The sequence below is a fragment of the Monodelphis domestica genome, chromosome 4 (genome assembly GCF_027887165.1).
Source record: "Monodelphis domestica isolate mMonDom1 chromosome 4, mMonDom1.pri, whole genome shotgun sequence".
Taxonomy (NCBI): Eukaryota; Metazoa; Chordata; class Mammalia; order Didelphimorphia; family Didelphidae; genus Monodelphis; species Monodelphis domestica.
The window spans coordinates 73,738,775-74,027,132 of NC_077230.1; the positions used below are offsets into that span (position 1 = coordinate 73,738,775).

The 288,358-nt window shown below is 38.0% G+C and overlaps 4 protein-coding genes across 8 annotated transcripts; 1 reads left to right on the top strand and 3 right to left on the bottom strand.

Annotated features, from left to right (window-relative positions):
- Nucleotides 1–32,348: 32,348 nt before the first annotated feature.
- Nucleotides 32,349–58,738, bottom strand: ATG3 (autophagy related 3). Its single transcript, XM_001362586.4, has 12 exons — nucleotides 58,178–58,738; nucleotides 54,795–54,836; nucleotides 50,161–50,210; nucleotides 47,606–47,676; nucleotides 46,488–46,595; nucleotides 43,608–43,657; nucleotides 41,503–41,584; nucleotides 38,262–38,296; nucleotides 37,813–37,968; nucleotides 36,791–36,918; nucleotides 33,559–33,627; nucleotides 32,349–32,607 (listed from the first exon to the last, which is right to left on the bottom strand). Exons 1-12 carry the CDS (start codon nucleotides 58,247–58,249, stop codon nucleotides 32,526–32,528), a joined length of 945 nt encoding a protein of 314 aa, XP_001362623.1. The 5' UTR covers nucleotides 58,250–58,738; the 3' UTR covers nucleotides 32,349–32,525.
- Nucleotides 58,739–58,852: 114 nt separating this feature from the next.
- Nucleotides 58,853–99,848, top strand: SLC35A5 (solute carrier family 35 member A5). Of its 4 annotated transcripts, none has more exons than XM_007493677.3 (8): nucleotides 58,853–58,991; nucleotides 67,664–67,930; nucleotides 68,484–68,662; nucleotides 73,310–73,408; nucleotides 78,095–78,228; nucleotides 87,634–87,701; nucleotides 93,925–94,708; nucleotides 96,183–99,848. In XM_007493677.3, the coding sequence occupies exons 3-8, from the start codon at nucleotides 68,533–68,535 to the stop codon at nucleotides 96,249–96,251; spliced, it is 1,284 nt and encodes a 427-aa protein (XP_007493739.2). In that variant the 5' UTR covers nucleotides 58,853–58,991; nucleotides 67,664–67,930; nucleotides 68,484–68,532; the 3' UTR covers nucleotides 96,252–99,848. The 4 variants fall into 4 exon arrangements, with proteins under 4 accessions (XP_007493739.2, XP_016288945.2, XP_056649438.1 ...); XM_016433459.2 differs by having other exon boundaries at nucleotides 68,501–68,662; XM_056793460.1 differs by lacking the exon at nucleotides 58,853–58,991 and adding an exon at nucleotides 59,034–64,825 and having other exon boundaries at nucleotides 68,501–68,662.
- Nucleotides 94,112–112,346, bottom strand: LOC103097545 (speedy protein E4A-like). Its single transcript, XM_007493675.3, has 8 exons — nucleotides 112,000–112,346; nucleotides 109,543–109,776; nucleotides 108,490–108,548; nucleotides 107,040–107,125; nucleotides 105,956–106,130; nucleotides 103,177–103,304; nucleotides 100,799–100,940; nucleotides 94,112–94,242 (listed from the first exon to the last, which is right to left on the bottom strand). The coding sequence occupies exons 1-6, from the start codon at nucleotides 112,010–112,012 to the stop codon at nucleotides 103,245–103,247; spliced, it is 627 nt and encodes a 208-aa protein (XP_007493737.1). The 5' UTR covers nucleotides 112,013–112,346; the 3' UTR covers nucleotides 94,112–94,242; nucleotides 100,799–100,940; nucleotides 103,177–103,244.
- Nucleotides 112,347–116,921: 4,575 nt separating this feature from the next.
- CCDC80 (coiled-coil domain containing 80) lies at nucleotides 116,922–154,901 on the bottom strand. Of its 2 annotated transcripts, none has more exons than XM_056793459.1 (8): nucleotides 154,370–154,901; nucleotides 151,799–153,657; nucleotides 140,143–140,299; nucleotides 131,812–131,948; nucleotides 127,422–127,570; nucleotides 119,986–120,089; nucleotides 118,262–118,342; nucleotides 116,922–117,446 (listed from the first exon to the last, which is right to left on the bottom strand). In XM_056793459.1, the coding sequence occupies exons 2-8, from the start codon at nucleotides 153,644–153,646 to the stop codon at nucleotides 117,100–117,102; spliced, it is 2,823 nt and encodes a 940-aa protein (XP_056649437.1). In that variant the 5' UTR covers nucleotides 153,647–153,657; nucleotides 154,370–154,901; the 3' UTR covers nucleotides 116,922–117,099. The 2 variants fall into 2 exon arrangements, with proteins under 2 accessions (XP_056649437.1, XP_056649436.1); XM_056793458.1 differs by having other exon boundaries at nucleotides 154,067–154,900.
- Between the last annotated feature and the right edge of the window lie 133,457 nt (nucleotides 154,902–288,358).

The window sequence follows — 288,358 nt, forward strand, 5'->3', positions numbered from 1 at the left end:
AATATTCATGTTGATAGCCCCTCTGACAACAGGAACCCACAATTCCTCAACACCAACAACAAGCTTCTTTACCCCCTACTTAAGCCAGGATAAGTGACTTGTTCCAGCTCCATTTCACACTACTTCCTCCATATCTCCTCTACAGAGCCTCTTCTGATTCTCTGCAGTTGCCCGACTCCAAACACTGTATTTGCGCATTCCTATTTGTGCTGTATTCTTGTTCAAGTAAAATGGAAACTTCGCGTTGTTTAATTTTTGTCTCTGTTTGCCCTGTGCCTGGAATAGCTCTTTGCACAAAGAAAGTGCTCTTCTCTGTGTTGAACTGATCTTCAGAAGAACTTCTCAATCTAGTATTATTTAAACAAGAGGAAACTGAATATATAACCTCAGCTAAGCCCTTGATGCTAATTAGCTCTCTTCTTCCATAGCTCTCTTTCATTTCCTATAGCTATTGCTCCAAACCTGCTCTTTAACAACCAAATCTCTGTCTACCCCTATATGGGAGATTACCCAGCCCTGTGATTTTTCTGAGAAGAATGAAGCCACCCATTGTGAACTCCCTCAGAGATCCTCAATCACTCCTCAATTTCTCAGCATCGCCCTTCTTCCTTCCTATAATGGAAGAAGAACTATCCTTACTTCTGACCTCAGTTATTTTAGGATTAGCACATTTTATCGCTTTCTCATCTTCCTCCTCTAAAGTCTTGCTCTGACAGTTATCCACTTTCCTCTCTTTCATGTTTATTAATACTCTTCCTAACCACTGCTTTCCTTCTTTTTACCAGACATGCTCAGAGCTTGATAACCCTTAAAAAATGCCCTTGGGGGCAGCTGGGTAGCTCAGTGGATTGAGAGTCAGACCTAGAGACAGGAGGTCCTAGGTTCAAATCCGACCTCAGACACTTCCCAGCTGTGTGACCCTGGGCAAGTCACTTGACCCCCATTGCCTAGTCCTTACCACTCTTCTGCCTTGAAGCCAATACACAGTATTGATTCCAATATGAAAGGTAAGAGTTTAAAAAAAAAATTCCGGGGGCAGCTAGGTAGCTCAGTGGATTGAGAGCTAGCCCTAGAGAAGGGAGGTCCTAGGTTCAAATCTGGCCTCAGACACTTCCCAGCTGTGTGACCCTGGGCAAGTCACCTGACCCCCATTGCCTAGCCCTTACCACTCTTCTGCCTTGGAGTCAATACATAGTATTGACTCCAAGACAGAAGGTAAGGGTTTATTAAAAAAAAAAAATGCCCTTGACCCATTCAGCTAGTATTCCACTCTCTATTCTTTCCTCTACTACTCAACTATTGAAAAAAAAAGTCTATATCTGATCTCTTCAATTCCTCACTATATTTCCTTTAACTCCTTCCAATTGGGCTTCCTACCTCTCCCCCCCCTCCCCACGGCACTAAAAGTCCTTTCCCAAAGGAGACTAATAATCTTCCAGTTAACTGAGCCAGCAGTCCCTTTTCAGACTTTGTCTATCTTGATTTTTTTTTTTAATTTTGACACTGTCGACTACTACCTCTGATTGGTTACATTCTCCTCCCTTGGTTTTAAAGACACCACATTCTTTTCCTTCTCCCCTTGTCTCTCTGGTCTTTTTCTGGTCCTTTTTCTGGTCCTTTGTGGGATCTTCGCCCATCTCTGACCTCTCTAGAGGAATATTTCCCAGTGTTTCTTTTATAGCTCCATTATTTCCACTATGGCTCTTCCCTTTTCCTGTAATCAGTGGTTGGTCAGTTGGTTGTTCATCCATTATTTTCAAAGAGGACTCATGACATTATGGGGCAATGTCCTGACTTGGGAGTCAATTGGATTTAAGTGAGGTAGAGCTGGGCAAAGTTGTCAGCATCATCCTTCTGGAGTCAATGAAGTAAAAAGTCAGGATGACTGGCAATAGCCCAGGATACAGTGGATGACCTTGCCCGATCAGTACTGTTTCATCCTCCTTCTTAGGTGTTGGAACAAATTGTTCTCATTTACCCATACCCCAAAAGAAATCTTCATGTGCTTTAAACCCTAACTAAAATGCTACTTCCTCCAAGAATTCCTTTCTGACTTTCCATTTCCCAGACAGTAACCAACTCTTTCTTCAACCCTACCACAGTACTTTGGGCAGTTAGGTGGCACAGTAGATAGAGTGCCAGGCCTGGAGTCAGGAAGACTCATCATTCTGAGTTCAAATCCGGCCTGAGACACTTACCCTAGGCAAATCACTTCACCCTGTTTCCCTCAGTTTCCTCTTCTGTAAAATGAACTGGAGAAGGAAATGGTAAGCCACTTGAAAATCTTTGCCAAGAAAATCCCCAATGGAATCATGAAGCATCTGATACAACTAAACAACAACCACAGTACTTTGTTTTGTACTTGTTATATTGTAAATGATAGTTATAAATATGGATGTCTTAATCCCTTACTCCCCTACTATATTATAAAGTCCTTTTAAGAAACAGGATCTATGTCTTATCTAAACTTCTAATCTTTCCTGGCACCTATTACTCTGCTCTGCTCTGTTGCTATTCCCCATAAAGATGAAATTAAGGCTTAGCAAAGTTAAGTGACTTGTGCAAAGCCATATGACTGATAAATGGTCATTAAAAGAGTGAGAACTGGAAACGGGGTCTACCTATCTAATTAGTTGAAGGGTCTTTTCATGATACCATTGCTGCAAATCACAATTTTGATACCAGGGCATAAGATGATATACTGAGAGCTGAAAAGGATCTTTCAGATTTTCTAGTCCAACTTATTCATTTTACAGATGAGGAAACTAAGATCCAGAAAGATTAAGTGACTTGCCCAAGATCACATAGCTAATAAGTAAACAAGGAATAAGGAAAATAGTTAAGCAAAAGTAAATGAGACAATGACCATGCCTGTTATGACAATATTAAAAATCTATAAGTACCTATCCCTCCATAAACTCTAAACTCCATGAAAGGAAGGAGGTATATTTCATAATCTGACTTCTAGAAATAAAATACTTTATTGCTTAACTATTTTGTTGTTGTTGTTATTAATGTTATAAAGGAGAGGAATGAGGGGAAGTGCACGACAAATTGGAATGTGACTATGGTGTCTGAAACAAAAGACACTAATAAAACTTGAAAAATAAAATAAACTTTAAAATAAATAAAATATAATAAAACTAAAACAACCTTTAAAAAGATCAGCTTTAGCATCTTAGCAATCACATCTCCAAATCCTTTCAATTCCCTAAATTTTTGTTTCTCCAGCCCTGTGACTAGAAGGTTTTGGTTTGTTGTTGGGTTTTTTTTGTTTTTTTTTTAATCATCCTCTTGTCCTTGACATAGCAAAGGGGGGGAGGATGGTATTTTTTAATGTGCTTAGCCATCACCATAACTCTGACTTGTCCCAAACTTTAGTGCTTCTGACGTGATTCTCACCAGTGTCTTTAAATTTCTTATCTGAATAATTTGTGCTTGGTCCATCAGGAATTCACTCTTGAGAGCATCCTTCTGTGCTTACAAAAACTACTGAGAGCATCGAGCCTGTCTCCTTCCATCACAACCAGCAAACAAGTATTCTTGCAGATTGCCTAATTAACTAATTTATTAATTACTATTTTTGGCTGCAGACAAGTAAGTAATGTCAGCATTTAGACATCTTTTTTCCATCTTGTGCAGAGAGCAAGCTTGTGATCTGAAGAAAGATTAGTTTATGGAAAAATAAAACTTAAAACTTTTATCTATAAACTGCTAAAACTTATAAAGTACTAATTATGATCATTGTGTGGGAAGGAGGCTCCCAATTTCAATTTTTGTTCTGAAAATTGACACAAAAATCTAGATGGACAGTTTAAATGGGGAAAATATAATTTATTTCACCTAGTAAACCAAGATGAAAGCAATTTTCCCCTAAAGGAACCATCTTTGCTGTATGAGGAGAACTTGAACACTTAAAGGAAATTCTTAAAATCCCCCTAAAATAAATCACTGAATAAAAATGAAACTTCTTTGCTTCTCATGTTATGAGATGCTTATGTTAATACTTTTCCTAGAGTGATTTAAGAATAGGTCATTTAGGGGTTAGATTGCAGAAGGCCACTGGACAAAGTTATTTCCTCAGAAATATCTCCACTTGTTCCCCTTTCCCACAACAAATATCCAATTTTTACTGCCAATTTTTGCAAATATATGCAATTATGGAAGGAATGAATGCTGTATAACACTGTTTACAAAAACTGGTAAAATTGGTAAAAACATACACACAAATTATATCATAATATTAATAGCTGGCATTTATATAGAACAAGCTATGTGCCAAGCACCGTGCTATTTGCTTTATAATTATCTTATTTGATCCTCACAACATCTTTGCAAGGTAATAATAAAAAGTAAATTATGGATAGTATTTACCATGTGCCAGCCACTGTCTTATAAGCTTTATAATTATTATCTACTTGATCTTCACAACAACCCTGGAAGAAGGTGCTCTTACTGTCTCCATTCTATAGATGAAGAAACTGAGGCAAACAGAAGCTAAATGACTTGCCCAGAGTCACACAGCTAGTATTTGAGGGTGAATTTGAACTCAGCTTTCTGACTCCAGACTTGGAGCTCCATCACCTAGCTACCTCAGTGGAGATGGCAGAAAAGACTTCTATCCAAATAAAGATGTCGATCATTTTGAGCATAGTCCTAATTTAGAGACTTCCTTTGTGTGAGGAACAAAGTTCTCTTAGCAAGACTGGACCCAAGTAAAACGATGGAGCAGGCAAAGGGGGTTTCCTAGGAGAGCAATAATAGTTTGTTTTGCTTGTTGCATCAATGAGTGGGAACTGTAAAGGCAAATTTTGATTTAAAATAAGAAACTTCCTTAGAATCATTCCACCTTTATAACTCCTCCCTTGTCTCCTCTGACACTGCTACCACCTTGCTGCAGGTCCTCATCATGTTATGCCTGGACTATTGCAATAGCCCACAGGTTAGTTTCTCTGCCTCAAATCTTTTCCCCCTCCAGGTCACAGTCTCCATTCAGTTGTCCAGTGGATTTCCTAAGGTGCAAGTCTGACCATGCTACTTCTCTACTCAACAAATTCCAATAGCTCCCTATTACTTCCAGGATCAAATAGATAATCCTTGGTTTTGCATTCAAAGTCCTTCACAGATTGGCACTCTTTGACCTTTTTTACTTAAATTTACTTAAATTACTTCTTAAATTTTACTCCTGTCCATATACTCTGGGCAGCTAGGTGGCACAGTAGATAGAGTGCTAGATTTGATCTTCCCAAGTTCAAATCTGATATATACTAGCTGTGTGACCCTGGGCAAGTCACTTTATCCTGTTTGCCTCAGTTTCCTCATCTGTAAAATGAGCTGGAGAAGCAAACAGCAAACTACTCTAGTATCTTTGCCAAGAAAACCCTAAATCAGGTCACAAAGACTTGGACAGGACTGAAAAATGACTGAACAAAAACAACCACATACTCTGATAGAGTTGCACTGACATCCTTGCTCTTCTTGCAACATATTTCATCTCACTACCCTGGGTGGTCTCTGGTCAGTCTGTATGTTTGTAATTCTCATCCTCCTCATCTCTGCCTACTGGCCTTCCCAGATCCCTTGAAATCCCAGTTAAAACCTTACCTTCTACAAGTAGTCTTTCCTGATCCCTTTAGCCTTGGCTCCTTCCTTCTGAAATTTTCCCCAGTTATCTTGTCTATCTTTTTTTGTACATAGTTACTTTTCTGTTGTCTCCCCATTTGATTGTGAGCTCCTGAGAGACTTGTGTGTGTGTACATGTACATATGGTTCTACTAATACATTTCATGTAATGGGTATTTATGAAACAATGACCTAACTTGGTAAGAACAGAAGTAGAAATGTTCATCAAGGGACCATGATAATCCGATGATGCTCATTAGCCAGTTGTGCAATGGGAGAGGCAGGCAGCAGTTAAGTGGCTTGCCCAGGGTCACACAACCACTTTTTTATTTGTTTGTCTGGTACTGGATAGACATAGCATCATTTTCTCAGAGCTACAGGAATTATTGTAAAAATATATATGAAACATTTTTGAGAGCTCCAAATTAACTATCACATGCTTCCACATATGCTGAATTCTACAACGTATGTGTTAAGAGTTATGTTGACAATATCAAAGGAGACATGAAAAATGAAACTGACTTCACTCTCCCCTTTGGGGGAGTTTCTTTCTCTCTCTTTTATTTTTTAAACCCTTCTGACTTAGAATCAATAACAAGGCAGAAGAGTGGTAAGGGCTAGGCAATGGGGGCAAAGTGACTTGCCCAGGGTCACACAGCTAGGAAGGGCCTGAGGTCACATTTGAACCCTGGATCTACCATCTCTAAACCTGGCTCTCTATTCACTGAGCCATCTAACTAAGATCCTTTCCACCTATGACCACATGGTCCATAGACAAGAGTCATTTTCAAAATCATAGAATCCAGCTGGTATGTTTTAGGGTTTCTGCTTCATCTGAAGGTTGGACTAGACAAACTCTAGGATCTTTTTCAACTCAAAGATTGTCTCCAATCTCTTCTCTACCTTCCACCTCCATTGTAATATGTTCCACCTATTTTAAACATAAATGACCAAATATGCACAATTTTAGATGTTTTTAAGTTTTAAAGATGTTAAATTTATTTGGTTTTGGTGGGGGTGGAGGCATTGAAGAGGTTCTGTCAAAAGATAAAAATTCAGAAGCTCATTTTTTAATTTGTGCAAATGGTAAAAGAAAAAAGGTCAATCTTAGTCAATGAATGGTATCTCTAGGAAGAATTTTAATGTCTATTGTCAAAATCCTCTTTTCCCCAGTAACTTGAATGGTTCTGACTGAAACAAGTATTTTTAAAATAGTTTTGCATATTAAAATGCTTTATTGATGCCCTTTCCTTTTACATTGTTATTATTTCAGGATATAACATCCTCCTCCTCCCATAATTCTATATTCAACCCTCCTTTATTACACACACACACACACACACACACTCAAACTAAGTAGGCAAAAGACCTGCCATATATCTCTGACAATGTAAACAGTATTCAGCCCTGGTCATCCCTTGCCTCTGTCATGAAGATGAAAGTGTGCAGGGATCTCGTAGTAAATGTTTAACAATCAGCTTTAAGGTGGGGGAATGTATGCATAACATACTTTTAGGATTAAACTATATTATTAACCTTTTCTTCATCCCTTTTATAAGTCTAGACAATAAACAAAATAAATAAATCAAGCCCTGATTCAAAGTATTTGCCCATTTTGGAGAGTGTAAACACACCAAAATTAATAATCAGCTCCAGCTGACTCTGGCATACCTGTGGAGATGTTTCATTATCCTTTTCTCAAGCCCTTAACTGGGTTTTCAATTCTTCGTTTTCGTGATCTTTTCACTGCAATAGTCATGTTGTACCCTTGTAGCACTTGAAGGTTTCCAAAGCACTTTCCTCCATGCATAGAAGGTTGTCTTTCCTAATCTCAGACTCATAGAATCCCTGGCTTCCTTTAAGCCTCAGATCAAGGTTCCCCTCTCTCCTTTCAGATGTTTGTCCTCTCTAAGGCTGCCTCACATCTACTCTGTAGTTACTTAGTAGCCCCTAATTTATAGGCTCCCCCAGTAGAAGGGCAAGGACAGGGACCATTTGTGGTTTTGCTTTAACTTTGTATCCTCACTTCTTGTTGATTGTTTGATTAAAAGATAATAGATTTGATTGACTGTCAAGACCCAGACACTACTGAGTAAGGAAATAGATTTTTAGTTGGGAGTTGAAAGGACTTGGGAATGTGATTGTTAAGATAAGGTTACCTGGTGGCCCAACAATTAAACACATGTATCCTAGAGAATTCATTTTATTAGCAACCCATTCATTGGCTATAGCCTATAAAAGACACTCACTTACTGAAACAGAGTCAGGAGGACACAATAAGAGTGGAGGATACTTTGGTTTGCTTGTTTTGTAGTGGTAATGACATTGAGCCATCAACACTCCCTTGTCTTTACTCCTTATTACAAATGGCTCCTTTCTTAAAAATGTCTGACTAGTGGGCAGCCAGGTGGCTCATTGGATAGAGAGTCAGGCTCAGAGACAGAAGGTCCTGGGATTAAATATGACCTTGGACACTTCCTAGCTGTGTGACCCTGGGCAAGTCACTTAATCCCCATTGCTTAGCACTTACCACTTTTCTGCCTTGGAACCAATACACAGTATTGACTCTAAGATGGAAGGTAAGGGTTTAAAATTAAAAAAAAAAAAGATAACTAGCCATAGGGGTGTAATCTGTCCAGGCATATATAAAGCAAAATTATCTTCTAAGTATGTTCCCTTTTTATATCATCCTTTTAAGGGAAGTCTGCCTGCTCTGTTTTCTTTTACCAGCACTGCATTCTTGGTCCTCAACATCATTATCTACTTAATAGAAATAAATATTTTAACAAACACATCTGGGACACTTAACTCGAAACAGAAATAAAAGGAGATATTCGAATCAACTCTCTTACCCTGTACAAACAAGTCACCAAGAGCTGAGGCCAAGAAGATGACATGAAGGATTGCAGGAATTTTCACGCATGTCTGGAGATTTCTTCATATCAGGGGCATTCCAGGAGGGATTATATAATAAAGTCATTTCATGTGCTGAGCTCTTCCTTGGTGGCTCTGGTTGCATGCATCAACTGAGACTCAGGAGTAAATATACTGAGAGAAGAAGCAGCAAAGAGGGAAGTAGAAAGAGCTCGGGAGCTTTTTGGGTAGCACAAATTAGCTGAAACAACATGGCACTATCTCCTGGGGTTTGAGCTGCTTCTCAAAGGTAATGTTCATTTTCAAAAGCTCCAATCTGCAAAGTAAATACAGCCCATATAGAACTTCTTTCCCCTCAGCTACTTTCTATCCTACTTTGATGTTTTCCTCAGTTTCATTAGTGAAAAGGATTGACTAATCTTTAAAGAGATCTAACTCATTGCAATCTTTAGGTTGAGATTTTTAAACTAAGAAAGGACAGAAAAAATAGGGTAAAGCAGCCTCCTTCCCCTTTTCACTACTGCAACATGTGCCTCTGAAACAGCATCCATTTGATGGATTTGTTACGGGGTCTTTTTTGTTTTTATTTTTTACCAAATATCACATCATTAATGCATACCTAAACAGTGATCACCACCAGCAGTGAAAGTGAATAATCTAAAGGGTTATTATACATTATGGTAGAGCAAATGGCAAGAAGTACTTCCTTGGGTGGAACTGAAAAGAAAAACAGTAAAAACATAAGAATAACGACAACAATAATTTTGTTTTGTTCAATTGTATATAACTTTGTGACCCCATTTGGGGTTTTCTTGGCAGAGACACTGGAGTGGTTGGCCATTTCCTTCTCCAGCTTATTTTGCAGATGAGGAAACTGACACAAACAGGGTAAAGTGACTTGCCCAGGATCATTCAACTAGTAAGTATCTAGGGCCAAATTTGAACTAGGAAAAATGAATTTTTATATAGCATTTTAAGGTTTCCAAAGCATTTTACAAATATCTCATTTTATACTCAATCCTGGGAGGTAGGCATTATTATTATCCTCATCTAGTCAATTATGTCTTTTATATTATATCATATATTTTATGTATTACATTATATCAGTTATATCCTCAGTTAGTCAATAAGCATTTATTAGGTACCTACTTGTGATGAGGAACCTGAATCTGAGAAAGATTCAATGATTTGCTGATGGTCAAACAGCTGGTAAATACTGGATTTGAGGTTGTCTCCCTGACTCTAGGCCTATTGCTTTATTAACTGTACCACCTAGTTAATTTGTGTTTCTGTAAGTAATTATCAATGAAAAATAATGTAAGTTGGCATGAAATAAAACAATGGGTAAAGCATTGATTTGGGAGTCAAAAAGCAAAATTTTCTATTTGCTAGTTCATATTCTCTTTGTATATTATTTTCCTGATTTTGCTCACTTCACTTTGTATCTGTTTATGTCTCCAAGTGCTTCTCAGTATTTATAGTGAAGTGATAGTTCATTGCATGTGTGGGAATTAGAATCCTGGGTTCAAATTTCACCTGTCACTACCTATATGACCTTTGGTAACACAAATGTCTTACCAAACTTACTAAACTTGTCTTACTAAACTTTGTTTAGTCTCAGTTTCCTTTTCTCTAAAAGGATGGTTGGACTAGATGGCTTCAAAGATCCCCTCCAACTTGGTCAGTGATGCTTTGCATGATAACTTTTTTTAGCCATTTCTCACCCCACACCCTAACTGATGAACATGGAAAAATGAAGTGAGAAGACCAGAGGTTCACTGCGTTGATTCATAGCTCCAATGACAGTATGTCAGTATATCCCCCCAAATCCATTAGCGTACTTTTCTTCCCACAATCCTTCTGGCACTGATTATTTCCTTATAATCTTTGTCAATTTGATGATTGTGAAGTGAAATCTCCAAGTTGAGAGTTGTTTTGATTTACTTTTCTCTTATTAGTTACCTGGAACAATGGTTCATATAGTAATTTGTAGTTTGTATATCTGTTTTTTGAGAACTGTAGATTCTTAATTCTTCAATTCCTTAGATAATAGAGAATGACTCTTAGTCTTCTATCTCTGGGTTCATTTCCCTATAGATCTTGGATATCAGAAACTATGGGGCAAGCATTAAAAATGTTTTTTTGATTTTTATTTTCAGCTTCAAACTTTCACTTTCCCTCTCTCATTTTATCCCCTTCACTCATTGAAAAGGCAAGAAATATTATACTCATGAATGTACTAATGAAGTCATGCAAAACATTTCCACATTAGCCATGAGGGTTTTTTTTGGGGGGGGAGCACAAAAAATAAAGTAGGGGAAAAATTGCTTATTTGGCATTCAGACATCATCCTTTCTCTGGAATGAATAGCACTTTTCATTAGGAGTCCTTATATTGGTCAGAATAGCTAAATCTTTCACAGTTGATCATCCTTATAATATTACTCTTATTGTACATATATATACAGATATGCATATATACATAGATAGATAGACATATATAGAAAAATAATATTCTAGTATGATCAGATGCTACCACTTGGTCAGCTATTCTCTAATGGATGGACATCTATAGAGTTGCAAACCATCCAAAGATATAACCCCACCATAATGGGAAGGTACTTTGATTCCATTTTTATCCCCATTCACGTTTCTCCAGATATCTATTAAATCTAACTCTTCTAAAATTTCATTCACTTCCTTTACTTCTTTCTCATTTATTTTTGGTTAGATTGATCTAGTTCTTATAGGGGGAGGTTGAGATCTTCCACTAGTATAGTTTTACTATCTATTTCCTCCTTACACTCCTTTAGTTTCTCCTTTAAAAATATGGACAATATGTCATTTGGTGCATATATGTTAAGTACTAATATTACTTCATTGCCTATACTACTTTTTATCAAGATGCACCTTCCTTATTTCTTTTAATCAGATCTACTTTTGCTTAACTTTATCTGAGATCATGTTTGTTATTTCTTTACTACTACGAAAAGTACTACTTTATTTGGCATGTGCTTACCTTTGCCTGAAATCATGATTGTTACTCCTGCATTTTTCTTAATCTCAAATGAAGCCCACCCAATAGATTCTACTCCATCTCCTTACCTTTATGCTGTGAATGTCTACATGCCTCAAATGTGTTTCTTGTAAACAACATATCATAGGAGTCTGATTTTTATTCCACTCTGCTATCTGCTTCCATTTTATGGGTGAGTTCATCCTATTTACATTCAAAGTTATGATTATCATCTGTGTATTCCCCTCATCTTGATTTTCCCTTTTAATCCTGCACTTTCTTCTTTCACTTTGTCCCTCCACACAAATGTTTTTCTCTTAATCACACCCCCATTTCCACTCCCTTATTACTTCCCTTCCTACCACTACCCTTATTATTACCATCTTACTTCTCTATAAGGTTTTTAAATCACCCCCCCCAACCTCCCCTTCACTTATATTAGTTCTCTCCCCACCATAACCTTTCCCTTCTACTTCTCTATAGGGTAAGATAGGATTCTATGCCCCAATGACTCTGACTGTTATTCTCTCTCAAAACCAATTCTGATAAGAGTAAGGTTTAAATATTAAGCCTATTACCATCCTCATCCTCCCCTCCACTGTAATAGTTTTTTCCTCTGCACCTCTTTATGTGATATAATTTACCCCATTTTACCTCTTTCTTACTATTTTTCTCAATGCAATCCTTTTTTTCACTCCTTGTTTTTTTTTGCATATCATCCTAAACAACTTGCTACCCCACCTTCTGTCTATGTACACTTCTTCTAAATATTATGATAAAGATAACAATTTTAAGAGTTACAGATATCATCTTTCTATGTAAGGATATAAACAATTTGACCTTATTGAATCCATTAAATATCTTCTTTTTCTTATTTACCTTTTTATGCTTCTTTTGAATTTTGTATTTGGATATCAAATTTTCTGTTTAACTCTGGTATTTTCCTCAGGGATCCTTGGATATCTTCTATTTAATTAAATGACAGTATTTTCCCATGAAAGAAGATAGCCAGTTTTAATAGGTAGGTGATTCTTGATTATAAACCCACTTCCTTTGCCTTCCAGAATATCATATTCCAAGCCCCCTGATCCTTCAATGTAGAAACTTCCATAGCCTATGTAATCCTGACTGGGGATCCATGGTATTTGAATTGTTTCTTTCTGGTTGTTTGCAGTATTTTTATCTTGGCCTAGGAGCTCTTGAACTTGGCTATAACATTCCTAGGATTCGTCATTTGGGGCTTTATTGAAGGAGGTGATCTGTGGATTCTTTCATTTTCTATTTTACCCTTTTGTTCAAAAAGATCAGGATAGTTTTTTGATAATTTCTCATAATATGATATCTAGGCTTTTTTATTATTATGACTTTCAGATAGTCCAATAATAAGACTGTCTCATCTAGGCATATTTTCCAGGTCCTTTGTTTTTTCAATGAGATATTTCATGTTTTCTTCTAATTTTTTCATCCTTTTGATTTTGTTTTATTGTTTCTTTATGTCTCGTTAAATTATTAGTTTCTCTTAGACCAATTCTAATTTTTAAAGAATGATTTTCTTCCATGATATATTGAACCTCCTTTTCCATTTGGTTCATTCTACTTTTCATGAAACTCTTTTTTTCTCCATTGTATTTTTGTGCCTCTTTTTCCACTTGACTAATTTTGTTTTTTAAGCTATTATTTTCTTTTTGTATTTCTTTCATTTCTTTTTCCCATTTTTCTTCAAGTTCTTTTGTTTAATTTTTTAATTAATTTTTGAGTTCTTCCAGCACCTGGGACAAATTCTCATTTTTCTTTGAAGTTTTACAAGTGATTTCTTTGCTCTTATTATTCTCTTCTGTATCTGTGCCTTGCTCTTCTTTGTCTCCACAAAAATTTTCTATGGTTAGTTGTTTCTTTTGCTGTTTGCTCATTTTCCCAGCCCCCCCACCCCCATGGGAGTTTTGAAAATTGCTGATCCTGTTTCTGCTTCTGATGGTTTGCAGATCTCAACACTGTGAACTATTTTGCCCTGGATCTAGGCTTGAAAGTGCTAAGGACTTTGAGGCCTCACTGCTGACTGGTTCTAGAGCTTGGGACTTCAAAGGGTGTGGGGTATGGGGTCCTCTGCTATTGTCTGATCCCAAAGTTGGCCTATGCCTAGGTTCAGAACTATAAACCTTAAAATTTCACAGATTTATGAATGTTAAAAATTTTACTCCACATTGAGGAATCCTCCAATTCCCTACTTGAAATAATTCCCTACCAGATAGTGAAAACTCTACTTGAATGTGAAAACTCCTTGCTATGGGAGGATCTCTACCCCATCCCTACTTGGGACTGCTTTAGGGGAGAAAACTCCTTGCTAAACAAAGAAAGTACTTGGATCCATGCTTATGGTGGGGCAAGGAGTTCTTTGAGCCAGGCCTGTTTTTAGAATTGATACAATGGGATGCTAGGTACCTAAAAGGGTCGGGCAAGTTTTCTCTTGATGAGATTAGTTGACTCAGCTGTGTTTTCTCTCGTTCAGACTTACTGAGGAGATTGGTCGACACAGCAGCATTTTTTCTGATTCAGACTTACTGAGGAGATTGGTCAACTTAGCAGGAATTTAGATGGGCAGTCCTTTGGAAAGCGTCTACAGCGATTGGTAGATGTAGGGACTTAGGGGAGGTGACATGGGAGAAAAACCCCTATATAAGAAAAAGCAGCATCTCTTGAGGATATATCCTTTTGGAGGAATTCCTTTTGGAGGATCTTTGATGAGAATTGCTTAGGAAGAATCTCTTGAGAGAGGCTCTGGAGAAAGGAAGCTCTTGGAGGACAATCTCTAAGGAGGTCTCGCTGGAGCTCCTCTAAGGGGACTCTGTCCCTCTGGAGGCTCTGGAGAGAGGCCTTTTGGAACAGTCTCTGGCTGGAAGGCTCTCTGGTGAAGTCAGCTGAGATGGAGCTGGCCTTGTGTCACTAGAATCCTTGTTTAGGCAGAACTTGTGGTGAGTGTTAAAAGACTGACTGACTGATTCTCTCTCTTAAGACTCAGGTCTAGGCCATATTGGCTTGAGGCCCTTCATAATTATTCCTTTCCTACTCTTTCTCTCTTTTTCTAATTCCTCATTATATTATTAATTAAAAATCTCTATAAAACCCAGTTGACTTGGGTATTTGAATAATTGGGAATATTTCCCTGGTGACCACCTTATATTTGATTTAAAACCAAGACACTGTAGTGAAACATATTTTCTGCGGTCAAATTTACTCACCCTCTCTTATATCTATCACAATTTACATCTTCCACCATTTAACTCACTACAGTTTAAGACCTCAACCATTTTAAATCTCACAGAACCTTGCACAGTAGATGAGAGGTGGTTGGTCCATATTCCTCTGTGTGCAGTATTCTTTCACTTTTTTTCTTTCATAGTTCACTCTCCCTTTATCCCATTGGTATCCCATCACTTTATCCCATGAAAGTCAACTCTCTCTGCCTACCTTTCAAGTTGTTTTCCACATGAGAGCTCTTTACCTCACCTCTTTGCTGGTTTTCTGAGTCCTGTCATTTTGTGGGGATATTTTAAGGTTGGTTTGAGAGGATTCTCAGAGTGGTTCCAACTTTCATTGCTACTAAGCTGCCATCTTGACTCTACCCCCAAGGTACTTTGATGCCAAAGGAGTAGATCATTCCACCATGGATAATATATGTTTATTTATTAGGATTATAGGAATAATTCAGTTGGGAAAGAGGAAGTTTACTCACAAGTATAATGATAATTGTAATGTAGGTATAATTAGCTTAATTTTAAGAATAGAGTGTAGTCAGTTATAGGATTTATAAAAGTGATTTGAGACTTACTAGGCTACTTTAAGATTTGCCATGGAACCTTAACAAGGTCAGAGGAAGAGAATTTTGCAGTGTGTCTTAAGAGCATCAGTTGAGAAACCATCAACCACTTCTGGGACAGAGACTTGGAGCTTGGTTGTTCTTGGATTTCCCTCTGATCAGCCTTGGAGAGTTTGTGGAAGATTTGCAAAATCTTGAATCTGAAGGAGTTGAAATGGTGTTTTGATCAGAGAGCAGGAGAGTTACTAAGCAGCTCTTTTACTCCTCTGTGGGAGCTGCTGGAAGAAGGAAAAGGAAGTTTGGCAGATCTGTATAACATTAAGTTCATAACTTCTGGAAATAGGTTTATCAAGTTAGAATTTTATCATTGAGATAGCATGGATTAAGGAGGTAGGTAATACTATCATTTCACATTATTCCCATCATCCCATTGTCGAACATATTGACCCATGAAATGGGTTACCATTTCACTGTCTATAAAGGTTAAAGACTCATATAGAGTACAAAATTTCTCCCGTCCCTTTACTGGGGAATGCCTAACAAAGGAATACCTGGTGTGTACAAGCACACCAGGACATACTTGCAACCCTCATTCATGGGCAGAGGTCCAACATTATCAATCTTTACTGGTTCAGTGCCTTGATGGATGTGTCCAGGGCCATAAGATATTCATCAGGCCACATCAGACACTGGACAACTTCCTGCATGCCCTTTCAGTGAAGGGCAACCCAGCTGCTTTTGCTATTTTCCAACGTACTCTAATTCCTTTGTGGTCATTTTAATAAAGTAACCAGTTGGCCAAATCTGTTGTCCTAAGCACTACTGCACACACCCTAGGAAGGGCGTCTACCATGGTATTTCTGGATGGCCTCCCTTGACAGTGTTCCAAGACATGAAACATTCATTAGGATTTGGGCGGTCAATCACACCCATGTATTTTTCCACATGCCACAGTCCCATAAAAGTTTGCCTAGCATAGATCCCTCATCCACATGGTTAACCTTCTCATGACAGCTCCGCCATCTATAAATATTACCAAATGCCAGTGTTCATGTATCATCACCATCCGCGAGCCTGTAATTCTCCTCTGGCTGCTGTCCCCAGCACCTGTCTAGCCAGATGGTATTGGGAGGCATTTCCCTTGCTTGATCCATCCGTAAACTATACCTTGGTGGTAGAGTTCTCATGCCTTCTTTAATTTGTGGGAGGTTGGGAAATGGGTCAGGTATTGTCTGTTCCGGCAGGGTTTGAGGGGAGGGAGATCATGGGTTTAACGGACCCCAATATAGCTTGTAACTCAGATGACAAGGGGTTATCTGATAATTGGCCTCTCTGTTGGAGGTAGGTGTGCCATTTAGTTAAAGGAGAGATCTCTGCACAGCTGATTATGACTTTGCAAATACTCTATCCACCCTTTGGTGGGGTATGTGGTGGGCACAGTGACTCCTGCACCAGCTATGAGGGACTCCATTTGCTGGAGTGGCAACTTGCCTAAACATGAATTTAAAACTATATTCAGTCTGAGACTGTTTAGCCTGCATATTGGAGGCAAATTTAGTATCATGATAAATCCCATGTATTGTAGAAGTGGACTTTTTTTTTAGTAATACCTTATTTGCTGTTACATTTGGGGAAAATGTGTATTTCTTAATGCTTGGAGCATTCATATTAAATGAATACATTGCAGACAATTTTTAATTGATATTGTTTATTGGATAAGTGAAAGTGTAACATAAAATCTTAGTGCTTCTTTTTAAAATATAAAATATGTGAAATCCAGTTTTATTTCAAAGAATTCTTTAAGACTATGATGGACACAAGTCTAAATGAAATGTGCATGTTTCTTTATATTGCTCTTACAACTACTGGAGTGGCAGTTTAATTCTTAAAAACAATAAAATGGAAGCATAAATACTTAAAAAATAAAAATAATTGTTCTTCAATAGTGGTGTATCTGGCTTTTGCCCTTTTCCATAGCTGTAACAAAAATCCTAAGGGCACACACAGCCTGCCTCCACTTTTTGCCATCGGCTCCATTCCATTCTTCTGGGAGTAACTGGGACATCTAGACTGAAATGAAAGGGAGTCCCTACAACTTTCACTTAGGATACCAACACTTCTTGCTTTTCTTTTCCCCCATTCCCACCTGGCACCTTTCTTAATTAGCTGCAAACATTGAGCCAGGTGGGGCATAAATATTCTCCAGTACCCTAAGAGTCCCATGAATATCTGTATTTCTTTTACTGTAATGGGGAGTCTTACCCAAATATCTAACCCTGAGAAACTTTGTAGATAAGCCAGATCCTTGGGTTTTGGCTAGATTCACCACCCATCCCCTTCCTTAAAGACATCCTATGAAGGAGTGTAGTATGTCCTGCAAAAGAAGAATTGTCTCACAAGCTAACCTTATGCCCATCTGATGTCTTCATTGAACTGAAAGAAAAAGGCTGAGATCCCAGGCCACCATGCCAGGGCAGATGGTTGTGCCAAGTCAAACATTATATAAAAATGGAATAAGGAGGACAGAGAGCCAGGAATGTTCCATAGTCACATGTAAGTTTCCCCATGGGACAGAGTTTCTTTTGCTGTTTAGTAGTAGTAGTCATAGTCTCTCGGTAACTGAGGATGACGATTGTCTTTGTGCGTTTTTGTGCACAAAGACACTTGTGCGTGAAGGAGATTTAAGTGGAAAAGCCGATGCCCAGAGACAGTCCCGCTCTCTCGGCATTGGAAGCCTGGGTCCAGTGGCACGAAAAGTCGTTACACCTGGAAACTTCCTCAGCTGCAATTGGGAGGTACAAAATTTTAAAACACAGCATCAAACTCAAGTCTCATGAACCATGAACGTGACAATCAGTGCCAAAGTTATCTTCCCAACTTGGGTATCCTTTTTAGGAAGTTTGGGGATTGTTCAAACAACTAGATATCAAAGTCTCAAATGCTGTTGCCACTGAACCGGCCATTACAAAGGACACAGTCTCAACTCCTTTGATATATCTGAGGCATGTTTCTCTGTGGAAGGAATTAAGGGTGCCTGACTGCATAGGCAAGGCTGGAGCATAATGGAGGATTAGCAAGTGGAGGGCACCAAAGCCGGTTGCTTCCCTCTGTAGTTCAGTCAAGGGGTGACTTGTCCAATTGTGGTCTTTCTCCAGTAGGCGATTCCTTGGGGTCACAGATAACAGAAATTTAAACTAAAAACCATTTTACCCTCTTGTCAGATGAGGCTTGGCATTGGGAAATCCACACCATCATCTGATATATTTATTTCTTGACTTCAGAAATGATGCCAGTCAAATCCTGCTGGCTTGTACCAGTCAAGAGGCTCCTTCCTCCAGTATGACTGCAGGACCTGGAAGCTCTCGGCTGCTACTCCTGCTCCTCAGATGCATCCTGCAGAGCTCCTGCTCCCATTTCTGCAGGATGGCCTCTCCACAAGTTCCAGCTTCAGCTCTTTTGCGGCACAGGAACTTCTCCATAGTCGCCTCTGCATCTCCATTCGGAAACAGTGTCAGCTCTCAATTATTATGGTAAAGGTGGTTTACATTTTTTGCAGTCATAGGTCATGCTCTCACATTCTGGCTACCACATACAGTATCCCCAGATTTCTAATTCTTTGCCATCACAAAAAAGGCTGCTATAAATAATTTTGAGCAAATAGGCCATTTTCTCTTCTTCGATGTCTTTGGGATACAGACCTAGTAGTACTCAGTTAAAGGTATGTACAGTTATTTAAAAGCCTTCTCGGTTTCACTCCAAACAGAATTTCTGGGCCTACATTTTACTTTACCAATACACATAGTTTATTCTAGTCAAACTAGCTTATTTTTGGTGTCCTGTCTATGTAATGACATTATCCATGACTGTGCTTTTGCATGAACCGTTCCTTTTGTCTGGAAGGCTCTCCCACTTCTGTTCTACTTCTTAAAACTCCTCCCTTCCTCTAAGATCAGCTCAAGCACCTTCTCCTACAAGAGACCTTGCCTTGTCAGTCCCCACCCCACTGTATAATCATTTTATTTATTTATTCATTCATTCATTCATTTGTTTGTTTATTTATTTTACTTTTAAACGTTATTTTATTTGGTCATTTTCAAACATAATTCATTAAAAACAAAGATCATTTTCTTTTCCTCCACCCCTCCTGCCACCCCTTCCATAGCTGACGTGCGATTTTACTGGGTATCACTGGGTATCACATGTGTTGTATAATCATTTTATACAGACATACCATGGAGATATTGTGGGTTCAATTCCAGACCAACAAAAAAAGTAAATATAGCATTACAGTTAGTCACATGAATTTTTTGGTTTCCCAATACATATAAAAATTATCTTTACACTATACTATAGTCTATTATGTGCGCAATAATATTATGTCCAAAAAAGCTACATATCCTAAGTTTAGAATACTTTATTGCCCTAAAATGTTAGACATTGTCTAAGCCTTCAGATAGTTGTAATCTTTTGGGGGTGAAGGGTCTTGCTTCCATGTGGGGGGCTATTCATCAGGATGATTGCTGATAGTTGGGGTGGTATGGCATTTTCTTAAAGACAATAATGAAGTTTGCAGCACAGATTGATTCTTCATTTTACTCGAACACATAGAGGCCATTGTAGGGTTATTACTTGGCCAAATTTCAATATGGTGTCTCAGGGAGAAGGGAAGCCCAAGGGAAGAAAGAGAGATGAAAAACATCTGGAGCAGTTAGAACACACACAACATTTATCAATTAAGTCCCTTGTCTTATATGGACACAGTTTTTTGGCACCCCAAAACAACTGCAACAGTAACATCAAAGATCATTGATTACAGATTACAATAAAAAAGATATAATAATAATTTAAAAGTTTGAAATATTGTGAAAATTACTAAAATGTGACATGGAGTCACAAAGTGAGCACATGCTGTTGGAAAAATGATGCTAATTGACTTGCTGGACCTTCAATTTATAAAAAATAAAATGTAGAATCTATAAAAGTATAATAAAGTGAAGTGCAATAAAATGAGGTAAGCCTGTGATTGGTTTAGCCTTGTGATTTCACAAGTGTCAGGAACATCTAGTGAAGAAACTACCTCTACCAAAGAAGATATGCAACTATTCTGCAACTCAAGATCTTAGAGAGTTGATCGGGACAATGAGAGGACAAATAGCTGACCCATGGTCACACAGGTCAGAAGTAGGGTTTGAATCCATATCTTTCTAACTATGAGGTTGGTTCTCTATTCTTCATTATCCAGTTCTACCTTATAGAATTATGTAATCCAATTCAACTGCAAGGCTATATATAATATAATACCATTCTGCCTATATCCAGTTCTACTTCATCAAAGATTTGTGATTATTTATCTGTGTATATACTATTTTCTCTTATATAGAAGGTAAGGTTCTGGAGCAGAGATGGTGAACCTATGACACATATTCCAGAGGGCCTGCAGAGCCCTCTCTGTGCAAAGGCTTGCCATCATCCACCAGAGTTCATTATTAGAAAGCCAGAGGGACTCTGGACCAAGCTATTCCCCTCCCCCTCTCCACCATGCCTGAGGCCATTCCTCACTTTGCCCACCCCTCTGCCCAGCAGCCAATTGGAGGGTTCCCTCCCTCCCCTGTCTTGAGTAAGGTGCTGGGAGGGGGCTTACATGTTGTTTGAGGGTGGGGCACAGATGGCAGCCTGTTGAGCCTATGGTGAAGGTAATTCCCATGGTGGAGTTGCTGAGGAGCTAGGTTTGAGAGGAGCATAGCTCATAGCATGGCACAGAGTTGGAGGGGAGCAGAGTTCTGGGGCCACTCTCCTCTCCCTCTCCACATGTGCTTTTCATCACCTGACCCTCTGCCCAGAAGCCAAATGGGAGTGCTTCCTCACTCCCCTGTGTGGGATAAGGGGGAAGGGTGATAGAGAGAGGGGTGCAGCACTCAGTCTGGGGAGGTCAGGGCATGGCACTCAGTCTGGAGGGTGGGATGGGGACAGGACCTGGTACTCTGTCTCTAAAAGGTTTGTCATCACTGTTGTAGAGCATGTGGTCTATTTGCTTGTTCTCTTTAGACCCCCGTCTTGGTGTCTGGTACATAAGGGAGACTTAATAAATATTTGTAGAATTAAATTGGATTGAACTGAATAGAGTAGCTTTGAAGTAGACTGTAAAGTAGAAAAAGGGGAGGGGAGGTCTAAGACAATGAGGAAAAATGGAGTAACTTGAGAGCCCAATGGAGATAAAGCACAAGCTAAAGAAGGACTTGATTTATTTTTTTAAGTTTTGGAAATTTTTATTTAATTAATTAATTTAGAATATGTTTCCATGGTTACATGGTTCTGGTTCTTTCCCTCCCCTACCCCCACCTCCCTGCCATAGCCAACGTACAAATTCCACTGGGTTTTACATGTATCATTGATCAAGACCTATTTCCATATTATTGATAATTGCACTAAGGTGATCGTTTAGAGTCTACGTCCCCAGTCATATCCCCATTGACCCATGTGATCAAGCAGTTGTTTTTCTTCCGTGTTTCTGCTCCTACAGTTCTTTCTCTGGAAAGTGGATAGTGTTCTTTCTCATATGTCTTTCATAATTGTCCTGGATCATTGCATTGCTGCTAGTAGAGAAGTTCATTATGTTCAATTGTATAAAGAAAGACTTGAAATTGATATCAGAGGGAATTTTAGAATTTCAAGATCACTGTGGAACAAAAATGGGAGGGGAGATGATAGTAAGATCTCCTGATGAATGGTTAAGATAGATTGAAGATGGCATAATGGGACCAAAAAGGGCAAAACTGGGGTATTTGAATGGACATAAAAAATGTTAAAGTCACTAAGATTAAGGCAAGGGTTGGTTAGGGTAAAACTGAACTTTGTGAAAAAAGTCAGTTTCTATGAGTTTGAGAAGACAGAGTGTGTAAGTGTTCTAAGATAAAGGAGAGTGTGCTAATAATAGTGTAAGGATGTAGTAAAAGAGGAGACCAGAGAAGGATAGAGACAGATGAAGATAATAGAAATGCAGAGCTATGAGGAGACTGAGAGTAATCCATTTATGCATAGTAAAGTCTTATGTAGTGAGCGGACTGGCATTGTGTGGCTCAAAGAAAGGCAGAAGAGACATCATTTTCTAACAAGAGGGGAAGTGGGAAGTTGGGGCCAGCCGCCACTACATTAAGTCCCATAACAATGGGTTTGGGGACAGGAGGATAACAAGTAGCAGAGGAATGGGGGAGCAGCTTTGCCCCTGAAACAGTGACTACATGATTAGGGGAGCAGAAAGTAAGAATTTGCTTTCCATGCTTAGTAAAAGGGAAGTATCTGTTGATTTAGGAAAGAGGGGGAAGGTCTAGAAGTGAATTAGGCTTCCTAATGGATGATTAAAAGGGCTCCTGGAAAAATAATCAAACAACATGCATTTATTAAAGGCCTTTGACTTCAGGTAGTCCATAGCATAGGGTAATAGGATGAGAAGTTCATTATGATAGGAAGAAATTTCATTTACAATTACCTTGATGAGAATTCTTGTGACATTCAGGTTATCATTTCTTTTGTTGTTGTTTATAAATAAAAAGAGAAAGAATTTAAAGAACTATTTAAGGTCTTATATATATATATATATGTATATATATATATATATATAAGGGGTGGAGTTTTGTTTTTTTAAAAAACTGGACTTGTTATTTCATCAGTATAAAAAATTCCCAATTAAAAAAAAAATCAATGTTTACCAATTCAGGTCAATACCTGCTGCCCGATGTAAGGTATAGTCATAGAGTTTCCTGCGGTATTCAGATAAATGACTTCTCCAGGGTCACAGTTTTTATGTGACAGAATCTATATAACTCTCAGTCCAGTATAGAACTGTACCTCTTATAACAAGAGCTATATGGAGTATTGTTTTTATTTTCTTTACACACACACACACACACACACACACACACACACACACACACACACACACACACACACACACACACATCTAGCCTCTGAAAGTTACTCATCTGATTTAGATCATAGAGTTAAAGCAAGAAGGAGCCTTAAAATGCTACTCTGCTGCCCTCTGCTGCCAATTTAAATTATTGGGAAGATTCAGGAGGCTTAAAGAAACTGTCTAATTTGATATTGCTTATGATCTCATTCTCTGACTTCTGACTCCTAAGCTCAGCTTCTATTCTGCCTCAAAACAAGTCTCCCTTCCTTGTACTTAGTGACTCCCTTCTATGTTATGAAAGACTAAAAAAATAAATTGTTCTGTCAAGTGTGATCCTAAATATTCCATAAATATTCACCCTAAATTCCCCAACCAGTTACCTGATTTACAGTTTTCAGCTCCTATTCTTCAAAACTCTGAAAAGAGCCAAATGTAAATGAGGTGGACCACAATGCACTTCGGCCAACAGTCATCAGTCAGTGTTTTGCTTCCAAAAGGTCATCTTCTGTGCATTTTTCTGAAGGGCAATCTTAAGCTGATTTTCTCATAAAAATATACTTTTTGTGCACATTTATATAAATCAAAATGCCCATAAACAAAAGAGGCAATACCCTACATTAACAATAAATTATGACTAATTCTTCCTCTCCTCAAGAATAATATGATCTTTTTATAGGTAACATAGCTAAGAACCTGAAGTATTCTATTCATACGTATGTGTTTGCTTATATTCAGAAAGATATGTGTATCGATACAGATATCCTTCAACTTTTAAGAAGAAACAATACTCCTCAGTATTTTCTATGGTTAAAAAACTATGGCAAAGTATTAGAAAAGGCTTTTATGTGAAGTGCGTATGAAAAGAAGTTCATGAATTTTGTTATTCTTGATAAAAGACAAACTGAATTTCGTTCTTCTTTCCACTATTTAAAAAACAACAACCCTGATTGAGTTCTATTTATGTTACGTTGCACTTAATTGCAGAGTGTCCCCAAAAAGAATGGTAACTGTGCATTTGGCAGTTCACCACAGCAGTGCCTGTCTGAGGACTTTATCACCATGCTCAGTTTCTCCTTTCCATTACTTTGCCTATATTCTTTACTTTGTGGGAGGGAACTACTCAGAAAAGTTCATCAACTATTGAATTGCAGTGACTGCTGGATCGTTATTATAGGTTTAAGACAAATTCCAGTATCTTCTGAGCTAACATTTTTCTCCTCCCTTTAGGGCTGAGAAGTTGTTTATATTGTAGTTTCTAATGGCGCAATTTTTTCACTAAAAAATAAGGATCAATCACATTTGGCTGTTTCTCTAAACAAATTTTCCAAATACTTTATTTCAGTTGCTCGCCTTATATTGCAGAAACCATTAGTACCATGGATTCAAGTTCAGTGATGAGAGTAAATAAGATCACATGTATTTTAGGTAATGCCTGGGGAAAAAGTAAAATCCATTTTACAACTTCTACTTTGTATATAATGACCTTGCACAAATGGCGACGTGTTTTAAGTTGTTTTTGCAATAGTGGGGATAGACTGGTGTTAATTCATCCACTACTCTTTTATGGAAGCTTGCACAGAAAACTGGATTTGGATATGTTAGGAGTATAATCCCAGTCCTCTTGGTATTGGACTGTCTCCTTGTTGATGGGGATGATTAACCTTCCCTGAATGAGGAGTGGAGCAGGCTTGAGGAGAACAAGAGAGAGGAGAGCTCTCTGATTTTCAGCAGCTCTTCTTTAAGCTTCTTCAAATTCTCTTCGAGTTTCAAGGTATTTGGGGCCCTGGCTTCCAGCTTTGAGGAAGAAGATGGAAGACGCCAACTGGACTTCAAGTGGCTGCAAGTAAAGATTGAGAAGACAGGAGAGGAGTGGTCATTTCCCATAATTTCACTATCCCCAACTAGTTACTTGAGAGAATTTGGGTAACTTATCTTTGGGTGAGTTTCGAGACTTTCTTTCTTAGTTGAACTGGATGAACTTATTCCCAATGGGTGGGCCCTTTCACAGCTCTGCTAGATATTAGAATCAATATCTCAGACTGTTTTGAAAGGGTAGAAGGCTGGGCCTCACCTAATAAGAAGTAGGAATAGAGGCAGTTGACTTAAAAAAAAAGTCATCTTTACAAATTCAGAACAGGAGAAGCTCTCTAAACAAGAGTTCCTATGGAAAAAAAGATGTGAGGAAGTGTTTAATGGAGTTTAAGCTTAATATGATTCAACCAAGTAATGTAGCAACCAAAAAAGGTCAAACAATCTTAGGCTACATCAATATAACAGAGGTTACAAATTGTATTGTCCCCCGGCACTGGGTAGACAGACACAAGAATATAGTGTTCAGTTCTGGATACATTTTAGGAAGAACACCTGACAAACTGAAACAGGCCCAGAGTAGCGAGACCAGAACGCCTTGCGAGTTACAGATACTGCCACATATGAGAAGCAGTTGAAGGAACTGTTACTGTTTAGCATGGAAAAGAGACTGTAATCTTCTGCCTCTTAAGGTCTGTCATGAAAAGGATCTGAAAGCATCAAAAATAAATATGCCTTTCTCTTTATACTTGTGATTTCCCACTCCTCATCCCTTCCAGATGAGAATCATACAAAGAAAATAATTAAGTCCATCTTTTGTCAGTGTTAAATAACTCTCTGCAGCAGGGACATGTATGTGTTTTATAATCTTCCCAGGACCTTTGGAAGGAGACACCATCTATTCGGTCACAAGGCTTTCAACCTACATGTCTTCTTCAATCATCACCACCCTGTCATGTTCAATCTGTTGCCAAATCCTGTCAATTCTTACTTCACAGCTTTTATACCTTCCTTTCTATCATCTGACATGCCACCAGCCACCACCCTGGTGTGGGTCCTTATCACCTCACTCAAACTTTTGCAGTAGCCTTCTGACTGACTCCCACCCTCAAGGGTCTTCTCTCTCCAATCTTTTCTCCACTCAGCCATCAAAGTGATTTTTCCAAAGCTCTGCTCTGACTCTGTCACCTCCTGTATCCAATAAACTCCAGTGACTTCTCATTACCTCCAGTATCAAATATAGAATATTATTTGGCTTTTAAAGTTCTTCATAATCTGAACCTTTCCTACCTTTCCAGTTTTCTTCCACCTCATTTTCTTCTACAGACGGTGGCCTCTTTGCTATTTCTCAAGAGACACTTCCTCTCCCAACTCCATGTAATTTTACTGATTATCCCCTGAAACGCCCATCCGCCTCATCTTCACTTCCTAGCTTTCTTCAAGCCCCAGATAAAAATCTCTTTTTTAAACAAGGTCTTTCTTGATACCCCTCAATGCCAATGCCTTCCCTGTGAGATCATCTCCAGTTTATCTTGTTTATACAGACTTGTTTACATTTATTATCCCCATTTTCTAGTAAGTCACTTAAGGGTAGAGGATTTTTAAAATTTGTTTCTCTTTGTATTCACGGCACTTAGCACACAGTGTGCTAAGTGAACTGTAGTGGCACTTAATTTTTATTGACTGACTTCCTAAATTCAACATCTAACACAGTTAATTCCAGTGCTCCCCTTTTATCTCCAGAATCAAATTATAAACTCCTCTTTAATATTTAAGACTCACAATCTGGTCCCTTCCTAATCTTACCTTCCCACTATTCTTAGTTTTCTTACCTTTATCCCCTTTATGATCCAGCCACATTGGTCTACTTCTGTTTCTTGAATAGAACATCCTGGTGCCTATCTCCATATCTTGGCCACCCTCCTTGCCTGGAATGCTTTCTCTCCTCACTTCTGCCTTAGATTCTCTCCTTCAAGATTGCTCACATTCCAGCTTTTGCTAGAAGCCTTCCCCTCCAAAATCACATTCCATCTATCCTGTCTCTATCTTATCACCATGTTTATACTTGTCTCCACTTGAGCTCCTTCAGGGCACAGGCTACCTTTTTGAATCCCCAGTACATATCACTTACCAGGGATGGAGAAAGCACTTAATAAATATTTGTTGACAGTCTTAGTGAAGTGGGAGGCTAGAACATTTAGGGTAAATGTTTGTTAGAGTTTAGTGGGGATGTGTTTGAAGGCTTCAGGAAAGAGGGAAGGATTGAGAAAGTTGAGGTGGAAAATGAGATAGGGGATCAATAAAAGAATTGCATTATTACAAGCAAAGACAGGAAGCCCATTTAAATTATAAACTATAAATATATGGTGGTTGAAGTCAAATAACTTCCAAATCTAAACCTACTCTCTTTCTTGAGCTCTAATTTCCATGTAACTTTCTACCTTATGGTCCTCCCCATTTGTATATTCTATTGGCACCTTAAATTCACTATCTTCCAAGCAGAATTGATTATCCTGCCTACTAAACCTATTCCTTCTTCAACTTTCCCTTTCTGTTGAGGGTAACCTTAATTCTCCCGATTCCTCAGGTACCAAATCTGAGTCATGTGACAATACTTTCCTCCCTCATGTCTATCCAGTTGAATCAAACAAGGATTCATGAAGAGCTTCATTCATGCCAGACACTATGCTACAAAGAAAAAAGCAGAAACAGTGCCCACACTCCAGGAGCTGAGCTGCTGATTCTTGGTTTCTCCCCACAACTTCTTGCAAAGGCCTCATTTCTCAAATATTTAAGGGACTATGTCCAAAGTATAAAAATAGGGCCCATTTCTCAATCAATAAATGGTCAATGGTATGAGCAGTTTTGAAAAGAAATCAAAGCTATCTCTGGTCATATTAAAATGCTTTAGATCGCTATTGATTGGAAAAAGACAAATTAAAACAACTCTTAGGTACCAGCTCACATCTATGCGAAATAACGAATGCTGGAGCAGATGATGGGAAATAAGTACACTGATAAACTGTTGGAGTTGTGAATTGGTCGAGCCATTCTGGAGAATGATGTGTATCTATGCCCAACAGGCCATAAACCTGTGCATACTCTCTGATTCAGCAACACTACTAAAGGAACTCTATGTAGCAGCTCTGTGTGTGGTGGCAAACAATTAGAAATTGAAAGGATGCCCATCGATTGGGGAATGGTTGAAAAAATTGTGGTATATTATTGTGCTATAAGAAATGACAAGGGAGATTGTTTCAGGAAAACCCAGGAAGACCCAAACAAACTGATGGAAAATGAATAGACAGAACCAGGAGATGATTATACATAGTAACAGCAATATTGTAATGATGATTAGTTGTCAAAGACTTAGCTTCTCTGATCAGTATAATGATCAAAGATAATTCTTAAAAATGTTGATGACGGGGCAGCTAGGTGGCTCCATGGATAAAAAGCCAGGCCTAGAAACCAGAGGTCCTGAGTTCAAATCTGACCTCAACCATTTCCCAGCTGTATGACACTGGGCAAGTCACCCCCATTGCCTAGCCCTTGCCACTCTTCTGCCTTGGAACCAATACACAGTATTGACTCTAAGATGGAAGGTAAGGGTTTAAAAAAAAAAAAAGGCCTTGGTGAAAAAAGCTATCCACCTACAGAGTTGATGATCTCTGAGTACAAATTGAAGTATAATTTTCTCATTTTTTTTGCTTTTTTATGAGATAGATAACACATGTATACTTCACACATATAATTGATATATTGCTTGCCTTCTCAGTGGGTGAGGAAGAGACTGGAAAGGAGAATTTGAAACTCAAAAAAAATGTTTTAAGAATGTTAAAAATAAATAATAAATTTAACTTTTCTAAACAAACAAGAAAATAATAACCTGAAAAGGAATAACAATAAAAGATATGCAACAGCCTGGCAACAAGAAAAATAGATGGTTGTGGGGGCAGTAACTCAAGAAGGCATCGCTTGGAGGAGATGGGTAAGGGCTTTTAGGACTGTGCTAACGAGTAATCAAAGCAGCAGTCAAGGCTTCCTAGGTGAAGTCTTTAATGAAAGTAGTCCCTGCTGTTCCCTTAGATTCCATTTCATAAGAAAAAGAAAAGGCCCACCTGGCCTAGGCATGAAACCACTCTTCAATAATTCATGAAGAGATTCGTTTTCTCTAATATATTTAAAGGGTCTGTCATTTTGTAGCTGTGAACAGTTTCTGAAGTAGACTGAAGCCCTTCTAGTGGTTAAGAGTTGCTATGGCCAGGGCCAGCTAGATGGCTCAGTGGATTGAGAGCCAGGCCTAGAAAGAGGTCCTGGGTTCGAATCCAGGCTCCAATACTTCCCAGCTGTGTGACCCTGGGCTAGCCACTTAACCCCCATTGTCTAGCCCTTACCCATCTTCTGCTTTGGAACCAATATCTTGGATCTAAGATGGAAGGTGAGGTTTAAAAAAATGCAATGGCCAAAAGACAGGCACAATGGCCAGCCTGGTGGTAAGCCTGTCCAGACCAACTAGGCATGCTTTACAACATAGAGTGTTGTGCTGCCTTTCTAGTTAAGGAGCACCTGCTAACGCCTGTGCCCCCTAAGAAAGTGGAGAACATCCTGGCCCTAGAGGTAGGCGGCCTCTACACATCTCCGCAGCCTCTCCTGATTATCACGTGAATGAGGGCCAGGTTACTTCCCCCGGATGGGCTGGGTGCATGTCCTCTCGGGTGATGAACTTTGGGATGGGAGTAACTATATAACAGGGTAACTGAGAAGCAATTTGACTTTAGGGCACGTGAAAAGCAGGAACAAGTTTAAGGAAGTCCAGAGTATTAAGCAGTTTCTTTTCCTCTATCTGGGCAGAAAGTCACTGGGGAAGCTTTTGGTTCCCTTGTTGCAGGCAGAGGGGACCCTCCCCCACCACTGTAAGCAGGCCTTATTCGACCACCTTCATGTTGACCAAAGAACAAATTTCATATGAACCAAACGACTGACTGTAGACTTTCCTTACACTAAGAGTGGAGCGTTTTCTTAGAATTCATTTTGTTTTTACTGCCTTTCCTCAAAGTTCACCTACTTTTCTGGGGAAGGTAGATTTAGGTATAGGGATTATTTGGTCTTTGTAGGAAATGGAAAGCATCGCTTTTATTCATGACTTTGTGCCTTGCACCATCTGGTGGGGACTAAGAGGAGCGACATGTTTCACATTCAAATTTCAACTCCTCCCTAATAAACCTTAGGAATTCAGTAGTCGGCCAAATACGATCTTCAGAATCCAGGAGATGGGGATAATTTCTGCATAAAACAATCGGAATGACTATACTCACAGACTTATCCGTATTTAGAAGCAGCTAGGTAGTAGAGTGGTTAGAACACTGAGCCTGCAGTGAAGAAGACCAGAATCCAAATCTGGCCTCAGACACATACAACTATGTGATGCTGGGTAAGTCACTTTCTGTTTAACCTCAACTGTAAAATGGGAATAACACCAACCTCCTAGAGTTGTTGTGAGGGTCAAATGAGATAATTTGTAACTACATATAATTATATATAATAAAATAATATATATTAGTGTTATATAAATGTGAATATCATGACATTAGCTTAACATTTCAAATTCACCTTAAAAGTGAGTTAACTGAAATTCAGGAAGACAAGGCTTCATGTCTTGCCTTTGAGATTCTGACTGTGTATCCTTCAAACACACTTTTCAGATTATAACTTGCAATTTCCTAGGAATTCTCTATATCAAGGAATATACCTGGGGGTCCCTGAGACATTTTCAGGGAATATGTGGTCAAAACTATTTTCATAATAATGCTAAAATATTTTAATTTCTAATGCAGCAAATACTGATGGGGATAAGCGACAAACAAAAGTTCTCTTGAAGGAGGGAGGGGGTCCTCAATAATTTTTGAGAATGTAAAAGGGTCATTCTGGGATCGAAAAGTTTGAGAACTGTTGCTCTATAAAGTCATAGGTCCAGTTCTTCTCCCTAATATAATCTCCAGTTGCTCTTCAAGATATAGAAATGGCCCTAGATCAGGACAAAGCAGAGAGGAGACATCAAGATTTCTTTAAACAAGCCTTCTCTCAATCACTCAGTAAAGGGAAGCCATCATATTATTATAGATGGTTTCAGAAAAATGTAGTTGGAGACAAGCTAGAGAGATTAGAAGAGTTCGGGAAGAAAACAGTTATTAGAAAAAGAGAAGCATGGAGTGGCTCTCTTCCACAATCATCCGTAGTACAGGGTGGACAGATGAGGCAAATTTCATGTCCTGCTTCTAATGGCATCTACCTTTTTCTGATTCCACATTTTCCCAAAAGGAACAATCATTGCAAAAACATCTACCTGGCCCGGGAGTTGGGGGTGGAAGGGGGATTAGAACTCCAAAGGACAGTTTCATGGAAACATTAGGTTTTAAGGCTCTTTCAGCACTCCAAAACTCAATTTCACTGAATTTCAAGGCTTGTTATATTCATTTATGTACATGAAAATGTTTTATTGGGTCTGAAACTATGCGTTTGTTGGTATGGAGAAATGGGGAAGAAAATTTCCCTTACTGGTACAGATGAGTAGCTATTCTGAAACTTAATACAGTAGCACTTATAAGGGGCATCATATAGTTTCACCTGAGCCTGGATCACTCCTCAGAAACTTCTGGTACAACCCCAGGCAAGTACTCTAGTCTCTCTGTCTCAATTTCCTCATCTATAAAACAGGAATAAGAGCATCTAGTTCCTAAGGGATAATAATAGCCTCAGAAGATCAAAGAAGATATATTTAAAGCACTTTGCAAACTTTAAACAATATAATTACTAGCCATTATTGTTATACAGAGCTTTGCAAGGGCAGTGGTGGGAGATAACAAGAAATGAAGTGTTTTGCTCCCAGTAACACAGCTAGCATGTGTCACTGGTAGAATTAGAATTCAGGTCTTTATCTTGAAGCTCTGGTTTCTATCCACTATGTAACACTGCCTCTCATTTTTATATTATCCATATAAAATTATCAATGCAAAAATATTTTTATTATTTAACACAAACTAGATAGAGCAAAATTATCTAAATTTATTCTAGACATCATATAAAAGTTATAATCTAAAAGAGTGGCTTATTTGCATTAGAACAATTAATATCTAAAACTTTATAAGTGAATTAATTGTAAAGTTTATAAATCAGATAACAGTAGTAGAAGTGATATAATATATAACATATAAGCTGTTCTTTATAAATTTGAGTATGAAAATGATACTACTGCATCAAAAGAATGCTGGCATAAAGTGAAATATTTTATAAAACAAGCAAACTAAGTTTCTTTGCACACAGGTTTTTATTAAACAAGGCTGGTAATGGAACGTCTTTTGTTTAATGAATAAACATAAGTCCCTTTATTACAGAATTGTATTCATTGGTGAGTATGGTCACATCTATGGGTTAATTCTTTTAAAATTAGAATCAATAATTAGCATAGAATTTATTATCTCTTCATTACATTGTGAAGTGTCTTGTGTAGTCATATTCTATTGTTGGAATGACAGCTTGTACAAATTTCAGGAAAATGAGAAGATACCTAAAGGACTTTAGCTAAGGAAAATAAGATCTGCAAATAGGTTCCATGTTTTTAAGGCAACAATACTACTGAATTTAATGAACAGTAACATATCATAACTGTAATAATATCATCAGATGATATTAAAAGGTAAATATTTTGATAAATGTCAAATTGCCTACAGATGAGGCATACTAATATAATATAGTCACATGTTATTTCCATATCTATCTCAAACTGAGTGGTTTAGCTTTAAAATGTCTGTGACCATCAGATTCCATTCAGTACCTTTGAGCTTTGAAAAGAACTAGTAAAGGTCACAGTTTCTATTTTTTTAAGCTGAAGCAAGAACAAGGGGAAATCATTCCTTTCACAAAAAAAAGGAAGAAGATGGTCACCCAACTTATCAAAATCTATAAAACAGACTTAAAATTTGAGATGGAAACATCACAAAAAAGGAGAATGAGGATTAGAAAATAAGCCATGCTGGCAGACATAAAAAGCACTGAAGCAATGTGAAAAGATTATTCATATACAAGATTCATAAACTGAATAGCTTCAACTAAATCTAGCAGCCAACATGCAAATTCAAACTATGTAAAACTTGCTCTCTCTGGTATGACTAGTTCTATCTAAAACGCCGCGATGTGGTAAGCATCAGTTCAAAGTTTTCCTGGAGATCTATTTTAGGAGCCAGGTTCAGGATGTTTTCTGCCCAAATTTCCATGGCAACATGGATGGCTTTATTGAGACTTCTCCAACAGAGTAAAAAAAAAAAATCCAAACCAAATAAGTCTTACTAGATATAGATTAGATATAGATATAGGAAAGGCTGGCACCATAATCTAAGCTAAGATAACATGGCAGTAAATTATAAGTAAATTATGAGACCTCTCACTATAATAGAGGAAATTAAAATTCCATTAAAAACTACAGGTCAGAAACGAAATGCTTCTTATTTGCTAAGGATACATATGAACACCAAGTTCTCCTCCACCTTCTGCAACTGTCTCAATGATTTTTTTCATCACTTCAGCATGTCTGAAAAGTAAAAAAATAGCAGAGGGTAATCATACCAAAATGAAAAATGATATTTAGTCAATGGCACAAGGAAGAAATCTATTAGACTTATAGTTTTGTGGTTACTTTTTTGTTTAACATGCTGGTCAAGTCATTCACCCAGTTTCCTTTGAAAGAGAAAAGTTAACCAAAATAGTTAAAGATATCACATATTTCCATTATAAAAAGGTAGAGAGGAATCAGAGGGGTCAAATACTCCAAAAGAAAGTAGGCTTCAGAAGAAAATAGTTCATCAGGCAAGACTGATATTCAAGAGAGCCGTTGAAACACCAGGGTCCTTAAAATAGGCATTCTCATTGAAAAACTGAATCTGACTGTCTAAAAGACAAAAATAATCTGAGGTCAAGACAGGGTCAAAGGACACTGATCAAAAACAAGTGCCTGGGTAGACTTTTTGAACTCCTGTTTTAATGAGGTTTTTTTTGTTCTCTCTTTTACATAATGCTGTACAATTCTTTTTATTAAAAATTAATTTTATTTTTGTGGTAAAGATTTATGTCTGTTCTCGTATTCACGGCAGAGCCCTAATGCCAACTAGTGATGGCAATGAGAGGCAAAATCTACAGGAGAAACTAAAAGCACTTTAGCACAATGTCTAGAACACTGAACATAGAACATTGGTCTTTAATAAATGTTTACTGATTGATGGGCGGCTAAAAGGACATTCTCACAAACCTCAAATCATGAGATCTCTTAGAAAACTAACTTTTTGATAGTTTGGGCCCAAAGAGAGTTCTAAGTAAGTAATATTTGAAAATTACCAATTTGGTACCCTTCTCCTATTGTTCACAAAGATCTAGCAGCATTGTTACAACTTTTTTGGATACAAAAGTAATAGGTGAAAAGAAATGGAAAAACATGCCACAAGAAAGTCTTCTGAAAAAATTAAAGAATTCTATTCTATTACAACTATGATTTACTTGAACCTCTACAATGTGTCCTTTTTTTAAAGGAAGACAAAGGAATCATTGAAAGCAGTTAATGATAATTTTCTATTAGAAGTAATTAAGAAATCAGAAATATGCTTCTTTGGTTATTTCATTTTTTGAAGATTGTTTGCATAGAACAATTATATGGAAACAATAATAAGTTTCTGATAAAAGATTTTTAACATTATATGCCATTAATAAATGAAGAGAACCCATGCTGGATTGGTGAAGCCCAGTGAAACCAAAAACCATTCTGTACAGGGCTTCACATTTCTACTAGATTTTGAACTCAATAAAATACATTAATATGCAAAAAGTTATATGCATATAGACAAATAAGCAGGTATGTGCCAATATGTTTATATATATATATGTAAGTATATGTATATGTATATATAGAAATGTACCCTCCTCATCCTCTCATATTTTCTGGTATGTATGGGGAAAGGTACTATTTCTTTAAGAAGTAAAACTTAGTGAACAAAAAGGAGGAAGCAGAGTTAGTCAAGAAGAGATAGATCCTCAGTTATCTGCAAGAATTTTCTCTCCAGTAACTGGCAGTCAACAGGAAGGCTAGGTAGCACTCAAAGTAAGGGTGGTTTGGGTACAGGACGGTAGTGAGCACAAGTGAATATTCTTACTGATAGCAAAGTCTGATGCAGAGAAAGAGACCAGAGTTCTAAACCTGTCCTAAGAAAGCCTGATAATAAGAACAACTCATCAAAACAAAAGTTAGAAACATTCAATACTGTAAATTTTGCAACAGATACACTTAAATCAACCTAGCATTTGTTTTCCTACTTTATACCTTGTTCTTACTTCTGTATCCTTCTGTTATAAAGCACAAATTAGTTCAATATGTATTATTTTAATTAAAATATTTTAAGTATTAAAATAGTTTACTTAAATGATTTAATTTTAATTATTTAGAGCATTGCTTTCCCCCTCATTTATCCAGATTTGAAGTAAATTAAAACAGTTGTTCTATAATATTCTAAACCTAAATCTAAATTCTAAATCTAAAGATGTAAAACAAAAACAAACCAGAAGTGCCTCTGACACTTTACCTTTCTACACCCTAATTTAGTAATGAAAGGATTTAAATATATGCAAAATACATAAAAAGCAATATTTTCCACTCGTGTCCAAGTTGATTTAAATTTACAACTATATTAAACTTCTGCACCTCAAGTGCTAAGGAATTATTAACTAGGAGGCTTTGGCCTCCAAAGAGGCAAGAGGTCTGAGTAGCACAGTTCAGTTTCACATCAGCTTATTCCCTTCATGTATGCCAATTTAACAAATGACTGATAAAAATATGAAAACTACATATTCTCTTTTATATGTCCATACTGAAATGATCTTGACTCTTTCAAAATAATCTGCTAAAAAGTTGTACAATTTCTAATTCTTTTGGATTCTTTAGTCACAAAAATGAGGCCCATAATTCAAGAGCCTAGTGACATACTTGTGAGCTAGAATACATACATACGTGAACCAAGAAAAGGCAGAACAAATGCGTACATGTTGTTCAATTGTTTCAATTGTGTCCAACTTTTTATGATCCCATTTGAGGTTTTGGTGGCAAAGATACTGGGATGTTTTGCCATTTCCTTCTCCAGTTCATTTTGCAGATGAGGAAACTGAGGCAAACAGGACTAAGTGATTACACAAGGTTATACAGTTTGAATCAGGATTTGAATGTAAGTGTTTCTGACTCCAGGTCCAGATATACTATACATTATAACACCTAACTGTCCTAAAATGTGTAAAGATAACTGACTAATATTAATACATGAGCATGAAAGAATTGCTTTGTTTTTATTTTCCCTAAGTTTAACAGATCAAACAAAATGTCATTTTTGAGAAAGAAGAAATGAAATCTCATTTGTCTAACAAGTCTAGGTTTCCATATCTATGGAATAAAAAAGTTCTCAAGGGGGAAGCTGTGTGGCTCAGTGGATTGAGAGTCGGACCCAGAGACAGGAGGGTCTTGGGTTCAAATCCGGCCTCAGACACTTCCTAGCTGTGTGACCCTGGGCAAGTCACTTAACCCCCATTGCCTAGCCCTTATCACTCTTCTGCCTTAGAATTAATATCCAGTATTGATTCTAAGATGGAAGGTAAGAGTTAAAAAAAAAAACGGTTCCCAAGACATTCATCTGCATCATAAGACTTGTAGAAATCAAACATACCTGCATGGGTGAACTGAACACATGGGAGGTGGTGGAAGATGAGGATGATTTTCGATGGTCACTGTTTTCTTCACATGATCTTGACTGATGTCTTCATACATATGTTCTACTGTTAAAGGTTGCCGTTGCTGAAGGCCCAGAGTATGTTTTGAAATGGCTTAGTATCTTTTAATTAAAGGACTGATATCTCTCTATGAAAAGCCTAAAACTTCCCCTAATACTCTGTGATTTTTCCTTTCCTCTCCTTAAATCTTTAGAATCTGCTTTTGGGAAACTGATTCACCGAGGGTCAAAGAAGATGCCTGCAAGGAAAATGGCCACAAAGGCTACCTTTGTGGAACTTAATACCTCAAAGATACAGGTGGCACATTGATAAAACATAATTTCTTACCTCTAATTTACTTTGACCCATCACTTTCTTCTTGCTATCCCTTTGTCTTTATGTTGTGTTTTCTTTCAATTTGATAAGTTACACATATTTTAAAGAAACCTTAAGCAAAAAAACACAACCATATGATCTTATGGAAAGGTACTATAGGAGAGTGAGAGGCCTCAGAGGGATGTAGGCAAGTTTCCTAAACTTAGGGCTGCAGTCTCCTCATTTGTAAATCCAGGAGTGATAAAACTTGCACTACCTTAAACAGATGTCATAAGGAAGATACTCTTACAATTACAAGATGCTATAAAGTTATGCATTATTAAGAGATTCCTCTACTTTTATTTTTAACACCAAATCTAGGGGGAAAAAACCTAACTTTGATTCTTTCAAATTCTGGAGATAAAAGTTCAAATGTTTGACATTAGGTAGAACCAAGGTGCCCAATGGTAATAAAATAGTGATCTATATATTTTTAAAACATTAACATAATCTACATAGCTGAATTTACAATTCCTTCAAAACGTGAATCTGAGTTCAAAAGTATTAGGTTACCAAAACAAATTCTTGTAATCCTAAAAACTAGAGAACTTAAAAAAATCAAGATAAATTACTTTCATCAAAGAATATTTTCTTATAGTTTTACCTCATCATAGCCAAATAACCAGAGTCTTGGAGTCTGATAATATTTGTCATATGTGATATAAAGATCATAAGTTCTGGTTTGTAAAATAGCATCTTCACCTCCAGCATCATTTTTAACTTTGTTAGCTTCTACTATTTTCCTTGTGTCCAGAGTTGCCTGAGGTATAATGCCAAAAAAAAAATTGTTAATAAAGAAGACAAAACGTGTAGTGCTTTGAAAACCTTAAAATATTCTATTGGCCATTATTTATAACAAGTCCTACAAATTGTTTCTCCTACTCCTTTTCTTTTATAGTTTAGCTCATTTTCCCAAAGAAAAATAACAAAGTCAAAATTAAAAATACTCATTAGAAATTTTAAAGGTTATAAGAATGTACATTTATGAAAATTTTTTTGGAAGATGAATTAACCTATTGATGGAAATACTAATAAAGAAGTTCATTTACAAACCTCATCTGTTTCCAAGAGTCCACTCTCTTCATATTCTGTTAGGAAAAGAAAAAAAAAATGAATAAAAATAAGGATTAAAAATTTTCAAAGTATAAAAATACATTATCATTTCAGTGTGTCTAAAACATGTTTTAAAAGACAGTTAAGAAAATCATCTCTTGAAGATCTACTCCAATGCCTCACTGTAATGTGAATTTAAGTTGGGCTCTTAAAAGGTGTATGTAAAGCACAAGCTGAGGTTCCTTCTACTTAGCTAGCAAAGCTTAAGCATAGAACCTCTGAGTGGAATGTTTTGTTCTGTAATGATGACTAGCTTGCCTGGGAGATTCATCACCAGAACACTGGCTATGAACTGATTTTTTTGAGAGCCCAACAACTCACAAACTACTGCTATCTGGATGAGTGGAGGAAAGTACCACTCCAATATAATCATAGATCTTCAAAACAATGATGTAACTAAACAGAAAAATGATGGATTAATAATATGGTACTCTTTTACAAGTTTTATCCACTTGGTAAAAGAAAGAGGAAAACATTTAGACCCTTTTAGCCTGATATAAATGATAACTAAGAAATGGCATGAAAAAGCTGAAAATACACTCTTCCCACTGGTTATTACACTTAGATATAATGTGAATGTTCCAGAATCATGAAACAGGAAGACTTTTTCAGTCTTATTTGTAAGCTAGGAAACAACCAGATTATGCAAGGTTTCTCACTAAAAAGCTTGAGTTTTTAATCATGTGATCCTGAAAACAAGCATACACACCCATAAGGAAGAAAAGTATAATTTGTTACTTCTATAGAGATAGCAACAATTAATTTATTGCATGACTTGTGTGTGTGTGTGTGTGTGTGTGTGTATGCAGTTCTCACTTTACATAGAATTTACACAAATTTGACTTTACATAAAGAATTCTGAAAGAAATACTCACCCAAAAAATAAATAAACCACGTAGGCTCACTTCATATCATAGTAATAATATGTATAGCATAATAATATGCTCTGTCTCTCAGCTCCTGCCACAGTTTGGCATTCTGTGTCTCCTTACCACTCCTCCCAATAGAAAAAAAAAATGCTCCAAGTGAAAGCAGAACAGCCACAGGGAGAGAATACCACTACAATGGATGAATATCCAGGGAACTTTGGCTTGAGACCTCCAGTGCTGGGAGAGATCTTTACCTGTTCTGTCCACTTACCCACCTGACCTACCTGTCGAACCCCAATACCTGTTTTTCATCACTGTCCCTACCCCTGCATGTTCCTTCTATTCTTGCTTCTCTGTCCCCAGTCCCCATCTTTCCTTGAACCTTGTGTTGGCCACCTTCCTCCAAAGATATGTAGCCCTTTCCTTTTTCCCTCTCTTCCCTAAGACTGCAGACAAATTCGCATTATGTAAAAATCACTTCACAAAAAAAGACTGCAGAAAATTTCACTTATGCAAAGTTACAATTGTCCATAAACATCCACAAACCTCTTCTCCAATATCCACAAACAAAACTGCTTAGAAAACACCTAATTGCTGCTTATCGTTGTACTTCTAAATGAAACAATAATAATGACAGTAATAGGTAAAGGTAAAAATAGTAATGAAAAAATGAAAGCACATTTCTGTAGATATGTTTTAAAAATCACAACAAATATGTTTTATGAGAATAATTTTGTGTAATTATTTTTTGGTTTGGGTGTCCCATCTCCACAGAGACATTGTCTTAAGAATCAGACATGTGTGGGTCAATACAATGTATTTTACAAGCCGAAAAATATTTCTAAAATTGATGAAAAAGTATTCTGGATGTCATACTATATATGTTGGAAAATAATTTTTTTAATGTAACCAGAACATCATTAGTGTGAAGACTGGATTTAGATTTTAATCCCCAAAGTGTAAACCCAGTATTTAAAGTAGATCTACTCACTTTAACCACAAAAAGGTATGAACTAACTACAAAAAGGTGTGAACACCCATTTCATGTATAGAGTGGGAGGTCTGTGACCCAGGTGTGAAAGAATGGGTAGTCCTAGAGAGGAGCATCTGCTGTGATTGGTGGACATAAATATTAGGGAAGGTGACACAAGAGAAAAAGGTCTTTAAATAGTGGAAACAGAGACACACAAGGCTCATCAATCAGTTACTCAGACTTGGAGTGAAGATCTTCATCAGTCACTTGGAGTTGGACTGGAAGACAGACACTCAGACTTGGAGTGAAGACACTTGACTGTGGAACTGGACCCTTGGAGGAGCTCATGAAGGAGACCTCAGACTGCTTTCCTTTTAGACGGTCACCTTGGTGAGTGTAAAGGCTGACTTAGTTCCTTGCCCTTTCTGGAGGTGTGAACCTCCGAGAAAGGCCCATTGAGACTCCTGTCCCCTGACTGATGCCTTAGAATTTCTAACTGGTTCAGAGGAAGCCAGAGCTTTCTCTCTCTCCCCTTTTCTCTCTTCCTTAATATCTTCCTCTATTGTAAAATAAACTACCATAAATTTCATTTAATTGAGTAATTCATTTTGGAATTTAGTAATTAAATCCTTGGCAAACACCAATTAAATATTCAGTCCAACCATAATAAATCTCACATTAGTATATTTCAATAATAAAAAATTCCATTTTTTTATTTAAGTACAGTCTTATATAGGTGACAACTTTTTTTTTTAACACTTACCTTCTGTCTTGGAAACCCTTACCTTCCATCTTAGAATTAATATTGATTCCAAGGCAGAAGAGTGGTTAGGGGCTAGGCAATGGGGGTTAAGTGACTTGCCCAGGGTCACACAGCTAGGAAGTGCCTGAGGTCACATTTGAACCCAGGACCTCCCGTTTCTGGGCGTGGCTCTCAATCCACTGAGCCACCTAGTTTTCCCCCCCACCAACTTTTTTAGATAAAGAATTCAAAATAAGCACAACTATCTTAAATTTACCTTACTGAGAATTTTACTGAGCCTGACAATAAAATTCCTTAAATTGGAATTTCAATCTAAATTGGAATTTTCAGCATTCAAAGGTTTAGGAACTGTCTGTAGTAGAGTCAACATTAACCTGAAAATGCCCTTTGCCGTATGAACAATTCTAGTGTCAAATATTGCATGAAGTAAACTACATCAAGTCCTCACTGCTTCATCTTCTGTACTAATTATATTTCAAGAATTTTATTTTGATAGGGGCTAAGCAACATCTAACACATACATCACTTTAAAATTAGTATTCTATAATAATTCAATCAAAGGGAAAGGAAAAATACCTTCCATATCTGCAGCTTCTCCCTCATCTTCTTCTTCTTCCTCCTCACATAAAGCTGAGCAGTCTCGAAGTTTTACACTATCCTTTGAAAATCACATTTAAAGACAATTAGAGAACCATGTAAAAAATCATTTATAAAAACAGGAAAGTTGTCAAAAAAAAAAACAAACAGAAAATGTTTTCAGCTAATTTCAGCTACTTCAGTCCCTAGTGAGAAAAAAATTAAGTTAAACTACATCTTTGACATGGTTTATCTCAGAGTAAAATAAACATATTTTTACAAGTACTAAAAAATGTACTTACCTGCTAAAATTTTCCAACAGTATTCTATTTATTGCTAAGGCAAAAATTATGCTTAATTGTAATACTTTAGATGTTTAAAGCCATTGACTTAAATCTTCCCTAATTAATGCTAGACAAGCAAAAATGCTGTTTACAATATGTGGTTTTTACATGACTTATAGTCAGTAATCCTGAACTGAATATGATAAACATGATAAATTCTAAACTACTTTCATCTAGATTATCACTTTACCTATCTGACTTATCTTAAAAATAATGCTATCATGTCATCTTTTAATGACCACATAACTCAAACAAAAGTGAATCTGAACAGAATCACTGCAAATGAGGAAACATCTGGCACATGATTACAACAAAGACATGTTTTATCCCATATGCTGGGAACAGTGCATAAATATAAACCTGGATGAAAGCAAAATAGCAAAGAAAATGGAAATATCTATCCATAACTATAATTCACTCATGCTTGCAAAATGTATTTGCTTGCAATAATCAGAATAACAGAAGTCATTTGCCCAGTGCAAAATAGAGATAGAATAAGAGAGGAAAGATTATCAGAATAAGCAGAAACTGTTTCTGAAGATGCAAAGTCATTAGTGTAAAGCTTTTAACTTACTTCATCACCACTCAAAAAAAAAAGTGTGTTAACTTCCAAGAGTTACTTATCAGTCAGCACAAAGCTTTATCCTAAGGGACAGCTAAAGTTCTGTCATGCAGAAACTTAAAAATAAATTTTAACAAATGATCTATTAAATCCCGCACATACTAAAGAACTAATGGAAGATCAACATTACTCCAAAATAAAGAAAAGGTCTATTGTTAAATGTATGTGAATGAGCTATAACTTTTTGCCTATTATTAATTCAAATGTTCTTTTTATCAAGTATTTCTACTCATGTCAGAATATAAGAAAATTAACAATTATAAAATATATGTGCATACATACATATATATGTATGTGTGTATATACACATGCATATATACACAAAGGATTAGGACTGTGTAATTTTTTTAAAAGTGTGGTTCTTAGGTGGTTTAACAAAGCAATACTAAAATAACAACCACACATCTAATTTAGAGTTGGCTGGCTGGAAAATCCTCGGCAAAGGATAATTATCTCCCTAATCTAAGTATCATTGCCACAAAAATTTAATAGAAAAATTTTTTTTACCTGACAGTAAAACCTCACTGATTTGGAGTAAACTTCTCCATAATTTATGATAATTTTTGACAATCACTAAGCTAGAATCCTTTTTCAGTGTCTAGGAAGAAGATTCTTGCTAAATTAATACTGCATAAAAGATTTGCTAGGAGAATGTGTTTAAACTACTTTGAAAAATACTAACAGGTATGATTTTTAAGAGCCAGCAAGCATCTATATACATCTGCTGATTATTTGCCCTATTTTGCAGCAATCTTATTTTTAAGGCAGGAAAATCCAACAAGAATTTCTATTAGGTGGTCACATTAGTTATTGTAAATACTTGAAGATGAAACTATATTTATCCTAAGATAACCTGTAATTCAGAATGAACTTGTTAATTAATATGAACTAGTGAGATCTTCTTACATGTAAAATATCAACCCCCCCTTAAACAAGATAGATTTAGGAAAATATGGGAAAGAACCTAAGAGAAAACAATAAAATTATTTTGCACAAAGAAAAAAATTACAAAAAAAGTTTAATTTTGATAGTGGATTGGTCCAACATTTAAATTAGATAAACTGATATTAAAATTTTTATTTAAAAATGAGAAAAAAATTAACATACTCTTCAGATTAAATAAGAAATGAAACTAATACCTTGCTTTCCAGGGTAATCTCCTTAACTACTTCTGTCACTCCTGTAATACCTATAAAATTCAATAGATCAAAATTACTAATATTAGATTAAAATTCTTTATTAATCTGGTAGGAATATAGACTCTTTTGTCTCAGGGAGCCAAAATACTTTAAAAGCTTATGAAATCCTTGCAACTACCTTAAAAATTAGGAAGGAGATAGCTTTATTATACAAATACAGGCACTAGAAGCCCAATAAAATTTCATATCTTAAAATTAATAAAATCAGGTTCATTCACTCATAATCTTGTATTTCATACTATGTTACTTCTCAACGAGTTTTCTTATTCTATCATGGATACTTTTATTAACAGATTAAAAGTCTAAAAAGTATTGCTGTATAACAAATTTATTTCCAAAAAATTTTCCCAGCAAAATTTGAGCTATTGCTACAGAAGAAATTCTAAATATATGTAGAGATATTCTACAATCTCTAGGACCTAACTATCTTGACAAGAATATTCTAAAAATGCATTTATTTTTGAACCAAATAACTGGCAGTAGTAAGTTGCCAAATTACAAATATCTACCAATGCTTTGATAAAATGTGAAGAAAATACACAGGAGGGAACCAGAATCCTTAGTCATTCAAAGAAAATCAACTGCCAATTATCTTTAGTGCCTGTACCATTTTGATAAAACTTGAATCTATTAATCCCCTAAATTCCTGCACTAAAGCCTACATCATTTTCTCCAAAGGAAAATGGCACAATTCATATTACTCTAGAATAAACATTCTACCCAGTAGCAGGGTTTGTTAGCGGGGGTGAACTAATGGATATACTCAAATTAATAACAGAATATTTGTCACAACATAAATACGTATTATAAAACACTTCTCTGAAATTATGCAAAAGGTACTTTTATTCTCTTAAAAAAACATGTGATTCTTCAAACTAAATAAAAAGAAACCCCAATTCAATCAAAATTTCATAAAAGTGAAACCACCACTGACAACAGCAGGAAAGAATAGGTTGAAATTACTCTCACATATAAGGTTACATTCTCAAAACTGTAGGAAAAACTACATGGTATTAGAAGATCAATTTTAGAACCTTAAGGTCAAAGATATTTTCCATAAGAATAAATGCGTCCTATATGCAAATGAATACATTATTAAGCAAGAAATTGTATGAGCCTTTCACTTATAAAAATGATACTTTGGGGCCATAATCAAAGAATCTCAGAGCTGGAAGAGACCTAAGAAATCATCAATTTCAATCCCTACCTAAAGCATGAACCATCTAAATAATACTCAGTTTCTGCTTGAAGACTTTCAGTGAAGGGGAACTTACTACTTCCTGAATGGTTAGGTCATGAACTAAGCTGTATTTCCAGGAGTGGTGATGAGTGTGTTGCTTCCACTTCTTTCAGCAACCAATGATATACATTTGCATGCTAATAGAATAAACTAAAACTGGCTAAGTGAATAAACTCATGATCTTGACATGAACCCAGTTCTCTCACAGAAAGAAAGAACTAGTCTCAGACCACAGGACACCTTATAATACTATATCTTTGCTATATCCTCCAGGCACAGTAAAACTCTAGAATTACAAAACACAATAGCCCAAAACTTTCGGGAAAGATTAGCGAAAAGGACCACAAAATGCCTCATACTTCTGTGTGTGGGAAAGCATTAGTTCTAAACTTTAAATATAGGTGGGCACTTTGGAATTAGAGGTGCTGTTCAACTAAAAAAACTTAATTTGTCAATGGCATATAAAATCAATATGGGAAAGTAATCCCTTTCAATCTCCACCTCCTCAAACTATAGTTTGTACCCAATTTCTGGACCCAAAGGGAATGACTGACCTAGATCTTCTCTAATTCAGAGACAAGTAAAGAGGTGCCTTCTCTAAGGTAGATTTATAATTGAAGAAAGGTGCTTTTTATCTGATGCAGACTTAGAAATATAAAGAGCTAACTTCTCTTATGCAATGGTTTAGAAAGCTAATCCATTCCTGAGTAGGAGGATATATTCTTAATATTACAAGTTGGTACTCAAAATACATTTTCCCCATAGAAACATGTTATAAATGATGACTAGATATAATTAAAAGTGTGGTACTATTAGTACCACAACTGCTATATTATGGATAAAACAAGCTTACCCATTTATAATGTTGTTTCTATGGGAATATGGGTTTTTAGAGTTTTAAGCAAACAATTTACAAACTTGTGGAAAGAGCAGTGGATTTGTAGTCAGAAGATATGGGCCCAAGTCCTGGCCCACCACTTATTGACTATGTGACCAAATGAGGCAATATATGTAAAGAACTTTGTAACAATAAAAAGCTGAATAAATATGTTATTGTTTTTAAAGTTTGAAAATGAAAAACTTATATTATAATGTATAACAGCATAGGTCAAAGCAGAGCAATCAGCTAAGATCCCTTTTAAGATTCATTCAAGCATCCATCAAGTGTCTACTATTTGTAAGGCACTATGGATGATACATAAAATAAATAAGACATGATTCCTGACTTCAAGCAGCTTACACTCAGCAGTAGGGGGAAAGGTACAGAAATAATACACAAATAATACAATAAGTTGCAGAATTGTTGCCACTGAATAGGTGACTTAGATATTTAAAAAATTAAAAAAGGAAAATAAAAGGAACAAGCAGCTAAGACTACAAGTACTTAAGGAACCCAGTAATTTTTAGAGTACAATTTTTATGTCTTTTATTCTTATTAGCTTAAAAATAAAAATTTGCAAGTAAAACTAAGCCTCATGAACAAATTTTGCTTAAAATATATAATAAAAGATCATGAAGTTTGTTCAAATTTTCTACATGCCAGTCTGTTCCATTTTCTAATTACCACTTTTTTTACTTACCTGAGTTGTGATATGTATCTACCCATCCCCCATCACCATCATCTTCTTCAATTATAGCTTCCAATTCATCTGAATATTCCATTTGTTTGCACCGTTTGTAGCAAGGCACTAAAGAAAAACAACAAATGCATTTACCAACTGATCCTTTAGGGAAAAAGAAGTATTTGTTCTTGGTAAATCTTTAATACACAAAAAAGAATAAATATACCTTAAATGGATACCATATTTAAAATGCTCCATTGAAAGGATCTAAGTCATAGTCTATTCCTTATTCTGTTTCACAAAACTCTTTGACTGGCAAAACTGCCAGGAAAAATGCCAAACAGGCTTCACTTTTATTTACCATTATTCTCTCTGCCTAGACATGGAAGGCAGTGGGTTGAAAATAAAGGTGACACTGAGGCATTTAGCTGACATTGTAAAATGATGGCTCTAATATTCCATGCAGGGAAAGAGTAGGTGGACAGGGAGAAAAAGCAAGGCACCATCTGCCAGTCAACAGGGTGGTAGAGGTGCCTTTCAACTTGCTAGGTTGCTTGATGAAATCTCAAACCTGTTTTTTAATCATTTTTCATTCAATTTATTTAAAGGATAATAAAGCCAAGATAAAAGCACACTTAAATCTACTAATGTGTACTATTTTATTAATATCCTGCTATCTGACGTTTTAAAAAAAATGTCAGTTAGCAATTCTTAATCTTCTCTCACTTGGAGGGTCTAAACTCTGGGTAAAGAGCAATTTACTCAGAATGGATGCCATGAATATTCAACTATCTTTTCAGTTAAGGCCAAAATCAAACTCATTAAAGGTGAGATGCAACACAGATTCTGATTTTTCATGGAATAAATTAAATGAAACCTGGCTTTGTAAAGAAAAAAAGAGAGAATCAATTCAGAAGACTTCCTAAGGCTTCATATAATCCACAATTATTTTTAGAGTATATAATTTCATTAGTTTTCATAACTTTTCTCAGAGGCAAGAAAGCAAATATTCATTAATACATGTAAAATTAGCTTGGTCAATGAATACAAACATAAGTTTTTATGTTTTGTGCAATTATATTTATTTTTAATCCCATAAGATTTATAATATTAGACTAATATGCAAAATATCTTACCATTTTTAGTTACCAAAAACTGTTTGCCATTTGGTAGGTATGCCTTGACTTTCAAATCTTCGCCTGTTGCCCTTAAAATAGTAAAAGTAACAAATACAAAAAATAAAATATAAAAAAATAAATAAATTAGAAGGTATTTTGTTCATAAGCTTGAAAATGAAGCAGAGAATCCTTTCAAATCTGCCTAGTACAGTGTCTTATTGAATATTATCAATACTTTTCAGAATGTGTATCATAGAGGAATTTGGAAAATAAAAAGTGATTTGCTCAAACATTCCAGGAGGAGACAATACTTATACTAAGAACTACATACCTATTTTTATGATGAGTAAATATGCATTAAGACATATTACAAAGCAAATGTTTTATTAAAAATAAGGGGGAGCTCAACTAAATATAAACTTAGTAATATAAAGGACAGAATATATGGAACTACGTTTGCTCTCAGAACAAAAGTCATACTATCATCCCATTCAAGTTCTTTATCTTATTTTGTCAACTTTTAAGGCAAAGGCAACATAAAAGGTAGTCTCACACCAGGTGTAGTTTGGAAGATCATCTCTATCAGATTTAGAATATATTAATGTCTTTGTCCGTGGCCTTGCTTCTGAATTAAGTGTCAAATTAGTGGCTAGAGTCCCAATTGAGTTCCAGATGGGATATAATTCTGTTTGTCAAGATATATAGCCTCTGATCAGCAGGTCTATTTCAAAAACACCTGTTAAAGACATGTGCAAAGGTTTAGAGGTAGACTGCTCAATGAGGCTGAAGTGGATGGCAGGAGCATATAAACATAATTAAGGCTTATCTACATTTTTGGCCCTTCCACATGCTGGGCTCTATCATGCAGCACTAGGACCCTGTTAACCTCTTTTGCCCAGTCCCATCTCATTATGCTTAAGAATCAACTACATTAGATCATCTGCTTCAATATCAAGTGAAGTGAAAACAAATGATTTAGGAATAACATATTCAAAACACAAAGCTAGGCGGTATAGCACAAAGTAGCCTTTTGTTTTAGCTCTACTGTAAGCCTGGTCATATGGCTATTCTGTGATGTCAGGCAGAAATGTGGATGCAGGAATCAGCGACATGAATGAATTCAAAGCAGAAACAAAACAATCTACTAAACCAACTTTACCATTATGTACTTAAAAAGCATAAATTCTGCCTATGGACAAAAAAATAGACTACCAACTCTTATTCTAACCAAGGCATTAGAAATTTTGATCAGGCAATTCTGATTATAAAGAAAATCTAAAAGAACATTACCTTCACAATGGTTAGCATATTATATAAGAATTTCAGATGCAAATAAAAGGGTTTTACTGAATTTGTTTTTAAGAGAAATGCATTTCCTTGATATATTAAATAGTTTTGAAAGTATTTGAGGAATTATAGCATGCTTGGTAACAAATGCATGATATTAAAAGAAAACATTTTAATGTCAGACAGTAAATCAGATTTGTAAATTTGTAAGTTTAAAACATGCATAAAGATTGGATAAAAATAGTCATCAAAATGATTAGAAATGTGTTCTGAAATGTGCCTCAGGGAGGGAAAAATGTCAACGAAAAGGGTGAACATGTAGTTAAAAGTATTGACATTAACAAATGTTCTAGTTTAGAAATCAAAACTAAAGTGAATATAGAAATTGCCTATCCCTAAGGGGTTAAAACTACAGTTGAAACTCATCTAAAATCTTCATTTAAACCTAATTAATTCAGCTTTGAGGATAGCATATAGCAAAACATAAATTAAGATCCCACAAATTCATGACTAGCAGGCAGGAATTTACCTCTGTACTATGAATGGAAAAAAATTTTGCTAGATAAATCTAGAATATAAGCAGCATAGGTATATTTGTCCACCTTTGGAAAGATACTTCAATAGCATACACTTCTATAGAAATTATTAATTACAAATGATCTTTATTCATGAAAATGGTTCCTAGAGAAACTGTTTTAGCCATTATAGTTTGTTACTATATACACATTTGAAATAAGATTATTCCACTTAAATATTCTATTATTTCATAGTCTTTCTTGAAGTTTTACTCTGACTTAGTGAGGTTTTCCTATTAACTACTTTTTAAGCCTAGAAAGCCTATTAAAGGCTCCAATTTACAATCACTAACCTTCAATGTTTGCAAACATGTTTTAATGTAGTTATCAATTTCTTAAGAGGAAGCTATACTTTTGAAATACCTCAATCAAATGTGTCTCTAGCTTGAATCTTCAAACTAAGGTCAACAAATTATTTTTAAAAAGCTGAGGCCTAAGAATTATTAACAAAGAAGATCCAGGTAGGGGGGAAAAAGATTTTTATCTAAACAATTTATACAATTTTTGCTTTCAGAGCAAAGGAAAAACTAATTTTCATTTCCTTCTCTATTAATTAACTTTGAGAAACACTTTGAAGTACTTTCAATATTAAAAGTTCCTTGGTAAGTATGTCAAAATCTGAATATTTTGCAACTGTGTCAAATTCAGCTTCCTCTAATTCTCAAACCATAATCTTTATCTAAATGTTAATCCCCACTGAAACTTACTTACCATTGCCATGTTGGACAGTGATGGACTAAATGGTCTCCAGCTGCCACAAACTATTCAAGTTTGGAGGAAAGATAAAAGAAAGAATAAGAAAGGTTGAATATCATTGGATATAGTGTGGCAAAATACCAATCTGATTAACCTTGGTAACCTTAGTAAAACATATGAATTTAAAATGCATTAAGGCACTAAACCTGTTCAACCAGTCTTCAGACCTATCTCTGATGATTATTAAATTTCAAGTGTTTAAATATCTAAAAAGGTTTAAACTAAATTTGAAAATAAAACAAAATATTTGAATTAAAGATCACTATCACTGAGTTATAAAATCACCATCTGTGAAGATGAAAGTAAATAAAGCTACAATCTAATGTATATGAATGAGAAACAATATGGCATAATGAATAGAGAGCTAGTCTTAAAATCAAAAAGATGTGAGTTCAAGAATAGTACTGAAAGATTATTTCCTGGATGACCACTGTCAACCCATTAATGCCTTTAGGTAACTCTAAGACTCTAAGTTACAAAAGAGTTGTTTACATGAATCAATGGAGAGTTTCTACAGTAGGAATTTCTTCCATTGCTGCAAACACAAGTCCCAATACAAATAAACATGTATAAACATAAAATACAAGCTTCATTTGTTGAGATGTTGAGTGTCAGGACATCAGAATTCATTTAATTCAACCTCCTACCAAATTCATTAATCTCCTCTACAATATCTGACAGTTGGTCATCCAGGCTCTGCTTGGACATTTACTTTATATTCACTAAATCACAAACTTCCTTGACCAGAAAGAATTTTTTTCATTTATTCCACTGCTCCCAAGCAAGATTCCAAAAAAGGATCACAGCCCGTTATATGTATTCTAGCATTTTATACTTGTTTATAGCTGAAAATTCATTAAGAAAGACTGTAGGAAAAATACAGATTAAAAATAGATACTATATACACAAAAATCAAGTTTACACACATTGTGGCATATGCTTTTCACTTCAAATATGCTCAATTTTAACAGTATATTCCAGTGTCTGAATGTTGGACACTTAAAGGAGAAATGGAGTAATAAGGCTTAAGTAGGTTTACTTTTAGAAGTCTATAGAACTTCTAGACTGACTCGACTAGACTAACTACACAAACTGTATAATATGCAAGAGCAAGAGTATTTCTGAACCAAAATAGTGGTTTGTTTTTTTAAGTTTCATGTCTTATATTTAATTTTTCAGTCTGGTCAAGAGATGAGCCCATCTTTATGAGAAACAGAGTAGTGTGATATCCTAATAAATATATTTGGTAGTGAGAACTAACTTAAGCAAGGGACATGCATATTTTCCCAACTACTACTATTTCCTAATCATTTATTGCTAAAGAGCATATTGCACTGAGAGACACACCCTACATAATTTTTAAAATTTAATTTTAATTAATTTACTTTAATTAATTAATATAAATTAAATTAGTTAAACCCTTACTTTCCATCTCAGAATCAATATTGTGGATTAGCTCCAAGGCAGAAGGCAATGAGAATTAAGTGACTTGCCTCAGGTCACAGAGGTAGAAAGTATCTGAGGCCAGATTTGAACCCAGGACCTCCCCTTTCTAAGCTGGCTCTCAATACACTGAGAAACCTAGCTGCCCCCAAGTTTTCAAAACAATATAAAAATTTTTTTGTTATACCAAAAATGGCAGATTCACCATAGATAGTCATTATGGCTATATACCATCAAATACTTTTAAGAATGACATTTTAAGAAAAAAAAGATAGTAGTAAAATAATTTCATACTCTAAAGTCTTAAAGACATATCATAAGTTACCTAGTCCAACCCAATTCATTTACAAATGAAAATGCTGAGAATCAGAAACAAAGCGATCACATGGCTAGTTAGCAGTAGAATTGGGACTAGAACCCAACCATCTTAAAATGTTAATAGTGAAATTGAGACACAGAATTCCAACAGTCTATCTAGAACAGCGGTTCTCAACCTCTCAATTTGTAGCAATGAGAATATATAATGCATATCAAATATTTACATTCTGAATCATAACTATAGCAAAATTACAGTTTTGAAGTAGCCACCAAAATAATTTTTTGGTTTGGGGTCACTGCAACACAAGGAACTGTATTGTGGGGTCACAGCATTAGAAAGGTTGAGAACAACTCGTTCTAGAATGTATGGTTAATATTACCCTAGTTTCCTTTCCAAAAGTGTCTCAAAACAAGTTCTAAGAAATGGTAATACCACAAAAAAAGAGCTGAGATTTATCAGATACACAGGACTACTTTGCTGTCTTCCTTCCTGTGATTTGTTTCATATCTCATAGACATTAAATTCTAGTTAAAGACTTGAAGGCATTAATACTACTGCCAAAACTTTAGCTTTTATTTGGTGACCTTTCTCTAATATACTATCAGTTCATAGGACTCAACAAAAACAATGCTTCTACTCAATAACAGATAGAATTCCTATTTAATCCTGTCTTGCTTGAAAAAAAAAAAGTTTTTGCTAAAAATATTTAAAGGTATAGTTCTCTAATCAATATTACAGTATTTTTTACTAACAGATAATTAATGCATGCCTTTACCCTTTCTCCGATACCATAATACCTTCATAACATGCAATTAGATGGAAAGAGATGGAGATATTTTAGTCAGGGTAAGAACAAGAAAAAAACAGATAATACCAACAGGCTGCAATTCCGCCTACAGTTTTCTTCTTACAAAATAAGCGAGCATTTGCCCATGGCATCCCCTTTGTAAACTTGAAGATTTCAGGTACTTTAACCTTCTCTATATTCCAGTTCCAGGCCTAACCTGTGTGTCGGTTTGTTTTGCTAAACTACCTTTTATTTTGCACTCTTATTATTTATTATATGAGACAATTCTCTAAGTGGAAAGAAGAATACATGTGGAAATGAAGGTGATGTAAAAAAAGATATTAACTGAACTTTTTTTTAAAAGAAATGCATCTGTCCCAAACAATTTTCTTAGCATGGCTTTTAGGCTTTCGACTCTTTAGAGCAACATCCAAAAGACATCTACCATACAGTTTTGTGTGTGTGAAAGCAAATTGTGCTAAAACTAAAATTTTGTTAATTTTTCTTGAATGCCAGACAAGAAATTAAAAACATGTCCTTTTCCCCTTGATATCTCACTATCAGAATTCATCAGGATAGTGTTAAGCATGGTACTACTATTCTAAAAGAACCAATTCTTCCGCTGAAGGCTACCATGCTCATAAGATTATCCAACACAATTGCTGGTTGTGACAAACTAATTTCTTCTTCATCAATCAGGATGTTCATCACATTTTTTTCCCTTTTGGAGAAAAAGACTAATTGGAAGCACTTAAATAACAAAAGTCCAAAAGATATGTATTAGTTCTTTAAGAGCACTTTAAAAGATAAACCAGATACAACCTTATTTTTTTTCAACTATTTATAAAACTTGAGTATTGATAAAGGTATATATAGGTAGCACTGGTATGTAAAAGAGTCAAAGAATAAAACTGATATGTCCTTCTGAAATTAAATCACACTATTAAGTAAATGGTAAATTTAGACTGAAAATCGACCAAGACTTGATCAACCTGCTACCAGCTCCCCTAATAGATTAAAAGAGCTCGAAAGCAGTGGTATTTAGGCTGGTGGAAGAAGTACTAAAGTACATCAGGTGCACAAGGGCAGCTATATAACAGGTAGCCCCCTCCTGCTGTGTCTTTTATGACTTCATGATCTTATCTTCAGGTTCCTAGGGATTACACTGCTAATTTAATCAGGATTTATCCCTATAATGAGGAGCAAACAATCTAAATTATAACAGAAACCCACTATTACATAAATTTTTGGACTATATTATAGGCAGATTCATATTCTTTATGACTTCATGAGAAAAAGCCTAATATAATATCCCTATATAATCTGTTACATGTATATTACCTTCTATTCCCTTAGTCCATTATCATTAAAGGGGTTCCACTTTATTTGTTAAGTGTGAATACTGAAAGGAAGGGTGCAACCATTCAGTATGATAAACAGAAATATTTAATTAAAAACATTTAAGCAGTGTCTAACATTGTAGCTTGCACACAGTAGAAACTTTATACTTGTCAAATACAAATGGATCTTTCAGAAAATTTTAAAATGTAAACTTAAAAGAGCAGTCTCTAAAAGGGAGATCTGAAAACACATTGCTCTGCACAGGTAAAGCTAAATGACAAACTTCAAGCATCAGTGCCATATTAATCTGAGAAGAGCTTGGATGACCTGATTTTCTACATTATATCTATTCCTTTGCAAAGAGGAACTATATAGACATTTGGCAAGTAGAAAAGGAAGAAGTAACTCCTTTAACAGGAAGTCCTCCTTAAGTCATCATAGTTGTACATTTTTGTAAAATCAGAAATCATGGTAGAAAACCCTTAATTTTAGTTCAAGCAAGGTAAACATATAGGAAATTTTTACTGTGAGAAAGGAATCCTGCTGTAAATTTAATACAATAGGGTTTATGATTCAAATGGATTTATGATCTCGTCAATGTGGAATACCCTTCAATGGTATAAAACGTCAACCTATTAAAATTAAAGCTAAATGCTACAAATCTTCTATAAATGAATCTAAAAGAAATTAAACATTTACCTCTTCTGGGGTGATCACACCTGTTTCCTTAAATTTTGATTCCTGAAACGAATCAAAAGAAAAGAGTTCACTTTGACATAAGCATAAAGCTATTTATACATATGCTCTAGCTCTCAATACACATTTAATCTTTACAAAGGTTTTGTCATATATACTATCTTTACTGCAAAAGCAAGTGAAATGGTATAAAGATATTCAGAAGCACTATTAAGCCTATCCAATTTCTCCTCAATTAGATTTTGAAGAAATCTTAGAAATAGGACTTCTCTTTCATTCTTCCTCAAAAACCATCAAAGTGCTCAGAAATAACTTCTCTGATGAAACTGCACTAGTTTACTATTACTTTACTATCAACTGTTTAGTCTAAGTCAAAGGATTTTAATTTGATATTAAAAGTTTCAGTAATTCATTAAAATGTTATATTAATCTTTCAATTAAAGTAAGTTTTTGGCATAATTAAAAATGTTATTCATTTTATTTAGAGTTGGAGCTAGAAGTTGAGTTGAAAGGGTCTTGGCACTCATCTAAATCCCCTGATTTTGTGACAAATAGACCACTAAAATTAGACAACTAGTTAATAATAATAATAATAGAGTTGGGACTGATTAGTTAAATAGATGTTTTGTATACTCATTTATTTTTCTTTCTAAATAACTTTTAACTTAATATTTAAAGGGTTTTTTTTTTAAGAATGAAGAATTCTTTTTAAATCCAAAATTACTTTTACTTGTGATTTTCAACTATTTCTGCAGGTCTCCTGTGTTTCACAAAAAAAAAAAAAAGCTTTCTTATTTGTTCTTTACTTCATTTCTAATAATATATGCATAATATTAACTCCCATTTGACTCTTAACTAAATTTTCTCATGTTCCTTTACTTTCAAGGCAAAGATTCCTTAAAAGAGCTTGGTTATACATCTTTGTATTTTAAATGGCTAAAATTACATGCAAAACCAGCATTTGCTTGTGAAATAGATGAACAGTATTATTCTCATTTTTTGAAAATTCAAAACTGAGCAAGAATTTAAATTCTAAGTCCTAGATTTTTAAAAAAAGTTTTAGGTCAATGAAGCATAATCTTGAAAGAAACTTGTGAATGAGCATCAAAAGTACAACCAACATGAATTTTTCCCTCAAGGTGATCTAATTTTGGGATGTTTAAAAACTACATCTATGTACTTATTATTCTTTCCAGCTTGCCAGTAATAGCTTTCTGTCCCAAACAAACCAGGTCTTAAATATTCTGGAAGATGTTTAAAAACAATAAGAATTGTAATACATTACTCAAAAATAAGACTAAAGGGTAGTCAGATAATCCCTAATATGACCAGAATTTCTTTAGTAGGGATACACACAAATCTAATGGCTTCTGACAGAAGTTTCAAAAGCATGAAGTAGCTTCATTATGTACAAATTTGTTGTTTGAAAAATAGAACTATTTTTATGATTCCTATATGTATTAGTTTACTATCATTAATTTAAGAGGACAAATTTATCAGTCCCTACTAAAGCCACCATATTACACCTGGTGCTAATTATATTAGCCAACTTTATCTAGCTAAGGATAAGGAAATAAGAGAAATTTAGGGGAGGGGTGGGGCTCTGTTGGCTGCAAATTAACATTTTTAAGATTCAACTTTGGTTATAGTTTTATACTTTTGTTTATTTATTTATTATACTAATAAAACAAATAAATGGAACTTTAAAAAACCTAGAAGAAAATGCTGTTTGATATTTCCAAGAGCTGGTATTGCAACTCTCCCTCGGACACCCAAAGGAATAAAAAAATATTCATTTTAAACATTTTTAGACATTCCCAAACCTGTATTCTGAACAACTCCTATTGGCTTACTGTGAAAGGGATATATATTGAATGATATTGAATGATAAAAGTTTCCAGGAGAAGATGTTTTTCCTGTCTCTTGGTGTTGTAATAGGGTTGTCAAACTCCAGCAGCAAAATCCCCAAGAGCAGCCTGTTTTATACTTTTGTTTATTTATTATACTAATAAAACAATTAAATTAAATTAAAATGTTGGGCATTGAAAGTACTTTTCATAAACAATTTCTTCAGTGAAAGGCAGCAGGGGCACAGTGGATTTAAAAAAGGGCTTCTGGCATTACTAGTTGTGTAATCCTGGGCAAGTCACATAATGCTCTCAATTCCTCTTTCTCCCTCTAATTCTCTAGGACCAAATTTTAGAGAAAATGCTGAACTGTATTGGCAGAGAATTTCATGGCCTCATGCCAATGAAATCAAAGGTCTGACACAAAAATTGCAGCATAAAAATAGTTTTAAATTCCTCTATTTTGTTCTAAAACTTCCTTAACCCCTTTTTATCCTAGGAGTAGTCTATACCCTAGATACCACACCTATATCACCCAATAACTTGTGAGTTCAATCGTATTTGTAAAGTCAAGAAACTTTATTCCAAACTATTCCAGATGTGATGGTTTTAAGCTCTAATTTGGTTTCTGAGTCAACTGCACTGCCATCCATCTGGGTGCTGTATGGTACAGGTGTCAAATTCAGGTAGCAAAACTCCAAAATGTGGCCCAAACCATATTAAAATGTAAGTGGGAAATGTTTAACAAAATAAATATATAATACAATACAGATGGTATGAATTTTGTGGTTTCTTAACTCAATATGCAGACAGCAGGGCCCGGGTTTTCTTTTGAGGTCTGACACCATGACACACTGTAAGGACTGGTGCCTAAGAAATCCCCTTCAAGTCTCTGACATTTGACATTAATGATCAACCAAGCTCTTCTTGAAGAGCTTTACTTCCCAAGGCACTCCACTCCACTCCACTTTTGATACAACTAGTTTCCCTAAGTTTTTCCTTACAGACTGCCAAAAGCTGCCCCTCAGTATCCCTCGCTCATATTTGCTCCCAGCTCTTCGGTCTGAGGACCATATAATCCCATATGCTGAAATACTAATATAGATACTAGAACAAGACACATATAGAGACCAAGAATGCCAAAAAATAAGTCTGAGCCTCAACGGGGGGGGGGGGGGGCACAAAAAGGAGGAGAGGGGAAGACTTTGTAGCAGCTGTTCCTTAGGTCACCCTTTTAAGAATGGGTCGCCCCGGTGTCAGGATCTCAGCCGACTATTTCCCTCGCCCTGACTTCTTGGAGACTACAGTCCTCAGCAGCTGACAATCAGCCCAACACGGACAGGTACTCGGCGACATCCAGATAGGTCCCCAGCACCAACTCTAGGATCACACACGTACTTGTGCCGTCTCTGCCAAGTGTCCCCTCGGGGACAGCGAGTCATTGGATCCCCGTTCCCTATCCCACCCCCATCAGCTCCCCAGATGGGGGAGGCGGGATAGGTGTCCCTGTTAGCCCCTCTCCGAGCCGGGGCCGGTTACCTTGAGCACGGGGGTCAGGTACTCGGCCACTTCCAGCGCCTTCCCTTTCACCGTGTTAATCACGTTCTGCATCCCGGGGCCGGGGCCGACGGCGCGGGGTGCTGGCCGCGCACTAGGCTCCGGGAGCTCGGGGCGGGAGTGGGGGGAGGGGGGCAGAGGGACGGGGCGGACCGGGGTGTCCTGCCCCACGGCGGCCGCCTCACACCCCACAAGCGGCCCCTGCGGGGGATGGGCAGACGGATCCCGGCGCGAGGGCTCGCGACCTCAGATCGCGCCGGCAGCCAGGAGTTGAACCAGGGGAAAGTTGGGGGAACAGAGGCGAGCGAGCGCGGCGGCGCACCCCTCCCTCCGGCGCGCGCCTTCTCCTTCCTGCCTCACACGGGTTCGCACCCCTTCCTTCCTTCCCTCTCTCGCCGTAGTTTAGAACCCCGCAGCCATTGGAGGGCTCACATGACCCGGGACTCCTCCTGCACGTGATGTGAGGGAAGGGGCGGAGCCACATTCCCGCCCCCCCCCAGCTCTCCTCCCATTTTACACCTCCACCGTGCGCCTGCGCAGTGGATCCCCTTAGCGGCTCATTTCTCGATTGGTATGCCCTGGTACCAATTCTTGTAGTTCAAGGAGCTGAGCGGTAGAAACGCTCTTATCAGTTCCTTCCTCTCCTCTTAATTCTTTTCTCCCTACTCTCTTCTCCTTTCTCGACATTCCTCAAAATCTACGGCCGATACGTCTGCTCGTTAATCCCCAGCCGGGCGTGTACCACCAGCGTAAAATGGGCTTCCTTCTACGCAGGTGCACCCAGTACCAGAGATAGGTAACAGCGCCCCGCGCTTCTGGAGCCGCGCATGCGTGGGCAGAGGGGTGCCAGGGTGGGATTAGAACTTCTATGAGCCCACTGCGCGTGTGTAGGAAGAGGGTGGTGGCGGAGAGGGGTAAGGGACGTCTTTGCCACGTGATGCGGGGCGGGGCTTGTTGGTCCTTCGAATGCGCTTGCTTATTTGAGAGCTGTCAATTTGGAAGAGTGGAAGCGAGGGTCTTGTTCGTGAGGCGCAGCTTTTGGGAAGTGCAGGTGTAGGTGGGCGAACTCGCGGGCCGAGGATTCTCGGCCTCTCTGGTGGCTGTGAAGCGGTTCCATTACTGCCAAAGTGATTCAGGTTTAAAGGCCCAGGAAACACCTAAAGGTCCTCTGCCTCCATCTGGCGCTGAACTCACACTGGTCCTTGGAACCCCCAAGAAGAAAAGCCACTTATTCCCCCCCAACTCCCCCACCCACCAGTTCTTCTTGTTTTAAGACATTGCTTTTCATCCTCTCTGGCTTTCATCTTGGTCTCTGGCTGTCTTCTAACTCCAGGCCCCTGAAGGGGGTTGTGGGGGAAGGAGCTACTATCAATCACACCATGTGATCATTTACATTAAGAATTCGATTCTTGTGTTCCCTCTCCACTCCCAGTCTTGAGTTTATGTCTCTAAATATGTTTTGCCATCCTAACAGATTTTGTGGATGAAATAAATTTCCTTGCTTCTTTGTTTGTTTGTTTTCCTAAGGAAAGAAAGGGAAGACAAATCTGGACAAATTTGGGGTTTCTCTTTAGGTGGTTGAACTCTGATGACAGGGAGCAAAATTCCTTTCCTTTCCGAGTGCTATTCTTCATATTCACTGAGGAAAACTAAGTAGCAATGGGAGCATTTTTTCTGGCAGGACCATGGCAGCAAGCTTAAGTTACTCTTTTATTCAAAAGGCCTGCTCTGATATCTCATCAACTCCTATCTCCTTGTGAATAGTAGATGCTTTATAAATGTTTGGAGAAAATTGTGAATTGAACTGAATCATAGCTTCTAGGCCCCTGGATTCTTGGAGGCTATATATACCTAACCTATAGATCACCAGTGTCTAAACTTTATCTTTCAATGCTCTCAGTAAAAAAAAAAAATTTAAGCAAGCAAGCCCAGGATGTGGGTGCCTCTTTATAAATTATATACAGGTACTGTCTCACTAATAATTCTGTATATTATAAAACAAAAGAAACATTAGAAATTAATATTTGATTCTAGCTTTGGTAGGACCTCCAAATGCAGAGTCTGTGCTTGGAGGAGTTTCTGTCATGGTCTTGAGATGGGTTGGGGAGGATATATGTAGGGCATTGGGGAAGGGAGGCTAGGTCTTCAATTGAAAAAATGTATGCTATTTAGTTACAAAGTGCCCTGAAGGCCTCAACCCCATCCCTGAAGAGGGGAGGTGATTTAGTGAAGGTGTGGTTGTATTGGAGAGACAGACCTTATCATTGGCTAGCACAGAGATGATGAGATTTGACCCTTATCAAGAGGTTACATCCTTCTTGCCTGTGGATACCAGTCCCTACTTTGGGCTCAACTGCTTTGAAGAGCCTGGTAGGTCTAAGTTTGACTTTCTTAATCGTGTAGGCTACAAATTATATCAGCTGTTAGATGACTACATATTGCAATGAAAAGAGTATATGACTTGGAGTTAGAGAACCTGGATTCAAAGTCTATATCTACTATGTTTTATCCACTTTCCCCTCTGATCCTCAGTTTTTTGATCTGTAAAATCATGGAGCTGGACTACATTACCTTGAGTTTTTAAAATATTTTTATTTTAATATTACAGATGGTATGCCTGAAGGGGGACTCAGACTTTAGTGGTATATTTTGCCATGCTTTCTGTGGCCTTGGAACTTATAAGCAATGCTTTCTGTATGGCCTAGAAAATAGGTAAAATAAATTCTCCAACTGCTATTTCTGTTAAAAAACAGAGAACAAAAGGCAAGAAGAGGTTAAATTAATCATTGGAATTGCTCATGTCAACAAAAATATAAAACAATTTCTGAACTTTATCCTATATTAATAAAAGGTTTTCTTGAGTAATCAATGGAATAATAAAAGTTCCTCAGTAGGCTTTGGTGTTTCTAGAACAGTCAGTTCAACCATTGTCTGAAAAGCTAAGGTAGCTTGAAATATAGTAAATATTGCAATTATGAATATTAGCAGTTGAATATTGCACTGCTGCTATAGTTGAAGATGCATGTATTCTACTTGTGGTTAAATATTCACACTGCCTATACCTTCTCTTTTGAAAGATAAAACTGAAAGTATTTTCCTTACTTGGTTATACAAATAGGGGAGTAAACCCACTTTAGGGACCGACCAGCCAGAAGATTACAGGTAGGAGTGGTACTGATAATGACAAAAAAAAAAAGTCTAAATAATTTATTTGGCTCCCTTGCCTTCAGTAATAAGATTTGCTTCAGGACCTTGCAGAAATTTAAGGAGGGGAAACTATAGGAAAATCTCTATATTCAGTATTGCTCAGGTCCTCTTTTATAATTCTAAGATATGTTTTTAGTTCTATAGCTGGAATATAATATAAATACAACATTATATAATGGAAAGAGCACCAGAATGAGTCAGAAAATATGGATTCTGGTCCTTACTCTGCCACTAACCAGCTATATAACACTAGATAAATCTTCACCTTTTTAGTCTTCAAACAATAATTGGTTAGCTTTTACAGTTGTAATATATACCAATTGTTTAAGAGTTCTTTCATCTACCAGACCCTGAAGGCTACCACCACCTTCTTCATCTTCTCAAGGATATCCTGAGAAATGTACCCTCCACAATTAATTGTGAGCAAGGCTCTAAAAGGTATAATTTGGGATTGGAGTAATAATATGTCAAATTTTTAAGTACCAATAAGGTGCCAGATCCTGTGGAGATATAAAGATAAAATTAAACAAGTGCTGTCAAAGAACCTAAATTCTGTCAGGGTAGAAAACATGGAACTTATATCAGTGTATAAATAGAAAATTAATTTTCAGGGGGAGCAATGGGGAGATCTGGAAAAGTCTCATGTGGGAGAGGTACCTCAATTGAGTTTTGAAGAAAACAAAGGCATTAACCTCTTTGAGCTTGTGAGACAGACCCCCAAGTAGTATGATCTTCTGAGAAATGGAAAAGTTGAGAGACTTGTCCATGGACACTATTCTCATTTCATTCTTATTTAGTGATCTTTTCACCTCACATGAAATCAATTACTATCTCAGCATATAATTCCCTATTTATCCAGTCCTATCCAGGACTCTCCTCAGCACCAATCCAACATCACCAGTTGTTTGTTGGATATTTCAAACTTGATAACCATAGGTATCTCATACTCAACATTTACAAAATATAATCCATTATCTTTATGCCCAAACTCTCCCCTTTCCCCAAATTTCCCAACTATAAAGCAGGAGGTGACTATCCTGCCAGACACCCAGATTTTCAGCCTCAGTTATTCTCAACTTATTCTCTACTCTTTTCTCAGTTACTATACTCCACATATCTAATTAGTTGTATAATATTGAAATTTCATCCTCCATAGCCTTTTATAGACATTCCACCATCCTAGTTCAGGCCTTTGTTGCCTCAGGTATGGTAGCAATAGCTTCCTTTAAAAAACAATAACAACAAAACTCATACCTTCTGTCTTAGAATCAATACTAAATATAGGTTCCAAAGCAGAAGAGTGGCAAGGGCTAGACAAAGGGAGTTAAGTGACTTGTCAGAGGCTATAATAGCTAGGAAGTATCTTGGACCTCCCATCTCTAACTGCTCCTGCAATAGCTTTCTAGTTATTATCCATGCCTTAAGTCTTTCCATCGTCCAAGTAGCTGCCAAAATTATTTTCTTAAAGCATTGGTCTGATTTTCTTAAAGTAGAACATCATCCTATCAATAAACTCCACTGATTCCCTACTACTTTCAGGATTAAATATATAGTTTTTTGGTTTAACATTTAAATCTCTTCACAACTTTCTTTTTCCTACTTTTCCAACTTTAAATTCTCCTACTTTTATATGGACATTATAGCTTAACCATGCTGACCTGCTTGTTTCTTGTCAAAGATATTCTATCACCTATTCCTTGCCTTTACCCTTGCTATTTGTTGCCTTAAATGTTCTATTTTTTTGACTCGTGGATTCCCTGGCTTTCTTAAGACTCAGCTCAAAATTCTGTTCTGCTTCCTCCAGAAGGCCTTTCATGGGCTTCCCAGCTGCTAATACCATGTAAGTTTAGTTTTCACCTACTCTGTATTTATCTTACATGCTCTGATTTATCATTAGAATGTAAGCTCCCTAAAGGTAGGAACTGTTTTTAGTTTTGCTTTTCCTCTGTTTCCTTAGCTCCTAACACAAGTGCCTGGCATACAATAAATGCTAATTGATTTATTCCAAGCATAAGAGTAGATATCAAAAACAGCCCCAAGTGGGAAATGAAATGTTCTGTGTGAAGAACAAGAAGGCAGGGTTGTAATAGTGTTTTTTCTTGTTTTTGTATAACAGTTTGACTGCACATAGGCTTAAGTGGCTTTCAACTCTCATTATTACAATGAATTTAGGAAAAAGAAAACAAAGATGAAAGCTATAGATCATGTAAGGTGGCATGTCCATAGTAGGCCAAAGTTATAACAAAATTCCATAAGCATGGTAGTTTAATTACTCTGATGTAGAAGGTGTAGAACTGAAAATTTTTTCCCAAGTGTTCACATTTTGTGTTCCAGCTGCCCCCTGGACAAGGAGCATGTCATGGAAAGGCAAATCTTTACTTGGGAAATAATGATGAAGTCATAAAATATGAGATAAACTGGGATCCTTGGTAAAATTGTGATATGTGAGAGAACATCATGGAGTTTTCCTGAATTGAAGCAAGTAGCTCAGTGATGATGGGAGATACAAACTAGACTAGGAAATCTTGACCAGAGTGCCTAATACCACAGAGACAAGTCCAATATAAAATAAAGCCTCACTATTACGTAGGTATAGAGGGCATTTGGTGGGAATTGGCTACAGGCCCCTTTGTCCTTACTTGCAATTTAGCTATCATAATCTAACAGGGTCTCTAACTCCTATTGAAGCCAGGGAATGCCCTGGTTAGAAATATTAGTTCCTTAGGGGAATGTCAGAAGTCTCCTGGATCTTCTGAAGGGATTCTTCCACATCACCCATAATATATAAGGTAGAAAGAAGGTGGACAAGCAGACCTAGGTCGTAAGGAATTCCTTGGGTTGGAAGAACCCCAAGATGTATCAGAGGCCAAGATAACTAACTCCACTTACTCTCAGAATCAGGAATGTTCTTTCCACAGAGCAGTAACAAGGTCCTCAGTAAAACCAATTACTCAGTGGTCTTTGACAATTTGTTGTTATAGATATACAGTTTCTGAGCTCCCTTCTAGGATAAAGCCGGGCACTGTGTGACATATTACTTTGACATTATGGACTCCCAAAGACTGTCTAGTGGAGGTCTAGCAGTACTGCCTTATCATTGGGTAACTTGACATTCCTTCATCTTCGACTTTTAATAGAACTTAAAACATGGTTTTTAATGTGATGAGATTCAAAATCATTGATAATACTTCTATAATGAGTCAACTTTTCTATGACATCTCTTCTAAAATAACATTTCAAATTCTGAATAAAACCCTCATCCATGTGGTTAAAGCAGTCTAATAACATTACCAACAAGAACACTAAAAATACTTGCTAGCCTAACCTTTGCTCCATTGCTAAACTCTAACTTCTTGCAAATAGATTAACCTGAGGCAAACTCTGCCCTGAAACTGAAATTGAAAGCTTTCGTCTTTGGAAACAGTAGGTAACTTCTTTTAACTTCTTTTAACATCTCTAAAATATTTAAATTTTCATATTAATTAAAAGCTTAATTTGTGGGAATCTACAGTATTAGCAAATGTGAGAATGGTAAATTAAGTAACAGACCAATAGGATACAATGCATGGTGTGCTTTTGGGGTTAGGACAGACTGGATTTAAGTCACTTCTGACCCTTATTAGCTATGAGTCAAAGAGTAATTGCCTCATCTTCTCAGTTCCTCAGATCATAATATCTGAGGCCCTGCCTCCCAGACTCATTATGATAAGGGGTCATCTTTATAAATGCAAACTTCAAAGTGTCATAGAAAAGTTATGTAGTAGATGTGTAGGGGAAATCTAATTGGGAAGAAATTAGCATCGATTGTGAAACCTCAGAAAATAGCTGTATTTTCAGAAATTAATTATCTGAAAAATTAGTAGAATGGAATCTTAAAAAATTATATATTTGAACCCGGTTTACTTTTTTTACTAGCCATATTTGTGGCTAATGTAAAATTGTACTTTGAAATGCCAGTCACCCATAGAAAAATGCACTGGGCTCTTTCTTTGTTCATAAAAATCCTATGCCTTTTCACTTATTTCATTTGTGATAGAAGTACCCCTGGAGTTTTAACCATAGGGTACTTACTGTCTAAATCTATATCAAAGTCTACTATCTTAGACCTTGTTGAATTCTCGTGTATACTGTTGTACATGTTAGGTATTGCATTATGGATTAACTATTATATATAATGTTATTATGGATTAGATTATGGATTAACTCTTCAGTTATACTATCTGTCATACCCTGTGCTGTAATTAGATTTTTTTTTTGGCCTAGGACAAAGAATGAGGGATAGTTTTCAGAAGACAGTCTGACTTCATATGGAGTTACTCTAAGAAAGTGGATATTCAATCCCTTGGCTAAAGTGATTAGGCTTGGGAGAGGGTTAAGAGGGACTACCATGGCACTGGAACCCTGAAGGTTTTTGGAATGAGCTGGTGAAGAAATGAAAGGCACTGAGACTGATAACCCCTGGGAAGAAGTATTCTATGCCTCCTCCCAACTCCCATAACTGCAAAGCCCTATTTAATAGCTTTTAGAAAACCCTAATTGTGAAGAAAGAATGAAATCCACGTCCAGAGGAAGAACTGTGGGAAAAGAAACACAGAAGAAAAACAACTGCTTGATCACATGGGTTGATGAGGATAAACTGGGGATGTAGACTCTAAACGATCACCCTAGTGCAAATATCAATAATATGGAAATAGGTCTTGATCAATGGCACATGTAAAACCCAGTGGAATTGCACATCAGATATCAGAGAGGGGTGGAGGGAGGGGAGGGAAAGAACATGAGTCTTGTAACCATGGAAAAATATTCTAAATCATCTAATTAAATAACATTTTCAAAAAAAGAAAAATAGAAAATCTTAATTGTGACATTACTACCTGCCATTAAGGTACTCATCTAATTTTAAAATTCTATCTCATTTGAGCATATTACTGCTTGGCATATAATACACTTAATATTAATTGAATTGATTGCTTTATGAGAATGGAAATAATTAGGACTTAGAATATCTTTTCACTAAGTGCTTCCATAGAATGCTTAACTATATTGGTTTACTTACAGCATAGCAGTACCAGAAAAAATGATGTCTTGTGTAGGTATTGAGGGCTGGACAAAGGAACATACATTTGTAATCCCTGCCACTTGGGGAGACAGAGGCTGAAGAATCCCTTGAGTTCCCGAGGTCTGAGCTGAAGTAGGGCTAAGCTGATCAGTTATCCACACTAAGTTTGGCACTAGTGGGATGAGTCCCTGGGAATAAAGGCTTCTCAAGGAGGAGAAAACAAGCCCAGTTTGGAAAAATGGAACAGAATACAATACTAACATTGTCATCCAACCATAAGTGGCTGTTGTACTTCATCCCAAGATAGACATGAGAAAGAGAAGCAGGAAATGTTGAGGAAAGGAAGGGGCTTAGCTTTAAAGAATGAAAAACCTCAGTAACAAAACAGGTGTATCCTTTCTAGGATACATGCCTCAGACAATAGGGGCTACTGAGGTATACAGGGTTCTATGCCTTTATATTACAAAACTATCCTATTTTTTTCTCTCTCTCTTTGTTTTCTCTTCTCCAGTATCAGTTATTTCCTGCTCATTACCAGCCTCACTACTGCTCACTAATGCTACATTTGCTTCCCTCTGCTTTGCATATTATTCTTTTTTCCTTATTTCTTTGCTATCTTCCCCTCTAGTTTCTCCCAATTTTTATAACTTTTGCAACCATTATTAGCCAATAAAAGTTTTCCTTTCCTTTTCTAAGTCAATAAATCAACTAATCTTTTTATACTGGGTAATGAATGAATCTTCAATCTTTAGTTCTGTCCTTTTTAAAACCAATATTTAGGACTTTTCTTTTTAACTTCTAGTGATGTCCTAGGTACTTGAAGTTGACTGACAACTGACTTCAGAATAAGTGCAATGTTTTTTTATTCTTCATAGAATTTACCACAAAAGAGAGATATACAATAGAAACCAAACCTATTATTTCATTGATTTAGATCACTCACAGATAATGAATTTTTTAAACTTACCAAGGCAAATCTCTTTTCTTTGCAATTCCTTCTCTTAGTGAATTGCTTAGATTCCTGAGTGGTTAAGTTACTTGCCCAAGATCACAAAGCATGTGTTAGACGCATTAACTTGAACCCAGGATTTCCACGTTTCAAGGGCAGCTCTTTATTATGCTGTACTATATCCTGAAAGATACTAGCTATAAATAAAATTAAAGCAGTAGTCATTCTTATAGATTTTTTTAAACATTTTTAGGCAACTCTATGAAGAACCTCCACTGGATGCTCCATTGTGACCTGGAAGTGAACATGGATTCCTATAAGCCATGCCAGTAGTGCACAGTCTGTAGACGCTACCCAGGTGGAAATGCTTTATGACTAAAAGATGGACTCTATCATCAGGAAGTTAGCCACCAGGCAACATTTCTTTTTTCAGGCATAGCAACTCATAAATATCATCTACTAAGGCATAGAGGGGTTGTGATCTACATCAGTAAATGGTATGAAATCATGGAGCCTTAGAGTAAGTATATAAAGTCCATGTTTATTAAAAATGTTATTTAAAATGCATTGGATATGAATATTAAGATTTTTCTGAATATGAATCCAAATAAGTGATCTTTCAGCTTGATAGTTTCTTTGAAGTCATATCACTTACTGAAAGAACTTAAAATGGAAATTTTATCTCAGTTGAACTTACTTTGATAGTTTTAATAACAAATACATTTCCATTTTATTTTAGTTCAAAAGGCACTTATTCAAGCAATGTTCTAGGCACTGGGGGATACAAAAGCAAAAATGACATAGTCTTACTGTGCAACATGTACACAAATAAATAACTAAGGGAGTCAGGAAGGACCTATAGAAGGGTAGTACTTGAAGTAAACTTGAAGGGAACTAGACCTGGGACATAGCCTGTGCAAAGGAACAGAAGTGGGAAGTGGCATATCTTTACAGATGACTTCAAATTAAGAGTGTCAAGGAAAAAAACGTATAATAAGCCTTAGAAAAGTACAATAACTTCTAACAAATTACTTGCTTGCCCATTTTCTAACACCAGATTTTTGCTTATGAAGGTTTTGCTTTGTTAAAGGCTACAAAAAGCCAGACAGATCAGACTTCATAATGGAAGGCAAATGTTGCAGTTGGCCTAGACCACAAATTACATCAGTGGCTTACACAAGTCTACTGGGGACCACGTTTGTGACTTTAAGTTCAAGTCGTATTCTGTTGATGAAATTCTCAGCCAATGAAGGTATGTTAATATTTGTACTGTAATTCTAGAAACCTATATGTATTCTATTCCTAGTGCTGCCAGTGGCTCATTTTCAGCATGAATCATATGTCTTCAGTTTCCTTATGTGTAACATGGAACTAAAGTCATCCCTTATAAAATGAAATTGCTGGATATTGTGATGAGGTATATTCATATTAATTTTTGCATTATTAAACTATATTTGTTATTCTTTTATAGGGTCCCTTATTGATTGGGTTAATAGTCAAATATGGAACAATAACCAATTTATGTGGTCCATGTTGCTAATATAAAATTAAAAAAATTATTCTGAATTTAAATACCAAAAAAGCACTTTCATAATACAACATAACACAAAAAGAAAATTCTTTATGAAACCATGGATCTCTATTTCATAGAGATACTGCTTTACATTCCTTTATGTTCTAGTTCTTTCCTTTTCTTTTTCCTCCATTTTAATCTTCTGGTCAGGAGGTTTGTTTTCCTTTTGAGTATTCCTCCCCAGTATTATCCTCCCTTTTAACCCCCTTCCCCCATCCCTGTTTTGTTTCCCTGCTAAGTTTGATGTGTCTCTATAGCAGTCTGTGTATGTGTCCAAAATGAACAAAAGTTTGTATGCTCTCAAGTACAATTATGAAAGAGCAAATTTGCATTAATCTGTCTCTTTCCTTTCAAGACCTTAGCACAGGATCAATCCACCCACTCCACTCCATTTCTGTTTTTCATGTTTAACTCCCTCAATACCTTTTGAGGACATTAGATTCTGAAGGGGCATTGGTTTCCCCCATTAGTATGTTAGTACTATATCATCATACAATCTGGTTGCACAAATAATTTTACCTTTCTAGTTTTCTCTGGACCCTTGTGTTTGTATTTCAGAGGTCCTACACAGTTCTGATCTTTTCGTCAGAAATGCTTGAAAATCTTCCATTAAAGGTATATATGTTATATGCATATACATATATGTTTGTCATATATGTATATGTAATAAGGCATAATCTCTGCTAGTAAGAAATTTGATTCATGAAGAAGACACATTAAAAATAGAGTGGAATGAAGAAGACACATTAAAAATTGACCATGGCTGAAACCAATTTTCAAAATATTGACAGAAAAAAACAAAATAGAACACAAGAAAAAGGAAGAATACTTTTAAGTGAAAAATATTTGAAGAGGAGAGAGAGAGGGAGTAAACATGTGAAAGTAATGAATTAGTGATTACAAAATTCGTAGGATGTGTCTATATAAAGTTTTAATGGTGCAAATGTTATCATATATTACGTCTCTAGACTTTTGGTTAGAATATAGAAAGAAGTATTATAGTATAATAATTATTAAAAGGTTACATATATGCAATATATAACTTTAATCCATTGATATTAAAAAATTCTCACAATAATAACAAAGAGGTAAGTACAAAAGGTATTATTATCCCCAATTTATAGATGGAAAAACTGAATCTCAAAGAGTGATTTACTTTTCTGTCATCATCCAGCTAATAAATGTCAAAAGTGGAATTAGAACCCAGGCATTCCTGACTTCAAGTCCAGCATCTTTCCAATTCTACCATTCTATATTTCAGAATAAGTAATGGACCCAGGGCTGAAACCTATCTCTTTTGCCTCCAAGTGGGGAAAAAGCATTGATCAGGAATCAGGAGACCCTGGATATGGCTCTCAGCTCTGGTATTTAACTCTCTGTGGCACAGACACAAGGGTATTGTGAAATTCAAACAAGATAATGAATTTAAAGCACTTTGCAAATCGTAATGTCCTAGACAAGTGCCCATTATTATAATTATTAGTAATAGTCTATAATCTCCAGACTTTCATTGTGATAATGACTTTATTCCCTGAGCCCTCTACTGCATTCCTGCATTCAAACAATGCTTATGGAGCAATAGAGGGGTGTACTGGCAACAGAGTCTCTAGGAAAAACAAAGTATGCAATCAAAGTTTTAGGTTTATTTGGCATTAGTAACACTTCATTAAGTCTAGAAAATCAACAAAGCAATAAATCAAGCCCTGATTGTAGCAACTGCTGATTTCTGATATGTAAACATTTAATAAAATTTAATTTTTAAAAATTGACTTGCTAGTTATAGCTGGCTCTAGTACACCCTTTCCATTGACAAATCATTTGATCTCACCATCTCTGCTATCATTTTATATTTTTCATCTTCATAGCTAACCTTCTTAAGAAAATTACCCCCATTAAATATATCCACTTTTCCTTTCACTCATTTCTAAATCCCCTGCATTCTCACTCCCCTTTTCACTAATCTGTAACTGCTCTTTCCAAAGTTGTCAATGATCTCCTAATTGTCAAATCTAATGGCTGTCTTAATCTCTTTGTAGCCTTTAACATAATCAATTACCCTCTTCTCCTGGAAACTCTAGTCTCTAGGTTTTTAATGAAATTACCTAGTTCTTACCCTACTTTTCTGATTCATGCTTTTCACAGTAGATATTTATCAGTGAATAAACATTTATTAAGTGCCCATTACATGCTAAGTACTGAAGATACAAAGCAAGACAAAAGCCAATCCTTACCCTCAAAAAACTCAAAATCTATTTGGGAAGACAAGATATAGACTACATAAAACAGTCCATACATAAGAGAAATAGTGGGTATTCAACAGAGAGAGAATTAAGGATTGAAAGAGACTTCTGGTAGGTGAGCTTTTAACTATGTTTAGTTAGGAGAAAGGCAGTACAGTATTGTGAGAGAAATAGTAAGGAGTCCAATGTCTCTGGATCTCAGAGAACATAGGAGGGGAAGAAGGAAAGGAAGGTGTAAGAAGACTGGAACAATGGGGAGGCCGGATGAATTAGTGGTAGGCTATGAAGGGTTTTGAATGCCAACAGAGAATTTTATATTTTATCCTGGAGATAATAGGAAACAATTAGAGTTTGTTGAATTGAGGGAAGAGGTGTTTGAAAGAGGCACAGAGAAAGGACATTTTCAGATCTACCCTTTTGGATGACAAGACTATCCTAGGCTGCCTTCCTTTCTCCTTCTCATGCCATTTGTTGACCTCATCAGTTCTATAAACTCATTTGCCATCTCTATGCTGATGTTTTCCAGATTTATTTAGCTAGTCCTAACCTCTCTCCTAAGCTCAAATAACCTGCCTTTTGGATATAGTGAATTGGATGTCCTATTGAAACCTTAAACTCAGGATGTCCAAAATAGAACTAATTACTTTTCAACTTAAACCTTCCTCTCTTCCTGGATTTCCCTATTGCCTTCAAAAATAAGAAAAAAGGATAAAACATCTATTAAGTTCTTTCTCTATGCCAGGCAGTGGGCCAAATTCTAGGGATAACAATTGCAAGAAAATAAGACAGTTTCTGCTATCAAAAAGAGCATACTTTGATGGAGAAAGACAATCCATAAAAAGGAGCTGGAAATCAGGTAAAGATAGCTTGTCTAAGTCTATTCTAAAATATGGATCCTGGCCAGGGATACCCCAGACAGAAGAGCAGGTCTCAGGTTGTAGTCGTCCTAAAGGAAGGATTAGGTTGGAGAGGAAATAGAGCAGTTCAGAATAGGGGTAACCTGGGGATCCTTCCCTATTACTGTGGAAGGTACCACCATCTGCCCAGAACCACAGTCACAACGTTATTGCCAAAATCACCTTCCTCATCCCTGCCTTGTATATCAGCTGCCACATCTTGTCATTTTAAGCTTTATAACATCGATTGTACAGAACCCTTTCTCTTCATTCATATAATTGTCACCCTGGTATAAATCTGTATCACCTTACCTAGACTATTACAATAATTTCTGGTTGGTTTCCCTGCCTCACACCTCTCCCTACTCCAGCCCTTCCAAAGCTCAGTCAGCCATTCAAAGAGATTTTCCTAAAGCATGGTTCTGACCAGGTACAACCCTAGTATACTGCAGTGGCTCCCTATTACTTCTGCATCAAATGCAAAAGGCTCTTATTGACTTTTAAAGCCTTTTACAAGCTGAGCCCTTTTTACCTTTCCAGTCTTCTTATACTTTACTCCTCCCTGTGAACTCTATAATCTAGCTGTATTGTTCTTTGGACAAGATGCTCCATCTCCTGACTGAAACTTTTCACTGGCTGGCCCCTTCCCTCCAACCCCCCATGCCTGAAATGTTCTCCCTCCTCACCTTTGCCTCCAGGGTGCTCTGACTTCCACCAAAGCTAAGCTTAAATCCCACCTTTTTCTGGAGGCTTTTCCTGTTCCTCTTCTTTCCACCTCCTACTGCCTTCTGAGATCACCTTCCACTTCCACTACATTTATTTTGTGTGCATAATTTTTTTTTGCCTATTTTTCCCCTTTCTTTAGAATGTGAGCCCCTGGAGAGTAGAGATGATGTTTTTGCCTTTTACTCACCACTTGGCACAATGTCTGACACATAATATGATTTGAATAAATGCTTATTGATGGTTAAACCTCAGTTTCTTCATCTATAAATGGGAATAATAATACTTGTGCTCTCTGTCTCACATACTTTTCATGACAAATGCTACATGAACTCTCAGATATAGTATAGTTTTACAAATTGTCTATAAAACAATGTTTCTCTAGAAGTTCATTTCTAATTGCTTCATAGTACATTTATCAAATTAATTACTATATTAATGCCAAATTCCTCTCTATTCCCTTTCAGAGAATAGATATGATTATCTTCCCACAACGGTCAACATGTGTTCAGAATTTGTGAAGCTGATCTTTTGTGTGACTGTGGCACTATGGGCTGTGAAGAAAGGTAAGGGATGTCCATCCCTATGAGTCTTGTCATCACGTCATAATTGTCAGGTTAGAATCAGCATCAGAGCTTGAAGGAACCTTAGAAATTAATCTCACCCAACCTTATTCTACAAATGGGGAAACTGAGGCCCAGGGCAGGTTAATGACATGCTCTATTAAATGAGCATCAAACATTTAGGAAGTACTTGCCATGGGGACACAAAGACAAAAATGAAAAAAAAAATTAGTCCCTTCCCTCAAGAAGCTTACTTTATGCTAGCAGGAAGCAATAACATAAATGTTCTATTTTTTCTCTGTGTGTCACACACATACATAAATATGCACTCTAAATATAAAATACCTATGAAGAAAGTAAAAACTAATTTTTTCAGGCTAGAGAGGATAATGCTTAAAATTGAGGTTATCAGGGAAGGCCTCATTTCGAAAGTAGCTCTTGAAACAAACCTTTAGGGGAATTAGGGATTTTAAGCAGCAAAACTGAGGAGGAAGAATGTTCTGCATTCTAGTCTTAGGGAGTATCTTGTACAAGGGCTTGTATATGGGAAACTATGTGAAGTTTGAGATCTCTTTGGGTGGGATGTAGAATGAATGGGTCAGAAAAAAAGAGATCCTGGGAAATAACTGGGAAAGATAGATTGGAGCCATATTCTAAGGAATTTTAATTATCAAACAGAGAAAAAAATGCTAATATGCTTTTTCCCCCTTGAAGTTTCCTGAACAGAGAACTGAAAAGAACCATGCTTTAAGAATATCAGTTTGAAAAAGGGGAAGGATTTATAGGTACAAAACTATTAAAAGCAGTTCTTTGTGTGGGAGCAAAGAATTGGAAAGTGAGAGGATACCCATCAACTGGGCAATGTCTGAGTAAATTATAGTATATGATTGTAATGGAATATTATTGTGCTGTAAGAAATGACAAGTGGGAAGAAATCAGAAAAACTTGGAAAGACTTAAACGAACTAAAGCAGAGTGAAATAAGCAGAACCAGGAGAACACAGTACACAGTGACAGGAATACTGTACAATGAACAATTATGAATAACCTGGCAATTCACAGCAATGCAATGATCCAAAACTATTCCAAAGGATTCATGATAAAAAATGCCATGTGTTTCCAGAGAAAAAGAACAGATGGAGTCTGATTCCAGAACAATGCAAACTGTTTTCATTTTCTTCAAGTTTCCTTCCACAAAAGGATTAATATGGAAAAATGTTTTACATGATTGCATATGTAAAATCTATATGAGATTGCTTGCCATCTCAAGGTGGAAGGGTTTGGGAGGTAAAGAGGAAGGGAGGGAGAAGACTTAAGACTCAATAATCTTTGAAAAAATGATGGAAATAATTTTTATATGTATTGGAGAAAAAATTAAAGAAAAACCCACAGGGTAAAAAAAAGAATATCATTTTTTGAGTTTATGTATGTTTATCGTTACATTAAAATACCCATTTAACTCCCTCTCTTCTTCTTCCCCATTTGAGAAGGTATCATTTGACAAAAAGATATATGAATATATAAAACTGGTTTACTCATTTCTGTTTATCTATTCTTCCTCTGGAGGTAGATGTGTACAAGTCATTCTTCAAGCAATATATCTGTTGCTATATGTAATGTTCTCTTGGTTCTGTTTTTTTTTTCACTATTTATATTTTCATGTAGTTCTCTCTGTTGTTTTTTTTATTGACCTGTTTGTCATTTTTTATAGTGCAATAGTAATCCTTCACAATCATATGTTGCAACTTAGCCATTCTCCAGTTGATAGGAATCCCTTCAATTTCCAGTTCTTTGCCACCACAAAGAAAGCTGCTATAGCACTTGAAGGATAGATTCGAAAAGGGCAAAACTGGAAACAGAGAGAATTATGAAAATTCTACAGTGCTCCAAGTCTAATTAGCTATATAAATATAAGCAATTATTTTTTAAAAACCCTTACCTTCCATCTTAGAATTAATACTGTGTATTAGATCCAAGGCAGAAGAGTGGTAAGGGCTAGGCAGTGGGGGTTAAGAGACTTGCCCAGGGTCACATAGCTACGAAGTGTCTGAGGTCAAATTTGAACCCAGGACTTCCCATCTCTAGGTCTGGTCTGCTTCTCAATCCACTCAGCCACTTAGATGTGCCCAGCAATTATTTTTAATAACTTGCTTTTCTCATCTTTTTCTGTTGGATCTGGGACAAGTAAATGTTACTATTATTTTTTATATTTAATGTTTTATCTACAATTTCAGAGGTGGATAAAGTAACTTCTTTTTAGAGTTTAATAAAAATATTACTGTGTAAATTTACCTTCTCTGCTTACTGACATCATCCTTGGAACAACTTTGGTAGTAGATGGGACAACAATAACTTGTAATTCATCATGTTCCCATATTATGTTGATCTTCTATACTAGGTCTATGTACTTTTTGTTCACTTAATTTGGAAAATAATTAGTATTTGATATGGTAACTATCTAAAACTTTAAGTTTCTTTGGATCAATATTATTTCTGGGTGATCGTGGGCAACAGTTAAGTCTGTAATAATGTTTTATTTTCCAATAAGGGCTATTTATTGGTTGAGTTCTTCAGAATATTTGAAATCTGTATTAGATTTTGGGGATTTGTAATCTGTCAGTCAATGAAAGATTACCATGTATAGTTTTAACAGCTAGTAATATAGCATAGGATGTTTAATAGATGCTGAATTTTTTAAGCCTGAAGTGATATGCTACTTATCTACTATTATCTTTACATAATCTTAATCTACTATTTCTTTACATAAGCAACATTAATCACTAAATCTAGACTCCTTAAGGACAAACCCTTCTTTAATTTCTGGTGGCAGTCACCTGGTATTTAATTGCTGTCAAAAATTTGCATGGCTCAACCATTTGTTTGATGTTTCTTTGTCAGCATATTGTTGTCTGAATTCACATGGATGTTGTCCATAGTAAGCCTTTTGACTTTATTCTTGAGGCTTAGTCATTTCATAGGCTTTCAGAGCAAAATCATTTTTAGATTACATTCAACAAACCTAGTGACATGTATTTGTTATCAGCTTTTACTTTTGCTCAGTAAAGCAGTCTGCTTATTCCATTAGTATTTCTATAGATTATTGATCTGCTTAACATGTGTTCTTAGAATGTCTGTCTAAACTCTTCTTCCTTTTTTGGTGAGGATATATTAATATTTTTAATTGCCTTAGAGTGATAGTCCCTATTTCTTTTAATATTGTGTGGATTTTTGTTGTGGTACACTTTGCATCTCTATAAATGTGCATGTATTTATATATTTGTAGATACATGTGTATATGCTGTCTCCTTAGTAAGCTCCTTGCAAGGACATTTCATTTTGTCTTTGTATCCTCAAAATCTTTTGATCTGCATCCTATATATATATATATACACAAATCACTTTCATTTCTGAATATGTTCCTCCTCCTCAGAAAGTCATCCTTTGTAACAAAGAATTTTTTTTCAGAATGGAGGAAAGGAAAAGATCAGTAAAAGCCACCAGTATACTAACTAATGCTGACAGTCTGTGTGATATTTCACATGGAAGGAACAAATGAAGGAAGGAAAGAAGGAAAGAAAAAGGCATTTAATAAATGCTTCTTGATTGAATCCTGTTACCTAATTGTGCTGCTTATGCTATTTATGTTGTGAATGCATGCCATATTACAGTATTTTTTTTCTGTACATTATTGGCTCTGAAAAGGCATTAGTGGATAGAGTGTCAGTCTTAGATTCCAGATCCAAATGCTACTTTTAACATATATTAGCTGTTTGTCCCTAGCCTTATCATTTAATCTCTTTGTCCTCCCAAAATTTCCAAGGATTTTACCAACTAAGCAATCTTTGTTGGAGTAGGGGGCATCCCATTCTGATGGATTCATGGATCATTAGAAAGTTATGTATTGAATCTGTTCTCCTGCATCTAGTAAGCTTCAATTGTGAGGCTTAATGTAAATAAGCATTTTTTTAAAAGTTAGCCCTGGAAGAAAACTTTGTTAAACACACTTCCTTACATTTAAGGATATTTTCCCATATTAGACCAAACTTCTTCATCTCAAATTCTGATGGAAAACATTGAAAAATGCATGAGATTTGTGTATTTTTATGCATAACTTGCACTGTGTGTCAACTTCATACCTTTAGGTATGGGTTTTGGGAAGCCAGGGTATGAGAAAATCATTTAAATTAAAGAAGTTGAAGGTTAAGGTTAGTTTTCTTTAGTGTACAGAGGTGAGTTGAAATTTGAAATCTAATCCATATTTTTAAGATCACAAAGAGAAAATATGTTTTTATTCTAAATATTTGACCTTTTCTTCTAGCTTACTATGTTAGTCTTCCTTTTTACTCTCATGCCAATGGCTGTAAAACCAAACTACATACATATTCCTGGATCTCCCTCTTTATTACTTCCTGGATTTCAAGTAAACAGAAATCATGGTCATCATTTTCACTGTATTCCCCAAGGGCAGGGAAGAAGTATCTCAACTAGTGTGATATAAAATATTTACATTCTTGATTATATTTATCATTATCCTTTATTTTCTAAAATTATTCAACATTCATTTAGACAGATTCATAAATTCTTTTTAACAAAGCATTTTTAGAAATGAAATTTAGTTTTATCTTTTCATCTAAAAGCTTGATAATTTTCACTAATACCAGTTCCATATCCATTTTATCTTTTCCTGTAGAGGGCTATCAGTGTAAAGATTTTGGATGTGCTTCTTGGAGAAAACTCTACCATTATATGAAGTGGTCCATTCCTGCCTTCCTTTACTTTTTGGATAACCTGATTGTCTTCTATGTCCTGTCCTATCTTCAGCCTGTAAGTAAACCTGACACACACATACACACACACAAAAAAAATCCACCATTGAAGCAATACAGGAAAAACAAATCCCTGAGCACTTAATTTATTATGTTTTTTGGCATTGGTTATTTTATATCGAAATTGGCATTGGTGTTACTTATTCCTTTTACTGGTCTTGGATCAACAAACAAGCTTTTTTTTTTAAGTTCTAGTCTAGAACTTTTGTAGTAGACTTATCTAGGCAGTCTATACTTTTGACAGACTGATACAGTTGGTATAAATTGGTACAGTTCCTATGTTAGAAGAGGAAATCCCTTTGGTGGGAGACTAATAGTATTTTAAAGCAATGTTTTTAGTAATCCGTGAATTTCTTCTAATTAATCTCCTTTCCTTTTTTCTAACTTGTTTTCCACACAAGTGCCAAAATGATTTTCCTAAAGCCTAAGTCTGACCATGTCCTCCCCCTTCCCACTTATTCACTAAACTCCAGTGATTCCTTAGCATCCTCAGCTCCTATAACCTGGCTCCATCCTATCTTTCTTGGCCCCTTATTAAAGTACTGTCCTCTACAAACCCTTTGGGCCAGCCTTATTGGCCTTGTTTCTGTTCTTCTCACACAACATCCCCTTTCTTGTCTCCTTGCCTTTGCAATGACTGTATCCCACACCTGGAATGCTCTCCCTCCTCAACGTTGTCATATAATCTCTGGCTGCTTTCTGCTCAGCTTCTTCAGCTAACATGTCTCGTTTTACAGCAGACCATTACTGTTCTCCCCAGATGCTAGAACCTTCCCTGCTAGGGTAATCTTCTGTCTACTCTGTGTATATCTTGTGTGTACTTATTTACATAATTGTTTGTTCCCCACCAAGATGGAAACTCTTTGAAGGAAGGGACTGTTTTTAGTCACCCCTTTATAAAAATGACTGTTGATTCCCTAATTGAGTTCAGCCAACATTTATTAAGCACCTGCTAAGCAGTAAAATATGTTCTATCAGTTACCAACCATTTGGGGTTAAGTAGAAGTGATGTTAATAACAAACATTAAAAAGGATATAGTCCCATGGAGACATCAGCAGAAGCATCATTCTAAGTAAAACATTAGACTGATCTAATTTACAGAGCAAATTCTGTTCATTTTATTCTTTATCAATTTATATAAGATTTATAAATTGTTCACTTTAATACCGTTGATGTTAGAGCATATCATTCTTTTCATTCTACTCACTTCATGCTGTATCAATTCATACAAATCTTTCTGTGTTTCTTTGAAAAACCTGTTGCCTCATTTTTTGCAGCACAATAGTATTCCACGATATTTATATATCACAATTTGTTCATCCATTCCCAAATTAATGGACATCAACCTATTTTTTCCAACCACAGAAAGAGATGCTATAAATATTTTGTATAGATGGGATCTTTTCTTCTTTCTTTGATCTCTTTTAGGTATAAACTTAGCAGGGATATAGGCAAGTAAAGGGGTATATACTTTTTAATAGTTTTTGGGTATAATTCTAAATTGCTTTTCAGAAGTTATAATCATTCCCAAAGCGTTTTCCTGCTATCTCCCTAACATTGATTATTTTCCTTTTTTGTCATCTTTACTAGTTTAATGGGCAAGAAGTAAAACCTCAGAATTACACTAATTTGCATTTCTCTAATTAGAAGTGATTTGTTAGCCTATTATAGATAGCCAGCATGAGAAATGCCTATTTATATCCTGAAGTCATTTGTTAATTGAGGATTGACTCTTATTCTCATAAATTTTAAACACTTTCTTATATATCTTGGAAATGGGATCCATGTTACAAATATTTTTCTAGTTAATTGTTTCCCTTTTAATCTTAGCTTTATTAGATTTGTTTGTGCAAAATTTTTATATAATCACTATTTTTATTTTCTGTCATCCTCTCTATTCTTTGGTTATGAATGTTTCTTCTCATCAGTCTGATAGGTTATTTTCTTTCATATTTCTTTAAATTGTTTATAATGTAAACTTTTTTATCTAGACCACATAGACATTAGGAGTTGACTTAGTTATAACACAGAAGAACTATTTGACAAAGCTATACTTTTGACTCACTTGGGTTCAGCTTACCTGCCTCTGGGTTGGCCATGCTGGTCTGCAGGTCAGAAGTCTAAGGGAGGAACTCCTGACTCCTCAATGTGCTGGCTGCTGGCCACCAGGAAAGGGCATCTGTGGTTTAAGCTTTAATTCCGGAGCCACTAAGTCTCAAGGAAAGTTCCAATACCTTTAAAAAAAATTTTTTTTCCTGAATTATGAATTTAACAATCTCTCTTTGTGCAAAGTAGTGAAGTCAATAAGCATTTATTAAGAGTTTACTATGAATGAAGCAGTGTGGGAAGTTCTAGGGATAAAAAACTCAGTAATAATTGATAATATTTAAGTTACATGTCAGGTCCTGTGCAAAGTTCTTTGCAAATGTTGTCTTATTTGACACCCACAAGAACTGTATGAAATAGGTGACATGGGCACTGTACCCCAGAAACCTAGGCGAACTATTGTCAGGGGAACTGCCTTGTTGTTTTTCCTGACTCTGAGACTAAAAACATCCAATGACCCCTCTAGGGTCCTGAGATGACTATCTTCCTTTGATCCTCCTCTAAATGGACAGAAAGATGCACCTTCAGACCACACCTCGATCCTATCAGACATCTGCTTGTCCCCTAAAACTAAGGAATCTTTATGTCCCCAGGCAGACCCCAGTATGATCACCCCACCTCATGCCGGAGTGACTAACTGTTGTGAAGAATGTATAAAATCCCCAGAACTGATGTCGTCTGGGGGGCAGCCTCTCCATCCAGGCTGTCCCCATGGAGGAACAGCCTTTCCTTTCATGCTGTCCCCCCAAGGAACTGCCCCCCATCTTGCTGTTCTACCTTGCTATCCTCCTGGCCACTTTCAACATTTCTCTCTAAATTAATAAATCTCTTTTTGTTTTTAAGCTAAGTTTGGAGTCATTGTATGCTTGCAAAAGGTATCCTTCCTGAACCCCAAGGGTATCCTTCCATGCCCATAACAATAGGTACTATTGTTATCCCTGTTTTTATAGATGAGAAAACTGAGGCAGTCAGAGGTTCATTGACTTGGCCAGGGTTACAGAACTACAAATATTTAAGGCCAGATTTGAACTCTAGTCTTCTTGACTCCAGATCCATTAGGTTCTATGCTCTATCTTCTAGGCACAATGGAAAGGGCATGAGATCCACTCTACTCAGCTGCCCCTAGCTTTTCTTCTAATTTTTGTCTCATTCTGTTTAGAGAAGGATATTAATTTTGTTTTATTTTCTACATTTTTTGTGAAGTGTTTATGCTCTATTTTCATACCATGTTCAATGAAGAAATATGTGGGCTCCTTTATGTTTTAAGTAATTCCCAAAAATATCTCATACCTAACTTTTCTAAAATTCTCTTATTTATCTTTTGACTAAATGTGTCTTGATTTAGGAGTGACCTAGACACTTTTTTAAACCCTTACCTTCTGTCTTAGTAACAACTTTAAAACAAAGACTGGCAAGGGCTAGGCAAACTGGATCTTCCCCTGGTCACAAATCTGAAGCTGGATTTGAACCCAGGTCCTCTGAACTCCAGGTCTGACTCTATCCATTGTGCCACCTAGGTGCCCCCAACCCAGACACTCTTGACAATACAGAGATTCCTGACTCCCTTAGTTTTCTTCTATCAGTTAACTTTTCCTTTAAATATTTAGATATGCTACCATTAATTGCTACATTTATATTAAATACTGATATTAATTATCTGTGGTACATTTAATCAAGTCTATTTTTACTGTTGCCTTAGCCAAGATCATAATTGCTATCCCTGCTCTTTTTTATATATTTAGCTAAAGCTTAACAGATTTTACTCTGGCAGTTACTTCTCATTGCAGTGTTCTATCTCAATTTTTCTTATAGGCAATGTATTGTTGGATTCCATTTTCTCATCCATTCTCCCTCTTCCCCCTCTATTTTACAGGTGAATTCATCTCAATCACATTCATACTTGTAATTGTTAATTATGTATTTTCTTCCTTACTATCTTGTTATATTCTACTCTTCAAAGACAGTTTATTTTGCATAGGACTGTTGTTCTTCAGTCATTTCAATCCTGTCTGTAGGGAAAGGGTTTGCCATCTCCTTCTGCAACTCATTTTACAGATGAGAAAATTGAGGCAAATAGGGTTAAGTGATTTTTCGGGACTCACACAGCTAGTAAGTTATCCAAGGCTGGATTTAAATTCAGGTTTTTCTGGCTCCAGCCCCAGCATCATTGTCCTACCTAGTTTGACTTGGCTTATGACTAACCTCTCCCTTTTAATTCTTCTCTCCCTTCTCCCTTTCTCTAACTAATCTGCTAATTTAATATATTGGTTCATTAAATTTTGTATTTATATTCAGTTCTCATTTGTTAGTACAGATAAAAGTATGGTTTTTGTGCAGCCTCCTCTCCCTGCCCTTTATATTTGTCTAGTCTTCTTTTTATGTAACCCATTACAGGATATGAATTCAGCCTTCTTCCTCTTCCTTTCTTCCCTATTTTTTTCATTCTCTTGTCCCTTTATTCTCATAAGATTATCAAAATCAAACTGCTCCTCTACCCTCTGACTTATTACTTCCTCTGACTTATAAAGACATCAGGATTCTAAGGAAAGATTTATTTTTTCTCCCTCCACAAGGATTTGAATATTACTTCATTGTTGTATAATCTCTTTTATTTAGTTTTTGTATTTACTTTTCTATACTTCTCTTGATTCCTGTGTTTGTATTTCAGAGTATCTACTTAATTTGCATCTCCTTTTCTACAGTATTTGGAAGTCTTCTATTTAATTAAAAATCCATTTCCCCCTTGTAAGATTATACTCAGCTTTGGCAGATGTTATTTTTGGTTTGAAACCATTACCTTTTTGCCTCTTGGAATATTATATTCCGAGCTTTCCTCTCCTTGGCAATCAGTGGTATGAGAGCCAGATGATCTAAATTCTCATCTACTTGTCATTCTTATTATTCTAGTTACTCATCTAGACTACTCAGGTTGAGAGATATGTTAACTTATCTAAAGGAAAGTCGGTTTCTTTAAACAGATTGCCTTTTCTCTATACTATTCTATGTTCTTCCAGTCTTTAATATTTACCTAAAAATTAAACTCTTTAAGGAAGACTTCTGATAATAACTTGGCATATGCCTCATCTCCTCAACCAGTTATTACACCAATGATGCCTTCATTTCTTCATATATGTGATATTATATAGGTACATGAATGTATGTGTTCACATTATATCAGTAAGTGTCTTAGTAATAATTAGGCCTCACAATCAACAGGGAGGAGGAGGGATGGAACCTGGGAGCCAGGAAGACCTGAATTCAAATCCTGACTCATGCTTAACAGCTCTGTGACCTTATGCAAGGTAGCTGCCTTGTTCTCATCTATAAAATGGGGATAATAGTAGCACTTACCCTCAGGGTTGTGAGGATCAGATGAGATAACATGTAAAACCCTTTGCAATAAAGTGTTATATAAATGTTAGTTATCATTAGCAACATTTAACTTTTTTTTTTACCTAACAAAAGCCACATGCAGAGCATTCCAAAAGACTTTGTGGAGTTTAATAGTTTTAAAGTTCTATAAGACTCCTGGGACACTATATTTAAACTGCATCTGGAATAATGAGTGCTCTCTGCCCCGCAGGTGCACAATAAGTAAATAATCATAAACATATTTCACAGCCTTGTATTATCTATTACATTTCCTTCATTGGCAATATTTGTGTAACTTTTTCATTGGTAATTTAACTCAACTGTGCAAAGAGAAAAACAAGACAATCCATGTCATCAGGAACTTATAAAGAAAGAGTTGCAGCTTGTACACTGATAAGCAAATAGAAAATCATTTCAGAAGAAGAGAGCTCTGAAGTTAGAGTGGATCAGGAAAGGCTTCGCATAGGAAGTGGCACATGAGTTAAGCCTTGAATGAAACCAGGCATTAAGAGTCATAGCTGAAGAGGGAGGACAGCCCAGACAGGAGATCTAGCTTCTATAATTCTGAAAGCCAGATTTAGGGAATAGCTACTAGAACAATTTAACTAAAAGGTAAAGTAGTGGGAGCAGCAGGGGGGGAAGAAAGGTACCTACAGGAAATGTCTGTAAACTTGTTAACCATCAATAAATATAAAAAATAATCAATAATCATGAAGTGCCTGCTATGTGCATAACACTGTGTCTGGGGATATAAAGAACTGCAAAAGAAGGGCCCCACCAGAATAGAGCTCACAATCTAATGGAGTTGGGCTAAGGACTTTAAATGCCAGAGTGAAGCCTTTCAGCGCCAAATCGAGAATATTGTATTTTGTTTAGAGCCATCCTCAAAGATTTAGAACTGGAAGCCACCTCAAAAGCCATCTAGTTCATCCCTCTCATTTTACAGTTGAAGAAACTGAAATAGGGAGCCAGTGAAGATTTTTCAGTAGTTGACATTTGGCAAGACAGGATAAGAGGACAAGAAATTTGAAGGTGGAGGAAAGTATTGGATCAAACCTGAGAGAAAGAAAGTAGGTCCATGGCAGAGGAAATGGTTTAGAAAAGAGGACAGAATGGAGTGATTAAGTACCTGGTAACAAAGAGGTTAAAGGATAGGAGGAATTTCAACGTTCTGTCTTTTAGACAGAATACTTGTGGATAGTAGTAAGAATATGGGTGGTTTCACCATCCTGTACCTAACTAAAGTGGAGTTGAAGGTATAGATAATAGATGTTAGGAAGTCAGTGGTATCAACAGGTATAGCAAATCCCCAAGTCTAAGAGTTAGACCACGTGAAAAAAAATAAGGAAGGAATTGAATGCCAGTAGAAAACTTCAGTAGGAATCTAGACTGGATGGATAGATTGAACTTTGAAGGAGGAGAGGCTTTTGAAGGAAGTGGATAAAGGAGTTTCGGTGGAAGTGTCAGTGAGGAGTAAGGATTATGGCTATTCCTCCAGGCCTGTCTTTGAGGACATGAGAAGGAACACACAGAGATACAGAGTCTTCTGGACAGAGCCAGGTTTCTGTTAGGGAAAGAAGACGGAACATATATGAAGTGAAGCAATCCAGACTGAATTAGGAGTTTAATAAAGAAAATGGACATTAAAAGGAACAGAGAAAGACAAACATTCTTATTTGGTTCCAAATCTAATTATCTTTTTAAAAATTATATGTTCAGTTTTAAAAATTTGATTGTATCTAGTTTTTACCTTTTTATTAGAAATAGTAAGTAGTGGTAAACCTGACCCTGAATATGAATCCCCTCTGAAACATTCCTGACAATTCATCACCTATGGTATACCAGAATTCCTCTAGTGCTGGGAAACCCACAGTTTGCCTTGAGGCAGCCTAGCTCCCTTTTGGACATCAAAACTGAGTATTTTTATTTAGAATAATTGTGTTTCCTAACATTAAGTATTAAAAAAGATTAGGTCTAGCTTGCTATCTCCTTCTTTAAGTCCTGAATAAGAAAGTCAGATTTGTCCCATTTGATCTAATCCACTTTCAACTAATTTACTGCAACTTTTTGCAGGCTTTGTGAAGTGAAGAATATTATAAGTAACTGCATATTTACTCTGTGCATAACAGAAGATTATGAATAAGATTGAGTGTTCAAAACTAAATGTGCTGTTTGTTGTAGACTTACTCTCTATATATTTTTCTGACCTGATAAAATTCTCTTTATCAAATAAAATTTCCATCATTCCTACCTGGAATTACCATGGCCACTTGCAATACCCTACAAACAACTACCTGCAACAAAATATATCAAGAACTCCTCACCTCAATATAGATCCCTATGAATGTCTAATAAAATAATACCAAGATTTTAAACTCTTCTACTAAAACATAGAAGTCCTGTGATCAGGGGCAGCTAGGTTTCACAATGGATTGAGAGCCAGGCCTAGAGACAGGAGGTCCTAGGTTCAAATCTGGCCTCAGACACTTCCTAGCCGTGTGACCCAGGGCAAGTCACTTAATCCCCATTGCCTAGCCCAGGGGTCCCCAAACTATGGCCCATGGGCCACATGTAGCCCCCTGAGGCCATTTATCCAGCTCTCACCGCACTTCCAGAAGTGGCACCTCTTTCATTGGTGGTCAGTGAGAGGAGCACCGTATGTCGCAGAGTCACAAAGCTCAGTGTCACATACAGTACTACTTCTGGTGACATAATCCTTTGCATGGTGCCTTGTTCTGAGACTAACTGAATGAGAACGAGGCTCCGTGCAAAGGATTACGTGGCTGCACAGTGGAAGATGTCAGCATGGTGAGCGGTGATCTGGGGGAGGGGATTCAGCACTGTGTATAAATGCTGCCCAGTATAGTGGTGGCAGTGATGGGCCTGTGCAAGGTGTGACAGGCCCATCACAGCCAGTGCTGCAGCCTCTGCTATCCCAGATTTGTTCATAGTTTTTTATTTATTTATTTTTTTTTGGTCTGGCCCTCCAGTGGTCTGAGGGACAGTGAACTGGCCCCCTGTGTAAAACGTTTGGGGACCCCTGAGTTAGCCTTTACCACTCTTCTGCCTTGGAACCAATACATAGTATTGATTCCAAGATGGAAGGTAAGGGTTTTTAAAAAAAAAGGAGAAAAATAAGTAGAACCTAAAGGAAGTCAGCTCTTAATTTTTAGGAAGCATTAAGAATCTAATTAATTAGTTCTCAATTAAAATTTGAAAATCTGATTCAATTCCTTTCATAGTTTAATAACTTTCTAACTAGCCAAAACAAGTAATTTGTTTCACATTTGTTTTATGGGCATAATAGTAATTGCCCCCCTGCCTATCTCATAGAAACCATTGAGAAGGGTGACAGCTGGGTGACTCAGTGGATTTGAGAGCCAGGCCTAGAGACAGGAGGTCCTAGGTTCAAATCTGGCCTCAGATACTTCCCTGCTGGGTGACCCTGGGCAAGTCATTTAACCCCCATTGTCTATCCCTCACCTCTCTTCTGCCTTGGAACCAATATACAGTATTGATTCTAAGATGGAAGGTAAGGGTTTCGAAGCTCAAAGAAGCACTTTGAGATCATAAGATATTCATTGTGAATATGAAATTTGATAAAAATTGCTATCTTATTGCTTACTTGGCTTCCAAGGCCAAACATTCAGAATTAATGTCCATCTCCAAATCTTTACCTGCAAGTTGTTTACATGAACTGCTCTTACAGCTGAGCATGGATTTTCAAGGTCTGCCCAATATTTGATATATCTGCATAAATTTACCCAGTGATAATAAAGGAACTTAATCCTCTAGTGAAAGAGCTGCCCTAATAACCTCTATATTTTGACCAGAGAGCTTTTTTGTCAAGAGAACACCAAGTTGAGAGATTTCTGAGCTCATTACTTTGTTTTCACTGTAACCTTATCTTCTGTTTCTTTCTAGGCCATGGCTGTGCTCTTCTCAAATTTTAGCATTATAACAACAGCTCTTCTATTCAGGATAGTGCTAAAGTAAGTAATTTACTGTGAAAGAATATATCATACTTTAAAACTGTCTCACCCTGTTTCAGATGATATATCTGAACACTCTAATCTCAAGGTTCAATTTGGATTTTATTCCTAGGTTGTGTTGTTGTTGTTGTAATGGGCAAGTTATTTAACCCATCTGGAAAGCAGGGAAACTGAAATCACCACTCCAGTGAAAATTTGATGAAATCCTTTTTGAGAAGGTGTATTAAGTAGTTTGAGCTCTTCTATAAAAAGATAATTATGCAAGGTATTGCTATGTTAGCATTTTGTTTCTGAGGCTCCAGCTTTCTGCAGAGACTTTATAAGCATCCTTGAATCCTTAAGGCTTCTTTCTGATCCTTTCCATTCATTTCCCTGACCTCCTATCCCCCTCAATTAGAGTGTGAGCTCCTTAAGATAAGAGAAAATCTTGATTTCTCTGTTTGTATCTCTATGCCATATTAGTTTAATTTTAGTGCTTAACACACAGAAGCACTTAATAATTGCTTTTTCATTCATTCATCCTCCCAAAACATCATGTGCAAATATGGGGACCATCAGTTTTCCTTGTGTTTTTAGTTTGGGAGATAGGGATGTAAAATGTTGTATGTAAAATACTTAAGTATTTTTTAAATTGCCACTTTTCTCATTTTACTAGCTCTTACAAAAGGGAATTTGGTATGTTATAAATTGATCATATAGTAATAATACAATAAACTTAAACTTTTCACAGTATGACAATAACCATCAGATCTCTGTGGAACAAATTATCTCATCCTAAACTAGTCCTAAAGTTAAAACTATGAAAAGAATTGAACCAAATTTTCAGTCTTTAATGGAGAATTAATCTCTGAATCATATTTTTATTATTATAGTACTAATTTTAAATTGGGGTAATTAGGGATTATAAACTTTCTATTAAGTAGGCAGTGTTTTGAAGTATAGTAACTGAAATCATAAATTAAGCTATTATTCTAATACTATTTCTTGTTTGGAAATGTTTTTGGAATCCCCACATAAAGCTATTCTTCCTATTTATGTGCTTATGTGTTATGTTATATACTTTGTCATATGCCTTATATTTGTTATCTCTTTTGAGTCTAACAACAAACATGTGCTCTTTATAAATTATTTAAATTCCTTTAATGGTTATTTATTACAAATGGTTAGTTCTATTAAATTCCTTCAATGACTTATTATTTACTTAAGTATATACTTCAAAATAGTGTGTTTACTGGGTATTCTTTGATTTCCTAATTGCAAGAAAGAAGTTTTGATGTAAAAATTGTGATTTTTGCTTTGCAATAGAAGATTATTTTCCAGAAGTTTCTGACTTGCATGATTATAATTTGATATTTTAGTTGATGCTTCAAATGTTAGGGCTAAAGGTTGTTCATATACTACAATTAAAATACTATAATAATGTAGTTAATTATTCTGGTTGCTTTTGTGGAAATAATTTTGAAATGTTACTTTTTCTCAAATGCTATTATAAATTTATGATGTTTGATCTTTATAATATCTTTAAGAGATCATATTGTGTTTGTTATTAGCCCTTTGTGTTTTGAAGTGGTCTTTGTTGAGCAGCAGTAAAATTGGGGCCCAAGAATAGCAGAATAAGAGCTCTTCTAGACATTGTTAATGAGACTTTATTAATTTATCAAAAATAAACTACACTATGATATCTACTTTGAAGCCTGGAAAATTAATATTGTTGACATACTCTTAGGTAATAAAACCACTGAAAGCCAGGAGGTCCTATAATATAGATAAAAGCAGCAAAGTAGGAGATGGTAAAGTTTAAAAAAGAGAGAGAGAGAGAAATCTTAAACCCTGAAACTTAAATGAGCCATAAATAATGCAAAGTATTTCTTTTAGAAGAATGAAGGCAAAGAATATCTATGTCTAAAGCTTCATTTGTTTCTACTTACTTAAATGACATAATCGACTCCTTTTGTCACTTCCCAAATAACCATATACAGTACACATACAGTATACAGTAAACATACAGTATACAAATTTTACAAGATTGAGCCAGAATGGGATCCATGATTGGGAAAATGATAGTGAGATTCTATGCCCGGCTGCCATTTATTATGTGACACTGGGACAATCTCTTAATTTTTATATTCTTCAATTCCTTCACTTTTAATTAATACAATTCAAATGTATTGGCCTTCAGGCCTGGAATGTACTTCTTCACCTCTATGCCTTGGAATCCCTAGTCCCCTTCTAGCCTTAACTCAACATTTCTTTCTACATGAAGCCTTTCTGATCCCCTAGCTCAGTGTTAGTGAACCTATGGGATGGGACAGGTGTCAAAGATGGCATGCAGAGTGCTCTCTGTGGGCATGTGGCTGCCCCACCCCCAACCCAGAGTTGGGTAGAGCATGCTTCCCTCCCCCTCTCCACTACACCTGATGACATTTTTTCACACACACACCCCTTCACCCAGCAGCCCAATGGGAGCCCACAGGGGGTAAGGTGGGTGGTTCATAGGTAGCCAAGCCCTCAGGCCACTCCCCTCCTCTCTCTACCCTTGCTGAGGACATTCCTCACTTCACCCACCCTCTACCCAGCAGCCCAATGGGAGGGCTTTCTGCCCTTCCCTGTGTAGGGAGGGGCACTGCACTTGGTGGGGGAGGGGGAAGGAGGGGAGCATGGCACATGATCTCTAAAGGGTTTGCCATCACTGCCCTTAGCTGTTGGGATTGTTTTCATATCTGCCTCTGTATCTCTACCAACTAGCATAGTGCCTGGCACTTAAACAAATGCTTATTTGATTCATTGATACACCATTGGAAGGTTTGTCCACATTGATGAGATCATAGTTACACTTGAATAACCAAGTACATATGTTAAATCTATTGTTAATGAGTTTGAAATTCTGTCAGGTGGCCAGATAGGGATTTCCAATGGGCAGTTGGAAATATGGAATTAGAGCTTCGAGGAGAGCTTGAGATTAATATACATTTGGGAATTATACAGATTATAAATGAAGCCATGGGAATTGATAAACAAATGAGATCACCATAGGAAAAAAGGAAGAGAAAAGGATATAGGATATTATGTCAGATACACTTGAAATAAAAAATCCATCTTCATAAGCACCAGAAGAGGAAAAGACAACCAGCTAGTAGCCTGTCTGAAAAAAAATGGATGTTTTAGTGGGTTACTATATAATGTCAACATTGTGGTATTCAATGTGAGTCAACAGTATGCTATGGCAGCCAAGAAAGCAAATGCAGTTTTAGGCTACATTAGGGCAGGAATAGAGTCCAGGTATAGGCAGTTGATAATCAGACATGATTAGACCACATCTGGCATCATTATGTTTATTTTCGGGACCACATTTTTGAAAGGTCATTGATAAGTTAGATAAGAGAGTAACCAGGAAGGCGAAGGAAATATTAAATGTTTGTGTCATATTTGGTGATCAGTTGAAGAAACTCAGGATGTTTATCCTGGAAAGTAGATTTAAGCAGAGACCTGATAGCTGTCTTCAAATATTTAGAAGTCTGTCATACAGAAGAGTCATTATCCTACATATATTTTGTTTGCACCTAGTATTTGCTTGCCTGTATCCTTTATTAGAGAATGTGAAATCCTTGAGAGCAGGGTATGCTTTTTGCCCTTCTTTGTGTCACTAGTATCTGGCACATGGTAAATGATTAATAAATGCTTTTTTTATTTGATTAGACTTGAGTGCAAGAAGACAAGAGAAAGAGGCATAGGATACTACTTTAGGTTGTAACATGTTTAAAGGATGAGAGAATGATAATGGGACTATGGAATTTTTAGAATTAGAGGGGATATTAGAGCATTCATACTTAAGAGGAATTCCTATTTTAATATACCAATCTAATTGGCCTTGTCTGAGCTTCTTAGTTTTTGATAGGGAGACAGAAAAAGAAATGAATAGTGAGATAAAGATTGGGGGTGGGGGATGAAGGGAAAAAGAAAGGGAGGGAGTGAAGAGAAAGAGAGAGACACTACACTCTTGTAGTGTCAGAATCCCTAATGATCAAGAAGGAATTGGTTAAGAGTGTCAGATGCCACAAAAAAAGGCAAAGATGATGAAATGGGTGGGGGGAGCCCATTTCATTTAGCAATAAGATCATTTAGTAATCTTGGAGAAAGTTGTTTCAATAGTAACGGAAATATAAGGTAAAGTAAGGCGTATATAGTGAGAAAGATGGGGTAGCAATTGTAGATTTTTTTCCCTAGAAATTTATCAATAAGAGAAAAAATAGAATTAGTAGCAGGGTTTGAGAGGCATTTTTTTTAAGGAAGGGAGAGACTTGGATGAGTTTGTAGGGCATGGCAAGAATGGAATAAGAGAAAAGATGTAGCAAGATCATGGAGGAGATAGGAAAGGATGGGATTGAGGATTACTTTGGGGAAGGAAAGAGGTTACCTCTTCCACTGAAACTGGAGAAAAGGAGGAAAAGATGGGAAGTAGAAGAGAAAATTAGAAGGAAATCATAGTGGATAATTGCAAACCTCTTATTAAAGAAGAAAGTAGTCGTTGGCTTAATGTGAAGGAGGAAAAGATGGAGTCAGGTTTTTGGCAAAAGAAGAAATGTGTAATGGCCCAGTCAAATGATTTCTGTGCAGTCCAGTTAAAAGTTTAAATATAAAACTTTTTTTAAACCCTTACCTTCCATCTTAGAAGCAATATTATATATTGGTTCTAAGACAGAAGAGTGATAAAGACTAGGAAATGAGGGTTAAGTGACCTACTCAGGGCCACACAATTAGGACCTCCTGTCTCTGGACCTGACTCTCAATCCACTGAGCCACCCACCAGCTGCCCCCATAAAGTTTAGATATAATATTTTTGTAGGGGACCCAATCAGCACAATGTCCTGATTTGCTCAAGGGACTGGGGATGGGAAAAGCAGGGTGTTACACAGGATTTTGAATTAGAGCAAAGATGACAGAAGGTTAGAGAGAGGCAATTCAAGGTACTACAGGAAAGAGCAGAATCAGAGTGGGCAACCATAGTGTCTAGAGTAGGTAAAAAGGAAAATGTAGCTATATCAGAATTGAGACATGAGAGAACAGGAAAGAATGGAAGGAAGAAAGGTCAAAATAAAAGGGAATGACAGGTATAGGAGTAAGGAGTAAAGGAAGTGGATGGATGAAAGATTTTGTAAGAGAAGGCAATATCATAATTAAAATTTTATAAATTTGGATTATGAAATTGGAACAGTCCCAATAGTAGTAAATTCTAAAGTATGACCATCCTTGGGGATAGCAGGAGAATGGGGAAGGTTGATAGAGAAGCTAAGAAGTTAAAGTGGACTTTAGGAGAGGGTAGGTCATCAGTGTAGATATTGAAGAAGCTGGGATCAAGGAAAGGATTGGCAAAGAAAATTGAGACAGGTATTAGAGTCATGAAGGTAATAAACCAGGAGGTTGGAAAATTATGGCAACATAGATCATAACACTCAATTCTGGGTTAAGTACAAGTCAGAATGAATGGCATGACAGATATGAACCAAATGGAGACAGGCAATGTGGTATAGCAAAAATACTACTACATTCAAGGCACTCCTTTCTCAGCCTTAGGGAATTGGGGAGGGTATTCATGTCCCTTTCTGGATTTGTTTGTTTGTTTTTCCATCTTCTAAACATTCTAGGGATAGCAGTAAAGAAAAAACTAAAAAGATCTATAAGAGCAAAAAGCTTCAGGAATAAAAACTTAAAATTCAGCACAAAATGATGGAAGTAGATACCCAAGAACTTATATTTGTCTTAAGGGGTGCATGCATTGATTCCATGGCCCTTGTCTACTAAACACCCAAAGCCAGCTGGAGCTTGAAGAAATAATTAAATACATGATCTGTGAGTACAAGTTACAGGAGCCCTATCACCATATGTCAAGAACATGGCCAAAAAAGCAGTAGACAAAAAGTCAATCTGAACCTCCAAACCTGACGATTAGACTTGGAAATGAGAAGGAAGGATTTTGAAATTAGTTTCAATGTGAGATGACTCAATGACCTGAAGGGAGGGATGTCCTACAAATGTTAATTAAAAGCCTAAATTGAAGATCCAGAAACAACAGTATATTTCCTTTGAACTCACAAAGGAGGGGACTTTTAAGAGCAATGTGGAATTTATTAATATAAATATTAATGAATTAATTTTAATGATAAACATGAAAGAGAGGGGGAAGTACACTGAGTAAATATGGTCTTATTTTTTCCTTTGTGAATAGGCAACATCTCACCTGGGTGCAGTGGGCTTCTTTGCTGATTCTCTTTCTGTCAATTGTGGCCCTGACTGCAAGCACTGAAAATACACACTTGGCAAGGCATGGATTTCATCATGATGCATTTCTCAGTTCATCTAATTCTTGCTTTCTCCTCACAAGGCCACTCAGTGAGTGCCATGGAAAAGATAATTGCACAGCAAAGCAGTGGACTCTTCCTGAAGTCAAATGGAATACCACAGCCAGGACTTTCAGTCGTATCCGCCTGGGCCTGGGTCATGTGCTTGTGATAGTTCAGTGTTTTATTTCCTCAATGGCCAACATCTATAATGAAAAGATATTGAAGGAAGGAGACCAGATCACTGAAAATATCTTCATACAAAATAGCAAACTCTATGCCTTTGGAGTGTTTTTCAATGGAGTAACTCTAAGCCTTCAGACCAGTAACCACGGCCAGATGAACAACTGTGGGATTTTTTATGGCCATAATGCATTTTCAGTAGCACTTATTTTTGTCACCGCTTTCCAGGGTCTCTCAGTAGCCTTCATTTTGAAATTCCTGGATAACATGTTCCATATTCTGATGGCTCAAGTAACAACAGTGATAATCACTGCAATATCTGTCCTGGTCTTTGACTTCAAACCATCTTTGGAGTTCTTTTTGGAAGCCCCATCAGTCCTTCTTTCTATATTTATTTATAATATTAGTAAATCTAAAAGCCTAGAATATGCTTCTTTGCAACAGAGGACCAAAGATTCAAGTGACAGTTTCTGGGAAAGGTCAAATGGGGTGAGTTCCTAGAATGTTACTTTCTCTTCCACCAGAATTTTACAAGTGGTTGTTAAGTAAAAAGATTTTACTGATTCACACAAAATATGTGGCCCACAATCCTAGACATATACATATATATGTAATTGAGGGAATAATATTTAAAAATGGAAAGGTAAGTAACACTATATAAGTAAACCCAATTGATCTTAATTTTCCCTTCATTCATTCATGAATAATAGCTAATGTTTGTATGGTACTTTCTATGTACCATGTACTACCGGTACTAAGTACTTTGTAGCTACTAATCTTATTTTTTACAACATCCTTGCAAGGTAGATGCTACTATCATCATTTTACAGGTTAGAAAACTGAGGCAAACAGAGGTTAAGAAACTTGCCCACGTCTCAGCTAATAAACATCTGAGGCCAGATTCCATGTCTGTAGTATGACATTACAATTCTGTCATATGATAATTTAACATTGTTTTTAGTAGGGTTTCTTCATGAAGGAAAAGCTTTTCTAGACATAATAGACATTTACTTGGAATATCAGATAATTATGCTAGATTGGAATTTTTCATTATCATAATGGAGTGAATAAGAATGAGAATTAGTTATGAATATAAACAAAGATCAATAGGCCCTTTTGAGGTAGCAACTTGGTATCTTTGTATTTGGCCTAGCACTCCACACAGTGAATTACATATAGTAGTTCTGTGATAAGTGTTTATTGGATGAATAAAATATATTCTACCTTTCACTTAGCTATATATGAATCATTTCATCATATATGCATACATACTTTTAAACAGTTCAAATAATTATCATTTCACTTTTAACTCTGGGAAATGTTTCTATAGTTCTATAAACTCTCCATAGGAAGTTTTTCTTCAGTGTTGAGTTATTTTTTGTTTTTTTTTTCCTTAGTGGCATAGCTTTTGCTTAAGGCAGAAAAAGTTTGGAAATTTCAGAATCAATTTTTCTGCCTATCTGAAATATGCCAATCTTTTGCTCTGCCTTTTAGCCAACTAAGTGCTTGTTGTCATTCTTACCTAAAAGAGATAGCCAACACTTTGCAAGGACCTCTGAAAAGGATAATTCCTGGGGTGATTGTTTTTTGTTTTAAGGGAAAAGAGACGGATGGGAAAAAGTGTTGGATTTTTTATTATTGTTTTCTGTAGCCATTACTAGTGATGACCAGCAGAGTGTACTATCTACATTTGTTTACTATGGCCACCCCAAAATGCCAGGGTGGTTTTAACTTTGCAGAGAATATGGAATATATTTTACCAAAGTATCTCAATTTACTTATAAAATGAGTTTTTTAAGATCTTTGGTAACTAGTTTTACAAGTTATAAATATACTTTTTTGACTTAACAGCAAGAATTTAGTCAGGCAAACCCCATTATTTCCCCTCCATCATGAGCCATTGAAAATTATAATTATAGTTCATTGTTTTAATGTATTATTAATGTCCACACATTTCCTTTAGGATGGAGAAGAACTGGAACTGCTGACTAAACCCAGCACTGACAATGAATCGGAAGATGATGCTTTCTAGTTTGGATCCAAAACAAGTGGCAATTCTCAAGAATCAGATGCTAACTTTGAATATTTCCCTTTTTGTTTTGAGTTTAGAATGCCACTCTAATACTTGGGGACCAGAGGCTTAAGAAAATAACTATGCCCCACATTTTACAGTTTAATGCAAAATATTTATAGAATGTCCTCATAGTGCCATAAAATATAAAATATATATTTTAGCTAATCTTCTATACTTATAGGGAAAAAATCATGTCTGTTCATCAAGGACCTATGATTTCATCAGTATGTAAACTCTTCACCAATATGAATCATAATCTATTTATAGTTTCAGAATTTCCTGAGGTTCAGAGAAGTTAGGCTATAGTAATAGGATATAGTGAGTAGATGCCTTGCCAAAAAAGAACTTCATGGCTCTCCTGCCCCCAAGGGAAAACATAAGTCTTCATTTGTCTCTCTTTATTGATATAAATATTACCTAAGTATATCTCTTGTATTTTGAGAGTACAGTGTTCTTTTTATTTTTCTCTTAAGAAACATGGGGACCCTCAATCAAATTTTTGCTTAAATGATCCAAATTTCTGCAACTTGGCAGACTGTGAGATGTGTGTTATGGTTTTTCCCAAGGAAATAACATTTTTTTACAAAACAAAATGTTTTAATTTTATGGAATTTGTAAGCAATTGGTTTTTAGTAATTATTATGTAGAATTTTTAGGTGAACAATAATTTAAATGAAAGTAGAATTTCCAAATTAGCATAGTCACCATGTGTAACTAGTTGTTGATTCATAGAAACAAACTTTTTTCTGATAAGAAATCTCAAGTTGGAAGGGCTGAAGCCAAGATAGTAGAGTGAAGGCAAGGATTCACCTGAACTCTCTTAGATTAGCCTCCAAACAACTTTATAATAATTCTCAGAAGGACCTACCAATTTACAAAAGAACAGAGTGAAACAGTTTTCAGTCTAAGACAACTTGGAATCTCAGCCAGAAAGGTCAGTCTCAGGGTGAGAGTGGAGTGCAAACTAGCATCAGGCCTTGGAGATGACTGAATTGGCAGCAGACCTCTTGCACCACAGATGGTGAGGAAGTTAGACGGCTGGTCGGAAGGAGGGTCTCAGTGACTCTTTTCTGACACTGGGCACAGGATTCTGTTGCATTGACTATATATAATCACAGGGCAAGAAGAAAGCACTAGCTGGAATGAGGATCCTGGTCACAGAGTACGAGAACAGAGAAGAGTGCATGTCGTTATTCAAAGACTGGAGCATTGTCCAGGAGAACAGTGACCACACGTTTCCTTGGATCATATACTCTTGAAAGAACAGAAAACTTACAGTCCCCCAAGAACTAACTCTGAAAACAGAACCATTAAAAATCTGAAACTTGAACAGTGTCCTCTCTACCCTAGGAGCAGAGTCCAAATTTAACATAAAGTTTAAGGTCAAGAAATAGACTGGAAAGATAAGTAAACAACAATAAAAAAAAGAACCTATCCACATAAAGTTACTCTGATGACAAAGAAAATCAAAACAAACTCACAGCTATATTCAAAGTCCCAAAGCAAAATATGAATTTGTTTGAAGCCCCCCCCAAAATTCCTAGGATTGCTAAAAAAATTTTTAATGAAATAAGAGAGAAGAGAAATGGTAAAAGAAATGAAAATGATGGCAAGAAAATCATGAAGAAGAATCAACAGCTTGGTAAAAAAGGCACAAAAAATACTGAAGAGAATAACATCTTAAAAATTGAATAGGTCAGATGACAAAAGAGGCTCAAAAATTCACTGAAGAGAAAAATTCATTAAAAAGCAAAATGACCAAAGAGAAAAAAGTATAAAAGCTCACTGAAGAAAGTAATTTCTTAAAAATTAGAATTGGGCAGCAGAAGCTAAGGGCTCCATAGTACATCAAGAAACAATAAGGCAAAAATCAAGAGAGTAAAAAAAAGAAGAAATGTGAAATATCTCATTAGGAAAAAAAAAACTAACTTGGAAAATAAATCCAGGAGAAATAATTTAAGAATTATTGGACTACCTGAAAGACATGATTTAAAAAAAAAAAAGAGCTTAGGTTTCATGTTTCAAGAAATTATAAAGGGAAAAGGTCCCAATGTTCTAAAATCAGAGGGTAAAATAGAAATGAAAAGAAACAACTGATTGCCTCCTAAAAAAGATCCCCAAATGAAAACTCTCAGGAATATTATAGCCAAATTCTAGAATTTCCAAGTCAAGGAGAAAATATTGTAAATATGCAAAAAGAAACTTTAAATATCATGGAGTCATCAATTATATAAGATATAACAACTTATATATATATATATATATATATAAAGGCTTAGAATATGTTATTCTGGAGGGAAAAGGAACCAGAATTATAACTAAGAATCACCTACCCCATGAAGTTGAATATATTCCTCTGGGGTGGAAAGATAGCTTTTTAATGAAATGGAGAACTTTTAAGCATTCTTGATGAAAATACCATAGCTAAATAGGAAATTTTATATTCACATAAAAGATTCAAGAGAAGCACAAAAAGGTAAAGAGAAGGAGAAATAAAAGATTCTATAAGATGAAGCTATTTACTTTCCTATATGCAAAGATGCTACTTGTAACTCCTAAGAACTTTATCATTATTAGGGCAGTTAAAAGCAGACAGCACAGGTGTGAGTTGTTTATAATGGCATTATAATATCTAAGAAAAATAAAATAAGGGGTGAGAAAGGAGGATGACTGATGGGAAGATATCTAAAAAAAAAAATAGAAGGGAAAGGTAGAAAGGGAAAATGTATCCAATATATGAGGCATGAATGAGCTTTTACAATGGAAGGGAACATGGAGAAGGGGGTGGCAGACAATACTTAAAGCTTATTCTCATCTTAATTGGCACAGAGAGGAAGTAATATCCACACAGGTATAGAAATCCACCTTACTCTGCTAAGAAGTAGGAGGGGAAGGGGAAAATTCAAGGGGATAGTCTGATAAGAGAGGTTGGAGACGATGGTCAGAAGCAAGACACTTGAGGATAAACTGGATTAGAGAAAGATAAATAGGAAAATTAGAAGGGAGGGAAATACATTATGATGAACAATGCTATCCACCTCCAAAGAAAGAACTGACAGAATCTGAATGTAGATAAAGTATACCTTTTTAAACTTTATTTTTCTTGGAGGTTTTCTTTTTTAGTTTTACAACATGACTAATATGAAAATGTTTTGCATGACTGCACATGTATAACATCAAATTGCTTACCTTCTCAATGAAGAAGGGAAAGGAGGGGAGAATTTGGAACTGAATTTTTTTAGAAAATGAATGAATGGTCAAAAGTATTTTTACATGTAATTGGAAGAAATCTTAAATTCATTATTCTTGACTATAATTAAATTTCAATGAATAATATTTTCATTAATATATTGTCAAATTTTGTGGGTTGTTAAGCAGAAGTTGTGACTGGTGTGTGTACATCCTGTATCATACTTTCCCTGAGAGTTAATTCAAAGTTAAAGCTGTGGATGCAGGTCTGATGTTTGAATGAGAGCTCCTCAAGTGGAGGACTTCAAAAACAAATATTGGTATTGTACATAATAAAGCATTTTACAACAATTTGTATCACTTTCATACTTTTTCAGAGTGTTTTAATATGTACTAACTTTTTTGAATGATAGTTAAATAATTAAATAATAGTATAGGATGGGTGAAAATTTTCCGTTTTACAGATGAAATTGAGTCAAAGGAAAGGTAACTTGCTCAATCTCACATAATGTGATAGAATTGGCACTAGAGTTCAAGACAAGATCTCAAGATCACAGAACAATGCTATTTTAAGTATATCATACCATAGTATAAGAAAGTGGGCCTAAATTATTACTATAAAGTAATTGTGATTATATTAAAGATTATCTGTTCGCATTTTTCTGAATTCTTCCTTTAGAATGGAAGTTACACTAGAAGACCTCTGAGATTCCTTAAAATTCTATTATTATAAATCTTTGGCTGCCTAGAACCTGTAGACTGAATCTGGTTCATTCAAAGGCTCTGAATGACTATGTCAAGTGTATCTGAAATGACTTTATGAGCTCAGCTGTCTTTCTGAAGCTTTTCCTTCAAGAATATGGTTAGGCCCTGAGCTAAATCAGGGACACAGCCACCACTGCAATGATCCTCCTGGACAGTGAGATGGATTTCAGCAGTGTTCCTAATTAAGATGTCCTTGACACTGATCCAAGTCTTGTAGCCACAAGGAATACTAGGCCTCTGTGCCAATGATGGGTTTTTTTTTTCCCCCTAGAAATCTTCTGATAGATAAGTATAACAATGACTTCAATTCAATTTAAGAAACATTTATTAAACACCTATATGCAATGCATTGCCTGCAAAGAGCTTACAGAAATACATGTATGCAGACAAATAGGAAAATTCAGAGCAGAGCAAGAACACTTGACTAAGGCTTCTATATTCTGTTCATTTATTTCCCCATTCTTAGTTAAGATCAGGGTAATCCTTGGAAAACTATGAAATCAATGTCCTTCTCTCCCCCAAATTCTACTCTCAAGTCTCACGGTACTCACCATTTGTCACCTTGTTTCCTCTTTTCTTCCATAGCATCATGGTTTTTATTTTGTTTTTGTTTTTCCCATGCACAGGTCAAGAATTCTACATGTCTCTTCTCTTGGAATAAGTTTTTCATGCTGGGCTCTTTTTTTGTTTCTTCTTCCAAAAAGAAAAAAATATGTGTTAATCAAAGTCTAAAAGTCCTAAGGACTCTACACTTCCCAAGTATAACTTCACCTCTCTAACCTCATGTAGTAATTGGCATTTCTCTAGTATAATTGTCAAGCTATTTATTGTATTTTTTTGAGGGGGAGGACTGGGTGGATCTGTGATTTCTTTGGTGGAGAAGACTCCCAATGATATCATTTCCTCTGACAATTCAGATGGAATGATTGTACAACTTGCCTTTCTGTATATGTGATATATGCCCTGTTAAACTTGAATTCCCTAAGGGAATTATTAAATTAATAAAACTATTGCATTATTTAAATTTTGTTATCTTCCTGAGTGCTTAGCACAGTGCTTAGTATTTGTTATATTTAAATGAATTCTCCACCAAGGTCCTCTTTATACATAGGTATTCTACCACCAACTTTTTGTCTTAGGCTGGTAAAATTCAATTCATTCAACAAATGTTTATTTTCATCGCTGAATTGTGGGTAGGCACTCAGGCTACAAAGACAAAACCAATATAGTCATCTGCATTTGGGGAGTTACATGTATTAAAGAAACACCATGTATGCAAATAAGTAAATATAAGGTTTTGAGAAAGGAGAGAGCACTGATGTAGCTTAGACTCTTCCTCCCATATACATGATCTCCAGTAAACTAGACTGGGGTTCAATCCATGCTTTGGGTCAGTAGCCATCCTCACAAGTTTCCATTTGCAGTTTCTTTCATCTCTCTAAACTTTTAACTGAAAGAAAGTCAGTTTACATAATAGTGAAGCAAATAAAGGATTTATACACACACACACACAGAGACATACTTTCCCATACACTAGGAATTGGGAGAGAGAGCATATAAGTAGCCCAGACAACTCATGATCTTAGGCCTACCCCCCCCTTACTGAAACATTTCTCTCCACCTAGAACTGCTGGGTATTCCCTGCAAGAGCTGGCGAAGTCATCTGCTGATTACCTACTCATCTATTCCTACCAGCCTGATGATGACTTAGAGCATCTTTGTGACCACTTCACTGCAGGACAACAGTAAGAACCGTTTTGGAAAACTATTTGTAGCCTTAAGGCTATTATTTTGTTGTTTTGAATAAGTTTCCATTGGAATATTTTGTCTTTATAACATCATATTTCCCCCAGTATCTCCCATCCTCCTTCCCCTCCTAGAAAGCCATCTTATTTGGCAAATAGTATTTTTTAAGATAAAACAAATAAGCGTAATTGATCAGTACTTCAACAAAAATCTAAAAACATGTGTGGTGTGTAACACTGTGGACTTTCCACCTCCCTAAAGGACATTCTACACTTAGCTGTTTCTGTGAAGATATAATGTCAAGTTCAGAGAATAACTATCCTAATTTGTCTGAAATATAAAAGTATATGAAGGGGAATAATATGAAATGTCTGGAAAAGTAGGTTGGACCTAGATCATGGAAGGCTTTTAAGAAAGCCAAGCTGAAGAGTTTGCATTTTATCCCAAAGTCAATGTAGAACAATTATCTCTCATCTAGAAAAATCAGTTCCAACTGCCTTTTGCTGATAAAACCAAAGCATTGTCTTCTTATTCAGAAGTGTTTAGGGCTGACCTCTGACCTGCTCAACTTCCCACTTTTAAATACTTACAGATTGGACCAGAAAATGTTCCTCTTGAGTGGTTATGATTCTTTTAACAGCGTTACACTTAGCTAAATTCCAGGTTTCTCATTAGGTTGTCCCATAAGTTAACCACACAATTTCCCTCCCCTGCAATTTTGACCTAGTCTAAGTGATTCTGAAAAAATTCATGTTCCAACTCCTTCCTGTTGAGTACGAGAAATATATGAATGTGAGTGAAATAAGGCATGAGTGTGCCTTATTCAGCTCTAGTGCCCATTTCAATATCCAACTTAGAACCTACCTCACTGAGAAATCAGTTGTCTTTGGGAGGTCAGCACAGCTGATCTTCAATGTATTCCCATCTGGCTAAGCTAGCATATAAACAAATTACTTGAGACTTGGGTCCCACATGAATACATTTCCTGGGACATGGCATCACCGTTTGGTACATTTCTTTCACATTTGGAAATAATACGCCTCAGAGCTCCTGTTTCCCAATGAAATATGGCACTGTCCTAAAGCTGAATTCCTACAGGAAGCAGGCAGCTGATGATTACAAAGTTCCTCTGTTCTAGGTGAGCCTGAGCAAGGGAGTGGGCTCTCAGGAACTGGGTACTCACCCTGGGTTTGTTGGAATATTGGTATCATCCATTCTTTTCCCTCCATCCCACCCTCCTAGAGCTGGAGTTTAACTGAGGAGGCCTCGGTCCCTTTGCCAGACCCAATGTGTAGGGGCCTGGGCTTGGATCTAAAAACAAGTGAGATAAAAAGGTGAGAATTTTTTGTGACACCTTCCCTCCAATCCTGTATCGCTTCCTTTCCAACATTAGTTAAATCCATTGTCAGTGACCATGCCCAAAATTTCTGTGTCAGCCTTAACTGGCCTTCCTCTCTCTAGCATCGCTTCCTGTCAATACCTTGGCATTGTAGTCTAGTGGATAACATTGCCAGACCCAGAGTTAGGAAGATCCAAGTTCAGACCCCACCTCAGATACTCAGTGCTGGGTGATCCTGGACAAGTCACTTAATTTCCCTGGGCCACAGTTTCTTCATCAATGAAATGAAGAGGCTGAACTCAGGAACTTGGAAAGTCTCAGCTTTAAATCTAAAATCCTTTCCCAAATATTTTTTTCACCGACATCTATTCCTCATCAAGATATTTTTTTTAATTTTCAAGGTTTTTATATCAAGAGTCTTCAGCCTTTTTCATACCTTGCATCTCCTTAATCTCTTTTCTCTATTTCTTCTATATATGAAGGTAGTAAATAGAGCCAGGAGACAGTAAATAGAATACAGACCATATCCTCTGATTTTTTTTCCCACTATCCCATTTCTTCACTTAGAAGATTTATATTTTCACCAATCTCTCTATTAAGGTGGATCTCAACCCCTCTTATCTATGTGTGTTTTAGCAGGCAGCTTAATTGAGGGATGAAGTATCAGAGGAAGAATAGGGTGGAAGGACAGGATGTAGCTTTGTGCAGTAAAACCAATGGCTCTATGTAAAAATTGCATACATTTTTAGAAAGGTTATCATGCAACAGTGACGAGTGACCTAGATTTTGAGTCAGAAGATCTCAGTTTAGATCCTGGGGAATCTATGGGGAAACCATCTTTAAACTGCAGTCTTTCATTTTTGAGAAATGGAATAGTGAGCCTCTCCAGGTGTTTTTCAGTCAACAATAAGTACCTACCTATCTACTGTGTACCCAGTGATGCTCTGAACCCTGGAAATACCCCCCCCAAAAGAGTCCCTGCCTTTTGAGCATCTCAGTCTAATAGGATTAAACAATAATATACACATATGCTGTATACATGATGAATTGAAAATACTAAAGGAAAGATAGTAGAATTAAGAGGTATCAGGAAAGGCTTCCTGTAGAAGATAGGATTTTAACGAGAACTTAAAGTCAGAAAAAGTAATAGGCAGCAGTGATGAGGGAAAGCATTCCAGGCATCAGAGAGAGCCAAAGAAAATGCCTAGGACCAAGAGACAAAGTGTTTAGTTTGAAAAACAGCAAAGAGGCAACTGGATGCACAGTGGATTGCGCACTTGGACTGGAGTCAAGAAAATTCATTTTTTGGAGTTCAAATCTGGCCTCAGACACTTACTAACTGTGGCAAGTCTCTTAACCCTGTTAGCTCAGTTTCCCCATCTGTAAAATGAGCAAACCACTCTCGGATCTTTGCCAAGAAAACCCCAATCAGGCTCACAAAGAGTTGAACACAACTGAAAAATGACTCAAAAACATTGGAGGCCAGGGTCACTGGATGGAAGAGTATATTTAGGGATGTAATATACGAAGATTGGAGATGTATAAGGGGCAGGTTATGAAGAGTTTGAATGCTGGAGGATTTTATACTTGATCCTGGAAATGATAGGGAACCACTGAAGTTTACAGAGGAGGGGAGGGGAGGGTGGACCATGGTCAGACCAATTCTTCAGAAAGGATACTTTGACACTTGAATGGATGACCAAATGTGAGGGCCTATACCAATGTGAGTAAAGTGCCACAAAATGTAAATTGCTACATGGTATAATGAAAAGAAGGGCAGCTAACTGGTAGAGTGGATAGGGTGCCAGGCCTACAGTCAGGAAGACCTGACTATTCAAATCTGGCCTCAGATACTCATGAGCTGAGTGATCCTGGGCAAATCTACTTCACCCCGTTTGCCTCAGTTTCCTCATCTATTAAATGAGCTGGAGAAGGAAATGGCAAAACACTCCAGTATCTTTGCCAAGAAAACTCCAAATGGGGTCACAAAGAATCAGACATGACTGAAACACAATGAAAAGAGCCCTAGATGTGAAAATATAGGTCCTGGATTCAAAGCTTGTGCCTGCACTCACAACCTATCTGGCCTTGAGCTACCCAGACAAGTTTCCAGACTTATTTCCTTATCTGTAAAATAACAGTTAGACCCTCTGAATTCCAAAGTCCCTTCCAGCTAGCTCTGCATCTTGGATAGGATGCTACTACTCTAGTTTTGACCTTCCATCATTCTTCCTGCAAGAGCGATGACATTTCTGTGTCTTGTTTGCCTGGTTTTATTTTTTATTAATTTTTATTTAAACCCTTACCTTCCATCTTCAAATCAATACTGTGTATTGGTTCTAAGGCAGAAGAATGGTAAGGACTAGGCAATGGGGGTTAAGTGACTTGTCCAGGGTCACACAGCTAGGAAATGCCTAAAGCCATATTTGAACCCAGGCCCTCCTGTCTCTAGGCCTGGCCCTCAATCCACTGAGTCACCCAATTGCCCCCTTTAGTTTTTTCATGGAATTTTTTTAAAAGATGAGCACTAAAAAAGGAGCAGTCTTTCTTCTTATGGGTTCTATCACTCCCCTATGTCACTGTTACAGCCTCTCAGTGAAGCCACCCACCACCAGACACTCACTTCATCACAGATCTGGCGAGTAACAAGAACTCTCCAATTCATTGCAACAATGAATTTTCGCTGTATCCGCCGGAAATCATAGTAGAGACTGCGCCATAGTCTCTTTCCAAAGAGGGCAGGCATCATATTGAATTTAGATTTCATGTCATCCTCCTCAATTTGATTGGCGATGAATCTGCCAGAAGGGAAGGGGAAACACTTAACTAGAAGCCTAGTAATGACATACCTCTCAGAACCAGTACAATGTGGCCCTGGAGAGCTGAGAAACAAGCCCTCAAAATAACCCAGGTAATATTCAGGTTAGGAACTAATAACAGCTTTACTTCAAACATATCTCATCAGACTAATCTGATTTCCTTCTACTTCAAATCAACAGGCCCTAGAAAGTATATCAGAAGCAAGAGAAAGAATCTGGAAGAGGGATTCTTAGCCTGGGATTCATAGAGTGAATTCATAGGTGGTCCATGAGCTTGGAATATGCAATATTTTTATAGCTATATAGCTATATTTCAATTTTTTTGGTTTCCTTTGTAAACCAATTTTTTATTTTATATATTATAAAACATTATTTAGAGAAGAGATCCAGAGTTTTCACTTCATTGTCAAAGGGTTTCATGACAGAAAAAAGGCCAAGAATCCATGGTCTAGAATTTGGTGAGTCATCAGCTATCAGCCAAATTGGCATAATGTTCCGAACATCCAAACTTAAAAAGAGCAGTGCTCTCTGGTGTAGGGAAGGTGAGTCATTAGTAGCCCATTCTAGATTTCTGGTGACCCTCACAAAGGTCTTTGAATCCTAATTTTCCTTCCTCTAGTATTCTGCATTTGCTCTACAAAAAGGGCTCTAAGGCCAAGCTCAATCCTTCCCTTCCCCTTCTATATATCCACAATGCAGATAAGTCAACCATCTCTGTTGCCTAGGACAGCTCAGGGAATTGCTGGAATGGAAGGGGTGGTTTTGCACACACACACACACACACACACACACACTCTCTCTCTCTAAAGTTGTGACACAGCTGACTGGAAAATTATAAGATTTTCAGTGTTTATTTAGACAGGTGGATGAAGGATGGGAAATACTCACAGTGCCACAAAAAAATGGATCCGGTTATAAGAGTAAGCAGGAAGTCTCACCCGGCCAAAATATTCTACAACTATGGAGAGAAGGTACTGACAAAAGAGTGGGACACAGTTATTGAGGCAAGCTTAAGCAATGATAGAATCTGAAAAGAACTTTAGAGGCCCCTAGTGTGACTGTAACCCCCTCATTCTATAAACAAGGAAACAGGTCTAGAGATTCTGATTTTCTCAAGGCAAACTAGTAAGTTTGTTGGCAGTAGGTGAAACAGTTGTCTTTGTGGTTTGGGGAGCTTTCTATGCCCAAAAAGGCCCCCTAGCATAATCTACTAATGTCTGAAGCTCCTAATACTGGAATTCTTACTAGGTTAGACAAAGAAAGGCAAGGCCATTGTCTTCAAAGTCCCTTAAAAAGCCCTCCACTGATTTGTCACCACCTTTTCCAGCCTTACTTACATTACTCCCTTTTATATACTTTAAAATACGGCCAAACTGGACTACTATTTCCTAAATACATCCCAGACTTTTTTCCTATCTCTGTGCTTTTGGCATACATGTTCCTTAGTCCCAGAATGCCCTCCCCCTTTATCTTTGATGCTTGAAATTATACCCAACTTTTAAAGCTCAGCTCAAATGTTGACCTTGAGAAGTGTAAAGGCAACCAATTCTGGAGCAATTTGGCATGAAGAAAAGGATGAGAAGTGAATCAGAGTAGTGGGGTGGGGGGTGGTAAGGTGATGAGGTTGGGAGAGGTAAGGTAAGCCCAAGATGAGATGGAACAGCCTGCAGTGGACACTGAAGGGCAAACTGGCTCAATACAGGGAGCTGGTGGAATGGAAGGGGTGGGATAAGCCCCGCTCTCACACAGAAAGCCATGATTCGTTTGATTAGAGACCCTGTGGTTTTCTGTGTTTTTTAGATAGGTAGAGGGAATGAAGAAGGTAGGTAGCACAATTGATGGACCTAGAAGAAGGAAGATCTGCATAACTTTGTCTTCCCACACCATCATCCCCATCACCACCACTATCTTGCTTTTCTGTGGTGCTTTGCTTTACCTCATTTGAATAAATGCTTTAAATATTTATGGGACCTTTCTGCTAAACTCAGACCAGAGGAGTCTTAAAGGAGTAGTGAAGCCAAATTTCCTTGACTTTAGGGATGTCGCTGGGGGACCACATAGCTGGGACCACTGTTGTGCAAGAAACTAATGGCTACACAAGGTCCTTTAATACCTTTTCTGTGGCATAGCTAAGAAGCAATAAAACTCACCCAAAGCATGGAGCAGGCTTGGGCCTGAAGTTACTGTGCCTCAGTTTCCCTAGCACAAGCATTCTCTACCCTCAGAACCCATATCCTCTAAAGCTCAGGTAGGCATGCAATGGGAAGGGCCTTCCTAAGCCAGCATCACAGAGTGAAGACAAATCCCAAAGACAGGTGTCCAGGGGAGCTGCAGATACCTTATCAGCCACTTTAAAATGGCTGTCGGAGTCCAAGAATTTCCTAATGACTGGGTCCTCTGTGAAGGAGAAAGGTTGCATCAGAATAAGGCAAGGAAATCATGAACATTCTAATCCCAGAGGAAAGCTCTGGTTACAGACACAAATACCAAGAAGCCTTAAAGCTGGACTTTTGGTGCTCTTTTTTTTTCTTTTCAAATTCTTACTTTTCATTTTAGAATCAATACTAAGTATTGGTTCCAAGGCAGAAGAACAGTAAGGGCTAGGCAACTGGGGCTAAGTGACCTGCCCAGGGTCACACAGATAGGAAATGTCTGAGGCCACATTTGAACCCAGGACCTCCCATTTCTAGGCCTGACTCTTAATCCATTGGGCCGCCTAGCTGTCCCTCCCCCTTTTCTCATGGAAGAAAAACCGTGGATTAGATTACCCACCTTCTTTGTCCCTACCCTCTCTCTAGAGGATGCCATGTTTTGGCCTACAATGACCACTACGCTATCCTAAGTCAAACAAATAGCTAGTCACAGAATTATAGACTGAGAGTTGACAAAGAATCTCAGGGGTCATATAGTTCAAATTTAAATGAATCCCCAAGAAGTGGTTATCCAGCCTCAGCTTGAAGACCAGCAGTGAATAATGGGGCAACACATTCCATTTGGAGACAGTTTTAATTGTGAGGAAGTTTTGCTCTAGGGTTGAAATCTGTCTTCCTGTGACATTAGCTCATCCATCCTCATTCTGCCTTCTCAAGAGTCTTCCTTTTCTTAGAATCCCCTTTCCCTTTGAGGAATGGGCTAGAGTGCCTTGTGTTTGTACTCAGACAAGAGTTCTAGGCAGGAAATGGAGCCCCCTCCCCACCTCCACTTCTGATGAAGTAACTATTGCTGCTGTTAGGCACTTAATAGATACCTGTTATTGAACTGATTTGACTTCGGCCTTCAGGGGGGCTAGGTTCTTGGACATTATGGTCATTGTTAGCAGAATTGGCCATTGAATAGTGGGAATGTAGTTGGGCAAACATGAGCCAGGAGTTCCTGGTGTCGCATCTCTTACCCAAAAGTCTGAAGAAAGCTGCTAAATCTTCTGGGCGGAAGTCAGCAATTTTCCTCCTTTTCAGAACAAGTCTTGTGTCTGTTGACTCCATCACTGACCATACCTTCCTCTTTCTTTTCTGTCTTCTCTCATTCCTTTCTTCTGACATAGTCTCTGATAGAAATCGCGTGATGTCCCCTGAGGTTGAGGGTACATAGGCCTCTAATATGACTTTGGGGGTGGTCAACAAGGAAGCTACTGAAGAAAGAATCAGAATCAGAGAGAGAAGGCGCCAGAGAGAGTCCTCATTGCTTCCTCTGGCACTCACAACAGCCCTGCATGGCAGGCAGTGAAGGTGTTTTTATCCTTATTATACAGATGAGAAAGCTGCAGCTCAGAAAATTAATATACTTGTCCCTAACTAGCCACATGTCCAGCACTCTTCCATGATGCCTCTGTTACAAATGAGCTAGGAGGGAGGCGGGAAATAGGATGGAAAGGGTGGATATTGGATCAGATAGACTGAGGGATCACCGGCCCCTGAAATACCCGAGACTCCCTCTCAAGTCTTCTCTCATGGTTGCCTTGAGTCCTGACTTAGGTTCAATTCCATGGGTCTGTCTCTTACTAACAGCTGAATAGACTCACTGGATAGCCCACATAGGATTGCTCTACCATCTAGACAGCTAGGACAGAGCACAGGACCTGCAGTCAGGAAAACAAAGGCTCAAATCTTGCCTCAGGTACATCCTTGGCCCTGTGATCCTGGGCAAGTCACTTAAATTCTGTCTGCCTCATCTGTAAAAGGGGGATAATAAGAGCACCTACCTCATAGGGTTGTTGAAAGGATCAGATGATATAGTTGTACGGTATTTTTTGTAAAGCTTAAACACCATATAAATGCTAGCTAGTTCTACCATCCTTAGGCCTGCTAATCATCTGTTTTTCCACAGTTTAGGCTTATTACAGCCCTTTCCCATGCCACTCCCCCCAATTCAACTTTGATACCAATCAAATTTTTATCCATCTAAGGTGAGGACAAAATGAACCACTATTGTACATTTTTTTTAATACGTTCCATGCTTTTTTACCTCTAAATTCTTGCTTACACCCTTCTTGATAATCTTCCTGCTATTTCCACGTATTGACATCCTGCCCATCACTTAAGGACTAGCTTGAATCCTACTTCTTCCTTGAAGCCTTCCCTAATCAGTCCCAGCTGAAAGTGATTGCTCTCTTTACCCTAGAAACCCTTTGTTCCTAGGGTACCTTTGCTGTTTACTCATCCTGAACTGTTTTGTTTGGTGGTTATTTATGTACACCTCATTTCCTTTAATATATTCGCAAACTCCTTAAGGACAAGGAGCATGTCTTATTCAATTTTGTATCTCCCTTTTAATATCTAGTATATTTCTACTAAATTCAAGTAGAGTTAGAAAGACCGAAAAAATGGAAATAAAATCTAATAATGATAAGATTTCTATGGAAATTTGCTTCACTTATCACCCTTTCAAAAGGAGAACAATAAAAATAGCTAATTGTTTTGGATAGTTTTCTAAGGTTTATAGAGCAGTTTTTACCTCTGTTATTGTATGCCAGCCTTGTGAGGTAACTATTATAGTTTTTCTTATCCCCACTTTGTAGATGAGGCACCAGGGGCTTCAGTTAAATGACTTGCCTGAAGTCACCCAGCTGATAAGTGTAGGAGATAGAATTTGAAGCCAGGCCTTCTTTGACTTTCCAAAACAGTGTACCACCGGTAGAAATGGGGCATATAATAAGGACTCAGGGGGAGGGAGCCAAAGACAAGCTTAACTTACTCCATAACATGGACTCTGAGAACTAGAAGGGAACTTACTCCCAAATCTCTTCTTTCTCAGCTGAGGAAAGTTAAACTTAGAGAAGTGTAATAAGTAGTCAAATATTACATAGCTAAATAGTGACAAAGCCAGGATTTGAATCCAAGTAGCTTTTTCCTAGTAGAGTACTCTGCCATCACATCGCCATTTTCCTAGAGCCTCCCCATGTCCTTTAAAATAATCTTTCGTTCTACCTTCTGCTGATATGCTGTAGACCAGGAGTCTTTAATCTAGAGTCCATGAATTTGTTTTTTAATTTTTTGATAATTGTCTTTTAATATAATTGGTTTTCTTTACTCCTGTGTATTTTATTTTATTTTATACATTTAAAAATTTATTCTGAAAAGTGGCCACAGACCTCCCAGACTGCCAAAGGGTTCTCTAATGCAAAAAAAAGGAGGTTAAGAGCTCCCCTATCTTAGGGGATGAGGGACCAATTCCCCTGCCACCCTTAAGGCTATAGATCTTTTCTGCATGCACAGTTTGTTCAAGGCTCGGATTGTCTACAATATCATAGAACTGTCTCACATGTGGCCATCCAAGAGGGATGTTTTAAAAATATTCCCCAGGAGCCCAAATCACTCACAGCCACTCATACTTTCCTTGTCTCCTCACCCACCTGAACTGTCCATGGCAGCTCTAACCTATCTAATAAGAAACTTCTGGGGGCTCTCCAAAATGGAGCTGACCGCCCAACTTAAATCAGCCCCCAAGCTGAATGGGTTTTCCCAGTTCTCTGTGCCAGCTGGAATCCACTGTCCCCATCAAATATCTTTCTCTGTCTTTGCCAAAGGCGATAATGAGCAGGAAGCACTGACTGAGCACTGAGCTAAGTTGAATGTTTGGATCCGAATGGACCTAAAAGTTCTGGGGTATGCATGAGACTTGGATTCTTAGGTGACATCAGACAGTTCCACATGAGAACTGGCAACACAGCTCAAATTCAAATGGCCACATGAAACCTCCAGGGCCCAGCATTCTGCCATGTAAGGAAAAGTGGTTGGAAGATAGGGTTAGAGTGAAGAAAAAGGAAGAAAATTGTTTTGGTGGGACTAGGGAGGATGAGCCAATGATATATCCTTCTCAAGGAAGTTGGGATTTGCCTGGGTTCCCCACAAAATTAATTTTCTCATCTACAGGTCAGATCTTAAAACAACAGGTAGGCTCACTACACTTCTCCAAGGCAGGATGTTTTTGTTCTTGAAACATCCAAAGGCTAAGAGCATGGAAGACACTAAATTGTTTACTAGAGCTCCATTGACCCCAAAGAGGCCTGAATCTTCTACCTGAGAGAATAGAGATGCATCTTCACAGGGTAGTAATATCAAGAAATGGCCCCAGCCACAGATATACCACTCCCTTCCACCTCTGCGTGGATAGTGTGGTGGGGTGATTTGGTAGAATGAAGATGCCCCATGAATGCCCAGGACTAGAGAAATGCCTCACAGGACTCACCCTGGTTTCCATTACCACAAATCTTCCTGGCCTTGACATCAGGCTTAGACCTATAATTATACCTCCTCCATGAACTTGAATTCTGAAGTTTTCCTTTCCGATAACAATCTCCTTTCCTTTACTCTCTACCTCAGCCGCACTTCCCAAACCTGGGCAACAGCTAGGTGGTACAATGAATAGAATGTTTGGCCTCAGTTCGTAAGTTCATATGCAGTTTCAGACACTTACTAGCCTGGTGCCACTGCAGAAGTCACATAACCTCAGTTTGCCTCAGTTCCCTCAACTGTAAAATGAGGAAATTAGCAGCACCTGCCTCATAGTGTTGTCATGAGGACAAATGAGAATATTTTTTCAAGTGCTTGGAACAATGCTACCTAGTGTGTAATAAATACCTATGCCCTTCCTAAATTTATTCTTTACTGTAATTATGGCCTACAAGCCTTCTATATTTCACTGTCTTTATCAATTGCCTTTACTTTGACCTGTCACCCTTTTCATTCTGACCCTATCATTGACCTTTTGAGCTAGGTGCTCTCCTCCATCGTCTCTTCCTATACGCCAACCAAAGGTGTGCTGTAGCTAAACTCATACCAGTTCAGAGATTGTAAATTCTCAGTGTGAACATTTATATCTTAGAAATGAGCAAACACTACATTAGAGCTTGATTTGTTGTTTTGTATATTTATGGACTTAAAAGGTGATGGACAAAATGTCAATAATGCAGGTGAAATGTGCTAGGCTTAGTTTTTGATGGGAAAGTCAGTCGTGAAACCTTTAGCAAACATACCTCTAACCGAGATCATTCATGTCATGCCAATCCTCAATCTTAAGTAACTCCTACCATCTACTTTTTGTTTTTCACAGAGGCCATTTTATTTCAGCCTTCAAAGAATTCCTAACTTCCACTCCCCTTCTCATTTTTGCTACCTCCTTCCACCCCCAGATCAACTAGATCCTCAGTACTGAAAGTGAGAGACTATCATAGCCAACAGTGATTATTCTATCTCTTCTTTCTTCTAAAGCCCCCACCACAATTTTACAAACAATCTTGCTTTACTGAGAAAAATTAAGAATGACCAACCAGAGTTCCCTCTTCCAAATGTCTCAATATCTTCATGCATCCTTTCCTTTGTCCAGCTCAGAGAAGGTACCTCAACTTGTCAAGGCTAACATCTCTAGTTGTATTAGTAGTATGCATCCCATCTCCTATGATCATTCCTCATTCCCTTCTCTCATCTTCAATCTCTTCCACACAATGACTTTTATCAAATAGCTACATATCCATCCATCATTTAAAAAATATATTAACTTGATACTGTCACTTCCTGGACCTATCATCTTAAACCTCTCTCTTCTTTTATTGGCAAATGCCTAGAAAGAATTTCTATGATTGCTCACTGGCTCTATTTTCTTACTAGCCACTCAATTCTCAAGTCTTTGCAATCTGGCTTCCTATATCACTACTCTACTGAAACCACTGGCTAAATCCTCACCCTCTATATTCTTTCATTTGTTTATCATTTAAAATCCTGTTTACTACTTCATTCATCCCCAAAAGTCTTCATCCTTAGCTTCAGTGATACACTCATCTCCTGATTCTCTTCCTATCTGCCCACTTATCCCCCAGGTTCTTCTTCCTTCTCCAGTATCCCAAAGATAATCAGTTGGCGAGTTTTGCTAATTCCCATTCCTATGACTTTTTACCTTGCTAGTCATATACCCACCACTCTTCTGAACTTTATTACCTCTCACCTGGACTATTTTAAGAGCCTCCTACTTACTTGGATCTAATATCGAGAGGAAGTTTATGTAAGAGTTGAATTAAGTAGTCTTTGAGATTCCTTCCTACTCAGATTCTATGATTTTCTTCTCCCTCTCCATATTTTGTTTCTATCCTCTCCAATCTTCACAATATTACTCCCTGCTCAAAAACATTAGTGACCTCTGTTGCCTATAGCCTGTGTTTACAGGCTCTTTGGACTCTTAACAATGTGGTTCTGACCTTCCTTTTCTATTTAATTTTGTATCATTCCCCTTTACTCCCTCTACAATATAGCCAAACTAAACTGCTATTTCCTAAATTTTATATTCCATCTCTAATCTCTGTGCATTCACAATAATTGTCCCACAGTCCTAGAATGCATTCCTTTTTCATCTCCACCTTTTAGAATCCTTTATTGTTGTTGTTCCTGTTGTTCAGTTGTTTCAGTTGTGTCTTTGTGACCTTATTTAGAGTTTCCTTGGCATAGATACTGGAGTGGTTTGCCATTTTCCTTCTCTACCTCATTTTACATACAAGGAGACAGAAACAAACAGGATTAAGTGACTTGCGCAGGATCACACAGCTTGCAAGTATCTGCTACCAGATTTTAACTTGGGTCTTCCTGACTCCCCAATCAGTACCATCTTTCTTCATATCTCTGCTCAAGAGTCACTTCCTTGATGAAGTCTTCACCATTTCTCTCAGCTGTTAGTTCCTCTCCCTCCTCAAATCTATTACTTGCCCCCTTTGTTTCACACTCTGAGTTACATTTATTTATGTTACTATTGTATTTATCCCTCCGCATGAAATATTAATTTCTTGAAGTAGGGACTATTTCAGATTTTTTGGGGGTCTATATCCTTAATGCCCAGAACAGTGTGTTGGTAGAGAATTGGCGTTTAATACATGTTTATTGAGTGGAATGAAATCTTTCAAAATCTCCGTTTCTTCTTTTGAAAGAGAGGACAATAATATTCTGTCTTTTGAAGGAATAAAACTGAAATGGATGGATGATTTTTCAAGCTCTCTTTCTTTTCTTAGATCTAGGGTTTCCATTTAAGCTTTTGTTTGATGCTAAAAGTCCTTCAGATAGCAGTCATGACAGAGCTAACAACATACAAACATTGGTCTTATTTAGTATTAACCCATTCATTATGATTAGCTAATAATACCATGACTTTTCTGGGATTCATTGTGGGCAATAACAATCACCAATGCATATCCCTGTTATAGGAGCAGACCGGGGCAGTCAGGAGAGTAGAACTGAGTAAAACTGTTCAGATAGCCTAATGAGGCACACAGCGGACATTCAATAGACTTCTGTTGAATGAATGATGAATACACATTTCATTTTATCATATAGTGAAAAAAAGAAAGCCCACCTTCTGAGAAACAGCTCACTTCCCTCCCACATGTTTAATTTCACTAAGATCCAAGTAGGACACATCTGCCGATGTGAGAAACAAGGACAGCTACGGAGACTCTTTGCTTCCTTTTCTTCTACATAACGCACCAGATGAATAGGGGGCCCAGTGAAGCAAATAAAACACGGACATGGCATGTGATAGGAGGGGTCTGGCCTTTCCACGGCCAAAGCTATCACACCTTTGCTAGATAGCTGGCAGTATGCCCTTTGTTAAATTCTGAGGCAGATTTTGGAACTCTTACTTCCTTTCTCCTCCTTGAGTAAATGTGGTGCTCCCCAAAGCCTTCTGATACAACTCTAAATGGACAGCAGGAAGTAGGGAGACTCTAGGAGGCAGGTATATGAGACTGCAAGGAGGCAGTTCCAAACTCACACGGGGAGTCACTGTGGCCATTTTGTAGCCAAAGTCACATGGCATCACTATTCCCTTTGCTTATCAGTTTTTCACCAAATTGCTGTAATCTCTCTTTCACTGACATGTTTTATGAATGAAACTCAAAATATGAATATAAAACTTGGTGAATTTAAGCAAAGTTTCTTTTTGACAGACACTCAAAAAGTTATTAAGAATCCAACTGTATTCGCATTCATCCACCCTTCTTAAAATAATCTGGGCTATGAGCTTTTACTTAATCTTCTTCATCACTATACAAAATTCTCACTTTCCAATAAATACTGTTGAAAAAATAAAAAGTATCAGAATGCTTATTTTACAGTCTTCTCTCTACCACACAATGTCCATCATTGAAGGAAATAAAGGAAAATCATCTTGGTTTTTAAAAAGAACAATTACTGAATAAGACGTCCTCCAGCTAAAGAAAACACAAAAAGAAGTTTGTTACTTTAAAACTTTGGAGTTACTATTTTAGAACTATTTCACTTTTAAAGACTCATGCACTTTGGGGAAAGCAAAAGTCTGCTATTTATTTAGTCTTGGATGAACACTGTAAGAAAAAAGCAGGGCAGTTTAAGCTGTTTGAAGAAATTTCTTTACATAGCTGGCCATAAGTGACTTTAACAGCTGCAGGGGTCATTGGTTGGGAAATAGAAAGGAGGCAAAGATTACATAGTTCTGCTCAGTAAGGGTATCCATGATGGTAACCCTCATGGTGACGATAATCATCCTGGTAGCCATCCTGGTAGCCTTGGTGATAGCTATGGTAACCATAGCCAGCATACTCATCTTCAGGGCACCTCATGCCCAGTGACTGCTGAATGGCCATTTCTTGTCTCCTGAGTTGCATGGAGTCAATTAAGTCATATACGATCACCATGGACCACATTGGAGAAGGATACCAGGACTTGACATTTCCATCTTTCCCAACCAGAAGCATGGAAAAGTACTCAGGACTAATTTGAAAATAGTTCCGTATGTCTTTCACCAAATGGGCAGGCAAATCTTCTCGTTCAACCACAGAGCTTCCTAGAATAGGATTAAAATGGAAGTCATCAGTGAATTGTGGTTTTGTAGTTCAGGGAAAAACAATATGGTAGAATGAAGTAGGGAACTAACTTTTCCTTCTTTTGGCATAGGCAGGAATTTTGCCATATGGAGACATCAGCATTAGTTATAGAGCACATAAAAATGTAACAAAATGGCAGGGGGAGGGGAAGGCATGAGTTACAGCTGTGGTCATGTGTCCTCAAAGCCCCAAGATACCCCAGTGTGGTTATCACCTTGGCTCAGGCTCTAAGAGAAATGCTCCTTTGGCTTCTAGTTAGCTCATCTTTCCTTCTGTTGTACAATACCATTAGTAATGAACTTTGGTACACATCATGTCTCTTTCTTAGGAATGTTAGAAAAGGTAGAATCAGACTCAATTTAACTTCGGTCAGATTCATTTCTTTTAAGCTGATCCTAAACAAAGACTATATTGTCCATGTTCCTGAACTTGTTTCCCATCAGAGTAGCAACTCATTTCTTGGCAACCAAAGTCATTCTTTCAGCTTTTGCCTTTACAGCCAAGAGTTTTTCATCAGCAAACATGTATGTGGGGCTAAGGTTGGGGGCAGGCGGAAAATAATACTCAAAAATAGTAGATCTAATGAAACTAAATTAAATTGAGGAAATAGATATTATTACCTAATTTTCTAAGTGACAGTTTGAATAAACAGTATTGATTTTTTGACATTGTCTTGGTATTGAAAATATATTTTTTATATATACATATATATGTATGTATACATAAGCACACTAACTTTGTTAGTAGTCAATTATTTAAAATAAAAACAAATTACCATTGATTGGGAACAATTCCAAAACTCCCCCAATATCTTCACCAAGGCCTAGCAACTTCAAAATGGTTATGTGGCGCAGACCTGGGAAGAAATAAGAGTCACAGATAATTTATAGCAATATATTTCAAATAGGAACCATCTATTACTTCCTGGAATTTTGCAGCTGAGCATTCAAGATATTTTTCCAGAGCTAACACATATTTAAAAACAAAATGAGGTGAATAATTCATTCATGCATTAGGCTTCAGAATTTTTTTTTAAATGCCTAAATGGGAAAAATACTAAAAGCCATATCCTTTGACTCTTGGAATTAATATCAGTGTTTGAGGAATGTTCAACTGTTTTTAAAGATTGAAATAGAAGAACTTAGTCTTAAACTGTGGTTTGCATTCTCTGGAATGATGAAACAAGACATGAAGCAGTTAGTTCATTAAAATGTCTGAGATTCTTTGGGCTGGCTGGTACTTGGAAGGAAGCTAAGCCAGAAATTGCTGTGCCTTCCCTTAGTAGCTTTTCTCATTAACTTCCATCCAGAGGAAAGGTTGGGATGGGGGGTGGGGTCATCCAGAGACAGTTGATAGAGAAGCCATCCTAGGAATCCACCAAAAAGCCTGTTAGCACAACTCAGTGTGCCCTAAGGCATTATGAGGTTATTTTAAGAATTCCAAAGGGAAACCTTTGGGAAAAGCACAGCTTGATTTCAGATATCCAGTGGAATTTTAGGAAAGAGAGGGCAGGTCATGCCTTGGTGCCTTGCTGGGACCCTTTTAAAGATAGAGGCGACAAAGGCATACCATGGACAAAAAGCCGTAAGGACAAGGAGCCTATCATGGCATAGTACTGTGATGTCTGAAGATTCTGACAAGTCTCAAGCCAGACAGTAATAATAATCTGATAAGACATGTCAGCTCTGTGGCCCAAGGATGAAGGATGGGGAAGACTGAAAATGGACCTCTTTTGTCAAGGGGACAAAACTCAGGCAGATAAAGCTTTTTTGGGGGGAGGGGTTTGAGGTGAGGGTGGAACACACACACACACACACACACATATATATATTTTTTTTCTCATTTCCTTTCGGTACATTCAGTAAATGTATTTCTGACAGGCAAGATTGCTTCCTACTCAAATATCAGGCATATTCATTATGGGAGATATATTTTCAAATGCAGGCAGGCCTGTGAAATAAACAAAATAAATGTAAACTGTTAGTTTTTTTTTCCCTTCACATTTCCCTTATGGAAATGATTCTATCTACAGGATAAATGTTTGTGTATATGTCACAGCTGAAAACTAAGCACTTCCCAGAAGTTTATTATCTAGACCAAGGAGATTTTTCAATGATCTGGGCTTATGCCTTCCCTTGGTGGATACTGGACTTGGAATCAGGAAGACTTGGGTTCAAATTATGCTTCAGACATTTTACCTATAATTTATTTAATTCATTTAACTACAAGCAAGTAGCTTAACCTCTCTAAACCTCAGTTACTTCAGCTATAATAAGGAAATGTGTGTGAGTATGTATATATATATACATATATATACATATACATATATGTGTATGTATATTATATGTTTAATATTTAAAATACTTAACTCACAAGATTTAAATTAGATTCAAATGAGACGATATATAAAAAAAGCACTTTAAAGCATTATATTTTTACTATTTTAAAATAGAAGACAAGAAAAGGGTCTACAGAACTAGTAATGGCATGGTTTCTTACCAAAATTGCAAGCCTGTCCACTGAGAGCTGAGAGCTGTTGTGAATATGCCCAGTCTTCATCATTAGGAGCAGAAATCACAAGTAATCGCCTCCTCCAACGGAATCTGGGAAGTAAGCAATGGAGAATTAGGCTTTGCTGGGGCCCTAAATGACTTCCCTCCCCATTCCAGGCCCCAAAGGCCACCTCTCACTTTTACACAGGAAGTCACATATGCATCCATGAAACACTGACATTTCAAATTCTATTTTTAACTTGTGGCTAGATTTAATCTGCAAGCCTTTATCTTTATCTTTAATCAATCTACTTTCTGATTTACTGGTTCTCCAAACCTAGTCACCTAGTTTCACTACCAAAGTTTTAAGTGCCATGACCATACTCCCTCTTGCCAAAGATTCTGTTCTATTCTAGTCAGCTTTACTACTCCCCATGTCCTTTCCATCCTAATTCCCCCAGATCCAAGCCCAGATCTAATGTACCTTTTTGGAACTGCCAGCTCTCTTTTCAACAAGCTCATCTGAAGTCTTCAACTTTTCGAGCAATATTTTGTTAGCATCTCCATTTTAACTGAAACCTTCCCTAAGGGCATGTATCCCTTACAATTCTTTCCAATGGAATTTATTCATATTGTTGTTTGATTGTTTTTTAAGTTGTATCTGACTCTTTAAGACCCAATTTGGGACTTCCTTGGCAAAGATATGGATATAGTTTTCCATTTCCTTTTCTAACTTAATTTACAGATGAGGAAACTGAGACATGGGGTTGAGTGACCTGCCCGGGGTCACATAGCTATTAAGTGTCTGAGGCCATATTTGAACTCAGGAAGATGAGGCTTCCTGACTCCATATCTGACACTTTATCCATTGTACCACCAATACATTCCTGCAATTCACAGAACCAGACATAGTCTTGCTACTGACTCTTCTTCTGCTATCACCGTTCACTATCAATTCCTTTTTGAAATCTGAACAATCCACCTAAACCACTCTTATCCTCTACTTTGTTTCCATTATCTACTAAAGTCCAGTTTGCTCTCCTACTTTCTCCATTGGCAGTGATTTCATCCCCATTGCAGTCTTCCTCTGATACCATCTATATAGAGGTAATCTTAAAACTGGAGTCCATGGACATTTTAGAAAAATCAATAACTGAATTTAAATATAATTGGTTTCCTTGATAAATTTATGTATTTTAATTTGTGTATTGAAACATATTATTCTGAGAAGGATTCCAATAGTTTTACTAGAGAATTAAGGGAATTTATAGAGTAGCTACATGGCACAGTGGATAGAATGTTGAAGTCAAGGAGTCTTATCTTCCTAAATCCAAATCTGGCCTCAAATACTTACTAATTATATGATCCTGGACAAATCGCTTAATCCTGTTTGCCTTGGTTTCTCATCTATAAAATGAGCTGAAGAAGTAGATGGGAAACCTCTCCAGAATCTTTGCCAAGAAAATCCCAAGTAGGCTCATGAAGAGTTAGACATTTAACTGAAATGACCCAACAGCAAACAATAAAGTAGTCTATGATACAGGGTAAGTTAAGAAGTCCTACCTGTAGGAATTTCACTATTCATGCCGACAGCCTCTCTAACAACATAACCACATAATTTCCTTTCTCTATTGACTTTATTCAATGTGGCTTTGGTCAGCCACATATTAGCCTACATGTGTCAAACTTTGGAACATGACACCATTTCCATGATCTAGAACTTTAATATTTGATTAGATGATCACAACTTTCCATCTTTCTCCCATATCATATCAAGCCCACTCTTTGCTCTCCATATCTTTACCCTTCCCTATCCTTTTAGGTTGGTTATCTATTGCATTTGAACTTAACCTGGCCTTATACCTATTAAAACTTAAATGCTACACTAACTGCAACCCTAGAATTCACTACTTCTCAATCAACCATGTTTGTTAATTGTGTATTTTCATTCCTGGAAACCCCTACCATAGGGTTCCTTCATTATTGATTCAAGACTCATGTGTTACTAGAAAAAGTGACAAAATTGAGATTATTTTACCCATTAGGCATTTATCACACATATATTTAGCTAGATCATTGCCCTGGGGCAGCACAGGGTGGACAGAGTGTGGCACTTTGATTCAAGAAGACATTTACCCAAATCTTCCCTCAGATTTTGACTATATATGGAACCCTGAACAGGACTCTAAAGCTCTCTAGTTGGACTCAATGACCTTCCAGTTCTAAATCGGTTTCTTTGTTATCTGAAAACCCTTCACCTTCATCACTTATCTGGAATTTTCCATGGTAACTGTTTCAAATTTTTCTTTTCTCATCCCTACCTTTACTCATACTTTCCACATTATATGACTTAGTGTCCTGTTTTACGGAGAAAATTGTACTCTATTCAATTCCACAAAATTTCCAGCAACATCAATAGCTCTCCTTTTTCCCTCCAGTAATAAAAGAAATATCCATATAAGAATCCTTAGCTCTGATAATTAATTCTCACTTATTCTGTATATATCCTGTTTAGTGGTTTGTATATTGTTTCCCCAACTAGACTGTGACCTCTTTGAAAGCAGTGACTATTTTTTTGTTTTTGTATCTCCAGTGCTTAGTACAGTGCTTGGCACATTCATTCTGTCATTTTTCAGTTGTATCCAACTCCTTGTGACCCCATTTGGGGTTTTCTTGACAAAGATACTGGAGCAATTTGCCATTTCCTTTTCCAACACTTGGCATATAGTAGGTGCTTTCTGAGTTGTTAGTAATTGGTTGATAGGTACTTAATAAATGTATATTGACTGACTGACTAACTCTTCATTAAGGATAATCAGTCTACCTGTACCTTTGATCTCATTCTTTCCTGTCTCCTCCAGGAAAATGTTCCTGCAATCATCAACTTTCTTTAATGCATCTTCAGTCTCTCCTTTATCATTCATTTACTTCCCATCTATAAAATATGCCTAGATTTTCCCCTCTCATTAAGTCTTCCCTGGACTGTTCCAACCTATCCAATTATTTTCCCAACTCTTTCCTTTCATTGATAAACTTCTTGAAAAAAAGTTTGTCTATATGTGAAACCTCCACTTTCCTTACTACTCTTTTCAATCTGGCACTTAGCCCCACCCCAAATTCTATCAACACTGCCATCTTCAAGGTCACCAATGACCTCCCAACCAACAAAGCCAGTGACTTTGATTCGTTTTTCATATACCTTGACTCTTTTTAGCTTTTGACACTGCTACTACTCTTCCTAGTAGATACTTTCTTCAGAGACTATCCATATCTTCCTTGTTGTTTAATTGTTTTTTTTTCTCTCTTACTATTTCCTCACATTTTCCCCAAACTCGTAATATAGATTTTTACCAGTGATCTCCCCTTGACTTTATCTTCACACTTTCTACTCTCTCCTTTAAATATCTCATTCACTCTTCTGGTTTCAATCACCACCTACATATAGGCTTCCAAATTAATATTTTTCCATCTGTCTCCTCTCTTCTAAGCACCACACGTGTGCCTCCAAATGCCTACATGATATCCATACCATGATGTATCATCAATACCTCAAACTCAATATGTCCAAAACTGCATAGTGTTTTTATCTGCCAACCTTGCTTTTCCATTTGACTGTATGGTTTCTCTCTATAGCACTACCATTCATCCCATCTTCTAATCATTAAAAGAAGAAATTTTAGTATTATCTTTGACTCTTCCCTCTTCTTTACCACTGATTTCCAATTAATTACTAAAATCTTCTTGACTCCACCTTCACAGTTTGCCTTGCATCCATCTTTTAATCTCTAATTCTAACTTACTTATTTACTTACATAATCCTTATCACAAACAAGTTCCGGGGGGATTTGATAAATGCTATTCTGGAAGCTGAGATCATGTCCACCGAACTCATTTTGTGCCCTGTCCATTACACTTATAAGTCAAAAGGGCATTCATTTAGACTTTAGATGATGACAATGTAGATGAAGAAGTAGAACCTGAGGATATTTGGGATACATTTATTGGAGAAAATATGCCTTGCCTTTTACCTAAATTAATGGGAAGATTATAATGGATCAGAGTGTTAATTAAAAAAAAAAGACAGTCCCTTTCATATTTGTTTCTTTCTCTGCCTTTAAAGTTCCACTGGTTTGACACCAAAAACAAAAATATGCAATGTAGGAAAAAAATGACCTTCAATGTTGAGAAGTAGGATTGGGGAGAAGTGTTACAAATGTTGTAATGCCTGATGAAATCCCTGAGAACCATGACCACTAAATTAGAGTGATTTCTTTTACTTGTTTTTCTTAAAAGGGAAAGAAAACATAATCAATGTTTAGAGTGGGGGAAATGATGTGCTCTGCTAGTAGGAAGAGCAGAGCAGAGTTGCCAGGCATTTCTGAAAGATAAATTACTGACTGTTTTCAGGGTCAAACCATTCTGTTCTGTACATCCTCTTGCTTTTCTAGGAATTTTGCCAGACCGACACTCACCCATCTAACCCAGACCCAACTTAACCCAGGCCTCACACAAAGCTATGAAGTCTTCCCTTGGTGGAGTGTTTTTGGGTGATGTGTATTTTGGCATGTGTACCTAAATATTCCATTGAATGAAGTCCTGATTTTTGTGGTATGTGATTCTCAAGACCTACTGTCTCAGACATAATGAACAGCAAGTTGCTTCTATATTAAGTAATGCCTCTTTCTCCAGGGGGCGTACATTGAGAGCTCTGCTTGGTTGCCTCCATTAGGCTGATTCTCCAAGATATGATATAAGTTCTGAATCTTATTTTGGAAGGCATGGTGTCTCTGCCAAATGAAAAACTCTAAGTTGTGGATGTATTTACATATCTTACTGGTATACCAAGATAGTTGATACAATACCTATGGTATCATTTTCAATGAGAGATAAGTAATAGCAGCACAAAATGAACGTCACTGAAGACTAGACTAGCTATGTTGTCTACTAGTCTCAAATGAGAATATATAGGCCTGAGGAAAGTACTAACACCAGAGGCAGGAGATCTTGGCTTTCTCCCTAATTTTTCCCCTCAACTAGTGACAAGAACTGGAGTAAATTCATTTTTCTCTCTCAGTTCTCAGTTTCCCCCCTTTTAAAATATAAGAGTTGTACTACATAGCCTTAGAGCTCCTTCCAGGTTGATAAAAAGGCTCTTATTGGGATAATTATGACTTGACAACTGCTCTCCTGGTTATTGATCAGGGAAGAAAGGGGAATCATAATAATGTACCCACTCTTGCTTTAATTTCCAAGAACAACAGGGCTTGGAAAAGGAGGCAGTAAAGGATGAAATAACTGGATTGAGGAGAAGGACAGGACCTTCTAGATTCAAAACTATCCTATCCCTTCAAAGGGAGCAGCACCTCCAAACCCTTCCAATTTGGCCCAGAATTTGCAAGACAGAAATTGTATTTTTGATCCTAGTTTTTAGGGGGAAGTAAGGAGCAGACTATAGAGATGCTCTAGCAGGGGGGAAACTCCTTGATAAGACTGAAAGTAGGGAGAAGGAGATAGTTAGGTTGAATACAAGACTTCTCCTCTTTATTGAGCATTCTTTACTTTCTGGTAATCAGTATAGCCATAACTGGTTCTTCTCTCAAGCTCCTAAGAGATCAAGTCATCTTTATGGTCTAGCATTGAACAAGGGCAGAGAGGGTTTGAGGAGAGATGAAGCATTAGGATAGTTACAGCAGCAGTGGTGGTGGTGGTATTAACATTGCCATCTCTGTAATACTCTTCCCACTAAGTTCTGGAAGTTCCACATCCTCATTTTCAGTATACAGTGCACTATACTATATTGCAGTGGAGACATTCCTGGAGTGAGCATTAGAAAATCAGAATAGGGGCAGCTGGGTGTCTGGAGTCTGGAGGTCCTGGGTTCAAATCTGACATCAGACACTTCCTAGCTATGTGACCCTGGCCAAATCACGTAAACCCCATTGCCTAGCCCTTGCCTTTTGGGCTCAGAGTTATAGAGACAGAAAGTAAGGGTTTAAAAAAAAGAGAGAGAAAGGTCAGAATACCTCTACACCTCATTTTCTTCATATGTCAAATGAAAAGTTGGATGAGATCATCTCTAAGGTCCCTGAGAGTTCCAAATCTATTTTCCTATGAATAATACTAGGTCAGGATATATCTACTATGAGGTCCCACTATGGTGTTTCTTGAAGAGCTGGAAGGGATCAAAGAACCTAATGACCAGGGGTGGAATTATATAATGGAAAGAATGTTGGATTGGGATTCAGAAGACCTAGGTTCAAGTTCCATGTCTCTCTTTTAACAGCATTATGACCACAGGCAAGTAATTTCTTATCTATGGCCCTCAGATTTCTCTTTGTAAAATGTAGTGGCGCAGTGGATTGAGTACCAGGTCTGAATCAGAAAGACTTGAGTTAAAAAGCAGCCTCAAACACTTACTAGCTGTATAACCTTGGGCAAATTACTTAACCCTATTTGCCTCTATTTCCTCATCTGTAAAATGAACTTGAGTAGGAAATGGCAAGCCACCCCAGTATCTTTACCAAGAAAACCCCAAATAGGGTCACAAAGGGTCTGACATGACAACAACAATGATAAAGTATGGGAGTTAGACTAGATCAGTGATGGCAAACCTATGGGAAGGGTGCCAAAGATGGCATGCAGAGCATTCTGTGGGCACAAAGCAACTCCCCCCCCCCAAAAAAATTTGTTACTAGAAAGGCAGAAGGACTCAGGTGGAGCTGTTCCCCTCCCCTTCTCCCCTGCCCCTCTGCCCAGCTGCCAATGGGAGCACACAGAGGATAAGGTGGGCAGCTCACAAATGGCAGAGCTGGAGGGGATTGGAGCACTGGGGCCACTCCCCTCCCTTCTCTACACTTGCTGAGGACATTCTTCACTTCATCTGCCCCCTGGCCCAGCAGCCCAATTGGAGTTCTTCCTCTCTTCCCTATGTGGAGTAAGGGGAGGGCAGGGAGTACTCAGCATATGGGGAGGGCAACATGGTACTTGGTCTTGGGGGTGGGGGCTGACACTCTGTCTCTAAAAGGTTTATCATCACTGGACTAGATGATCTCTAAATTGCCTCTAACTCAACTATACTGAGATCTGGTGAGTCAATTCATGTTCAAGGAAAATCTGTCATGTGCCAATAAGGACCAGGAAAGAGAGAAATCACTGATTTGGGATCACAGGAGTCAGCAGTACAACCCCAAATCCAACCCAATCATGTTCATTATCAATGTCTTCTCTAATTATCAGAGAAAAAAATGCATTCTCAGTTGACAGTTTTCCATATAATTCTTAGAAATAACATTGTTCTCTTGGAAAGGGAAAAAACCTACAAAGCTACCTGTGTCGATTTGTTTGTTTGTTTGTTTGTTTTTAATTGTGATACTTCGACATAATCACATAAGGTGATTTAAAGTCAAATCAAACCAAGCCTCTTCTGAGGGCCAAAGGACGTACCTGGATAGGAAGTTCTCCAGTGACTGTTTCTTGTCCTCCTTGCAGACAATACCCTCCTTCTTTTGCCTTTCCATGTCTTTGATTCGGGACTGGAAGGTGTCAATCAAATCAAAAACAGACTTCATTGCTATGGGAACCTCGTAGTATTGCTGTTTAAGGGAGGGAAAAGGACAATTTAGAGACTAATATATCCAGCTATTCATTAGGACAGCTTTTTTCCATCCAGGGGTTGGATCTCCAACCCCCAATCTGCCCAGTGTGGCATGACTTCTGAATGTAGCCATGGACACTGAAGTATTGGGACTCGCCAATTTAACTAATCCCCCCACAGTAGTACTTTCTCCCTTTTTGAGATCCTGAATCAATGAAATATCATGGCTTATACTTTGAAGGGCATTTCAGGTTTACAGAGCACTTTTTAGTGTGAAATCACCCACCTACCCCCAAAGGACTTCACCATGAATATATCCCACTTTCACTTCCCCTGCCTTGGATACTGAGCTGGTTCTCATACCCTTGACAAAAGAAAAAGTCGTTAGGAAAACCATATTTAACACAGGAAAGGGAATGAAATTACTCAATTGAGGCTACCTAAGGTAATAGACCTGCAAAAAGAAACTTCTCTCTCGACCAGAAGGGTGGTAGGGAAGAGAAAGAAGTAGAGGCTGGAAGGAGAGAGGCAGAGAAACTGTTCTTGAAACTCAAGAGAAACTAAATCTGCTAGAAAATATGACTCAGGATCAAGGAATGAAATAGGCTTGTAGAGGAGGTAGTTTTATGCCTCTGAATCAAAAAGAAAGTCAGAGGGGACAGGTATGTGGTTCAGTGGATTGAGAACCAGGCTCAAAGATGGAAAGACCTGGGTTCAAATCTAACCTCAGATATTAGCTGTGTGACCTGGATAAGTCATTTAACTCTGATTGCCTAGCCCTTACCTCTCTTTTGCCTTGGAGCCAAAGCACAGTATTGACTTTCAAATGAAAGGTAAAAGGTTAAAAAAAAAAAGTAAGCACTGGACAAGGCAAATATCAAATGATATAAGGAAATAGAAAGTCATATATATTTTGACAGAAAAGAAATAACTGATTATATAAAATTATTATATAATTATATATATCATATATATAATTATATAAAAGATATAACTGAAATCTTGCAACCAATTATCTGTGTATACTTAGATCATCAATTAATCATGGCAGAGGCCAAAGTAAACAGCAAACTGGAAGAAAAAATAAAGATGAGAGGATGGTATTGTGGGTGACTTAGGAGTTCCTTTTAGACTTTTTATGAACAAACAAATGACTGAAAAAGAGAAAATGGATAAAAACAATGACACTATCACATTTCTTCTCAACTTTAATCAATGCAACAGAGACCAAAAGAGCCCAGGAACCACATTATCCAGCAAATAGTTAATCACAAAATACAAACACAAATAGTAACGAAATGGTCAGCTACATGGTACAGCACATAGAGTGCAGGCCTGGAGTCAGGAAGACTCACGTTCCTGAGTTCCAATTTAGCCTCACATACTTCCTAACTGTATGGTCCTAGGCATGTCACTTAACCATTTTCCTGGGTTTTCTTAGCTGTAAAATGACCTGAAGAAGGAAAGGGCAGACTACTCTAGTATTTTTGCTAAGAAAATACCAAATGGGGGTCAAAAAGAATTGGACATGATTGAAAATGACTAAACAAAGCAAAATTAGAGTGAGAACTCATTTACAAAACACCACCGAGAAAGAGGACAGATTATAAGCAGTCACATTAATGGAATCAGGGGAAAAAATAGTTGAAGAAAAAAGTACTTCACCAAGAGCTTGGTGTGAGATCCAACTAACTGAGAGATCAAGAAAAAGACATGACATGGAACTAATCTACTGATGTTTTATAGTGATTTATTTTGTCAGTAATAATAGTGAAATCACTCGACTTGAACTTGAGTCCTCAGTACCTGATATATTGTATTATCTAGGAGCAATACTATTTTAGAAAATTCACTGGGGAAGGGAGAGTGATCCTGATACTGTGCCTTTCAAAGAAACTGTCCTGGGCAAAATAATGTTAAAAAACACCCAGAGTATCTCAAATGAAGTTTTTTAATTTGAAAAATTTAAGCAGTGTGCTCTTTCACCAAAAAGTGGCTGAGAAAATATGAATTACAATCAACCTACATACCTGCTACCTCATCCCTATAAAATATTTGTAAGAATTGTCTATGTGAATATTTAGTAGGAAAAGATATGACACAATCATGTCTGGGGAACTGAGATGGGATCCCACTTCTCCCTGTTTATCTATTCCTCCCAGTTTCCTAGGCCCCATTTTCTAAGCCACTTAGTCCCATGGGAGCCATCAACAGGAGGGAATTTAAGTCTTTTACCTGGTTGAAATATATATTTAAGTTTGGGGCTGAGAAATATTGATCTAGAGAGTAGTTAGGAGGTAGCATGATGCTATCCACATATATTTGCTTTCAACAAGTCATAGGATCATAGGATATTGGAGCTAATAAGGATCTTAAATTAGAGATCTTTAGAAAAGAATTAAATATTTATGGATGTAAAAGAATAGCCAAATCTTCCTCTAAAAACTAAAAACCAGCTAGAAAGAAGCAATTATCATTGTCATCTTGTCCCTAATATGCCTTACTACTCTTTTGCCTTGGGTCCAATATGGTTCCAAGACAGAAGGTAAGGGCTAAGAAAAGAAAAGTAGTAAAGACTAGGCAATGGGGATCAAGTGACTTGCCCAGGGTCACACAGCTAGGCGGTATCTAATGCCAGACTTGAACCCAAGATCTCCTGTCTCTAGGGCTGACTCTCAATCAACTGAGCTACCCAGCTGCCCCCTTCCTCCTTTATTGCTTCTGCTTACCAATAAGGCACCAGCTGTAGATGGCATCCCTCAATCCAGAGCCAAAGAGATGACTCCATAAGTGACTACTGTCCTCCATAGTGTTGATTACACTTTCAAACTAAGGCAATTCAACTGTTTCCCTTCATCATTTGAAGTGATGCTGTTGATAAATATCTGCTTTCCTCCTCGTCTTCTTCCTCCTTCTCCTCCTCCTTTTCCTTCTCTTCTTCCTTCTCCACAACATGATGCTACTCATCATTATTTGTTCTCATTCTCCTCCTCCTCCTCTTCTTCCTCCTTCTCCTCCTCTTTTTTCCTTCTCTTCTTCCTTCTCCACAACATGATGCTACTCATCATTATTTGTTCTCATTCTCCTCCTCCTCCTCCTCCTCCTTTTCTTCTTCCTTCTCCTCCTCTTTTTCCTTCTCTTCTTCCTTCTCCACAACATGATCTACTCATCATTATTTGTTCTCATTCTCCCCCTCCTCTTCTTCCCCTTCTCCTCCTCTTTTTCCTTGTCTTCTTCTTTCTCCACAACATGATGCTACTCATCATTATTTGTTCTCATTCTCCTCCTCCTCCTCCTCTTCTTCCTCCTTCTCCTCCTCTTTTTTCCTTCTCTTTTTCCTTCTCCACAACATGATGCTACTCATCATTATTTGTTCTCATTCTCCTCCTCCTCCTCCTCTTCTTCCTCCTTCTCCTCCTCTTTTTTCCTTCTCTTCTTCCTTCTCCACAACATGATGCTACTCATCATTATTTGTTCTCATTCTCCCCCTCCTCTTCTTCCCCTTCTCCTCCTCTTTTTCCTTGTCTTCTTCCTTCTCCACAACATGATGCTACTCATCATTATTTGTTCTCATTCTCCTCCTCTTCTTCCTCCTTCTCCTCCTCTTTTTCCTTGTCTTCTTCTTTCTCCACAACATGATGCTACTCATCATTATTTGTTCTCATTCTCCTCCTCCTCCTCCTCTTCTTCCTCCTTCTCCTCCTCTTTTTTCCTTCTCTTTTTCCTTCTCCACAACATGATGCTACTCATCATTATTTGTTCTCATTCTCCTCCTCCTCCTCCTCTTCTTCCTCCTTCTCCTCCTCTTTTTTCCTTCTCTTCTTCCTTCTCCACAACATGATCTACTCATCATTATTTGTTCTCATTCTCCTCCTCCTCCTCTTCTTCCTCCTTCTCCTCCTCTTTTTCCTTCTCTTCTTCCTTCTCCACAACATGATCTACTCATCATTATTTGTTCTCATTCTCCTCCTTAGCTTCCCTCTCTTCTTCTTCTCCCTCCCCCTCCTCCATAGCGATTCATTAAACAAGTTTGTATTTTCAACCATTTATTTTCTGAAAGGTAACCCAAACCCACATGCCCTTGATAGAAATGAGGGTAGTCAGGAAAGTTAAGAGAAACATTGGGTAAATATTAAATCCAAAGCAGCAAATACATAGGATACAGAGTGGACATGCATTCCAGGCAAAGGAAGTCATTTGTAGTTTTAGGGTACGGCACCCTGCATCACAGCGCCCTACCTTGACTCTCATGTCGACATCAGTCAGCACCATGAAGAAATCATTGTACGTCATTCCATATTCCTTCCTCAGTTCACTGATGAGATGCTGATCTACCAAGTCCTCATCATCTAATACCTTCATGGGTTTCTCGTTATCTAAAAGGAGATGAAATACGCATGAGCATGGAGTAGATGGCAGCAAGGGGGTTCCATAGTAGATAGAGTGCTGGGTCTGGAGTCAGGAAGACCTGAGTTCAAATCCAGCCTCAGACCCTCACTAGTTGTACGACCCTGGATAAATGACTTAACCTCTGTTTGCACTGATCCACTGGAGAAGGAAATGGCAAACCCCTCCAGTGTCTTTGCCAAGAAAATCTCCTACAGAATCACAAAAAGTTGGACACCAAAGAACAACAAATGGGATGGGGGTGAGACAGAACTATTGGGGTGGCCTCCTGGTAGGTTATGCCTATGAGACATAATATTTAGTCCTTATATACTTTCATAATACTTAAACCTCTTGGACTTACCTGCAAGGTTTCTGTGAGGAAAGCATTTTGTAAAGTTTATGGCAGTATATGAATGTGAGCTATTACTATGACTGTTATTTTGTGGTTGTATGAGGAAGAAAAAAAAAAGGACACCAACACATACCCATCATAGAGGTTTAAAGGGGCAGGTAGGTGGTTCAGTGAATGGAACACAAAGCTCGGAAACACAGAAGTCCTGGGTTCAAATTTAGCCTCAGACACTTCTTATTTGTGTGACCCTGGGCAAGTCACTTAACCCTAATTGCCTAGCCCTTACTGCCCTTCTGCCTTGAAATCGATACCTAGTATTGATTCCAAGACAGAAGGTAAGGGTTTAAACAACCAAATGTGTCCATTGTAACCCCTCCCTGCATTTTAAAAAAATTTTAAAACAAAAGTTAGAATCATACATTTTAAGTCTTTATTGCCCAAGGATTGTGTGGAATAGCAGAAAAGCTACAGGAATTAGAGCTACTGGCATTAGGTCCTAATTCCCGAGCCCCTATCTCAAAATGCTAAAATGGATTTGTAATCAGAGGGCCCCTTCCCAAATCTCAGCTTTAATATCTGGGTGGCCTCGGTTTCCTCATCTGTAAAATAAGAGAGTTAAACTAGACACAGGGTTCTTAGTCTGAGATCTGTGAACTTAAAAAATATATTTTTTGGATAATTATATTTCAAAGTAACTGGGTTCCTTTGTCCTCCTATTTTATTATTTTATGCATTGAAAAGCCTGAGTGTGAGAAGGCACCCATAGGCATCACCAGTAAGCCAAAGGAGTCCATGGCCCACAGGGGGTTAAGAACCCCTGGATCTAAGAGACCCCTGGTCTCTAAGGGTTCTTGGAGTGCTAGATTCCATGATCTTATGCCACCGTACTTTACTGGACCTCAATCTCTTCACTTATAATAGGAGGGAAACAGTCCCTGCCCTTCCTATATGAACACAAGAACCTTGTGAGATAATGTTCTTGAAGAGTAAGAAGTGCTATAAAAGCAGGGGTGAGCTGGAGCCAACTGCCACTGGCTCTCTTGAAATCTGATGGTTAAATTTTTCAGGACGAGCATGTACACCTTGGAAATCAGCAAATGTTAAAATTCAAGGCCCAATTTATCGTTCTGCTGATTGCCTAGGCTTAGGGAAGTGATGGTGAAAATCTTAATAATGCAGATTAAACTTAAAAAGTAAGTATGTCATGTGGGTGTTTTTCCCAGAGAGCCAGTTATTAAACATTTGCCAGCATTTCATCACACTATTTGCTAATATTAGTCATGAGTCTATAATACAAATCATTTATAAAAAATGTAAATCAGAAATCAATAATTGCAATCCCATCATGTAAACAGCATGGTATATACAAAGAACAATGGAGTTGGAGTCAGAAAGTCTAGATTTGTATCCTGGTCCCTTCTTTCCCTAACAATGGGAGGCACCTAAGTGGGACAGTGGATAAACATGGGGCCTGGAGTCAGAAAGACCTGAGTTCAAATCCAGATTCACACACTTACTAGCTGTTTGGCCTTGGATAGCTCACTTAACTTCTGTTTGCCTCAGTTTACCCATTTCTAAAATGGCATCATGATAGCATCTATTTTCCAAGGTGGTTGTAAGAATCAAATGAGAAAATATTTATAAAGGTGCTTTGTGAAGCCTGGCACCTAGAAGACACTATGAAAATGCTTGTTCCTTGTCCTACTCCTTTCCCATCACTCAGTCACTATTGAGATGATTTTGGAAAAGTCACTGAACCACTCTGAACCTCATTTTCTTCATCTACTAAAATAGAGAGAACATTGCCTACTTTTTAGTGTTGTTTTGAGGAAAAAAACAACACATTTGTAAACTGCAAAGAGCTAAGTAAAAATAATGTTTCGCAGTTATTTTGTATACTGATGGCAAAACTGAACAAATCTTCCCTTGAGTACCACCTAGGGAGAATATGCTATTCTTAGTTCCCAAGTTTCCCACATCCTGGCCAGTTAAGTAGCCAAATTTTGAATGAAAGTCAGAGCCAGGAACAAACTCCTTATAACGCCACCCTTTCCCAAGGCTAAAGATGTCCCAGAATCAGCTTTTTTAAGGCCCTCCTTCTTTGAACTATAGCATTACAAATGGGGATCAGAAGAGTGAGAGATAGGAAGCTCAGTTTCATGATCTGGTCTTTCCTTCCAACCAAAAACTTGGCTAAGATACTCCGATCAAATGGAGGCACAGCAAATTCTCTCTCGTGTCAGAGAAACTCGTATACCAAAATAGTCATGATCAAGTAGCAAAAGCTGCCAAAGAAAACCGATGGAAATGCTGACCAGTCCATGACCACAGCCAGATTGTTCTACTCATGATAGACAAGTCTAGAACTCGACCAAGTTGGGTGTTAAGTTATTCTTGTGTCTGTCTTGGGACAGCTCTTGCCTCCAGCCAGTAGCTCCTGCCAAAAAAGATGGTCGTGTCTTTAATTATATTTAAATCAACACCAGGAGAAAGAGAGGTCGGCTTCAATATGAAAACACATCCACAAGCTTGGCAAAGGAGGTGAAACTTTATCCGAGAGCATCCACAGTTCTCCCATCCATAGCATGTTGCAAATATGCATTTTGGGAACTTCCTGTACAACCCTCCAAATTTTATTCTGTTTAGTATGGAATGGGTTATATTAACTCATGTGGTGGTGTTTCAGCCATTCTATTGTCTGTCCCAGTGTGGGATGGAAAACATCCATTAAATGCTGGGCAGCCTTGGACATACGATTTGCTCCAGGTTCCATTCTAGAAGGCAGACATTCTTAACTTTTTTTCATGTTATGTTCTTCCCCTCTGGAAATCTGTTGAAGCCTAGAGATCCCTTCTCACAATGTTTTAAATGCATAAATTAAAATGAATAGAATTACGATGAAAATATATTGAAATAAAGATGTCATTTTTTTCCCATCCAAATACAAGGGCCTGACGAAATCTATTTCATAGACCCCTTTGGCAATAGGTCTGGCATGGCCTGGGAGTAGAACTACCCCTCTCAAAGGGTAACATGGAAAAAGGGGGAGCAAATAGGAGACAAATGGTCATCTAAACTTTCTTGAAAACGCCTTATGAGGAGGCACCCTCTATGACTCAAGGCCACACACACACACACACACACACCAAAACTTGCCTTTTTTCACCTTCTACCCATTTCTTCCAGTCCTACATTATGAGACAATATAGAACAAGTTAAATACCTTTTCTATGTGATACTCCTTCATACATTTGAAGACAGCTATTATTCCCTTCCTCTATCTTTTCTTTTTCAGCCTGACCCTTCCCAGTTCCTTCAACCAATCCTCTAATGGAATGATTTCAAGTTTCTTTACCATCTAGGTCACCAGCCTCTGAGTGTGATACATGTCCTTCCTAGAATATGGTGCTTAGAAGTACTTAAAATATGCAGATTGAGAGTACAGCAAGACTACCAACCTTCTGGTTTCTATGCCTCAATGAACACAACCTGAATTAATTTTCTTTGCTGCCACAACACTTTTGAACTCACAATGAGGTGAAATCTGCTAAAACTCCCAGACTTTTTTCAAGTGAATTTCAGTTTAGCCCTGGCTCTACCATTTTGTATTTATGAAGTTGATTTTTTGAACCCAAGTTTAAAACTTTACATTTATCCCTATTAAATTATATTTTATTAGATTTAGTCTTTTGAGATCCTTTTGGTTTCTGACTCTGTCATCAAAAGTATTAGTGATCCCCACCTTGCTTTGTGTCATCTGCAAATGTAGCATCTCTATATCCATGTCTTTATCCAAGGCACTGATAAAACTATTGAATAGAAGAAGGTTCCCTAAGTCACTCCACTAAAGACTTCTTTCCATGAAAACATTGACCATAACTTTTTAAGAATAACTGTTATGCAACCATTTCCAGATCCTCTGAACCATGCCAACCTTTAACTTATATTTCTTACTTTGTTTCCAAGAAGAATATGAGAAACTTTGAGGCTTTGCTAAAATATGGGTAAATTATATCTATTCCACTCTGGCCTAACAGTCTAGATACTAAAGAGAGAGAGACAGAGAGAGAGATAGACAGAGACACAGAAAGACACAGAGAGACAGACACAGAGAAAGGTGGTCAGTATAGATATTATTCCTCTTTTACAGAAGAGAAAACTGAGTCACTAATTAAAACTACCAGAATTTGATAGGATTCATATTGAGGATATCATATTAGGGAAATAGATATGAGCAAGAGGCAACAGAAGAAAGTCTTTCCTGATTCCATGTTTATTATATCTAAAATTTTTTGTGTGTTCAGATCTGGCCTCACTAACTGTGTGACTCTGGGCAAATCAGTTAATCTTGTTGGCCTCAGTTTCCTCACCTGTAAAATGAACTAAAGAAGGAAATGACAATCCACTCTAGTATCTCCGTCAAGGAAAGCCCAAATGGGATCACGAAGAGTCATACAGGGACTGAAATGACTCAACCATAAAACAAGTATCTATGCATTCTAATCTATCTTGGACCCCTGATAGAGTCAACTTTAGAACATCACATAACTTATCTAGGGGAGAAAATATTGAGGCATGAAAGAGGGTAGTTCCAAGTGTTACCTACCAGAATGATGCATCCTGCCATTCTCCCCTTTGCTATTTATAAAAAATATTACCTGTGGCACTTTTTTTTGCCCACACCTGGTTTAAACATCTCTCTCATTCCTCTTCATATTTTCATTTCACCCTCTACTTAAACCACATCCTCCACTTTTCTCTTTTCTATATTCTACCAAAACCCTTCCTATCTTCCTCCTATAAGCTGCCTAAGACCTTCTTTCCTTAAAAGGCCCACTATGTTCTTGTTCTCAGAAACTGGCCTATCAAATATTATTATTACACACTGTTCATCTCCAAATTCAATAAACAATGGGAGGGAAACAAACAATTACTTCTGTATTGCCAAAAAGGAACCAGGGTTATCTTGTCCCTCTACTGAACAGAATTTGCAGCCAGCCATTTTTCCCTTGAGGACACTTTCCCTTTAATTCCATTGTTCTGATATATACTCATATGTTCTCATCTGAGATTAGCATCTTTTAAATACCGCTGACAGCAAAGAAATTCTTTTAAAGATTGGACTCTTTTAACCCCAGCCTCATGCCTTAAAGGGATAGTTTCTAGGCTTCCTTGTACCACCCTAGTACATCTTGATGGGTTGGAACTTGCTCAAGCAAAAAATAACTCTCTCTGTCTCCCTGACTGTCTGTCTGTCTGTCTGTCTGTCTCTGTCTCTGTCTCTCTTCCATTTTACACCCTAGTCTAGGTCCTTAGGTACATGCTACCTAGATGCCAGCAGCCTCTTGAATGCACATGCTAGGGTGTGGCATGTCATGAACAGATGGCACTGGAATTGGATGAGACCCTCTCCTTCTGGGCTCACTTAAAATCTGGAAAGGCTAAAAGTGCCTGAAAACATTTTAAAATGGAAAATTAAAGCCATCTGATCAATTTCCAACTGAGTTTTGGTCAGGGCCAGGGTTTTGCTCAAACTTTTGGATGATGGTACAAGCTGGTTCTTATTTTCCCATAGCTGTTCTCTCAGCTCTGGATAAGAAGTGTGCACGTGGTAGGCTTTCCTTTCAAGTCAGATGAGAAATGAGGAGAAAGAGAGGCATCCAGAAATTTAGAAAGGAAAAGAGAAAAAGTTCCTCAAAAAAGCAGGCCTAATCTGTCATCCAAAAGAGGGGGGAAAATACAAATCACAGTCCACGGTTCCCCATGCAGCAGAAAGAAAACATAGGCATGCATACAATTCACATTCAATCCAGATGTCCAAAAGGCAATAGAATTATGTTGTAAAGTTGTCCCAGCAACACAAGATACTTATAACATTTAGACCAAGATAGCTGTTGAGATAGGAGGAGAGATTGATTTTCTAAAGGCCATATTTGGATAACATTTTTAAAATATGCTTTAGGTATGGGTTTAGTGTATAAAAAATGTACCATTTTGAATCAGCTGGGCTTGGATGACTTCCATCATCACCTGGAACAATTCTCTACATTGGAGTATTCTTCTATAATCGGATATTAATGTAACTCCCTGCCTAAACAGTCATCTAAAGGTTTTGTAGTCATTGGTTATTTGTTTTTTGCCTTAGTTTAGCCAGTGCACCTTCCCTCATAGGACAAAAGCTGAGGGAGTAAATGCTGCCAATTGCAAAGAACGTTGGAAATATAAATAGCCTGCAGTTCAAGTACACCTTTCTTTAAAAGACTTCCAAGCACTTCACAGCTATAATTTAATCCAGCCCCAGAGGGTTCACTCCCTGCCCAAGGCTGGACAGTAATCACAGAGAGGGCCAAAGAGGCCAGCCAGGTCTCAGGGGTGGCAAGCCCTGTTAGGTTTTCCTACACCCTAAAAGGAATGTCCTGGCCGCTCCATAAATAGATGGTTCATCTTCTTGGGCAGCCCCTGTTTCTGCATATCTAGCATCAGTAATGATTTTTACTGGGTCAGTAATAGAGGGTTGATTTGTAAAATAGTATTCCTTTGTCCGAGCAACAGTGCGGCACAGCCCACAGAAAGCGGACCTCAGTCAAGAAAATCTGGAATTCGCTCCAGCCTCTGCTGCATCCTGGTTGCCTGCCCCCGAGCAAGGGCTCTCTAAAAGCTCTAATTGTCCAGACATTGCATGTTGGTAGAGAGTTTCCTCACTAAGAATTCCCTATACCTATGAAATGGCAGGTTTGCCCCCGCCGCCATGCATACTGCCATAGTAGGAGACGAAAGATAAACATGAAGGTATGTATATACACCAGTTATTGGTTTTTAAGTGCTCAAGAAGTAGATTTTAAAAAACTTTTTGGAGTATAATTGGAGTCCATATCCGAAAAGTATCATGAGATCACGATAGCCTCAAGCTCACCAGCCGTGATAATGAAAACATTGTTTGTTGGCCTCACGGGGATTATTAATATAAACCATTTCAAGGAACTAAATTCAGTCAGGGAAGCTAGAGGATGCAAGGGCTAAAGTGGAGGCTCTGAAGTCAGGAAGATTCATCTTCCTGAGTTCAAATCTGGCCTCAGACACTTACTAACTGTCTGGCCCTAGGCAAGTGACTTAACCCCCTTTGCCTCAGTTTCCACATCTGTAAAATGAGATGGAGAAGGGAATGGCAAATCACTCCAGCATCTTTGCCGAGAAAACCTCAAATGGGGGTCAGGAAGAGCCCGACATGACTGAAAAATGACTGAACAAAAAAATTCCAAGACCCTCTTTTTAAGTAGCATCAGGCTATGTATGCCTTTTCATTTAGCCCAAACAACCTTCCCAGCCATGCCAAAAACTGAGGAGTTCCAGGGAGTCTGGCAGGTCCCTGAGTCTGTGAGTGAGCGAGTAAACCACCTGCCATGTCCAGTCTACAAAACATATCTATGTCATGCATACAGCCAGCGAACGGTTTAGTTATAGAAGGAGCTGGACTCACATGAAAGTATTGAATTTTGGCAAATACTTTCCTTCCTTGATTCCCCTTATCCCATCTCTGCCTCCTCCCTAGTCCTTGGATTCCTTCTCTTATTTTCTCCATTCCCTGACTTCTAAACTAGCATCAAGAAATGCCATAAATTTCATTTTTATGGCACTGGAAGCCCAAACATGGGAAATGCCAGGATGTCTCTGGAAAAATGAGAGGAGGAGGGAAGAAACAGAGCCATATTGCCACATCAAAGGAGCTCTTGGAAGCAGTAGTGGTGCTACATTCTCATGTTCCCTTTCCCCTAGATTTGGCCCACCTTTAGGACATGAAAAAAATGTAATGAAATGTTTTTTAAAACCACCTAGCTGGAAGTGGTCAATTTTCATGGTGCTGTTGTTGACAGGGCCAAAGATGGTGATCACAGAGATCTTTCTGGTTGCCATTTTGCAGAAACTCTCCAGATATTCATCTCGCTGCTGCACATACATGTTGTTCTCAGCCTTGGGAGCTGTGATGAGCTGGAAGTGCATAGAAACAAGAAAGTGTTAGTCTGGCCGCAATATTTAGACAGACTGTACTAAGGCGATCTGAAAGAAGAGGGGAGTCATAGAGGTATGCTGGAGTCATCTCAAACTGGCTCCAGGATAACTGATTGTTCAATTTTCAGTGTGAGCATTTATTTTTGCCTTGGAAATGATCAAACGCTACAAATCAGAGATCGCATTTTATGGTTTTGTTGATTGTGTAGGCTTAAGAAATGGATGGGAAAATATTAGCTCAAGTTTTACACATACTTTCACTTTTACTGGAGAGCTGGTTGTTAAACATTTATTAACTCATCATTGGGTGAGGGTAAACCAAGGCTGCCCTATTACTGAAACAAAATGAGTCAGAAGTAAATCAGTCCACACTAGCTTTTATGTTTCCCACTGGCAATTAAGCTAGTCAAAAATTCCCCAGATGGTATTAATAATGCTTCATTTTGCCTGATTAGATAGTTTTGCTGACCAAACACTTTTGGCCTTACACAGAACACAGAATTAAATTTCCATGGACTCTATTCAGGTCTTTTATGAAGCAACACTACAGACAGTTTTTTAAGAAAGCTTTTAACCCACAGGTTTTTTCTTCTGCAAACATTTTTTTTAAGTGACATACGAAGTTACACCCCTGCCTATTCAGCCAGGTATTCTATCTCTAAATGCTGGGTTCCCCACTCAAGTTCACTTATATCTCTTCCAGTCTAGGCTCCCACATAGGCCTCTAGCAGCCCTTTTGACAGGAGGTGGGGAGGAGGAAGAAAAAAAGGAAGAAGAAGAATTATGAGCTCGCTGTTTACAGGAGGGGAAGAAACAGATCAGTTTCTTATTCTCGCATGACCATTCCTCCTCTTGCCATCTCCTTCCTCTCCATCTTAATTAAGGGATTGCTTTACCCTAGGGAGTCTCTAGAAATCACCTTACATGAATATCACATGCCAAGGCTTTCCTTCAAAGACTTCCCTCTCTCTAGACTATTTTATTTGCCCTTCTCTGAACCCTCTCCAAATCTATTATGTCTTTCATGAGGTGTTTCAGCTCGATAAGTTGTAGTCCCTGGGTAGACAAGCTTGGCATGGATAACTCCGTGGTTTTGTGAATAGGATAATGTTTCCTTTTTTTCCATAAACTGTTTTTTGTGTTATCTAGCATTACTTTTTTTTTTTAACCAAAGCACATTGGATCTGTGTCTTCAGGGTCCAATAAGGCAGTCAGTCAGCCAAACAAGTATTTGTTAACAGCTCGTTATGTGTGCTGGGGATACACAGAAAGACAAAAGTTGTCCCTGCCCTCAAAGAGTATACATTCATGCGGGAAGACAGCGACGATCCTTTTCTGAACTTCTCAATAGAGTTTCGAGAACTCTTCCCTCAATGTATTTCATTACTTACACTTGACTGTCACTTTTCTGTTCACTCACACAGGCTCATGAAATGAACCTTGGGAGAGTGACAACTTTCCTGAACCTTAGTTTCTCCACCTGTAAAATGAGGGGCTGAATAAGATCAGTGCCAACGTTATCTTCTAGTTATCAATGCTATTATGAATAAGCTTGAGATATTATTCATACAAGATAGAGAGATGAGTGGAAGGAAGAAGATGGAAATGAGAAGAGAAAATGTATGCAAGATAGATTTTTAAGTTAATCTGCATCATTTTTAGGTCAAATGAAATAATAATTATAAAATGCCTAACGCAGTGCCCAGCACATAGTACCCACTATATAGATGTTAGCCATTATTATTATTAATATTTTTGTTATCACTTTTCTTAAATCTGAAAATCAGCAAATCAGGCCCTGATTTATATCATTTGCTGATTCAAAGATATAAATGTTCATCCTGAATATTTATCAGTGAGCTCAGGTCAATGAATTTGAGGTGACTACAGCACAACCCCTGCACAGGTTGATCTCAGTCAATCAATAAACATTGAGATAGCTAGGTGACTAAATGGATGTAAAGCCAGGCCTGAAGACAAGAAGTCCTAGGTAAATCTTACCTCAGACATCAAATCTGACCTCCTAGCTGTGTGACCCTGGGCAAGTCACTTAATCCCAATTGCCTAGCCCTTACCACTCTTCTGTCTTGGAACTGATGCTTAGTTCTAATTCTAAGGCAGAAAGTAAGGGTTTAAAAAATAAAATAAACATTTATTATGGGCTATGTTCTAATGGTACAAAAAGAGGCAAAAGACAGTCCTTGCCTTTAACAAATTCACAATCTAATGGGAGAGATGCCAACCAAACATGTGCCAACTACTTATATACAGGATAAATTAGAAATCATCAAGAGAGGGAAGGCACTAGAAATTAGGAGGAAGTAGGAAAAGCTTCCAATAAAAGATGGGATGTTAGTTGAGACTTAAAGGAAGCCAAAAAAAAATCAGTAGGTGGAACTGAAGAGAAAGAGCACTTCAAACATGGAGGATAGACAGAGAAAATGCCCAGGGCCAAGGGATGAAATCTGTTCTTTGTGGGAGAGCCAGAAGACCAATGTCACTGCATCATTGAGTATGTCGTGTACAGTAATGTGTAAAAAGATTAGAAGGGGGGAAGGGGAGAAAGACTAGAAAGGCAGAAGACGGTTAGATTATTAAAGTATTGAATTATGAAGACTAAGAAGCGAATGCCAAATAGAGTGTGTTGGGTTTGATCCTTAAGGCAACAGGGAGCCCCTGGAGTTTACTGAGTTTGAGAGCAATATGATCAGATCTGAGATACCACTTCTTCTCAGAAGATATATGGAGCTCTTTCATGTACCCTAAAGTCCAGACCTTCTACAATCTAGTCCTAATTTTCTCCAAATTCATTATTCACTCCCCTCTACAAGCATTGAGCTCCAACCAGAGGAATCTAATCCTACAGAAACCTACAAAGGCCATTGTTACCTCCACCTTTACTCATGGATGGTCCTCCCTAAGCTTCTTCTAGAATGCCTCCCTCCTAGTGCACGTATCTGAATCTGACATCCATCATCGAAGCCTAGGGCAGTCCTCCCCCTTACATGAAGCTTTTCCTGTTCACTCTAACTCAAACCACTATGTCACAACTTTGATTTCCTGCCTAGACCACTCATTTGGCACTATGCACACATTACTTTGAGTTCTTTGTTGTTTTATGTACATCATGTGTTTCCCCACTCCTTCCACAAGTTCCTCAGAGATAAGGCCTATGAGGCTAACGGGAATGGCTGTTAGAATGCATTCATTTTTAAGAAAGAATAAAAACCACCTAGTTTCAATAGTATCCTCCCTGAGACTGCGCTCGGAACATTGTAGGAGCTCAATCAACATGTATAAGTTGAATGGAAAGAATAATATTCTGTTCGCTTTCATAATTGTTAGTTTTATCCTGGATTTCTACAAGGACAAAGTGAGTCTCACCCCATCCACATTCAGTCAGTAGACCTGGCTTTATCCCTTTGGAAACCTGGAAGGAGGGTTAGGGCATGGAAGAATCATTGGGTCTATTTCAACAGTCCTTACCTGGGCACTGGTTCTACTGGCCGTGGGAAAAGGTAATAGAGACAGTTTTTTCCTCTCCATCTGAGCCGTGAAAGATGCACGGATATGCACTTTTGAACCCAAGCATGCAATTATATCAGCAGCATCATAAAGATGGACAACAGTAAACACTTATCAGACGCTTGTTTTGTACAGAACAGGAGAATAGGCTCAGGAGGTGCATGACACAGTGGCAAGCTAGTTGGGGAAATAGAACTTAGAACTGTCACTAAAAGGCACGAGCCATCCTATATGACAGAAACCCGCCATTGGCAAGCAGATATACGATATAGTCAAGGCCTACCCTAAAAATACAAAGGCTGATCCTAGACAGGGAGGGCTTGCTCTAGTCAGTCAGGGATCTGTCATAGGCAGACGTGCATCTACCCCTTCATATAGGGAGGCCTAGTGCAGAGAGATTGAGGTCTCTTCTAAATGGAGAGGGACCAATCCCAGAAAGCTAGGGACCTTCCCTGAATGAGCCAGGGGCTATCCAAATGGATCTCAGGTAAGTCTCTAACCTCTCTGTGCCTCAGTTCCCTCGTCTCTAAATTGAAGGGCTGGATTAAATGAACTTGAAGGCCTTTTCCAACTCTAAATTATAATCCCATAGTTCAATGGCGTTTCTCTATCTAAACATTTTCTAGGAAAGAAGCGCAAAGGCACTTTTTTCCTTACCCATTATGAGGCTCATGCCTCTGACAATCTTGTAACTGGTTGTGCCGAGGCATTGGCAAATGAGGATGAACTTTGCCATAAGAAGGAGGGTGGGGGATTACAATTCTGCCATCAATTGATGAATGTGTATTTATGGTTCTGCTGAACTGAGAAGTCAACCTTAGCATCTTCTCTGTTGCTTCTGATTGATTCAATGTGTAAAGAAGACAATATATCCATCTCAAATTTTTGGTGGCTTTTCCCCATGCATTGACATCTAGACAGCATTCATTTTCTATCTGGCAACAACTACAACCTCGTTTGAAATAGATTCAGCAAAGGTTTCCAGTTCCCTCTTTCTTAGAAGAGCATCCCAAAGGTCTCTTAAGGAAGGAGGGGTGCTAGTCTCAGTAAACACTGTTGTCTAGCAATTACACTGGGCACCCATCCAACTTGGTGGGTGTAAAGTGGGACTTGTATTGTAGCTTTAAAGTAGTAGGGCTGTTCTTTTTCCATGTTGTTGTTTTTGTTATTTTTTCCCCCAAATGGAGCATTGGCTCAGCCTAGGCTCACTAGATTGCGAAGCTTGTTTGCCTAAGGGAAGTGAGCAGAACTGCCTGGGAAGATTCTGACTATTCCTAATATGAAGATGCTATGTAAATTCCAAAATCAGGCCTGAAATGATTCTGGATGGACACAGTAAAACAAACAAAATGGAGAAGGAATCTGATAGTGCAGAGCTTTTAAAATGTTTGTACATCAAATAGATTCCCTAAATAGACCAAATAATCAGATTACTGCACAAATACCCAGATCATTGAGATCTAGTTAACATTTTGGCCCATTTATCTTAATCACATACTTGTGATTGATTCACCTCCCAAAGGATTGATTAAATAGGATCCCTTTGTGTTTCATGAGCTTGTGATTGGATCCCTAAAATCCATCATCAATAGACTGACCAAAGGGTTGATCTTTGGGGAAATACAAAGTTTTGCCTTGTATGAAAAGTCTAGATGATTCTACATGGACTATGGATATATCTATATAACATCATGATCCTCCTTCCTTCCTTCCTTCTTTTCCTTCTTTCTTCTCATCCTTCTTTCTTTTCTTCCTTCCTTCCTTCCTTCCTTCCTTCCTTCCTTCCTTCCTTCCTTCCTTCTTAAAGCCTTTATCTTCTCTCTTAGAGTCAATACTATGTATTGGTTCCAAGGCAAAAGAGTAATAAAGGCTAGGTAATTAGGGTTGAGTGACTTGCCCAGGGTCACACAGCTAGGAAGTATCTGAGACCAGATTTTAATCCTGGACCTCCCCTCTCTAGATCTGACTAAGCCACTTAGCTTCCCCCTAACATGATTACAAAAGGGTTGAAGGTTTGTTTCAAGGATCACTATAATCAAACATTAACCCATTTGTCTGTAAATAATTCCCATTGCTTATTTGATTCAGTTGCATTGACTAATCAATTGCTTGGTAAATGAATGCTTGATCTGGGAAGTTATATAGCTCTGCCCATGTTTCTATAGGCAGAGTTGAAGGTTGGAAACAAATATTTAGATAGTTCAGGCAAAGCCTTTGCTTCAAGATCATGGCAAGAAGTAGAGATTTTGTCATGAGTTGATTAACTTATTTGTATAATTCAGACCCTGTGTTGTTTGTTTAAAATTTTCATTCTCAATTTGAATAAGATAAATCTAGAAGAGATCTCAGAGGCCATCTAGTCCAATGCCTTCATTTTATAGCTTGATGAAATTGACACCCAAGCAGATTAGTGGCTAACAAATAGTATTTTTTTTAATTGTACCATGTAGTCTTCAACATGTATTAAAGGAATGAAATAATTTCTTGCCACCACCTTCATTTTATGTCAATATAGCCATTTCTACTCAGTTCTGGGACAGTACAGGCAACAGTTTTCAAGCTTAAGGTAAATTCATTTTGTTCCATTTTCTTTTCCAGAGCATTGGACTGAGAATCAGGGGACCTAAGTCTTAATGCTTGCTCTTCCACCATCTTTATGACCTTGGAAAAGTCTATTAATTCCTGTAATCCTCATTTTTCTTTATTTTCATAAGAATAAGAGTAAACTAGATTAACTTATATAGACACATATTATATTCTCTTCTTAAAAGCAAATACTATTTAAATTATTTTTTTCATACCTTTTACTTCACATCATCCTCTGTAGAAGGTAAGTGCCTAATAAATGTTTATTAGATTAATCATTCGTGAAGGTCTTTTACGTCTATCACTTCCTATTATCCTTTGATTCACATAATGGAGGCAAGTTAAAATTTAGAATTGTAGTCAGAGTTTTTCTGGTAAATATTTGACAATTAACTCTTGGGAGGGGAGGATGGAAGAAGGAAGGAAACTGTATGTGAGATTCACTTTTAAGTTTCATTTGCATTATTAACATTTTTCTCCATGACTTTCTTAAGTCTAGGAGGCCACAAAGCAATCAATCAAGCCTTGATTGGTAATGTTTTCTGATTTCCAAAGTATAAATGCTCACAAGTTTAAACATTAGGCTGAAAATCAGAACTTCTCAGGCTTGTGAATGGGTTGTCCTGTAATGCCTCTGTGCCTCAGTTTACCCACCTGCAAACTGAAGACATTAGCTCCTTATAAAGACTTGGTGAGCTGTTTGTAGCATTGTAGATTTTGAGCTGAGGAGGACCTCAGAGATCAGCTAGTTCAATGCCAATGCCTGCTGCTACATTCTAGATGATTTAAGCTGAATTCTAGACAATTAAGGTCTAAAAAGTAGAAGTGACATGGTCAAAGAGGAAGTAAATGGTGAAGCCTGGATTTAAATCCCAATTGGAGCCTCCTACTCAAGTGCAAGGCTCATGGTGGTAAAATTTTTTGTTCCTCAAAAGAATGGAATTGCATGAATGTAAAACACCCTCAGGTAATGAGAGGCATATCACATTGGTTATCAGATTGGCTGGGATGCAAATACTGTGCACTTGCTTTGGCGTAGAAATCTCATTTCATTTCCAAGGTATCAGGTTAAGTTGGGGCCACTAGGAAGAAAATTTTAGCTGCCACACTTGAATTTCCTCAGTATCTTCTTTTAGGGATCTATACCTTTGCACATATTAACAGAACCATTATATTCCCTGGGAGGTAAAAAAAAATACTGTGTCTAAGTTTGAAAGGAAAGGTAGCTCTGTATGATACAGAGAAGCTGTGTAGTATGCATAAATTCATTTTCTTTTTTCTTCTACACCCATAAGGCTATGCCCCTTTACATCCTACTGATCTTTTTTTTTAACCCTTCCCTTCCATCTTAGAATTAATACTATGTGTTGGTTCCAGGGCAAAATTGCCATAAGGGCTAGACAATGGGGGTAAACCCAGGGTCACACAATTAGGAAGTGTGTGATCTTTGATCTTTATCATACCTTGATTTTTTTCCCAATTCAATAAACATTTATAAGAGCCTATATTATGTTCAAGACAATGCTAATCATCTTTTCTCACCTCATTCTTATTTCTGTCAATAATAACTAACATTAGAGAGCACTTCCTATCTCATTTGATCCTCATAACTATACTGGGAGATGGGTTCTATTATTATATCTATTTAATAGATGAGGAAGCTGAGGCCAACAGAAGTTAAATGACTTGTTCAGGGTCACAGGGCTAGTAAATATCCGAAGCTGGATTTGAACTGTAGGCCAAACATTCTATCCACTGAGCCAACTATCTATCCTACTTTAAAAAACAAACTTGAGGTGGAATCGTGTTCTGAAAGGATGCGCCAGTGGGGAAAACTATAATCTATCTTGTTCCCATTTTATTTCTAATAACAGACTTTATACCCTTGCTCACCCTGGTGAGCTCACACAGCCACCAGCAAGCCAAGTTGAATTCTGCTTTGCCCCATGTGACATCAGCGAAATCCGTCAAGTGAGTGTCTAGTGCTGAAGATTTATTATTGGTGATGATAGGAAAAGCAGAAAGGGCCCGCTGAGCTTTCAGATGTGTGAGGTGAGGAAGGAAAGGAGGGAGGGAGAGAAGGAGGGAGGGACTGATGGCTAGGAGAGGCCAGTTAGAACCTCCTTTGTGTTGTAACTCACTAGCTCACAGCATTTGTAGAGGAGAGAACACAATTACAGCCACACTCTGTCCCTAACCTGGCCCAAAGGTGAACTCTGCTTGCCCTGTCAGCTAAGCTAAACTGCCCAAGACTGGACGATTTCCAACAAAGCAGGCCACGCAAAGCCCCATGATGCCTCAAGGAGAGTTCCCAGGAGTGGGAGAGAAGACCACTTCCTAACTGAGTTTGAGTTGTCTTTGAGGTCCCACAATAAAAATTCAGTTACCCTTTGGGGGTAGTTCAATAAAAAAGAGTCACATTTGGGGGGCCCAAGGCGAAAGATTTCCAGATTAATCTTCTCCCAAATAATCTTCCTTCCAGATAAAGCATATCCCACAATAATCTAAATAATGGCTCAACGACATGGCTGCTTCTTAGTCTGGAGTTAATAGCTTGTGGCTCAGAGCTCAAACAAAACATATACAAGTGAACTGCAGGGTGAAGAAAGATATATCCCTCTTATCCACCTAAACTGTCCAAAGTGCTGGGTTTGGTTCCAGGATTCTGACAGGAGCCCTGGGAAACAGCTGAAAGATGGACGAAAATTCTGGGAACTGTCCCACGTAGGATGAATACCACCAACATTTCTGCTTTGTTTAAAGCTCCAAATCCCTATTTGAACTTAGTTGGTAAAACAGCCAAAGACTAATGGGAGACAGAGCCTCTAAATTCAGGTCATTGGTACAAATCCAGCTCAGATGGAGAGATATGGAGAGTTAGCATAATGGCTACCAAGGGATCAGAGAAATGAATAAGGAGAAGGGAAGGCGTACAAAGTACTCTGCTCAGTCCATAGGTGGGAAAAGCCTTGAATAAAGAGTAGTGTAATTTTAGGGGCATAGGTGAAGGCACCCAAAATTCATATAATTGGAAATTCACAAGGATTTCCCTAGTTTCATGACCTGACTTCTTTGGGACAAAATAAAATCACTTAGGGCAACTTCCCTCCACTTTGAACAGTTTGTAATTCCTCTAAAATTCATCTGCTCCTGGGAAAGGTATTAAATATTAGGGGGAGAGAGAGGAGGGATGTTTGTTGTGTTATATACTATGAACAGGCAGTGCTGGTGAGTGAAACAAGAATTGCATTTGGAATCAAGGGACCTGAATTTAAATAGCAACTATGTGGTATTGAACCAGTTAGTTAGCCTCTTTAAACCTTGGTTTCCTCATCTGTAAAGTTGAGACTGGATTGAATGTTCTCTAAGGTTGCTTCCAACTTCAAATCCTATAGCCTTAATATCCTAGAACACTAGAGCTAGTCTATCATAACGATCTAGTCTAATCCTAGTTGCTTAATAATTATATAGAGAAGTAAACTGAGGCCCAAGAAAAGTGACTTGATCAAGGTATGGATTTATTCATTGAATTATTTCCCTAGATGGGAAAGATCTAGATTAATATACAGTCTTATTACCTGGAAGTGGAGATAAGGGAGAGGGCAATGAAAAGTAAAGGGAATTGGAGTGAGGAGGTACCATTTTCACATTATTCAGAACTAGTCTTACATTTTAAATGGAGCTTGGGACTCTCCAAAACAACACTTCAGGTTGAACTAGTTTCTACCATGGTTTTTTATAATTGTAACCCCTGTGGGCCTGAGGAATGCTCCAGCCTAGTGAAGTGCACAGAACCCCCCAGGAATTCAGAGGGAGAGCTAAGGTTCTAACTGAACATTCCTCCAAGCTTGCAGACTTAGCCCAGCAGCATCACCACTTTCTCCCCACTAACACGCATACCACTTTCTGGCTGAAAAACTTGAAGTGTGGAAATTGTCTAGAGAGATCACATTCCACACATTCTGCCCCTCCTCTTGTTAGTCTCAATAGCAAAGCCCAGGATTAATAGGAATCTGGTCCTTGTACTCAGTTATCCTTCATTATCCCTCGATAGGTCCTAGAAGCGACATTTTCCTCTACCCTACATTTCCCCCTTCCCTTTGCTAGCAGGCCAGGGACCCTGGGAGCTAATCAGGAGGAAGAAGAGATGGGAGCTTTGTCATCTTGCTAAAAAAGAATTAAGGTTCACACACACACACACACACACACACACACACACACACACACACACACACATGCCCATCTCTTTTGCGATTTCCTTTCCCTCTCAAGTCTGGTCTTGATATTAATTTTAAACAGATTTTGTAAAAATATCCCCACTCCTTACTTCCACCACTCCCACTAGAAGTTTCATCCATGCTTGCTTGGTCATAAGAAACTAGTTTTCATCTAATCGCTGAAGTTTGTCAATCGGTCAGCACAGCTTGCCTGGGATTTACTTTTTTCTCTACCTGCTAATGCTCTTATCCCCTTCTCTCCTACCCCTTCGGTTCCATAGATCATAACCCGGGAAGTATACGTGTAAAACTATAAGGCTGCCAAGGAGGGGAGGGAGAGTCATCAGACTACTAACAAACAAGACTATGGACGCTTAGACTCTCCATAGAGGCCTACATAGAGCTGTAGGATCAGTGTTGATTGGCCTCCTTTGGGGGGAGCTAACAACTTTGAATGCTGAAGTTTTCTTGCTCTAGTTTTATGTCCTTACCTTCCATTTTAGAATCAACACTGTGCAATGGTTCCAAGGCAGAAGAGTGGAAAGGACTACAGCGTTAATGGGGGCTTAGTGCTTCGCCCAGGGTCACACAGCTAGGAAGTGTCTGAGGCCAGATCTGAGGCCAGGACCTCCTGTCTCTAGGGCTGACTTCCAAATCACTGAGTCACCCAGCTGCCCCGTCCTTCTATAGTTTTACTTCACTCCCCAGATTTCTCACCAGCAGCCATATCACTAAAAAGGACCCTCTGTCACAACTCCAGATATGGAACCATAATGAAATCAACTCCATAATTAGAACTGGGGAAGATGGCAATCTAATAAGCTATGCTTACACTCACCATCCCTGAAATTTCCAAACCAAAATATGAGTTCCCTATATATATTGTCTCCCCCTCCTAGAAGGTAAGCTCCTGGAGGGCAGGGACTGTCTTTGTATTTGAATTTTCAGCCCTTCACACAGTGTTTGGCACAATTAAGTGCTTAATATAGGCTTTTTTTATTTATTTCTTTGTTTCTTCCATCCATCCATCCATCCATCCATCCATCCATCCATCCATCCATCACCTTGCATTTTTGTTTCATAAAAATAGCAAACCAAACATAGCCAACCCCCCCACCCCCCATTAGAGTGCCCTGAGGGTTTTACTTACAATGAGCCGCCTTTTCCCTTCAAAAAAGGCCAGCAGGTCAGTCACTGACTTCTTGGAACTCTGTGTGAAAAGCTTAGTAGTGGGTTTCAGATACCCATCATGCTCTGCTTTGCTCCCCTTCTTCTTTTTATTTCGGTCTTTGTCCTGTTTATTCTTTTTCTCTGCCTTGTCCTTCTTGGTCTGTTTGTCTGGTTTTTCATTCTTCGCCTTCTTCTTCTTGTCCGGCTTGTCAGGCCGCTCATGCTTTTTGGTCTCCTTCCCCTTCTTGGCGGGGATGTTCCCTCCTTCCAGCTCTTCTAGCTGAGAGGCAGTCGGCCGGCTGGGGTCATACTTGTCCTCATACTCGTTGCTTAGAATCTTTTTTTTAGGTGGCTTTGCCTTGCCCGGCTTGTGCTGGCCTGGCACCACATTTGGATCCCGAGGGCCATACTCCTTCCGATCTGTGCGGTTGTCCCGGAAACGGCTCACACCAGCCCTTGTGTAGTGGTCTGGGGTTGTGGGGGTTGCTGCTGTGTGACTCTCATAGCCAGTGGTCTTGCTTGGTCTCCTGGTAGTCTGTTGCCTCTCCCTGTGCTGATCCTTCCTTGAGGGGGGATAGAAATCTTCCGATTCCCAGGTACTCCTGGGAGTCGTCACTTCAGTTGCTATAGGTTGCCGGTGGGAAGTTGAGGTGGTGTGAGCTCTGGTAGTCCATGTTCTCTGAGTGGTTGGAAAGGGGGTAGTCGTGGTGGTGGGCCGGGTTGCCACAGTCACCACGCGTGGGGTGGTCCAGGCTGCGGTCCTTGGAGGAGATGGAGGAAGCATGGTGACCCTTGCGGTTGGAGGAGGAGCTACTGTTGTGGTGGCAAGCTTCTTGACTTGCTTCAGTCGGCTCTCCCTTGTTGGCTGGACTTGGCCTCTCCTAGCATCTTCCTTCTTCTTTTCACTGCCCACCTTGGCTCTGCTCCCTCCACCACCTCCATTATTCCCTTCCTCAACCACCTGTCCTTCCAAGCCAGCTGCCTTACACTTCTGGACAAAGCCCTTCTGTCGGATCTTCTCTATCCGTCGAATGGGGCCCTGATCGATGATCTCATACATTGCTTCCAGCCTAACTGGGTAGGGGTAGCGCTCCTCCACCTGCAGGGTTTTCTTCAGCAGCACCATGCCAAACTTGCCTTTCTCCAGCTTCAAGAAGCTCATCAGCTTTGGGATGAGAGTAGGATCCAGGGACTGCTCCAAGATCTGGCCCTCATTGGTGATTCTCCTGACCTTGCCACCTTCCTCCCCAGCCTCATGGAATAGCACAATCTGCTGGATGTGTCGCTCTGCTAGCTCACAGTACACATCGTCCTTTAGGAGACTCATCATGAGGCGGTAGTAGCCCTCGGAGGCATGGGGGGCAGAGATAACCCATACCCTGTTTTTCCCTGCAAAGCCAGCCAAGATGTTGGGAGAGCTGGACCCTGATGGGAACCGCACCAGTTTTGCACGAGCAGACGATCCCTCATCTTTTACCATCTCCCTAGGGGAGCTCTTGGCTGTTGGTCTCTGTTCCTGCCTCGTTCGGCTGCCACCCACTCTCGCCTGCACTGGCAAGGGAGTTGGGCGGGCTAGTCTCATTACTGGCACAGCTCTCCTCCTGTCTAGGATGGGATGGTCAGGATTATCCGGCATGCCTCTCACACTCCCTTGGGCCCTCCCTGTGTGCCTCAGGAGTCGAAGTGATCTACCATTAACCTGGGAAACTGGCAGCATTTTCCCAGCTCCACGGCTCCCTCTGGCCACTGTTTGGGGGTGAGGTTCTGATTGGCACACTAGCCACATTGCCAGCAGCATGGTGAAGCCCCGTTCCATCATCCAGTTCATTGTGTCATCCACTTTGAGGAGCGACAGGTATGGCAAATGACGGGAACATAAAACAGAGACAGAAAAACAAGAAAGGGATTTAACTGTAGGCAAATCTGCACATTTTATCCTTTAAGGGGGTGGGAAGCAGTAAGAGGGAAAGGGATCAGGGAATGGGACATTTTTGCTCTTAAGTCTTTGTAGTTTAGTCACTCCGGAAGGACAAAGAGCCTGCCAGAAGTATTTACAGTACGCCAAAAAAAAAAAAAAATCCCTAGCCCTCCCCCACCCCCCACCCCCATCCCAGCTCATCTCCTCTGGCATCATGTGTGCACTAACTTTTCAGCTGGACATGAAGTGTGACAACATGCCCATTTTGTTTATTCGAATAAGCAACAAAGAAAGCCATTTTTTAAGGGGTGAAAAAGACTCCACACTTACATTCTAGCTCATAGAGATGGAATGCGGAGAGTTTGGCCGGGAAGGGGGACCCTGAAGCTGAGTTGCGGACAGTTCCCTCGAAGAAATCAGTCTCCTCCCAGTTCTTTTTCCTTTCAGCAGAGGAGCAGCAGTAAGGGAACTGCAGCAGCTCCAACTGTAAACTTAAAAGCTTCACGCTCCAGAGGCTGACTTATTTCCAGTTAGGTTGATTTTTCTTTTCTCCCTCTTTCTCTTTTTCACCTTCTGGACAAGTGGAATAAAGTGAAGGGGACTGTCCTTTTAAATGCTTGTCTCTCCATTTACCTGAAGTTCTGCTTTGGTTTCCGTATCTCTCGTTTACAAGCTCCAGCACACATCACAGCCCGCAAGAGCGGAGTCCCAGATGTTCGGGGAACTACTTTCCGTCTGTCTTTAAAGTTCCGTGCTCCTTCTTATCATGCTTCCCTCCCCCGAATCTGGCCAAGTCCCTTTGTTTCCAGAGAGCCAAAGGACCGGGATCAATACATTTCCAGACTGAGGGGAAACGCCGGAATGTGATAGGGAAGAAAGAGCGGTTCCCGCCCCCCCTTATTCAGTTTTTCCTGTCTCCGGCTTATTCCTCCCCACCTTCCTTTCCTCTTCTCCTTCTTCTCGTTTTCCTTTTCCTCCTTCTTCTTCCCTTTGACTGGATCCGGTCCCAGAAATGTCAGGATAACCTCAGCTCTGCCTGCTCCAAACCGAAGTCAAACAACAGCAGCCACTGGAAATCTCAGAAACTTCACTAAGAATTTAACAGATCAGCAGAACACCGCCTCCTTCCCACTTCAACACGTTGAGAGAGGACTCCATAGGGAAAGGGGGGGGGGGGGTTCTTTGGGACCGGGAGAGAGTTTTGAAACGCTACTCATCATCATAAATCACTTCGGGAAAGGATGGCTGAGAACTTAACCCTTTCAGCACCACAGATGAAAGGGGAACTCTTTTCCTCTCTGCTTGTATTCTAATCCCACTCTGGGGAGAAACAAATAGCTTAGATTTCTCGCTCCAGCTGACTTTTTTTTTTTAAAGAGATTCTGAAGTTATGGTAAAAGCACGTTCAAACATGTGCTAGATCCTTATTTTTAGTTCTACGAGTATATTCATACCTTTCTGGCCCATTTCTCACTTTTTGTTTCAGATTGGAAAACATGACCGAGTTGTTTTTATTTTATGCTAATTGCGGATCACATTACCCCATTTTGGTTCCCTGTTTCTCCTTGGCATGAAAGGAAGCTGGTAAAGGGATAGAGATGCAGACAATGGAGGCTGGTCCCCTGAGTCCCCGGTAAACTCTGCTTGGCGTCAGAGTCCAAGGAAGAGGCAGAGTTCCCTGCAACCCAACATGTGTTGGGGTGGGGGTGGGGTGGGCTCTCCAGGGGATGGGAGGGATCTGGGGAGAGGAAGAGGAATGGAAGAAATGGTTTCAGACTGGTGCTGACAGTTCCCAAAGAGGATGCCCCTAGCCATCTTTGCTTGTCTTAGAGTCTTCTGCTGGGGTTTAGGCACAGATGTTTCAGGGAATGAGGGCTCTATTTCCCCTACAAAAAAGGGGGGTACTAAGCACTCTGTGGGTGCATGCTCAGTCAATGTTAACTGCTCCTGGTGATGACTGGATAGTAGTTTTGAGTGTCTCCCTGCAGGCCACTTCTGAAACTATTGTTCTTGGATGTTCCAATATTCCATCTTGTTCATTTTTGTCCTCCTCCCACCATCTCAGGCCCTGGAGCTCAAAAGAAATGGAAGGGACCTTGGCGATCACCTCAGCTAACTCCCTGTTTTTTTCAGAGGGGGAAACTAAGGCTTATACAAGTTAGCCAAGTGTACATGGGCCCAAGATCTCACAGGAAGTAGCTGTCAAGACTCTAATACAATTCCCCTGGGTCCAAAGACATTGCTCTTTCTGCTACTACTCCAAGTTGCCCCTTTGGCTCTGTCCTGTGGGGTTTAAGGATGAGCCTCCCAAGGGACGGTTAAAGGTAACTGATTTCTAGGAAGGAATACCCATGGACAGCAAAGACTTGTGTAAGCAAGGAAACACTTCTTTTTTTAATTAATTAATTAATTTAGAATAGTTTTCCATAGTTACATGATTCGTGTTCTCCCTCCCCTTTCTTTCTGCCCCCTTCCAGAGCTGACGAGCAATTCCACTGAGTTAAACATGTATCATTGTTCAAAACGTTGTTATTTGCAGTAGAGTGATCCTTGAACAAAACCCCAATCATATCCCCATCAAAGCACGTGATCAATCATATGTTTTTCTTCTGGGTTTCCGCTCCCACAGTTCTTCCTCTGGATGTGGATAGTGTTCTTTCTCATAAGTCCCTCTGAATTGTCCTGGATCATTGCATTGCTGCTAGCAGAGAAATCGTATTACATTCAATTGTGCCACAGCGTATCCATCGCTGTGTCTCCTTGTTCTGCTCAAGGATATATTTCTAAGCTGATGAAGGAAGTTAGAAGGGGACATCATTCACTGAGAATCAGATGGTTTTCTAATTTTATTTATTCATTTAGCAAATTTTTCAATATCTACTATACAGCAGGTACTTGCTAGATATAAAGTTGAAAAAAATCACACAATCTTTCAAAATAAGAGAATTAGTCAGGGATGAGTTGACCATATGTCCTATATTAGTTTGGGAAGAAATGGGTTTTGACTTGTTTTCTCTTTAGATTATGTGTCCCCTAAACAGTCTTGCTGACCCCCCCCCTTATTATATTGGAACCTGATTCCTCCTTTTTCCTCCTTTTACCTTCTTTTCCTCTTTCCTTCCCTACCCCTTATTTTTCTCTTTGCAGTTCTCTCTGTCTCTCCTTCCTCCTCTTTCCTCCACTGGCTCATTGGAAGTATGAGTTGTTAAACCATAATCTAAATGTCTGCTTTCCTAAAGAATTTAGCAGGTGATTCTGTGTGACCCTACTAACTGACTCACCTTCTATCTGGATCCATTCACTTGTCCAAAGCTGAATTTTCTCACCAGTACCCTTCTATCCCCACTGTGAAGAAATCCTTCCTTCCTTCCTTCCTTTTAATCCTAACATCTCCATTTACTTGAATTTCTGGCTTGGATTTTGCATTGCTCAAATACAAACTCTTGTACATATTCCTACTTCCCAACACAAAGCACCAGCTTCACCAAGGTTGGCCCCTGTGGGCTATCCAGGCATTTCTGAATTATCTAAAAATGTCTTCTGGGTTCTGAGAAAGCTTTAGTCCTGTGAGACCCAGACATTGAGCAACAGAGACTTAGGGGGATACTGAACTATCAAAGATCTCTTCCTAGGACCTCAGCCTCATCCCCACCTATGAACTTCCATCACTAGATGGCAACCTAGTTCCATATGCTGGAGAGTGGCAAATGGCTTCAAGTAGGCAAAGAAAGGGAGGTTGTGGAAAGTTCTCAAGAAGACTGACCCAATCTCTCAGAGACTCATTTTCATCCTGTCCCAATATGGTGCCAATCTTAGAAGCATTTCACCTCAAGAAAGACTAGTGGTCCTTCTCGTTTAGATCCTCCCTGATGAATGGGAAGGCCTTGGTTTAAGACCTTCAGGGACTCTTTTTTTATGTCCTTGTGAAGAAATACTCCCTTCCTTCATTTTTACTGGGCACTTTTTTGTAATACTCACTTCTCTATAAGTAAAAAGTAGTCGTAGTAGCTAGCATTTATAACTCACTTAATTATGTGCCAGATACTAGGCTACGCACTTTGAAATTACCCTGCAAGGTTATTATCCCCTTTTTATAGATGAGGAAACTGAGACTTGCTTAGGGTCATATAGTTAAGAAGTATTTCAGGCTAGATTTGAACTCGGGTCTTCTTGATGCCAAGCTATAGCTTTAATCAGTGGACCACCAAATTGGAAGGGACTCGAGAGGCCATTTAGTCCAACCCATCATAAAGCAAAAATCCTTCCTACAGCAGAGCTAACAAATGGTCATCCGATTCTGAGTGTAGGCTTTTAGAGAGAGAGATGAGACTATCTCCCCCCCCCCTTTTTTTTTTTCAAATCTTTACCTTCTGTCTCCGGACCAATACTAAGTACTGTTCCAAGTCAGAAGATCAGTAAGGGCTAATCAATTGAGACTTGCTCACAGTCACACAACTAGGAATTATCAGAGGTCAGATTTGAACCCAGGTCCTCCTGAATCTAGATCTGGCTCTCTATCCACAGAACCACCTACCTACCCCTCAGACTATCTCCTAAGCTAATCTATTCCACTTTGGGAGAATTTTAATTAGAAAAAAGGGTTATTTTTTTTCTTTCATCAAACCTAAAATTTTCTCTTTGCTTCTTCCAGGGCATCGCTCCCAGTTCTGTCCCTGAGCTAAGCAGGACAAGTTGAATCCCTCTTCCTAGGGATAGCCTTTCATGGTAAAGCAAAAATTGGCTTGGGGAAGGCCAATTTAATGATTAATTTACATCATGACTCAGGAAAGGAGGAATCAAGAGGGTAAGAAAGAGGAAATTAGGATGATTTAATGAAGGCTGGAAGAAATGTAGTGAGCAGCTAGGAGTGTATTAACTGGAGACTGTCAGGGGAAAACAGACAAAAGGGATAAGTGGGGCTCTGAGAAAAAGATCTGCCACCTAGAAATTAAATTTAGACTAACAGACTAGATAACAGATAGATAAACTAGATGATGCTGTTACCTATAGGTGGGAGTGCACTGGTAAGTGTTTAACAATCACCTCTCTAAAAAAAAAAGTACAGAGGCACTTTTAAGGATAATCTGCTTTAGTAATATTTTCTCCATCACTTTCTTACATCTAGAAATCCCCCAAACAATTAATCAAGTCCTGATTTGTAACATTCGCCAATTTCTGAGGTGTAAATGCTCACAGTGGAAAGGTAGCATTGCACTCTCCTGAACCTCTACAATCAGGCTCTAGCCCACCTGTAGTAGGCCAAGCCAAAATGAATGGCAAGACTGTACTGAAATTGCTTACCTAAATAAAGTAAGAAGATCATGGATTTAGACCTTAAAAATCCTCTAATCCAATGTCTTCATTTTTTAAAAAAATGTAAACCCTTACCTTCCATCTTGGAGTCAATACTATGTATTGGCTCCAAGGCAGAAGAGTGGTAAGGGCTAGGCAATGGGGGTCAAGTGACTTGCCCAGGGTCACACAGCTGGGAAGTGGCTGAGGCCAGATTTGAACTCAGGACCTCCCATCTCTAGGCCTGGCCCTCAATCCACTGAGCTACCCAGCTGACCCCCCAATGTCTTCATTTTATTTCTCTGAGACTTAGAAATTCATTGATATCAGGATCCGCGACATCAAGAATAGCTTGGGAGCTCCCTCCACTAAGGTAAATCACCAGCCCTTCTATAACTTAGTTTCCTAGAATGTCTCAAGGCCAGAAGAAATTAAATGACTTGTCGATACAACTAGTCAATAGCAGAGGCAGGATATGAACATGGGTTTTCTTAATTCCAAAGATGGCACTTGATCTATTATACCATGTTATTGTTGTTTAATTGTTTTCAGTCACATCCAACTCTTTGTGACCCTTTTTGGGGTTTTCTTGGCAAAGATACTGGAGCAATTTGCCATTTCTTTCTCCATCTCACCTTATAGGGGAGGAAACCGAGGCATACCATCCATTCCCTCATACCCAAGCTCATCCAGATGATGTAGAACTGATCTTCCAACTTATGTTCTCTTTCTCTAAATTCAATATACTTTCCATTTTGTACCCTGAGAAATTAGAAATCCTTCACAAGTCAGTTTTGTACCCTAAGGGTTGACTTCACAAATCAGTCAACAAACATTTGCCAAGCACTTACCAAATGCCAGATACCATAGACACTGGGAGTACAAAGAAAGGGAAAACAAAACAAAACATAGTCTTTCCTCTCCAGGAAATCACATTCTAATTCTACGTGTGGGAGCAAACATGCAAATCACGATGGATGTGCAAGAGAGTAAAGGGAAGGGAATATCAAATGAGAAGCTGGGGGGGGGGGGGAGAATACCCCTGTAGAAGGTGAGATTGGCCCTGAGTCTTGAAGGAACTTGATGTGGGAACTTCATTCTTGAAGTGTGGCAAAACAGTCAAAATTCAATGAAGAAAATCATGACAATTAAGCAAAGCAAAACAAAAATAGCAATTAAGTCTGGCAATAAAGTTACATATCATAAGTAATGTGAAAGGTCAATGTTGCATTTAAATGTAGCGTTACGTGTGTAGAGAGTAAGTTATGTTAAGCGATAGTGCAGGAAATTAAAACCTCCAGGAACATCTTTGCCTGACCTTGAAGGTAAATAATATTTCGGAAGCAAGTTTATTTCTTTACCTTCTTTCTTATTATCTATAAATATATTTATTTGTTATTTGTAAAGTACATTTTTGTATTTAAAAGCATATAAAACAAAAAATTCATGTGGTTTTTAAGGGTTGGAATGGATTCATCGCATTTCCATTAATTTAAATAGGGAAATTTGATTTGCCACATGAGCAAATTGAGTTACAAGGTTGGCCATGGAAAGAATTAAATTCGTGTGTCAAGGCACCACTATAGAACTTTGGTGGACACTCAAGGAAGCCAGGAGGTGGGATGGGACAACACTCCAGGGATGGGAGATAGCCAGGGACAGACCTCAGAGTTGCTAATTGAAGTGTCTTGTTAAGAGCAAGGAGGCCAGTGTCACATAGAATCACATCGCTAATAAGTGTCTGAGGTCAGATTTGAACTCAAGCCTCACTGACTAAAGGATAAGAACTCTAAATACTTATTACAGGTGGATAGTTATTTTTAATAGGGAAAAATAACCAAATTCCTAACACCAAAGTAGATATTGCCTTTCATGAGATGTAGAAGTGAGGAGCATGGCTAGGTTTGGAGTCAAGGAGATCTGGGTTCAAGTTTTGTTCATTTAATTTCTCAGTTTTCCTTATCTATAAGCTGAGGTTAACATTCCCTGTTTGTAACAATCTCACAAGGTTGTGGTGAGCCTGAAATGAGAGTCTATGCGTTAAGCACCTAGCCAGCTTCAAAGCATGAAAATGTTGCTTATTTTCTAGCAGATTCTTTTCCATGCCTTGTCAGGGATTTGTTTATGGGAAATGTGTGATATGCAATGGAAAGAATTTAGTGCTGGTAAATGGAACTGATAAGGGGACAGCTAGGTCTGAGAAGGAGGTACTGGGTTCAAATTTGGGCTCAGACACTTCCTAGCTAAGTGACCCTAGACAAGTCACTTACCCCACTTACCTAATTTTTTCCATTCTTCAATCTTGGAACAAATACTTAGTTTTGATTCTAAGATAAAAGGTAGGTGATTTTTTAAAAATCATATAAAAAGTAGTATAATTTTAAGAGTATGGGGAAAGCACTATAATTCATATAATTAGAAATATATATGGATTGCTCTACTTTCATGACCTGAATAAAATCCTTCCCTCTAATTCTAACATTCTATCAGTCTCTTAAAATTCAACTGTTCCTGGGAAAGTTATTAAAAATTTGAGAGATTTCCTTGCTGTGTGACCCTGGGCAAGACACTTAACCCCAGCTACCCCTTACCATGCTTCTGCCTTAGAATCAATACTTAGTACACATTTAAGACAGAAAGTAAAGGTTTAAAAAACAAAAGGTGGGGTTGACACAGAAGAACTAGATGCTCATCTCTTAGAGGATTTTATACACATTAAATATCCCTATCATTCACATTTGAAGATGACAATTTTCCATGTCTAATATTAAGAAACTTCTTATGGCCCCAAAGTTCCCTTCTAACTCTAAGTCTATGGTCCAGTAAGGCACTTAGATGGTTGTTTAAGGTTTGAATTAGTAACTCATATTTATATAGTATTTTAAGGTTTACAATGTGGTTTTCACACATAGACACTCCATTGCTGCCACTGCCGTCACCACCACCACCACTATAGCAACAATAACAACAATCCTGTGATATAGGTAGAACAATCTTATTTCTCCATTTTACAGATGAGGAAACTGAGTCTCATAGAGGTTAGGTAAAGTTGAGTACAATCATACAACTTGTATATCAGAGCCAGCATTTCACTCCTAGCCTCCTGACTTCAAATCAGATTCTTTTTTCACTCAACTGTATTATATCTTTGATTATAAATTCAATGGGAAAAGGAAGACTGTACCTTCTTTTTTCTTTATCTTCCCTAGAGCACCTGGTAGAAAAAATTGCATTGGAGAAGTGCCAGATGCATGTGTTGAATGATGAATGGGCTAATTAACTAATAATTAATGCCAGGGTTGGTGGGAGTGGAGATGATACACAAGAAATCTGAGATATATTTTCTGATTCCTGGAGCTGTGGAGCTGTTAATATATTTGGCGAGATACACGTGAAATAGTTTATGTCAGTAGTCTGGGACAAAAGACCTGCTGAAAAACTTTAAGGAAATCTTCGGAGATTAATCAAAATGGTGCTACTAAGATGACTTAACAAATTGAAAGTTAATGTTAAGCCCAGTCTTCAAAGACAGAAGAAGGGGATCAAGTGTGGGGAATCTCCTGTTTGGAAAGAGGCCACCACACACTGAAGGTAGAAATCATCTCGTTCTTCTGGGACTTAGCCAAATTTCCGGACTAGAAGACTAGTTTCTCCCTCAGGCAAAGAAGACAAAGAAGTGGAAGAACACAAGAGAGTTAGATCTTTAAAAAAAAAAATGTTTTTTCTCCAATTACATGTAAAAACAATTTTTAACATTCTTTTTTTTAAGAGTTTGAGTTCCAAATTTTCTCCCTTCTTCTGACCCTCTCTCCTTGCCTCCCACTTCATCCTGGATGGTAAGCGATCTGATATAGATTTTATATGTGTAATCATGTAAAATGTTTCCCCATATTAGTCATTTTGTGACAGAGAACTCAAGTGTAAAAGAAAAGAAGAAAGTATAATATACAGAGGTCTGTCCAGTGGCCTATCTGAGGACCCGGGATTGTCTGCCCAAGTATGACGTCACAGTCAGATGAATGAGATGAGACACATCGTGCATTCAGTCCACGTATGAAGGCATCACACACAGTGCTCTGCCATAGTACTGTGGCATGTTTATTATATCGGTTTTTGGTACACACATAATCAATTCTTTACGTATGTGACATTCTACAGTTTGATTGGATATTATCAAATCACCTAAACAACACTCTTGTGATGTTACTACAACAAAGAATTCTGTGATCATTTACTAGGTTTCTACAACACTCTGTGATAGATATGATTAATGTGAATAAAGCCATTTGTTACTACTAAAATAAGTAGTAGCACTAAAATTAGGAGGTTATGGTACCATATGAATTACAACATTTATTGAACCAATTACTATCTACCTATCTTATCCATTCATAATTTTATCTTTATGAGGAATAATCATAACAAGTTCAATTTACTTATGTCAAACAGACTTAAAATCATTAATTGCATTCTCATCAGTAAGCCATATGGGATTAGTCATTGTTGCAGCTTTAATATAATCAACACTTAGTTTTATAGGTGCTACTGTATTAATAATTGCCCATGGTCTAACATCTTCAATACTATTCTGCCTAGCTAATACCAATTATGACCGCATCCATAGTTGCACAATAATCCTTGCATGAGGATTACAAATGATTTTACCATTAAAATGTACATGATGATTATTAGCTAGTCTAGCTAATCTAGCCTTACCACCATCAATTAATTTTCTAGGAGAACTTATAGTTATCACAGCATCATTATCATGATCAAATTGATCTATTTTACTATTAGGACTAAACATAGTAATTACAGCCTTATACACCTTATATATATTAATTACCTCCCAATGAGGTAAATTTACACATCATTTAACTCCTTTGTATCCTACAGTAACACGTGAGCACATATTAATAATTCTTCACATTTTACCACTACTACTTATACCATTAAACCCAAAATATATTTTAGGCATTACATTGTGCAAATATAGTTTAACAAAAACATTAGATTGTGAATCTAAACATAAAAGTTTAAATCTTCTTATATGCCAAGAAAGACTCAAGAACTGCTAATTCTTGTACTCTATATTTAACAATATAGCTTTCTAACTTTTAAAAGAGAAGAGCTATCCATTGGTCTTAGGAACCAAAACTTTTGGTGCAACTCCAAATAAAAGTAATTAATTATACTTTAAACTCAATAATTTTACTATCAATCATTATATTCATTTCACCATTACTATATAACATAATGCTACCGCACAAAACAATATACTTTCCAACATATTATAAAAATATAATTATAATAGCTTTTATTACAAGTCTACCACCTCTTCATTTTTATATACTATGGGCAAGAATCCATTATTACAAATTGACATTGATTCTCAATTAACACCTTTAATATCTCAATAAGTTTTAAATTAGATTTTTTCTCAATTATCTTTATCCCAATTGCCCTATTGCCTGATCAATCTTAGAGTTCTCATTATGGTATATACACTCTGATTTATTTATTCACCAATTCTTCAAATACTTACCAACTTTCCTTTTAACAATAATTATTCTAGTATCGGCCAACAATTTATTTCAACTATTTATTGGATGAAAAGGCGTTGGAATCATATCATTTTTATTAATTGGATGATGATATGGATGCACAGATGCCAATACCGCAGCCCTACAAACAATTACCTATAATTGTATTGGAGATATTGGATTTATACTCACAATAATATGACTCATATTAAATAGTAACTCCTGAGATCTACAAAACATTTTTTCAATTAATATAGATTCTATTGCATTACTAGGCCTAATTATTGCTGCAACTGGAAAATCAGCTCATTTTGGTCTTCACCCATGACTTCCTTCAGCCCTATTACACTCAAGCACTATAGTAGTAGCAGTAGTACCACTAAAATTAGTACCTCATGTACTTATTAGTAGTACCTCTTGACCTGCTAAGAGGATCATTGTCCTTTTGGTCGCTTTCACTATCCATCATAATTGCTTGGGAGATGAACAACAAAACATATTCGTATCTAGGTGTGAGGACTTTAGACAGACCAATTTGGGGGTTTTCCTCAATTTACAAGTTCTGTTTTTCTTGTGTTACTTTGAAGTGCCTAGCAACAACAAATTCATTTGAGTGGTAACTGTAGGACAAGATGCATTATAGTACTCAACCTTTCAGCTGGTGTAGGGCCTTGGAGCGTATCTTGTGTTTGAGAAAGGAGGGGTCATGGGCAGTAATCTTTGGGTTTTTATTCTGTAATTGCAATCTTTTGGGGGTAATAACCTAGGGGGCTTAAAGTAGGGAATATATTTATTGATCCTATAAGTATTTGCTCTCATGTTATTTCTCCTGTATTGGGGAGAGAATAATAATCATAACAAGTCCACTGGTGGGGAAAATTTGGGGAAAGAAGTCATAAAGGGGGATCAGCAATAGGCCCTCATTCTGGGGTCTGCTTTGCTGACCTTCCTTCCTCGGATGACCTTGTCAATCAGTTGGGGTATGATGACCTCTGGCAATAATATTGTAGTCCAGTCTGCATGCAGACTCCTTCAGGTCTTTCTTGGAAGGCCAATGACAGTTTTCATCATGATCTCTGGAATTGTCTTGATTCACTTCGTTCCTGAGAATAATTGGTTATTCACAGTTCATCAAGAAATAATGCTCTCACTGTTTATCATATTCTTCTGGTTCTGTTCACCTCACTTTGCATCAGTTCATGCACATCTTTCCAATTTTTTCTGAAATCATTCAGCTTGTCATCTCTTATAGCACAATAGTTTTCCATCACTATTATATACCATAACTTGTTCAGCTATTCCTCAGTTGATGGATGACCCCTCAATTTCCAATTCTTTGCTACCACTGAAAGAGTTGCAATAAGTATTTTTGTACAAATAAGTCCTTTGTCCCTTTTTTTGAGATAGAGTTTGATCTCAAGAGTGAGATAACAAAGGTAGAAGGAAAGCCACCCACAAGGAGTCTTTACACTAAGTTGCACTGAAGCCAGAACTAGAAGCTATCTATATAGGCTTTTAAAATAATTAATTATTTCATTAAAAACTTTATATTGAACATAATACTGCTGTTCAGTCATATTTCTATCATGTCTGACTCTTTGTGACACCATTTGAGCTTTTCTTGGCAAACATACTGGAGTGGTTTGCCATTTCCTACTCCAGTTCATTTTACAAATAAGGAACTGAGGGAAACAGGTTAAGTGACTTGCCCAGGGTCACATAGCTAGTAAATATTGGAGGCCTGATTTAAACTTAGGAAAATGAGTCTTCCTGCCTCTAGACCTGATATGTTATCCACTGTGCCATATAGCATCCCATTGAACATGATATAACCAACTAAATTTACTTGGTAATAATCTGTTTAAATTAATTTACCCATAAGTACTTCATCCTAAGGAAAGGTTCAAGTTGAGTCAAAGGTTGTTTTCTACTTAATTCTATAAGGAAAAACTATTAAGTAAATAGTGAACAGTCATAGTAAAAGATCATTGAGATGGTATCTGGTTGTATTTAATTTTTTTTCAAATGTCTTTAGACTTACATTTATTTATTCTAAATTATATTATTCTTTTATACATAATAATATTATGAACATTTCATACTCATATAGAGCTTTATAAGTGACAAAACTCCTTCACTATATCATATCATTTGATGTTTTGCCAACTCCATAAAGGAGATAGTAAAAATATTATTAACTTCATTTTTAAAAAACCTTTACTTTTTGCCTTAGTATCAATTCTAAGGCAGAGGAGAGGCTAGGCAATAAGGGTGAGTGACTTGCCCAGGGTCATAGAGGAATGGGACCTCTAATGCTGACCTTCTGATGCCAAACCTAAGGCTCTTTCCATTATGTTATTTATGCTGACTATTAGGAATTAGTTCATGTTTTTATGGAAAAGATGTGACTTACTGAAATGGCATACTAATATATGCTCTAAATTTACCAAAGAATGGATTTTTGGACCACGTGGCCACAGATCAGTTACCACCATTCATCTTAAGGCAGCTAAATAAATATCAGACAGGACCTTAGAGGAAAAAAAGTCTTATACTAAGCTTTGCAAACTTTCTATAATTGGTCAATGGAATGCCATGTATGCAATTAACTAGCATAAATGACATGCTTATTTCTGGGTTGGAAGGAGAAAAAAGGGAAATTTTTAAAAATTATTTTCTTAATAATATAATTTTTCTGGATCATACATATATTTTCATGGAAAACATACTTCTATATTGGATATCATTATAAGAACACATTCATACATTCAAAACCCCAAAATAAAACCACAAACACACCAATATCAAAGTTAATATGCTTTGATCCACATCCATCCAACTCAACAGTTCTTCCTCTGGAGGTGGATACATTCCCTATCATAAGTCTTTCAGGATTGTCCCAGCACTATTCAGAGTAACTAAGTTTTCACAGATAATCACCATCCAATATTGCTGTTATTGTGCACAATGTTCTATCTTGGTTCTACTTATTTCCCTCTGCATCAATTCATGTAGGTCTTTCCAGGTTTTTTTTTAAATCATCTTGCTCATCATTTCTTATAGCACCATTATATTCCATCATCAACATATACCACAATTTGTTAAGCCATTACCCAACTGATGTACATCCTTTCAGTTTATGATTCTTTGCTACCACAAAAAGAGCAGCTATAAACATTTTTCTAAAAGGAGGTCTTTCCCCCTTTTTTATTATTTCTTTGAGATACAGACACAGTAGTGGTATTACAGGATCAAAGGGTATGCACAATTTTATGGCCCTTTGGGCATAGCTCCCAATTGCTTTCCAGAATCAGTTCACAGTTCCATCAACAGCATTAAGAGGATCATTCTCCATTTTTACACATCCCCTCCAACATTTATCATTTTCCTTTACTGCCATATTGACCAATCAGATAGGTGTGGGAAGGTACCTCAGCATTATTTTAATTTACACTTCTTTAATACAGAGTGATTTAGAGTCTTTTAATATGATTATTAAAAGCTTAATAGCTTTGATTATTTCACCTGAAAATTGCTTGGTCATAAACTTTGGCCATTTGTCGGTTGGGGAATAGCTTATATTCTTATGAATTTGACTTAGTTCTCTACAGATTTGAGAAACAACCTTTGTCAGAGAAATTTGTTGGAAACATTACCCCTAATTTATTTCCCTTCTAATCTAGGTTACATTGGTTTTGTTTGTACAAAAGCTTTTAAATTTAATATAATAGGGTAGCAGAGTCAAGATGGCAGCCTAGAAGGAGCAGAAGTTCAGACCTCTGAATACCCTTCCTTACTGATCACAAATTGATTGCTCTGAGGGGACTGAAAATAAAACCCAACAACAAGACAGAGCCAAGGAACCCTCCTGCTGGACTCAATTCAAAAGGTACACCCCTGAAAAAGCCGGAATCCGAGAACACTCGGGTTTAAGGGGAAGGCAAAAGGAAGGTCCCAGGAGCCTTCCTCCCTCACCTAGAGCACTAAGCCTCCAGTGGCAGCAGGAACATCTGGGCGGGCAAAGGTACTGGTTTGGAGGGTGTACCTTGTGGGCCTGGCTGTGCCAAACTCAGAGTGTCAAACACAGATGGCAGGGAAGGAGCTGGAGAGGAAGCATAGAGCTGGCAGCCTGATCAGAGATGTGGAGATCCTCCATAGTGCTCCAGCCTTCCAGGAGTTTTTGGCCTCAGAGCATGCCCAGCCCAACCCAGTTGAACTTAATCCCATCAAAAGTCTTCAGAGTGCAGGGAAACCCAGGCTCCAATACCCCTCCCTCACTGACTGCTGGACTTTAATCCAATCAAAAGCCTCCAGAGGATAGGGAAGCTCAAACTCCAACACCTCTCCCCCACAGACTGCACTGACAGATCTTCTGTCAAAGCTCCAAGAGGGGAGACTGACAGAAGCCTCCAAAACCAAAAAAATGAGAGGAGCAAGAGCACAGACAAATATGGGGACCAAAAAACGGGTAAATATGAGCAAACAACAGAAAAAGAAGAAAGAAATTACAATAGACAGCTTCTATACAGCAAACAGAACAGAGGGGAAAGGATCAGCAAACGATAAAACAGAAATCCCAGTGAATTTTATACAGGCTTTGGAAGAACTTAAAATGCAATTCAAAACACAATTAAGAGAGGCTGAAGACAATTGGGAAAAGAACTTGATGACCTCCAAAGAAAATCAGACCAGAAGGAGAAGGATGACCAAAAAGCCCGGGAAGAAATCCAGTCTTTAAGAACCAGAATACAACAACTAGAATTAAGTGACCTCGCAAGGCAGCAGGAAACTATGAAACAAAACCAAAAGAATGAAAAAATTGAGGAAAATATGAAGCATCTCATTCACAAAACAGAGGATTTAGAAAATTGTTGGAGGAGAGACATCTTAAGAATCATAGGCCTACCAGAAGACCATGACAAAAGGAAAAGCCTGGACATCATACTATAGGAAATTAACCAAGAAAACTGCACTGATATTCTAGAACAAGAGGGAAAAGTGGAGATTGAAAGAATCCACAGATTACCTCCTGTACTTAATCCTCAACTGACAACACTCAGGAATGTTATAGCCAAATTCAAGAACTATCAGACCAAAGAAAAGATATTACAAGCTGCCAAGAAGAAGTCATTCAGATACCATGGAACCACAGTGGGGATAACACAGGATCTGGCTGCATCCACACTGAAGGACTGAAAGGCATGGAATATGATATTCCGGAAAGCAAGGGAACTAGGTCTACAACCAAGAAACAACTACCCAGCAAAACTGACTATATTCTTACAGGGGAAAATGTGGTCATTCAACAAAATAGAAGAATTCCAAGAATTTTTAAAGAAAAGATCAGACCTGAACAGAAAATTCGATCCAAGCACATAACTCAAGAGAATCATCAAAAGGTAATTTAAAAAGAGGGAAAAAAGAAAAACAAAACAAACAAAAAACAACCCTTTTTTAAAGAGACTCAATAAGTTAAAATGTTATTTATCCCTATAAGAAAAGAGGTCATTAGTAACTCTTAAAAACTGTTGTTATCACCTGGGCAGCTAGAAGAATTACACTTAGAGGGAACAGTGGCAAACTCTATAGGATGAAAGAACAAGACATAAATAAGTGTATAGATATATATGCATGCATAAATACATATACATGTGTATAATATATATATATATATATATATATATATATATATATACAACTAGAGCTAAAAAAGAGGTTACCACTAAAAGAAATGGGAAAAGAAACAAATGGGGGTAAATGTATATGTCACAAAGAAGATCACGGTGGGGGGGGGGGGGGAGAACATCAGTACACTGGAAGGGTAAAGAGGTTGGAGATAGGAAATACTCAACTCTTACGTGCTTTGAAATTGACCCAAAGAGGGAAGAACAATCCAATCCTTTGGGGCAGAGAAGAGATTAGCGCCCTATAAGGGAGTAGTAGGGTAACAAATGGACTGGTGGGGAGGGAAGCAGTACAAGGGAGGGAGAGGGTGGGGGTTAGTTTTAGAAAGACTACAGGGAAAATAAGGAGGGAATAAGAAGGAAGGAGGTAGAAAAGGAAGTAAAATAAGGGTGGGAACTAGGGGGACTGATTAAAAACAAAAATTGGTGAAGAAGGAAATAGTGAAAGAAGAAAAGGCAGGACCAGGAGTAGAAATCAAAATGCTGGGAAATACACAACTAGTAATCATAACTCTGAATGTGAATGGAATGAACTCACCCATAAAACGCAAGTGAATAGCAGAGTGGATTAGAGTCCAAAACCCTACCATATGCTTTTTATAAGAAACACACATGAGGAAGGTAGATACACATAGGGTGAAAGTAAGAGGATGGAGCCAAATCTATTGGGCATCAACTGATAAAAAGAAGGCAGGAGTAACAATCATGATATCTGACAAAACCAAAGTAAAAATAAATCTAGTTAAAAGAGATAGGGAAGGTAATTACATCCTGATAAAAGGCAGTATAGACAAAGAAGAAATATCAGTACTCAACATGTATGCACCAAATGGCATAGCATCCAGATTTCTAAAGGAGAAATTAGTGGAACTCAAGGATGAAATAGATAGAAAAACTATTCTAGTGGGAGAACTGAACCTTCCTCTATCCAAACTACATGAATCAAACCAAAAAATAAATAAGAAAAGGGTAAGAGAAGTGAATGAAATCTTAGGGAAAAAATAGAGTTCGTAGATACGTGGAGAAAAATAAATGGAGACAAAAAGGAATACACCTTCTTTTTAGCAGCATATGATACATTCACAAAAATTGACCATGTATTAGGGCATAAAAACATTGCAAACAAGTGCAAAAGGGCAGAAATAATAAATGCAACCTTCTCAGATCACAATGCAATGAAAATAATAATTAGTAAGGGTACAAGGAGAGGTAAATAAAAATTTAATTGGAAATTAAACAATACGATTCTCCAAAATCAGTTAGTTAAAGAACAAATCATAGAAACAATTAATAACTTCATTGAAGAAAATGACAATGATGGGACGTCCTTTCAAAACCTAGGGGATGCAGCCAAAGCAGTACTCAGGGGGAAATTTATATCCTTCGAGTTCCTATATTAACAAATTAGGGAGGGCAGAGGTCAATGAATTGGGCATGTAAATTTAAAAACTAGAAAGTGAACAAATTAAAAACCCTCAGATGAATATTAAATTAGAGATCCTAAAAATCAAAGGAAAAATTAATAAAATTGAAAGTCAAAGAACTATTTATTTAATAAATAAGACTAGAAGCTGGTACTTTGAAAAAAACAAATAAAATAGACAAAGTACTGGTCAGTCTAATTAAAAAAAAGAAAGAAGAAAACCAAATTCATCCAAGATGAAAAGGGAGACCTCACCTCTAATGAAGAAGCAATCATTAAAAACTATTATGCCCAATTATATGGCACCAAATATGGAAATCTAGGTGAAATGGGTGAATACTTAAAAAAATGTAAATGGCCTAGACTAACGGAGGAAGAAATAAATCACCTAAACAACCCCATATCAAAAAAAAAGAAATTGAACAAGCCATCAAAGAACTCCTTAAGAAAAAATCCCCAGGTCCAAATGGGTTCACAAGTGAATTCTATCAAACATTCAAAGGACAATTAATCCCAATATTATACAAACTATTTGACAGAATAAGCCAAGAAGGAGTACTACCAAATTCATTTTATGACACAAACATGGCACTGTTCCCAAAGCCAGGCAGGTCAAAAACAGAGAAAGAAAACTATAGACCAATCTCCTTAATGAATATAGATGCAAAAATCTTAAATAGGATACTTGCAAAAAGGCTCCAGCAAGTCATCATCAGGGTTATTCACTATGGCCAGGTAGGATTCATACCAGGGATGCAAGGATGGTTCAATATTAAGAAAACCATCCACATAATTGACCATATTAACAACCAAACTGACAAAAATCACATGATTATCTCAATAGATGCAGAAAAAGCCTTTGATAAAATATAACACCCATTCCTATTGAAAACACTAGAAAGTATAGGAATAGAAGGGCCTTTCCTAAAAATAATAAACAGTATATATCTAAAACCATCAGCAAACATCATCTGCAATGGGGATAAACTAGAAGCCTTCCCAATAAGATCAGGAGTGAAACAAGGATGCCCATTATCACCTCTATTATTTAACATTGTACTAGAAACACTAGCAGTAGCAATTAGAGAAGAAAAAGAAACTGAAAGTATTAAAATAGGCAATGAGGAGACCAAGCTATCACTCTTTGCGGATGATATGATGGTCTACTTAAAGAATCCTAGAGAATCAACAAAAAAGCTAGTTAAAACAATCAACAACTTTAGCAAAGTTTCAGGATACAAAATAAAGCCTCAAAAGTCATCATCATTTCTATATATATATCTCCAACCCATTTCAGGAGCAAGAATTAAAAAGAGAAATTCCACTTAAAATCACCCTAGACAATATAAAATACTTAGGAATCTATCTGCTGAGACAAACACAGGAAATATGAACACAACTACAAAACACTCTCTACACAATTAAAACTACATCTAAACAATTGGAAAAACATTGATTGCACCTGGGTGGGATGAACTAACATAATAAAAACAACAATCCTACCCAAATTAATCTACTTATTTAATGCCATATCCATTGAACTACCAAAAAACTTTTTCACTGAATTAGAAAAAAACCATAACAAAGTTCATTTGGAAGGACAAAAAATCAAGAATATCCAGGGAAATCATGAAAAAAAATGCAAAGGATGACTTGCAGTCCCAGATCTCAAACTAAAAATAAATAATAAAATAAAAAAATAAAGCAGTGGCTATCAAAACAATTTGGTACTGGCTAAGAGACAGAAAGGAGGATCAATGGAATAGACTTGGGGTAAATGACCTCAGCAAGACAGTCTATGATAAACCCAAAGATCCCAGTTTTGGGGACCAAAACTCACTATTTTATAAAAACTGCTGGAAAAATTGGAAGACAGTGTGGGAGAGATTAGGTTTGGTTCAACATTTCACACCCTACACCAAGATAAATTCAGAATGGGTGAAGGACCTGAATATAAAGAAGGAAACTATAAGCAAATTATGCGAACACAGAATAGTATACTTGTTAGATTTTTGGGAAAGGAAAGACTTTAAAACCAAGCAAGAGCTAGGAAAAAAATGACAAAATTTAAATCAATAATTTTGATTACATCAAATTAAAAAGTTTTGTACAAACAAAGCTAATGCATCCAAAATTAGAAGGGAAGCAACAAATTGGGAAACAATCTTCATTACAAAACCTCTAACAAAGGTCTAAAATTTACAAAGAGCTAAACCAATTGTACAAAAAATAAAGCATTCTCCAATTGATAAATGGGCAAGTGACATGAATAGGCAATTTTCCGTTAAAGACATCAAAACTATTAATAAGCACGTGAAAAATTGTTCAAAATCTCTTATAATCAGAGAAATGCAAATCAAAACAACTCTGAGGTATCACCTCACAACTAGCAGATTGGCTAACATGACAGCAAAGGAAAGTTCTGAGTTTTGGAGGGGATGTGGCGAAGTCAGGACATTAATTCATTGCTGGTGGAGTTGTGAATTGATCCAACCATTCTGGAGGGCAATTTGGAACTATGCCCAAAGGGCAATAAAAGACTGTCTGCCCTTTGATCCAGCCATAGCACTGCTGGGTTTGTACCCCAAGGAGATAATAAGGAAAAAGACATGTACAAAAATATTCATAGCTGCACTGTTTGTGGTGACAAAAAATTGGAAAATGAGGTGATGCCTTTCAATTGGGGAATGGCTGAACAAATTGTGGTATATGTTGGTGATGGAATACTACTGTGCTCAAAGGAATAATAATGTGGAGGAATTCCATGGGGACTGGAACAACGTCCAGGAATTGATGCAGAGTGAGAGAAGCAGAACCAGGCAAACATTTTACATAGAGACTGATACACTCTGGTACAATCGAATGTAATGGACTTCTCCATTAGTGGCAATGCAATGACCCTGAACAACTTGGAGGAATCTATGAGGAAAAACCACTATCTACATCCAGAGGAAACACTGTGGGAGCAGAAACACCGAGGAAAAACAATTGCTTGAATACATGGATGAAAGGGATATGGTTGGGGATGTGGACTCTGAATGAACATCCTAGTGCAAACAACAACATGGAAATAGGTTCCCGATCAAGGACACAAGTAATATCCAATGAAATTGCAGGTTGGCTGTGGGAGGGGTGGGTGAAGGGTAGGGAGAGAAATAATTTCATTATTGTAACCAAGGAATAATGTTCTAAATTGACTAAATAAAATAATTCAAATGGAAAATAAATAAATTTAATATGATAAAAATTATTTATTTTATATCTTATAATGCTTACTATCTGTTATTTAGTCATAAATTCTTCCCTTCTCCAAAGATTTGCCAGGTAAACTTCTATGTTCTCCTAATTTATGTGTGATATCCCACTTTATATTTAAATTATATACACATTTTGATCTTATCTTGGTATAGAATATCAAATATTGGTATATAACTAGTTTCTGCCTTACTGTTTTCCAATTTTCCCAGTAGTTTTTATTAAATAGTAAATTCTTATCCCCAAAGCTGGGGTCTTTGGGTTTATCAATTACTAGGTTGCTAAGGTAATTTACCCTAATATATTGTGTATCTAATCTATTCCATTGATCTACCATTCTATTTTTTTAGTTAGTACCACTGTTTTAATGATTACTATTTTTTTTTACATTTTTAAAAACTTATTTATTTGTTTAAAAGATTTATTCCCCAGCATTTTATCCCTCCCCACATCATAGATGGTATCACTTGACAAAAAAGATATGTACATGTGAATTTTTGGTCTTGTGTGTTTCTGTTTTTCGGTTCATTCCTTGGAGGTGGACATTCATAACTTATTCTTCTAATATTCCTTCTATAGCTGTAAATAATGCTATCTTGGTTCTACTTTTTTCACTTTTCACTATTTCATGTAGATCTGTCCAAGTCTTTGAAATATTAACCTGATCATTGACAAAGGAAATTAAAGTGAAAGCTCTTATATTTGGGAAGTTTAAAAACTCAAAAATATAGTACACATAAAACTATGCAGAGATGACTCTGCATACCTAGTTTTCCCCACAGAGTCACAGATAAAGGCAGAAGAAGTGGGTTTTTCAGGAGAAATTAGGGTTGGTATAATTTAAAAAACAAACAAACTATGACTTCACTTGAAGAAACCCATTCATTTAAATTTTCTGAAGGAAGTAATCCACAATTGACAGATGGTCAAGGAGTATGAATAGGCAGTTCTCAAAATAAGAAATCAAAGCTATCAATAATCATAGGAAAAAATGTTCAAAATCCCTCCTGATTAGAGAAATGCAAATCAAAACAACTCTGAGTTTCCACCTCATACCTAGCAGATTGGCCAGTATGACAGTAAGGGAAAATAATAAATGTTGGAGGGGATGTGGCAAAATTGGGACACTAATGCTGCCAGGTCCAGCCTCACTTGTGACTCTAGGGGTTCCCAACAGGTGGTGAATGATCAGTCAAGAAAATAACAACTGGAAGACAGCTGTATATTTTACGGCCATGGGCATACTTTGTACCTGATAGCTGCTCCGCCATCCCCAGGCCTGATGTTTATTTTTATACCCATTTTCTTGGCACACACATACATTATCTAACACACATGTCTAAATAGAGATAATTGGAAAAGTGATACATTAACTTTTAACAAATCACTTGATTAACATTCTATATTCTTGTATTATGATTACCGACTCTTGACAGAATAAAGGTTTCACACGAGATAAATGATTTCATCACAGGCTTAATTTTCTCATTTCCCTGTGAGGAGCTTGAGCTTACAAACAATCATGGAAATTTACTTATTACTTTTAATAAAAAGAAATTCTTAAAGACAATTACACAATTAAATCATTGAGTTTGAGAGGTACTGGGAACATAATTCAGATTTAATATTAGACTTATCATTTTTCAGGGTTGACTAGGAAGTTTCTCAAGGGGAATAATCAAGTCACTGAGGCCTGATGAAGCTTGGTGTACATGTACATTTTGTATGGGCCTTTATGATTGATTTGCATGCTGGCTTCATGAGAATAAGTTTCAGTGAGTGGGAAAGTTCTGGGCTTGGCTTGTAGCTACAGTTTTACTGGGAATTATGTACCTAAGTAAAAGTTAACCCATGGGAGTCTTTTGGGATTGAGTTTGAGGGTCTGATCTTTTGGTGATGTTTTAGAGAATTAGGATACAGGTATTTTTCTCTTGTATTATTCCTTCTAAGGTTAGGGGGAATAGTAATCATGGCAATTCCATAGTTAAGGGATGTTAATGAGAGAGGTCATGCAAGGGGGACTGAGTGGGCAATCACATCTTTCCAAGGGCTACTCTGTGGCCTCCTTAGCTAACACAAGTGACTTTGTCAAGGCATTGTGGCCTGATGGCTCCCAGCATAATGCATTGCTGGTAGAGTTGTAAATTGATCCAACCATTCTGGAACTCCAAAAAATGAAGAACTGTGTCTCATAGGAAGTTGTAATTCCTTTTAAAGATGCTTTCTTTTACATCACTTCCTGTGCCTTCCTCCACTTTTTTATATGGAAAAATCATGGTCTAAAGCCTTGCTTAGGACTGCCTAGGAGGCAGTCAGTCAATTCTGATTCATCACCCACTATTGCACAGGTGGGTCACAGACCTCTCCCACTCAATGATTAAGTGGGATGTTTACACTTTTGGTGATTAAATCTAAAAATGGGCAAGGGAGTTAATTTAATTTTCACAATCGGGGAGAGATTTAATTTAATCTTCACATGATGGAATACTGCTGTGTATAAGAAATGTTGAAACAGTTGATTTCTATAAGAACTGGAAAGACCTCTATGAACTGATGCAGAGTGAAATAAGGAGAACCAGGAGAACATTATTCACAGTAACTGAAATATTGTGGGACAATCAAATGTAATAGACTTTTCTACTAATAGTAATGCAATGATTCATGACAATCCTGAGGAACTTATCCACATCTGGATAAAGAACTATTGGAGAAGAAATGCAAGTGAAAACACATGACTTATCACTTTTTTTATATGGGTATGTGATTTGGCGTTTGGGTTTTACAAGATTACTCTATTACAAAAATGAACAGTATGGAAATTGGTTTTGAGAGATAATACATGTAAAACCCAGTGTAATTGCTTGTCAACTCCAGGAAAGAGGAGGGAAAAAGGAAGGGAGACAACATGACTCATATAACCTTGGAAAACTTATGTGTAGATTTGTTAGTGGAATAAAATTATGAAAAAAAAATTAATCCGCAACTGCCAGTATCAGTTACCACTAAAAGATTGCTAATGGTACAATTATTTCTATTTACCAAATAAATCTTCTCTTACTGCCCATTCACCCCACCAAGAAGGTATTAGGAAGTTATAGCCCATAGAGGAATGGACCAAGAACATTTAGTAACAATAGCTAACATTTATATGAAGCTTTTAAATTTGTAAAAATATATTTACCTATATGTATTGTAATGGGAAAAGGATAAAGATAGGATACGATTTAAGAGAAGCAGAAGGCTATCTTTAAGGCACATACTAGGAACTCAAGGGAAAGGGTTTTAGCAGGCAGAGGAGGAACAGTTTGGAAGGGATAACTGATAGACTAGTGACTTCCTGTAGGAAGTTGGGCTCTTCTTGTACGGAAGGGTGGAGGAAAGGCAGGCTTGTTGGAGCTCATCTAACTCAACCTGACTGTTGTGCAGATTGGGTTTAGCTCTCCTCTGAGTAACAATGAAGTTACTTAGCTCTTCCTTGATTGTGAAGATTTAAATTGTAACTCATGTCTATTTTTAGATTTTAATCTCCATAAGTGTAAGCACCCTACTTAATAGAGACCTGCCTATTTTTAGATTCAATCACAAACAGTGCAAACACGATACTTAAAAGTTAAGTATGAAGATCTGCCTATTTAGATCTAATCACCAAAAGTTCAAATATCCCATTTATCGTGAAGTGGGAGGTCTGTGACCCATGTGTGTGATAGTGGGTAATGAATCAGAATCGAATAACTGCCTTCTGGGCAGTCCTAGAGCAGAGTGTCAGCTATGATTGGTAGACATGGAATTAGGGGAACTGATGCAAGCAAAAAGATATTTAAAAGAAAGAGACAAGGGCCTAAACTCAGTTCTTCTGGTAGTTTGACTTGGAGACACTTGGAGTGGAAGCTCCTGTGAGAGGACAGTTCTTCATTTTTGGAAGTGGAGATGGGAAGAATTCTTCATGCTTTTGAGTTGAGGCTGGTGAAGAGGGGCAGAAGGATCTGCTGACTGAACTGACACATGATGAGTGAAAAGACTGACTCCCTTTCCCTTGGCCTTTCTGGAGGCACCAGCCTCTGGAAGGGCACACCATCTTGAGATTCTTTTCCCTTGGCAGGGACCTCTGAACTCCCGCCTGGCTCAAAAGGATCTCTCTCTTTTTCCTCTCTTTCTCTCTTCTTTAATATCTTCCCACTTTTTATAAAATAAGCTACCATTCAAATTCCATTCTGACTTTAGTAATTCATCTGGGATTTAGTCATTAAATCCCTGGTAACCAAACTCTAAAATAGTCAAGTCCAACCCTTTAAAAAAAATAATCCCTTTTCCCGACCTTACACTGTGGAGGAGTAACCCCCTAAATCATCTTTGGAGGTACTCTTTTTGACTGAGAAACATCTAGAAAAGGATCTGAACAGCCTGCTGTGCTTTCCAGAAGGTTTTTATCTAAAAATTCTGTCAGATCCGCTTTGAGGTCAGACCCCCTGAGTTGAACTTAGTCATTTGAGATCAATCATAATGATTTTTGGAGACAGCTTTTGAAATAAATCTAACCAACTGCTGAGGGTCATAGATAGGCAGCTTAGTCAGCTTTGGGGGAAGACCTAGATAGAAATAGGGAGCTGGTAAGTCAGCCAGAAGACTCAAAGACCCCCTCTTGTGAGGGAGATTTGGGGGTGAATCCCTTAGAGTTAGGGACCCCATGTTCTGATCCTCAGTTGGCATCCCCTCATAATAAGAAAGAGACTTTTTTATATATCAATTGTCTCCAAGGCATTTGTGCAAGTGACTCAGTGAGAGAAAGTGATTCTGTTTCAGTCTCACGAACAGGAGGTTAGACTACCCAGAGATCAAGGCTTGGTATTCAGGGGAATCCCTAAGTGGAAAGTACTCTATCCACTCTGGGGCTGTATCGCCCCTTTATATCTTTTTGTTAGTATATATGTATGTACACATATATGCATAGATGTGTATATAATATATATGTAAGTATATCTATATACATCTATATTTTTGTTGTTTGGTTGTTCAGTCATGTCTTAATCTTTTTTCCCCATTTGGGGTTTTCTTGGCAAGGATACTGGAGTGCTTGGTCATTTCCTTCTCCAGCTCATTTTACAGATGAAAAAGCTGAGGCAAATAGGATTTAGTGACTTGCCCACGGTCACGTAGGTTGAATTTGAACTCAAGAAGAGGAATTTTTTTGACTCTAGGCCTCCACCACACCACCTAGCTGTGTGCATATATGTTTGTATATACATATATATGTAATTTAAGTAGTTAATATTATTAGATCCATTGTTCAGATGAGGAAACTCAGACTGAGAGAGATTAAATAACTTGCCTAGGGTCTTAGAGCTCGTGTGTATCTGAGATAGGATTTGAACTCAGATATTCCTGACTCCCAAGTGCAATGGTCTATCCACTATGCCCCTCAGTGGTGAGGAAGATCACATAACAACTCATTAATTGATTTAAAATTAGATCTTAGATTCATCACTTTTAAAGTTGGAAGGGAATTTGGAGATCGCCTAGTCCTTGTTTTATGGATGTAGGAAACTGAAGCTCAAAGAAATTAACTGGTTTGCTTATGGTTCCATGTTTAGGAACTGACAGAATCTGGATTTGAGTCCATATCTATGGGCTCCAAATCTAGTTCTCTGTCATTGAATATAAGAAGTCTTCAGGAAGTCATTTCCATTTCCACTGATGTATCCATTTTATTGTTATTGTTCAACTGTGTCTGACTCTTCACAACCCTGTGGGCCATAACATGTCAATACTGTCCATAGGATTTTCATGGCAAAGATATTGGAGTGGTTCACCATTTTCTTCTCTGGTATATTAAGGCAAAAAGAGGTTAAGTGACTTGCCCAGGGTCACACAGCTAGTGTCTAAGACTGGATTTGAACTCATGTCTTCCTGACTCCAAACTTGGTGTTCTATCCACTGTGTCACTTGGCTGGCTCCAAAGTATCCAATACCAAGTATCTATCTGTCTTGGACCTAACTGTAACCTATGATCCATTAGCTCGTCTCTGATCCATTTTGTACATAGGTTAAGCACACTGCCCTATATTAATGTTTATTAGCTATTTCCTACCCCAATCCCTGAGAGTCTGGTCAGAGCAATCACCTAGGATTCAGTGTTCCATGATGCTCCCTTATCACAAGTTAATTACCATGGTGGCACCATAAAAGTATTAATGGTCTCTGAAGAAACATCTGTTAATAATAACTCACTTTAATATGCATAAGCACTGTAAATTTCACAAATCACATTCCTCATAACAACCCAGTGAAGTCATTGGTATAAGCATTATTAACCCCATTTTACAGTAACACAACAGGTAAGTGGCAGATTTAGAATTTGAATGAAGATCTTTTGTCCCTAGGTAAAATGGTTTTCCCCCCAAATCTTGCTGTTTTCTCAAGAAAATAATACCCCAATTTTTTCATCTTCTATCCCACAAGTAGCTTATATGGTCCCTTTTCAATTTTTCAATGTTGCCTTCCTTACACTTACCAACCTAAATATCCACCTACTCAGGAAGAGTTCTTGGTCCCCAGACATCCCTATTCCAGAATATCTGGCACCCCATCCCAACCACTGAATCAAAGAAATTCCAAATGAACTCTAAATTCAGATATCCACAGAGACGAGCCTGGAAAGGTGATTTCAGATAAAGCTAAATCATTTAGATAGACTATAATATCATAGCAACTCCAGAATCAAATCACCTCCACCAGGTTCCTTCTTAGACCTATGCCTGCCCCCTTCTAAATTTATAATTTAAGGGCTTGGGCAGAACTAAAATGGCCCAAAGGAAAAAGGGGAAATTTTCTGAGGACTGTGTCCTATGTCGTCAACCTCACCATGCAGCTTCCTCTTATATTTCCTAACAAATGGAAGAAGAAAAGAATTGACCTCTGGCTGCCCCTAACCCCCTGTTATATAATCTCTGTGTCCTGGATGGCTAGCCAACCCCAGAGCCTGGTTGTTTCTTTGGGTGAGTAGAATTTCGATTCCTTGGCGTTTAATTTTTAAAAGCTTATTTGGATGGCTTCGTGTCGTTTTTCTCTGTGTTGGTAAATGCATGCCAGATGTGTTTATTTAATATGATGAATTTCATATGAGGTAATAGGATAAAATCTTCAGCTACCCATCATGTTCCTACTTAACTAGTTCTCCTTTCTTTGGGAGCAGGAAAGCTGGTCCCTAGTTTCTCTCTCTGAACCAGTCAACTTCAAGTATAAGCAATATGAATATCTCTGTGTGACATACCAAGAAAATGTCTCATACTCTGGAGCTCCTCATGATAATGAGAGAGAGATTAGAGAAATCCAGATCCTTCATAGTGTTTTGGTTATTCAGGAAACCTTGTGGAAGCTCACAACAAATTATACTTTTGACTTTCTCTTTATCTAGGGTCAATCTCCATTGACATAAATTTTAGAAGGAGATTTCTGTAAGTTTTCCTATTAGTGCTTGTTTGTTTAAAAGAACATCTGTTAGTGTCTTTCATTCAGGAGATTCAGCATCCCTTTCCATGGCAGACAAGTTCACAGCTGGACTAGAAGGATTTGGCCTCCTCCACAATTCCTCTCTAGCCTTAATAGGTTTGGCCATTAGCCTTGCTCACAGCTGTAATTGCTGTTCAAGGAACATAGGAAGGAAGGTAGATGGGAGTCACCTTTTTTTGTCTGTGGTTCAAATGCCTCCTTATTCCTTTTCCCTTTGGCATTTTTCCTTCTTCCAATCTTCCTTCTTCCCCACCATCACCAAAGTGCAAAGGTGTTGCATCAGATCATTGTTATTTGTAAAATGTGTTTTTGAAGTGTTTATCAAGTCATAAATTCAGAATATTCACAATAGGTGTAGAGAGCAAAAATCAATTTAAAAAATCAGTCAACAAGCATCTATTAAGCATTTACAGCTGCCAAGCCCTACACTAGGGTCTCATGTATGATTACCAAGCAGGATTGCAAGTTGTAGCATCTTGGCAGGCTTGTGTCCCTGAGCCTCATCTCCACCATTCTTCTGTGAAGCAAGGGCCATGAATACACTCTTCTCTTTTTTAGGCTAAGCATCCTGGAAATAGAATGTTATGTTGAGAAACAGATAGAAAACCATTTTAGCTGGAATGCAGAGTGCAGGAAAGAGAGGAGAGAAAGACAAAGAGAACAATTGTTTAGTAGTTTCAGCCATGTCTGACTCTTTGTGATTTCATTTGGGCTTTTCCTAGGCAACATACTGATGTAGATTGCTATTTCCTACTTCAGCTCATTTGACAGATGAGGAATTCAGGCAATAATAGGGTTAAGTGACTTGTCCAGGGTGATATAGCTGGTTAGTGTCTGAGGCCAGATTTGAACTCAGGAAGATGAGACTTCCTGACTCCAGTTTTGGCTCTATCAACTATGCTAGCTAGCTGTCGATTTAGGGGCTGTGATATAGATGATAGCCAGAAAAGGACCAGATAAGAGGAATCAGATTCAAGAAACAGTACAGTAGGACTTCATTTAAATGACCAAGATATTTCAAGACCCTTCACAATAGTTGAAAATTGAGCATAATAGCAAATCTCATTATTTAATAAGTATTTCTTATATGAACATATCTAGGCATTTTATAACTTTTCTTAGGCTTAACAGAGCTCTCTGTATCACTTATCTTGTACTTTGGGGCCATTATTAATAACTTTTATTTTTAATATTATTAAATACTTATAAGCTCATATATTTAAATATTAGAGTAAATAATTGATTGAATAATCAATATATATTATAAATATATAAATAACATTAGTGAAAAAACAAAAAGCACTACAAGGACCCAACTTGTTATAAGTGAGAACTCCAGACAAAGACTGATGGGGAGCTAATGTTTGGCACAAATCAATGTAATAACTCAGCCTAATGCTTCTCAGAACAAGAATGTCTATGAGTGAGAGGACTGCTTTGAGATTTTAATCAGCTTGGGAAAGTGGTTCAGATTTAGCTCATAATTAAAATGTTTTTATTTTACATGTTTTTCTACCTTTATTTTTTATGGCCAATTGCAAATACCTGTATTTAATAAGTTTGTTGAGTTTGCATAAAATGAGATCCTACTGTGTGGTGTCACAAAAACCCAGAGAGAAAGAGTGATCAATACTGTCAAATGTAGCAAATAGATCAAGTAGGAGGAAGATAGAAAAACTCATTAAATCTGGTGAGGTCTTGTTGTTAAGTCATTTCAGTTCTGTCTGACTCTGTTTGATTCCATTTGGGATTTTCTTAGCCAGGATATTGGAGTGGTTTGCCATTTCCTTCTCTAACTCATTTGACAGATGGGGAAACTGAGATAAACTAGGTTAGGGGACTTGCCCAGGGCCACACAGCCAGAATATGTCCGAGGTGAGACCTGAACTCTGGTCTTCACATGTTGGCAACTTTGGAGAGTGCAATTTCAGTTAAATGATGAAGTGTAAAGTCAAATTGTGATGGTGAAGAGTGAGTGAGAAAAGAAGTAGAGGCAATGAGCATAGACAGCTAATTTGAGTTCATCTGAGAAAATAAGGAAAGACATAGGACAATAGCTTGAAGGAATGTCTAACGAAGGTTTTTCAAAAGAGGTGGTGAATGTAAAGTGATATCTAAGTATAGCTGAAAATTTCTGGCAAATGTATAATTTCATTTATTTTCATAACCCAATTGTTCAGAAAACTGGTATATTAATACAACATGGACAAACTTACTATGAAATGAATGGGGGCATCTTTGTGTGATCTCGAATTGATCTATATGGTCAATTTAAAAAAGAAACAACTGATCTGTTGCTGACTCTCTAATTCACAAATGTTACTAATCTCTATTCCTTTGGTCATGAAAGATTTCTGCTTGGACCAAATGTATTTATATTGCCAGTAGCTGCTATTAGTCAGAGGCAACACATGTAGGATTGAAACCAGTGACCTCAAGGTCAGAGATTTTGTTCTTGACCACCACACCCATGAGTTATCTCAGGTCTCCACAACACATTCCAAGCTCTCAGCTGTAGATAAAAAGAAAAGTTTGAATCTCATGAGAGATTAGGGAAAGGAGCCATTGCTTGCCAGACACTCCAAGACTGACATGATGAGGATGGAACTTTTTATAACAATTTCTGAAGTTCTCTTCTTGTGGATATCTCTGCAGTTGAGAATATGGATATTTAGCTTATTCACTCCAGGCCTCCAATTAGGTAGTCTAGGTCAGTGATGGTGACCCTATGGCACAGGTGCCAAAGATGGCATGCAGAGCACTCTCTGTGGGCACACGTCGACTCTCCCCTCTAGAATTTGTTCCTACAAAGGCAGAGGGACTTGGGCAGAGCTGCTCCCTTTCCCCTCTCTCACATCTGAAATAAGGTGATAATATTGATGGTAAGTTTGTATAAGTGATATATCAAAGTTTGATGGGTTACTTGATACACCACTGAGCAAGATTTCTTACTATCTGTATAACAATGGGCAAATCATTTAAATGCTTTGAGCCTAAATTTCCTCATCTTTAAAATGGTGCTAAGAATATTTACATTTACCTTACAGAGTAAAGCTGTAAAGAACATGTGATGTCAATGATTCTATCAGTTATTCAACAAGTGTCTATTATTGAGCTCTAAGTACCTTTCTAGACAAGACACCCTTTTGATGGGGCATTATGGCAAATGTGGAGGCCAGGATCCATTTGATGGGATGCTATATCCTTGCTAAAATCCTTTCCTTATGATTGCTAAGTAAATTTTTTCTCTAGTAAACATTAGCTTATCTTTAAATATATTTTTGCACCTGAAATCACCAGCCTGGTCAAATCATGGTGCCATATTAACTCAGACCTGACCCAGGAGAGGGTGTATCCATTTCTAGAGGGGTCTTTTAGAAAAAAACAAACAATACCACTCTCTACCTCTGTTGTCACACCCAAAGGACAGGCTTGTAGGATCACAGGATTTAGAGTTTATTTGACAAATAAAGAAACTGACGCCCTTAGACAAATTCAGTTACTTGTCTAAGGCCACAGGGATAGGAAGCACAGGAACCTGGGATTCAAATTTAAGCCTTCTTAAATCTAGAGTACTCTTCCCTCTCCTAGACTTCCTCTTGCCAGGTGACTAGAATGGAACAGAATTCAGTGTCAGAGACCATGCATATAGAGGGAAATTTAGAGATCTTCTAGTTGAATCCTCTCATTTTTCAGCTGAGCAAGCTGTGGCCCACAGGTGCTAAGGGACTGGCCCAACATTACAGAAGAGAGGAGGCAGCAGCTTTACTTCCAAGTGCTCTTACTACAAATCCAGTGTTCTTTCCACTTCCACATGTTCTTGACAGGAAGCCAATGACAGAGATGTTTTAGAACACAAATGCCTCCCCCAAATCCTATCCATTCGTGGCTGTTTTATCCCCTGCCTGTAGCCAGCCCAGTTTTCTGCACTGAAACAAAGAAAGAGACTCAGGGGCCCTTCTTGTGCCTTTCCAAGATTCTTTGGTGAGGCGCTAATGAGAGCTGTAACGGTCCAGGATAAACAGAGATAGGTGTGATGGGAGCAATGTCTGAGCCCTACTCCCAGGAAAGTTAGGCTAGATTTTTCTTAAAAGATTTGAAACTATCCTCAAGAATTGACTCGGGAATACAAGTACAGTCCCTTCATCATTGCCTGATATATATAGGGAGGAGGAGAGAGAATGGAATCTCCCCCTACTGGCTCAGGACCAGAGTGAGGTGGAGGTGGAGTGGAGTCAAGTAGAAAGAGAAAGGGGATGGATGGAGTGATTTCCCTCTCTTCTCCCTGGCAAAACTTCTGTTTCCTCAGAGACTTGGTTGGAACAAATATGATACAAACAGCTTCTTGCTCTCTGAGGAGAGAAATGTCCCTTCCCTCCCTCCAATCCTCAAAGTCTCCTTCCTCTCTTAGATACCATGAAGCCAATGCTTGCTCTTATGAACAGCTGTTTATTCTAAGGGAAGGTAGGGCAATTGAATTGAGGAATGAGGTATTGGAGAAGAGGGAATGGGAGGTCCCTAGAAGTAACTGAACCCCTTCTCCCAAAGTCTGGCAGAGTCAGGCTTGCCTGAACCCCCTCTTCCCCCCCCCCCCCCCGCCGTCAGTTGTGAAGATGTCCTGACTTCCTAGCTGCCTTGGCTATTATAATAAGTTCAAGGACTTCAGGGGATTCAGAGGAATTCTTCTTCTAGTGAACAGCTTCCTGTTGAAGTCCTATTCACTCAGCTTGTCTTCTCTGGACCTGGGTCAGGAGTCACAGGAGGAGGATGCTGGTCCAGAGGTCCTCCTTTCTGTTGGGCTTCCCAGAAAGGAATCCCTTCCCAACTGTCCAGATGCTCTTACTTCCTCTCTCCTTCCTTCAGAACTCTCTCTCCTTCTTGCCCTTACCCCATTCCAGTTGGTCCTTCAGCCTGCAAAATCTGCTCCTCTCTTCCTTCTGGCAGGTTAAGACCAAGTTCCCCTCTTACAAAGGCACACCAGGTGCCCTCTGATGGCACCTTGGCTGGCAGATCACAATAGGCAACTAAGAGGCAAGGGAGTTTCTCTCAGCTGAATCAACTAAGGGCATTCTCAGTTTGTTGAATATCCTTCTACTAGAGCTAAGTAAATCTCCTTTCATTAATTTTTTTTTTGAAACCTTTACCTTCTGTCTTAGAATCAATACTATGTATTAAAAAGAGCAGTTAAGGGCTAGGCAGTGGGGGTTAAGTAGCTTTCCCAAAGTCACTAGGATAGGAAGTGTCTGAGGTCAGATTTGAACCTAGGTCTTCCCATCTCCAGGCCTGGTATAATAGATGCTCCTCACTAGGATATTTAAGGTAGCAGAGAAAAGCTGGAATGATGACACCAGGAAATAGGTTAGAGCAGCAGTTCTCAACCTCTCAATTTGTAGCAATGAGAATACATAATGCATATCAGGTATTTATATTCCGAATCATAACTGTAGCAAAATGACAGTTTTGAAGTAGCCACCAAAATAATTTTTTGGTTTGGGGTCACCGCAACATGAGGAACTGTATTGCGGGGTCACGACATTAGAAAGGTTGAGAACCACTAGGTTAGAGGGAAATAGGATTCTCACTCCTTCATCCCACCCCACTTCCTGTCTCCTCCTCAGTTGGTCCTAACTGCTCTTCTCAATGTGGTGGGTACTTAGAAATTTCTAAAGACTACTCTTGCACTGTGACTCTTTCTGAATGGGGTTTATTCTTAAAGAAGGAAAGTTGGGGATGGTGGGAGAAGGGAAGAGGGAATTTGTGGTCTCCCTAATCTACTATGAAATTCAATACAAGGAAATAAAGTTGATTTGTCTCAGAGGGGATATTGTTGATAAATTGAAAAGAATCTTCAGAGCTATGCTCCAATCTTTTCAGTGTTAAATCACTAGCCAGGAATCCAGAAAAGTTGACTACTAGCTCCTTCTCCAAGGTTCAAGAAAGAAGAAGTGACCAGTTTCAGATGCTGGCTTTCTTAATTGACTCCCTGGCCAGATTCTTCTTTAGAATCTTCAGTCCTTCTTTCCTTGATTGATAGTTCCTTCAAGCTTCCATTTCCTTGCATTTGCTTACCACTCTCACTGATGCTGTAATCTCTTCTTCACACTGGCTCTCTATCCACTGAGGTACCTCACTGCCCCTCCTTTCAATAACTCTTGAATGGCCCACTCAAGAAAATCTCATTTCATTCTAATATTGAAACTACTAGATGACTGGTCTGAGTCATGCCTAATCCAGAATAGGTGAAAGGACAATATAATTAATAAATTCGACAATCGTCATTTGAATCTCAAACTTGGAAAATGATCTTAGAGTTCAGCCAGTCATCTTTTCGTTCAGTTGTTTTTCAATTGTGTTCCACCCTTTATGATCCCATTTGGGATTTTCCTGGACCTCTTCCTATTGGAGAGGTTTGCTATTTCCTTCTCCTGCTCATTTTACAGATGAGGAAACTAAGGCAAATAGGGTTAAAGCTTACCTAGTATCACACAACTAATAAGGGTTTTGAATACAGATTTAAACTCAGGAAGATGAGTCTTCCTGACTCCAGGCCCAGCACTCCATGCATTGTACCATGTAGCTACCCTAATCCATACCTAAACAAAAATCCTCTCTAAGATTTACCCAACAAATGGTCATCTACCTTTTGATTAAAGACATCCAATGTCATGTAGACTACAACTTCCTTAAACAACCTATTCCACTTTTTGGACAGTTTTGATTGTTGGCAAGTTTTTCCTTACCTCAAGACTAAATATAACTTCCCCTCTTGTCTATGCACAAAATAGCCCCCCTCCCCCAGCTAAGCTGTGAATATAGAGTCATCAGGGACCATTTTACCATTATTTTTATATCTCGGGTGCCCAGCCCAGTCCCCAAGACATAGGTGATTAACAAGTTCTTGTTCTCTGATTTTTTATTGGCTTACTGGGTTGAAATTTCACTCAGTGGTCCTGACTTGACCCTCTGGGCCCCAGAAGAATAAATCCATTCCCTATTCCATATGACAATCCTTCAAATATTTGAAGATAGTTATCATGTCCTCCCTCTAAGTAGTTGTTTCAAGCTAAACATCTCCATTTCTGTCAACCAATTCATGTGTAACCTGAATTTGAGAGTCCATATGACCCCATTTGCCCTTGTTCAGATACTTCTCAGTTTATCAATATCCTCATGATCCGAATGAAACACAATGGATGAATAAAATAAACTCAACCAAAAGTTGAAAAATATGATTCAGAGACAATATAATATAAAGAACATTGGACTGGATTTTGAGATCTTGGGATTTCAGTTTTTGCTCTACAAATGACTAGCTATGTGAACTTAGGCAAGTCACAACCTCTATTCATCTCAGTTTCTTTACCAATAAAATAAACGAGATAGACTAGAATGATGTTCATGCTCATGTAAATGCACACACACACACATACACACACCTGTATAATGTATACTTTCTTTTATATATATATCCTTACATTCCATCTTAGAATCAATACTGTATATTGGTTCCAAGGCAGAAGAGTGGTAAGGGCTAGGCAATGGGGTTTAGTAACTTGCCCAGGGTCACACAGCTAGGACGTGTCTGAGGCCAGATTTGAACCCAGGACCTCCCATCTCTACGTTGTGTTTTTCACCATCCTCCTCAGGGGGGAATGTGTAATTATCCTATAATACAAAGTTTAAATTCTTTTGAGAGAAATTTAAGGATAAGAAACATGCTACCTCTCCAAATCCAGAAAGTGAACTGTTTGGAGAAGGTGCCATGAAGATGCCTGCACAGACCACACTCTGTACCAGAAGATCCAGAGTGAATTTAGGAATGTGGTGATTTGAACTGTGTGGGGTTGAATGCATTTGTTTTTGTATGTATATTCTTATGCCAAAGGGCACTGCCCCCTAATTGGCTTTTTGTCAATGTGCCTAACAATCATTGGTTTGTTCTTTATCCCTTTTATCCCCAAATTATTATAATTTAAAGATTGATTATGTTAAATGATCAATTGGGGAGACTAGTCTCTAGTCTCCCCAAATGATCATCAGGTTGGAATGTGTAATTGGAAATCTGTTACCCTAAAAACTGCATTTCCCAGGAGCCCATTGACTTCCTATGTTACGTACTTCCTGTAGACAGGGGATAAATTCAGTGGGGTTCCTGGTCTCATGCTCTTTTGCTTCCTGGGTTGTGACTGTGGTGGTAAGCAGAGTTTTTTAAAAGGTAAATTAGTCATGGGCATGTGGTTTTCATTTTGTTACTTTTTTATTCCTTTATTTCTAATGATCATTAATAAATCTCTTAAAATATAATAATATTTTAAATTATTTAAATTAATTTTAATTTTTACAAGTCCTGGCTCTCAATTCACTGAGCCACCTAGCTACCCCCTAATATATACTCTCTTGCTCTAACCTTGCATGATTCTAAATCCTAAATCTGATTAGATTTTGTATTACATTGCTAAATACCAATTTTTTTTTAATCTAGATTTGGGGACAACTGTGAATTGAAGTACAGAAACTGCTGCACTGAGAGCTAGGGCCTCTTGGTAGAATCACATAAAGACCCTTTAGGGAACTGGAACAAGTAGTCTTAGATTATATTGAGCAGAGAACTTCCTGCTCACGTAGTTGACTGACTTTTTTCTGTTTTCATGGAACATGAAATAAATTTGCAAGAAAAAGAAGGCAGGCAGAGAAAATATTCCGTCCATGGCTGTGTTTTGTGACAGAAGTGGGACTAGAGAGTTGGCAATGCAGTGGGCCTGAGAGCATCCCATGGGTGCAAAAGGACTGTTATTCATTACTGAATGTGGACTGTAGCCTGAAGGAATGATTCTCTAGAGAAAATGTGGTCAAAAGAACATATTATTAATGAACTGCAACTGGTCTGGGATTATCTCTTGCTATTGACTCATATTTCCCCATTAAATAAGATACTATAGGATATATGTGTATACTTTTCAGCTAGTTCAAAATGACCTTTTTTATGTCTGATATATATGTTTGGCATGAGCCATCTTGAAGTATGAATTTCAGACACTTGTTCTTCATTTTGAATCTGAATCTCATTGGTGGGTCAATAGACAGAGCAGAAGTCCTTAAAGATTTGAATTCAAATTTGGCCCCAGATAGTTGCCAGCTGTGTGACCCCAGGCAAAGTTACTTAACCTTTGTCTTCCTCAGTTTCCTTAACTGTAAAGGGGGATAATATTAGCATCTACCTCCCCAGGTTTTCATGAGGATCAGATGAGATATGTGAAAAGTGCTTAGCACAGTGTTCTTGTTTTCTTCTTTCCTTAACAGAAACTATCCAAAAATCTGGTTCCCAGTATTTGGTTGAGTTCTAGGGACAAAGCAAGATAGTTATTTCTTTGTTGTGGCAAGTTCTCAGTAATCTGCTGTCCAAAGGAGGAAAATATTTACTGTATCAGTGGCCAAAAAGGAATTCTTTTCTGCATGGCTTCCGTCTGCCTGCCATCATTTAGAGAACAATGCACCGCACTTCATCATGTTAGAAGAGAGAAAAGCCCAAACAGCTAAATGGGGAGCCAGGGAGAACTGCCAATAGCACGAGGTGCTACGTTTACTTTAAAACAGCAAGAAAATGATTGGGGCTGTAAGATACCATGGGAGAGACAGTAAACCATAGCCCAGATGAGTGGCTGTTAAGTTTACTTTGAGTTCTAATCCTAAATAAATACATAAACAAATAAATTGTGCTTGTATGAGGGAGGGAAGAAAGGCACCAGAGAGAGAGAGACAAAGACAGAGAGATGGAGAGAGAGAGAGAGATAGAGTGAGGAGAGAAGAGCAAGGGGGGGAGAGAGAAGAAGAAGAAGAAGAAGAAGAGAGAGAGAGAGAAGGGAGAGAGAAGAAGGGAGGGAGAGACAGATAGATAAATAGACCGACAGACAAAGTGAGAAAAGCAGAGAAGAGAGAGGAGAAAAAAGATACAAAGTTCTGTAGATTTAAAAAAGGATGACTTGTTTGTATTAGAAAATATATCTGTACATATCTGTGGATTTATATGGGATGTTTTTGCTTCTTTGCTAAATAGTCAGTAGTGTTGTGTTTTGTTTGTTTGTTTTGACAATTTGCTGCATATCTAATCTGTGTGAGAGGCCTTTATTTTCAGCCTTCATGCCCCTAGAGTTATACGTATATAAATAATAGTCACCAATGAGATAATATAAATTAAGAGTGGTCCTAACTTCTTCTAGAAGAAGAGAGTCAGCTCTCTCAGGGTAACTGATAGACAAAGAATGCTATAGTAGGAGGAATATTTATAAGAACCCTCCACCATGTGGTCTGAGATAATTCTTTCTTTAAAAGATATTGAAACCAGGGGGCGGCTAGGTGGCTCAGTGGGTTGAGAGCCAGACCCAGAGATAGGAGGTTCTGGGTTCAAATCTGGCCTCAGATTCTTCCTAGCTGTGTGCTCCTGGGCAAGTCATGACCTCCATTGCCTGGCCCTTACTGTACTTTTCCTTGGAACCAATTCACAGTTTTGATTCTAAGATGGAAGGTAAGTATATATCATTATATATATATATATATATATAAGGTAAGTATACATATATATATATATATATATATATATATATATATATTTCTTAAGACTTAATTGGCTCAGTAAACTATAGGCTCAAGCCACTGATGTTCCTTCTGAGTCACCCATTTCAATAAGCCATTTGATATTCCAGCCTTTCCCTGTTGCTTGACAAGGAGACTACCATGGACAATTAAAGGAGAGAAGCACTGTGTGGTTGTAACTCTTACTATTCTTATGGAATATATTCCTTTACCATGATTAAATCAATCTCTTTTTGTTAACTGTTAGCTGTATTATAAGTGCCCTATTTCATTCCCTTCTCAAATTAAACTATCAGGGGGCTAACTTTGTTAGCCCTGACCTGGAATAAATGTCTTATTAATAACAGTACTAAAAAGGCTTTGCTTTGGGGTGTGAGGCAGTGACCAATCAAACTTTTCCTTTAAAAACTGCAAAGTGTGGTGAGGAAATTTCTAAAGTTAGGAATAGATTTGCACGAGGATTTTAGTGTCCTTCCTATGCCAGGAAAATTCTGAAAAAAAAAAAAAGAATGGCAAACCTTCTTGCTATTTAAGTAGAAACAATATCAGTATTAATGTATAAATATTTGCCCAAGAAGAAACTGCCCTTCTTGGGACTATTAGCCCAGAAAAAGCAAAATGGGTGGAATATTTTTGAGGTAAAAGGGTGGATAAGATGGATGGAAGGAGGACCTGAAATTAAAGATAGCACTCCTATATTCTCTTTATTGTCATATCCCATCAATATAAGCACAGAATGATAAGAAGAATGGTAGACATTTATATTGCTCATCAAAGCTTACAAAGCACTTGAAATATATCATTTGTACAAATATGTTTTAAACATATATTATATATGATATATGTGTATACACAAATATATTTGATTTCCCCAGCAACCCTGTGAGGTAAGTGCTTTCTAAAAAACCCTGTTTTACCGATGGAACAGAAGGGGCAGCTAGATGATGCCGTAGATAGAATGTTGTGCCTGAAACCAGGAAAACGTGTCTTTCCAAGTTCAGATTAAGGCTCAGATGGTTACTAGCTGTGTGATCCTGAACAAGTCACTTCACCCTGTTTGCTTCAGTTGCTTCATTTGTAAAATGAACTGGAGAAGGAAATCGAAACCAGTCCAGTGTCTTTGCCAAGAAATGGGGACAGGAAGAGTTGGACACGACTGAAATGACTGAACAACAAGTGATGAGGAAATGAAGAGGTGAAGTAACTTGCTTTGAGTCACACAGCTGATAAATTGAGGAGATAATTAAACTCAGATTTCCTCAACTCCAAGACCAATGGTGCTACCTACTGATATTTTAGCTGGAATGCCCCTCTTTGGGGGGGGGGAGCAGTATTGGAGTTTTAGTGCAAGGAGGAACATTCAAGTCGTATGGGCCAATCCTCCCATTTTATAGGTGGGCAAAATGAGACCCCAAAGTTGTGTCCCATGGAAAGTTGCACAACTGATAGAACTGGGCTTCTAACCTAGAGCCTATGACTCCAATGTCAGGGCTTCTTCTACTTTTCCCATATCAGGAAGTCTAGGTTGACGTCTAGACACTGACACTTATTTGTTCTCAATTTCCTCAACTATAAAATAGGGATTATCCATTTACAAAATAGGATTGCTGTAAGGAAAGAGCTGCAAATCTTGGAGTGTTATATAAATGTGAGCTTTTAGGTGTTGTCCCGGAAAAAATTAGGCTTGGCCCCTGTAGGCCAAGCTATTTGACACTTGAAGGGAAGAAACTGCTTGGGTCAGACAAGGAGAATCAGAGGGTCATTTTAGTCAGCAGGTCAAAGGTCAATACAGAGCAGCGAAGATTAGATAGTCTAAGCTGAGTCAGAGTAGGCAAACTAGAACAGGGACTGAGATAAGCACAAAAAAGTCAAGAAGAGCCAAGTTTGGAAAACTCAGACACATATTCAGGGAGAAGAGCTCAAAGTGTTCCAAGGAACTATACCATCTTTGCTCAACAGACATCTTTATTAATCCTAGTCAGCATGGCAGCAACTTAAAAAAAAAGAATCGTTCATTTTATTTTTCCTTTATTACATGTGAAAACAATTTTTAACATTCATTTTTTGAGGTGTTGAGTTCCAAATTTTCTCCTTTCTCCTGACCCTCCCTCTCTGTCTGCCTCCCTCCCCTTTCCCTTCTCTGAAATGATAAGCAATCTGAAATAGATTTTACATGTGTAATTATGTAAGACAATTTCCATATTAGTCATTTTGTGGAAGAAGCCTCAAATTAAAAAAAAAAGAAGAAGAAGAAATAAAATGAAATGTTTCGGCCTGCAGTTGGACTTCATCAGTTAGTTCTTTCTTGGAGGGCAGATAACATTTTTCATCAAGAATCTCTGGGATTGTCTCAGATAACTGCATTGTTGAGAATAACTAAGTCATTCACAGTTGTTCATCAAGAAATATTGCTGTCCCTGGGTACAGTGTTCTTCTCGTTATGCTTACTTCACCTTCTATCAGTTCATGTAAGTCTTTCCGGACTTTTCTGAAAACATCCTGCTCATTGTTTCCTACAGAACACTGGTATTCCATCATTATCACATACCACAGCTTGTTCAACCATTCCCCCATCGACGGACAACCCTTCAATATCCAATTCTTTGCTACCACAAAAAAGGTAGCAACATTTGCTGCTTAAAGGGGGTTGAGCTGTTTGAATCAGGGAGTTTTATACATGCCAGACCTCCTCTTCCCAAGCATAGGAACTTATCCAAGGTTACATGACTAATAAGTATGTGAGACTGGAACCAAATGCAGGTTCTTCCGACTATAGGCCAAGATCTCTTCCTATCTTATACAGTGTTATTGTTCAGTCTTTTCACACATGTCAGGCTTCTTGTGACCCCATTTTAGAGTTTTCTTGGCAAAGTAACTGGGGTGATTTGCTATTTCCTCCTCCAGCTCATTTTACAGATGAGGAAACTGAGTTCAAACGTGGCTTTACATAATTCCTAGCTGGGCAAGACATTTAACCCCAATTCCTAACCTTTACAGCTCTTCTGTCTTGTATCTGATATATAGTATAATTTATAAACAGAAGGAAGGGTTAAAAAAGAAAAGAAAAGATACTTTCTGATTCCAAGCCCAGTGCTCTATTCACCGAGTTACTTTGCTAGCCCACCTTATACAGTAAGGACCCCAATTTGACTAGAACTGAGGGTTTGTGTAAGGTTAGAGAGTGAGATTTAGTATGACCCTGTGACTATGTACATGGTAGGTTATCAAAATTCTGGAATGGAGTAAAATGCACAAGGGTCCTCAGGAACTAAGCCCCCTCCGTTGAGATAGGTGGGAAGATCCTTACTTCTAGGAAAAGGAACAATCTGATTCTCAAGTTGATGAGTCGGCCATATTTCAAGATCAGTTTTTTTTAAATGAAATTTTAGGGTGGGGAGAAAAGAAGGGAAGTAGGGTTTTTTTGGGGGAAACTAATTAAATATTAAATATTCTTTTTAATTATGAAAATTCCAATTCATTTAGACTCCAATTCATTTAAATTCAATGGAATTTGTATGTATATATATATATGTATATATATGATTGGGTATAAACCAACACAATACTACATTTATTTATCAACCTCTGATCTTTTGTTTGATCTCCTATTTTAACACCCCTTGATGTTTCCTTCCACTTCCCTTCACTATTCACTGTCCTGGTGAGTGACCTTACATAGTCCTAGAGCCTACTTTTGGATTGACTGCACTGCCTGGAAATGCAGATCCACTGAGGCATCTCCCTTTCCCAGGCTGAGATCTGAACAGTGCTGCTCTTTAATGGAAAAAAAAAAGAAAAACAACTGGAGAAAATGTTTGCATTTCAGGTTGACTGAAACCTTTCAAATCCAAATTAAGAGTTTCAGTTAAATTGACACTGTGTCTATTCTAGGATGAATTCACATAACTCTCCCAACCCAAACCACATTAGCACAATAATCATTTCATTGGAAGGAACCAATCATGAGGAGAGATTAGTATAAGGCCTCCCTCTGACCAATTTACTAAAAAGGAAAGAAATGATTATTTCTTTTAAGTCTAAGGTCCCCAAATCTCTAAGTAGCAGCAGCAGCACCAACAACAAACAATCACTTCTCACAGCTCAGAGTTAAACAGAAAAGCCAGAAACACAAGCCTGAATCTTAACTTTTCCCCAGTCCTAATTTAGGATGCATTAAACAAAGCCTCATACATGGTTTGGAGATTCTGGCTTCCTCCTCCCTCTTCCTTCTTCCTTCTCCCCAGGCTTTTATACTTTGGAAATTTTTAAATCATATTTCACCTTCTCTATTTCTTGACACATTTTTATCATTTCTGAATCCATCTTGGTAAGTTTGACTTTCAACGTCTTCTTAAAGCTAATAAGGCACAGGTGGAGAAGGAAGATACTCCTTTCTGGGGGAGAGGGGAGGTAAGAAAAAGATGCCCCTCCCCTAGGTTCTAGTGTGGGACCATCCTGTATAGTAATACCACCGTGATTGGTTTGTGTAGTCCTAAAAGGAGATTATGAGACCTGGATCAAGAAGAGAAAGCAATTAGCATTACTAGTATTGAGAGATGATATGGTCTTTTGTCTGGTCATTTCTGAATCCTTTTGATCCCATTTTTTGGGTTTTCTTTTTTTTTTCTAAACCCTTACCTTCCCTCTTGGAGTCAATACTGTGTATTGGCTCCAAGGCAGAAGAGTGGTAAGGGCTAGGCAATGGAGGTCAAGTGACTTGCCCAGGGTCACACAGCTGGGAAGTGTCTGAGGCCAGATTTGAACCTAGGACCTCCTGTCTCTAGGGCTAGTTCTCAATCCACTGAGCTACCCAGCTGCCCCCTATTTTGGGGTTTTCTTGACAAAGATACGGCAGAGGCTTGCCATTTCCTTCTCCAGCCCATTTTACAGATGAGGAAATGAAAAGAAACAGGATTAAGTAACTTGCTCAAGGTCACACAGCTGGTAACTGTCTGAGGCTGGATTTGAACTTAGGAATAGTAAGGCTTCCTGATTCGAAGTCTAGGGCTTTATCCACTGTGCCACCTAGCTGATCCATAAAAGTATTTCTGGTTCTGAAATTTATGAACTGAAATGACCTTGGGCAATTGACCTAACCTCTTTGAGCCTCAGTTTTCCCAGTTGGAAAGTGAGAGGGTAGGACTAGGTGAGTTCTAAATTTCCTTCCATTTCTAAATCTGTGATAATATTATTATTATTAATTTTTTTGTATGCAGAGTTGACTGACTTTCTCAGGGCCATAGTGCTGGTAAGTGTCTGAAAGCGGATTTAAACTCAGGAAGTTGAGTATTCCTGACTCCAGGCCCCACACTCGATCCACTGTGCCATTTCATTGACCCTATATCTGTGGCATTCTGAGTCTCCTAAGCAGGGTCAGAAAACTATAATCTGAGGACCAAGTCCTGCCCTCTACCTATTTTTAATAGCCAGCAAACTAAGACTGATTTTTACATTTTAAAAATACTTATTTAAATATAATTATTTTTAAATATAAAAAGCCATTCTTAGTACCACCACCCTGGGATATAAATAGGCAGTATAGTTTTCAGAGCATCACTTGCAGCATTCCTGAACCTTTACCTAACCAAGCACACTTTTTGTTCTTTTTCCCAAGGACCTGGGCCCATTTCCATAGCAGCTCCCTGAGGCCCATATCATTTGAAATACAGGTTCAAGGAATGAGCTGTTCTCTAATAATGTGGAAGAATCTAAGAGAGGGGTATAGGGAAAATCTAAACAACAGCATTTGAAATGAGAGGATCTGGGCTTAAATATTTGTGGTGTCACCGTGGAACATTGAATAAGTTGATTCATCTTTCTGGACCTGATTTTCATCACCTATAAAAAATAGAGCGGTAGACTAGATCCGTGCCCATAAACTTAACTTAAACGTGTCTATAAATAGTTATAATTTTAGTTAAAGTTATTGTATGCCCGTACAACATTCTGAGGAGTTCATAGGCTTCACCAACCTTCCAAGGAAGGGAGTCTATGACACACACACAAAGTTAAGAACCCTTGGACTAGCTGTAATCTACGGTTCTAAACCCTGGTACTCCATGTCCTTTTGTTGCCAAAGAGAGAATTTCAATAGTCTCATTTCCCCAGAGTACCAAGTTTGCCCTTACTTTTTGTACTTATGATGAAATAATTATTTAATAAAGAAAATATTTAAATAAATAAAATAATAAATATTTAAATAAATATTTAAATAAAATAAAAACATTTAAATAAATAAAAATGGATTGACTGATGGTTTGATTGACTTGGTTGACTGATTGACTGAAGATGGTGTTTAGACATTAACCACTAAAGTTAGTGGGGAAGCTCCGATAGAGTCCCAGGCTGAACCATCAGAAAGACTCATCTTCCTCAATTCAAGTCTAGCCTCAGATACTAGCTGAGGGCCCCTGGGCAAGATATTTCATCCTTTTTGCCTCCATTTCTTCATGAGCTAAAGAAGGAGATGATAAGCCACTCCAGTATCCTTACCAGGGAAATCCCAAATGGGATCACAAAGAATTGAACACAACTGAACAACAACAAAGTTAATTGGTTTGTTGTTTTTTTCCTGGAGGATGGTAAAGTAATACTAATTTCCTGAAAACTAGTTTCCTAGGAGGGGTGACCAGCTATAGAACTAAAGAGTTCTCTGAAGTAGCATCCATGTATGTGACGGACAAATTACTGACCCAGTCCAGATGCATTTACAAGGATGTCTAGTGCTTTAAAAATACTTTTCTTCGTGGCATTATGGGTTTACTGGTTCCACGTGAAGATCTATAAAAGAGGCCACAGTGAATCTGTTTCTGACCCAATGGAAAGCAAAAAAGTCAATTTTGTGAGGAATCTTTCACTCTGAGATTTTCTTTGCTTTCTCCATGCCCTGGGGAAATAGCAGTCATAGAACTTTTAGCATAACATCATTCTCAGATAAGATTTCTAGAAACATGAACTAAGGCAGAATCATAGGCAGGCTTCTAGAATTTCCTGATGCCTATCTATGGCCCAGATTTTCCAGGAAAAATACATAAGCATTTATTAAACACCTACCATTGCCAGGCTCTGGGGATACAATTAATAAAAAGATAGGCAGTTCTTGCCCTTAAGGAATTTACAGCCTAAAGGAGGGAGACAGCACAGAAAAGGAGACAAGAAAGGGATAAGCAAGACAGGAAGGAGCCACCTGGAGAAGGTGTATCTTATACCATAGAGTTAAAACCAGGCAGGGCAACAGATGCAAAGTGGAATGAGCTGAGTCCATGTTCTGCCTTCTATAAAGGAAGGGATTGAGAGGAGTTTGGTACTCCATCCTCCAAGCCTCCATTGGTCAAGAGATTAAAGACTGAGGGAGGATGTGTCAAGCCAGCCTTGAGTTAGTATCATGGTGGTGAGTTTAGGAGTGATGAGGTTATCCTAGGAGTAGCATCTTGTTGTGTGGACTTGAAACCAGGTAGGGTAGCAAATGCAATTTCTTAGGCTATGGTATACTAAATTTAGGACCCACTTTGACTTGAGGGAAACAAGAAATCTTCCCCCCACCCCTCCCAGATTTTCTTCAGGTGTATACACTAATATTTGAAGCCGCTTGGATAATCATTTTACAATTGGAAGTGAGAGGGAGACAAATGTGCCCAGCAAAGTTGGTTTGTTTTTTCAGGTAAAGGTGGCTAAATTCTGTCTTAAGAGTACAGCTTATTTAGGGATGGGAAGACTGGAAAAGAGGCTGTTAGATTCCTAGAGGTGTATAAGGGAGTTTCCATAAGAGAAAGAGAAAAGAGAAGCTAATAACTAACTTCCAAGTAAAAAGAGGACTTACTCTCTATGGCAACAGGAAGGAAGGAGATAAGCAGTTATTAAGTATCTCCTTCATGCCAGGTACTGTGCTAATCACTTGATAAATATTATCTCTTTTATCCTCACAGCAACCCTGGGAGACTTGCTATCATTATCCCCATTTTACTGTTGAGAAAACTGAGGCAAACAGAGGTTAAATGACTTGCTGCTCAGAGTCACATAACATGCCCAAAGCTGGATTTGGACTTGAGTCTTTCTGATTCTAGCTCCATTGCTCTACGCACTATTATTTACAGCTACCTCTAAAATCTTGCTTGCCATTTAGTACTTATATAACTTTAGGCAAGTCATTTAAGCTGTCTAAGCCTAGTTTCCTCACCAATAAAATGAGGGGGTTACAGTGGAATTGCGCATCGGCTATGGGGTTGGGGGGGAAGAGGGGAGGGAAAGAACATGAATCATGTAACCATGGAAAAATATTCCAAATTAATTAATTAAATAAAAATTTAAATAAAAATAATAAAATAAAATGAAGGGATTGGATTAGATGTGTTCTAAGTTCTCTTCCAGCTCTAGGATGCTATGATTTCTGTGTGTGGAATGGTGGCCCTTCTAGCCCTATTCAGCCCACATTGCTAATTCCTTCCATTCTTCAGAGTCCGGCTCTCAAGGCAGCTCCATGATACCTTTCCTGGAGTTTCTGGCCCAAGAGCCCTTCCTCCTCAAGTATCTCACAGCATTCTGCTTGGACCTCTCCTTTACACACCTCTCAAGCTGGCCTTTGTATCAGTCCTTTGTGTGTTTGCTCTCCCTCTCCCAGAAGCTTCTTGAGATCAGGACCTGGTATTATTTCTTCTTTCCAAGCCCGATGCCTTGGGCAGGGTAAATGCTTAATAAGTGTTTGCCAGTTTGAATTGAAACAAGGGGGAGGACTTTGCTGAACTTGCAGTTCTGCCTATGGTGTTGTATACTGTATATTATAATTAAGGATGATTCAAAGGAAATGGTTTTCTCAGAAATGACAACCCTGACCTGGCCCTGCAAAATTAAATTGGTTTGCCTGTTCTTTCGCTTCATCGTTTTCCTGTGGTTTCTTAGCCTTTCTGATGAGGTCCAAGTTTGCATGTAGTAATATTGTCATCATAGGAAATCCATTCTTTCCTTATTATTCCTGGCCCAAGAAGAACCTGGGATTGATGTTTTGTTAGAAAATCCATTGAAGAGAGGCAACATAGGAGACCTCACTAGAGACTAGGAGGAAGGACTCCCATGGTCTATTGGTTCAGTTTGGTACATCAGACCTTTTATAATTATCTTACTTGTACAAGCCTTAGTTGGCCCCAAAATATCTGTCCACCAACCACATTCCTGACAAAAGCTGATACTAAAACCAACTAAGGTAGATGCAAGATAGCTTACTACATCTCCTAATCACACTGCCTTTTTCTCCAGGGCATCCAAGTATTGACCAAGCCAAACTCTACTCTCCCTAGCTTTTTGAGTTCTCTCAGTCTAGTTTCTCTTCAAGGAGAGTATCATAGGAATTTCCTCTGCCCCTACCCCTCCTCTGTCCCCAATAACATCACCCCAACTTCTCAAGGGGTTTGAAGAATACTTACCCTCAAGTGGTTTCCTCAAGGACAGAACACTTTTCTGCTTTAGAGATTACAGTGGGGATGGGGGACATCAAAATAACAGATAGTCTTTGTTCCACCACTTCTGTGATATTACACTTTTCCCTGTAGCCTCACTCGACCTGTTTTCTCATCGTGATGGTAGGGAGTATGTCTGAACTGGGACATTTCCCACATGGCTTCAGTACCAGCACAAACAGAATTGAAAGGTTAGGCAGAAGAAGGAGGTATATAGCAAAGAGGTAAATTTGAGGATGAGAGAGAGAAAAGGTCAGTAAGGAGGAAGATAATGGCTGAATGGTGTTGACTTGCAAACAGGGAGGGTTCTATTCTCCTCACTCTCCTGGAACCCACCAGCCTTCTTACTTTCTCAGTTTTCTATGTGGGAAGAATTGAGATGAAGAGATCTGGAGTTGCTGGGACTCTGGAGGAAGAACCTGAGAGGTTTTGTATTCAGGAAAGCAACCAAAACTCCCTCAAGCATATCCCCAATCCTGCATTGTTAGCCCTTGTGCATATCAGAGATGATCTCCCACTTCTATGTGGGGTATATACAAAGGTTATTCCATTTTGTCATTTTAAAAAATCTTTACTAAGACTTGTTCATTACTAAGCATTGGTTTCAAGGCAGAAGAGTAGTAAGGGCTAGGCAATGGGATTTAAGGACTTGCCTAGGGTCACACAATTAGGAAGTATCTGAGATCATATTTGAACCCAGGATCTCCCATCTCCTAGCTTGGCTCTCTGTCCATTGAGACACTAGCTGCCCCCATTTTATCTTGTTTCAAATAAAGCTCTGAACCTCTAGGAGTTTGCTATCCTTGAACTTGAGAGGGATTAAAGAGTAGAAAGAGATCAAGATGGGCAAGGAGGCAGAGAAAAAGGTAAAAGAGTCCTTGATCTCTGGGATTTTATGAAATGGCTTGCTTGGAGCCATGGCTGTTGGAACTATTGACTGACATTGTATTGCCTTGATATCACAATGCTTGCTATTTTGAGAAAATTCTTTTTCTTAACTATAGGTGAGGAAATTGAGAGAACTGAGGGGATTAGAAGTGGCTAATTGTGGAAATTAAAGGAACTACACTGACTCAATCTCGTGGCTTGATTCTATGCATGGTAAAATAGTTATTTATGTTGGATTACTTTGAAGAATCTATTTTCCAAAACACTAAGAAGCAGAATGGATTTGCTTGGTCACTCAAGGAACCTTTTTCTTTTCTTCATTACAGTTATTGTTATTGGAAGGAGTCGGGGTGGGGGTGAGGTGGGGGGTGTCCCCTCCTGGCTTCCCACCAGCATCCCCATCACTGTCTTTACCATTAGTCCTGTAAAACCTTCTCTCACTTCAGAAGGCTCGATGAAGTTCCCAGTCACAGCAGTGTCATATTTCTTGGCCTCTGCAAACTCTTGGGGTACTTTCCTTTACTGTCTGCAGACTTTAGGTGCTGAGGTTCATTTTTTAAAGCAATTCAGACATTTGCAGGCAATGGAGTCTAACATTTCATTTGCATTGGGGTATTGTGGGAGTTTCCCAGCCTGGGCTCCATGAGAGCTCAGGGAGAATCTTATTTACCTTGAGGTCTGCATGACTGGAAGGGGGTCCAAAAATGAGTAGCCAACTTGAAAAGAAATGTATTTATTTATTAGCACCCTAGGAAGACTGTTTGGACTGGTAGAAGCTTCAACTTCTTAGGCTACAGATTGGTTTACTGGCAGAAAGGAAATGAGGGTTTAATGTGAAAGCTTCAATCACAGGAGCTGATAAGGAGCAGGAGACACCTTCCTGTGGGAAGCTGCGTTTCTCTGCAGTCCACCCTAAAAGAGGGAAGTCCTTCTTCTACACAGAAGCAGTCTGAGTCATCTGGTTATTACCAGGAAGGAAGGAAATAAAGAATCCCCTGAGGATCTCTAGTGACACAATCCCATAGCTCGGTTTCAAAGGTTTACGTGGGGAGATGTTTCCCCCAAAATCATAGCCTCCACAGGAGTTAGTTTCCCTAGAATGCATCAAAGGTTATCAAGTTTCTATCTTAAGTCATTTTAGGAAGATCTGAGCAGAGCACATGAAGAAAATGAGCATCACAAATGCCTCCTTTGGTCCATGGCATTTCATCGTTGAGTTGAAGACCTTTTAAAGTATTTCAATTTCCACCTTTACGAAAATAAAAAATGATGTTATTAACAAAGCTACACGTCATAATAGGATGCTTGAGTTGGGCTAATTTAATTAGATGGGGTTTTCCTCTTTGGTACTGTGGCTAAAATGGAGTTAGACGCTATTGGGCAGATGGGGTATCTTGAAGGATCATGATGTTGGAATAAAAGTTAAGTTTTCCCTAGCAAAGTCTTGTATCTGTGCTGAAATTTTTTTTATTAGCATATAATTCAGCACTTTTTTTTTTACAAAATATTGTTGTTTTGTGGTTTGGTATGTTCAACTTTCTGTGACCTTAATTGGGGTTTTCTTGGTAGAGACACTGGAGTGGTTGGCCATTTCCTTCTCCAGCTCATTTTATAGATGAGGAAACTGAGGCAAAAATGGTTAAGTGACTTGCCTGGGGTCACACAGCTGGTAAGTGTCTGAGGCCATATTGAATTAACAAAGATGAGTCTTCCTGACTCCTGGCCTGGCACTCTATCTACTGCACCACCCAGCTGCTCTCCTCTCTTTTAATATTTTGCATGGTTAAGTACTTGGCACAGTGTCCGGCACATAACACTTAATAAGGCTAACTACAGTGACAAAAACACTGACTTTAGCATCAGAACTAGTTTTGAATCCTGTCTCTGACATATCTTCATCTCAATTTCCTTCTCTGGGTCTCAGTTTTCTCATCTGTAAAATAATAAATAAATTTAATTTTAAAACAAAAAGCAAAAAAAAGAAAATTTCTTTGAAAATTCCAAAAGGCAAAAATAAAATAACAGGTTTTGGATTAGATAGCTTTTCTAGTTCTAGATAGAAAGGTGATCTTATGAATGCGCAATCTGGATTTGGATTTATTTTCAAATCTGAGTTGTGCCTCTTTCTACCTGTTTCCTTGGGTGAGTCACTTTATCTACATAGACCTCCATCTCCTTAAGGTCAAAATGAAGGGGCTAAAGGTCATCTAGGAGATGTATATCTCAGTGTATAGAGAGCCAGGCCTGGAGATAAGAGATCCTGGGTTCAAATTTGGCCTCAGATACTTCTAGCTGTGTGACCCTGGGTAAGGCATTTAACTCCAACTATCTAGCCCTTGCCATTTTTCTGCCTTGGAATTGGTACTTAGTATAGATTCCAACTCAGAAATGAAGGGTTTAAAAAAGGGTGTGTGGCTGGACTTTAGATGGCCTCTATGATGCTCTGCAGGGCAGCTAGGTAGCAGAGTGGATAGAGTGTTGGGTCTGGCAGAGTCAAGAAAGTTCAAATATGTTCAGAGTTCAAATATGGCTTTAGACAATTAGTTCTATCACCCTAGACAAGTTGCTTAACTCTGTTTGCCTCAGTTTTCCTATCTGTAAAATGAGCTGGAGAAGGAAGTGGACACTACTTTTAGTATCTTGGCCAAGAAAACCCCAAATGGGGTCACAAGGACTCAGACTTGACTAAAAAAGACTAAACAATAACATGGTACATTATATCTCTAAATCTGTGATCCCGTAATCATAAGAAAGTGACATATAGTCGAGAACAACCAGTTAAGAAATACAGACATAGGGATATTGGGAATAGGTTTTATCATTACTTTTAATTGTTAATAATCAGTATTTAACTGTACTCCATTTTTCAATTATTGGGCCTAAGAAGCAACATTCACTCCCATTCTTCCTGCAGCCCATTAGCACCAGAAAACTGGCTGTGCTTCAAGGCTTAGTCTAGATTTGAGTTCAAGGTCTGCAAGCAAACCTTCAGTTAACTGCTTACCCTTATCTGAGAGTTTCAATTTACCTCTTTAATGCTCTTAATTAAACTTCCTAGCACCATGTGCGGTGGCAACTTTCCATCTATTTTCTTTCACAGTCAGAACAAAAAAACTACTCCTTGCTAGGATGGGGAGAACACTAATCTGAGATTCAGAACAGCTGGTTTTCAATCTTTGGTCACTAACTAGCTATAAGGAGGACCCCAAGTAAATCACTTAATTTTTCTCAGTTTTCTAGTCTGAGAAGTGGAGTTGAATTAGATGGTCTCCAACTCTGAATCTGTGAGAGTTCCAATTATTATTATTTTCCCTTTTCCTAATTTTCTCTTCTTTATTTCTTTCTTCCTCTTTTCTTCTTTCCTTCCTTCCCCATGCTTCTCTCCCTCCTTCCTTTCTTTCATATTTCCTTCTCTTCCCTTTCTATTCTTTTATCCTTTCTCAATTCACTCTTCCTTCCCTTCCTTCCTTTCTTCCTTCTTTCCATATTCCTCCATTTCTCTCATCTTTTCTTCTTTTTTCCTTTCCTCATCTCCTCCCTCTTTCCTTCCTTCATCCCTCCCTCCCTCTTTCCATGTCTCCCTTCCTTCCTCCTTCCTTCCCTCTACTTCTCCCTCCCTCACTTCTTCCATCTCTTTTCCTTCTTCTTCCTTCCTTCCTTCCTTCCTTCCTTCCTTCCTTCCTTCCTTCCTTCCTTCCTTCCTTCCTTCCTTCCTTCCTTCCTTCCTTCCTTCCTTCCTTCCTTCCTTCCTTCCTTCCTTCTCCCTCCCTCCCTCCCTCCTCTTCTCCCCTTCCTCACTTTTTCTGTCCTATTTCCTGACTTCTGGTCTAGCATCTCCAACTGCCTGTTGAACATTTTCAAATTAACATGTCCCAAACTGTCCACATCCCCCACCTTATCTTCCCTAATACTATTGAAGGGAATACCACTGCTCTCTAATTCCCTCTCTCTGTTCTTTCCTTCCCTATGGCCCGCCATCCTCCACTCAACTGTCAAACTGATCTAAAGCTTAGATTTGACTCTGTCACCTCCCCAATCAATAAATTCCAAGGACTCCCTATCAGTTCTGTCACTCATGCCCCTACTCCCACCTTTCTAGTCTTCTTTGGCCTTACAACATTCTCTCCATCATATACTCTGTGGTCCAGTAATATAGGCCTCCTCTAACTATCCCTTGAACAAGAAGATGTCTCATCTCCTAACTCCTGCACATTTCCTTAAATGTTGTTTGGTGCTCTTGTGACACCGATGAAACCGAAAAGAGAGAGGTGTCTTTACAGCCATTCTTTCCAGATGCCTATAATAGTCTCAGATTGCTTTAGATTCTATCTTCAAGCCTGAGAGTGTACGTCTCTTTTCTAAAGTGTTATTAAAACCAGTAAACCTCTCCAGGACTATTTGGACATGGATAAAAAGGTTTGGTGGTGGGGGGGGGTTGTTTAGAAGTTTTTAGTTTTGTTTTGTTTAGCCTACCTAGCCATTGGACTGGGGGTGGGAAGTTGTGTAGTAATGAATAGCAAAAGAATCGTTGACACTCCAGATTAAACATACAAAGCCCTGGAACATCTGAGAGGCCACATCTAGACCTACAAGTGGTCAATTTGAAAACTCTTTTCTGAATTCAAAGGCTTCTGCATCCCCTTCCAATTCTATCATCACCCCCTCTCTCTCCTCCCTTTTCCTCATCTCTCCTCTTCTGTTTGTTTTATAGAGAAATGAAATGGAAACTCCAGACAAGCATTTGGGTTCCAGACGCTGTTCTTGGAAAAAACAAAACAAAATAAAAATTAAAACGTAAGTTGTGGTTTCCAACTGAGCCATCCAGATTGGTCATTTACCCTAAATTGATCAAATTTACTACTTGTAACTAGATGAGTCCTCACAATGGTTGTTGAATGAGACATACATTTAAGGTCATGAGCAACACCGGGATTTTATTTTGCTTGACTGTATATTTGTTAGGAGATTTTCTACTTTAAAAAAGATATATATATATATATATATATATATATATATATATATATATATATTTCAATTAAAGTTGAAAAAAATAACATAAAAAATCGAGGGACTCTATCTTTCTTTTGGCCTCCTTTGTAGGGCTCGTAAATACAGCCAAACTCTGCACAGCCATGGAAAGTAGATCTGAGGGTCTCAGTGGTCTGAAAATATGTTAGTTGATCTGTGGTTTCTGTTGTTTTCCTAGTAATGAGGATGAGGGTTGGTTTGGGGAAAGGGTTTCTTACAGTAGATAGGCACTTGGCCATGAATTCTACACAGTCCCTAATCTAGTATGGGGGTGAGGTAGCATTACCTGTTGGCAACCAGTCCTCCAGAGAACAAAGGAGTGCCAGACTGTGGCTCTCAGCTCATTTGGCTCCAGACCTTTTTTATATGTGACCAGCATAAGCATTTCCTGACACTATCCCTGATCAATCTTTATTGGAAAGAGCCAGAGTGTAATCATAGCACACATACACCTACTTCCATGAGCTGTGTGAAATATAAAAGTGAATAATATTAAAATAGTTAATGTTAAAAAGAAAGGGCCACCAAATTTACAAGCCTCGATCACCTGGTTGCTTTAAATTAAAAAAAAAAAGTTTCTGAAATTTCAAAAGACTTTGGAAACATGAAAGGGCAAGATTAATGGCCACCAAAAGAGATTCCATCTTTTACAACTCTACTCCTCGCGAACGCAGCTCACCATTTCTTTCCATTACTCCCTCCGTGTTTTCATTTTCCAAAGCACACTAGCTAAAATGACTAGCAGTCATTAGCCAGCCCAGCAGGTGATGTCAAAGATGGAAAACGTTCCTGTGCAGGATAATTGGTGAGTTGCCCATGGGTCCATGGCTGGTTCCATACTTAAGCTTAGTCAGACACTGCAGAACATCTGGTATTCCATAAAACTCACTTATAAAGAGAGATTTGGCACCCACATATTGAGCCCTGGAAAGCCACCTTGTATCTGCCTTTTATGCCAGTATATACATGTTCCTTTGAATATCGATATCATTGTTCTCCGTGGAAATGAAACGAATATCAGAAAGCATTGGAGTTCCTTCTTTAATAGTTTACTTTATTAATAAAAATATGTAATATCCTGCATGAACTTTAAGTCAAGTCTGACCATGACACTACCGCCACCCCCTTGATAAACTCCACTGGCTCCCAATTAACTCCAGGATCAAAGAACTAATCCTTTCTTGGGGCAGCTATGCGGCTCAGTGGATAGAGGACCAAGACTGAAGTCAGGAGGACCAAGGTTCATCTCTAGTCTCCATCATTTCTTAGCTGTGTGACTCTTGGCAAGAATTCCCTAGCCCTTCTCTTCTGCTTTGAAATTGAGGCTTAGCATCGATGATGACAAAGGATAAGGGTTTATATATAAATGAAACAGTCTCTGACCTCAAGAAGATCTCACTCTGCTCTCCATCTTCAGAGAAAAACACATTTGCAGTCGTTTTCACGTCAATTCTCTTTGGCTTTATTTGGGGGTTTGGGTTATGGATGTAGAAAAGGGTGTTTCTCATGACAAAAAAAAATAACACTTTAAAAAAGAAGTTCTTATTAATCAAGGGAAACATATATGAGTAAGTACCAGACCAGAGACAATTTCATTTTCTATTTCATAAGTAGAAAATAGCTCCATAACACAATGTCTGGCAACAGCAGATGTCTAAATCCGTCTGCACTTAGGACCAACAACAGTTCTGGCTTTCTGCCTTTGTTCTCATATTTACTATTGTGGCTACAGTCACAACGTGTTGCTACTTCAATTTGATCCTCAGTTTCCTCGTTAGTAAAATGACAATAATGGTAACTAATTTTCATCTCACAAAACTGAGAATGAGAAAATGGATAACACATTGTAAACCATTTTGTTGATATTTGGTCACTTTTCAGTCACTTCCAATTCTTTGTGGCCCCATTTGGAGTTTTCTTGGCAAAGATACTGGAGTGGTTTGCCATTTTCTTCTCTGGCTCATTTTATAGATGAGAAAACTGAGGCAAAGGGCTTAAGTGACTTGCCCAAGATAACACAGGTAAGTAAATGTCTGGGTACACATTTGAACTCAGGTCTTCCTAACTCCTGACTTGGCACTCTGTCCACTATGCTACGTAGCTTCACTGGTAAGCCATAAAACTATATAAATGAGTGCCATTGGCATTGTCTTTTCACAGACTTCTACATTGGGCAGGTAGTGAAATCTTTTCCCTCTCTCTACTAGTGAGAGACTGAAGAAAATGCATGTTTCATTTAAAATATCCCTGTGACGTCCAGGTCTAGTAATCAGGTAGACTGAAAAAGAGAAAAGAAGGTAAAAATAGACTCATAGATTTTTATCATTCACACAGAAGCAACATTTACACGATTTAGAGCATTATTCAACCAGAATTCACATAAACTGTATGACATATGAATGCTTTTCATAGAGAAATAATTTCTTTAATCTTTCACCAAAATCCATCCCATCATCGGAACTTATAGCATTAAGATTTTACAGTATATTGGGGCAATGAGGTAGAACAGTCATTAGAGAACCAGACTAGATTCGGGACATTCTGGGTTCAAATTTGACCTCAGACACTTCCCAGCTGTGAGACCCTGGGCAAGTCTTTAACTTTGCCTAGACCTTGCTGCTGCATTTCTGTCTTAGAACTGATACTAAGACAGGAGGGATTTTGTTTGTTTGTTTGTTTTTTAAGAAAAAAAATTCCTATAAAATTTTGTAAAACATTCCTTTTTATTGTTGCCTTAATCATCAACAAACACATTTCAGTTGTCAAAGAACAAGAAAGAAGTTTGTATACGAAACTGTGAATAATTAATATAGTTTTTTTTAAGAAGTATATAAATATTCAATTGAACAGTGTAGTAACAAAACCCTATTTGGAATCCCTTTTGCAATTTTTTGTTTTCTCTTGTGTATTGAAAAATACTTTTTTGATTTAAAAAAAATAGACTGCAAATGTAGCCTGTAACCTATTGAGTTGATATCTCATCAGAGATGATCTTGGACAGATCATTTCACACCTTGTTCAAACAACTGTAGAGGGAAAGGGGGATTCTCCTGGGGCATACTTGGGTTTCATTAATAAAGTGCTTCATAAATTCTATAAAATATAGGTGTAAGGAGTATGATTAATAAGGAGAGTTTCTGTTCGACTCCACGAATCCAACCATCAACTTGAGACTTATTTGGATGGGTATGAAAGACAACTTTTTATGGAGGCTAAGTTTTTGCAACAGCTCTTTGAGGAGCAGATGAGGAACCTCCTCTGACTGATTCTCAGGGACTGGGTAGTTAATGGCTATTTCCAGCAGAATCGCTTGGCTTAAAGAGAAATGCATGCTCTCGTTGGCCCCTGAGGGTAGTTCACAGGCAGTGTTTATGAACCCCAAATTCGTGTAGTGAGGGGGGACTGCTGAATTCTCCAAGCAACATGAATCTAGAATCTGGAAGACTTGGAACCTTGGAATTGGGACACTCTTCACTATTGCTGCATCACCCAGACAGTTGATGGAAAGGATTATTTGTTTAATGGTCCATAGAGTCTATTTTATGCCAGATGGTCCAGCCTCCTCCTCTTCCCAATCCATTTCCTTCCTGCCTTGGAGAAACTTCTGCCCTGGGATCCTGCTCACCTGATTGACTTTTCCTGGGTTCAGGAAAAGCCCCAGCCTTGCTTCTTTTCATTTCCAACCAAGCAGCCTCTGCCTTCTCAAGCAGCTCCCTTCCTGGCCTGCCCTTCCATGCCAGCATTTTCCAGTTCTAAACCACTGTATCCGACATGATCAAAATAACTTTGCCATTGTCCCTGGATAGGGCATGCCGTTCTATTACACTGTAACCCCACTTTCCATCCCTGTAACTTCTAAGACCAAAGTGTTCCTTCCTGGTCACCACTTTCCCTTTCCTGGGAAATATTCCACTAGAATATTCTTGGGGGAAGGGATTATCTTTGCTTTTTGTGTTTTAATCCCAGTGCTTAGTTAGCACAGTGCTTGGTGGCTGTAAGAGTTTAATAAATGTTTGTTTGTTTTTCCATTTAGCCAGTAACTCACTTTTCAAGAGAAAGTCTATTGGGTTGAGTGCTTTACCTGTTTATCTGCTCTTAGATTCCTGGAAGTCCTTAGTATATTATGAATTTTCTTTCAGATGAAATAAAGACTGCTCTTTATCAATTGACAGCTATTGATTGATTTTTGTTTTAAACCCTTACTTTTCATCTAATAATTGATATATATATATGCATATATATATATATATATATACATATATATATATAAAATACAGGAGTTAAAGACCCAATACATTTGGAGGAAAATCAAGACTTGAGGTACATTCATATTCACTCATTAATTTATGCAATTCTTTTGGAAATTGAGGGGGTGTCCATCAATTGGGGAATGGCTGTACATGTTGGTGATAGAATACTATTGTGCCAAAAGAAATGATCAGCAAGATGATTTCAGAAAAAGCTGGAGAGATCTGCAAGAACTGATGCAGAGGAAAATAAGCAGAACTGGGAGAACACTGTACACAGTAGCAGCAACATTGGATGATGATTATCAGTGGAAACTTGGCTCCTCTCAGCAATGCACTGATCTGGGACAACCCTGAAAGACATGATGGGAAATGCTCTCCACCTTCAGAGGAAGAACTGCTGGAGTCGTCTTTCACATCAGTGTATCTTTGGTTTTATTTGGGGGTTTAGGTTTTGTATGAGTGTGCTCCTACAATGATGACCACTGCACAAGTGAGTTTTTCATGATAATAAAAATAATAGTTTTAAAAATAGGGTAGTAAGAAATTGTATACAATTATTTATCTACCATCTATTCAATCTACCTCTTTATTAAGACTGAGAGGATCTATCTTGCCTAGGTTGGATGTACAGCTGACCAACACAGAGGCTTTAACTTACTTGCTCAGTTTTTCTTTTTTTTTTTTAAACCCTTACCTTCCATCTTGGAGTCAATACTGTGTATTGGCTCCAAGGCAGAAGAGTGGTAAGGGCTAGGCAATGGGGGTGAAGTGACTTGCCCAGGGTCACACAGCTGGGACGTGTCTGAGGTCTGATTTGAACCTAGGACCTCCCATCTCTAGACCTGATTCTTAATCCACTGAGCTACCCAGATGCCCCCTTGCTCAGTTTTTCTGACCTGTGCTGAGGCAGTATGGCAATCTTCTACCCATAGGATCTTGCCATACTGGTACAGATACCTGATTTTTTTAGCCCTCCTGAAGCTTAGAATTCTTAGACTTAAGAGATCTACCAGCATCAGCCTCCCTGGAGGCAGATATTGTAGACCAGATTCCATTTTGAATATATTTACAGATTTTCTTAGAGTGCTTTGGGCAAGACAAGTCTAAGGGAGAAAATGATTGTAAAGGGTCAAGCCCTGGGATCTGAGTTGATTCATGTGACTCCTATAATTTTGATGGGCCCCTGGGTCACAGGTTACATATGTGTTCTTGAATCTTGAATCCACAGCTAGGAGGATCAGTGGACAGGGCATTGGGCCTGCAATGGGGAAATTCAAATCTGGCCCTGGACACTTACTAGCTCTGTGACCCTAGGTAAGTCACTATATCTGTCTGCCTCAATTTCCTTAACTGTAAAATGGTGATCATAATAGTGCCTACTTCACAGGGGTTTGTTATAAGGATTGAATGAAATTATGTTGTTAAAGTGCTTCACACAGTTCCTGGCATATAATAGGTGCTTAACAAATTCTTATCCTCTACAATAAATAACTTAGTAGATGATAGATGATATTTTTTGATAGTTTATTTTATTCATACTGAGGTCACTCATAGTGGTTAGCACATAGAACTTGAGGTTTTGTTATTGCTTTGCCTGACAAAATGATGAACTTGACTGTTCTATATTCTTTTTTTCAAGGAGAGTTCTGAGTTGGGTAAGTATTTATCTCACAGGTGGGCCTATTATCATTATTTCATTCTTTCAACCATCCATCCATCATCCTTTTTTGGTTTTGTAACTAATAAATGCTCAAAGAATTGAACCCCTCCTTATTCAAAATTTGTGTGGATGGGCTGGGCTGAAGTTTACCTTTAACTCTACAGAAAGAGAGGATTTGTTGGGGGCAGGTAGGTCGCTCAGTGGATAGAGAGCCAGGCCTGGAGAAAGGAAGTGATGGATTCAAATCTGGCACCAAATACTTCCTAGCTGTGTAATTCTGAGCAAGTTGATTAACCCTAATTGCTTAGCCTCTGTTGCTCTTCTGCCTCTACATACAAAGTATTGATTATAAGATGGAAGGTAAGGGTTTCAAATAAAAAAGGAGAAAGGATTTGTTAAGCAAATACATCCTATTCACAAAATGGAAGAGCGAGTATCTAACCTTAAGTTAATAATTTTAAGCACTTTAGAAGCACCAAATTACATGCAAACTATATCACACACACATAAATGCATGGACATATATATATGTATATATATATATATACATATATATATATACTCCCACTCTCCTTGCTATTTCATTGATTAAGACTGGAATGTTAATGTCTAGAACTTGTGTAAACTTCAGGAAATAGCAAGGAGAGTGGGAGTCTAGACTAAGGGGGAAAACCCCAAAACTGTTGGAACTAGTCCTGTTTTCTTAATGTACTCACTCCTCCATTTTCATTGAAAATGATTTGGGTGGTTTAAGGATAAGTAATCATGAGCCAGAAACCAGAGGTGGAGAGGACTAGCATGCTGAGCAGAACCATGTGTATTTCTAGGGCAACCCTACAAAAGGGGAAAGTCTCTTGGATTTAAGAAGATTGCCTTGGAAAGTAACTTACAAGATTTATTTAGGGGTACAATCATTTTGCCACCTGCACTTAGGCTGACTCAAAGTCTAGACCCGAGTCCTCTTGAGTAAAAGGGAAGCAGACAATTCCTAGACTCAAAATAATTTTTTTAATATTACTGGGATGCCCTTCCCCCCTTAACAAAGAGTTTAATGCCTGAACTATCCCAGGAGGCAAAGGTGTACTGGAGCCAGACTGAATTCCTTCCTTATACCCTATGGTTAAATTTTCACTGTGATCATTTTCACTCAAAAAATTAGCAAATGCTACCAATCAGGGCTTGATTTAATAATCTATTAATTGCTTGGACTTAAGAAACTGATGAAGAAGATAATGTGAATTAAATCTATAAATATATTCAGGACCTATGTATGTCTTAGATAGAAATGAGCCAACTATATTTTGATGACATTCTCTTCTTATGGGACCATGGTGATTCAAGTCCTTGGGATAAGGAAATAAAGTAGAGAACATGTTTTGAACTGTATTCAGATTCCAATGATTCCTTCTTTGGTTATAGATACATTTTTTTTAAAATCATGAGTCCCTGGGGGTTATCTTGGAACCTTATTTTTCTAATAATAGCTTAGTCCTTTACAGCTGATCATCATATAATTTTTCTGTCATTGTGTACACTGTCCTCTTGGTTCTGCTCATTTCACCTTGTTTCAGTTCATATAATTCTTTCTAGGTTTTTCTGAACTTATCTTGTTCATCATTTCTTATGACTAAATAGTTTTCTCTCACAATCATATATACCAGAGTCTGTTCAGCTGTTCCCTCATAGAGGGATACCATCTCAGTTTTTGGTTCTTTGCCATAGCAAAAATGCTAAAACTATTTTTGTACAAATAGGTCCTTTCCCCCTATCTCTGATTATATTGGGATTCAGACTCAGTAGTGATATTGTTGCATGAAAGCGTTTGTGTAGTTTTATGATTTACAGATTGCTCTCAAGAATGTTTTTATCAGTTCATAACTCCACCAACAATGCATTAGTGTCCCAATTTTTCCATATCCCTTCCAACATTTATAATTTTCATTTTTTTGGTCATATTAGCCATTCTGATTAGGGTGAGGGGGTATCTAAGAGTTATTTTAATTTGCATTCCTCTAATCAATAGTGATTTGGAGCATTTCCTCATACCACTATGGATAGTTTTAATTTCTTCATCTGAGAACTGCCTGTTCATATCCTTTGATTATTTATCATTTGTGGTCTCCATCATTTTCCCAAGTCTAGGTAATCAACAAAATAGTAATTCAAGTCCTGGTTTGTAGCATTTGCTTATTTCTTAGGTATAAATGGTATAAATGCTGTATATTGAAAAATTTTTTAATGGGCTCTCAAGCAACTGTTCGAGCTGACTATAGCAATAATTGGTCAGAGAGCTCCCTCTCCCCCTAAAAATGGAAGGTCAAGAACAAAAACTCACACAAGTTCAAAGTTAGGATTCCAATAAGAATTCCTAGTTACCATACCCTCAGTGTTAACCCAAGGCAAAACTATGAAGAAAATAAAATTGACTTATGTCTTCTCCCCTCCTCTTTTGCCTTTCTTTCGCCTTCCCTTCTCGTCTCTTCCTCCTGCCTTCACCTTCATACTATCTTATCCTAGCAGAGTCTTAACTCTCTGATAAATCAATTCATACTGAGGTATTAGGGACTCAATGTATGTCTCTTCTTATGGGAAAAATATTTTCCATTAAGTCCATTTGATGGGATACCGCTGCCAAATAAGCCTGCTGTAGCACAGAACTTGATTAGGTCATTGTTGTTCATTCATTTCAGTCCTGTCCAACTCTTCATGACCCCATTTGGGGTTTTATTGGCAATTCTACTAGAATGGTCTGTCATTTCCTTCTCCAGCTCATTTTATAGATAAGGAAACTGAGACAAGGAGAGTTAGGTGATTTGCACAGGATCACATAACTAGTGAGTGAGACTGGATCTTATACAGGTCTTTCCTGATTCCAGACCTAGACCTCTATCCACCATGTCACCTAGCTACCCCACAGAATGGGTCAAACATAGTTTATATTATACATTAAACATTATTATACATAGTTTATATTGTATATGAATTTATATTATATATTAAAAATAAAACTGACAATGCAGTGATCCTGGAGAACTTGGAGGGATCTACGAGAAAAAAACTATCCACATCCAGAGGAAAAACTGTGGGAGTGGAAACACAGAAGAAAAACAACTGCTTGACTACATGGGTTGAGGGGTATATGACTGGGGATGTGGACTCTAAATGAACATACTGATGCAAATACCAACAACATGGAAATAGGTTCTGATCAAGGACACAAGTAATACCCAATGAAATTGCAGGTCAGCTATGGGAAGGGTGGGGGAAGTGAGGAAGGGAAATAATGTGATTCTTGTAACAAAGGAATAATGTTCTAAATTGACTAAATAAATATTTTTTAATGAGGAAAAAAACTGAGCAAAGATTAAAATTTCTGACAAAGTCCTCAAGGATAAAATGATGTCAGAGAGAGAAATAATTTTAAAATATATAATGATCATGGTAGAATAGTTTAGATATTCATTGTAGTAAATGACCATAGTAATCAAGTGTTTGATAAACCCAAAGAACCAAGATTTGGGGGTAAGAACTTAACATTTGACCAATTTCTGGAAAAACTAGAAATCAATGTATAAGAAACTAGGTATAGACCATCTCGTGCCATGTACTAAGATAAGCTAAAAATGGATAAATGGTTCAAATTTGAAGAGTGATATTACAAGCAAATTAGAAGAGCATAGAAAAATGACATCATTGTGTAAGGAGCAATGTACAGATTGTTCAATTATTGACTGATCAGACCAATATGAGCTTGGAAGGCTCTACCACAGATCAGCAACAAATTGCCCATGTATGAATGTGTGGAATGGAAATGTCTCTAAATTTACACATTTGTTTTGAGCTCCTGAAATTCTGCTTTGTTCATAGAGCACAGTGCCTTTATTTGATGTGGATCTGTTATCACAGAAGAACTGATTGTACCATATATTTAAAAATTTTTATTATATGTAAAAACAATTTTTAACATTTGTTGTCTGTTTATGAATTCTCTGTCTCGGTCTCTCTCTGTTTCTGTCTGTCTGTCTGTCTGTCTGTCTCTCATATTTTTTCACTTCAGACCTTTCCATCCTTTATCACAATAGTTAGGGGGAGAATTTAAGACCAAACAAGAAAGAAAAAATCCTGAAAAGACAAAGAAGGCAGTTGGCTAGGGTAGAAGATAAAGCAGGAATGAGCGCCACTTTTAAGCTATATATTCTTTTAATACTTCAGGGATTCTGATTTAATTGGTATGGCTCTTCTATTCACAAAGCCCAATCACAAATTTCTGGGGCTGACATGTGCATAACTCTGAGGCCATGTCAGGGGCAGATGAAATCTTTAGGGGAAAAACTACTAGATTTGGAGTCAGGTGATCTGAGTTTGAAACTCTTTTGTTTTTTTCCTACCCATGTAGGGTAAATCACATGGCCTCTCTATTGAATTAATTAAGTTCCAGGATCTCTTCAAGGACTAAAGCTAGCTTCCTATGAGTCTCTGAAAACTTAGGCAGGTTGGTTTTGAGTCTGTTCTCAAGCTTGGATTTGAAGAGCTTACATTTTTCTGGCATAGCTTTTGAAAGCCCAGGTTTATTTTTTTTAACTCACCTATTAAAAATGTCAAAAAATCACATCCTCCATGGTTCTTTCTCTCATCAAGACATTCAGTCTTCTCCCACTCCATATTGTTTTGCTGGCTAGCCTCCATACCTAGAATGTTCTCCCTCATCATCTCTGCCCTGTGGCTTCCCTGCCTTCTTCCTTCAAGACTCAACTAAAATCCCTTCAAGAGACAGCTTTATCTGACTCCTTGAAGTTAGTGTCTTCTTTCTAAGATTAAGTCCAATTTACTCCATAAATATCTCGTTTGTGCGTACTTGCTTGCATGTGGTCTCCCTTTTTAGAATATGGACTCTTTGAAGTAAGAGAAATAAGAAATTGTGCTTTTTCTTTTCCTTGTAACTTTATCAGTTAGCACAATGCTTAGCAACTAGGAAATGGTTAATAAATGCTTGTTGACAAAGTATTTCTCTTATAATAAATCAGATTAAAGGTGTTACAGCAATAATTTCAAGATTCTCTGAAACAGCTCCCTGAGGATATACATTTTCTTGTCTTGCTATGTTATATGTATGTTATAACAGAATGAACACTAATTTTGGAATAAAAAATCTGGGGTTCTAACTATACGCAAGTCACATAACTGCTTTAAGCCTCAGTTTTCTTACTTGTAACCCATAGGACATAATGCTTGTAATATTTCCTGAATCGGCTTGTTGGAAGAAAAGTTAATTGTATACCTTAAAGTCATTACAGGTATTCCTTCCTTACTGTGAACGTGAGGGGCATAGTGCCTCTGGAAAGTCTGTGTAAGATTTTTTGGCTTTTGTATTCCTTTCACGAACTAACTTTTTACTTATTTTACCTTTAAAAAATAAATTGTGTATATGTATGGTATTAAAAGATAAAATGTGACGATATACAATATTTTAAGTATATTTTATATAGTCCTGAGTTTCTAAACTCTTTCTGTGTCATCTGCTGGTCTTTGTATATCATCTATGACTTCCACAAAACTTCCCCAAAATTCCCATTTAATTTCTCATTCTGGCCCATAATATAGAGAAACCATGATGGGAAAAGTGATGTGGAAGAGATACCTGCATATAAATGTGAGTTGCTATTGATGCTGAGTTAATGCTTTGGTTCACCTTGGTCTTGGAGACATTCACATTTGAAGAAGGGAGAAGGTGTTATTTAATCCAAAGCAAGGAGAGAATTTCAAGACCTGTGATACTTGGGTGGAAGTGACCATTTTTGACCAGGATTCCTTTCCCTGATCTTTCCCAACTTAAGTCACTCATGTAAGTAACTGCCTATTCAAAAGACCAATCATCCACAATCTTCAGTCATGTTGTAAGAGCTTAGTTATTTATGCATCAATAATTCCAAGAGAAAATTAAACTCAGTGCAACAATAATGAACTAACATATTGTTGTGGCTCTTTTCCTTAACTGTAATTAGCTTATCTTAATGGAATACCAATAACTACCAAAAGCCAATTAAAGTCAGACTTAAATAGGAGCCTATAAATGTTTATGGGTTTATATGGAAATTATCTGGGCAAATCACTTTTTAACTAGGTACACACAGCTGCCAGGAAGTAAAGGACTGAGAATGAACAATAGGGATCTAGTGTTGACAAGGAAATAAAAAGGTGGTGCTTATAGAACTAGGGATCTGAGGCTAAATGATGCCCCCATCTAAGAGACAAAGACATTGAAGCAAGCAAGACCCACTATAATCCACTTCCAAACCTGAGCTAATTTTTTGCACATCTATGTTGTATGTGTGAATGTGTTATCATGCACTGAAATGCACATGTGTATCTGTTTGAATATGTATAATGAAATAATCAAACCTTCTTAATTAATCAATTTTTGATAATTGAAATTCCACGACCATTTTCTGTTGTTGTTCTGACCACCTTCATCTGGTGATCCGACCACATAATTTGCTGCAAATGTAACCTGCAAACCCCTGAGTTCACATCTTCTCTGCTCTCCCACATTTCATTCAGTTATCCAATATGCAATTGTTAAATATCTACCTATTTATAGGACACTCTGCTAAACTTTGGAAGAGATTAAAAAAAGATTATGAGTTCAAATCTGGATTCAGACACTTAATGACCCTGGGCAAGTCACTTAATCCTGTTTACCTCAGTTTTCTCATAAAATGAGCTAGAAGAGGAAATTTCAAGGTATTTCAGTATCTTTGCCAAGAAAACCCCCAATAGAGCCATGAATAGTCAGATATAACTGAACATTCATCCATTCATCCATCCAAGACATGCATGATTCTTTTATTCATACTTATAGTTTAGTAAAGAGACAAGACATAAGTTTTCTCAAATAGCTTTCTATCTTATCACTTTGGAAGTTTCCACCAGTGATCAAGACAGAAACTCATCCACCTGACTTTTATCTATGTCCTCCTAAAAGTTCACCATTTAGGATAGCCAACATGCAAGAGTCCTTTCTTGCTTCTGTAGTAGAGAATGAAACTTTGTGAATTATAGTGGTGGGAATTTTATAAAAGTTGTACCAGGAAGCAAGCCAAATGAGAGACTGAATATTCTTGAGCCCCTCCCCTACACTACTTCCTGTTCCTTCCCTAACTGCCTGGATGAAGAATCTTCTCACAGGTGGTAAGGTTTGAATATTTTCACCCTTATAATCAAATCCCACAAGCAGTCCTTTAAGTAAAGGAGTTTTATTCTTTGGGGAGAGGGGGTAAGAAGAGATTGGGGGGGGGGAGAGGGAATTTAGGGTCTCCCAAATTTCTAAGTTATCTTGTTGATTGAAGATTTGAAATATAGTCAGTTCAGAAAACCAATTATCTTCCCCTAAGGGTAGATATTAACAGGTCTCTTTTGGGCTAAACCAAATTTCTCTTCAGTTCACAGTCTAGGTAGAAGGCAATGGCTAGAGAGAAGATGAAGGGGTCTGTCTTCCACCTTCAGGTAGAAACAGCCAAAAGCAGGAATATAAGTCTCAGGCAGCTGAAGCTTCTTAACTGCTTTTTCCCAAGGTTCCATTGGAACTGTCCCCCCTCCTCAGTTGACTGGCATTCGAAAAAGTTCTGAGCTCCTTTTCTTTTTGCAGATGTTTTCCCAAATAATTATTTATTTACACTTCCTTACAAAACTGTGAGTGTACAAGGGAAGAAATCAGGATGTCTACTTGTCATTCCTTGCGCTTGTCAGGTGACCAACCCATCTTTTTTCCCATCATACAATTTTTTATGCCTTCCTTCACTCTTTTTCTTCTTAAGACCTTATTTTCTGTCTTAGAATCAATACTAAATACTGGTCCCAAGGCAGAAGAGTAATGTGGGCTAAATAATGGGAGTTAAGGGAGTTGTCCAGGATCCCACTGTGTGAATTTTAGATTTACTCCACCCTGCTTAGTCTTTAGAATTTCAGCAACCAGGAATGTATACACCCCCATTTAAGGATTAAGTGTTTGCAAGGATGGCCTATGACCAACACGTGCTAGCAAGTGACAGATCAAAAACAACTGACAGACCCCCTGGGTTGTCCTAAGCCAAGCTTAAGTTACCATTGGTACATGTGAGACACAGGAAGTGATGTAAAGAACTGCCTATATATTTTGTATCACTTCCTGTGAGAGTCTCTCTTTCAGAGACATTGAGCTCACTCAGTGACATTGGGCTCTCGTGGCTCGGTGAGGTTGGGAGCTCATGGTGGTGGTTTGGCGTTTGCAGCTTGGTGGTGAGGTTACTGGGAAAAGCTTTGTAGCATGGTTCAGGTGAGGTGTCTTCCCTGAGCAAGTCTTGGTGAGTGGTTAGTCTGATTCCTCCTTTCCTTTACCTTCTAAGCTCTATCCTCTTATGAGGTCCCTCATCTTGGAGTAGACCTTGTGGCTGGAAGCCGAGCTAGATTTCATCTTCTGAGGAGGCCTCATGGCTGAGTTCTCTGAACTTCCCTTAGCTTAGGCTAGGCTGGAGAAATCTTATACCTCTTTCTCTCTCTTCTTCTTAATTTCTTCCTACTATTGTAATTAAACCACCATAAAAATCCCAAATTGACTTGAGTATTTTATTGGGATTGAATTTAATCCCTGGCGACCACTAAAATAATATAATCAGTCAAGAACCTAATTTTACCCCTAACAACTGTTAGGAAGTGTCTGAGGTCAGATTTGATCTTCATTTTACTTCATTCTTATTCCCTCCTTCCCTGGTAATTCTCTTGATTATAATGACCCTGAAACCCTCAATTGGGAGCCTTTTTCTTTTAATCTGAGACTTTGAGCCTTTTGTTGTTGGCAGCTGTTGTTGGCAGCCTGTGTGCCCCTTCTCTGAATAAAATATATAGGATTACAAAGAAAAACAATTATATTGAAATAAAGTCTTCAAAATATTAACAAAATGAGGGCTGTGTTTATGAGCATCCATTTTAAATGTTTATTAGCGCATATCTGTTAGTTGTGCTGCAAGTAAACCATATTTACTTGCTGTGTGAATTGTATGGATTGATGAATGCAGGGATCAGAGATCAAGGTATGGGAGAGGGAGGGAGAGGTGTCATGTCTGACTCTTCATGGCCCCATTTGGGGTTTTCTTGGCAAAGATACTGGAGTGGTTTGCCATTTCCTTCTCCAGCACATTTTTCAATGAGGAAATGGAGGCAAACTGGGTCTAAGTGACTTGTCTACATTCACACAGCTATTAAGTATCTGAGGCCTGATTTGAATTTGGGAAGAGGAATGTTCCCCATTCCAGGGTCAGCACTATATCTACTCTCCCACCTATCTGCTTTCAAAACTCTTTAACCTTGAGATTTTTTCCCCCTCCTCAACTGGGTGTGAATCAGTCTGACATTTTCAAAACTATTCAGAACCTAAATAAATTAATCCCAATCAGATACTGGATTCATAAGAAATGAGTCTATGTTATGAGGGAGAGGGATTACATTGGCTACTTTAACCTAGAGCATTGAGACTGCTTGGCTTTGACCATGACTATAGGGGGTCTTCAAGCTCTGGAGGCACTGAGGCTACTCTTAGCTTGACTTGTTAGAGGAGTTCCAGCACCAACCCAACACGTATAGGAGCCTACAAATGAAGAGGAATAACTGTTGGTGCCAGGTCCAAGAGGACATAAGAAGGAAAGGGATTAAAAAAACCTCTTCTGCTGGAAGTCTGTCCCTGGCTCTCCTTCCTCACCCCCTGCCCCTACTAATGCCATCGTTCTGAGGATGTCCTCTTTCTTTACACTGGATATATCTTATAGGAACAATTTTTTGCATGCTGGCTTCTCCTTTAGAACTGGGATCTTCTTGCATTAAAATAGCAAATCAGAGGCCAAATGCAGGGGAGGATAAGTACAAGAAGGGGTGGGGAATGAAGGGGAAAAAAGAACAGAAATGTAAGGATGAACCATAGGTCACTATGAGAGCAAAAAGCAGGTTTAGGGCAGGTGGAAGAATATAATAATAACATGTGGTCACAAAAAGGCTGTTGTTGTTCATCCTTCGTTTCCTGAAGAGGACCAGTGACATCATGGGCAAAGTTTTTTAAGTGAGGCAGAGTTACATAAAGTAATGAGTCTCATTCTACCATTCTGAGAAATGGTGAGGTTGAAAATAGCTTTGTATGTTAGCTGGTGGTATAGTGGTATAAGCATGGTTGAAAATGTGGTTGCAGAAATGGAAATGCTGAGAACCTGGGTTCAGATCATTAAAAGGACAGTCTACAAGGATATCCGCATCCTTGAGAATGATGACTGTACATGGAATAGAAAGAAAGGCTTTTGTACTGAAGTCTTTGAGTTTGACACTGCAGTCACTGAAAAAGTCAGTTAACCTCTTTTTGCCTCAGTTTCCCTATTGGTGTGAGGCAGAAGCCAGGAGTGTGAAGGAGAGTAGAGAGAGCTGAAGAGGGCAAGAACAGGGCATGGGTTGTATTATTCTTTATTCCAACAGGTTAAAGGACACTCTGCTTAACCAGCCAAGTTGGGAATTGCTAGACTTTGTCTCCAGAGTCTACTGTTCAACCAGTGATTAGTACAGGAATCTTACCAGGAACATTAGTTGGCCAGACATTCATGGATTGATAAATCACTCACCACCAACTCTTCTTTATCTCTTTCCTCCCTAAAGAATGTAGCCTTTTACTTAGATTTACATTCTAGAGGAAGGCAGGGGTCCTAGTGAAGGCAATCTCTTCATCAGTAGCTCTATTTGGGGGGACTGGCTGGAGTTACCCAGTGTCTGTGAAAATTAATACTTTTTTAAACCCAGAATCTATGGAAATTTAGTGAAAATTAAACATACTGGTTTTTAAGTTTCAGATGAATAGCTTGGGAAAGGGGAACAGCAAAGCCAGATCTAGAAATTTCAGGCAGGTCAGACTACCGCTACCTAGGCATAGACCCAGAAGTCAGTTTTCTCATCTCAAAAACCACTCAGAATTACTGTACCTTGACCTTACTATTTCTAGGAAAGGGAACATTCCTGGCTTTAGACTTCAAAGTCATCAGTTCTCCACCATCTGGAGAAGGCAGTATCATATGCAAGTGGGTTTTTAATCTTGCAGGTGGCGGTTGAATCTTGCAAGACTGACCTGAAATAGATTCTTTTCTTTTATATGAAAAGAATCTGAAACCCCTTGTTGGCCTTGGCAAAGTAAGGAGTGCAGAGAGAGAGAATTTGTTCCCCACAGCCTTCAGACCAAAAAGGTCCCGTTTGCTTTGCGAAAATGTTGTCACATGGACATGGGTCGGGCAGGCCCTTGCCTACAGAAGGCAGTTTGCTTTCTGTCTCAACAGAGCCAATTTCCCTGAGTTTATAAAAATGTTTTCAGAATCTTCATTCAGGGTAAGTTTGAAGACCTATAATTGTGGAATTAGCATTACTCTCACATAGCTACACTAAGGCTGGGAGGAAGAAGGTTCTTGGATGTTTTCACAACTTGTGTATGAATCTTTTGTTGTTCTTTGCCCTGAATTAGTGGCTTTTCTGTCTCTTTTTTGTGGTTTTCTGTTTTTTTTTCAGATATTCATACCTTAACTCTTTGGGAAAGCAATTTATAAGCCACCTCTTCCCACCTTTCTGCTTTTCTCTTCTCTTCCCATACTCTTTCTCCTTTCTGTATCTTATTCTTGCTCCTTTTCTCCTTCCTTCCTTCCCTCTCTTTTCCTCTTTCTCTCAACAAACACTAACCCTCTGTCTAGGCAGACTAGTCAACTGCCTTAAGATGAGCACAAAAAAAAATCCCATGTGTCTCAAAATATCTCTTCTGCCATCCTGGACTAAAGACTGTAATTCCTGTTATTGGAGTTATTAGCTTTGGATTGAGTAAAACTCTTAAAATAGAACTTCCTGAATTGGCACTTCATATCCTGGCCCCTTTCTCCCTTTCCAGCCTTCTGACTTCTTATTTCTCTTCTTATATCCTAGATCCAGTGACACTGGCCTACTTGTAGTTCTTAAAACTCAACACTCCCCTTCTCATTTTCATGCCTTTATGTCAGCTTGGCGCGATTGAAATTAGAGTAAACTGAGGCAAAAGTTCTGAATATGTTTAATTTATTGGGAAGGCTATCAGTTACCAATAAAAAGGATCTTTAGCTCTTCAGCAAGCTAAAAGACCTGGATGTGGGCAGACAAATCACTTTTACAGATAAAAAGAGCATCCAAAAACTAGAAGGCAGCATTATAGATGGGGAAAACATTATGATAGGTTACAAAGCCTGAAGCAGAACTGGAAGAACATTGTACACAATAATAGCAATATTGGACGATGACTCTGTGAAAACTTGGCTATTCTCAGCAATGAAGTGATGTGGGACAATTCTGAAAGACACAATGGGGAATGCTATCCAGCTGCAGAGAAAGAACTGTTGGCTTCGTTTTTAACATCAGTGTATTTTTGGTTTTATTTTGGGGTTTGGGTTATGTACGAGTGTGCTCTTACAACAAGGACCAATATTTTGTTTTGTGTGTTTTGCATGATAAAAAAATGAAAAAAAAAAAACAAACAACAAAGCCTGAAGCATCACAGGCTTGGAGGACAAATACATAGGATGGAACTAGGGAATGCAGGGCTAGAAACAACCACTCCTTCCATTTGTTGCTATGAAAAGTTTATTGCTGATGCCTACCTGCAGGGCTAATTAGTGTCATAGCAATAATGAACTTGAAGGCCAGCCACTGTTGCACAAATAAGAGCTAGACTCCCAAGCTTCCATCTGCATCCTTCAAAGATTACTTATTTCCTTGACACAAGAACAGAACAGTGATCAGCAGGAAAACTGACCTCTAAACTTAACTCAAAGACAATGAGTGACTTAAAGGCAAGCTAAACTTCTAAACTTATCTCAGAGACAAATGAAAAGTAACTTAGGTACTTACACAAGATGTCAGTAGTGATGCAAAAGGAAATCAAATAGAGAATAGAATAGATTTGATTTTCTCAATTTTCAAGCTGTTCCCTACGACCAGAATGCTTTGCCCCTTCAACTCCACCTCTTCGCTTTCCTAGCTTCCTTAGAGACTCTGCTCAAAACCCACCTTTTATAGGAAGTCTTTTCTGGCCTTCCTACCTGCCCCTCATCCCAAATATTAATGCCTTCCATCGCACATGCTTTTAGCTATCCTTTCTCTCTCTATGTCTTTCATATGCCTAGTAAATTTCATGGTATCATCACCATCCAGATGGTTGTTCCTTAAGGGCAGAAACTATTTTTTGCCTTTCTTTCCCTAGCACTTAGCATGGCATCTAGCATATAGTAAACTTAATAAATGCTTGTTGACTGACTAAGTGATTTGGTTGGGTGAAAGGGGCCACCAGGACTATTGTGAGGACTAAATAAGATAATGTTTGTAAAGTGTTTCGCAAACATTAAAGCATAATATAAATGATATTATTGTCATTATTTCCTCTACCAACTCTCAAAGAGTCATCCCCTATAGCAAAGAAAAGGGTAGAGTCTAGAAAAATCAACCATCACATGAAAAAGGTCTCCCATTATATACAAACTTTCAACTAAGTCCAATAACATATGCAGTGTTCCACACTCCTAGACTCCCACCTCTACAAATGGGGGGGGGGGGTGGCTTCTCATATTTTTTTCTCTAGGTCAAGCTCAGTCATAATTGTAGTGAGGAAATTAGGAATATTGATTGAGCATTGATTAAGATATTTGAGAAAAGGATCTCTGAGGGTACAAGCAAGGCAGAGTGGTATGTGTGAGACCAGAACTTGGAAGGAGGAACAGAGGAAAAGTTCTGACAGTTGATGAGGTCCTTGGACTCTCTCTCTCTCTCTCTCTCTCTCTCTCTGTCTCTCTCTCTGTCTCTGTCTCTGTCTCTCTCTGTCTCTCTGTCTCTCTGTCTCTCTGTCTCTCTCTCTCTCTCTCTCTCTCTCTGTCTCTCTCTCTCTCTCTCTCTGTCTCTCTCTGGATCTGTGTGTGTGTGTCTCTCTGTCTCTGTCTCTCTCTGTCTCTCTGACTCTCTCTCTGTCTCTCTCTGTCTCTCTGTCTCTCTGTCTCTGTCTCTCTCTCTCGCTTCTTCTCTCTGTCTGTCTCTGTTTTTGTCTCTCTGTCTCTCTATCTCTGTCTCTGTCTGTCTGTCTGTCTATCTGTCTGTCTCTCTCTCTCTCTCTGGCTGCTGGTGAAGGCAGACATCTGAGACCTTGCTCTTTGCTGGTGAGAGGAAAGAGAGAACTTTGAAACCATCTGAGGATGTTTTCTACTTTCCAGACCTAGAGATCATCTTTAAGAAGAAGCTGTCAGATCCGCTGTGTTGGAGAACAGTTTTAAAGGAAGAAAGACTGAAGGCCTGTTTGCCTGGACTCTGGCCATACCAGGGTGATCTGATTGTCAGTTAGCAGCTGCCATCTTGGGCTGAATGACTCTGTGTGTACCTGGAGATATATCTTTAACAGATTAAGTTAATTGAATAAGGATTATAGTTAGGTTGTAGTCAGATAGCAGTTTGGGGTTTTTAGTAAGTGGTAAGCAGTTTCGGTGTAGCTGCAAGAAACTGAAGGCTTTGTCATGAGACAAACATAGAAGGTGGGTGGTTTAGTGTTAAGGCTTTCCTTGTTACTAATCCTTATGCTCAAATCTATTAAATATAAATAAATAGATATTTTTTATAAATATATAATCTCCAAGAAAAGTACATACTGGCCTGGTGAAGGGAAATTACTCCTGGCTTTCCTTCTGAGGGGAGAGCTGAAAGATACTTTGTGAACATCAACAAAATATTTTACCACCAGCATCCTCTTCAATAACATCACAGATAATCCCAATACTTCATTATAATTAAATAAATTTCCATTTCAATCATTTTATCATTGTTATTATTTCTGTTTACATTGTTATAGTCATGATATATATTGATTTTCTGGTTCTATTTATTTCCTTTGGCATCAGGTTTTATGTCTTCCCACGTATTTCTATATTCCTCATTTCTGATAGCTCATTTATATTAAAAAGAATTTTCTAAAAACGAATAGTCTCCAAAAATGAAATATGTCATGTTATAAGGTAATGAGTTACTTGTTGACTGAATGCCTTCAATCAAAGTAAATCTGGATATCCAATTGTTGGGTTATAGAGAGGATTTCACTGCCAATGCTAAAATTCTGTGATTCTGTGTAATATTTGGTGTCAACAGGCTGAGGAAAAGTTTCATGTATTTGAACTCATCCATATCCCATTTCATGATAACTTCCTGAATGTTGAGGGAGACATGAGTGAGCATCATCTGTTGTATCAGAAGCCAAGCAACTCTCTTGATGTGACCTGGATTGGTTGCTGTTCTTTTGTCATTATTTCACATCGCCTCTAAGTTTTATACTAGTTTTCTTCATGTCTGGCCTAGGGGACTGGATTTTAGAACTCCTTTTTCTGTAAGGCTAGTTCTCCTGTCCTTTGCCACTGCCAAATGTACTCATTTCTCTTAGATGAGGGCGCGGGTGTCTGAAGTTCTATTCCATGCTGGATTGCTGGATTTGAATACTTCTGACTAAAAATCAACAGTGTGATTTAGCAGCCAAAAACACAATTGTAATGTTAGGTTTTATTTAACTGAAGCTAATGATTCAAAATAAGGGAGATAGTAGTTCTATTGTACTCAGCTTTAGTCAGACTTAACATTTGCCACCCCCCCCCCCATTGACTTGGATTATCAGGAGCTGTGGTAGGACCAATGGTAGCAGGGACAGGCTGGAAGAACTGGTAACTTGAGATACCACTGAAATGAGGGAAGGAAATGGTTATTTTACTAATGTGGTTGAGGGCTTCCACCCTTTATACACATCTGAATGAATGAAAAAGCATTTATTAAAATAAAAAATAAACAATTATTACATGTTAATAATGGTTTATAAACTCTTGATCCTGAGCCAATTTCATGATGTCATGAAATGAATGGAAGACAAGCAACATAGCATGCCAACCAAGGTGCTAAGTATTGGCAATACAAATACAAGACAGTCTCTGCCTTGAAAAAAAAACACCTTAAATTCTAAAGAAGGAAGACAACTTGTAGGGGAATTGTGCTCAGAAAAAAATAGTGTTTTGGAGAGGCAAATAAAAAAGTATGATGTCTAGACTCAGAGGGCAATTAATTGGCACAGCCTTACCAGGAATGATATTGTTGATTACTGTTCTTGAAGCTGGAGTTGGAAAAGGGAGTGGGGAAGGGGGAAGAGATGCTATACATGTGGTGGCATGGGTCCCAGGCCTTTGCCATGGTCAGGAAATTATAGGATGGGCTTGAAGCTGAAGAAAATTAGTTCACCAGTCAGGACTCATAGTCTTGAGGTAGGTCTTCAGATCTAGGGAGAGGATGAAGCTTTAGTGAAAAAGGCATGCCATAGAGATAGCCAAGAACTGTGCTATATGACGTGTCTTGAAAAACATAGAAATGCTTGCAAAGTAAAAAATCTCTCTCCCAGAATCCTGTTACTTGCCTGAAATTCCTACCATTAATTACTACTTTAAGTCAAGGCAATAGTCCTTTTGTAAAATTTTATGGAAAAGAATGGTGAAAGAGGAATAGAACCATCTTGTAAAACAGAAAATTAATGTAGCTCATAACCAGTTTATAGGAAGTTTGGTAACAAAACCAGCTAATTGAAGTCTTCCCAAAGACAGGAGGAAGAGAATGAATGGGATCATCTCTTGACGAGTGCAGAACTCCTTGAATGACCCCCACTTCACCCAGAAACAAAGACCCTTCATTTTGAAAGTGTCATACTAGCGGTACTGATGTATGGCCTTGAGTAAGTCAATAGTAGAATCTCTGAAGAATTAAAATTGAAGATCACTTGAGGAACAATGTTGAGGTGGAAGAGCCAGAGTGGTAGGGGGTGGTAAACAGGATGAAGCACATAATAAACAAGCAAAACAAAGAACCAGAAAAAAAATCAGAATGTATTCCTCAGGTCCAAGAGCAAAGAATAATTACTGGGCAGCCTGTGTGTTCTACTGGTATGCTTGCAATGTAAAAAGGAAGAGTGACAGAAGTGCAATCCTATCAAGTCCCTCCACCAAAGATCTTTTTTTGCTGGCTTCCCTACCAGACTGGCTTGTTGCATATATAACTTGAAATCCTGCCTCCAAAGTTTCCAGGTCCAGTGAGGATTCTACAACATGTACCCAGAACTGAGGAGGACAAAAACAAAACACACCAAAATAAAACCCCAACCCTTAGCCTATTTCTCATGACCACCAGATAAAAAGTAGGAGGAAGGGATCCTCATCCAGGAGTTCATGGCACCAGCGCTATGGGTGAATATGACTGATACTCTCTCCAGCTGCTGGGAAAGAGTGTCCCAGTCTGGCAGGTTTTTCTAAAGATGCAGCTTGTTCCCGTTATGCAGTCAATAAAAAGGGACTACTGCTTACCCATGTGGTAGGGGAACAAAAGATTTCTTCTCCCAGAAGGCTGCCTCCATGTTAAGTATTCTGGGAAAGTATAGGAAAGCCTCCATTGTACAGTAAAGAAACTTCTCCAAAATAGATTGGAGAATTTACGGGAGGACATGGGCAAGAATGGTACAAAAGTATATGCCTGGATAGGTAGCATTCTACATCAGTATTGTTGAATTCAGATATGGGGGCCCCTTGACTATATAAGGATTTCTGTGGGTCACATATTGCCCTAGAAAACCATGTGCTAACATTAACTATTTTTATTGGATTTTTACATTTTCATTTATTTGGAGTTTCATTTAAGAAGGCTGCAGGATGCATGTGGTCCACAGGCTGCATGCTTGACACCCCTGTTCTGTATCATGTTGAAGGGAACATTGATTGATGAGGCCACAATTTCATTTGCAAACTATACCAATATTACATCGAGTTGCTAATTATGGAACACCACAATCCCTCAAGTGTGGGAAAAATGTTTTAAATATGCCTCAAATATTGAAAGAACCTCAGGAAGACAGCTAGTACTTTAGGACCTATAGGAGATTTATAGAAAGACAGAAACAAGATTACATCCAAGAGCAATTCACAGATAAGTTGTAATCTCCATTGTTAGAAGAGGTACTCAGATTCAGAAGATCCCCAATACACTGGAATATTCAAGTAATTTTTGTTATTTGGACTTTCCATTATATTGTACTGATTCCCATTAGTCAAATGATTAAAATATGATGGGCAGTTAATACCCCAAATCATCATAAAACAGATTATATCTTAACATACAGGAAGACTTGCTATTGATGTGGGAATTAACTCTGAGTCATCTGTGTATAATCAAATCAGTAACTGATCAGAGCTAAGATCTGAATTAGTTTAAAAAAAAAAGAAAAAAAAGCAAGAAGAATCAGAAAAGGATATGGTATACAATTAAAATAATTTAGTCCTGGACTATTTGATCAGGTAATTGAATATTTTTTTAGAGGGGGACTGGATGACAGCAGTGGCATTGACTATAATAATTTTATCCTGAAATTTAACCAAAACAAATTAATTAGCAATTAAAAAGCCCAGAAAGGGCCTTACTCAGCAAATATCTGACTTTCTTCAGAAATGGATAGAGAGGTAATTGTTAAAGGTAACACCATGTTGAAATATACACTAGTCTGTACAATCTTACAGAGCTGGCTTATGGGTGATTTTGAGTAACATCATTTCACAGACCAGACACACAATGGAGTATAAAACCACATTAAAGAAACCTTGGCAAGATATCCATCTAAGTAATTATTCAAAGGGCATTCAAGGATAAAAATGGAGTAAATAACAGAAAAATGGAGATTTATTAAAATAGTTTTTCCATTAAGTACAGTAGAACCACCACACCAGGATTCTAATACTGCAGATCCAAATATAAGAGAAGTAAAAATGGTACCACAGAGAGCAAAGATGCTCTGAAAGCAACAGATTTATGAAGATGTCGAGGGATGTACAAGGTATCTGAAGGAGAAGATAACAAAAACATTTTTAAAAACTTCAACCTTTTTGCCAAAAAATAGTGACCAAGAAAAATTTCAAAAATTACCGACCTATATTGCCTAAGCAAAATCTTTATGAGTCATCTATACATGAAGTGAAGGTATCTTTGAGTGACTAAGGTCTGCCCAATTCTTATGTTTTCTGAAACATGGTAAAAAACATATTTGGAGATAGTTGATCCCGAGACTTTCTTGATGGCAAATCCTGCATTTTTTATTAGACGTTGCCTTCAAGAATTCAGGGTTTACTCCACACCACAATGAAGCATGGATATAATACTTTTCTCTTTTTTTGTGGAAGAACGAATCATTTTACAGTGGAAATGACATTAAAGAAGAGACATTAACATATACTATACTACTGAACCCTGGGAATCATTATCTTGCCTTTTTCTTTGTCTTAATTCAATACTTTGCACTGTAAACCTCAAAATTTCTCAGACTTATGAATGTTAGGGGTTTCCCCCATTGGGGAATCTTCTACTTAAAAAATTCCCTAGCAGATGGTGAGAACTCTACTTGAGTGTGGGGGCTCCTTGCCTTGGGAATATCCCTACTCCACCCTACTTAGGACTGCTTTAGGACAGAGAGCTCCTTGAGAACAATGAAAAGTACTTTGATCCATGCTTATGGAAGGGACAGGAAGTTCTTTGAGTCATGACTGTTTTAGAATTGATACAATGGGATACTAAGTACCTATAAAGGTGGGGCAACTTGTAAACTACTTAAACCTAAAAGGGTGATAACTTATTCAGAGGTTTTTTCTAATGAAATTTGTCGACACAGCAGCATTTTTTTCCTGACTTACTAAAGAGATTAAAACTACTCAGCTGTGAATTCAAAATGGGCAGTCCTTTAGAAACATCTACAGTGATTGGTAGATGTAAGGACTTAGGGGAGGTGACAGAGAAGATTTTGCCCTTAAAAATAAGAGCTCAGGGAAGAGCTGGGAGGTCATTCTGAAACATTCAGATAGGAGAGACTGATTCTGAGGAGACTGATTCTGAAACATTCAGATGGAGGAGGGAGCTGGTGAAAGCAGCTGAGATGCTGCTGGCCTGGTGTCATTAGAAATCCTTACTTAGACAGATCTTATGGTGAGTTATAAAAAACTGACTGATTTCTCTTTTAAGGCTCAGGTCTAGGTCATATTGGCTTGAGGCCTTTCATACTTTTTCCTTTATTACTCTCTCTCTCTTTCTTTGATTACTCATTGTATTGTTAATTAAAATCTCTATAAAACCCAATTGACTTGGGTATTTGAATAATTGGGAATATTTCCCTGGCGACCACCTTATATTTGATTTTAAACCCAAGACACAGTAGTGAAACATATTTCTGCGGTCAAATTTACTCACCCTCTCTTATATCTATCACAATTTAATCTTTCACCATTTTAACTCACTACAGTTTAAGACCTCAATCATTTTAAATCTCACAGCACAAAGTAAGTACCTTATAAATGTTTTATTTTTTCATTCATTTATGTTTAGTTTCTCCTAAATACTTTTACTGTATTGCAGAGGTAGGAAGAAGATAGAGGAAAGTGTGACATTAAAACATGAGAGTTGAGAAAAGTTTGGTTAATGGGGATAATAATTAAGGAAGGGTAATTCAAATGACACACACTAGTGTGTTTAGGGTAGTTGGGTAGAGAATGCAAGGTCTGAACTCTAAGTCTTTTCTAGACAACTGATTTATAGTTCAAAATGCATCCATATAGAGATACTTAGAGTGGGTGAGCTGCTGACCCTTTCTATAGAGATTTATAGGCCATGAAGGTATTTACAATAAGGCAATATCCACCAATAATAACTTAGCATGAATTAGTTTATCAGATTACTCAAGATAGAATACAGTATAGCTAAGTGTTAAGGGATGATAAGTAGGCAGAAAAGGAAGTTTAAGCTAGAGCACATTCTAAGTTCTTTCTGCTCTCCAGCTTCCTGAAGCCCTAGCTGTAGTTCACTGCTCTGCCCATACAGGTGGCTCTGACCCTGTCTCTAGAGGAAAGGATCGAGCAGATGCCGCTTCAAAGCTAGCAGCCATAGAAGGGCCTGAATTAATTTTAACATTAACAACTACTAATGATTTAAATTTACCACTTTCCTATAATGAAAAGGAAGTGGAAAAATGGAAACAAAAATTCAAAGCAAAACAGATTAATGGAGTGTGGGTGTCATCTGAAGGAAAACCCCTGCTCCCTAGAAGTTTCTATAACCAAATTTGCCAATCTATTCATAAAAATGGTCATTTTGGCACCCAGGGCATCGTGGACTCTGTTAAGAGAGTATGGATAGCCCCTGGTATAACTACCATAGCCTCTAAAGTGTGTTCAGCCTGCTCTACCTGCCAGGCATATAACCAACATGCATTTCGTGGAAACGCCTTTGGTGGATGTCCTCTGGCTTATACACCTTTTGAACATCTACAGATAGATTTCATAATGATGCCAAAGGCTGGACGTTATAAATTTTGTCTAGTAATTGTAGATCAACTAACCAGATGGCCGGAAGCATTTCCTGCGACCTGAGCCATGGTGGATTTTGTTGCAAAAATACTTTTAAAGAAAATTATTCCTCATTTTGGCCTGCCAGCACATATTGATTCGGATAGGGGGAGTCATTTTACTGATTCTGTTCTAAATCAGATATATTCTTGCTTGGGAATAACTCCCAAATTTCATGTTCCATATCATCCCCAGAGCTCAGGCCAAGTAGAGAGGATGAACAAAGAACTTAAAACTATGATTGGCAAATTATGCACTGAGACCCATTTAAAATGGCCTGAAATTCTCCCTCTGGCCCTATTTTATCTTAGAAGCAGACCTAGAGGAGACTTACATATTTCACCATTTGAGATGCTTTTTGGACATCCACCTATACAGGCTAAGCCTTTCTCCCCGGCTTATACATCGCTATTAGGGGGAGATATTACTATTGCTTCCTATATACAGGAGTTACAGCACAAACTACGTGAACTTCATGAATCCGGAGCTGCAGTACAAGCTGGACCATTAGACTTTTCTCTGCATGACCTGAACCCAGGAGATAAAGTTTATATCAAGAATTTCAAGCGAACTGGAGCAACTCAACCTTCATGGGAAGGACCATTCCAAATATTATTAACTACTCCAACATCTATAAAGATTGGAGAAAGAGACTCTTGGATTCATTGCTGACATGTGAAGAAAGCATCTTCTGCTGAGACTGATTGACTGAAACCTATCACATGCATTGGAGATAATAATCCTTAGACAAGTGGATATTGTTTTTTTTTTTTCCGAGAACACATTGAATTACTGATTTTTTTCCTTATTTTTATTATTTCTTTTCTTTATTTTGATTAGAATATTTGATTTTTTCTCATTTTTTACTGAAGGAACACATAATTAATATTAATATTTTTTCCTGCAGTAATAGAAGTTAATATATATTCTTGCTATAATATCAAAATATACCTAAAAGCTTTAAACTATGGGAACCTGCCATTTATTAATAAAATATTATAGGACTGTGATTAATGTTTATGTATGATTCCAGAAAAAGGGATAAAAAATAAGGAGCACAGACTTAACCTGAATAGTGCCAAAAAGAGCACACATGAAATACTAATGTGAGACTCGAGGTTGCAACGCTTGACATATGTTAAGTCGTAGGACTTCCTTGTATCTACACTCTTTACGAAGTACTCATACAAGTACAAAGTTTGACTATCGGGCTGGCTCCCTATATCCCTGAGAATGACAAAAAAATCAGACAAGGGAATGACATTTCCCCATCAAAATAGAATTCTAATTCTTCTTTTCTTATATTATGGCAACTTCCTGTAGTCTTGGCTACAAATGACTAAGTGAAATATTACTGCATTCCGTCCTACATACTTGTGGGATAGAAATTATTTTAAATTGGACCTATACAAGGACCTATTTTGAATTTTTTCTTATGTTTTTAATTATTTTTCTCTTCTTTTGATAATTGACTCATATACCCCCATAACTCAACATTGCATTCTGAGTTGAACTGAATGTTTTTTAACACCTACTTCAGGGGGGATTGTATTTTAATTTAAAATCTAAGAATTTTTGAATTTTGAATTTTTTGTTTGAGATTGTATTTTTATAAAAATCCAAGAATTTTTATTTTTTGTTTAAGATTGTACTTTTATAAAAATTCAAGATTTTGATTTTGTTCGAGAAAAGATCTTCAAGAAAGAAGCTTGAAACTTTTATATCCAGAGAATGAACTGTTGCAGAAAGATGCCGGAAAACCTACACTTCATCAAGAAGATCAAGAATGAACTTTGGATATGATTGATTGAACTGAACTTTGAACATTTATTGTAAATGTACACATTTATGCCAAAAGGGACTGCCCCTAATTTGGCTTTCTGTCAATGCACCTAGGAAAACATTGGTTTTGCTTTCTTTTCTTTACTATTCCTCTCTCACTATTCTAATTCCTCTTAGAAATTTGAATATCGTGTATATCTATAGTTAGAAGTGCATTTAGGATTACAAATTGATTATGTTAAATGATCAATGGGGAGACTAGTCTCCCAATGATCATCAGGGGGGATTGTAAATCTTGAAATCTCTCAGACTTGTGAATGTTAAAAATTTCCCCATCGGGGAATTCTTAATTGAAACAAATTCCCTACTGAGAAACATTCCCCATTTTGATGTGAGAACTCGCCAGGATCAGAAATGGGAGGACCTCTGCTCTAACCGTACTTAAGATTGCTTTAGGGAAAAAAAAACTCCTTGCTAAACAATGAAAGTACTTGGACCCATGCTTATAATAAGGCAAGGAGTTCTTTGAGCCAGGCCTGTTTTTAGAATTGATACAATGGAATGCTAGGTACCTAAAAGGGTCGGGCAAGTTTTCTCTTGATGATATTAGTTGACTCAGCTGTGTTTTCTCTCGTTCAGACTTACTGAGGAGATTTGGTCGACACAGCAGCATTTTTTCTGATTCAGACTTACAGAGGAGATTGGTCGACTTAGCAGGAATTTAGATGGGCAGTCTTTTGGAAAACATCTACAGTGATTGGTAGATGTAGGGACTTAGGGGAGGTAACATGGGAGAAAAACCCCTATATAAGAAAAAGCAGAATCTCTTGAGGAGATATATCCTTTTGGAGAAATCCTTTTGGAGGATCTCTGATGAGAATCGCTTGGGAAGAATCTCTTGAGAGAGGCTCTGGAGAAAGGCCCTTTGGAACAGTCTCTGGCTGGAAGGCTCTCTGGTGAAGTCAGCTGAGATGCTGCTGGCCTGGTGTTACTAGAATCCTTGTTTAGTCAGACCTTGTGGTGAGTGCTAAAAAAACTGACTGATTTCTCTCTTAAGACTCAGGTCTAGGCCATATTGGCTTGAGGCCCTTCATACTTATTCCTTTCTTACTCTCTCTCTCTTTCTTTGATTACTCATTGTATTGTTAATTAAAATCTCTATAAAACTCAGTTGACTTGCTTATTTGAATAATTGGGAATATTTCCCTGGTGACCACCTTATATTTGATTTAAAAACCAAGACACTGTAGTGAAACATATTTCTGCGGTCAAAATTTACTCACCCTCTCTTATATCTATCACAATTTATATCTTCCACCATTTTAACTTGCTACAGTTTAAGACCTCAACCATTTTAAATCTCACAGACAACATACTGAGTTGGACACCCTGAAAGAACTGAAGACAGGATGAAGAAGGGAAGACAGTAGGAGTATTGAACAATCAATCAAAAAGCATCTAAGTGCTAATTCTGCGTTCTGTGCCAAGAGGATGCAATGAAAAAGAATGGAAAGTCACTGAAATAAAACTAGATCTTTAATCAGTATCTCTCCACTTTGCATTTCTGGGATCAGATGTCTCAAGAGAGTAATCATCATTTCTCCTTTGGCTTAACCTGTACTTGCAATGCTTTTAGGCAGGAAACAAAAGTACCCTGGACCCTTGACCAATGACATTGGATGGTGGGGATTTTCCCCAACTTTCTTTCTTTTAAAAATACTTACCTTCAGTCTTAGAGGAAGAAGTGAGGTAATGGCTACATAGTTGGGGTTAAGTGACTTGCCCAGGGTTACACAGCAGGTCAAATTTGAACCCAGGACCTCTTGTCTCCTGATTCTCAATCCACTGAGCCACCTAGCTGCTGTTTTAGAGAATTAGGGTACAGATATTTTGCTCTTGCATTATTTCTTCTGAGACTAGGGGAAATAATAATCATGTCAATTCCATGGATAAGGGACATTGATGAGAGAGGTTATGCAAGGGGGACTGAGTGGGCAATCACATCTTGCCAAGGGCCACTCTGTGGCCTCCTTAGCTACCACGCGTGACTCTGTCAAGGTGTCGTAGCCTGATGACTGCCAGCATCCCCCCCACCACCACCAATTGCTTCCTGAGGGTCACCTGGTCTGGGTCAGTTTCTAAAATATTAAGCATGTACAAAGATCATGGCTTTTGGTTGGAAGGAATGACTGGAGATGGAAGGGGGGGAAGGAAAGGATGTTGAGGAGAAATAAGATTGACAAAGTGGTTGAAAAACTGTATGTTCCTATCATGGGCATATCAATAGATGAAAGCAAAATGAAATGGGGTATTATTCATTGGTTAATAAATTTGGACTTAGTGAATAGAAGGTATTTCAAAGTGGATCCAAAGTCTTTGGCAATGCAGTCACATTTTTGTTTTCTAAATTTGGCTCCTACACATAGGGGGTTGATTTTTATGTTTACATATATATGGGGTGAAATAATTTATTTTCTATGGGTCACCATAAAACATCATCAGCTGATACTGATGCCAAAGTTTTCTGTGTCTTAAAAAACTCTTATAATCCAAATTCAAATGAAATAAACAAAATCTTTAGTTGTTAATTTCCCTTTGCTTACTTTGTGTCATGAGTTTGGAATGCTGCAGGGTGAGATAAAGATATCTGCTACTTGAGAATATATATACCCAGAGGGCAGAGTTTAGAGGAATTAGGTTCAAATTTTGGATTTGTCCTTTACTCCATAGTAAGTACTTAATAAATGCTTGTTTTCAGGAAAGAAAGAAGGAGGGAAAGAAAGAAGGGAAGGAAGGAAGGAAGGAAGAAAGGAAGGAATGAAGGAAGGAAGGAAGGAAGGAAGGAATGAAGGAAGGAAGGAAGGAAGGAAGGAAGGAAGGAAGGAAGGAAGGAAGGAAAGATGTACAAATGTTTGCTATGTGTCAGTGTCAGGTACTGTGCTAAGCACTTTACAAATATTATCTTATTTTATCCCCATAATGACCCTGGAAAATAGGTGCTATTGCTGTCCCCATTTTATAGTTGAGGAAACTGAGGCAAGCAGAGATTAAATGACTTACTCAGGATCACTCAGCTAGTAAATATCTGAGGCTAGACTGCAGACCTGGCACTTTACGCATTGTACCACCTAGCTAGCTGCCTCTATATGCTCTGTGTTCTGGACATGCATTCACTTTAGGAAGTGAAAAGGAAAGGGTTTGGAGGGAGACTGGTTGCAAAATTGGGAAAATGAGAGAGCTAGTAGATGAGTTTGAAGGCTAAAGAAAACCCAAGGCAAATCATTCAGGAGGGGTCAGAGAGGATTGGGAATGAAGAGAAGTGGACATGGGTTTTTAATGCTTCTTTCTGGTGCAGTAGACACAGGTATCATCTTGAAATGTACAATGATGAAAATTTATAAGATCAGATTCTATATCATAGTATAGTGGTAGTCTCTCGTTAACTGAGGATGACGATTGTCTTTGTGCATTTTCATCTATGGTGTATAGATGAGTGTGCACAAAGACACTTGTGCATGAAGGAGATTTAAGTGGAAAAGCCGATGCACAGAGACAGTCCCACTCTCTTGGCGTTGGAAGCCTGGGTCCAGTGGCATGAAAAATCGTTACACCTGGAGACTTCCTCAGCTGCATTGGATGGCCGTGTTGTCTTTTGTGCTCCAACACGCCCTAAGCACTCCACAGTGCTTTGCTGCGTCGCCATCTCAGCCGTTGAACCTTCTTATTGGTTTCTTCCGTCTGTTTGGCTGAAGCAGTCTTCACATGCTGGGTGAGCAAAGCCCTGGTTCACCAGGGGTCTACGACGACCCGATGGCTACCCTCACAAGGTTTAGCTGGCCTGTCGAAGCCATTGCCTAGGGTGTGGCCACTGCCGCATGCTAGCAGCTACTGGGAGCCACAAGTGAGAGCTGGGTGTCAGGTGAGGGTCAGAGGCTGGAAAGCTGCTCTAAGAGGGCATGACAAGCCCTCCATACCAGAGATGCTACCCCTCCCTGAGCACCCCATACACCCCTCTATATCATACAGTATATCTGAAACGTGGTCCTCTGAGCTCAATCCTATTTTCAAATTCAAATTAAGACTGCCTGAATAACTGGTCAATTAGATGATTTGTTTCATGAGAGTCAAACAAAATCAGTACATTTCATAGAGTAAAACATGAATGCTTTGAAGGAAATCTTTCCTTAGCTCCTTGATTGGGGCCATCCCTATTTATTCCTGTCTAAAAGGATTAGCAGTACTTTGATTTTTACCAACTGGCACCAATTCAAACCCTCAAAGCCCAGACTCTGAGGCAGGCCCACCCTACCCACCTTACCCTGTGCCCCTTCCATCCTCAATGAAAAATTATAGACCTTTCATTGTCAGTAAAAATAAATCAAAACTGTCCATGGACAGGGGAATGAAGAAAAGGATGCTATTACATGAATAGCCAGAACCAGGTTGTTGAATTCATTTGTTTTTAATCAAATACACTTATTTTCCAAAAACTTTGGGCCTTTGCATGGAAATAAGGCATGGGCGTGTTTAAAATGTGTTTAAGTTGTTTCTTCAGGAGACAAATAGCAAAGGAAGTAGAATCCAGGACTTTTCTTCCTATTAAGGAGTTACAAGGCTGCTGGCCCATTGGCATTGGCATAGAAATTAATACCTGGCCAACTTATATCGTAGGACAGTAGGTGTTGGGAAGTGGTCAGCAGATGATCATGAATTGAGGGTGTGGCTTTCTACTAAGAAGAGAGCAACATTTCCAGGATTCAGAACTGTAGTCCCCATTGAATCACATGTTTTCAGGAAGCAGTGTTTTCCTTACTAAAGGTGGAAAAATGCTGACTCGAAACTGATTCCATCTTCAGAAAAGGAGAAAGCACGTTCAATGACCTTCAGATCTGGTAATATTGGAATTTTAAAGAAAAAGTAATGTTTCACCCTGAAGTAACTTTTGTGTATGTCATAGAGCCCGAATCTCTTCTTGGAACTGGATTTTGTGACCTACATTCATAATCAAAGGAAATGTTAAATTTTAGAGCTCAATGCAAGTAAAGAAGTCATTGTTTTCCCCCTTTAGAGTTCATTGTCCTGAAATCTGTTCACTGATTGAAACCAGGTTAATGCCCAACTCCAGGGTGGAGTTCACATGGGAAGCCTGTGACCCCTCTTATAGAGAAGTAACAGACAAAACTTGAAGACTCAAGCCATCGGGGTCTTTCTTTTGATCTTGAGGCAGCTGAGTTTCACAGTGAAAAAAGTATTTTAATTAGTATCAGAAAGACCTAAATTTGAATCCTGCCTTAAATGTACTAGTTGTGTGAATCTGGATAAGTCACTTAATCCCTCTCAGTCCAAGTTTCTTTATTGGGAAAATGAGGAAAATAATAGCCCCTACCTGACAAGGCTATTGTGAGAATCAAAAGAGGTAAGATATAAAATTATGTATATTTATCAATATGCACATATGTATGTTGTAAGAGTGTATGAAGGGTTTGGGGAAGATTAGCTCCTCTGGTATAAGTCTTTGCCAAGCCCTTTTCAGGACTACTGCTCTACCTTTGGGGTCCACTTTCCACCCAACTCTCATCTATGACTCCAATTCACCAACAAGTCAAGATGTCACTGATCCTCTTCAAAACTAACTTCTTCCCAATCAGTCCTTTCCCCCCAAAGGTATTTATCCCTTAGAATGTTCCTTATAGAAGAGGAGATTTTCCTCTTCTTTGTGTCAATCCCCAAGACACCTCTGAGCATCACAAAATGTCACTATATCTCAACGCTTCATTAATTTCAACCCCAATGCTTCCTAATTTATGATCACCAAAAAGGGAACTGGACAAATTCTACTTTTATAGAATCTTTATAAGAAAGGATTTGGATAACAACTTAGTAGTAAAAAAAAAAGTTCCCAAGGGGCATGCTTAAAATTACTTTTCTGAATGACTAGTCCTATGACTTCATTATTTCATCAGAGAAGGAATCTTTCAGGAAGGAACTTCTATATAGCATCTTCCAGCATCTTCTCTTAGTTGTGTAGGGCAATGAGAGACCACATGACTTGTCTAGGATCAGAGAACCTATGTGTAACAGAGGCAGGACTTGAATTCATGATCTCCTGAATCTCCTTCCTATGCATTATGCCCCACTTTCTCTCAAGTTACATAAAAAAGTATGGAAACTTGTAAATAATGTATTTAATAATTTATTTTATCTATTTTGATTTATATAATTTATAATATATAATTACATAATTTAATAATATAATTTATTTTTTAGATAACTTAGTTTTGAAACAGCATTAAGAATTTGTTTTCCAATATATACATTTGTATCCAAGTTTACTTTTCAAAAATATTTTCACATGTATCATTTCTAGCAAAACATCTCCGTCATCATGCATGCTTCTTTGACACATGTAACCACAGAGATAACTTCGTTCAGGGATCTGATTATCAGGGTCAAGAGAAGCATAGAGTAATGAAAATAGGAACTTTTCAACAATTACTGTTTGTAAAGTTACTATATCAAAGAGAATATCCAACATAGTTACCAAGTGGAAAGAACATTCCTTATGGAAGATGAAGTTTTCCAGATGCTCCTGTTCTTTGTATCATTTCCTAGAATACCTCTGGGCCTCCCTAATGAGATCCACAACCACTCCAAAGAGACTGACTAAACAATCTACCCAGAAAAATAAATAAACCAACCAATAGATAAAGAAAGTCTATTGCCCAGGCATTCAGCTGGATAACCAACTGATTAAGTTGGCACATCAGGACACACATCTGACACCTGGAGATATATAGATGGATGTCTCTCTTATGAGGTGTTTGATTAAAAAGGCCTCTTAAACTTTGAAATTATATGATGTTGTCATTCGATAAACATTCTTCATGATCATTTACCTTCTGCTTGAAATCATGAGAGAACTGATCTCAAATCCCCTTCCTCTACCGTCCCTGTTTGGCTGATTGGAACCATATAAAATAAATATAACCTCTGTCTCACATGCCAGCTCTAAATATGTTGGAAGACAGCGATCATGTCCCCGTGGTCTTCTTTTCTCTGAGATAAATACTCACCCGTGTCCTAAGCAATTTTTATGTGTTGTGGCTTTGATCCTTCTCCCTATTATGATCACCCTTCTTTAGACAATGGCCCGCTTTGTTGATGCCCTGAATCAAACCCCTTATCCAGATGTGATTCAACAAAGACAGCTTGAGGTAAGACTATCACCTCCCTTGTTCTAGACAGTCTGTTGATTAATACAGTATAGTTGTGTTATTTTTATTAATACTATCTAAAATCAAATATTCTCTCTTCCTTTTTTTTAGTGGTAAGGTAAAAATCCTACCTTGTAAGGCAGGAACTTAATCAAATAAATACTGGGGTGGTTGAGTAGAAAGGGCAGGTGGGAGAATGAGGAAAACAGAGGCGATAGATAATTAATACTGTTATAATTACTGTTACTAGCTGCCATTCTGTGCCAAAAACTGACATCTGTATTTGAAAGACAGGATGTGGTCTCTGAGGACTTGCTTTTGCTTTAAAAAGAAAAAAAAAAAGACATATTGTGAGAGATTGTATCAAGATGGCAGTCCACGCCCAATTCCTTAGAGTTCCCATTTTAAACTCTTCAATCTAGACATCTAAAGAAATGCATTTCCTAAAGCGGCAGACTATAGCCATCTGTTGTGCTAACAAGGGTTACTGACATGCATATTTAGCTACTTGACTTGGAGTCTAGGAGGATCTGAGTTTGAATACTGCTTCTGACACTTCCTAGCTCAGTGATCATTGATCTCACTGTATCTCTCTCTCTTACTAGTAACAAAGGATTAACAATGCCTCTGAAACCCATCTTACAGGGTTCTTGTGAGCATCCATGCTTATACATCATTTTGTAAGCCTTCAAGTACTATGTGTATATCAGCTGTTATCATTCACCTTCAATAAAATAGGAATATTCAGAAGTGACTGAGTTGGGCACTGAGGTTTTGTGCAACTTGAAGTCCTGAAGGTAAAGATTTTAGGATAGAATGTGATGTATATTAGACAGTAATACATCCTGCCAAAATGTGACATTGAATCCTAGCTCTGATCGAGGAGGAGGAGGAGGAGGAGATGGTGAAGGACAAAGAAGAGGACCAGGAGAACTCCTAGGAAAGGTGGTCAGTGTGACTGTGGCCAGTTAGACCTAATGAAAATGACAAATTTAGCAAAGTTGTTTTGATGCTTCCAATTTCCCCATCTCGTTTCTATCTCCAGATTACTCCTACCTCTATGCTTTCAATAAATCCCCGCTAAAATGTTAAATGCCAAAGACTAAAAACACCCTCTAGAGCCCAAACTCTAATAATGAAATATCAAGGGATGACTAGGTGGCTAAGTGGATAAAGTGCCAGGTCTAGAGATTGGAAATCATATGTTCAAATATGGCCTCGGACACTTCTTTGCTGTGTGATCCTGGGAAAGTCACTTACCTCCAACTGTCTAGTTCTTACTGAGCAGATACCTAGTATCTATTCTAAGATAGGAGATTAGGGTTTTAGTTATAATTATAAAACATTAAGAATTATCAGACCTAAGAAGAAAGATGCTTTTTGGTGAGGGACCTTCCCAGTCTAAGACTGAAAGTTATCTCAGAGGAAGCTCAATCCAACTCCCACCAAAATATTTTATCATTTTAATATTATACAAAAATAATTTTAGCTTCTGTTTTTAAAAAAAAAATTTCTCCCTCCTCCATCCTCTCCCTTTTCCTTGAGAAGGCAAGCAATTTGATATAGATTATACATGTGAAATCATGCAATACACATTTCTATACTATCTATATTGAAAAAGAAATTTTTCCACGTTCTCTCCACCATTTGTCATATTCTGTCATATTAGCCAATCCGACTAATGGTGTGAAATAATATTTCAGAGTTGTTTTAATTTGCATTTATTTAATCAATAATGACTTAGACCATCTTTCTTGTAATATATAGCTTTAATTTCTTCTTCCACAAACTGCCAGTTCATATTCTTTGACAATTCATCTACAAGGGAATGACTTATATTCTTAAATTTTGATTCAGTTCTCTATATATTTGAAATATAAAGTCTTTATCCCAGAAACTGGTTATAAATTCCCCTCTCCACTCCCCCCCCCCCCAGTTTTCTGCCTCCCTTCTAATTTTAGCTGTGTTGGTTTCATTTATACAAACCTTTTCAATTTAATGGAATCAAAATTATCCATTTTATATCCCACAATATCCTCTATCTCTTCTTTGTTCATAAATTCTTCCAAATCTATTAGATAAATATATTTCATACTCCTCTAATTTTTTTAACCCTTACCTTCCATCATAGAATCAATACTAGTACTGGTTCTGAGCCAAAAAGCAGTAACAGCTAGGCAATGGGAGTGAAGTGACTTGCCCAAGGTCACCTAGCTAGGAAGTGTTTGAATTCAAATTTGAATTCAGGACCTCCCATCTCTAGACCTGGCACTTTATCCAATGAGCCATCTAGTTGCCCCCTGATGTTTTATTATTAGAGTTTGAGTTCTAGAGGGTGTTTTTAGTCTTTAAAATCTGGTACTTCTAGACTTCCTTCTTTTATATTTGTTTTCATTAATTCCTTTGCTATTCTTGACCTTTTTGTTCTTCCATATGAATCTTGTTATTATTTCTACCTCAATAAAATAATGTTTTGGTAGTTTAATTGGGATCACACTGAATAAATAGATTAGATGGAATTATCATGTTTTAGATTTTGGTTCAGTCAACCTATGAACAATTGATATTTCTCCAATTATTTAAATGACTTTATTTGTACAATAAGTACTTAATAAATAAATAAAAATCTACCTTACCTTTTATAATTGCCTCTATGCCTATGCCTTGTTTGGTTTAGAATACATCTCCTACCCAGAGCTGTAAGTGGTATGTTATCTGCTTTTCTTGTAGGTTTTTTTAAAGCATGATCTTTATTATTAGGGTCATATATGCATTTAGAGCACATTGTGGAATATGGTACAAACGGTTAATCTAAATCTACATTATACCAAATTGCTTTCCAGTTGCAGTTTTGATCAGATAAAGAGTTCTTTCCTAAATAATGTATGTTTTCAAGTTTATAAAAATGTGGTTATTATGTTTTGAGGGTATTTCTGATAAAGAATGTTGGATTCACCTCATGGTACCCTAGCAGATATTCCAATATTAATTTCTCGAGCACCAACAACTTCACAAATGAAGATAAACAAGATTAGTATCTGACTTTGTCATTGGTCAAAGGGCCGAAGAGATCTGGCATTGCCTAGTTCTAAACAGATTCTTAGAAATGATTAACTGAATTAATCTATTCTGACCATAATTGGAGATAACTACCACTAGTCAGACTGGCTACTTATCCAGGGAACAAAGGCAATGATTCTGTGAACACCTCATAACTCTAGCAGTTAAAAAAAAATTTAAGTGCTTTCGTAGACAATCAAAGATTCTAAAGAGTCATAGTTCTAGAGCTGGAAGTCACCATAGAGGTCACTGAGTCCAGTCTCCTTATTTTACACATGGGGCAACTGAGGACCGGCAAAGTCAACTGACTTGCCCAAGGTCACCCAGGCAACAAGTAGCAGAGCTAAGGATCCAAATCCAGGTCCTCTGGCTCTGCCTCTGCCATCTTGCCCCTTGGGTCACTCCCCCGACATAGATCTGTGTGTTCTATCATCACAACTTTATGAGACAGACGAGGCATTTCCCTTTTATTTCAGGGAAGTGAAATATTTTGACCGAGGTCTCAGAACTAAGCCGAGCAGATGCAAACTCTAACAACCAAGACTCTGTTCAGTGTTTTTCCCACTAGATGACACTACTTCTCTAAGAGTAACTATAGGTTCCTTAAAGGAACTCTGATCAACAGGGTGAGCTCTGAGCTAATTGTCTCTGTTGGCTTTTGGACTTGGAGAGCATCTCCTAGACTCATAGCCAATTCAGTTCAATTCAATAAGCACTTATTAAGCACTTACTGTGTTTCACACACTGTGCCAAGTTCTAGGGATACAGAAAGAGGTAAAAATAGTCCTGGACCTCAAGGAGCTTACAATCTAATGGGGAGACAGCATGTAAACAAATAGAAACAAAGCAAACTACATGTGGGTTAAATGGGAGGTAATGAAGAAAGGAAAGGCTCCGGAATTAAGAGGAGTTGGGGAAAGCCTCCATTAGGAGGTGATATTTTAGTTGGAACTTAATGGAAGCCACAATCTGAGTAAAGGAAGGAAATCATTCCATGCCTGAGGGACAGCCAGAGAGAATACCCAGAGTGAATTAAACTCAGAGGTCATCTAATCCAACTCCTCTTTTCCCACAGATAAAGACATAGAGATTAAGTGACTCGTCCAAAGTCACATGGGTAGAAAACATGAGAGGTGGGAATTGAATCCAGGGTCTCTGACTCCAGAACCAGTTCTCTTTCCACAGTGCTACTCTGTGGAATATATGCACATGCCCCTTAGTATCCACCAGATTGCATCGAGTCTACCCCAAGGATGACTACTGTCACAGATAAACATCGTCAGGACTGGCGAAAATGTTTTGGGCCAATGAAGATGGAAGGAGGCCAGCAAGCATTTAGAAATGAGATGAACCAGTGTAGTTTCCCAGAAGCAAAAGCCAGGCCCAAAGTGATAAAACCATGAATTTTATCTGAAAGTTCAGCTCATCCAGGATGTTGAGTTCAACCAAATGATGTTTATTTACATGCGTCGAGAGAATTTCAGAATTTCCTGCCCAGGATTGTGGTTTCAAAGCTAGGTTTGTGTTCTGCCTATGAAAGGCCAACTTTCCTCTAGCTCAAAGACAGACAGGAAAGCATCCAATAAGGGATGAATCAGAATGAATTGATAAGCAATTATTCTTTTCCAATGGATTCCAGGACAATGAGTAAGACAGAGAGGTGGGTGTAGATACTTGACAGAACTCTAAAGGGAGTTGGAGTAGGGGCTCTGGGAATGGCCATAGTTGTCCATCTCCCTCTTGGAATTATCTTGTATTTGTACTCCCAAGAGAATATAAGCTCCTTGAGTGCAAGGACCATTTCGTTTTTGCCTTTACATGTCTCTAGTACCTAATACAGGGCTTGCACCTGGCAATGATTTAATAAATATTTGGTGCGTTGAGTTGAACTGAATTGGAAAGATTCACCAAACTTTACCTTTAAATATGAAAACTAGCTAGGATATTGAGGAAATCTAGCACTTATTAAGTGTTTAGATGACAAGGGCTAGTAGGCACCGAGGGCAAAGCATTCTAGGTGAAGGAAATGTTAAAATTCAAGAAAAAGAATACTTCTGGGAGTGTCCAACTTAGAGGGAGAAAAGCCATATAAATAAAAAAATATAGCATATTAGAAAATTATTGGGTATCACCAGAATAGCCTTCAAGGAGGGCTGGATGGGTGACATCAGGAATGTGTCATGGAACCAATGGTACATCAGTTCAGCTTTGAAAGAGCTACAGATCGTGACAGATAGTGTGACAAATACATAAAGACAGGAGAGGGAAGGACAAGAAATAGCGTAAAGGAAGGAAGAAAACAGGTTCTGGAGATGTTTCCTTTAGAGATAAATATGGAGACAGTTGCTTAACCTCTCTAGACCTGTTTCTTCCTTTGTGAAATGAGAGGGCTGGACTTAATGATACTGAAGGGCTCTCCAGGTACCCTGTCCAGGTTTCCCAGGAAGACAACTATGAGGTCAGTACAACAGCTTTTCAGCAACCTTTGGGGTGGCAGGAAGCCTAATACTTCCTCTCCCACTTTCCTTCAGAGCCTCCCAAGCCCTGAGCTAGCCAGAGCGATGCATGCCTCACTATCATCTCTGTGTACAACCCTTGGAGGAAGTGTCCCTCTCCCTTCCCCAGATGAAAGCCACTGTGAGCCTCATTTAGGCTCATGGAATATGGCCATTAAGAAAAAGCTATATCTAATACAATAAGGGGACAGCTGGATGGTTCAGTGGACGGAGAGTCAGACCCAGAGACAAGAGGTCTAGACAAGAGACAACCTAGCTGTGTGACCCTGGGCAAGTCACTTGACCCCTATTGCCTAGCCCTTACCACTCTTCTGCCTTGGAACCAATAGTATTGATTCTAAGATGGAAGATAAGTGTTTAAAATAAATAAATAAATCTAATACAATAAGGATTTATGTATGTCTGTGCCTTATATGTTACATATAGTAAGCCTTAAGTCCTTCTTTAATAGCTCTAAGTGGCCTGTTCAATTTGGAACTAAAATCATTTCAGCTTTCCTAGATTTCTTAGATTCCCAAAAGGAGAGGAAAGAGCTTATTCTGAAAACAAGGGAGATCAGCCCAACCATATAATATGGCGGCAGGGATGTTTTCCTTACTTTCCCCTTAGCATTAGACAACAGATCAGACCCGGGACTAGCGTTTATTGTTAGTGAGCAGAAGTGAAACTTTTCCTGGTTTTTGTGGGATTGCCATCAGTCCCTCGGTTCTCTGTCCAGGGTCTCCCAATTGTCACAAAGTGATTCTTTTTCCTAGATATTGGTCAATTGTTTATTATGTGTACATTTGTTTTGGGTTTAAAGATATGAAGGTCTGGCTAGTAATCTAATAAAATGGACACCGTGGGGCTTCAGTGGAGGCAGCAGGGCACTATAGAAGGAGACTATAACACTATTCAGGGTGACAACTTAGCCTAAAGTCAAAAGCCAGTTTCCTAATTGGGTAAGGCACCAGTAGACTTCCTATTGGTTGATAAATTTTTCTGAAGCCAGACTCCTCCTTACTGACAGAAATATCTGGCTGGAAGGTCACAGGGAGCTTCCCATGACTAACAAGGGTATTTCATCAAGTCAGAAGGAGTAAGTCCTCCAGGAAAGAGCTATCTATTCCCGTGCCTGAAAGGATGGCAAAAATACAGAATGGGGAACATTGAAAAAACATTTTTAAAGAGCATTTAAAATTATTCTTATCTCAGGAAAGACTCGATTTCTGTCACATTCATTGGAGAAATGAAGACTACCAATTCTTAAGACAAATTGTATTGGAACATCAGGTTAAATTTTCCCCAAGAAATATCCTTTAATATCAACAGACCTATAGTTATTTGGACAAAGGAGTGATTTGCCAGCATGCCTTTGCATTTTATGTTTGACTGGGATGGCAGGATAAACATTTTTCTTTTCAGTTAGTCCAAAATGCAGAGAAAAACCTCAAAAGCTGTTTTTGCAGTTTGCAGCCCTCAGTCTTGTCTGGTGCTTTAGAGTTCACCCTTCTCCACAGCTTGGAGAAAGAAGCTTACTGTTTAATTCCATATGCTCCCCATCGACAGCTCCAGCCCAAAATAACCTTGAGGAGATATTTAAACAAAAAAACAAACAAAAAAAAGATGGGGCGGAGGGGCAGAGCAGCTAGGTGTCAGTGGATAGAGTATCAGATTTAGAGTCAAGAGGATTTGGAGTCAAATCTGGCCTCAGAAACTTCCTAGCTGTGTGACCCTGGGCAAGTCACTTAACCCCAGTTGCCTAATCCTTACCACTCTTCTGCTTAAGAACTAACACCAGGGGCAGCTGGGTAGCTCAGTGGATTGAGAGCTAGCCCTAGAGACAGGAGGTCCTAGGTTCAAATCTGGCCTCAGACACTTCCCAGCTGTGTGACCCTGGGCAAGTCACTTGACCCCCATTGCCTAGCCCTTACCACTCTTCTGCCTTGGAGTCAATGACTCCAAGATGGAAGGTAAGGGTTTAAAAAAAAAAAAAACTAACACCTAGCATTGACTCTAAGAAAGAGGGTAAAGTTGTTTTTTTTAAGATAACATTCTTTTCTTTTCTTTAAAAAATGGTCTTTTTTGTAGGAACAATTTGGTTTGTTTTACCAAAAGGATCTCCCTCATTGATTACCTAGTAAATTAGAAGCAAATTTCTTTAAAAGGAATTAGAATAAAACATGTAGTAGAAGGACAATAGTAGGGGCAGCTAGACAATTCAGTGGATAGAGTGCTAAATCTGGAGTCAGGAAGACTTGAGTTCAAATCAGATCTCAGACACTTCCTAGCTGTGTGACCCTGGACAAGTCACTTAACTTCTGTTTGCTGCCTTAATCTGTTGGAGAAAGAAATGGCAAACCACTCCAGTATCTTTCCCAAGAAAACCCCATGGACAGTTTCGGAGTGCTATGGTCCATAGAAGCCCAAAGATGCCACTGAGTAATACCAACAACAAATCTAGGAGGAGGTTTTAATGAAAATCAAGTTGGAAATATTTTATATGGGAGAGACAGAGATGAGACAGAGACAGAGAGAAACAGAGAGAGAGAGAGAGAGAGAGAGAGAGAGGCTGCCAATAAATCTAGACATTTCACCTCTGAAAACCCAGGAGGAAAGTTAAACAATGGATTTGAGACACATAAAATCCTGTTTATTTGCAAGAGAGATTTCATGTAGCAAAAGGGAACTAGATCTAATAACACAATGAAAACACATGAAACATGATTCAGAAGCAAAGAAGTAGAGTTAAGAAATTAGCAATATGAGAAAGTGAAAAACTGAATTGCTACAAAGAAAAATGCACTTCAGGATTTATGAGAATCAGAACCAGTAACTACAAAAGAAAGTGAAAACGAAGGAAAAGTCATTTTAATCTATACATTGCAAAATCCAATTAAAATGCAGCAAGGAGTCAGCCGAGTGGCTCAGTGCATAGAGAGCCAACCCTGGAGACAGGAGGTCCTGAGTGTAAATCTGACCTGACATGCTTCCTAACTGTGCCGAGCCCTTACAGTTCTGTCTTGAAACTGATATTTAGTATACATTTTAAGACAGAAAGTAAAAGGGTGTTTTTAAATTACAATAAGAAAAGTGTGGAGATGTGCTTGAAACTAGAAAAAATTTAAGTATAACTATATATATGTATATATATAAATAAAAGCAAAGCTCAGAAAATGAGATTATGTTTAGATTAATGGATAAAAGTGAACTAGTCAAAGATTAGCATGTCTATAGAGCTTAGAGAAACACTCAGAAAATGCTTTTTTTCCTCAACAAGGAGTTAGATTTAAAATCTCTAATGATTTCAAGTTTAATTTTATAAACATTAGCATTTTATAAATGTAATAAATTTAAATGTAAAATCATTTGTAAATGTAATAAATGCAATTTATAAATGTAACTCTAACTTGGTTCTTTTAAAAATACAGACTTGGGTGACGTCCATGCCCAGTGACAGTTCAAAGCCCAAAGGGATAGCCAGGAGGGGTAGAGAGAGAATGGACATGAACTCCATCCCGTGTGGGCAGGACATGAAATGTTTGCTGGTGATGATTTAACACATGCTAAAATGAATATTCCTTTTTGAATGAAGCCTATGGAAGACAGAGAGAAAAAGAAAACATTAAAAGTCCTTAATGATTTTGACTCCCTTTAATATCCTTTGAAGGCATTAAGGTTCTGAACGACCATATTTCTTTTTCCACTGTTAGAATGTTATCACTGCATCATCATGCATCTCTTTCCAATTGCTCAAATAAATTTGCCTTTCTAAGTTTCTATGGATTCTTATATTTGTATTTCAAAGTATCTACTCAGTTCTAGTCTTTTCATCAGATATGTTTAGAAACCAACTAGACCATTAAAGTTCCATTTTTCCCCTTCCGGGCTATATTCAGCTTTATAGGGTAAGTTATTCTTGGGTATAAGCATAATTCTTTATTTCTTGAAATGCCATGCCTAAGCTTTATTATTATTGCTATGACTAGTTATTCTTAAATTACTTTTCCTTCTTGATATTTTTTCCATGTCAGTCATTTTTTTCCAAATATATTTTCTTCTATTTTTTTTCCATCTTTTGATTTCATTCTACCTTTTCTTGATGTGTCATAGGGTTATTGATTTCTGTTTGGCCTGTTGTTTTCAGAGAGTCTATTATATGAGTAAGGTTTGCCATTTTTTCCTAGTCTCCTTCCAATTCTTTTCTCCTCAGTTTTTATTATTTTTTATTTATTATTTTTTTAATTTCTGGCTTCATTTCTTCTTCCTTATATTTTTAATGCATGTCATCCTTGTGAAAAATACATTTTCCCCCTTTGAGTCCCTGCTTGATGTTGTTATAAAATTCTTCATTCCTTCTTTTGGGGGATCCATAAATTTATAATAATTTTTATGAGAGTTGATATTTTCATTAATTTACTCATGTTACCAGTTTTAGTTTCTGAATTGGGTTTTTATTCCAGGTCTAGGCTTTGCCTTCGGTAATGCTTTTGAATGATACAGCTGACTGTGCTTTCTGATTTTACTGGGTGTCTGCTCTGATCTCTACTTCTCAGGGGTAGGCCCTCCTGGAATTTTGAGGTTCAGAATGATGGATCTTCAGTGTCCTCTCTGGCATCGTAGGACAGTGTTAGAGACCTCAGAGGCTCTGAACCTCAAATATCCATGTCTGATGGATTCAGTACTGCAACTAGTGCCTGTCTACTTCCTGCTGTCACTACTCAGAGCTTTCAGGATACCCATGCTGAAGCTTTCTTGAGGATCCTTCTGATCTGGCTGCTTCTGGATTTCAGACTTTTAAGGCTACACATGTCCTACACTGCATCTTCTGGGAGGCTACCCTGTGCTAGCACTGGCTTTAATAGTGGCTCCCTTTCCCATTTTCCTGGGACTTGTGGTTGATCTCCTTTGCAATTCTGGGACAGAATAATTTATTATAGTTTCCTGTTGGATTTTATGTCATAATAATAATAGTAATAATAATAATTTTTATGTAATAATTCATTCTTTTTTTCACAGCCAGAATTGTAATGGCAACAGATTTGCCAACTTGAGGGATTTTCTGAAGTTCATATGTGGAAGACGGGTGGTCTATCTGCTGTTTGAGCAGTCATCTTCATCAGAAGCTGTGATGCTACTTTTTAAAGTTATGACTTCTATCGTGCTATAGCCTACTTATGCCTACTGAGAACTAATTGCCCATTAGGTTACCTGCAATTTTGACATTTGGGGGTTTTTGATATTCTGTAATTCACAATTATAGTCATTTTTACCAAGGGAAAATTATAACATTAATCAGTTATAATAATTAAAAATTGCCTGACTTCTCAAATGCAATATATCTCAGTCTCTACTTTTAATTCCACTCTAGGTCATGCTTATTGTCTATATGCAGCATGTGTAGACATACCCACACAAACATATTAAAATAAATGAATTGTCCCTAATGTGGGCACTGTCTTCTTTTGCTGCCTTTCTTTTTCCAGAGTAATTAGTTGTGATCCAATTTCTTCCAAATTACTTTGGATTCCACGGAGGACTCCTTGTGATGGTCCAGAGCTCTCTGTCGTCCACAGAAAAGACAAAAGCAGAAAAGCACTCAATATTGTATATGTTTAATCAATGTTTGCTGGGTAAATATCATTAAATAAATCTGTTTCCATCACCATCCTGGCTGTGATATAGAAAGGATTACCATTATACATTTTGTTTCCAGAAATGTAAATGATGGAAGCAACCTTTATGGAGATGTATTGTTAGATTTAAAATAGTTTTGAGTGTTAAATAGTTGTAGATAAGAGAGTGGGAGCCATAAACTGTGATAATTATAATGTTTTGGGAGCAAGGGAAATATATAACAATTATGACCGCTGAAATATGTTTTCTACTGTGTCTTGGTTTTATATAAATATAAGATGGTTGCCAGGGAATATATTCCCAATTTATGAATATGCCCAAGCCAACTGGGTTTTATAGAGAAATTTAATTTATAATACGCTGAGTAATCAATAGAAAAAGAGAGAAAGTATGAAAGGAATAAGAATGAATAAATTAGTCAGTTGGTTTTATCACTCACCCAAGATCTCTCTAGGTAAGGCTTCTCATGCCAACCTCAGGCTCCACCTTCAAGAGAGCCTCCTTTCAAGAAATGTTCCAGAGAATTCTCCTCCTGACTCCTCCTGAGTTCTCCTTCCACAGCCTCCTTCAAGACCTCTCCAGGAGCTCTCCTTCCAGGACGTCTCTCCTCTCAGACTCCTAAATTTTAAGGTTTACAGTATATTGGCAATTGGTCCTACAAGTGGTACAGCCATAAGGACTGAAGATCCAGAAAAGAAAGATTTTGTGACCAAAGCTCAAGACATTGGCAAATAGTTCAAAATCAGAACTGATAAGATTTTATCAGAAGAAATGACTTTAAAGAAGATGTATTGCCATCTGCTTTGCCACTGGACCCTAAGGACCAATGGACTTTGCAGCTGAAACAATTTGCAGCTGAAAACTTTTATATATATATATATATATATATATATATATATATATATATATTCTACTCCCTCTCCCCCCACTAGAATGTGGACTCATTGAGAGTAAGGGCTTTCTCACTTTTCTGTTTGTATCCCCAGCAATCAGTATAGTGCCTTACACAAAGTAAGTACTTCGCAAATACTTCATTTATTCATTCATGCTGAAACAGAAATAAACATTTAATTCCTTCACTTTAGATTAAATTGTTTTCTGCTTTCTACTTGAACTTCTTTAAATAAAAAAAATGATCCTTATGGTGAATTTAGCCCATTTATTTTGTAAGTTTGATAAGTAGGAGAATGATCCCAATCATATGTACGGGCTAAGCAACTGTCACTCAAACAACTTTTCAATGTGATTGGATTTCAAACTAGCTCCAAACTAGCACCAAAAATGTTTTCCTTCTTTAGCTTTGAAGCTCTGCGTCCATTAAAGAAGTCCCTCACAAGTTTCCCTTCCTTTCAAATCAATGGTGATGGCATATTTTAGGGGAAAATAACTCCTTAATGGCAGGAATTTCTATGGATGTTTCTCCTAAAGCCAGGAAGTTTTGTTTTGCCCAAAGTAAATGAACTTTAAAGGTGAAGTTTGGTTTCTGACTCCAAACCCATGATTTCATGGTATATTTTGAGCCTGAAGAGTGTGGTTTCCAATCCAGGACATATGTAATCATAACGAGAAAGCATACAGATGTGTTACATGGACTAGTTAATGTCAACTCTGATTGGTTTCAATTTGTAAAGCAAATACTATCATCAGCAGAATCTTTTCACAGAGGAATACTGTCAATATAATTTCCCTCCCTGGAATTCTCAGAGTACTTTTTATCTGAACACTCCCCAAAACATTCACACTGTACCATCTCTGGTTAATTAATTCAACTGGTTAGCATATCCTGCTAATGAGGCCAAAGTCAAAGGCTTGATCCCCAGTGGGCCAGTTAGCTTCACTCTGTTCTACGACCTCAGACCATTTTCTCAATCCCAGCCAGCTGTCTTGCAGGCTGTACCCATAATTCCAGCCAGATGTTTCTGCAATGTGTGTACTTTGTTACAAAGGGAACTGCATGTCATAATATGGGCAAGAGAATTTTCAAAGGGAAGAACAAATCCTACGCAAGTACTAGAAAAACTATGTAAAGTACAAGCCTCAATGGTAGAAGTATTTTTTTAACTTTTAAATATTTTATGTTTCTTTTTTAATAATCAATTTTTTTCCAGATTACATATTGACACAATTTCTTAATAATCATTTTCTTATATTTTGCAGTCTATGCTCTCTCCCTCCCTCCATTTTCCCCTCCCCAAGAAGGCTAGTAATATGGTTCTATATATTACTAAATAATACATATTTGTGTAAATATATTATTTTACATATTATATATACATATTTTATAAGCATATATTATTATATAATACATATTTCCATGCTTGTGAAATAAGAGACATATTGCTTACACTACAGAAAATTTCATAAAGGAAATAAAATAGAGAATGGTATGTTTTGATTTGCATTTGGACTCTGTTGCTTCTATGGCAGTGGATATCCTTTTTTTTTGTCATGAGTCTCTTGGAGTTCTCCTGGATCCTTGTCTTCATCACTTACAGTTGATCACAGTTGAGAGTTATTGCTGTCACTGTGTATAACATTCTCCTGGTTCCGCTTGCTTCATTTTGCATCACTTCATATAAAATCTTTCCAGGGTTTTTTTGATCATTTTGTTTGTCATTTCTATTGGCACAATAGTATTCCATTACAATCATATACCACAACTTGTTCAGCCACTCCCTAATTGATAGAGATTGACTCTATTTCTAGTTCTTTGCCACCACAGAAAGAGGTGCTATAAATATTTTTGTACATGTAGATTCTTTTCCTCCATCTTAAATCTTTTGGGGATTCAGACCTAGTAGTGTTATTTTGGAATCAAAGGGTATGCACAGTTTTATGGTAATTGAGGTATGATCCCAGATTGCTCTCCAGAAGGTTGTATCAAGTTATAGCTCCACCAACAGTGCATTAGTGTATGAATTTTTCCACATCCCTTCCAACAGTTATCATTTCCCTTTTTTATCATGTTAGCCAGTCTGATGGGTATGAGATGGCACCTCAGAGTTGTTTTGATTTGCATTTCTCTAATTAATAGTGATTTGGAGCATTTTTTCATATGACTAAAGATAGTTTAACTTCTTCATCTGAGAAGTGCCTGTTCCTTACTTCCTGACTGTTTGGATGGCCCAATTGGGAAATGCTTTGTATTCTTATATATTTGACTCAGTTTTCTATATATTTGAGAAATGAAGTCCTTGTCAGAGAGATTTGCTATAAAGATTTTCCCCCCAATTTGTTGCTCACCTTTTAATCTTAGTTGCTTTGCTTTTGTTGTGCAGAAACTTTTTAATTTAAAATAGTCAAATTTGTTTAATTTATACCTTATAATGTTCTCTATGTCTTATTTTGACCTAAATTCTTCCCTCATCATTGCTCTGACAGGTAAAGTATTTCGTGCTCCCCTAATTCGTTTATGGTATTATTCTTTATTTCTAAATTATGTGTCCATTTTTACTTACCTTGTGTGTGGCAGGTGTGGCATGAGGTGCTTATCTATGGCTAATTTCTGCCTTTTAGTTTTCCCAGCAATTTTTGTCAAATAGTGAGTTCTTCTATCAAAAGCTTACATCTTTGAGTCAGGCAAACACTGGGTTACTATGGTCAGTTGCCATTGTATGTTGCATGCCTACTCTATTTCCATTGGTTCTCTGCTCTATTTCTTAACCAATACCAGATTGTTTTGATGGTTACCACTTTATAATATAGTTTAAGATCTATATATCCACATGAATTTTGTTATTATTTTTCCTAACTGTGAGATAATTTTCAGATAGTCTGATTAGTATGGTGCTGAATAAGTAAGTTAATTTTGGGAAGAATTGTCCTTTTTATTATATTGTCTCGGATTTATCCATGAGCAATAAATATTTTTCTATAATATATGACTTGAGGAGAAATTCTATTGTTTTGTGTGCCTGAGATGTTATTTTTCTGTTTCTGTTATTTTTTTTAAATAAACTTGAGATGGCTTAACAAAACTAGAGCAAAATTATATAATTATTTTGTAGCATTCAGTTTTGTAGTTTAGATTTAAAATGGTTGAGGTCTTAAACTGTAGTGAGTTAAAATGGTGGAAGATATTGTGATAGATATAAGAGAGGGTGAGTAAATTTGACCACAGAAAATATGTTTCACTACAGTGTCTTGGTTTTTAAATCAAATATAAGGTGGTCGCCAGGGAAATATTCCCAATTATTCAAATACCCAAATCAACTGGGTTTTATAGAGATTTTTAATTAATAATATAATGAGGAATTAGAGAAAGAGTAGGAAAGGAATAATTATGAAGGGCCTCAAGCCAATATGGCCTAGACCTGAGTCTTAAGAGAGAGAGAATCAGTCAGTCAGTCTTTTAACACTCACCACAAGGTCTGCCTAAACAAGGATTCTAGTGACACCAGGCCAGCCCCATCTCAGCTGACTTCACCAGAGAGCCTTCCAGCCAGAGACGTTCTAAAGGGCCTCTCTCCAGAGCCTCCAGAGGGACAGAGTCCCCTTAAAGGAGCTCCAGTGAGACCTCCTTAGAGATTGTCCTCCAAGAGCTTCCCTTCTCCAGAGCCTCTCTCAAGAGATTCTTCCCAAGCGATCCTCATCAGAGATCCTCCAAAGGAATTCTTCCAAAAGGATATCTCCTCAAGAGATTCTGCTTTTTCTTATATAGGGGTTTTTCTCCCATGTCACCTCCCCTAAGTCCCTACATCTACCAGTCACTATAGATGCTTTCCAAAGGACTACCCATCTAAATTCCTGCTAAGTCGACCAATCTCCTCAGTAAGTCTGAATCAGAAAAAATGCTGCTGTGTCGACCAATCTCCTCAGTAAGTCTGAACAGAGAAAACACAGCTGAGTCAACTAATCTCATCAAGAGAAAACTTGCCCGACCCTTTTAGGTACCTAGCATCCTATTGTATCAATTCTAAAAACAGGCCTAGCTCAAAGAACTCCTTGCCTTATTAAGTATGGTTTTCAAGTACTTTTATTGTTTAGCAAGGAGTTTTCTCCCCTAAAGCAGTCCCAAGTAGGGATGGGGTAGAGATCCTCCCATAGCAAGGAGTTTTCACATTCAAGTAGAGTTCTCACTATCTGGTAGGGAATTATTTCAAGTAGGGAATTGGAGGATTCCTCAATGTGGAGTAAAATTTTTTAACATTCATAAGTCTGTGAAATTTTAAGGTTTACAGTAGTTAGACTATGACTAAGATCTCAAAAGGTCACAGGAGTGAACTGGTAAATATTTTAAAGAGATTTAAGGGGAAAAAAGATTCCCTTTAGACACTTCTAAGTCTAATCTGAATTATTAATGGTTTCTTAAATCTAGATAATCAACAAAATAAATCAAACCCTATCTTGTTGCATTTACTGATCATTTCTACACTGAAAATTTAACAACTGGCTCTCACAAGCAAGCCAGCTGGAACGAGTACTAACACACCTCTGCCTGGCTTTCAAGAGATCTGGGGATATAGTAGCTCAACAGCTGGTGGAAGTTTCAGGCTCTGCCTCTTCTAGCAGGTTCCATAACAATCACTGGTTGTAAGGGATTTTTTCCCCTTACATGGGCCTAAACCTTCCTCTCTGAACTTCCTCTGTTGTTCCCAGCTCTGCTTTCTGGAATCAGACAGAAAACTAGTTATCAAGGGTCTATCTCATGGAAAGTATAATGTATAGAGAATTAATTTAGTGTCCAAAAACAGATTTTAATGCTAAGGATGTTGACCGGGACATGAAACAACATAAGAATGGTTACCAAAGAATCACAGAATTACAGAGTTGGTATGGACCACAGAGGTGAATTCCTTCATATTATCAACTGCAAAATGGCATATTAAGAAACCTTAAAAAAGTCTGCACAGAATAATTACAACAGAACTAAGAGGATATTGAGTGAAGGCATGAAGAGGATTTATAAAGTAAGGATATCCATATCCATAGAGTGGGGACAAATATCCCTAGAGAATTAACTAAACCTAATGGTTGAAAGGCTGGCCCTCAAGTCAAGAAGATCTAGGTTTCAATCTTGTCTCTGCACATTTACTGTGTAATCATGAGGAAGTTGCCTTAATCTATCCATGCCCCAAACAGCTCTGCAAAACTATAAATCAGGAAGAATTGCCCATATGCTTCAGTGGATCTCCCTATATCACTGAAATCTCAGATGCAGAGTCATCCCCCACCCCTCAAATTATTCCTGCTTGAAAGGCACAAAATTGAGACAAAGATTTCAGGTTAATATGAAACAGATGGCAATAGAATGCTACTCTCCTAAAACCTGTAGTTTAGGGCATTTTCTTGTTTGGCAAAGCAAAGGCTCATGAAGGATTAGTTGTGCTGTAACTCTTCACTTTCATCAGTCCTCCGATCTATGTTCAGGACCAGAGTTGGTTATTAGTAGTACTGATGGCTAGCATTAAGCACTTTACAATTATTACCTAATTTTATCTCCACAACAACCCTGCAAGGCTGATATTATTATTACATCCACTTAACAAAAGAAGAAGCTAAGGATGGGGGAGACAGTGATTTGCTTGAAGTGATCTGAGTGGCACAAATGACAAATTTCTTATGGTGCTAACCTGCTTTGGGTCTTCAATATTTTCTTTCAAGAAGTGTACTCAACTCAAACTCCAATGTGCCAACACAGTAAAAAAAAAATTCTGTTGACCAATGAACAAGAAGGCAATATGGTCTAGATCCAGCAACTCTCTTTTTGAGCCAATAAACACTGATCTGGAAAGATGATTTCATTGGACATCATCACCATTCCTCTGTGGCATGAGAGAATCATGGACTAGGACAGTGATGGGCAACCTTTTGAGATTGGTGTGTCAAAATTTGCCAAAAAGCCAAGCGTAACTTGGGTGGTATGTCACTTTGAGAAAAAAAAAACATAATTTCATGATATTTATAGTTTAAATACCAAAAATGTATAATTGTAATATATAACTGTATTTAAAAAACCAAAAACTAATTATTTAACTTAGCTACTTAGTGACTTCTTTGTTCATCTGTCAGTTTCTTTTGTTGGTCTTGATATTATTTAACTTGTGTGGGGTGCCATGAACTAAGATAAGTTAGGGGGAGGGGGAATCCATTAACTAACCTGCCTATTAATGACTTTTTTGTTGCTGAATTTCATTGACTGTATCTTCAATTGAAGGTTGGTATTTTGTACACTTCAAGCCCAAGCAAGCTCTACTAACTTCATCTGTCAATCTGTTTCTTTTGTTGGTTTTGATATTATTTAATACTGAAAATAAGGTCTCACAAAAGTACAGAGGGAAAATTTGTGAGTAAAGCCATTACTATATTTTTCAGGGTGCTAAAAGTGTCTGGTAATTGATTCTAGTCACTCCTCTGTTGCTCTTGAACCGGAGCCTTGCCCAGTCTTCTGCTGGCCCAGCCCAAGCCTGGCCCTCCCCTCCCCAGCCATCTGGTCCTGGGGGCGCTGCAGACAGCAGCTGCTGCCCACTAGCCTGCCTGCCAGCCACTTGCTTGCTCCTTCCTCAGGCTCCTCCTCCCCTTCCCTGTGGGAGCTCCACATGCCCCAGTTGCCTGTATGGTGCTGCTCACACCCCACCCCACCCCCACAGTCAGTGAGTGGAGCAGCCCTCCCACCCAGGCATGGCCACAGTCATGGTTGCCTGTGAGTGGCTCCCTGGGCAGCTCCTGGGCTGAGGCATGCTGAGTCCACATGTAGCCATGTGTCCTAAATTCACCATCATGGTTCTAGGAGTTAAGAGACTTGGAGTTCTAATACCAGCCTTGATTTTGGTAAGTTGTGAGGCTTCTGTTAAGTGGTTTAATCTCTTCAATTAACCAATCCATAAACATCAATCAAGCCTGAACTTTGCATCAGGCAACATGCCAACAAGCATTGGAAATACAAAGACAAATGTAAAACAATTTCCTCAAGGAGCTTAGATTCTAAACGGTGGTTTTATTATAGTTGTTGTTGAGTTGTATCCAACTCTTTGAGACCTCAATCAGTGTTTTCTTGGGAAAGAGACTGGAGGGACTTGTCATTTTATTCTCTGTATCATTTTACAGATGAGGAACTGAAGTTCCTCAAAGATGGAGTTAAATGACTTACCCAGGGTTACACAGCTAGTAAGGGTCAAAAGCCAGATTTTATTTTATTTTTATTATTTGTTATTTTTTGGATTTCCATCTTAGAATCAATACTGTGTATTGGTTCCAAGGCAGAAGAGTAGTAAGGACCCAGGGTCACATAGCTAGGAAATGTCTAAGGCAAGATTTTATTTTATTTTTATTAAAAAATTTTTTTAAACCTTTGCCTTCCATCTTAGAATCAATACTGTGTGTTGGTTCCAAGGCAGAAGATTGATAAGGGCTAGGATATAGAGGTTAAGTGACTTGCTCAGGGTCACACAGCTCAAAAATGTCTGAGTTGAGATTTCAACTCAGGACTTCCCATTTCTGGGCCTGGTTGTCAATTCACAGAGCTACCTAGTTGCTCCTGAAGCCAGATTTTAATTCAGGGCTTCCTGACTCCAGGCATAGCACTATTTACTAGCTGCTAGATATATATACGTGTAGAACATAGGATATACAGCTAGAACACGTACATGTTTTATATTTCTATATGTATGTTTATATACAAAATGTATATTATATATATTTAGTATATATAGAATATACACAAAATGAAGACAAAGTTGTTTGGGGAGTGAGGCATGAATAGCTGAGTGGCTCAGGGAAATCTGCTTGGAAAAAATGATGCTTGAGCTGAATTTTGTTGGAAACAAGTAATTCTAAGAGGTAGTTGTGAGAAGGAACAAGACCTTGGGCATGCGAGACAGCTAGTACAAAAAACCAGAGGCCAGAGATGTAGCATCAACGTGAGCCAATATGGCTGGAGAGGGAAAGAATGAGTAAGGAGACTGAAAAAATGTAGGAAGACAACAGGTCATAGAGAACTTTAAATGACAGAAGAGTTTATATTTGATCCTAAAAGTAATAGAGACTACCCAGTTGTGTGATCCAGGGCAAGTCACTTATCCCCAATTGCCTAGCCCTTGCAAGCCACTCTTCTGTCTTAGAATTGATACAAAGACAGAAGGTAAGTTTTTTTTTTTAAATGAATTAATTAGCTAAATAAAAGTAATAGGGAGCTACAAGAGTTTAGGGAGAAGAAGATGAAACTGTAATCAAATCAGACCTGTATTTTAGGAAAATCACTCTGACTGGCTTTTCTTCCCTAGAGAATGAATTGAGACAAGATCGATGACCTCCAAGCTTTCTTCTAGCTTTGATAGTATATTGTCCTGTGAGCTTGCCAGTAAACTTTTAATGTTTAGTTCTGTTGATTCATGTGTCTACCTGTACGTCTCTCTGTCTTACATACCCCTGTTAAAAAAAAAAAATGAACCTCTCTGGGGCCAGGATTCTTCCTGTTCTTTAATATGTATCCCAGCTCCCTCTGCAGTGCTATGGCCCCTATGGGTACTCATTAAAAAGGTGTGACTGATTTTATATACAAGAGAAGTCTGTTTCCAGTGAGTACCAGGTGAACAAGTATTTTCTAAGAATATTAACGCAAAGCATGTAGAGTAGAAACAGCAGAAGACTCGGCAACATCAGTGGGTCTGTGGTTTCACCTTGATTCTGCCCTTACTCTGTAAAGCCCAAAGAAATCAGCTCACTCATGTGGACCTCAGTTGTCTCTCCTGTAAAATGAAGCTAGACTAAATGGCTCTAAGATTCTATGACATCATCATACAATGTTAAGACATAAAGGGAGAGGGAGATATTAGATCAGACATGATTGCTAAAAGGATCATGAGGGAATTCTCTTGCCATTTTTAAAACTGACCTTTATAAAGCAATTTACAGCTTTTAGAAGGCACTTTGCATATGTGATCTCGTGTGAGCATGATAATAATCCTGAGATAGAGAACGGAAATATTATTCTTCTGTTTTACAGATGAGGAAATTCAGGCTAGCAAAACTCAAGGTCCCATGACAATAGATACGGAGGACAGAACCTAGGTCTTCTGACCCTTACGTCTAGCAATGAAGGTAATAAATCTTATCTAGCTGAGCAAAACAAGCAAGACCAAAGCAGATCTGTCTTCTTGGGTTATACTCAATTCTCTCCCCAAGGAAGTGTTCCACTTAGCTTCATCAAACAAAGGCTCTGCTGAAAGATGATGGAGCTGATTAAAAAGGCCAGGGCACTTCGTAGCTTTCATTGAAAGCAGACATTTCTCCTGATTCAGTGGACAGAGCAAAAGCAGGAGGGGGAAAGAGCAAACATTAAGTAGCTTTGCTAGAAGATCTGAAGAGCTTTGAAGGGATGGAGGGGAAGGCTGACTTGCTAGGAAGAGAGAAGCAGGCAGGCAGGCTTGCAAACAGACAGCCCGGGAAGACGCATCCCTGCCCTATAAAAGAAAAAAGGAAAAATCTGTATTCCACATGCTGGCCAAACCTGGGAAATGAGTCCCCCCACAGACAAAGGAATGTCATTACTTTTGCAGCAATGGGGGGCGGGGGGTTGGGGAGGAGAAATGAATTTGCTCACACCAAAATCTGTTTCTCAATTAAACAGCTGGGTTATTTTTATTCACCAAAGACCACCAGGCACATTATAACGGATAAGCCTCTGTGGTCTGAGAAGGGAAAAGATCAAATTAATAGACATTTTGCTCCTATAATCAACAAGCAAATGTGAAACCTAAAAATCTCTCTAGTCAACATTGTCCTGAAAATCTCTGACTGTACACACCCTCAGCAAGACATTAGCCTGTATAGGCTAGTTGAGTCATAAAACCAAAGAATGCTCACCAAAATTTGGTTCAAGATAGACCTCTTTATTTTAAAGATTAGAAACAAAGGCCAAGGAAAGTGATTTTTTAAAAAAAAGTCATTTTATTGACATCTTTTGTTTTATGTGATCTAAATTTCCCTTTATGTCCCTTCCCCCCCCCCCCCCATGGAAAGCCATTTCATAGATCAAAAGCAATTTTGTAAAAAAGAGGAAAAACAACGAAAACAATATTTTTTGATAATTTTTCCCAATTTAAACATTATTTTATTTGGTTATTTTCAAACAATATTCCTTGAAAACAAAGCTCCTTTTCTTATCTTCCCCCCCTCCCACAGCCCCTCCCCTAGCCAACGCACAATTCCACTGGGTATCACATGACAATATTATTTTTTAATGACCTGCCATGGGACATGGCCTTACTTCTGCAAAAGAAGGAGGGGGGGGGTCTTTTCATATCTCTTTTTGGGGGTCAAGTTCATCCTCCATAATTTTGCATGTATTATTTTCAATTATTATGTAGTTGTTCTTCTCATCTAGGCTATTGTAGACAATGTATATGTTTTCTTTTTTTTGTTTTTTTTTTGTTTTTTTTTTTAAATATATTTTATTTGATCATTTCCAAGCATTATTCGTTAAAGATCATTTTCTTTTCCTCCCCCCCACCCCCCATAGCCGACGCGTAAGTCCACTGGGCATTAGATGTTTTCTTGGTTTGAACCCATTGCTTTGTTGATAGTATTTGCACTAGAGTTATATGTTTTCTTATCAATGCTTAGGGTAATGACTTATTTAAGTTCATACTACAACTAAGTGGCAAGAGTAACTAGAATCTAAAAGGCTTGTTTTCTACTCCAGCGTTCTGTGCAGTCGATAAAGACAGATCTTTCACTCACTCGATTCTATGATTCTCTTTGTTGCCATTTGATCATTTCTGAGAATTTCCCTATATAAGTAAAATTCCCTCTTTTATTCTTTTTTAATAGAATTTCAAGAGCTGCAAAGAACATTAAAATGTATTTAGTCCAATCTGCTTATTAAAATGAAACCGAGGGCCTCTAAGTGACTAAGCCAGGAGTCGTTTTGCTCTACCATAGAAATGGGGCTCAACACTAGGTCTCCAGATTATTCATCCAGTTCTCTTTCCATCTAACCAGTGAGCCAACTAGTGACAAAGCAAACCTTTTATTTTCTACTCGCGTATTTCTATGGCTCTCTGGCCTTGTACATGTATTTTCTAATAAAAGTGCATCTTTTGATTTTTATTCATTTATATTTCTAAGATCCAAAAGCCATCCAAGTTGCTCATGACTGTCATCCCACTTTGACTGGGCTCCTTTACTAAATCTGCCAGGGAGACTTCATGACCCAGGCTGGAATGACTAATAACAATAACAACTCAGAATGGAAACACTGACACAAACCCTATTCCACTAGCCCCAACCTAGCATTGTCACAAAATGAGAAAAGGGTAACCAAACGACTCAGAAAGCAGACAGACCGCCTTGGTCCTCACCATGTGGTGGAGAGTAATTAAGGAGTACCATAGGTACTCTGCCTAGTGGAGCAACCTGGGACAACATGAGTACTTGTGAATTATCTTGAAATCCCTTTAGACAAATAAAGCATGCCCACTTTAGGAACTGGGTGAGAATAGGGACTAGATCTGTGATTTCATTGGTATATAGAACTCCTGGCTGAGAAAACTCCTACTACTGATTCTGGTTGCTACCTTTGATGCATCTCATCATCTTTGAGAGCTGTCCTTGATAGCTGAGAAGTTAAGTGACTTATCTTGGGTCAAAATGCCATCATACATCAGAGGAAGGGCTTCAATTCAAGTCTTCCTAACTCTTGGACAAGATTTCTCTCCCTTACGTGACATTGCCTCATAATAGATGCTTTTAAATCTGCTCTGAGATGTTGTAACAAATCGTGCTCTCATCAAATAATAATAATGTCACACATTACAGATATATAAAATGGTTCTAAACCTAATGAGAATGTCAAAAGTGTTTGATGTCCATGCAGAAAATTGTATTTTGTTTCAAACATGCCAGCAGCATAAAAATGCCAAGAACAATGGATTCAAAATGTGGCATGACTAAGGGAAAGACTTTAAGCCTGTTATGATTCTGCCTGGCACTAAGTTCCTTGTCACTTTTGAATAGAAATGGATATGGCTTTCAAGTTAAAGGGAGAGCCGAACCAGAACATGGTATTAATAACTGAATGTACATGGATGACATCAAGTTATATGATTCCATTAAAAAACACCTTTAAAGCTAGTTTTAAATCTCATGGAAACTTTCTCCAATAATATGTCAAAACACAATTTCCCCATCAACTCTGGAGTTTTTATTGCATGACTTTGCAATTTATTATAGTAGAACTGACTATACTATAGATATACCGTATGAACATATATGAAATGCATATGAATATTTGTGTATTTGCATACACACATTAGATACATAGGAGCTAGGGTAGGGACATCAGTTATGGCGGTCAAAGCTGTGAGTTGAAATCATAGCTCTGCCTTTTTAACTATCTGTTTGACTTTGGACAAGTCACCCTCTATCTCTTGGGAGAGTCACAACTAAAAGGGAGGAATTGAGACTTTTCCCCAGAGCACCAAATGTATAAAACCATTGAGAGCACTTTCAGGACTTGAGCTACATTGAAACAACTGAGATTAATACCCAGTTAGGTAGTTCAATCCAATTTCAACTTCCTCATCTTCTCTACTCTGGGTTCAACATGATTGAAACAAGGTTAAACCTATTTCCTAACCATTTCCTAAACTTCCTATTTCCATCAAGGATACCACTACCCTCTGAGTCACCTGGTTTTGCAATCCTGGTGTCACTTGCCTCACATATCTAATCAGATGCCAAATTTTGTCACCTTTATCTGTTTGTCTTCTATCTACCCTCTTTTTTCTACTCCCACAGCTTTCATCTTATATCATCGTTACATCTTTCCAAGAAATTTCAATATTCTCCAAAATCAGTCCTCCTTCTTTGGCACTGACAAATTCATATTCCTAAAGCACAGGTCTGAGCATGTCACTTCCCTGCTCAAAAAGCCTCAGTGGCCCCAGCTGTTGTTCAGTTGTGTTCAACTCTGTGTGATTTTCCTGGCAGAGACACTAGAGTGATTTGCCATTTCATTCTCCAGTGTGTTCCCATTTTACAGATGAGGAAGTTAGGCCAATATGGGTTAATAGTAACTTGCCCAGGGTCACCCAACTATAAGTGTTTGAGGTCAGATTTGAACTCAGGAATATTAGTCTTCCTGATTCCACTCTTTCTACTGTACCTCCTCACTGCCTGGCCCCATGTTACCTCTAGGACAAATACAGTCTTCTCACTTTGGTTTTTTAATTCTCTCACAGTATGGCTTCTCATTTGTCCAGACTTATTTCCCATGATCCCCATTCAGATACTCTACCTTTTAGCCAAACTGGCCCCTTTCTTGTTCCCCATCCCACCTGGCACTCCTTACTCAGTTTCTGCCCATGCCAAGAATGCTCTCCCATCTCACTTCTGTCTCTTGGAAGTTAAGTTTCAGTTTAAGTGCAACCCCTCCCCCCCCCATAGGTTATCCCTGGCTAATGCTCTTAGTTTTTATTTACATTTAGACATGAAGGCATGAAGGGAGCTCAAGGCCTGAAGTACTGAGTTAAATGAGGCTGCCACACTGAATCTTAGAGCAAAGGCTAGGTAGGATTCAGGGAAAACAAGAGATTATTGCAAAGGCATTTTCTTGTTAAGGCAAAATCAAAAATACTCAAGAGTTAACCTTCTACCTTTCAAAAATATGAAGAATTGACAGGCACTCCAAATTTCATGAGGTATATTATTTGGCTGAAAGGGCTAAATTCACAATTGAAATTCAGCCTCTTCTGAAGGTGCTCAACAGCCTTTCTAATTAGCATTACAAGCATCCTTGGATTTAGCATTTCTAATACCCCCAACCCTACTGACCTAGGATTTCCCAGTCTGAGGCTCCAAAAAATCTTCATTCTCACCTCTTCCTACTTCCTTATAAAAATCACATAGCCATAAAAATATGACCTTTTCCTGTAACAAGAATCTGGCTAACCTGTGTTAAAGTCAAACATCTTCAAAGTAACCTGATGTATTGTTTCCCCTCTCTGCCACTAATATCTGCCTGGTGCCAGTATGTGATGGTCTTTCCTTAATAAAACCCCTCAAACTGTAGTACCAGGGGCAGCACTTCTCCAATTTCAATCCTGACTCCATCTCTTCTTCCTTTTTCCTTTCCTGCCACTTCACATCAACTGTGACTCCCCAGGCAAGGAACTCTGACAAGGCCTGATCACACCAACAATGGTAACAGTACATGCAAAGTAAATGTGATCATATTTATTTATCTCTATGCATGTTGTTGCCTTCTAGAATGAAAACTCCTTGAGGGCAGGTACACAGTTCCTATTAACAGTAGAAGAAGCATCATCCTATCCGAGAGTCTCCCTTTCCTCCAACAGTTTACAAAGAAGCACAACTCCCAACTTAATCTCACTGCCAAATTCCAAAGAGTTGACAGGAGAGCTCAAAGAGCTCTTGACCAGAAAACAGTAATGGTCCCATATGATGCCCATGTGCATTGGCCCTAACTGGACTATGGTAGCACAGGTTCTGCCTGGCTAAGGGAGTTCAGAGCAGAATTAGCAGCTACATAAACACTGTAAGCTAAATGAAACTGTCTCTGAAGTCACATACTTTCAGTGGGCACTTTCTTCTCCCCACCCACCTATGATTTTTTTGACTCTGTTACAGATATTGACTCAGCTGTAGTCCTTCTGTAGTCTCAGCTGAAAACTGTTAATTCCTCATCTAAATTTAGAGATATGTAGGCTTCAGTATGGGGCCATCTGGAAAAATGAGTGAGTACGTGGGCCCCCTCCCATGCACTTACAGGAATTAGGATATAAATTACACGAGAACCACAAACCTACCAACATAAGCCCACTGACATGTTAACTACTAAGGCTATTTCTTCTTTTTTTTAATAAAAGCGCTGGGGCTTTTTTGGTATAGGGAACTTCTAGGGAGGAACTTTCTTCTGCTAATGTAGAAGAGATGGCAGATGAGCAGGATAGTCAGCAAGTCCAGTCTTCTTGGGTCAAGGACTTTTGTAGGTAGTGGAGAAATGAAACCTTTGTATAAACCTATTTCCAGTCAAACGGTCTGTGATTATTGGTTTTGCCTTTAGAATAAATAATATGGCTTATAGGGAAGTCAGAGAGCTAATAGACCTACAAAACTGATCATATGAAAAAAGTTCCATATAGTATTTGGTTTGAGATGGCATTTTATTTTACTTATATTTATCTTTTTTAACAAATTACATGTAATAACAAATTTCCATATAAGTCTGCTGAAGTTATATTATCCAATTGTCTCCGTCCATCCTTGCCTCCCACCTCCCAGATATGGCAAGCAATTCAATCTGGGTTCTACATGTATTGTCACGCAAAACATATTTTCATGATATGGTGTTTTAAACAAAAGATTGTCTTATTTCTCAAGAGCTTCTGAAGATTGTAGGATGATAGGATCATGGATCTAGAGCTAGAGGGACCTCAGGGGCCATTTAGACTGATCCTCTCATATTATTAGTGATGAAAATGAAGTTCAGAGAGGTTGTTGCTTGCCCAAAGTCACACAGGTCAAATCTGAATTCAAGTCCTTAGAATCCAGCCTGTGTTTTCTTTTTTCCTTCCAAAATTGAATGACCTAAATGATTTAATCATTTCATAATCATTGCAGAGGGATTAAAAATGTCAATAACCACAGTTCTACAAATAACTGGTACTTTATTGTTCAGTCATTTCACTCTGTGACCCCATTTTTTCTTCACAAAGATTTTGCAGTGGTTTGCCATTTCCTTCTCCAGCTCATTTTATAGATTAAGAAATTGAGACAAATAAGATCACGTGACTTGCCCAGGGTCACACAGCTAGAAAGTGTCTGAGGCCAGATAACTCAGGAAGATGTGTCTTCTTGATTACAGGGATGACCCTGTCTACTGAGTCTTATCAAAAGCAGGGTTCGAACTTATTTTTTTTACTTCTAAGCCCAGTCCTCTATCAACGATAGCTAATATTTACATAGCTTTTTAAGGTTTGCAAAGCAATCTAGAAATATGAAAATCCTCACAACATCCCTAGGAAAATAGACATAATTGTGATACACTGTTTTATTTTGTATAGCTGTTTTTGTTTTTGTTTTCTGGTGGAAAGAAATTGGAATCAAAGTAACCAGGGGCTAGCCCAATATTGAAGAAGTGTTTTAATTCACCATCTTACTTGAGTTGGAAATGTGGGGGATTATGGATGCAGAATGTTGTATGCACTCTTTGATGTGATCATGGTGTCAGCTGGTTTTCTTTCCTTTTTTCCCTTTCTTACAAGGGTATATCAAAGTATACTTCCAGTATATCAGAGGTGGAAGCATTGTATTGGAAAATGACTGTTATAAAAACAAAAAGCATCAGTAAAACTTAAAAGAAAACAAAATCACTTCATCTTTCTGAGCCTCAACTTCCTTAGCCAGCCTCATAAGCATTTATTAAACACATACTATTCTGCAAGGCAAGGTTCTAGATGGAGCGAAACAAAAGTGAAATGTTCTATAACCATACTTCTTCAATTCAATTGAACTCAGCTAACATTTATTTAGTTAGCTACTATAGACAAAGAAGGCAGACTATCTAAATTTTAAAAATAGAAGGACTTTTACAACTAGAAAATGCTCTACAAATGTGACCTAATAATAACTCTCCATCAAGATCCCATCAAGTTCCAGATCCCAAGCTCAACAGACATACCACTAATAATGGGGCGGCATGTTGGGATCTCAGAAGTAAGACCATTCTCTAAGTGCACCTGAATTTTATTTCTTTCCTAGTGTTTCTGAAGTTTCCCTTCTTTCCTGTCTCCAGGCATTTGGGTCAAAGCTCTCATTTCTTGATGAGCAATAATAGAACTTATTCCAGGCAAGGCGCTGACAAAACTCTGGTGCCCATCAACTGGGTACAGATTGGGCCAGAAGGAGGGAGCTATCTATCCCTGATTGTGTGTCTACATGACAGAACTTCTGATTTATTGGTTCACAATTAGCCCATTCTTCCCGCAACCCCATTCCTGGCTCTTGGACTTCAAAACCAACTGCTATCTCGCCCTGGAACATCCCACCATCCCTATGTTCACCATGGACTCCCCATGCTCTATCTTTTTCTCCCATTAGTGAGTTCCTCCAGAAGTCCCCATTTTGTAAAGGAGCCAGGCTTTTGTTCCCCTCTCTTTTTGTATGAGGCCCATTCCTGACCTTACTGGACCTTTCCCCCTATCTTCTCCTCCCCCCTTTCCAATATTCTTCTGTATATTGTCTTCCTCTATTAGAATGTAAACTCTTTGAGGTCAGGGACTATCTTTTTGCTTCTGTTTCTGTTCCTAATACTTAGCATAGAGCCTGGAACATAGTATATACTTAATAAGGCAGTTAGTATCACAGAGGACATGCTGAGCTTGGATTCAGGAAGACTCAAGTTCAAATCTCACCTCAGGCACTTATGAACCTGGGCAAGTCCCTAAACATCTACCTGCCTCAGTTTCCTCATAAAAAGGGAAAATAAGAATATAAAATAAGGAAAATAATAGCAATTACTCCAAGAGTTGTTGTGAGGATGAGATAATATTTGTAAAGTGCTCTGCCAACTTTGAATTGCTGTGTAAATTCTAGCTATTATTATTAATAATAAAGGTTTGTTTTCTTCCTTCCATAATCCTAGAAGACTGAAGCAAAGAGAAACTTTGACAGGACAGTGTGTTCTAGCTCTGTGTGTGTGTGTGTGTGTGTGTGTGTGTGTGTGTACGTGCGCGTGTGTTAGAGAAACAAGTTAGAGGCAGGTAGTTGGCTTCAGCCTTCTGAATAGAAAAGCACACAGTAAGAGCTCTCCTGAATTAGGCTAATGAATTCCAGTTGGTTAAAGTCGGCAGTTTCGGAGAAGAGCGAGGATTTATCAGTGCCCACCAGGACGGTGCCAGGTAAGGAATTGCCAGGATTGTAGCATGTCGTGGTTTCCGGGCAGATGCAGATTGAGATCACGCTGGTTATTTTCTCGAAGCTGATGCCATCTGTGTACAGGATCTTCCTTGTCCATGCCAGTCCTCAAATGGCTTGGGATACTTCAGCTGCTGTGGCAATCAGTCCCGCAGACTGATTGTACCCTTCCAGTGGAAGTCTCTCTGGGAACCCAAGTATAGAGTTACATTGGCTGAGAAACCTCCTCTGTGGTCTGGATTTTGCTCCACCTCCAAGAACAGATTGCATTCTCCAAAAATGACTCCACTCTGGCTATTTCCTGATCTCTCGCAAGCTTTCCTTTCACCTTCTCTCATCCTCCAAGAAGCTTCTGGGTTGTCATCTGCAGATTTCATTAGTTTTCCACCTTTACTTGGTGTTCCAGGCCTAGAAGAAAGATACTCAGTGGAGGAGCCCACATAGTTGCTGAGTGTTAAGTGAGCCCCTTGTAGCTGTTGCCTCCCTCCTCCTCAGACATGTATCTTGATGGAAGCTACTCATCTGGATTCTAAAGCAAAGGACATTATTCTCCCCAGCCAGAGCAAGTACATTTTCTTAAGAAAATGGTGCAGTGGGGAGCTCCCACTGGTGGTTCCATGGATTGAGAGCAAGTCTTAGACAGGAGGAGGTCCTGGGTTCAAATCTGATCACAAATACTTGCTAGCTGTGTGACCCTGGGCAAGTCATTTAACCCCCATTGCCTAGACTTTGCTGCTCTTCTACTTTGAAACCAATGCACAGTATTGATTATAGAATGGAAGGTAAGGGGTTAAAAAAAATAAAATTATGCAGAGCATGTTTTCAAATATCTTACTACTACATGGACACTTTTAGTAGGTCTTTTGTCTTTAGCTTTGATCATTCTGACCCATTCAATTCAGTTTAGATCAAGAAACATTTATTAAGTGACGGCTATATATCATGCAATTCATTAGGCCCTATGGTTTAAAAAAAAAAAAGGAAAAACAAAGCAGCCCCTACCCTCAAGCAGCTCACATGCTTTTGACCACAAGATAAGTTATCTGCCCTGCTTGGCCTTCTACGCTGCCTTTTGCTTGAAAATGCATTTTTCTTCCTTTTCTTCAAGCAGAGAGTGACTTACTAGAATGCAAAGTTGATGCCCCTAGACTTGGGTTCAAATTCAGACTCTGGTACTTACTAGCAATATGATAATAGATATTTCTGAGCCTCAGTTTCCTCATTTGTAAAACTGAAATAATAATACTTATTACCACCTACCTCAGAGAAATCCATTTGTGAGCCTTAAAAGTAAAAAGAACTGCAAGTTATTATTTATAGTAATAGTGATGGCATTATAGGGTAGTTAGTTGGCAGAGTGGATAGAGTCTTGGGTCTTGAATCAGGAAGACTCAACTTCAGATGCTTATTAGCCATGTGACCCTGGGCAAGTGAATTAACCCTGATTTGCCTCAGTTCCATCACCAGTAAAATGAAGCCAGAAAAGGAAATGGAAAAGTGCTCCAATATCTTTGCCAAGAAAACCCCAAATGAGCTCATGTTGGATGTGGCCAAAAAAATGACAAAACAAAAACAGCAGTGGTATTATTGTTATTATCGTCATTATTATTCTCATCTCTGATCCCAGTCCCTAATTAACATGTCTAAGCTGCGTTTTTCACAGCTCTTCAGGTAAAATGATCCACCTTTCTAAGGTATGTCATCTTTAATTCAGTGGGTAAACTATGTGCAGAAACTGATCCTTTAAGCATTATCCCAGACATACAATCCCCTGTCCCTGTGATGATTTAGTTATCCCCCTGCCCACTGGAGATATTTGTTATAGGATTCATCTCTTCGAAGCATACCTTTAGCTCCAGCTATGCTCTTATGTCTGTGATTCTTCCTTGTATGAATCATGTACCTTGGTCTCTGTGGCTAATGACCCTTTAGTCAAATAAGTTTCCCATAATACCTTGAAACACCACCCTCCCAGCAATTAAAATGACCTACCAAGGGAAAGCTAGCTACTGCTGTAACTCGGGGGCTGTTTCTACATTGGGGGCTGTCCTTCCCATACCAGTGCTAATCTAGTGGAGGAAAGAAAGGATGTGGCTAGCCTGTCACTGTCATATAAGAATGTTCTTTTGGCCAGAGAATCTGCAAGAGACAAGCCATCATCTTACTGAAGTCTGCTATACCGAGCCACATCCTCTTCTTCCTCAATATCGCTATATTATTTCCTACGCTAACACTTCACCAGAAATCAATGTCATCTTATGGAAAGACTATTCATTCTAAGACTCACAATGGATTCTCAACTGACTTCTCCATCTTTGCTACAATTTTTTTTTTCTTTAATTCCTCCTGTATAGCCCTTCATGGCAAATTCCTTCATCTGCCCCCCACCGTACCTTACTTTCCAATTTGGTTACAACCACCTACCCACCCACCCCAATCCCCAATGGAGAACTCCCAGACCCTGCATTTGAGGAAAGGGCCAATACACTCATGTCATCATTTCCCACCTGACTGATCTCCGGACTTCATCAGTCTCCAATAACTACTCATGTTCCTATAAGATTGTATGAGTCCTGAAACTCACACTTCCTCAGTGGCCCTTTCTCTCCTCAGATTGGAATGAGTGGATGATGGGAGAGTCCTTCTCAGATCTTCCATTTGGAATCATCATCATTTCTCATTCAGCTGCAAGTCTTCATCCTCCTCACTACCACCCCCCTCCCTACTCAACTCTCTCTACCCTTCACCTTTTTTTCAGTTTCTTTTTCTGCATTTTCTTCCACCTTTAGATTGTAAGCTCATCAAAGGCAGGGGACAGTCTTTTGTCTTTTTTTTTTTGTCTAGTGCCTGTAGTAGTATATAATATATATATTATATAATATATATAGTAAATAGTAGGTGCTTAATAAATTACTATCAGCAATCCTCTGTCACCTCCTCTAATTCAATAAGATTTCATTTTTACTCCATCTCTAAGTGACAGCAATCACACTCTTTTTCCCAAGAGAGCTCTTTCTCTGGGGTCTTATTATTTGGCCTCTACTTGGCAGCATGTTTTGCTCCCAGCTCTTTGAAATGAAAAAGGGATTTAATGACTGGAACTAGACAGACTGGTAAGGAGAAGAGTGCTAGAGGCAAAAGGTATTTGTAAGCTTGAAGTTGACACTAGGTGGAAACTGATTAGAGGGGCAAAATAAGAATGAGAAAGGGGTCAAAACCACCTGAAAACTTTAGGTATAATTCAATTCAATGCCATCTTACAAATATGTATTAAGCACATACTCTTTTTGGACAAGATATGTGATAGGAGATAGAGGTAATTAGGTTGTGCAGTGAATAGAGCACTGAGCTTCGTGTCAGGAAGACTTCAAATCCAACCTCAAACACTTCTTAGCTGTGTGACCTTGGGCAAGTCATTTACCTCGGTTTCTTCGACTATAAAATGGGCATTGGTTGTATTGGATCCACTTCCTTTCATTTCCTCATCTATTCTTTTTAAGATGATCCTTCCCATCTTTTTGCAGAGAATACCATAAATGGAAGAAGGAAGGAAGGAAGGAAGGAAGGAAGGAAGGAAGGAAGGAAGGAAGGAAGGAAGGAAGGAAGGAAGGAAGGAAGGAAGGAAGGAAGGAAAGAAGGAAGGAAGGAAGGAAGGAAGGAAAGAAGGAAAGAAGGAAGGAAGGAAAAAAGGAAGGAAGGAAGGAAGGAAGGAAGGAAGGAAGGAAGGAAGGAAGGAAGGAAGGAAGGAAGGAAGGAAGGAAAGAAGGAAGGAAGGAAGGAAACAGGTATTTATTAAGTGCCTACTATGTGTTGAACACTCTGATAAGCACTTTATAAATATCATCCCATTTCATCTTCATAATATCCCTAGTAAGTAGGCATTATTATTCCCATTTTACAGTTGAGGAAACTGGAGACAGAAGTTAAGTGTACTTAAGGCCACAGAGTTCATGAGTGTCTGAGGTCAGATCTGAATTCAGATCTTCCTGGTGTCCAGGACTCTATCCTAACTGCTTCTAGTATGGAATGAAACATACTACTTGGGATTTTGTCAATCCGTGTATAAATTTATTTTGCTTAATTGTACTTATTTAATATAAGAGAGGATGCTTTATGTTGGGTGAGGTTAAGTGAGAGAGTCAGGAGAGATAATAGGAGAAAGGTAATTATTGCACATAGAAGAAAATGATAAAAGGACACTTGGATATTTTTAAATGATGCAGAACAGAGCAAAAGGATATTCAGCAGGAGACATTTAGTGGATAAGTGTTTGTACTATCATATTAAATATAGTCTATCCTTTAGGTAGATTTCAGCCCCAAGCTATGGCAAACCACTCAAGTATCTCTGCCAAGATCACAAATGGGCTTACAAAAAGTCAAACACAACTGAAATTCCTGAACAATAATAACTCATCTATTGCTATTCGTTCTATATAACTCTCATTGATGTCTTCCTACAAATCTAACAAGGGAGATCCAACCAATGTTGGAAATTTCCCTTAAGATCTTTGGACTCATGAGACAATCAGTGAAGCATACGCGTTGTTCATTTGAGTAAGCCTTTCAGTTCTCCTCTTCATCTCTCTTTACTTAACTGTCATTTTTAGCTACGGAAATATCTAGGCATCAGATTGGCTCCTTTTCAACTATGGAGCCATCTAGCCCTATGCTAGCTCCTTTTCCATCAAGATCACTGAAGCCAGACTCAGCTTCTGAAGTTTTGAAGTCTGAAAGTTGAGGAGATATTCAGAGCTTGGACCCTGACTATTAGACTCTGAAATTGTAATTACTATATATGTGGCTCATTACTCATTGTGCTGAGACCATGAGGTAATGGAATTATTGCAGAAAGCCAGTTACTCAGACATCCTGCTTTTCCATTCCTTCCCATCTATAAAGAATGCCATTTCTAGTTGGGCTCTGCTGAATATCCTCCATAATGGTGGTAAACGCCTCTACCACCCATATGCCTCTCTGTTTTACACCTCACTGGAAATTAACAAAAATGGCCATTTAAGCATTCTCTCTCTGTGTCTTTCTCTGTCTCTGTCTCCACCTCTGTCTCCGTCTCATGTGTGCGCATGCATGAGCGCTAAAACCTTTACCTTCCATCTTAGAATCAATACAGGGTTATGGTTCCAAGGCAAGAAGAGTGGTAAAGACTAGGCAATTGGAGTTTAAGTGACTTGCCCAGGGCACAGCATCATGAAGTATCTATCTCAGGGCAGATTTAAAACTAGGACTTCCCATAGCTAGCCTGACTCTCAATCCACTGAGATACCTGGTTGCTATTGCATTATCTCTTTATAAAAGAATTTCTCAAGAAATTGTTTCTGACCTTTTCATATTAGGAAAGATACTTTATTGGAAAAGATTCCTTTAAATGGTTATTTTGCTTTATTAAATAACTTTCTTTGGTCAGTAAACAAGAGAATAGGATTCTGTATTCTCTATTCCCTTTAATTAATTGTATAACTGCAAAGACATAGTCTGCTGCAAAATACTGTCTATATATGCCTGACTGTTCCCTTGTCAAGTTTACATCAAAAGTGCCTGTATAAGGGCAGCTAGGTGGTTCAGTGGATTGAGAGTCAGTCTTAAGGGAAAAGGTCCTGAGTTCAAATGTGACCTCAGACACTTCCTAGTTATGTGACTCTGGGTGAGTCACCTAATCCATATAACCCTTCTGTCTTTGAACCAAAGCACAGTACTGATTCTAAGATGGAAGGTAAGGGTTATTTGTTTGGGTTTTTTAAGTGCATGTGTAAATCATCTCATAAAGGTTTTATAAAGGAAAGAAAATTAAAATTGTGAGGGAGCAGCTATTTACATCCTATCAATCCCTCTTTTCAAAAATAATAATCTCCATACTTTACCCCAAATATTGTATATGTTCGATTTGTTAAATATCTTGATGTACAATCTGTCAATGCCCTCAAAATTGTGCTCTTCTAAGATGACTCTCCAAAACTGTGCACTTCCAAAATGAATCTCCTCTGTGTCAATTGGATCTGGTCCAGCTGTGTTTCTCAACTTTATTCCTTTAATGCTATTTCTACCTCCTCATGGAAGACTGTGATATTAGAGTTCAAATAAGGAAGTTTCTCTGTTATTCATAAAGAAAATAATTTTTTCCTTTTAAAAATAGAAATGTTGACAGATCTTTTCCATTTTGTGTCTTTGTTGTCATTGTTTCAACCTTATAAGCTCTCAAGAAATTCTGAATTAATTTATTTCACAAATCTTTTTATAAACTTTCCCCACCTCTCACATCACTTCTGGCTGGTTTATATCTTTAATGTTCATAATCTCCCACCATCCTCCTCCATAAGCTTTTGGAAATGATTTTTTATCATAAACAAATGTTGATAATGACCAATGTACAAGTGTATTTTTCATGATAAAAATAATTAATTAATTAAAAAATTTTTTAAAGGTTTAAAAAAACTAGTATTGATATTGGCTGCTTTATCTATTTACTTGTAGAGGACATCAAGTGTTTGTTAGTTGGTGTGTTTTCCAGGAAACTTTTGTACTTCTCATGGTCATAATTGCTTTACATTGGTTAAACGTCTATAGAAATACTGATAATCTTCACTGGTGTCTATTCTTTCATTTGTTTCCTAATTTTCTATATTATTCGTTTAATAAGTCAAGTCGGAGTTGTCTTGGTTATAGAGTTTCTCATTTTTATTATTTTAACTAGGTACTGATTTTGGTTTTACTTCCAATAAGAGGTGGTCTAACCACATAAATTACTGGTTAAAAATTGAGTATGATCCCACTAGTCAGTCATTTCCTGTCTCTTGAGATATAATCAATTGCATTTTGTGTGTGTGATGTAAATCAGTGCTTGCAACATTGCCTGCTTTTTTTCTTGCAGAAAGTATTCTTCCATCCATGAAATCTCCTCAGAATAATAATACAAAATGTATGTATGTCTATATAGTAGGGCAAGAATGTAAGTGAGCACAATAGGGTCTCCATATCTATGAGGGATACATTCCAAGACTTACAGTGAATGACAAAAATTATAAATATAAGTGAATACTTGCTGACCCCATATATAATGTGATATTCCTGTACATACATATATAAAATAAAAGTTGATAAATTAAACACAGAGTAAGACATTAACAACATTAAATATAGTAATGATAAAATACATTTTCTATTATTATATAGTACTATACTCTCTCTCATATATATGCATATTCAAGGAAGATTAATACCTCTGGTGTGAGAGTTTCTGAACACTTTTCAGAGCTGTTTACCCATCTTTGCTTTCCATTTGGCATTCAACTCTCACCTGTGGCTCAAAGAAGCTGGAGCTCATGCAGCAGCCACACCTTGATAAACTATCTTAGCAGATGGACCAAGCGGAAGGCTACAAACCCACTGTTGCTTCACCCCAAGCAAATGAAAACTTCCCCTGGGGCAATAGGCAGATGAGAACACTTTGTTCTAATAGCCATAAAGGTAACTGAAGCAAGGGCTATGGAGCACTCAGAACTTGGTCAGACATTAAAGATACCCAGATCATCCACTGCATTTTGACCACCACCAGTTGTCCTGACTTTTGCCTTGCCACTGGACCTCAATAACTCTGGAAGAGAGACTGAGACTGATGATTGTGCAGCTCTGCCTCATTGAAATCCAATTCACTTAGGAGGCAAGACATTGCTCCCAAGACGTCAATGATCCTCTTCAAAACAAAGGACAAACAATGCTAAAAAAATATGCACATTAAAAATATGACTCTGTTTTGGACAATAGTATGGGCTCACTGAAATATCTTTGCAACTCCCAAAGACAAGCCTGTCTACTTTACTCCTGTGTGATTCCTCTCTTTTTTTGTTTTCTGTCCAAAATTACATGTGTATGTCTATGTATGTGCTTTTGTATATATACATACATACATATGTAAATTGACATAAGTACACACACATGCATTTATATATTGATGTATCTACACAAACATACCTGCATGTGTACCCAGGCTTGCTTGCTTCTTTTCTTTCTTTCTTTCTTTCTTTCTTTCTTTCTTTCTTTCTTTCTTTCTTTCTTTCTTTCTTTCCTTCTTTCCTTCTTTCCTTCTTTCCTTCTTTCCTTCCTTCCTTCCTTCCTTATTTCTTTCCTTCCTTCCTTCCTTCTTTCTTTCTTTCTTTCTTTCTTTCTTTCTTTCTTTCTTTCTTTCTTTCTTTCTTTCTTTCTTTCTTTCTTTCTTTCTTTCTTTCTTTCTTTCTTTCTTTCTTTCTTTCTTTCTTTCTTTCTTTCTTTCTTTCTTTCTTTCTTTCTTTCTTCCTTCCTTCCTTCCTTCCTTCCTTCCTTCCTTCCTTCCTTCCTTTCTTTCATTTCAGAGTATTGGTGTCAAGGCAGAAGAGTGTTTAGGGCCAGGCAATGGGGTTAAGTGACTTGCCCAGGGTCACACACTTAGCTATTGTCTGAGATGAGATTTTAATTCAGGACCGCCCATCTCTAGGCCTATCTACTGAACCACCTAGATTGCCCCTTTCCACTACTTTTTAAGGATGTGAAAGATTAGAATAAACTCTTTTTAGCAATCATGGATCTTATCCAGGAGGCTTTAGCAATCTGGGGCTTGATACAATAGCACAATGTCATATGCAAAAAGGTACTTCACCATCTATAGCAAGTTCCTCTTTAACTTGGAGTATAGAGTATTGAGAAGTACATGTCAGTCCATTTTATGCCTCACTTCATATTAATTTAAAAATCAATGAATAAGATTATCCCCATTATACCCTTTAAGGAACTTAGTATTATTTTGGTGGCTATATGGATGGCAGTTTGTTAAAAAGAGATCCTTCATTAATGCATTGCTGGTGGAGTTATGAATTGGTCCAACCATTCTGGAGGGCAATTTGGAACTATGCCCAAAGGGTGCTAAAAGACTGCCTGCCCTTTGATCCAGACATACCATTGCTGGGTTTGTACCCCAAAGAGTTAATAAGGAAGAAGACATGTACAAAAATATTCATAGCTGCGCTCTTTGTGGTGGCCAAAAATTCGAAAATGAGGGGATGCCTTTCGATTGGGGAATGGCTGAACAAATTGTGGTATATGTTGGTGATGGAATACTATTGTGCTCAAAGGAATAATGAACTGGAGGAATTCCATGTGAACTTGGGATGACCTGCAGGAACTGATGCAGAGTGAAAAGAGCAGAACCAGGAGAACATGATACACAGAGACTGATACACTGCAGTACAATCAAATGCAATGGACTTCTCTACTAGCAGCAATGCAATGATCCAGGACAATTCTGTGGGACTTATGAGAAAGAATGCTATCCACATTCAGAGGAAGAACTGTGGGAATAGAAATACAGAAGAAAAAAAACTTCTTGATCACATGGGTTGATGGGGATTGTGAATTTTAGATTTACTCCATCCTGCTTAGTATTTAGAATTCTAGCAACCAGGAATGTATACACCCCCACTTAAGAATTAAGTGTTTGAAAAAAAAAAAAAAAGAATTAAGTGTTTGGGAGGATGGCCTATGACCAGCATGTGCTAGCAAGTAACAAATCAGAAACAACTTACTGACCCTCTGGGCTGTCCTAAGCCAAGCTTAAGCTACCATTGGTAAATGTGAAATGCAGGAAGTGATATAAAGAACTGCCTATATATTTCATGTCACTTCCTGTGAGCTCTCTCTCGGTGATGTTGGGAGCTCTTGACGATGTTTTGAGGCATGGCAGTGAGGTTATGGGGAGAAGCTTTGTAGTGTGGTTTAGGTGAGGTGTCTTCCCTGAGCAACCTTGGTGAGTAATCCAAAGCTGATTCCTCCTTTCCTTGACCTCCTGAAAGGCACCTCTGAGGAGGCCTCTCATCTTGGAGGAGGTCTTGTGGCTGGAAGCCAAGCTAGATTTAATCTTCTGAGAAGGCCCCTTGGCTGAGGCCTCTGAACTTCCCTTGGCTTAGGCTAGGCCGGATAAAATCTTATATCCTTTCCCTCTTCTCCTTCTTCTTAATTTCTTCCTTCTATTGTAATCAAACCACCATAAAAATCCCAAACTGACGAGTATTTTATTGAGATTGAATTTAAATCCCTGTTGACTACTAATATAATATATTTAGTCAACAACCCTAATTTTACCCTTAACAGGATATGATTGGGGATGTACACTCTAAATGATCATCCTAGTGCAAACATCAACATCATGGAAATGGGTTTTGATCAGGGACACATGTAAAACCCAGTGGAAGTGTGCATCAGCTATGGGAGGGGGTGGAGGGAGAGGAGAGAAGGAACATGATTCTTGTTACCAGGGGAAAATGTTCTAAATTGACTAATTAAATAAAAAAAATTTAAAAAGAGAGAGATCATTAAAGAAGCTTGAGGAAACTAGATGACAAAGTAGATAGAATTAAATTTGGTGTCAGGAAGACCTGAGTTCAAATTTGACCTTAGATACTTCCTACCTGAATGACCCTGGGCAAGTCACTTAACTTCTACCTCTCTCAGTTTCCCAATTGTAAAAATGTAGATAATAATAGTATCTGCCTTACAGGGTAGGCAGCTAGATGATTCAGTGGATAGAGTGCAAATCCTGAAGTCAGTAAGATTCATCTTCCTGAGTTTGAATATGTCCTCAGACATTTGCTAGCTGTATGACCCTAGGCAAATCTCTTAACTCTGTTTGCCTCATTTTCCTCATCTGTAAAATGAGATAGAAAAGGAAATGGCAACCTACTCCAATATCTTTGCAAGAAACCCTAAATGGGGTCAGAAAGGGTTAACCATGACTGAAAAACAAATGAGCAGCAGCAGCAGCAACATACCACAACAACAACATAATCTCTGATTTAATGATCTTGGTAGCTAGGTCTTTTTGACCTAAATGTGTAATCCTAAAAATATGAAGAAATGTAGATCTAGGCTTGATACAAGGAAAAACCTCCTAATGATTAGAATTATCCAAAGGCAGAATATACCACTTCAAGAGGTAGTGGTTTCCCTAACATTGGAGGTCTTCAAACAGGTGTAACATTCCTCTGGGTTTAGTCCCCTAATTCATACTAGCAATGACAAGTTGGCTTCCAAGATGGTGGCTGCTCCAACTTTCAGGGCTCTAGGAGTAACCTAAGGGGTATTTATCCTCCTAACATGACAAATCATGAGTCCCCATCAGTGTGCTTCCCCTCAACAAACAGCCGGGAAACTCGGTTCTCCAGCATTTACTCAAATGACATAGTAGGAATAGTAGTTACAAAGCCTTTCTCCCCATTGGGTCACACTTACCCACCCATACACATATAATCCACAGAAAGAAAATTAGGCATGAATTTGGTGTGCCACTATGAAAGAAGACTGAATACAGACCGAAGGATGCCTTTCCCCTTTATTTCCTTCATACTTGTTTTAAGTGATATGTTTCCTTTTACAACATGACAAACATAGATGTATGTATGTATGTATCATATTACCTATCATCTGGGGAAGGGGGAGGGAGAGAGAGAGAACATGGATGGCAAAATGTCAGAAAATGATTATTTAAAATTCCATCTACATGTAATCTGGGGAAAATAAAATAAAAGTTATGTTAAAAAATAATAAAGTACAATTTTAATGAGACACACCTTGGAAACACAAATGACCAAGGTGAGTTAAAACCCTGGAATTAAAGTGCCCTGGTATCCTTTGCCAGGGAGTCTTCATGGAACCCATCGAGGAGCTTGGTGCCACTCTGCTGCTCAGCCAAGATTGCTCCTCATAGAGCAGGATGTGGTGTGTGGATGCTGCTGGGGTGAAACAAACAGTTTGCACCATAAAGGTCACTTGACCACTGTACTATTCACAGGATAGGTAGACACATTTCTCTTTCAGTTGCTACTAGACTGCAACAGGAAGGGGTTCAGCTATTGAACTGCTGCGATTCATCTGCCTCAGCTGGGTTGGGTGGAACACTCCTCTTCTAGGCTCTTCTCAGGGTACTACATTTGTGATGGACGGGTCGATCCATGGGATTCTTCAGGCTCCCTCTTCTTTCATGACCTTCAAACACTGTTCTCGCTCAGTGATGCTGAATTCTCTTCCACTGGAGTGTTACAATGTTCTTTATAGCTAGAGTACTACAGTATTCAATAGCGCAACAATATTTGTTGTTGTTACTCATTCTTCATTTTTACAGAAGTCCAATAATGTGATAATGTTGGAGTCAGTTGGCTAATCAGATTAGTATGATCTGCAGAAGCCTCTGCAATTTGATTCCCTCCCACTCTGTGGTTAGGTGGTACAGAATGACCTAAATTCAAAACCTCAAGCACTTACTATCTATGTGACCTTTGGCAAGTCACTTAATGCTTGCCTTGGTTTTCTCACCTGTAAAATGGAGATCATTATAGCACCTATTTTGAGGGTGGCTGTGAAGACCAAGTGAAATAATGCTTTTAAAGTGCCTGGCACATAGTAAATACTATATAAATGCTAGTGGTTGTTATTGTTATTATTAAAGACTGCCCTTTGTTCTGCTTAATTCAATGCTTTTTTTTTTTTACAATCAGTTAGCACAACTCGGACATTATCCTCTAAAATTTTCAGGTAATTGTGAGTTCAATACTTCCTTTGTGACTCTAGGCAAGTCACTGAACCTTAGTTTGCCTCAGTTTCTTTATTTAAGTCTTTAACTTCTTTCTTAAAATTGATACTAAATATTAGTTCTGAGGCAAAAGAGTGGTAAGGGCTAGGCAACTGGGGTTAAGTGACTTGCCCAGGGTCACAAAGCTAAGAAGTGTTTGAGGTCAGATTTGAACCCAGCACTTCCCATTTCCAGGTCTGTTTCTCTATTCACTGAACCACCTAAGACGTCCCACCTCAGGCTCCTCAACTATAAAATGGAACTCATGATTGCACTTACCTTGAGGGTAGTTGGAAGTATCAAATGAGATGAAGTTGGTAAAATGCATAGCACAGTGCTTGTCCCATAGTAGATTCTTAGTAAATGCTTGCTTCTTCCTTTCTTTCCCTTTGCTCTTCAGGAAAGATGCAAAAGGGCTCTAGAGTCAGGCCTAGTTCCCTCAGCCACAAGTCTTCCTTGGCTTATCGATTCAGTTATATTTTCCAGACTCCATTTAGGGTTTTATGCAGGACAAAAGGAATTAATGCATCCTACATTCTTAGAGCAAATTCAGGAATGGTGGGAAATAGGACTGTGAATAGATATGATTTTAGGAATCCAAGTGTGTCCTTCATTCTACCTCTAATGAACAGTCAATGCGGAATAATGGGTTGGAATCACACACACCATGGTTTGGTTTTAAATCCAACAGAGCAGTTGTTGTTTTTTGTAATTCTGTGGCCTGATCTTAATCAATACCATTAGGAATGAAAAAGTGTCAGGGCTTTTTCAGCAATGGAGAAACTACTCCCTCTCAGGCAGATGGAGCCCAATCAACTCTTCTGCAAGCACTGATTTTGTGCATGGACATTAGAGCTTCAACATTTGGCATGACTTTTATTCATGTTTGT

Bases quoted from the DNA above. Each gene is read 5' to 3' on its own strand.
- ATG3 (XM_001362586.4), bottom strand. From the start codon at position 58,249: ATGCAGAACGTGATTAACACGGTGAAAGGGAAGGCGCTGGAAGTGGCC. The intron at 43,658-46,487 runs GTAAGTAAAAAA...TGAATTTTATAG, and splicing joins AGATACATATCACAACTCAG to GTATTACAGGAGTGACAGAA. The intron at 41,585-43,607 runs GTATTAGTTTCA...TGATTTTCAAAG, and splicing joins AGATTACCCTGGAAAGCAAG to GATAGTGTAAAACTTCGAGA.
- SLC35A5 (XM_007493677.3), top strand. From the start codon at position 68,533: ATGGAAGGCAAATGTTGCAGTTGGCCTAGACCACAAATTACATCAGTG. The intron at 73,409-78,094 runs GTAAGGGATGTC...CTTTTCCTGTAG, and splicing joins ACTATGGGCTGTGAAGAAAG to AGGGCTATCAGTGTAAAGAT. The intron at 78,229-87,633 runs GTAAGTAAACCT...GTTTCTTTCTAG, and splicing joins TCCTGTCCTATCTTCAGCCT to GCCATGGCTGTGCTCTTCTC.
- LOC103097545 (XM_007493675.3), bottom strand. The intron at 107,126-108,489 runs GTATCTGCAGCT...CTCTTTTGTCAG, and splicing joins ATTTTAAAGTGGCTGATAAG to TACCTTCTCTCCATAGTTGT. The intron at 103,305-105,955 runs GTGAGTGTCTGG...ACTTGTTTTTAG, and splicing joins CTCGCCAGATCTGTGATGAA to ATCCAAGCCCAGGCCCCTAC.
- CCDC80 (XM_056793459.1), bottom strand. From the start codon at position 153,646: ATGAACTGGATGATGGAACGGGGCTTCACCATGCTGCTGGCAATGTGG. The intron at 131,949-140,142 runs GTGGTTTTAAAA...ATCTCCTTTTAG, and splicing joins AATTGACCACTTCCAGCTAG to ATAACGAGAAACCCATGAAG. The intron at 117,447-118,261 runs GTAATTTGTTTT...ATCCTATTCTAG, and splicing joins GGAATTGTTCCCAATCAATG to GAAGCTCTGTGGTTGAACGA.